The 288358-nt window shown below is 43.7% G+C and overlaps 1 protein-coding gene across 2 annotated transcripts; it reads left to right on the forward strand.

The window, feature by feature from the left end:
* Positions 1-270: 270 nt before the first annotated feature.
* Positions 271-122903, forward strand: FOXO3 (forkhead box O3; the record flags this gene model as incomplete). 2 transcript variants are annotated; one of them, XM_080700384.1, is made up of 2 exons in its annotated part: positions 271-897; positions 108821-110221. In XM_080700384.1, 2 exons carry the CDS (start codon positions 280-282, stop codon positions 110219-110221), a joined length of 2019 nt encoding a protein of 672 aa, XP_080556510.1. The 2 variants fall into 2 exon arrangements, with proteins under 2 accessions (XP_080556510.1, XP_080556511.1); XM_080700385.1 differs by lacking the exon at positions 108821-110221 and adding an exon at positions 122817-122903 and having other exon boundaries at positions 280-897.
* Between the last annotated feature and the right edge of the window lie 165455 nt (positions 122904-288358).

Consider the following 288358-nt stretch of genomic DNA (forward strand, 5'->3'; position numbering starts at 1 on the left):
CGTCTGCGGCGCCAGGTTCGCAGGACGCACGTCCCCATCCCGGGTCCGCCCGCTCCGGGAGGCGGGCGCGGCGGGGCGGCCAGTGCGCGCCGGGGACCTCGCCCCGTGGCCGGGTAACCAACTCTCCCTCTCTCCTGTCGCGGTTCCCAGGCGGCGGCAGCAGCGGCGCCCGAGCGCGAGCCTTCGCGGCGCCCCGACCCTCCCCCGCCGCACCCCGCCCGGGCCGAGGGCGCAGCGCAGAGCCCGAGCCGCCGGCTGGAGGGCGGGCGGGCGGCGAAGATGGCAGAGCCGCCGGCCTCTCCGGCCCCGCTGTCCCCGCTGGAAGTGGAGCTGGACCCGGAGTTCGAGCCCCAGAGCCGACCGCGCTCCTGTACGTGGCCCCTGCAGAGGCCGGAGCTCCAGGCCAGCCCGGCCAAGCCCTCGGGGGAGACAGCCGCCGACTCCATGATCCCCGAGGAGGAGGACGACGACGACGACGAGGACGGCAGCGGCCGGGCCAGCTCGGCCATGGTGATCGGCGGCGGCGGGAGCGGCTCGCTGGGCGCCGGGCTGCTCCTCGAGGACTCGGCCCGGCTGCTGGCCGCCGCAGGACAGGACCTGGGGTCCGGGCCGGCTCCCGCGGCGGGCGCGCTGAGCGGGGGCACGCAGACGCCGCTGCAGCTCCAGCAGCCACTGCCGCCGCCGCAGCCGGGGGCGGCCGGGGGCTCCGGGCAGCCGAGGAAATGCTCCTCGCGGCGGAACGCCTGGGGGAACCTGTCCTACGCCGACTTGATCACCCGCGCCATCGAGAGCTCCCCGGACAAACGGCTCACTCTGTCCCAGATCTACGAGTGGATGGTGCGCTGTGTGCCCTATTTCAAGGATAAGGGCGACAGCAACAGCTCTGCGGGCTGGAAGGTGCGTACCAACCCGGGCTGGCGGCTGGACTCCTCCGGCCTCCTGCGCAGCGCGGGATCCTTTGGATCCATCGGACCGAGAACTCCTGTGGGCTCCTGAGGGGGTTGGCAGGGAAGCCGCCACTGTGAAGCTTTGTGTGTGTGGGGGTGGGAGGTTTACTTTGACCCCTGGAGCCAGGGAACCTGGGAATGGCCTCAGAGGGGGGAAGGAAGCTCCCTGGAAAGCCCAGGGCTTGATCTGGTGAGGAGGTGGGTGGCTGGAGACACTGAGGGGGGAAAGAAGAATGGACAGAGTGCTTTGGTTGCATTACCCGGATGGTAGCGAGGAGGTAGGTCGCTGCCAACTTTGGAATAGAGTTCGCCATAGTGGGGTGTGCCAGGGTACTGTGGGTGGAGCGAAGGGGTGTATGTAGGGTACTTGGGATTCTGCCAGGAGAAGGGGTTGGATATATGTTTCCATATATCCGTCCGGTCACGTGACCTTGGTGCTCCCTGAACCAGAATCCTTGAGTCCAAGTTTGGGGTTTGTTGGGTGTTAACTTCCACAGGCACATCGATCCCATTAGGAAAAGCAAAGATTTCAAACCTTGAACAGCCCCTTTCCCTGCCCGTGCCAGACACCTTTGCTCCTCTGAGAGGTTGCTCCAGTAAGCTTGCCCAGGGGTGGCTTCTGAAATATCTGGGGGCCTGGAACAGGCCAGCCTTGCTACGCGAATGTGGGCTGGGTGCACCTGCTGCTCCGGATGAGGCCTGGGCTCTGGTGTTTTTTGAGGTGTGTGTCAGGTGCGGGTGATTGGGGCCTGCGCTTCACTATGTGGTTGAGAGGGAGATTGGATGTCAGGGCTGGGCCGTAATGGCTTCTACCTAAAAATGAACCTGAAGAGAGATTCTCTACTGTTCCTTTTCAGCCTCTTGGGGCACCGGACGCATGGTGGGGAGAGAGGTGTGGAAAGGCCTATGATGTAATGACTTCCTGCAGTTGGGCATCTGAAGACATTAACTCCTCTATTCCTGCTGGGTTGCTGATGTGCAGCGCAGCACTCATCCTGGGCACTTTCCTGGCCCATTACCTAAGATACCAATGTGTCAGAACTAGGCAGGAGAGTCCTGCGAGGCTGGAAAATATGAATCGCTTACCTGTCTTTTCTATTTGCATTGTTTTTTTTTTTTTCTTTTTAAATGAAAGAAGTAGTTGCTTTCTTGCTCCATCTTTCCTTGCCCTTTGGGAGCCCTGTGTCTTCCTGGGTTCCCGTCTTCCTCAGTGTATACAATGATAGTTTAATCTTACTGGAGAAGTGAATTGAGGCTCTGGAGAGTCTGTGTATGAAAAGGCTGAAGAATTTTAAGCAGGGAATATTTTAACTTGCTTTTAGGAAAACCTTGCAAACAAAGCGTTTTTTCTTTTTTTTTTTAATGAGTACTCTTGGAGAGGCCTTGTTTAGATACTTTGAAAGCAAAGTGGGCTTTGATGTTATTCCACGAATCTGTCTCATTTTCCTATGAGACAAATGCTGACATTATGAATCTTATAGTTGATCTAATTTTGTTGCTTTACAAAGGAATGCCAGTTGTGTGTGATCTAAGAGCTGTTTACAGAAAAGATGAAGGTCCTGTTTAAGTATTGCTAATGTGATAGTTTTTAATCCTGGGTTTTCAAGTGGATGTTAAGGGTTAATTGCAGTGTTGTGTGTCAAAAGGGTTAATTAAATAGACTCTGAGAAGATAAATTTGGGGGTTTGGAATATTTTCCAAATTTCTCACACTTGAAATTAAGTCCTACATGTTTGGATTTGGTGCAGAGCATCTATTAGTTAAAACTTAACCTAACTTTTGACTTAAAAAGTTAACATAGGTTTTCCATTTTTCTTGTTTTAAGATTACAAAAGTAATATAATTCTTTAGCATTTCTTGCTATTGGGTTTATAGTTACAGATAAGATTAATAAATTTGATATTTTGGGAAGATTTGTGTGAGAAAGTGGGAAACTAAAAGTAGCCATGACTTAAGTTTAGGCAATATTTTAATATATAGTTTTCAGAATTTGTAATAGAGATATTGGGCCTAGTCATAAGAGATTTTATGTCATAGCCATTTTTTGCCTTATTTTTTCCATGTTATCTCATTTCTAGTAAAACCCTATAAAATATTGTAAATTGAAATTCTCAAGGCTTAATATATCTAATGCAAGGTATATACCTTATGATCATTTCTTATTTTAAAATGTTTTTATCAGTTTTATTTCAGAGTATCACATGGCAACTAATTCTTAAAGACAGAAGGGATATAATTTAGTTCTAGTTTTTGTAAGATGACCTTCATCAAAAGATGCAGCCATGCAGGAACTTCCAAATCTTTGATGATGGAGAAGGCCCTTTGAAATTGGGGCTGGTTTCATATTCTGATTATGACTAATAGCCAGGCTTTTTAATGCTTGTGGTTTAGTGGGGGTGGAATAAGAGGGAAAAGGGAGAGGTCAGGAACTAACCGTGACCCATTTCCATGCGTCCAAGTTTTGGAGTTGATTCCTATCATGATTAGTCATTTGGGAAGCACACATGTTCATTTAAACCACATTGCTTTCATTCTGAGTTATGTGTTACAACTTTTAATTTCTAAAAATGTCTAGAATTCAGGTTAACCTCTCCTAGTCATGTGTGCATACAGGACACATATGCAGGGTCTAGGCCCTACTTTTTTTGTGGCTTTTTGGGTCATTGCATTAAGAGATCTTATAACCAGAATTATCACCCTACAATCACAGAATGGAAAAACTGAAAAAGAGGACATGGAGATTGGAGTTTAGACCAATGGTTCTCAGCCTTGGTTGAATCACCTGGGAGCTTGAAAAAGAATAATACCCAGAGAATCTGGTTTTGTTTGGTTTGGCATTGGTGGTTTATTGTTGTTATTTTCTGTTTCATTTTGTTGATTATAAAGTTTCCCACGTGATCCTGATGTTTAGCCTCAATGAAGTTGGCTGATGTAGTTCAGCCCTCTTTGTTATAGAACTTGATTCTTAAAGAAGTTTATGACTTTTCTGAGATCACACAGCTAACTAACACAGAAGCAATTAGTAGCCGCAGTTCTAGAGGTCTTTGTTCTTTATTACAGTTTTCTTTAAATTGACCTTTTATTTTATTTTTTTGGTGATTCTGGGGATGGAACCCAGTGGCACTCTACTTCTGAGCTGTACCCCCAGCCCTATTTTTTATTCTTTATTTTGAAACAGGGTCTCACTAAGTAGGTGAGGCTGGCTGTGAACCTGCCGTCTTTCCTGTCTCAGCCTCCCAAGTACTAGGATTACAAGTGTGCACCACTGTGCCCAGATTGACCTTTTTTTTTTTAATATTTTTTTTATTGGTGCACTGTAGTCATACATCTTAATGGGGCACAAGATGGTAGAGGCATACATACACTCATCACTCATTTTGCCCTTCAATAATGGGTTGTCTTAAGTGGAGGTTGCTTTCCTGAAGGGTATGGTTGCCTCTCAGTCAGAAAGCACCTTGCCTATTATTTTAGAGTTGGAAGGACAGGAACATGTTGATGTAGACCAAGGAGCCCTATGTGTCACATTTGTGTATCTGCATAGTGCCTCAGAATAGGTGCTGAGGAACTGTGAAGTGATAAAAGTGGCAAGAGAGATAGCATTTTAACAAAAAGAGGAAGCCCTGGGTCAACTTACATTTGTCAGATGTGAACTGTGCCTGGGAGAAGGATGATGGTTATCTCACTGGTCCTCATACCTCAGGCATTAAAGTAGAAATGAATAATCAGATGTGGTTATGAGGGGAAAAGGTTACATTTCCTTTAATTCACATTAAGTTGACTTGCAGTACACCCAGAATTGAACTAGTGAGTTCTTAGTTCTCTTGTCTTGAGGAGACTTTTAAGGACTCTAGGATTTACCAGGAAGGCCTATTTATCCCTTACTCCCCTGTCCATTCCTGTACACTTGTATCTCCTATGGGTTGGGGGAGAATAATATTGGGTACCCATGAGTTTCTGTGGGATACAGTGTGAAGACCTGCTGCTGCGGCTGCTGCTGCTCCTGCAGCAGAAGCGAGTTCTTTAAGAATCTGAGCCTTCTTTCGTGTAAGGATACGTACTCATGGCTTCTTGCCAAAGTAAAAAGATGAGGGCTGACCTGCCAAATAATCCTTATTTATGTCTTTACTGTTCTTTATCTTTAGATTAATGTACCCAGTTCTTTTCAACATACTGTATTAAGAAAATTTATTTTAACTGAAGCTTAGCTTTGGAATTTATTTTTAAATTTCAAAATAACAAAGCTATAATTTTGTGCTGGCTCATAATTTTGACCTCTGTCACCTTTAGAGTCAGGGCCACCAGAGGGCCAGTAATGGTGGTGTGTGAGGAATCTGTCTTCTGCTTGGCTCTTGTTGCCAAAGTGCTGTTTTGTAATTTCCTTGGCAGTCCTGTCTTCGTCAGTGATTCTCAACTCATATACTTCCTCTTTCTGCAGCAGCAGCACACTAGGGGACTGCTTTTCCTCTTTTTCAAAGCTGTGTCATTGACCTCTGAAGTGAAGAAATTGGCCCTTTTAAACTTTGATCTGTGAGCCCGTGTAGCAGAGAGACTCTTTAAAAAAGAAGCTAAGTGTGTGTTTTCATTTGTTTATCTCCTTCTTAGAAAATGAAATGAAACTATAGCAGACTTATTTTTAGGAGATTTTAGGAGGGTTCTATTTTAAGAAAATGACACCATAGAAGAACATCTTGTAGTTAAAACTTTTTAGTACTCTGCTTATGATTCTGCCTTAAAACCTACCAGATTTTTTTATTAGGAAAATTAATGCAGAGCTTGTCCCACTAAGAAGTCATTTTGTTGGGCTGGAACAAAATTGTAGCAGACACCATCCATCCAAAGCTCTTAATGACATTGTGTGGAGCAGAGAATGTGGAAGCCTGTATATCCTGGCAAATACCCTTACCCACTGCCAGTACCCAATTCCAGATTTCAAGGGCTGGAGAGAAAATAGAATTTATTTTGTTTTCTTACTCACTCGTCTCCTTTTCTTGCATCACACATTGAGAGGGTTCTGAGGAGCTACCTTAATTTTTCTTTTCTCGTGTGTGGTGCTAGGGATTGAACACAGTGGCATTCTTCCTCCAAGCTAACCCCAGCCCTATTTTGTTTATTTTGAAGCAGAGTCTCACTAAGTTGTGGAGGCTGGCTGAGAACCTGCGATCCTCCTGTCTCAGCTTCCCAAGTACTGGGATTACAAATGTGTGCTACCACACCTGTCTGCCACCTTACCTTTGAAGCGCTGCTGTAGAAGGAGCTGGGAGCATGCCTATAAAGGTGGATTAGAGCCAGGTGTGGTGGTGCACGTTTGTGATCCCCGAGCTTGGGAGGCGGAGACAGGAGGAAGTCAAGTGCTGGCTTAAGAGACCCTGTTTCCAAATAAAAAATAATATAAAATAGGTCTGGGAGTGTAGCCCGGAGGTAGAAGGGTATTCTCCAGGAACCCCAGTACCACCACCAAAAAAAAAAAAAGGTGGATTAGTACCAGTGGATGCTACTGCTGGTGGATAGTAGGTGAACAAAAGATGGCAAAGAGAAAAACCCTTTTACCCATTTGCATCTCATCCTGTTTTATTCATTCAGCTAATATTTATCAAGACATACTGTGCGCAGGGGCGTTCTGCCAGGAATACTGTAGTAGCACAAGGCAGATAAGGCTCCAGTGCACAGGAGTTTGCATTCTAGTGGGGAGAGACGGACGGTCAGATGCAGGGCTCTGCTTTGGGAACTTGTCATTACTGACCATTCGCTTTGCCTTTTCACATCTATACTTCTTTTTTTGTTTGTTTGTTTGTTTTGGTGGTACTAGGGGTGGAACCCAGAGGCTTTCTACCTCCGGGCTATACTCCCAGACCTATTTTATATTTTATTTGGAAACAGGGTCTCACTAAGTAGCCGAGGCTGGCTTCGAACCTGTGTGATCCTCCTGTCTCAGCCTCCCAAGCACAGGGATTACAAGCGTGCGCCACCACACCCGGCTTCACATCTATACTTCTGATTTCCTCAGTTCCTCGAGGAAATTACTGGCAAATGGCAAAGTTGGTTTGGGACATAGAGCTGGCCTTTAAAAGTTTTCTACCCGTTTGAGCTTGGTGTGGCAATGCAAGGCCACTGTAACATGGATCTTATGGTTTGGGTCTGTTTGGGAGAGGTTTGGGTTTTCCTAGGTCGCCCTGGATTAAACTACCCCTCTGGCCCTGGACTGATGTGGAATCCCCAATTCTGTGTTCTGGGGCCCAATACAGAACTGGTGTCTCTATGGAATGGATATGAAACTTTGTTACAGCTGACTCATCTGCATTGCTTGTTGCCTAAAATGCAGAACTGAGAGGTCTTACAAGATCCTCAGCCTGCTTCACTTTACAGGCAAGGCCACAGGTCAGGAGCTTTCCGGTGACTGGCTCAGGCTCTCACAGCTAGCAGGGTCGAGTCAAGAGTATGTCCTCATGAGCCCAGAGCACCACTGCTCTGTAGCATCTGCTGCTGTGGTGGCTTCACGGCTGTTTGAGGCAGTGCTGTTGCCTCTTTCTGCAAGCTCTTCCTTCATTTGTTCTCTGCTCCTCCTCTCCTCCGTTAGGCCGATGCTCACTGGACTGGCTGCATTTCTCGTGCATTCTCCATCAGTTTCACTCAGTTCATCTTGCTGAAAGAGCCTTGTTTTTCAGCCTACCATACCTGTCCATGACTCCTGTCTCTTTCTTCTGTCACTTTTCCTGGTGTATATATTCTCAAGTACAGGCTGAGTGCCTTGTCTGCCAGGCAAGTGAGTGTTTCCGACACTTGGTGCTTGCTTTTTGGGTTGTTAGGTCCTCAGCCCATGAGGGTGGCTTGTTCTGGGACTCCAACCCTGAGAAGGGGAGGCTGTGACTCAGGAGTGAGCCTGTGCCAGTATGACGTTTTTTCGATGCTTGGAGTTCTGATAGCATTAGAAGCCTTAGATCTCCATGTGTTGTTGCTGTGATGTGGAGTGAATGTGAAATGATGACCACATTCATGGGGCTTCTTGTGTCTGTTTCCTAGTGTAGAATTCTCTGAAAACTTACCAAGTACCACCATTCCTTTGCCCATGGAGGGAATGGAGGGAAACCTGAATTGAGGATAATCTTATTAGGAGAAAGATGAAATCAAACTTACCTTTTGTGTATATGCCCCGTTTGATGCAAAACTCAGCATGCATTGTCTGGAAAGTCACTGTGGAATAACCAGCCTAGAGTTTAACCACCTTCTTCCCAGAGGAGCAGAGCTGTTGGTAAAGCTAAGTTGTTCATAATGTCCTGTATTTGGGGGCATAAGTCCCAGATGTATTTTAAGTTTTGTATCCAAGGAAGGAACAGGAGATAGCAAAGGGGCCTTTGTGCTGAACAGTCTCAAGGCTGCTCTTCAGCCTTTCTGCATAGGTGGTTAGGCTGGTGATTATGAGAGAAAGCCCCAGCTCTGATTGCATCGCTGCCCAGACAGTCTCAGTATCTTTAACCATTTTATGTGCAACCAAACCACTTTCGTTTCCAAGTATTGCAATTTCCCAAGTAGGAAAAAAGAACCAGAATAGCAGGCATCTGTAGAGGAATGGGATGTATCACTCTTTCCTGGTAAAACCCAAAAGTAGATTGGAGTATGTTTCAAACTAGGCTTTTCTAGAGTGCATGTGTTCTACTTTAAAATAGTCTGTTTTTTGATATTTTGTTTCTCTTTATTGCCTCCATTACTATCATGGGATAACATTGCATGGTGAAAACTAACTTCTCTAATGGGCTGTCATCTTACTAGCAGTTCTTTCTCCTGGGCTGGTGCCTATGGTGAAGAAGCCAGGTTATTTCTGGGGTTCGTCATTCCTAGATGTCCTAGTCCTGCAGGGGAGAAGTGAGCACAGAGCCAGGAAGGCAGGTGGCACTTTTGTAGGGGCCGAGGCAGAGGCAGGAAGTGACTTCTTCCTCAAAATGTGTAAGCTTCCCTCTGGTGTGCACCTCTAATAAACGCAACAGGGATGTGTTTGGCAGTTTCCAGTATATGTTTTAGGATTTCTCATTTCTTTGAAGACCTTTATGTATAAGTGTGTAGGGAGAGACTCCACATTATATTTCTCCTTGTATTTTAGATGTCTAGTGAAAATAAAAATTTAGCTCCTGAAGCCATGGAGATTTTATTTTAAACTCAGAGCCAGCAGAGGGAGTACACAAGTCTTTAAGCTGATCTCAAATATTTTTTTCTCCATAAAACCGAAATAATACCTTGATCTAAAAAAAAAAAAAGGCTCTTATATATAATACTTTCATGTAGGCAAATTGTCACCATTAGAGAAGGATAATTTGGGGTAGGGATGGAGATTAAAACTTAGGGTAACTGTTTTAGAGGAAACCTTGGTTTTCTAAAACTCGTGGTCCACTTCCCATCCCCAAATAGCTAAGTGAGAATGCTTTTAAGTGCAGGTGTTCTCCCTTGACTTTCATCTTTTTGTTAATCTATTCCTGATAACTTATGTAAATGTTCATCTGTATCTAATACAAAACTTTTACAGAATATGCTGAGTGTTTGGGTCAGTGGAATATCCTTTTGTTTTAGCAATGTTTTGACTGAGATTTTTTAATACTTTTCAAAGCTTCATAGTTTTTGAAAGCATAAAAGGCAAAATTTACATTATTTCTAATCCCGACTTTAGTACTCATGCATCTTCCAGACACTAATTTTGAACTTTTCGATAATTCTGTGTTGCTATAATTTATCATCTCTTTCCACTTTGCCCCTTGTTTTGGTGGTGGTAGTTTATGTTGATTTGGCAGTTGTAGTGGGTTGAATCATGTCCACCTACAACCTCAGAATGTCACCTTATTTCAAAATAAGGTCATTCTAGAAGTACTTAGTAAGATAGGTTCTATTGAATAAAGATGGGACCTAAGTCTAATGACCATTTGAAGATGAAGCAGAGCTGGGAGTGATGCAGTTACGGGCCAGGGAACACGAGGAATTGTGGAGCCACCAGGAAGAGCCTCTCCTGGAGCCTGCGGAGGCAGCAGCGTACTGCCAGCACCTCGATTCCTCCAGCTTCCAGAACTGTGAGATTGAGTTTTGATGTTTTAAGCCTTTAAGTTTGTGGCAGTTTGTTAGAGGCAATCCTAGGAAATTAACTTTGAGGCCTAGGAATAGAGGAAAAGGACTGTAGGGTTGAAGATAAGAAAATAATAAAAAGGCCTTATTCGTATTGGAACTGAAATCTCAGTAATCATGCATAGCTACTATCTGGTCATTTAATTTTCTTCTTTTTCCAACTCATTTCCCCTTGATTTCCCAATTAGAAGTACCACAGCTTGTCCCTGTCTCCCGTTTTGAATAAGGCGTGTCTTGCCCCAACCCCTTGGGTTTCTTTTTCTTGGCCTGTTTTGTGAAGCTGCTGGTGTGGCTGTGTATATCAAGTGTGCACTTGAGGTTTATACTAAGACTGTGAGGTTAGGCGGGGGGCTTTGGTTTAGAAGAGTCAGTCTTTGTGGGGAGAAAGGAGCCAAGGGTTCTTGGTACAAGAATATCACTGAAGAAGACTTCTCCTTTCCTTGCCTGTCAGCCAGACAAGACGAGCCATGTCTGATTCACTCCATTGATGGCAGTGGAGGGGCTGATCCAGAATCTCTCTGGTGTCCCCTGGACTAGTCCTGTGTTTGGATCAAGCCTTTTAAAGTCCTGCACACCTGAGGCTTCAGCCTCTCATATCCTCTCTGTTTACATTTATATCTAAACCCCTAGCTGTCCTGATGAAGTATAGGACATAGGCTGGTCCTCCTCGAAGTAGCAGCAGATATTTTCAAGGTACCCATTAGGAGGTCAGCTTGAAATGTTCAGGCATATTTAAAAGCAGAATTACATCTGTTTATCCTCATATTTCAAGATAGCATTTTGGAGGAGGAAAGCCAGGGTTATAGTGGAGACATAGTTTGGTTTTTGTAGTAAAATCAAGCATCTTACAGAAGACATTCTCAGGCCTAGTTGTTAATAGCTATAGCAGTATCAACAATAGTAGTAGTTGTTATTTTTTGAGGACTTGCTATGCACTAAATGCCCAGCTAGGTTTCTTATGTCTGTTGTTGATCCTACAAGCTAGGCATTTGAATGTAAACCCTAGGATAAGGAAATGATTTAAAGAGGTGGAAGCAGCTTGCTTGGGATTCAAACCCAGGTCTCTTAACTTTGGAGCTCTTGCCTTTTCTCTTCTGCTCTCCTGCCTCCTGGAGTATAGGTGGGGCTTTGGGTAGAGTGGGGTACAACAATAAAAAGTTTTAAAAGTTTCTACCATGTGCCACATTCTTTACATTTATTAACACTAATCCTCAAATTAATCCTGCAGAGTATGTCTTGAGCACTTATCTTCAGAGTTATGGCTGACTCGGGATAATTATGGCCCTTGTGTGTTGGTGGGGAAATGTAGGCAGGCCATGATTTAAGTTCCTTTCCTTGATGTTGGCCTGCGCTACAAACTTTTTATTTTTTAAAGATTTTTTGTAGTACAGGGATGGAACCCAGGGGTATTCTACTTCTGAGCTATACCCCCTGCCATATTTTTTATTCTTTATTTTGAAACAGGTTCTCACTGGGTTGCAAATGGCCTAAGTAGCTGAGGCTGTCTGCGAACTGCCATCCTGTCTCAGCCTCCCAAATGCTGGGATTACAAATGTGCGCCACCACGCCTGGCTTTGCACTATAAACTTTTAGAAACAAGGCAGTATTGGGCCTGTGGTGGGGAGGTAGGAGTGGCTTGAGAATTCTATCTGAAACCTGTTGGTTTGGGGATTCTCATTTCTGTTTGGTCACTGCCTTGATTCTTCCTGGGGGTCAGATACAGAGTGTACTATTTAGAAATAGAGTGATGCATGATGTGTAGAAAGCCTTTGGGTTGGACCTCTATATCAGAAATTTCTGCCGTGCGGCCGTAGGCCATCTGTGCTTCCACAAGTAGGTGGGTGGACACAGTATCACCAAAAAAAGTGAGTTTCAGGGCAAAACACATAAGTTTCTGGCAGAACTTTGGCTGCTGAATCACATCTCATAATTAAAGGTATTAAAATATTTTCAGTGGTGGTTGATTCTTTGCAGTGCAGTTATTAGAGGGTTTAAAGGCAGATTGCCAAGACTGAAACAGAAAATGTTGCATAATGCAAGTTGCTGGCCAGGTTAAAGTGTTTATCTCTACAGAAGAGCCTACTGCTTTTGTCTTCAAGGTAAAATATGTGTGAGTAGAACCAAAAATGGTGGTTTTAATTGACCACAGGAATGCATCAGCCATGTGCCCTACGATGCAGTGTGGCTCGCAGAATACTAATTATCCTATGTTAGTCTCTGTGTGTTGAAAAAAAATTCAGAACTCTCAGTTTCATGGTAAAAATAGGTGAGTAGTGTCTGGATTGTGTCCAGAGGAGAGACTGAAACCCCGTGATAAACGTGAGCAGGCAGGATGAGCCTGCCAGATAACTGAACATGGCCAGTGCACAGGGAGGGTGGTTTGCTGGGGGCAGTCATGATAGCAGATGGCAGCGCCCATGTGGCCTTTTCCAACAGGGTACAGCTCAGGGGGAACCTGACGTCTAAGGAGGGCATCAATTGAGCTTGTTAAAGGTCTCCTTGGAAACTGATACTACATTAAAAAGATCAAGTGGACAGTTAAGGCATTAATTCAGAGAATTCAAATCTCAAAACTGCTTCTTTCCTGAAGTATCCTAATAATTGATTGTGAAATGGTATTTCTTTTCTGAGTAATTGCCTTGGTTCTATATTTCATAGTAAGCTTGAGCTGAGTGATGTTTAAAGCCCCTAGTTTGCTCATGTTTTTGGGTTTTTTTTTGCTTAACATTTAAAAAATACAGTTTATTTTTTATTATTGCAGTGGTTTTATAAAGTAAAATATTTTTCCTAGACTTCTTAATTTGAGATTTTTCATGTTGGTTAAAAAAAAAAAAAAAGACTATTCTACCTACTTGAAAACTCATTGTCGCACACCTGTGATCCCAGGACTTGGGAGACAGAGATAGGAAGATTGCAGGTTCAAAGCCAGCCTTGGCAACTTAGTGAGATGTTCAGTAATTTAGACCCTTATTCAAAAAAAAAAAAATAGGGCTGGGGGTGTAGCTTGGAGGTAGAATGCCCCTAGTTTCTGTCCCTAGCACCACACAATAAAATAAAATTAATTGTTCCTGTAGATCTTCCACAGTTTTACCTTTTATATACCTGTTCTGGGGCTTTTGGCCAACATTAATTTCCAAATCAAGGACTTGTTATTTATTTTTACTTTTTTTTTTTGTTTTTGTGGTACTGGGGGTGGAACCAGTACTTAAGTAGCTGAGGCTGCCTTCAAACCTGCGCAGTCCTCCTGTCTCAGCCTTCCAAATGCTGGGATTATAAATGTGGGCCACTATGCCTGGTTTATTAATTTTACCTTTCATACTTTTGAATCTGAGTCAGAATTGGGTACTATTTTCTCTTCTTTTCTCTTCTCTCTCTCTCTCTCTTGTTTAGTGGACTATTTATTTGGTAGGATGAGAAGGGACACATCTCTGTTAGTTTTTCGGTACAGTCCCATTTAACATCATTAATTTGCAATATATAAATATATGTATTGTGCAAATAAATAGTGGCTATAGACTAATAACATTTTAAGTAAAAGTTGAAGCTCTGAGTTCAAGAAGCCTTCTAAATTTATTTTGAAGTATAATGATCAGTTTGATCAGGTGTGTCATTTATGTAACCCTGAGAAGCCAGCCTGGAATTGACTTATGACAGTGTCGTGGGCCTGGTTATTTTAAAGCAATCTTTTAGCTGACACTGGTGTGGGTGCTGGCTTCAGCACACTTGGGGCTCTTAAGCTCCTGACAGATAACTTCCTAGGTGAGCCAGTATACTGTTTCTTGAAATTAGTGCCCTAGATCAGGCCTTCTATCTCCAACTCTGTCCAATAAAGATAAGTTTACAGCCTCCTGTTTGAATAGGTGCATGTCCTCTGCTGAACTGAATTATCTAAATCAGTCCTAGTTAGTCTCTTCCCTTTCCAAGAAAGGTCCTTTTTTCAGACTGAAAGCCTAGGTGATTTTGTTTGTATTTTAGGCTTTATCACACTAAGCCAATGTCAGTTGCTAAGGTGAAATTTGGCACTTGACTGTAAACATCATTTAGTAGATGTTCTTGGCAGGAGGGGAGAGGTTTATTCTTATGGGCTCATAAAATCAGAAAATGTTTGAATTAACTTTCAGTCAGCTAGTACTGACTGAGATATGTGTTAAATTAGGAAGGGTATTTTGTGATGTTAGTAAAAACTATTGTGTCTTCTAAATTGGTTTTAAAATATTTACCAAGTGAATGTTTTTTCCAAAATTGTAGTTCTCATTTTTTAAGATGCAGTTTTATCCAAATCTAAGTTTTCTAACCAAATTTAAAAAATTGATAAATCTGTTTTAACTTTCATGCTGTGGAGTTATATCTAGAATGTTGTCTCGGGGCTCCCAGTGTTTCCCTCTTGATGTAAGCAGAGATAATTTTCACCTCCCATCTTTGCTGCCTGCCATGAGAGTTCTTGCTTTCCCATTGACCACCAATTCCTTGTTCTTTTAATTGGTTTGTATTAGGTTCACCATACTATCTTAAGTATGATCACTAAGGACACACACCCACCTATGTGTATATATATGTATTTTTTCAGAGTATTACCTCCTACATTTATGCTGGTCAAGAAGAGAAGAGAAGAGAAGGAAATTATCTTGGTTTTAAAGGGTTTTTTTTTTTTTTTTTTTGTCTTTTCTTTTTGAAACCGGGGATCAAACCCAGAGCACTACACCTGCAAAGCAGGCACTTTGCCACTGAGCTACATCCTGGTCCCAATATCTTGGTTTTATTGTTCGTCTCACATGACTTTATTACTTTGAGAACCCATTTGTCAGTGGAGTTACTGGGAGGATAATTTCAGCTACTTAGTGCTCTGAGAGTTACTTCTTTAATCTTTTCCCTCCCTTTTTAAAAAACACTTAAGTATTGCTGAGAAAGAAATTATATTGGCACATGATTTAAAAGTTGAACTTCTAGATGATTTGTGAAAAGTTAAATCTCTTAGCTTCCAGTTTCTAGTTTCTAACTCTTCTAAAACAAAATAAAAAACAGTACGCTTGTTATAAAAGGGTTTCCTTACATGTTCTTTGGACTCTTACCAAGTCTTGGCAATGAGGGCACTTCCTTGATCAGCTAACCTATTTCTGGCTTTTGAACCTGAGTTAGCGAGTGTTGGGTTGATGCTTAGCCTCAGTTTCACAGAACTGATTCCTGTTCTCTTCCCCATCTACCTGTCTCCTCTCTCTCCTCATTCTCCAACATCAGTGGTTTCAATCCTGTCTTCATTTTAGGATCTCTTGGAGAGCTTTAACTAGCAACAATGCTTAGGTCCCATCCTACAGCAATTATGTCAGAATCTAGGTGTGGGGCCCAGGCATCGATATTTTTTAAGCTTCCCCAGATAGTTATAATGTGTAGCCAGGTTGAGAAACATTGTTTTAGAGAAATTAGACTTTGGCTGTGGAAGTTATCAACTATTTTAGTATTGACTTTGGACCCATTTCAACCCTCTCCTCCATGGGAAGATTACAAGGTAGAGTTTGTTCCCTGAAAGCTCTGTATGAAAAAGAGTGCTGTTGAGCTAGATATAAGAATATACTTGGGTTTTAAGACAAGGGCATCATTTCTTAACAAACTATATTTAACTAGGATCTCCTCCTCTCCTTTCTTTTGTATAATTGCATGTGGTTTATTTAAAGGTTTCAACTCCCACTTGTTTTTCTAGTCTTCACTGGACCCATGTTAACGTATTTTGAAGTTTTCAGGAATTTATAAGAAGAGATGGTGCAGTTTCAAAATTGCATAAGATTTGGAAGCTGAGACACATACAGCCTGGTCTAATTATATCTGAGGGTTTCACTGTATTCTGATGCATTAAGCTGGTGGCTCTCAAAGTGTGGCCCCCATATTAGCAGCATTAGCGTTACATAGGGATATGTTGGGAATGCAGATTCTCAGTTCACCCCAGACATACTAACTCAGAAACTCTGAACCCAGATAACTGTGTTTAAACAGGCTTCCAGGCAATTCTCCTGCAAGCTAAGGTTTAGAACCATTCTACATTTGCTAAGTTTATGGGCTTCTTGTGACGGAAGAGGGTCAACAATCATAATTCTCATGTTTGTTTCAGAATCCTGAAAGAAAATGGGGGAAGGGGAAATGAGAGCATCTCTTGGCATACTCTATTGAAATGTAACAAAGCCTCAGGCCCTCGCGCACTCTAGACTTCCCATAGGTCCTTGTTTTCTTATAGCTTTCTTTACAAGGCAAGGGTACCAACCTCCTTCCAGGATGACAGTTATGCTAACAATGGATCTACTCAGGTATACAGAGAAAACAAATATTCATCCTACAATGTACATTGTATTCAAAAGGCTTGTGTTTAGATCGGATTCTGGTTGTTTGTGATCTCTCCCTCTTGTTTGTTTTTAGTCTTTTGGGAATCTTTCTAGTTCTGAGACCAGCATCCAACAGAGGAGTAGCTGCACTGACTCACCCCAAGACGGATGTGGGACCTGTGTGAGAGAGATAAGATTAAAATGTGCTGGGTGTAATCAGGGCGAGAGGGGCAGGGAGTGCAGGGGGAGTGATGCAGCTTTCTAGACAAGGCAGAGGCCAAGCGGTGGTGAGGAGGTGACATCCACCCTGCTTTAGGATCCTAAAAGGTATCCCTCCACCCCGTAGTGAAGTCGGGATAGATCCAGATGAGTCATTGCTGTTTGTCAGTATCATTGAATTCTGTAGTCCATTAAGCAGGGCTTTATGATCAGCCGTATCAGACAGAGCTGATGGCTTTAGGAATATAAATAGTGCAAAGAACAGTGGGTTGGCCAGGACTGGAAGTTCACTTCAAGACCTCTTAGCTGCTGCTTCAGAAAGTTATCTGAGATTCATAAGCACCCGCACATCTGACACATTAAAAAAGGGAGAACTTGCCAAGATGAGTTTGGATTGCAAAAATCTTCTGCTGTGATTAGCGTACCTTGTTTTCTGGGAAGCCGTGTCTGAGATAGTATGGCTTGAATGCTGAGCTTCTAAAGGTGACCATCTGTGCTTTTTTCTCAATGGAGTGCAAGAACAGGCTGGTCACCCAGTGACTACTGTGGTTATTCTTAGGGATGGGAATCTCCAAACTCCCTTTTTCTCTGGGTTGCAGCATATATAAGTGATATACCCAGGTGATTGATCTAAGTTGTCTATTGCAGATTAAGAAACACAGATGCTTTTACTCCAGCCTGCATCTAGACTTCCCTGTGGTCAGTATGTGTCTCTCTCCCTGTTCCCTGAGGATGTTCACATGGCCTGATGTTGTACCATCATTTGGTAAATTGCAACATCATGCTCCATAGTGAGCAGGTCATTCGGGTCCAGTTTCCATTCTTTTCTTTGGATCTGCTTCACACTATAAGACCCAAAATACTTAGCATGGTGGTTCAAGAGAGTGACCACAATGAATAGATGTTGAATGATGGGAGCAGCAGGAGGAGGAGGCCACCTTGCGGAGGACAGGTGATCACTTGATTGGCAAATGGGGGTCTAGGAGCACTGGAGATGGCCCATTAAAAATTGCTTGGCAGAAGCTGTAGTATTAATAGTTGTGTGATTGTGATGAAAGATTAGTTAGGGTCAGTGGCTGGGTTTAGGAGAGTTAAACCATTATGTAATTTCTTCAGAGAACATTATCAAACCACATATATGTACTCCTGGTCAAATGCTGTCACTAATGAGCACATTTTATAATTACAGTGCAAACAGAATTTGCTTTCAGTCTCAGACATAGAACCATTGAGACACTTTGGGAGAAAAGAAATCTATTGCTTTCTTTCTATACTGGAAGGAAAAAGAAGAAGCAGAGTTATTCTATGGTTCTGAAATAATAATAATAAAAAAAAATAGCCTGTGTTTTGGTAGTGCCTTCCAAGGATTTCAGAATTATGAATCATTTCTTCTTTGTCAAGGAGGGAAAGACATTTCTTTTCGTAAACTAAATCTCCCAAAGTCCTTGATGTTTGATAGGTGAAGGAATGAGAGGAAAGAACTAGGAAACTGCCTGTGCCATCTTTCCCCTGTTATCACCCTTTTGTGAAAAATGAGCTGCAGCGTACTGCCAAGACTTTGTTAAAAGAACTTGGTTGTCTGGTATTTCTCATCTGCATGGAAAATAAAAATTATCTTCATATTTTTGTAGATTAATGGTAGAGATAAAGCTTTCTCAGTATTTTAAAATCTAGGCTGCATACTCTCCAAGAAAAAGCCCTAAAAACAATGCAGGCTATTTTTGGGATATTAAATAGAGTTTCAATTATCACATAGGGACAAAATATTTTTTCCTGGACTCCTAACCCTCACAGGAAAAAGGGGAAATCAGCCCTCTTCTTTTTGTTGGACTGGCATAGGCCATTTATTTACTTGTCACTTTAGGCCAGTGTCTACCAGTCACTTTTTTTTTTTTTTATCTGTCACTTTTCGATTAATTATAGAGATCATCCTAAACTTCTTATTTTCCAGATGGGGGAATCAGGCCCAGTTGGGCTTGTGGGTAGACATAAAGGTGAAGATAAAGTGGTTGAACTTTTTAAAATAAAAATTTGTGTTCTTGTGCGGGTAAAATGGAGATGTTCTAAGAAATCTAAAAGAAAGTAAACGAGACTTTTTTTTTTAAAGATAATACATTTATCCTGCTTTCCTTAATTCCTCTCAGTTCAGTGTTTGTCATGGAAATGATTAGTGAGTCCTAGAGGATGTTGACAATGGGATCATTTCTTTTTTGAGACAATTTTAGGGAAGACTTTAAATATTTTACTTTCTCTTGCTTCATGTATACAGCTGTGCAGGAGGTAGGACAGTCAGTTCTGACCCACAAAAATAAATGTGATTGGCCAGTGTGCTCGCTCAGCCTACTGTGTGGACCAGGGGTAGGTGGGCTAACCAGTACTCCTGGCTGTCAGGGCCCAGAAGCCTTTCCCTAGAAGCACCACTCTATGTCCTCAAGATCCTTCTGTCCATCTTGCCTACATCCTGTTTCCTGAGGGGTTTTCCAGGGTAGAACTACTCTGAGAAGCAAATTAGTACTAAACTGATGATGAAAACCCTGGACTTGGGAACTGAATGCCTTGGATGGCATCTAATTTGCCCTTTTATTTACTTTATTTATTTATTTATTTTGGTGGTACTGGGGGTGGAACCCAGAGGCTTTCTACCTCCAGGGTATACTCCCATACCTATTTTTATATTTTATTTGGAAACAGAATCTCACTAAGTTGCTGAGAGCCTCACTAAGTAGCTGAGGCTGGCTTCAAACCTATGCGATCCTCCTGTTTCAGCCTCCCAAGCGCGGGGATTACAAGTGTGAGCCACCACGCCCGGCTGCCATTTTATTTTTTACATGAGGAAATTGAGGTTCAGAAGCTTACCTGAAAGCACACAGTGAGGCCTCTCTTGGTTGAGAACTGGCTTGGTGATTACTGCCACTTTTCCTGAGGAAGATCAGCTGTGTCATGAAGATATGTAACTTGCCTGCACCTGCCTGGACGTGTTCCTCACTTCAGACACCACTACATGATTCCCTGGTGAGGAAGTCACCGCACGCCACTGCAGTGTGGAGGCCTTCGTGGAAGTACCTGGGTACCCAAAGTGCTGCCTTTTACACCTCTAGATCTAGAAGAATGAGTGCCTGGTGGTAACCTTCTGATCCAGAGTGATGAGACCTGAGTTTTCTAAGTGGTTGTAACCTTCAGGATTGTAGTTTGGGAGAGATTATGCTGCATGTAATATTTCTAAGAATGAGTTCCTTTGTGTCAGATGAGAAGGCACAATTAGCTGGATCATGGCTTTAATTGGCAGTAGTTTACTGCAAAGGGCATTCGCAGTTCCACGAGTCTAAATGCTGAACAGCCCGCACATTAAATACTGCTGGGTAGACTCAGATATCTATTATTGGGAATTAGCCCTACTTCCCACCAATACAGTTTCCTGTAACTATTAAAAACCTAAGCTCTTCTCTAGGCATTGGAGAAATTTAGCAGCCTTAAGAATAAGGGATTTCTTTGGCTTTGGCCCTGATGTCAAAATTACCACTTCTAGTACCTTTTAATGTTTACCAGAAGATTTCAGTCTCAACATTGACTGAAAGACTTGTGGCAAATAAAATTTTTAATGTTATGGTAAATTTATCTATGAGTACTTTAAGGGTAAAACAAAAATACAGCATATTATCTGAACATAACTCCTGTGAAGAGATTTTGTTAGTCACACAGATGGTTAGATGTTCTAGTTCCTTAGCAGTGGATTGGTGGTTTCTGCAGCCTGAGCTAGCTTAAAGCCAGGGGAAAATATACATGTCCAGGGCTCACATGACTTGATCATTCGGGAGCAGGGTATGAGGATTTGCTGCATGGGCCATAGCCATGATTATTTCTCCATATGCTCTCATTTACCTAATGTGGTAATGCATAGAGTAAGATGGACAGAGAAGTAGGCATTGCCTTTTTTTTTTTTTTTTCTTTTAGAGATGGGGCCTTGGTGTCTAGGCTTGCCTTGAACCCCTGGGCTCAAGTGATCTTTTTTAGTCTCCCAAGTAGCTGGGACTTTAGGAACATGCCACCATGCCCATCTTAGAATTGCGTGCGAGAGGGGGGGGGGGAAGAAGGGAGGGAAGGGGAGGGGAGGGGAGGGGTCGATGAACCTAGGGCTTCACCCTTGCTAGGCAGGTGCTCTACCACTGAGCTATGCCTCTTAGCATTCTTTTTGACCATTCTCTAATACAGTGAATGATAGGGATATGTAAACAGGAGGGCCTAGTGTTTATTGGGTGGCTGCACTAATCCACCTTGTTTAGAAAGAAGGGGCGTCTTGCTGAGCTGTGCATCCTAGCATGTATCTTTGCCATTATTCATTATTTTTACATCTGATAATGTAATTTTTGACAACACAGTGTGTTGTTAGAGTTCATTTTCTTCTGTTGATAGAAGTACTACAATAAAGAACTCTTGTAGTCCTCAAGGAAAAGTGATACTGCACAGACCCTGCTTGATAGAGTGCAGGGTACAGGGAAGTGGGAGTTGTCCTTTCTTTCACTTTGGCTTTGCTCTTTGTTTGTGTAACCACGAAAGAATAGAGTCTGCTTTTTGTAAAGGAGATAACTTGGCTCATCACTAACACGCAGAGATTGGGTGAGTTAACGAGTGGAAGGTACATGATGATATATGGCACTTATGTAGTGTTTTGATGATTTCACCTACAATCTTGCCATCTGGAAACTTGCATTTACTAGGATGTGGAGCCAATTTTGGATGACACTGAGTCCAGTGTGTATTTAGAATGGTTTAAATTTTCATTTGGCAAGAACTGGGAGGTTTAGAATAATAGAATAATAATGATAGTTTTTTCAAAGAAGCCCTGAAGAGCCTCAGGAGCACTCTAATGGGAGGTAAAAGGCAGGAATCTTACTGTATTTCATAGGGAAGATAGTGTACCAAGTAGCCTGCATGGGGTCCTAACGCCCACTCCCCCTTTTTTGATACTGGGAATAGAACCCAGGGGCATTCTGCCTCTGAACTACACCCTGTTGAGGCTGGTTGTAAACCTGCGGTCCTCCTGACTTAGCCTCCCGAGTACTGGGATTACAAGCGTGCACCACCACACCTGGCTCCACCCTTTTTGAAGCGAGAAGTCAAATCCCTTATTTGTGGCTTCGGCTCTTGCTTTGTCACCAACCATCGTGCTCTCCAGAATCTTCAGTTCTGAAGAATTCTTGCCGTGTTATATTGTACCAGCTCCTGGAGAGCAAAGCTTTCCCACCTGGAGTTTAAATTCTGCTAAAGGTGTCCAAATCCAAGATTCAAAGATCTCAAGGTTGGTCAGGGCTCACAGGCTGTTTTGCCTGGGGACCTGCAACATAGTTTTGCATTTGGAGCCCAGCTGGTCCTGAGTCAGTGGCCCCTTCCCTCTCCATGGGGGCCCTCTACCACCCTCCTCAGCACTTCAGTGGAACGAGGCTGGCTTCTTTCCCCAAGTAGCTGGGAACCTCTGCAAGGTGTGCCCCATTCATCCTTCCAGTTCAGAGATGCCTTTTACCTCCCATTAGAGACTGTTCATGACACATCAGGAGTACCTATTATTATTGTTATTCTATTAGACAGTAGCCTCACAGGTTTTAGCTAAATGAAAATCTAAACCACTTTTAATGCACATTGGATTCAGTGTCATCCCAAGTCAGCTCTGTGTTTGGAGGCTTCCACACTGTGGTGAGGTGCGCTGGCCAGGCTTCTGTGCCCTTCACTCGACTGCTGCCCTTATGCCTCCTTCCAGGGTGTGTGGCACAGAGGTGAGGGGCAGGTGCCTGAGTTCTGCTTGCAGCCCACTCCCACCCAGCTTCCTCAGCAGGTTTCTTGAGGGCCTTCCTCTTGCTTCTGACACTGACAGATTTGCCATTCTATCGAAAAGCAAAGTCCCCTTCTCTTTAAAGATACTAATTTCGAGCTTAGGTTTTTTTTATGTTCCTCCTTGTACCACAGAGGCAACTTAGAAAAAAAAAATGCTGTACTAAGTGATGAAGCCTAAAACATAAAGGATTATCTAGTTTTGATAGGTGCTAGAAGTTGGGTCACAAGTCACGGCTGTTGCGTTTCATAGCAGCTGAAGCAAAAAGGGGACATAAGATTTGCTTCCAAATTGACAATTACTTTTAAATAATAGATCAGTTTTACAGAAACAGCATGGTTTTTCTTTTACTGAGAAACCTTTCTTCTTCGGACATGTTATAAGGAGACCATTGACTTAAAAGATCATATTCTTGTGTGAAATTTGGGTCTTCTAAGGTAATGAGCCGGTCTGAGCTTTCTTCCGTTAGTGATGTATTTATATATCTAGTCAGTTTAGTTGTGTGTGTGTGGCTCCTGACCCAGGGAGTGACTGGGTCTTACAGATGAAGTGGTATGGATCAGGTTCTTTGGGAAAGAACAGCCTATGGGAGGAAACCTTAGATAGGTGGGAAAACTGAGAAATCAGAAGAGGTGGGCAGAAGGCATAATAAATTGGTATAATAAACTCTCTATACCAAGAAGTAGTAGCAGGGACTCAGGAGGAGGAGATGGGGTTGAGGGGACCATTAGACAGCCTGGTATATATTGGAGCTCATTACCAGTGCATTCAGTGGGTATGAAAACAGACCCTGGTTCTGGAAAAGGGCAAGGTAGTCAGTGAAGAGATTGTCTTAATATTTATTGATATTTATTAATATTTGCCATCCTTATAATTAACCTGAAGGTAAGTGTTATTTCTTTTTAAATACTGAAGAAACTGAGGCCCAGAGCTGAGCCTGGGCTGTGATTGGTTCAGTAGGTATATTGTGGGGCCATTGACAAAGCTCACCCAGCTTAGTGGCAGGGTGAATACCCACCCATCTGTCCCCTTCACTTTCTGTTTTCCCCACTTATTCTAGAATAAATCTCTAGGTCACAGATAAGGGGTTCCTGAGATTGCTTCTCTCTGGGGCAGAATTGTTCCCAAACTATTCAAGGGAGTAAGGGGGTCCCATTCAGGATCATCAAGTATGGAGATTGGTGGGAGTGGGGTGTCCAACAGCCATCAGTAGCTTTGTGTGCCTATCGACATTGCATATATCACACACACTTTCTTATAAAAATGAGTGTATCTGTTGGTGGAAGTGCAAACTAGTTTAGCCACTATGGAGATCTGTGTGTAGATTCCTTAGAAAACTGGGAATGGATCCACCATATGATCCAGCTCTACCACTCTTGGGTATTTTTCCAAAGGGGTTGAAATCAGAGAACTACAGCAACATATGCATACCTATGTTCATAGCAGCACAATTCGTAATAGCCAAAATATGGAACCAACCCAGGTCTCCATCAACAGATGAATGGATTGCAAAATTATGGGAAATACACACAATGGAATTCTATTCAGCTATAAAGAAGAACAAAATCATGTCATTCACAAGAAGATGGAAAGTCCTGGAAAACATTATGTTAAGTGAGATCAGCCAAGCACAGAAAGAGAAGGGACATATCTTTCCTGTAATATGCTCAAACTAGGGAGCATTGGGGATACCAGAGGGACTCCAGATAATGGAAGGGAAATCTCAGCAAATTTTGAATGGAAGGATAGGAGAGAAAGAAGGCTGAACTTGATTAATGAGGGCCTACATCTGAATATGTGTAAAAGTTTGAATATAGCTTGGTCACCCTGGACACTCATTGTTGGGAGGGGGGAAGGGAAAACGGGGGTGGGGGGGGGAAGGGCACCAAGTACAGTTTAAATGTATACCATTTATTTTCAATAAAAAAAGATAAGAACAAGCGTATGTGTGTGAACACACATGCCCACACCCATGTGCACACACAGAGATTGCTTTTGAAGTGAGAGCCGAGGTTCAGTGTTGGCCTTGTTTCTTTCTCCCCTCTGTTTTAGACCAATCCGTGTTCCTGCAGACAGACAAGGCATTGTCTATAGTGCAGTGTTCTCCTCTACTTTTGCATCGTCATCAGAGGCCCTTGATGAAATGTTTAGTTTCTCTGTGAGGATACTCTGTACTTGGTAGACTTGCCTGATGGTACATTTGGCTCTGGAACCTACTCACCTGCGTTAAGTCAGTCATGGACACTTGTAAATATTTTTATAGGAGACTTAAGGATTCTTGCACTTAGAGACAACTCAGACCAGTATTTTGAAACTATTAACATTAACTGGTGAAGTATTAATATTAACACAGGAGAAGCCCTCTTTCAACCCCATAGCTTTTCCTCTGTAGAGATACCCTTCCTGATGACTGCTGTTTGTTATAAGGCAAAAGGGACAGGCCTCATAAATGTTAAGGTTTCTTCTAAAGATGAAGATAATACTTAAGCTACTTTGTGTGGGGGTGGGGTGGGGGAGGGTACTAGGATGGAACCCAGGAACATTCTACTTCTGAGCTACACCTCCTTTGTTCTTTTATTTGAAACAGGGTCTCACTAAATTGGTAGAAGGCCTCACTAAGTAGCTGAGGCTGGCCGTGAACCTGTGATACTCCTGTTTCAGCCTCCCAAGTATGGGGATTACAGGCATGCTCTACCACACCTGGCTTTTAAGCTACTTTTATAAGACTAAATACTCTAAATTCTATGACAGTTTGCTAACCAGTTGCATTGCTTATGACCTCATTTAAGAATGTGTTTTATTTTGTCATTTTTAAACTGACAAATTCAACAAAAAAGATATAGAGATCAGTAGTTAAATTATTTTGAACTGTTAAAATTCATTTTATATTTTTCTACACAGTTGGGCTTATTATTTTCACCAGTTTGCAATTTATTTGTATGGACTATTGACTGGATATAATAGGGTTTTTTCTTAAATATTAAGATTTACAAAGAAAAGATAAAAATGAGTTTGTTGTATTTTTCTTTAATGACCTGTTATGTTTTAAAATTTTTAATTAATGAGCGGTTTTACTCTTTAAGAAATCCAAGCCGGGCATGGTGGCACATGCTTGAAATCCCAGCATTCGGGAGGCTGAGACCGGAGGATCGTGGTTCACGGACAGCCTCAGCTACATAGTGAGGCCTCTGCAACTCAGTGAGACCCGGTTTCAAAATAAAGAATAAAAAATAGGGCAGGGGGTGTGGCTCGGAGGTTGAATGCCCCTGGGTTCCATCCCCAGACCCGCAAAAAAAAAAAAAAAAAAAAAAAAAAAAGAAATCCAGTTATAGTGAACTTTACCAGAATGCATTTGTTGTACTAAATGAGATATGTACGCATAGACAAAGACCCTTCTCCCTTCTTCTTGCTGCTCAGTTTGGCTTCTGTTTTATATTCCTCACTCTCCACCTATACCCCCCCAAAGGTGGAAACTTAAAATATCAAGATACACTGAGATTGTCTCTGGTGAGTCAAGCCACAGTGCCTACTGACTGGGAAGTTAGTAGGCTGAGCCTCTCCATACTTGTGCAGTAGTTCTAGTAGGCTGGAGAAACAGAGAATACAGCTTGTCTGGGCCTTGCCCTCACACTGGAAGCCTCAGCAGGATGCTAGAGCTTTAGTGATGCTTTCTGCTGTGCTGGGATTATTTTCTGCAACCAGGCAAAAAAAAAAAAAAAAAAAAAAAAAGAAAGAAAGAAAGAAAAAAAAGAAAAAAGGGAGGGGGGAGAAAGAGGAGAGAGGGAGAAAAGAACACAGGGTTTGTACCAGTGTGAACATGGAAAAGCTTGAAGGAACATTTGCAGTTTTTGATGGAAAAAGTAGCAACAGTATCTTGGTTGCTTAACATTTGTTAGGTAAACATAGTGTTGTAGGTTTTGCAGTAGAACATTTACAAATTGATGTTCCCACGGGTGTTTCCCAAGACAAAATGGCCAGATTGCCTTTGGTCTAATCTGGTAGGAGTTTGATCCAGATATATTTGGGGAGAGGAATGGAAGGCATTACAGGGTCTGGGTACTATTCCTGTGGCCTGTTCCACAAGTAGCTGTTTTCTATGATCCAGCTTTACTTAACTTTAGAAAATTATTGTTTTTGAAAATTAAAAGAAAAAAGCACACCGAGTGGTAGAGAGAAATATAGGTTTTAAACTGGCCTTTGTAATTTTTCCTGGTCACGGGCAGCCCACATTTTGGAACTCTATGACGTAAGCACCTTCTGCCTGGGTGCTGGGAGTTTTGTCTGGCCAGGCCTTGGCTGCCCGGGGCTACACAGATCCAAGCACAACCCGGATTCTTGTTTACTTCCTCTCCAAGTGCTAGGGACATTTCGTACTAAGAAGGACCCTGTACTTGCACAAACATTCCTGCCAACCGGCTCTCTCAACCCTCTAGTTCCTGACTGTCTTGGAAAGCGCCACATCCCTGAGGCAGTGTTTTGCTCTTAGAAGTGCAGGCATTATTATCCATCCATGCACCCTTTTCCAGGATTCCAGTGTAGACTTGCAGGCCCTGCCCTGGCAGCCCAACCTGGGAGAGGAACCTAGATTGAGCTCCATTAACTTTAAGAGCAGGAGGAGGAGTCAGGCAGGGGGTGCTGGCTGCTCAGTGAGAGTTCCTGTAACTAGTATCTGGAAAGCAGCGCTTTCTTGCCCTCCCTGTAAGACTTTTTTAAGAGGCTTTCAGACTACACTGTAGCCTTCTTTGGATTCCAAGACAGAGTTTTCTGAAGGCAAGTGTGTAAAAAACTACTTCATGCCAAATATTAGTCAAGCTAGAGAGTGATTCTTGGCAAGTTTATGAATAGACAAAACCAAAGCAAGTTGCCAGCAGGAACTGGTGCAAAAGCAGGTGGTGTCCTCCCCCCAAGGAGCATTTTCATTCTTATGCTATTAGCGTTAATAGATTTATTCTTAATCAAAAGATACCATGTTCTGTACATTGTCATAATAAAGCCTTAAACATTAGTATTCAGGTACATAGACGTAAAGTTAAATGTTAAGACTGGAACTTAGTAATGGGATTTAATTTTTTTGAGGGATAATACTCAAATATGAGGAAAGGAAAGGAGAAATGAGTAAACAAAAGAAAATACTTATTTAGAGATTATGAAGTTAGAATTTTGAACAGAGAATCAAGACTTATTTCTGTCAGAATTGTGGGTGCCCTGCTGGCAAATTCTGTTATGGCTTTAAAAAGGGCAACTTTTCTCTTCTTAGTATTGGAATTGTGGTTCATTTATGAGCCTCAGGTTATAGTTTTCAGACTGGAGGGAAACCAAGCTCATTCTAACCCAGCCTCCCCATTTAACAGAAGAAGTAACTGAGGCCCAGGACTTGGTGGACTTTAGAACATCAGGGTATTTTATGAAGCAGAATGGTCAAGAAAGACTCCTCATTCCTGGCCCTTTCTTTCAGAAAGTGTTGTAGTCTGCTGTTGTGATAGTATAAAGACCTGTTTGGAGCATGGTTGGGATGGGAGTGGAAGATTCCTTCTTATTGGGGTTATTAAATTGTCTCATGTCACCAGCTTAGTATAGCTGGGACTCACATTTAGCACCTCTGTTTTTATTTTTGTACCTTATATCAGGATAAGGGTGGTACATTTTCCATGGAAGGTAATCATGCCTATTAAAGACAGAGCCATCCTAAGTACCATGTGAGGCATATACTGTGTATATCTGTTCCCATGGAAATACTAGTAGTCTTCACAGTATGGCAATTGGGTTAAACAAAATTTGCATGGTTTATTTCTTTTCAAAGTAGGACTTTCCAGAGCAATCCTATCTCAAGGCAAATCATATATCCTTATGGTAGTAGGGCAATTTAGGAGTCAGCATGAAATCCCAAATTCTGAACAGTCAGGAAAAAGCAGAAGGATCAGAACCCAAATTAAACTGCAATCCTAAAGTTTACTTTTCGGGTCAGGCATTCAGGAAGCAGTACATGAAAATTTGCTTGGATACAGTTTCCTCATAGTTCTTCAGCAGCTTGAAATAACATCTTGAGTTGGCAGTAAACAAAAATCTCAGGTTATCATTTTTTCCCATCTAATTGAATAAGTTATTATATACGGAGGTGAAACAAAGCAAAACAGTGTGTTCCTGAAGTCCAGGTTTGGGATTTATACTTTATATAGAGTTACTTTTGGAGTCCAGTTATCTTGAAGGAAAGATATAATCCTTAGAGTTTTTACGTACATGTTTTAAAGCTAAGCACTATATTCTTTTGCTTTATTTATTGCTGAGTATTACTGGATACTATTCAGCAATAAGAAAGAACAAACCACTGATACATGACATGGGTGCATCTCAAAAACATGCTAAGAGAAGGCAGCCTGACATGGAAGAGGATGTACTATTTGATTCCATGTTTGTGGACCTCTAGAGAAGTCAAAACCAATCTATGGTGACAGAAAGCAGATCAGTGATTGTCAGGGACACTGCGGGTAGGAGGAGGTTGACTGCAAAAAAGGCACAGGGAACTTTTTTGGGGGGAAGTGAAAATATTTTATGTGCTTATTGTGGTAGCTACCCTGGTTGTATGCACACATTTTGGCCAAAGTTCATCTAACTGTATGCTTAAAATGGGTGCATTTTTTGGTTATGTAAATTATACCTCATGAAGTTGGCTTAAATAAACAAAGAAAGTTTAGAAATGGCTGTGGTTGGGATTTCTCCTTATAACTTAGGGAACAGATAGTGTATTTGGGCCAATACACGTAGTCAGATCAGCCTGCCCTTTGCATTCACAGTTTCTCAGTTACTTCTTTGTTAGCCATCTACTAGACTCTTCCTGTCTCTTCTGCCTTCCTCCTTGTGCCACGATTTGAGCAGTAAAAACTCCTCCCTTTCAGAAACATACAGACCTTGTTAGTAGCAAGCAGGAATGTGTGTTAAATCCAGTTCACATTTTTCTTTGAGTGGTGGCAGGGTCGCTAAACCCAGGTTTTCTGGGATGAGGAGCGGTGGGAGCTTGTGTGTTCGTCTTCCTTCGGTCATTGTGCTGGGGCTCTTTACACTAGTCTGAGGGACTGTGTGCATTCTATAAGAACGTTTTATGGATTTTGCTTCTGGTATCCCTCCACCACAGCTGGGGCCTCGGCTGCACATTTGTTGCGGTAAGAGTCTCTGAGAAGCCGTGTGTCAAGAGGGCACTGAGTACCCGTGCGGTGGTAATTGAGAGGGCAGAGGGCGGAGGGGAAGGAGGAGGGTGCTTCCTGCATACATTGCGCTCTAGTCTTTAATCTTAATCTCAGGACCATTAGAATTTAGAGAGGGTATTTTTCTAGTGTGTCCACAGAGAAATAGATGCATGCTTAGGAATGTATAATTTAGTGGGGCAATTTGAACATCTAGGTATTGGGAATGTTATTAAGTATTCATTTTAAAGTTCAAGTCTTCTGTGTCTAGTCAACATTAGCTTCTGAGAAAGAACTGGCTTGTTCTTAATGGATCATCTTAGCTGGATTTGGTACAAGTGCTTTTTCTTGGAAGGGAGGATTACACATTATAGTAACAAGATGTTCTTTTATTTTCCAGTTTATCAAAAGATGTTGATTGTGAAATAGGGTGTGCAGATATTTTAGATCTTACTGTTTTTTAAATAGATGAGCTTGAAAGAGCTAGAAGAGGTTGTGTCAGCAGATTAACTGGGCTAAAAGAAAATTAAGTAATTGACATGGAATAGAAAAATAATTTTTTCCCCTTTGCTGTGTAGTTCTTTTAGGGCATCTTTTAACTTGTGTTTGTGTTAACTTTGACTTTACTTAAAGCTCTTGAGGCAGTGAGGGGGAGATGGTAGAAAGCTCTATGTTGATAGGTTTTCCCCTCCTCCAAAATTGTTGAAAATTAGTTTTAAGTAGAGGGCAGCTTTAGATTCTTACTTTAAGTTAGATGTCTGTTTGCAAAAAGGTAAAAGTAGATGAAGTCTGAGAAACTTTAAAGAAGAAAAAAAGGAGAGTAGTCCTTGTTCTCTAACTCCTCTTAGGAGGATTGGAGAATATAAGAAGCACTTTCCTGCTTCAGAGAGTAATCCCAGCTTTCGGGAGGCTGAGACAGGAGGATCGAGGTTCATGGACAGCCTCAGCTACTTAGTGAGGCCCTTTGCAACTCAGTGAGACCCTGTTTTAAAATGAAGAGTAAAAAATAGGGCTGGGGTTGTAGGGGTGTAGCTTGGAGGTAGAATGCCCCTGGGTTCCATCCCCAGTACTGTTAAAAAATTAAAAAAAGAAAAGAAAAAAAGAAAGCTGTCAAGTTACCAGAGTGTCAGTTTCTCAGTAGGCTTAGGGTATGAAGTGGCATCCTGGACAGGACCACACCATCCTGGTTCCCTGGGGTTTCTGTAACATAAGAGGCAGGGCAGTCTTTTTTTTTCCCTCCCTCCCCAAAGGCCACCTCTCCCTCTTGGCCTTCACCTCCCTCCAGGGTTTTTGGTCTTAGGCTATATTTTGGTCTTAGGCTATATTGTTTCTGTTTCATTCCTTTCTAAACTCTAAAAACATAGGTATCACATCCAAGCCCTGCCTCTGGTGTTGGCCCTCCCTTGAGCCTATGGGTCTGATGTGTCTCAGCGGATTGACTGCGTCAGCGCAGGGCTGGGGCAGGACAGCCAGGTACTGGCATGCCTTCTTGTCCCCAGATTGGGCTTTGTTGATCCTGGCAGGGCCTCTGCTCTTTCCTAACAGCACTTCTATGCTGTGAGATAAGGATTGCTGCACCTGAGCAAAGTTTTATAGGACTATTCTCTTTCTATATATCTTTATAAAATCTTTTTAGGAGATGTGTTGGTGGACTATGTGTATCAGGAGAAATGTGTGATTTTGGTACAGACACTTGTTATCCAAGGTGTTTTCAAAACAGCACTAGCACGAACTGAGAGTTCAGTTTATCCTTCTGGTATTTTAATGTTGTACTCAATAAGAGAACCCCCCCCCCCAACTCCCCAGGCATAACTTCCATCCCTTCCATTCCCCTTCTGCCAAGCAGCGGGGGTTTGTAAACCCTTGTCAAGCCACAGGTCGGCGAGGTCAGAGCCTTCAGCTTAGTTCTGTTGAGTTCATGAGAGGTATGGGTTTTAAGGTAGTGATGTGGAATCCAAATTTAGTTTTCAGGAATACTGGGAGTATTTGTAAAGAAGGAGGGAGACTGAAAACATTTCATCATAACTGTCACCTCTCTAGTCTTCAACTTAAGCTGTATGTAAGTAATGATATAAAAAACTTTGGTGCTTATTAAATTTATTTCCCAAGCATAGTTATTGTTTTGTATGAAATACAACAGAATTTTTGTTTTCTTAAAAAAAAATCCAGCTAAAGCAGCTAGGTGCCAAGGATTCCTTTGCCCGTTAGTTGAGGTAATTTACATACATTTTTATAGTTTCTAATTTATTAGTTGAGGATTCCTTCTTTCAAGTGTTTCTGGGTGCGAGGCAATTTGTTATACAAACCCCAAAGATGAGTACTTATTCTAGACTCTAGGGAAAAAGGTCAGTGTACAAAGTCTGCTTTTTTTTTTTAAAGGCTGGAGACTGGACCCAGGACTGTTCTCCCGCTGAACAACACCCCAATTCTTTTTTATTTTTTTATTTTGAAACAGGGTCCTGCTAAGCTACTGAGTATCTTTGTAAGTTACTGAGGCTGGCTTCAAACCTGGGATCCTCTTGTCTTAGCCTCCCGAGTGCTGGGATCACAGGCTTGTGTCTCCACACCTGGCAGAATCTTGTCTTCTTATGCCTCCCATTCCTAGACTTTAGGATGAAACCTATTTTTCTGTTTTAAGGAATTGTCACCTGCAGGAGCTTTTGCATAGAACATGAAATCACAGCGACCTCTGTATTTGTTCAAAGGTGCGAGGGGTCTTGGTGGCTGCATGTCATGCTACTATTTTATCTTGTTAGTGACAGGTGTCGTCATTCTGCTGGGAGTTGAATTTGCATTGATGAGCCAAGTATAGGATGCTTTGGGATTCACTTAAGATAAACATTTTAATGACGGAAGTCCTGTGTTTTCACTCGGACTGACCAGACCTAGCTTCCCTCCTCCTGTCCTTTTTGTTTAAACCTTACCATCCCCTTATTTTTTTCTTCCTAAGATGCTTGCTTTCTTTTAAGAATGCCCCCAAATTTATAATCTTAGTAAATATACTGGCCATAAAGGTGAAGAGCTTTACTTTGTATATTTCTCCTCCCCTCCATTTTATTATCTCTTGGCATTAAAGTCACTTATAATATCATGTTTTGCCATTATTTGCCAGTGATGTTGAGGAATGATGGATCTCTTTGAGAAAACTGTACTGATTGTCTCTCAGGTGGTCACAGAGGACAGTTTAGGTTTGATGTGCATTTGATTTTAGGGGCAATAGACCCTGTAAGTCTCATCTGTGGACTTTTTCTTGGCTAGTACCCAAAAAATATGTTCAAAATAGAAGTAGGAATAGAGGGAAAAGGTCCAGATTACTTGAAAATTTAGTTGATAAATGAATAGTGCCTCAAATATGCTTTGTAAGTGAGGAAGGAAAATGCTTGTTTGCATAAGGAATAGGAGGGTTTAAGCCGGAAATGGAAATCGGAGATGGGGTGCTAAGAAAAGACATTTAGAGGAAAGAGGAACATATATGTGCACCTACCCATAGGCAAAATTATGTATGAGGAATTTGGGATATTTAGAATAGTATCCTAATTACATATTTTGTTTAAAGAGGGATCTGTGTTGAAGTAACTTTGGAAAATACTTTAGTGCCCTCTCATCGTTTACAAGTTTCAAAACGTGTGCCAGAGATTGAAGCCCTTGACCTGTTTTACATGATTTAACCCAACATATCCCAAGTAGTTTTAGGTTCAAGGGATGCTTTTTGGTGAAACATAGTTACCAGCAGAATATACTTTGGGAAATGAACTGCTTGCCTAAATAAACCAGAGTCCTTTCCAGCTTTTTTAGAGCCTGAAGTGCAGACAGTATTTTTTAACTTAAATAAGAGAAAATCCCAAAGGACTAGAGAGAAATCCAAAGGACTAGAGAGAAAGTTTCATTCTAGAGATGGCCAAGTAAGAGCATAAAGAGGCCTGGAGTCCATCTTCACTTGTCCCAAAGGGGAGGTACTAGTCTGTGAGTAGTGCCACTGGATTGTTTTAGAAACATGAACTTAGGGTTTGTGTAAATTCTTACCATGTCTAGAGGAAAAAGAGAGCCAGACCTGAAAGTATTCAGTTGAGCCATTAGAAACAATGTCAACTTCGTTATCTCCATTAAATTAAGAAGCACATCAGGCTGAGAATAGGTAATAAGCACAAAGAAATCACTGGTGATTCTGAACTTGGAAGGTACTTTTCTTTTCAGCTGTGAAGATTTTCATTTGAGAGGAATTGCTTTCTTATTAAAATGATTGTGCTGTTTTTAATTGTATCTTCATGTTATCTTGCAGTATTCATACCCATTCCAGATAATGACCATGTGAAATTATAGATTCTCTAGGCTAAATTTAAACTAGTGATACAAGGCAAAGGGGTACTTGGATTTTATTATGCCCTACGTCATCAGTAGTCTCCTGGGCCCAATATTCTCTTGGTTGGATATCCATGTTTTCCTATATTTCAAGATTGCATGTGTGAAGATTGTATGTGTGTAGGAGGAGGGTACTGGAGGGCTGAACCCAGAGATGGTCTACCTCTGAGATATACCGCCATCCCTTTTCATTTATTTATTTATTTTTTGGTGCTACTGGGGATTGAACCCAGGGACATTCTATCTCTGAGCTACATCCCCAGCCCAATTTTATTTAAAAAACTTTGGTTTTTTTGGTGGTACTGGGGTTCCTGGAAACCCTTCTACCTCCGGGCTATACTCCCAGACCTATTTTATATTTTTATTTGGGAACAGGGTCTCTTAAGCCAGCGAGGCTGGCTTTGAACCTATGCGATCCTCCTGTCTCCACCTCCCAAGCGCAGGGATTACAAGTGTGTGCCACCACATCCGACTCCAATTTTATTCTTTATTTTGAAAAGGTCTCGCTAGCCAGGTGTGGTGGCGCATGCTTGTAATCCCCGCGCTTGGGAGACTGAGACAGGAGGATCGCATGGGTTTGAAGCCAGACTCGGCTTACTTAGTGAGGCTTTCATCAACTTAGTGAGACCCTGTTTCCAAATAGAATATAAAAAAGGTCTGGGAGTATAGCCCAGAGGTAGAAAGCCTCTGGGTTCCACCCCTAGTACCACCAAAAAAAAAAAAAAAAAAAAAAAAAGAAGTCTCGCTAAGTTGCAGAGGGCTGGCCCTCTCATAAATTGCTGAGATTGTCTGCGAACCTGCAATCCTCCTGTCTCAGCCTCCCAAGTGTACTAGGATTATATGCATGTACCACCACATCTGCCTAAATTTTTTTTTTTTCAATACAGGGATGAAACCCAGGGACATTCTACCTCCGAGCTACACCCCCAGCCCTATTTTTTTAATTCTTTATTTTGAAACAGGGCCTCACTGAGTTGCAAAGGGCCTCACTAAGTAGCTGAGGCTGTCGGCGAACAACCATCCTCCTGTCTCAGCCTCCCGAATGCTGGGGTTACAAGCGTGCGCCACCACGCCCATCTTTTTTTTTTTTTTTTTTTTTTTTAAGCACAGGTATTCTGCAGCCTTTGGCAGTTTATTCTGTAGACCCATGTGTGGCTAAGTACAGCTGTGCATGTGAGTTAGACCAAGTGCTATTTCAGGAACAAACCTCATGTTTCCTCTAATTTTTAATAAGCACTTGGGTCTGCCTGACTCCTAACTTGTATCACAGAGTCCCTCACATGCCACCTCCTTGAGTACTAAAGAGGTACTAAAATTAGAATTCATGCTTTGGTCTTTTAAAATTAGTAATTCGTTTTCCTTTGCTGAAACTAAGAGAGGTTATTTCCTAAATAACCTCTCTTAAGCCCATAAAATCTAAGGTAGAATTTATGAACATTCACTAAAGCAAGCAAGAAGAAACTTACTAAAAATACGAAAATACAATTCCTTTCATAGAATTTGAGGTTTCTAGTACTTGGTGTGGGACTGTGTTTCCCTTTCTGGATCCAGTTCCTGCCAGTTCTCTGCCTCTCAGATCCTGTCTTCTTCCTGACCCTCCCCTCTTCCATCCATTGTCTCCAGTTTGGGCAGGGAAGAATCCCCTTGCTCCCCTAGGTCTTTTGCACTAGAGTCCTGTCAGTACTTCAGCCCCAGAGGAGGAATGGCTGGGCTGAATTCTGCTGATTTGTTGCTACCAGCTCTGCTGATATGGATGTTTGTAGGGTGGTGATGATGGGGGATTACCAAGCAGTTGCTGAGTGATAAAGAGGCAGCCACAAGCAGGACACACAGAAAAGAGCGGCTGGGACACACTCCCCCATTGCTCTCTAAGCCAGCTCTCTGTGCTGGGGCCTTCTGGAAAAGGGGGAAAATCTAGAGCTTTCTCTTGAACAAAGTTAAGGACAACACAAATCAGAAGCCTAAATCCAAAATGTTTGGGGGCTGTACCGACTTAGGATGGGGTGGGGAGGAAAGTTATACATTTATGGTGATTGACTTACTGGAAATTTATCATGGAAACAAAAATTTAGAGAAAGAACTCTGAATAAATTCTGGGAAGGCTCCCATTCATGGAATTAGTTCAACAGCAAATGGCTTCCAGGAATGCCCAACCAGATTTATATAGCAAGATGCAGATGGTTGATAATGTCTCTTGCTGGTCCTGCAGCCTAGGGCAGGGGCTCTCCCCCTCCACACACCCCCTTCCATCCCCTTCATGCACAGCTTCTCACATGATGGCCAGCAAGGAATATCTCTAATTCTTATCTGTGCATGTTCTTCTTCTTTCTCCTTTCTTTTTATATATAATTAATAAAGATATAAGCAGGATTCGTGAGAAGATGGGATGAGAGTTATTTGCTTATACTAAGTCATAGTAACTTAGTGAGAGAACACTTTTTTGTTATGCTTGAGACAGTGACTTGCTGAGTTGCTCAGGCTGGCTACTCTCAGACCCCTGCTTCATCCTCCCAAGTAGCAGGAATTACAGGCCTGCAACACCCTTGGCTTGAAGGCGCATTGTTTTTTATTCCCTTTCATCTTCCTTTTCCCTGTTATTATTCCAATTAATAAGTTAATAATCCTTCTGAATTGAAACAATTTGAGACAGTTCTTTAAAAACAATCTATTTTATTGAGATTTTCTTTAAGGTAGGCAATTTTGTCTGTTTACTAAGTAACATAGGCAGTTTTATTAAAAGAAAAAAAGTACCAGACATGGTGGTCCACACCTGTAATCCTAGTGCTTGGGTGGTTGAGACAGAAGTATCACATTTGCAGCCAGCCTCAGCAATTCAGCCAAGTCTCTGCAACTTAATGAGACTCGATTTCAAAATAAAAAATAAAATAGGGCTAAGAGTGTAACTCAGAGGTACAATGCCCCTGAGTTCAATCCCCAGTAAACACACACACACACACACACACACACACACACACACACACACACACACACACTCATATTCTCTCTCTCTCTCTCTCGCTATTTACTACCTTTGTTGCTTATTCTAGGGAACAAGAAGTACATTAACCTCTATACATCTGTGTGCTTTCAGCTATGTCTAGAATATTGTTTGTGTACACATATGACAGCTACAGTTTGTGGATTTATGTTTTGAATATCATTTCTTCCTGTTAGGATGGTGTTCCTTTTTTAGGAAGTTGCACAAGTAGTTTAAGATGACTGACTTTTCATAATGCTTCTCATAGTGACCTGTCGTCAGTTTGTGCTCTTGCAGTGCTGTCTTCCCAAGAAGATGCTTCTTGGGCGCTTCCTCCACAATCAGACACACCAAAGATTTCCTGGGATCAGGGTACCAACTTTTGACTTCAGTTCAATGGATCTAGTTCAGTCTTTCTCCTACCTTCCTTTTAAAAAGTCTTAGTCCATTAAAATTTAACCCATAAACTTAGAAATGCCACAGAATAAGTATCTGGGAAGCAAGCCCACTTCATACCCATCATATGTAGTAGTTTCTGATAAGACTCTCCTGTTTGAGATAAATTCCAGCCATTTCCTTCCATCCTATTTGAGTCTGGGTGTGGATGGCCTCATCTCAAGTTTCCTTCTACAATGTAGAATATAGTATTGAGTGGCTGATTTCTTTCAGACCCATCTAAATCTATGTCAGCCCTCTGAGCAAGATTGAGTTGCCTCCCAGCACCACTTGCTCCTAGATTTCTCTGCTTTTCAAGATTTCTGAGTGGTAATTACTTACTGTTAATGACCACTGACATAACCTAGATATGTTACTTGAGAGACTAGTTTCACAGGCAAATTGGTGTTCCATAGATACAAACCTTTAAAACTTTATTTCCTCTTCTTCAAGTATATGTACTCCTTGTAGAAAATGTAGAAACAGGGATTGCAAAGTGAAGAAAATTAAAATCACCTATAAATCTGCACTTAATTACTGTTAACATTGCTTTCTGTCTATTTCCTGGTTGTTTGATTGACTGTATTATACGTGTTTTTTATTATTGCTACATGTTAATTATACAGAATGGTGGGTTTCATTGTGGCATAATAGTGCACACATAAAAACATAATTTGATCAGTTTCATTCCCCAGTACCTCCCACACCCTCACCATGTGTGTGGTTTTAAAACCTGATTTTTTTACTTTGTGGTTGGATATCTTGGTTAATTTTCATAAAGGGAGGAATTATAGATACTTTTCTGTCATTAAATAATCATTGATGACTTTATTGATTGTAGTACTGGAGACTGAACCCAAGGATGTTCAACCTCTAAGATATACCCCAGAGCTTTTTTATTTTTATTTTTCACAGGGTCTCTCTACTGAACATTGGCCTTAAACTTGTGATCCTCCTGTGTTCTGCCTCCCAAGAGGGATTATGGGTATGTGTCACTACTATAAGCAGTGACTTTATTTATTTATTTTTTTATTAAATGTCTTTTTTTTGTGTGTGTGGTACTGAAGATGGAACCCAGGGGCATTCTACCTTCAAGCTACACCCCCAGCCCTATTTTTTTATTCTTTATTTTGAAACAGGGTCTCACTGAGTTGCAAAGGGCCCCACTAAGTAGCTGAGGCTGTCCTTGAACCGTGATCCTCTTGTCTCTACCTTCTGAATGCTGGAATTATAAGTGTGTGCCACCATGCCTGGCTCTACTAAATGTTTTATTTCCAGATAATTTAGATACACAGGCGAGTGCAAGAAAGAATACAGAGGAATCCCATGCGCCATTATCCAGTTTTCCCCATTGGTATTGTCTTACAAACTATAACATATACATCTAAGGTACTGACATCTTTGCATTCAAGATACAGAATATTTCTATCAGCACAAGGAATCCCCTGATGGTCTTTTATAGCCACACCCTCGTTTTCAAACATCTATATCCTGATTCCTACCAACCATTGATCTGTTCTCTGTTCTTACAATTTTTTCATTTTAAGAATGTTATGTAAGTGGCATGATACTACATACAACCTTCTAGGATTGTTTTTTCCCATTAAGCCAAATTCCCTGGACACATTTATCCCAGTTGTTATACATATCAGTAGTTTGTTCCTATATTTATTTGAAAAATGTTCCATTCCATGTACATACCACATTTTATTTATCCATTCATTAGTTGATAGGAATTTGGAGTCCTTTTCAGCTTTTAGCTGTCTTGAATAAAGCTGCTGTGGATATTAGTGCACAGGTTTTTGTGTCAACATAAGTTTTCATTTCTCTAGGATAAATGCCCACTGACTTAATTTTAATGATGGCATAATATTTGTGTGGCATTGTTTTTTATTTTATGAAATAAGTACTTCATTTACTTAAGCTGGTTGCTTCTAGATGAATTATGAAGGGTTTCCTTTCACCCTAGGTCTCCTGCTCATTATAAATATCACTGATGAAATTCTTATAAGTAAATCTGAATGCACATCTGCATTTATTTCTAGAATTGGGATTGATGGTTTAGAGTATTTCAAATTTTAAAACCTTTTCTTTCCTAACCTCTCATTTTTGTTTCCTGGAAACCTTTTAAACTCCTCCCAGAAGAGTATAAAAGTATTCATTTCTTCTATCTTGCCAACACAAAGCATTGTTACTTAAAACAATTTTTTTTTGAAAAAAATTTTTTTGTAAATTTCTATATACTTCTCTAACAGGATATACTTAAGAGTTTGACTAGTTCTGCTTGCCCTAAAAACACCTTTCAGAATAACAGATGCCACTAAAATTTTGTTTTTATCTGAAGTTTAGGACTATACTGAAGTACTTTTTAAAGTGTTGTTTAAACTACAATCCTTATTTTCTCTTCCTAAAATTTCCCTTGTTTTAAAGAATGCTCCCGGGCACTGTTCTATCAAAGTCAAATATCTGATTTAGATGTGAATAGAAAGGACTGTATGAAATTGCTCTTGTATGCCATCTCTTTTATGTTGATGGTGTCTCTTAATTGTACCTTGTATTCATCTAGAACTAGATAGAAGTATGCTGTCATGATGATACCATTTGGAGGGGGAAAAAATGTTCTCTAGAGTGGGTGTAACTGAGCAGTAGAGTCCATGCTTAGCATGCATAGGGCCCTGGGTTTAATCCCCAGCACAAGAAAAAAACCCATTCAAATGTGAACTACTTTTTGTGAAGGCTGATTAGTATATAATATAGGGGTGTGTGTGTGTGTGTGTGTGTGTGTGTGTGTGCGCGCGCGCATGTGCATGTCTTTGTGCTCATGCAATATAGGAGCATGTGAAGCTCTTAGAGCTGAGCATTAGGTTGTTGCTTAATGGAACGGCTACGAGAAGGCAGTGATGAGATGTACCCACCCCCTTACACTAAAGTGTTTTAGTGTTTCTATGACTAGGCAGTATCTTTGAAGGAATAAAATAGAGTTAATAATATAGTTACCCACACCTGGAAAATGTATTTGTGTTTTCAGAGGTAAATTAAATCTTTGGTTTGAAAAATTACTTTCTGGTGGAATATATAACAAATTAACATTCTGTCCAATGTAAGACTTGTCCTTTTTGTGTTTTGGGATCTGTAGGTGGTGGTGGTGGTGGTGGTATTGTTTCCTCCTCCTCCTCTTTTTCCTCCTCCTCCTCTTCTTCCTCATCTTCTTTCTCCTCTTCCTCCTCTTCCTCCTCCTCTTCCTCCTCCTCTTCCTCCTCCTCCTCCTCCTCTTCCTCTTCCTTCTATGGTACTTATGGTAAATCAGGAAAGTTTCAGTAAAAATTTCTTTTTGCTTTAGTGTTCTATTAGCAAGTTCTTTAGTAATCATCTAATGGATGATTTAAAGAAAGATTTGCTCACTAATGTTTTTGGTGCCAAAATCAGTGCCCTGTAATGAAGGAGACTAGCCAAACCTGGCATTGTAAAGCTTATAAGAAACTCTTACTCATTTAGCCGGCTACTTAAGTACTTTCTAACAGTTTGTATCTAAAGACTACATTAATGATTGTAATGAATTGTGCACATATAGCATCATTTATGAAAACTGTTCATTTTCTCAGGGATGACAAAGAAACCCTTTTATTTTCTTGTCATCTTTTCCAATTTATCGTGATTTTTACAGCATTATGAACTAAACATTTAAGTATCTAGATAGAACATTTGCACACATTTTGGCCTAGGAAAGAAAATGCAGTATTGAATATCAAGATGGTTCAGAGTTGGGTGTGGTGGCACACGCTTATAATCCCAGTGCTTGGGAGGCTGAGACAGGAGGATCATATAGGTTCAAAGCCAGCCTCAGCTACTTAGTGAGGCTCTCAGCAACTTAGTGAGACCCTGTTTCCAAATAAAGTATAAAATAGGTCTAGGAGTATAGCTTGCAGATAGAAAAGCCCCTGGGTACCCCCCCCCATAAAAGATGGTTCAGGTATATGTGTGTGTGTGTGTGTGTGTGTGTATATATATATACACACACACATACACACACACACATATATATACATATATACATATATATATATATATATATATATATATATATATATATATATACATACACATATATATCTCCTATTTGCCAGAGTCTGACTTCAAGTATAAAAAGGATGCAGGGAGAAAACTGCTAGCCAGGGAGAGAGGTAACCATTGTAGGAGTTTAGACCATTTTCTATGAGCCTGGCCTGCACAAGGCCTACCCAGACCGGGTATACCATCATTTCCTCAGGACAGCAGACAGGCCCTAGGGTCTGTCAGCTTTATTGAGGCTCAGAGTGTAGTTCAATTTTTTAAATTGAAGTTTTCTGCAGGGCACATTATAGACTTTTTAATTTAAAAAGATGTATTTTTGCAGTGATTACAAAACTACCTGTTGGTCCAGTAACTAAAATAATGTTTGACTAGTGACTTAAGCTACTGTGAAATAATGTGGCATTGAGGATGATCAAATGCACACATGCAGTGTTTGGCCCTTGGACTACTCTGACTAAATTGGTGATGTTTGTTTTTTATCTGAGTGGTTGTTAGGAGACTAATCTGCATCGTGCAGACTTAATTTATTGCAGAGGTCAGATGGGAGCAAGAAAAATCTTTACTTTAAACAATCAAGATTTATTACATAGACCTTTTATAAAAGATTTGATCTTATAAGTAACAAAGAGAAAATAGAAGAGGACAGTCTCAACTGTTCGTGTATTTCTTGGTGAATGAGGGGGATAGAATTCATGGGTTCCTCTGGCCTTTTTGGTGGCAGGTTAAGTCTTTGTACTTTTGGATGAGTTGTTTTGTGTTATTGGGGGTTTGGGTGACATTGAACAGTGATAAACTTTTGTTTGAAGTGCATGAGAATCTTAAAATGTAGAACATTTAAAGTTTATTAGAATGTGATTCAGTGGCCCACCATATCCATGTATTGAAAACGTACAGACTTTTCCCCTATCATTATTCCTTAAACCACACAGTAAAACTATTTACGTAGCATTTATACAGTATTGGACATTATAAGTAATCTAGAGACTATATCACATGAGGGTGCCTAGATTACATGTAAATAGTATTTTTTTGTTGTTGTTGTTATTGAGGATTGAACCCGGGGCATTCTATCTCTGAGTTTCACCCCCAACCCTATTTTGTTTTTATTTTGAAACAGTGTCTTGCTGGGTTGATAAGTCTCACTGTTTGCGGAGGCTGTCCTTGAACCTGGGATCCTCCTGTTTCAAGTATGGACTACCACACCTGGCAGATTTTATATAGGAGATTTGAGCATTTACAGAGTGGGTATCTGCTGAGGCACGAGGGTTCCTGGAAACACCCCCCACCCCACCCCTAGGCACTAACCTGTTTTTGAACAAGAAATAACCACAAATAGATAATTTTATTGTTCATTAATTTTGAACAACAAATAATAAATTTTATAGTTTCTGAGTCAGTCTGTACTAGAACTGAACCTCAGTAGTCTGGATAGATCCCTAGCCCTATTTTATTCTTTTTTTTGAAACAGGGTCTCACTGAGTTGCAGAAGGCCTCACTAAGTAGCTGAGGCTGGCCGTGAATCTGTGACCCTCCTGTCTCAGCCTCCCAAGTACTGGGATTACAAGCATGTGCCAACATACCCAGCTCAGCCTGCACATTTAAAAAATATTTTTTTATTGGTGCATTGTAGTTATACATCTTTATTTTATTAGTAGTAATATTATTTTTGGTACCAGGAATGGAACTCATGGGCATTGTACCTCCGAGCTACATCTCCAGTCCTACATTTTAGTCTTTTTTTTTTTTTTTAGTTTTTTTTTTTTTTTTTTTTTTTTTTTTTTTTTTTTTTTTTTGGTGGTACTGGGGTTCCTGGAAGCCCTTCTTCCTCCGGGCTACACTCCCAGACCTATTTTATATTTTTGAAACAGGGTCTCTTACGCCAGCACGGCTGGCTTCGAACCTGTGCGATCCTCCTGTCTCCGCCTCCCAAGCGCGGGGATTACAAGCATGCGCCACCACGCCCGGCGCTTTTTTTTTAGTTTTGAAACAGTCTCACAGAGTTGCGAAGGGCCTCGCTAAGTAGCTGAGGCTGTCTGTGAACCGTGATCCTCCGGTCTCAGCCTCCTGAATGCTGGGATTACAAGCGTGCACCACCACGCCATCTTAATGGAGTACAGGATGGTGGAGGCATATACATGTACACATCACCCAATTAGCCCTTACCCAATTTCTGCCCCATTCCCTCTCCCCTCCCAAGTCTGCACATTTAGATGAAGAAAACGGTTAGTTTGGGTGTGTTAGGCCCTTTTAAGTTTTTGAAGGTTGGCTTTATTGTTGTTTTATTTTTCTGCTTTTCTGTTTGTTTTATTTTCCCCCCACTCGCGTCTTTCAGCTCTAGTTCATTCCTATGGAGATACTCTCATGTGCCACATCTGAATGTCATTGGTGGATGTTGATTTTAAGCCTTCTTCCTCCATTTTATAACATGGCGAATGTGTGGGTTATAATGACCCAGTAAGAAGAGTGAAAATGATGTTTAAAGTCAAATGTTTCTGTCTGGCAGATTTTCCTTGTGCTGTCCCATGGCTTCTTGGCCACATTCTTCATTTGGGGGGATCCTTATGTTTACTACCAAGTTTTTGAGCACTCACAATGTGTAGACACTGTACTAGATCCTTACACATAGCATTTCCGATTCATACGTTAAAAGTTGCTCATTTCTGAGGTAAGGAAACATAGGCTTAGATGGATTAAAAGCTGCCCAAATTGACTCTTTAGTAAACAAAAGTAGGATGACAAGCCAGATAGTTTCATTTCAGAGATAGTTCAAGGATGATTGGAATTATCCTAGAGTTCATTTTTGTTTTGTTTTAGAGCAAGGAAACATAGAGATGTGTTCTGTTTTACTTGCTTGGATAAAGTGAAGGGCCAGGCCAAGGTGGCTGAACAGCCTGCCGGGGGTGGGCAGGAACTCCAGCATCAGGCAGATTAGCCTGTAGGACTGCAAAGTGGGAGAAAAGTAGGTTGAAGAGAGAAGTCACAAGATCAGTTACATTGTAAGATGTGGTGCTTTTAAATCATTCCAGAAACCAAGGTTGGGAGGGGTGGAGTTTTATCTTATGAGCATGTGATGCTTAGCAATTAGTTGCTTTGCAGATTGTCATTGGTAAACTGTTTTTGTGTTGCTCTCTTTTTTTTTTTAAATATAAGGATTGGGTTATGTAAGCATTACATGTAAATTAAGATAGTTTGTGCCACAGAGAAATTCTGGTGTGAAGCAGCACAATTATAAATTTAAAAGAGGTGGGCAGAGCGAGAAAAGTATCTTTGGTATATATCTGGTATAGAGGGTCCTGTTGCGGTATTGCAGGCTCAGAGTATCTTCTTTGGTTGTCAGTAAGGTTCTTGTTCATGACTAATTGCTGTTCCTGCCTCAAAATTCAGAAACTCTAGAGATGAGGAATTCTTTCTGAAACTAATTCCACAGTGCCTCACCCCTTTTGTTCACCACCACACACTGTACCCTGGCTCCTCTTCCCAAGGGCGTTCATTGGCAGGGCTGGCTGGGAGGGCAGTGTTTTCTGCATAGTAATCAGGCCTCAGTAATTATGATTCCTGCCCCTCACTCTAAACTCTCTGGGTGCTTGACATGCAGTGGCAATGCCACTCATAGAACAAAAATCAAAAGGAGAAAAGGAAAAGGTCTTGAATTTGATATGTCTGCATAGTTCTGCCATGCTGTGATTAAGGCTAGTCTAACAGGAAACCCCATTAAAAACTTTCTTCTTCTCAGGAAGCAGCTTTGTGAACAAGCAGGTTCTAAAAGTCAGGGATCCAACAAACTTTTTTTTTTTTTTTTATAGTTCTTTTACCAGCCTGTCCTACTTTTACCAGCGGCTTAAAAATCAGACTGCACATTTTCAATTGTTAAAACATATATTTTGATCACCTTTAGCACAGGTTAATTTACATGCCTATTTATTTATTTATTTATTTATTTATTTATTTATTTATTTATTTATTGTGGTACTGGGGTTCCTGGAAGCCCTTCTACCGCTGGGCTACACTCCCAGACCTATTTTACATTTTTTTAAAATTTGGAAACAGGGTCTTTTAAGCCAGTGAGGCTGGCTCCGAACCAGCGCGACCCTCCTGTCTTGGCCTCTCAAGCGCAGGGATTACAAGCGTGCGCCACCACGCCCAGCTACAAGCCTATTTTAAAAGCCTCATGGGAGCTGGCAATTTGACCACTGTTGTGTGTGATTTGATTTGTGTTGCCTGCTGTAATAGGTGAGAGTCCCAAAAAAGATAGCTTTACAGGAGTTGAAGTCAAAGTAGTTAAAGAAGAAAGTGGTGGTTCAGGTAGTAGGTGTCCATGTTGGTTCTTTTTTAAAAACTTCTTTATTATATTTTAAAAATGAAACCCTTGGGATAGTAGAATATTTAGGAACAAGGTCTTGTCATTAGTTCTATGACTCAGGGAATTTAGAATTCATACAATTTTAAAGTAGTAATTTTTATGTTTTGTATTTTATACCCCAAAAGGGTGCACTTAGGAAATGAAAGAATTTTATTCCATACTGAAAGACTATAGACTACTTTCTCCTCTCCCTTTTTCAGAAACTTGCTTTGCAGCTATTATAGATATTATATTTCCTGATCATAGAAAGGTTACATGTCTTAAAAATGGGATTATAAAATGTGTTTCTATCCCTGTTTGCCTCCCTCTCTCTATTCAGATACTCAGATGATTGCAGATAGATTTTGCTCAGTCTCTAAAATCCAAGGGAGTCCCTGTATCCCAGTTTTTCTGTCATCTGATACACAGCAGGATATAAACATACCCTTCATTTAGGGGCCCACGGATTAAATATAGAATGCTTTAACTCAAATGCTAAAGAAAGGGATTTATCCATTCACTCAATACATGTTTACTGATGCTTACGATGTACCCAGCACTGTCCCAGTCACGGGAACTCCATCAGTGCACAGAAAACAATCTGGCACCCCATCCTGCCTAGAGGTCACATCCTAAGGGAGCTGACCTTCATCATTACCTGAGCATGGCAGTGGCATTTGGAGAGGTAATGGCAGGTCTAGCTTCAGTCCTTTCTTATTTGCTGCTGTTTTTCAAGGACCTTGGGATCTCTGAATGCCAGTGTGGAAAGATGTGTTGAAGAGTCCTACTCCCTTATTTTAATCATCAGGAGTGATTAGACTCTCATGCACATTCCCAGTTGGCCTTAAGATCACTTCAAGTTTCTCTCTATTTCAAATGCAACAACATGTAGGTGTCTTTTTCTACTCAGAGTCATTTTTAGAATACTTGGGTGGAGTGAGCTCTCTCATTCAGCCCCTTAGAAAATTGATGCTTGGATAAATTAAGTGACATGCCCACTTAGTTTAAAGATGACTAAGAACTGAGCTACATCTTAGACCTGTTTTCTGATCTTATAAGTAGTTCTGCCAAAGAGGCTAATATCTAACTGGGAATTATCTTTTTGTCCCCAACGTTCAAATGAAACATGGATAGATTATAGTCATAATCCAAACAAAGTAGATGTATACTCAAAGGGGGAAAACCAAAACAAACAAAAAATCCTTTTCTGATGCTACTGCAATTTCTCTATGAAAACAAAATCCAGCAGCACAAATATCCTGCTACTCAACTCTATGGTTTCTGAACAGAGTGTACTATTTAGGATCGCTTTTAGCTGTCTTTGGGCTTATTTAATAACCACTCTAGCATGTTTATATGTGGAAAACATTTTAAAGGTTCTTCTTTTGGCCTTGGTTCTTTCATAGGGCTTAGCATTTCTAATAGTAAACTCTTCGAAAAGTTTGAAGAGAAATAGGATATTTTGAGAGAGAGAGGAGGAGGAGGAAGAGAAGGGAAGCTTAATTTTTTGTTTTTCTGTATTCCTATCCCACCCTGAGTTTAAAAACTGGTCTTGAATTTCATTGGACAGATTTGTTTTGACCTTAGGGTAGTTGTTTGAGTCATTAGTGGGCCAGAATGTAGAACTCGCTTCCTTTTTTTAATGTTGAGGTAGCTGGGATGCCTCACTAGCTGCAAAGATTTGCTAGCTGGACCTCAGGCTATTAAGAATAGCTTTGGTTGGTTTTGTCTTAATCCAGATGGACAGTTACTAGAGGACGTGATGCAAAAGAGGTTGTTAGAGATTAGTTCTTAAATGTCTTTAAGATTGGCCTATTGTATTCACATTCTGTAGAGCTATGGTTTATAACTGATAAGCTGAGTAAATGGATTATCTCTAAGCCTTACTATTTTTACCTTACCCCCAAATGAGTGGTGAGTCGTCACGTCACTTCCCAGAGGTTTTGTTTGGGTCAGTGTCTGGAGACTAGACAGATCTCAGGAGCTGTTCCTGGGATAAGGCACAGGGTGTAGGAGTCGTTGAGGTGAATACTGTGGTAGTGTTCCATTCATGGAGAGGCACCATGCTGTTATCCACTTGGTGCTGAGGGGTCTGGGTTCTAGTTCAGATTTTGCCACCTCATAGGTGAGTCACCTTGGGCCAAGTTGTAAAACTCTGGTCTTTGCTGTATGCATATATGTCCCTATCACTCTGAACTACATTATGATGTGAGACTCCAGGGCACTGGTAAGAGTATAATAAAAAAGAAAAACAAAAACTAAGAACAAACAGGTGGTATTGTTATGAAATGGGGAGGTGCAGAGCCTGATAGGCAGTGATATGTTTCTCACTGCATCGCTCAGCTATGCTATGGGTCACCTTCAGTGTAAGGCATTTGTGTTTCTGGTTTCAGCCATCCAAGCGATCCTTACTGTGATGTTCTTATCTGTATGCTCTTTCAGGTCACACCCTGTTAGCGGGATTTACCATTTCAGGTCCTTCAGTTGTAGCTTAGGACTTAACACTTGTATGACTATGCTGCTGACATGACTAGAGGACTCTACTGACCATATAGCAGGGCTCCTTCTTGCCTAGGCTCTAGTCCTTTTATTTAATTTTTCTTCTTTTTTTTTTCTAGTCCTTTTATTAAATTCTGAAAATATGCACGTTGGATTTAAAAATATAGATAAGCCAGGCAGTGGCACATGCCTATAATCCCAGTACTGGGGAGGCTGAGATGAAAGGATCACAGGTATGAGGCCAGTATCAAGTAACTTGGTGAGACTTTATTCAGAAAAAGAAATACACATTTTTGAAATAGAAAGGACAGGGAAAATGTGTCCTAATCCCTTTGACTTTATGTAAGTTCCTTGCAGGTGTGTTCATCTGCACATGTATTATTGACTTGGATGCAGTAAGAGATTTTCTGGTTTTTGTGTGCACCCCCCATATATGGCTATTTTAAGTTATTCCTTTAATAGGCCAATTTGTAATTTAACTGTATTCCAATTGGAGAGCCCTTGTGTTTTTTAACATTCTTTAAATATTATAGTTTTTAGCCAGGTGTGGTGGCGCATGCATGTAATCCCAGCATTCGGGAGGCTGAGACCGGAGGATCACAGTTCACAGCCAGCCTCAGTTACTTAAGCAAGGCCCCTCACAGCTCAGTGAGACCCTGCTTTAAAAAAAAAAAAAAAGACTAAAAAATAGGTCTGGGAGTGTAACTTGGAGGTATAATGCCCCTGGGTTCCATCGCCAGTACTGCAAAAAAAATTTTTTTTAATTTAAATTAAAAAATATATATATAGTTTTTATTTTGCTATTTTTTAAGTTTAGAAGAACAGATTTATTTTTTTAACAGTCTCAGATTTAGTCCATGTGAGAGCAGGGACTGCAGATGTCAGGGTATGATCGCAGGAAGTAGAGAAAAGCAAGCACACCGGGCTGTGCCCTCACATCCTGGAGGCTGGAAGCAAGAGCGAGCCTGGAGGGGAGAGGGACCACAACCTCCAGCCACACCCTAGTGGCCTACTGAGTACCACCCAGGTAAATTCATTACAGTGGATTTGCCCACTTCTGGAATTACCACCCTTGTGACTCCATTTTATCAACTCCAAACATTAATAAATGAACATTTTAAGGGATGTTTTATATCTAACTATAACACTCAGATAAGAAAATTGTCCAAATGGATGTGAGATTTGAATCAAACTTTTTTGACTCTAAGATACTTTCTATTCTAGTGAATCTTAAAGATAAGCACTATTGAGTTTATTTTTTCTTTAAAAATAATATTTAAAGATATTTTATGTATAGGGTTTAATGTTATATATTGTAAATACAGAATGTGAAACCATAACTGGCAAACTAAAATATATTGGAGCTATATTGTCTTCTGGCAGCTCCCAGAATATATCTGAATCTGATGATAGTACTAAACTTTGGCCATTTCTGCTTACTGTCAGTTCATCCAGGGCAGCACTGTGCCAAAGCTTCCTGATGGGTTCCCTGAGACGTTCTCTGAGAAGCTCCATAAACGGAGGCTTTTTCTGCTCAATCCTTTCCTCCCCTTCTTCCATAGGTATCAGATAGTATCATGCACTAACCATTTTTCTTACCTACTATTGTTTTCTCTCCCTTTCATCTTTTATATATACAATGAATCTGCTATACCTCAAACTCCATCTTAGTGTCTGCTTCCTGGACATATTCAGGTGCTTTCAAAATATCATGGTGTAGATCCTGGTACCTAAACTACTATGGCTATGACTTCCTGCAACCTGGAACAGTATCATGTAAAGTTGTGTTTATTATTTTATGCCATGTTAGCACAGACAGCTTTCCAAGTCTTTATAGCGCATAATTCTGAAATCAGGTTGATAAAAGCTTTAAAATCTTTATTAAATCTCTCCAATATATTTTACTAAATTTAAATAAAAGGAGTGAATCTAAGCGTCCTGTAAGCGGCTCAGGTTCTAACTGTGGATTCCTCTGTGGTAAGTGAAAGTAAACTGGCTACAGGGAAATTTACTCCGCAAGAAACTCAATAGAATCAGAAGTGTTCTTAAGTACAAATGAAAGTCATGAGACTGACCCTCCCAGCCTAATGGGCTGAGCCTCTTCACCTTTGTGCTGAGTCTAAGAGGAATAGAGAACGTCGTGTGTGTGTGTGTGTGTGTGTGTGTGTGTGTGTGTGTGTGTGTGTGTGTTTAAAAGAGCACATTCACATCCTGTGGCCTTTGTAAGTACATATAAATGGGTGAAATCTGAAGCATGTAAGTACAGTTTAAAATAATGCGGATGCCTCACATTTCCCCCCTAGCACTTACTCTTTCTGTTCCTCTTCCTCCCCCACCCCCATCTTATGACCCAGAGAAGATGAAAGACTTTTTCCTCAAATGCTGCTTTTGAGGCATTTGGATAATTTTACAGTGGAAAAAAAATGACTTTCTCTCTTTTTATCCTCTCTGTATATAAACTAGGGTTGACTTATTCTCCAATCCGATTTATTGAGTTATTATTTGAAAACAAAATTTACTAATTTAAGTATAAAATTTGAGTTTTGGTGAATGTATACAGTTGTATAACCAAGATTGTAATCATTACATAAAATATGTCAGACAGGATTGGGGAGAGAGCTCAGCGGTAGACTGCTTGCCTAGTGTGCATGAGGGCCCTGGGTTAAATCTCTGGCATCAAAAAGAAAGAAGGGAAGGAGAAAAGGAAAGAAGGGAAGGCATTCCTGCCCCGCATGGCCTCTTTCCTTTCAGTCCCTTTTCCCTGCTCCAGTCCGGACAACTACTGGGCTGCATTTTGCCCTTTCTAGAATTTCACACAAATGGATTTGTACTCTTAGGTGGCCATCTGTGGTAGCATCTTTCACTTAGCACGGTGCATTTGAGATTCGTCCGTGCCTTTTATCAGTGATTCATTCTTTTTAATGGCTAAAAATGCTATTCGTTGGCATTCCATTATGTAAATCTACCAAAGTAGCGTATCCATTCACCAGTAGATGGACTTTTGGGTTGTTTCTAGATTTTGACTGTTATGAATAAAGCCGCTTAGGAATATTCATGTTCAAGCCTTTTTGGAATATATTTGTTCCTTTCCTTGGGCCAAATAGCTAGGATTAGAATTGCTGGGTCATAGGCACAGTATATGTTTAACTTTATAAGAAACTCAAACTGTTTTCCCAAGGGGAGGTACCATATCACATTTCCACCAGCCATGTGTGACAATTCTAGTTTCTCCACATTGGTCAGTCTTTTAACTTTTATCCATTGCAGTGGTAGGTATCTCATGATAGTTTTAATTTGCATTTACTCACTGACTAATAATGTTAAGTATCTTTTCATGTGTTTATTTGTAAGTTTTAACATCTTTGGTATCTCAAAAATTTTTGCCTTTTTCTTAAAAAATAGGATTATTTGTTTATATTATTCAGTTACTAGTTTTTTAATATATTCTGAACACTTTCTTCCTTTGTATTAGAAGTAAGTTTTACATTTTTTTCCCCTGTCTGTGGGTCTCTTACTCATTTATCAGTGTTCCTTGAATAACAAATTGTAAATTTTTATCGAAATCCAGTAGTGCTTTTTCTGTTCTATTTATATTTTTGTCTAATCTGTGATGATAATGGTTCCTTTCTGTATATTTGCTAAAACTACATAGTTTAGTGCTTAAATCTAAGTCACTTATCCATTTGGAGCTAATTTTATTTTGTATAAGAGTCCAGATTCATTTATCCATTGAACTACTTTGGTATTTTCACATATATTTCTTTTTTTTTTTTTTTCAGAGTGATGGTTCTTTTTTTTTTTTTATTGGTGCACTGTATTCATACATCATAGTAGGATACATACTTTTGTAGACATACATGCACACTTTTCCCAGTCAGCCCCCACCCAATTCCCACCCCATTCTCTCCCTATCCCTCCCTCCCATGCTTGGCTTAGTAGTTGACATCTAGTATTATGGCAATTTATCAAAAATTAAAAATGATAATCTCACATAACAGTTTCATTTGTCTGATACCAAGCTTTTGATGACTTAAAGATAACATTTCAACATTTCTTTTTGCTTTCTTTCTTACCAGAGAATATTTTTTTCTATTTTTTAGGTGAAACTATCATATATTTATATATTTATTTTTCAGAAAAAAATCTATCCTAATATGGAATATGGACTCTAGGTACCCAAAACGATCTTGAAAAAGAACAAAGCTAGAAGATATATATTTTCTGATTTCAAACCATATAAAGCTACAATAATTGAAACAGTGTAGTACTATTCTAAAGGCAGATATATAAACCATGGAGTTAAATAAAAGCCTAGAGCTAAATTCTTCCCTATATTGTCAAGTTATTTTTGACAAGGTTTCCACGAACATTTGGTGGTAGAAATATTAATCTTTTAACTAAATATTGTTGAAACATAATAATTACATGGAAAAGAATAAAATTGGACCCTTACCTAATCCCATATACAAATATTAACTCAGAATAGATAATAGACTTAAATATAAATCTTAAGACTATAAACTTTTAGGAGAAAATCTGGGTCATTAAACCTCACAACATTGAAATTGGCAGTGATTTCTTGGTTATGATTTCAATGGCACAGGCAACAGAGGAGTATACAAACTCCCTAAAAAATAAAAAAAAATCTTGTATATCCAAAGACAATGTAAACAGAGTTAACAGTTACTAATAGAATGGGATAAAATATTTCCAAATGCTATATCTGAAGGTATATTAATATTCCAACTAGAAATCCTAGAAATTAACAACAATAAAGGCAAACAATACCCTTTAGAGATAGGTAAAAGACTAACATAAATAATGAATCTCCACAGATAACCAATCTTAGTTGTCTGTTGGATGGAAAATCTTGTTTCTCTAATTCTGGAGTGTGTTACCTATTTCTTCTTTGTAGTTAATCTCTTCGAGTATTTTCTCTAGTGCTGGTTTTGAAGACATAAATTCCTTCAGTTTCTGTTTGTCATGGAAGCTTCTTATTTCTCCATCTAATTTGATAGAAAGTTTTGCTGGGTAGGAAATTTTTGGCTGGAAGTTGTTTTCTTTCAGAGTTTGGAATATGTTACTCCAAGCCCTTCTGGCTCTCATGACTTGGTTTGGGAAGTGTGGAGTGATTCTAATTGCTTTGCCTCTGACTGTCACTTGGCCCTTTGCTTTTGTTGCCTTTAAGATTCTCTGCTTGGCTTCCACATTGGTCATTTTGACAATGATGTGGCGTGGGGATCCTCTTCTCCGATCCTGTCTAAAGGGAGTTCTATAAGTTTCCTGGACCTGTGTATCGACCTCTTGCTCTATGTCTGGAAAATTTTCTGCTATTACTTCCTTGAAGAGATTGTTGATCCCTTTGGTTTCACTTTCTTTTCCCTCCTCTATTCCAATTATTCTTAGGTTAGCTCTCTTAAAATGGGCCCATATTTCTTCAATATCAGATTCCTGCTGTCGGATATTTTTTTCTAGATTAGAAACTATGAGTTTATTTTTGGTTTGCTCATCTTCTAAGAGTGAGATTCTGTTCTCCATGTGTTCTGATTGGTTGTTTGTGCTTTGAATTGAGGCCTTTACTTCATTGATTGCATCCTTTATCTCTTTTTGGCTCTCTCTGAGTTCTTTTCGAAGCACCTCTATTATTTCTACAGTTATTTTCCTGATTTGATCTTCTAGAAATCTCTGATTTTCAGTTTTATCGGGTTCTGATGTTGTGGGGTTGTGGGCATTTATTGCTCCAGTATTATTCCTCTTTCCCATGATTTCGGATGTTTGTGCCTTCTCTGGGTTCTTCCCTTGGGTCACTATGACTTCACTTAACTTAAGGTGTTCTGGATTTCGAGTCAGTAGTATCTCAGACCCCACTACTCCTTTACTGGGTTTTATCATAGAGTCTCCGACCCAGAAAGTCGATAGAGGCTGCTTTAGACTGTGGGGGGTGCCAGGTTGGGCATTCTCCTATGGTGTGATATCTCTGCCACCGCCCCTCTCCCACTGGGTCAAGTCCCAGTGAGTACAGTACTGGGATTTCTCCTCTGTGGCCCGCAATTTGACTCACTGTTCTTGAGTACGCAGATGTAGCTGTACTGGCCTCGCTGAATTCGGTGCTGCTGCCGCTGGTGGCAATATGGCGCCGCTGCTACGCCCTCGGCTGTGGGGCTGGTGTTTTTCTTCTTGGTTTTGATTTCCACTCTGAATCCCTGCAGCGTGTGCTGAGCTCGGCCACTGGGAGCTTTAGATGCTCTCTGCGCGGAGAAATCCCGCCTGGCTGTTCCGCAGTGGCTCACCTCGGCTTGCTGTAGCCGTCCCGTGAATTTGCCAGTGCCGCCGGCAGTATGGCGCTGCTGCCGCGTCTGCCGCGTCCTCGGGCGTGAGGCCGGTTATCTCCTCTGTGGCTCTGTTCTCAGTCCACTTTCTCTCTGGAGCCTGGTGATTTTTTGTTTCACTGGTGATGGTGTTTTCTGGCTATGAAAGGCACTTATTTTGTGGTAATGGAGATTTGTTGTTAGCGGGGCTCTTAAGCCCCGCTTTTCTCGGTCGCCATCTTTCCGGAAGTCACATATTTCTTTATATTATTATTTTTTTAATTTTTATTTTTTTGGTGGTACTGGGGTTCTTGGAAACCCTTCTACCTCTGGGCTACACTCCCAGACCTATTTTTTATATGTTTTTATTTGGAAACAGGGTCTCTTAAACCAGCAAGGCTGGCTTTGAACCTGCACGATCCTCCTGTGTCTGCCTCCCAAGCCCGGGGATTATAAGCATGCGCCACCACGCCTGGCTATTTTTTATTTTTTTTTTTGCATGAAAAACATTGAACCCAGGAGTGTTCTACCTCTGAACTATACCCCATCCCTATTTGACTTTTTATTTTGAAATAGGGTCTTACTAAGTTTCTGAGGTAGAAAACTTGAACCTGGGATCCTCCTGTCTCAACCTCCCAAGTACTGGGATTTTAGGTATATGCTGTCATGCCCAGCTAGGATTTTTTTTTTACTTTGATATTCGTTTCTAAGTAATTTTATATTTTTCGTGTGTGTGTGTGTGTGTGTCTGTCATTTCTTTTTCTTCACTTACTTGACTGGGATACTCTAGTAAAGGTTGACTAGCAGAAGTAGGAGGAGAGAGCTTTGCTTGTTCTCAATAATAAGGGGGGAGCATTCGATTTTTTTATTACTACGTATGATGTTAGGTGTAAGTTTTCCATATATGCCCTTTTTCAAGTTTAGGAAATGTTTTGCTTCTGTGTGTCAAGTGTTTTTTGTTTTTTAATTGTGAATGGGTATTGAATTTTGTTAGATGCTTTCCTACTTTTGTTGAGATAATCATGTGACTTTTCTTCTTTACTCTTTTAATATGATGAAATATATTGATAGCTTTTGTTTTTTAATGTTAAACCAGCCTTCCCTTCTTGGGATAAAGCCCAGTTGGATGTGATGTGTTTTCTTTCTTCCTTTCCTTTTTTTTTTTTTTTTGCACGTGGTTAGTGTTAGGGATTGAACCCAGCAGGCTCTACCATTGAGTTCTGCCCTGCTCCTCGCCCCCTTTTTGAAACATAGTCTGAGTTGCTGAGGTTGGCCTTGAACCTGTGATTCTCCTATCTCAGCCTCCCAAGTACTGGGATTGCAGTTAAGTTACACCATACCTGACTATGTTGTACCATCTTTTTTATTGTTGTCAGATTCAAGTTGTTAAAAAGTTTTTGAGGATTTATATCTTTTGTTTGGTATCAGGGTGATGGTATATTCATAAAATGAGTTGGGAAGTAGTCCTTGTATTGTTTTTTGGTCAAATTGGTATTGCTTTTTTAAATGTTTGATAGAATTCAAAAATAGTGAAGCCATCAGAGCCTGGATTTTTTTTTTTTTTTTTTTGGGGGGGGCAGGTAGATACTGGGGATTGAACCCAGGGACATTTTCCCTCTGAGCTATACCCCCAACCCTGTTTAATCTTTATTTTGAAACAGGGTCTCAAGTTACCAGGCTGTCCTTGAACCTGAAATGCTCCTGTCTCAGCCTCCCAAGGACTGGGATTGCAGGCACATTCCACCTACCATGCCTGTTTGTAGAGTCTGGAATTTTCTTTGTAAGAATAACTTAACTACTAATTCAATATATTTAATAAATACAGTGCTTTTGGTTTATATGTTCTTTCTGGAGTGAATTTTGATAGTTTATGTCTTTCAAGGAATTTATGTCATCTAAATTGTCAATTTTATAAACATAAAGTTGTTTATATTATTTCCTTATCTTTTTTTTCCCATGGTACTGAAAATCAGACTAAGGGACATTCTACCTCCGAGCTATACATACCTCAGCACAATTTTTTTAATTTTTATTTAGAAATAGAGTCTTGCTAGGTTGATGAGAGTCTCACCACTTGCTGAGGCTAGAACCTGCAACCCTCCTGTCTCAGCCTCCCAAGTACTGGGATTACAGATGTAGGCCACCATGTCTGGCCTTCCCTGATTATTTTTTTTAGATGTCTGTTATCTATAGTGAATTTGTGATTTCATTTTCATTTATGTGGATTTTTTTATAATTTGCTTTAATTCCCTCTGCCATTATTCTGGCTAGTACCTTAAAATTTTATTGATCTTAGAATCTGTTTCAAAATAAAGAATTTAAAGAAAAAATAGAGTTGGGGGCATGTAGCTTGGAGATAGAATGTCCCTGGGTTCCACTCCCAGTTTCACAAAAAGTGAATTGTTTAATTTTCAGGCATTTGGAGGACTTTCTAGATATTTTTGTATTATAACAATTCTTTGTGGTTAGAGAACCTATTTTTGTGTTATTTCAGTATTTTAAAATTAATGGAGGCTCATTTTGTGGCCTAGAATATGGCCTGTCTTGTTGAATGTTGTGTCTACCTGAAAAGAATATATTTCCTGCTATTTTGGGTGATGTGTTCCATAAATGTCAATTATGTTAAGTTGGTCAAGTTTATTTTCTGACTACATGTTCTGGCAGTTATGGTGAGAGGAATGTTGAACTCTCCAGCTATAATTTAGACTTGTCTACCCCTCTTTGATTCTGTTGGTTCTATTATTTCACATATTTAAGAGTTTTAGTTTAGTTGACAAGAAATTATGTACTTCTTCGTGTTTTTTAGAACTATTATTGGGTAGATGAACATTTAGGTGGTTATATCCTCTTGATATGTCAACTCTTATTATGGAACATCCTTCTCATCCCTGGCAATGTCTTCATTAAAATCTGTGATAGTCCCCGCGCTTGGGAGGCTGAGACAGAGGGATCATATAGGTTTGAAGCCAGCCTCAGTTACTTAGTGAGACTCTGTTTCCAAATAAAATATAAAATAGGTCTGGGAGTATAGCCCGGAGGTAGAAAGCCTCTGGGTTCCACCTTCATTACCACCACAAACACACACACACACACACACACACACACACACACACACACACACACACAATCTGTGATAGTGTAGCTATAATTTTTATTTCCTTCCCTCCCTTCCTTCCTTCCTTCCTTCCTTCCTTCTTTCCTCCCCCCCTTCCTTCCTTCCTTCCTTCCTTCCTTCCTTCCTTCCTTCCTTTCGTAGTACTGGGGATGGAACCTTTCTACCTCAGGGCTACACTCCCAGACCTATTTTATATTTTATTTGGAAACAGGGTCTCTTAAGCCAGCAAGGCTGGCTTTGAACCTGCAGGATCCTCCTGTCTCTGGCTCCCAAGCGCAGGGTACAGGGATTACAAGCGTGCACCACCACGCCTGGTTGTGCCAATTTTCTTTTGTGTGGTCCAGGGTTTGTGTGGTCTTTTCCTCCTCCTTATACTTTAACTCATCTGTGTCTTTATATTTGAAGTAGATTCCATGCAGACAGCAAATAATTTAGTCTTTCTGTTTTTATTATTGTTGTTTAATGCAATCTGACAACCTCTGCCTTTTATTTAGATTTTTTTTGGGGTTTTGCTTTCAAAGATCATTTCATACAATGTAATTACAATATGTTTGTAGCCACCATGTTATATCTACTTGGTTTAAATCTACTATCTTGCTATTACTTTTCTCTTCATCCCATCTGTTCTTACTTCCACTTTTGGCTTGTTAGATGTACCTCTTTGTTATTTTGGTAGTGGTTGCTCTAGGGTGTATTCATGTTTAACTGATCATACGCAACCTTCAAATAATATACTACTTTATATAGAGTGTGAAATTTTTGAAACAATACATGGTAATTTATTACAACTGTATATATGTGTGTGTGTGTATGTATATATTTGCTTCAGTCATTGTCTGAAGAGATTAAAATTGAGAAAAATTAATTTACTTACCCATATATTGATAATTTCCAGCTCGCTCTTCCTAATTTAAAATCCATTATGTCCATGTGTATTGGGTACCAGAGATTGAACCCAGGAATGCTCTACCACTGAGCTATATACTCAGCCCTTTTAAACTTTTTTCTTATTTTTAACCTTGGAAGTACTATTGAGATTATTTTTATTTTTGGTATTGGGATTGAACAAATGGGTATTCTATCTCTGGTATAACCCTAGCCCTTTTTTATTTTTGTTTTGTGTTTTTGGTTCTAGAGATTGATCAAAGGGACATTTTACCTCTGAGACATAGCCCCAGCCTTTTTTTTTTCTTTTTAATTTTAATTTGAAAACTGACTCTTACTAGGTTGCTGAGTCTCACTACTACATTGCTGAGGCTGTCCTCAAATCTGTAGTCCTCCTGTCGTCTCAGCCTCCCAAGTACTGGGATTACAGGTATGTGCCACCACGCCTGGCTACCCTTAACCTTTTTATTTTTTTGTTTTGACACAGGATCTTGCTAAGTTGCCAAGACTGGCCTTGAACCAGCAATCCTCCTGGCTCAGCCTCCCAAATGCTAGGATTACAGGCATGTGCCACCATGTCCAGCTAAGATTTTCTCTTTTTAAAGAAGCTATACCATTATAGTAGTTTATTTAATGTACTTGTCTGTTAATCCCATAATCTCTTGTCATTGCCGGGTCTGTGTCTGATGTGTTTTTTTCTCTCTCCTCGTTATAGATATTTTCTAGGTCCTTTGCTTGCCTGGTGATTTTTGCTTTGATATTAGACATGACTCTTATATTGTTGAGTGCTAGATTTTGTTGGACTCCTTTTAAATAAGTGCTAGGCTTTCTTTTCGCATGTAGTTACGCTTCTTGGAATTGGTTGTATCATTTTGAAGCTCCTTTGTAAGCTTTGTCGTGGTAGGTTCAGAGCGGACTTTAGGGATGATTTAGCTCCAGTTCTAAAGCAGTATTCTTCTGAGGTCTTTACCTCTTGCCATGAGTACTTATAAATTATTTTTTTTCTGGTGAAACATTAACTATTCCTAGCCTTGGGTGACCTTCGGGACTTCTTAGGCCAGCTGCCTTTTCATGGCCGTACCGGCAACTTTAGGTAGCTTTCTCTCACACGTGCAGGTCAGCCTGACCCCGGGTCCTCTGTGCTGCGCCCTCTTCCCAAGTGTTCTGCTCGCCAGCTCTGGCCGTCGCGGCCTCCTTGAGTTGGTCTTCCCCATTACTGACCCCTGCTACTTCTATTCTGGAACACGATCCGGTCTTCAGCCTCCCTTCTCCGTGCTATGGCTTGGGAACTGTCTTCTCGTAGTAAATTCAGGCAAATAAAGGGCTTGTGTCATTCATTTCATTTTTCTTAGGAATTAGGTTCTGTGCTGCCTCTTGTCCAGTGTCTGAAAACAATTATTTCATGTTTTGTGGGTTTTCTAGTTGTTACTCTGTCACAGATGGAATCTATAACAAATGGAATGCCAATGCTATCATCTCTATAAATACACACTACACACACACACACACACACTATTATACATTGTATATAATTATATACTATATAATACAAACACAGACACTAATATTAGCTTCTTAAAGACCATGTTATAGGAAGAGGAAACCACAAGTCAGTATAACTGTGAGATCAAGGCAGAAGACATTCCGCCTGTATACCAGTCATGGTTATCTTTACTTTCTAACTCATAGCATTTGTGATTTAAAGAAAAAATACCCATATTTTCAATGCTGGTCATTGACTTATTACCCCTACCCCTTTTTTTTTGTCCTCCAGGTAATATTTACTAAATACCCACTGAGTGCTTTGGCACCCTGCTAGGCATTACTTCTCCTTTATCCTACCTCGTAACTTCCAATTGGAATATTACAAATAAATGAAATAAAAGTAGTTTCGCTATTCTGATTACAAGGTTGGATTTTTGGATTTATCTCCCAAACATTGACATTCAAAAACCCAGAGTGGAATATAGTATCTTCTCAGATTTAAAGTTGATCTCATTTCTTTACTGACCATTTGTTTGTGTTCAATAATAACAAAACTTTCATCGTCATATCTGTTTTTTTGTGTGTATGTGTGTGCGGGGGGGTACAGGGGATGTAACTCAGGTGCATTCTACCTCAAGCTATACCCCCAGCCTTAGTTTTTATTCTTTGTTTTGAAATAGGGTCTCACTGAGTTGCACAGGGGCTCACTAAGTAGGTAAAGCTGTCCACGAAGAGCGATCCTTCTGTCTCAGCCTCCCAAATGCTGGGATTACAAGCATGTGCTACCACATCCGGCATGTGTTTTATTAATTACTAAAAATAATGAATGTGCCAAATTATACTTGCCCCACTTTTATTTTATTATTATTATTATTTTATTTTTTATTTTTGCAGTGCTGGGGATGGAACTCAGGGGCATTTTACCTCCAAGCAAAACCTCCAGCCCTATTTTTTATTCTTTATTTTGAAACAGGGTCTCACTGAGTTGGAAAGGGCGTCACTAAGTAGCTGAGGCTGTCCTCGAACTGCGATCCTCCTGTTGCAGCCTTCCGAATGCTGGGATTACAAGTGAGCCACCACGCCCAGCTCTTGCCCCACTTTTAAAACTATTCTTCCTGTAGACTGTTGCAGTAGGAAGCTAATACCCCTGATCAAGAATAAAGACCAGACCTACTTAAGCATATGCTGTATTGCTGTATCTGAAATCATCAGGGTGTGATTAATGGTCTGTAGGAGTTTTAATTTGGCGTGTCTTACTCCTAAATCTCACTTAAGCTCGACTGTGAAGCCTGACAAATGGGTCTTCTGTGCATGACCAGCTAAGATGTGGCACCGCCTTCTAGAGTCTCATTTCCTAAACCTGCCTGGCATCCTTCTCGATTTGATTCACAGGGTAAGCCAGGCCCGCATGGAGTCAAAAGAAATCTCCACAGATCATTCTTTCTGCAGAATAGTTAAGTAGCATTCCTTGGTGGAGAGTATGGTTCATTCCCCAAACTAATTCTAACAAGTTAATAAGCCTGTTTATTGTATTTGGGAGTCAGAAGAACAGATCATGCCTATACTCAGGAGCTCACAAAGTATACAGCATCAATGACTCATTCTATCTTAGAGATCTAGGTACGGTTTCATGTTACCTTTTGTCCTTTTTTTTTCATATGTGAAACATTCTTCCTTAACATTTTAACAGTGTACTTTTTTGTTTTTTCTTTTCCTTAGATAGGAGGAAAAAAATTTCTTTAGTAGGAAAATATGTGTTGGTAAGTAGCATCATTTTATTCTATCTGGGATGCAGAAATTTCCCCAAAGAAATAGTTACTTACTCTTTGCAGATAAGTCCTCAGTACTTATTTCTCCCATAGTACTTCATAGGTGTTAGAGGCCGCAGACAGCAAATACATTTAGAATGTGGTGCTTTTCTGGTGGAGACGGTTCATTTGTGTCATGAAGCCATGCTTCTGAGGATGAGAACATCAAGTCATCATTTATCTTGGAAAGAACTAATAATTTGTTTGTAGTAGGAACAATTTATTTTTCTTTCTCTCAGTCAATAGCAGCTGTTGTTGGCAGCTTATTACTAAAAGATTTCAAGTTGTAGTTTTTAATCTGGGGTGGGAGTAGGGGAGAACAAAATTAACATGGTAAATGTTTTTACTTGACAAAAGTGTTATTTTATTCAAGGCCTGTACTGATGTCTTTATTTAACAGTGTTTTATTACTGACCTTTGGTACTCAGTGTCTAACCTCTCACCATCTCATAAATGTAGGCACTTCTTAGATGTTTGAATGGTACATCTATAAGTATTAAAATGTTGACTAAAATCATATCTTTATACCCTTACTTCCAAAGAGGATTTTGAGAATAACTAGTCTTTTAATTGTATAAGTTGGATAATTTTATTCAGATGAAGAATCTATGTTCTTATGAAATTGGAGTTTATGAAATAAGATCGGAAAAAAATAGAGTATATAATTGGGCACATCCTGTACTGCTTAGTGAATCACCAAACCAGTGTAATTGCCATGAAGCACTTCAGAAACTAGGCTCGGTGTCCTCGCTCTGCCCCAGAGCCTAGGAGTTGCCTGTGAGGAGCAGCAGTTCATCAGGGTGGTAGTCATCATGGGGACGCGAAGAGCCCTGTGCTCATGTGAGTGAGCCAGCTCCCTTGCTGCCTGCCTGCCCACTTGAGTCGCAAAGGCATCAATGCCATCAAGCCAAACCTGGGACTTCCTCAGTCATTGGTAAGGCCACTGCAAGAGGCAGAGTTCAAAATACAGTCGCAAGGCAGTGTCCAGAAGAAATAATTTATTGTGTGCATAGGCCAGGATGCTACTGCAGTGAATAGTTATCAGAATCAGTTTTTCATCCCCTTGGTCCATTTTTCTTCCGCCCAGTGTAAACCTGCTTTGGAAGGAGTAGACATAAACATTAGAATGACAAGGCCTGAAAAAGTAAAATCCAAATCTAGAACCATAGTAGGAGTTCACATGGTCCTGCCCTTGCAAAACATGGAAGTCTTTTTTAAGTGTTCTGAAAATGGAATGCAGGCGATAGGGTGGGAGGTATTTACCTAGGACGAGGGCGCCTAGCATTTACTACACTCTCAGAGGAGTGCCTGACTCCAAGAGATGATGCCGGGTTACTTGGAGAGGTGTGACGAGGCAGCTAAAGCTATAAGACATTCCAGAAAGGAAGATGCTCAACCCTGGAAGAGAGCATTGGCTGACTTTTGTTCATACCTGTCTGCAACACCCAGTCACCCCGGCCGCTCAGCTCACTCCCTAAGCCCTTTGTGTTGGAAGCATGTGTCCTTTCCTGCCAGCCCCAGCCTTGGGCTTTGCTTTGACCCCAGCTGTTCACCTCCTCACCACTTGGCCTTTTGCAATCACCTTGCAGCGTTGAGGTCCGAGAGTGCTTCACGGCTGGTTTTAGACAGGAGTTTGGAATTAAAGGAATCTGTTTTTGAATCCCAACTTCACCACTTATCAGCTGTGTGACCCTGAATGAGTCATTTAGTGTCTTTGAGCACGTTTGTTCTTTTAGTAGGAATGGGCTAGTACCACTCTCTGTATTAGAGGGTTGCTATATGGATTAAGAGAAAATAATGGCTATAAAGTACATGGCATAGAGCTTGACAAATTATAACCCTTTGATAAACTCTCTAGCTCCTACTTAGGTGGTGATAAAAATGTTGATGAATGCGCAATTAATCTTTTTCTCTACCCAACCTAATTGTCAGCAACTCTAGGGCAGAAATGTCTTAACCTTTGGTGTACTATTCACATATCCTACAATAATTGATGATTGCTTTTTTTTTTTTATTGTACTGGGGGTGAAACCCAGGGGCTTTCTATCTCCGGGCTATACTCCCAGACCTATTTTATATATTTTTTGGAAACAGGGTCTTGCTAAGTTGCTGAGAGCCTCATTAAGTAGCTGAGGCTGGCTTTGAACCTGTGTGATCCTCCTGTCTCAGCCTCCCAAGTGCTGGGATTACAAGCATGCGCCACCATGCCCGGCAATTATTGCTTTTTAAATGTGGTCCCAAGTCCCTATGATACCACCCACATAATTTTGTACGAACTCTCACAGGACATCTCGAGCTTTGCTCTAACCTCTAGTTTATCTCCATGGGGCACAGGGTGCTTTGTGAGGTGCTGCAGAGACCTTCCTCAGTGGCAGCACTGGAGTTTTCAACTTTATTTCATTGGTCGGGTCCAGCACCACCCTTTGGTTATGGATATTTGGTGCAGTTTGGTCTCTGAGGTTCTGTTAGCTTCTCCTTGTGTCAAGCCTATATAATCTTTGGATAGGATAGGCCTTGAATTCTGCTCTGCTTCCTCATAAAAAGAGGGAGTAATAGTCTCCAGTTGTAAGTGGGGGTCAGCTGTTTCCTCCTACAGCCATTGGATTCTCACCCCCACTCAGCCCTGCCCCCAAGGCGGAGCCTCTAGATTTAATCTTGTTCTTGTCAAGCAACATTCCTTTTCTCTCTAAGAATATGGGAGTTCACAAAGAGAATATGCAGAAGTGATATCATAAATCAGAGTAATTTCCCCTTAGGGCCAAATAAGAAGGAGTCCCTGCTCATTGGAGAATTAAGATTTGGTTGAATCCCCACCATCTCCACCATTTTTTTAAACATCTGTTCCCTTCCCCTCCTGATATTTCCCTGTCCTCTTTTTCCTCACCACCACATGGACACCAAGAAGTCCTTCTGTGGTTCTTGGAGGGAAGTCACAGGAGGAGCTAGACTCCCCCTTCCCTTTGTGGTGATAATCTTACAGATCCAGTTTCCAAGGACTCCAGGGGGATCTGGTGCACCTGGCTCCTTTACTCTGAGCAAGGGTGGCCCAGCAACAGCAGTAGGTGTGATTTAGTGACTCAGTTTGCATGATGTCTGTGAGAGCTGGGGCATCCTGTGTGCCCTGCCTCACATTCAGGCATAGTTTCAGAAACTCAGTTTTTCTTAAAGTGTGTGTAAGAGGGCCTGGGGCGGGGGAAGGGGGTTTTGGAAGGACACTCTTCCCAAGCCTGAGCTGCCGAGAAAGCTGCAGGAGGGTGAACTGCCAGGACAGCGGGGAGGGCACAGAAGGGCCTGCGCTGGGACAGGTCCTGGTGTGTCCACACCCTCTATGGCGGATAGTTCCCTTCCTCATCTTGGACCTGCCTGAGGTCTGCTGCATGTGCAGAGGCCTTAATCTGCTGGTGGCTTCCAGTACCTGGATTTGGGGCAGATTCTGGTAGAGTTCCCTGAGCTAGCTCTCAGAAAGTGGCAGGGCAAACATGGAGAGTCTTAGATGTCTCCAGCACCTCCTCTGGCAAGCTTACATGAGGCCTCTTTTCATGATCTGTGGATCACTGGTGAGTGTGAGGAGGAGGAGTGAGCAGAACACACCTGGGCAGGTAGGTCTTAGTGAACCCACCTGTACATGGAAATCTTTTCTTCTTAGTGTCTCACCTCCTTGGTCTGGGTGGAGAAGCTTGCTGCCTCCTGCTTCCTCCCCAAGCACAGGACCTACAGACTAGTTCAACCTTTGGGCCACTGAGGCTGGCTGTGAACCTGCAATCCTCCTGTCTCAGCCTCCCAAGTACTCAGATTACAGTCCTGTGCCACCATACTTGACTGGGTATTTCCTTTTTCATGTCCTTGCTGTGCACAAATCACACAGCCTCTTTCCAGGAAGGCTCTTGTCAAGCCTCTGACCTTTTTAGAAAACATAGTTGTAACAAGTTCTAATAAAGTATATGACAGTTTATATGTTTGTTTCATTAAAGAGTAAACAATCTCAGCTACTAAAATGAAAGGGGGGAAAACGAAATGCAAGTTTTGAACTATGGGAACCTGAACTGGACTTAAGAATCTCCTTGAAAGGAGCTAACTGTTCTCAATGTTTCTTCTTTATGAATAGTCAATATGAGATTTCCTCCTGGGGTCTAAAAAATATAAAGTCTTCAAGTTTTCATTGGTTCATTTGTTAACTGGGTTTAGAAGTGACTGAAAAAATTATTTTTCCCATGTAAGTAGGTAAAGTTATTGGACAAGTTGTAGTAATTGTTGCCACCAACATCTAGGAGGTATACATTTGTCTCTCTGTGTGTATATACACATATACATGCATATATACACAAAAATTTGTATGCATATACTTTACATGTGCAAACACAAACTGTGTAGGAACATTATAAAATAGTGTTGGAGCTTCTGGGACAAGGGGATTTCATTCTTTCTGTGAGTCTGTTTGATATTTTGGAAATGTTCTAAGAGAGAAATTATTTCACTTGCTTGGGGAGCAAGGTCCAAGTTTGTGTACACAGGTCAGATTGTACCCTGGGCTTTCCAAGGACATATCTTACGTCTGAGCCAAAGGCTTGGAAGCCTGTGGTTGGTGGAATTTAGAGTATATCTTGTTCTGATGAGACATTTCTTAAGGTAGACTAATGGGGTGTGTGTGTTATGTGTATTTCTTTTTTTACTCTCTTGGTTTACTTTAGAAAGATACTACTTTTTGGTACAAATCCAAGGAAGTCCAAATGAGGATTATATAATATTTCAAGATGCAAAGGGCAAATAATCAAGTTTATCAGGCTGGTAGTTTTCTTGACTAATAAATAATGTCAGGAACAGAACCATGGATCCAGGTGAGTACAATCTTTAGAAATAAGAAATTTGCTGGGCGTGGTGGCGCACGCTTGTAATCCCCGCACTTGGGAGGTGGAGAAAGGAGGATCGCACAGGTTTGAAGCCAGCTGCACTGGCTTAAGAGACCCTGTTTCCAAAAATTAAAAAGTATAAAATAGGTCTGGGAGTGTAGCCCGGAGGTAGAAGGACTTCCAGGAACCCCAGTACCACCAAAAAAAGAAAAAGAAAAAAGAAAAAAAAATTAAATAACCACTTCATCTTTGTAGGGAATGAGCAAAATTTAAAGAGTAAAAATTAGCATTTTTATTTTAAGGATGGTAAAAGTCTAGATAATGTATTTTACATATCTTAAGCTTTATGGCATTAAAAGAGGGTGCCCAGTAAATATGAGCACATCCTTAACTGAGTTGAAATGGATGCTGGTGCTTCATATATACATATAACACTTTTGCAATTGCTTGAAAGTTTTAAAACTCACACTAAAAAGGTTATGTATTGAATGCATGTCATGTGCATAGTATAAAACATTTTATTTACTATTTGTTATAATTTTAGCAGGAATATTGGTTAAACTAAGTATAATAAACTAGCATATAATTGCTATTATTTCATTTTAATTATTACTTTTGACTACTTAACATTTCCATGTTTTGCTTGTTCTACTATTTAACTTTAAAATAATGGTTGAAGTAATAATTTTTGTTAGGTCAATAGATAAGTGGTATATGGCTTTGTGTATAGTCACAGTAATTCACTCTGTAGGTTTGAAAACTAGTGCAAATTCTAGGCTGACACAGGACCACAATTACAAGTGCATTCATATATCCTGTATGAGTTATCTATTTTCACTGTATTGATTATTTTCACTATCCAGTAAAATTTTAACTTTTAAAAGATTAGATAAGTTAAAAAAAGACTTACTGATGAAAGGATTTCTCTAAAGTGGAAGACATTTTTGCTCTAGTAGCATTCTAAACTTTGCTGCCTGTGTTGGGGTTCTCTGCTGAAACCTCAGTTCCTGGTAAGATGGCTCTGGTGTCACGGAAGGATGCCGTGACTTGCGGTCAGGAGGCTAGGACCCAGCCCCAGCTGCTACCTGTCACTGTGAGCCAACACCTTGGAAGGGTTCATTTGCCGTATCCTTAAAACGAAGAGTATTACCTGGGTGGTCTGGAGGAGATTATGTAGGGCCAGTGCAGTTTCTGCCCTGCGTGCAGGTGCTCCGTTTGTTACTATTCCTTTACCTGCCTCTTGTCTCCTTGTGAGGAAGGCCAGAATGGTGTCCAAATTGAGCTGGTGTGTTACAGGGTCTTAGTTACCCGCTTTTCCTCCCAGCTTCTGTAAGTCAGCAGCTGATGGTGGCGGGGCTGGGGGGTTGAGGAGGAAGCTGTGTGAAGAGTTGAAGAGTAATCTGAGGCTTGGTAGTTGGAGCACCTGTCACATCTAGAGCCCATCGGGTTATGTCTAGCATATTTTAAACTGGCTAACATTTTAAGGTTTTGGCATTGAGAAGTAAGCCAAGTTAGTTACTTGAAAATGTCACTTAAGTGGAATCCTCTATGGAACAAGTTAGGTAGGGTGTACCAGTCTGGTATTTGGTTTAAATGCAACCAAGTACTAGACTCTTCGTGCTCAATGAATACCTGACTGTCTGCAGTATGATCTCAGAGGATCCTGTCTTTCTGTCTGAGGTGTCAGAACTTGGTGGTGTTGCCAGCCCAGATACCTGTGGTTCCTGTTCTCCTAGCAGGTGGCTCCTTCTTCCTGGAAAAAATATCTTTTACTACATTAAGGCAAGCCTCATTATTTGAATCCTTGTTCCTACGTTAATGACTTAAGCACACATACCATTGGCAAGTGGACAGGCAGATCATTGTGTGTGTGTGTGTGTGTGTGTGTGTGTGTGTGTGTGTGTGTGATGAAGAACAATTATATAACCAAAGAGAGAATGTAAAATCAGCCTTCATGTTACAGTGATACAAGGTACTTTGCCTTCTCAGATAATTTTTATTTTCAAGAATCTTTGATTTTATGGCTTTTAAAAAAAAAAGTCTGCCCATTTCTGCATGCATCAGTGAAATGTCCTGCAAAAATCATTTTTTAAAATCACGAATATAGAATTTTATGTTCTCCATCTGGCTATGATAGTATTTTGGTTAGGATTGTAGGCGATTTTTATATCTACTGTAAATTCTGATATATCTCACTGTTAACTAAATACTTAAAACGAGGGATATCTCAAAGTGTTCACAAGGAGATGGCATGTGAACTAAGCTTTGAGGATGAGCTGCAGGAAGGCAGGGACTGTGTGTCTCTAGATGGCCTTATATTTCCAGCCCCTAACAGAAAGCCTGGTGTATGGTGGGCATTCCAAAAATATTTGTCAAAAATGGCCGGGTGTGGTGGCACACATGTGTAATACCGGTACTTGGGAAGCTGAGACAGGAGGATTTCAGGTTAAAAGCCAGCCTCAGCAACTTAGGCTCTCAGCAACCTAGTGAGACCCTGTTTCCAAATAAAAAAATAAAATGGTACTGGGGGTGTAGCTTGTAAGCAGAGGCTACTGGGTTCTCTTCCCAGAATCAGTCAATCAATCAATCAATAATAAGCACTCACCAAAAACAAATGACTGAGCAGTAGAAACCCTAGGGAAGGGTATATGGTAGGAAGGGTATATAGTAGAACAGGCCTCCTAAAAGGTTGCCTAGCATCTAGGAGAGACACTGCCCAGCCAGGGGGTCCATTCCTTCTGCAGGGCAGGAGTGGTTGTAGTTGCCCACTTGCATGCTGATGTGCTGAGTGATGGTGGTTTCCAAGGCACTCCTGAGCCTGGGGATAGGCGTGCTTATAGCTGTTTGGGACACCAGGCAGGTGATGGAACAAATTGCTGTGAGTTCACTCTTGAGTGGTTTGGAAATGAGATGAAAAGAATCAGATCTTTCTGTTAAGACTGTTTTAGTCTGTACCAATCTGCCTTCACATCTCTCCAAAAGGACACACACAGCTGATCAGGATTCTCTTGTGGCTTCTCCTGTTGGAGGGGCTGGATGCCTGCACAGGGCAGTGGAACCATGAGGAAGAAGCTCCCAGCAATGGGTCCCCTTCATGCATGGCACCAGGCCCAGTTATTTACTGACAGCTGCCTGGCTGGTTCATGGTGCTAGTGACAAGAGAGTATGAAAAGTGGTACCTGTGCTCAAGAGCTTGCAGCCTCGTTGCAGGAATAACACCCCAACAGTGGCAAGATAAAACAAACACCAAGGCAGTAAATTTGTGGTGTAGCTTAGTGACCAAGAGCACAGATATGGGAGCCTGAACACCTGGGTCTACATCTTTAACACTCATTAGCTGTGTGACTGCGGCAAGTGGTTTAAAGATCTTTCCTTCAGTTTGTTCGTCTGTTAATAGTATCACCTGCCTCAGAGCTCTGGGGAGGATGAAATGAGTCAATCTGTATAATATAAAGTGCTTAGAACAGAGTTGGCACTCTGTGCTACATATAATGATTATTACTTAGGAAATAGAGTCCCTAAGCCTCCATTTCCTAGCCAGTATTGGGGATTGAACAGAGGGGTGTTCTACCTCTGAGATTCACCCCCAGCCATTTTTTTAAATGATGTTTTATTTTGAAACAGGGAGGGTCTTGCTAAGTTGCTGAGGCTGGTCTCCAACTGTGATCCTCCTGTCTTAGCCTCCCAAGGACTGGGATTATAGGTGTGTGCCATCATGCCCAGCTACCATTCCTTCTGTATAATATGAATTTCATAGGATTGTGAAGGTTTAGTGAAACAATGTCTGCAAAGCATTTAACAAAGAGCCTGGCAGTGGCCAGTTCCTTCATTATTAGTGGCTGCTAATTCTTATTATTTGATACTTGTCCTTTGGTGTATGTTTGTTTGGTTCTTCCGCCACAGAGGTATGAGGAATTATATTTTAGTCAACTATTTCTGCCTTTTGTTGCAGAATTCAATTTTCAAAACAAAATAGGCATTTGTTAACAGGTTGTTTCTGTGCCAAGAAAACTGACAAAATTACCTCCACAAACTTTCCTCCTCGAGAAGCCCTGTGTGAGCTTGTCTACGGCTGTGCAGATTCAAGTATTAACTGAGATAAAGCATGAGCTCAGTAGAAGCCTTCTTTCTAATGCTAACCCATTTAAAAGATCCTTTTCGCCCACACAGGAGACCTAGCAGGGACGGGACACTTTGGTGGTTATAAAAGGTGCATCTCTCAGTGGTGGGAGGGAAGAGGAAGAAAAACAAATGGTGTCTCTCCATTGAATTCTTTGGTGTGTTTCTTCTCCAAGTCCACCTGCTGCATCTAGGAGATGAGGTGGAGACAGGCAGGAAGAAGGCTCCCTCACAGTTCTGAGAAGGTCCGGTGGTATTGAAAGAGATTCAGCCCTCACCACAGCCAGTTATAATTAAGGAGAAGTAAACAGACCTTTGCCCAGTGATAGGATGAGCAGGACACCTCCTCTCTCTCTCATTGGTCCCTGGACCCTGACTGTAGTAGAAAAAAATGTGGGAAGGACCTTGAGTGCTGGTGATCTTCTCTCCTCTAGGGGGCTTTGAGGGCTTTGAACTTCTGGAGCTGAGATGAAGACCCAGAGGACACTTTTCACCTGAGGTCATATTGTGGTTAAAGAGTTTAGACCCAGCATGGTGGCACATACCTGTAATCCTAATACTTGGAAGGTTGAGACAGGAACATCTCAGGTTTGAAAACAGCTTCAGCAACCTAGTAAGACCCTGTTTCAAAACAAAAATAAGAATAGAGCTGGGGTGTAGCTCAGATGTTCAGTCCCCAGTAAAAAAAACAAACAAACAAAAAAAACTCTCTCTCTCTCTCTCTCTCTCTCTCTCTCTCTCTCTCTCTCTTTCTCTCTCTCTCTCTCTCTCTCTCTCTCTCTCTCTCTCTCTCCTTCAAGCATAAACCTGGCTTACAGAAGGCTTGAGCATTTTCTGTAACCTCTCTCTGCCCTATTTCTCAGAGAGTATAGTTGAAGTTGGGGCTTAAGTTGAAGTTACATGTCCTAGCAAAAAGTAGCATTGCATATCTGGTGCTGTTGGTGGTGGTGATCAGTAGCAGCGGTGGAGGGCTGATGGAGGGGGAGCATGCAGCACTCTCAAGGGCAAGGGGTGAAAGCTCTCTTTTGGGTTGTAAAGGACCTTCTCCCAGTCAGGGTCAGGAAGGCAGGAAATGAGGACTGTGTAACTTCCTGGCACCTTCTTCCTCTGCACCTCACAAGATCTGAGCCACAGGTCTGGTAGCTTGGGTTGTCAATATAGGAACAGGTTTCTCTGTTATTTTCTCCTTTGACCATCATCTCTAGCATGTGATATTTCATTGGAACTATGAAATCAAAAGATGATAATATTACAAGCAAATATTCTATCTTTTCAGAGGGATTAAGAGGAGGTAGAAGATTTAGTTAAGTAATATTTTGTTTCATACTAAAACCACTCTTTGGGTATTTTATAGCCTTTTTTAAAAATCATCCTTTTTTTCTGACAAAAGACATTAAATAAGTGGGCCCTGTACTTTTTATGTGGCTTTCTCAGTCTTTTTTATGAATAAAGTAGCACTTGTCTACTTTAAGCACTCTTGATAATAAACCAGTGAAAGATCTTTTTTAGCCATAAATTCCCCATGGCCTTGATAGTGAACCTATGATAAAAAGATCAGAAATACACAGACTGGGAAATTGATTCAGATATATTTACTTGGTTATATAAATACTGCACTTCCAGCCCTAAAAGGAATAAAGGCTCACCTAAACTTTGGAGGCCTCCTTATAACCACCTCCAGATCACCTGGAAGGTCTTAGATTTTTAAAAGTATGGTCAATTGGTTTATGTTTATTGTTTTAAACTTGAGTTGGTCTTGTCATAGAGAAGATTGTTTCTCCTGGTTTGGTCACAGATTGCAAGGGCTGCAGGGGAATGGACATCCAGGTGCAGCCTGGAGGGCAAGGAGGGTGCATAAAGAAAGTCTTGAGACAAATAAGAGTGGGGGCGTTTGCAGATCAGTAATGAGAACGGTATGAGAAGGAGGCAGGAGCGTTTCTGTTTCAGAGTCATCTCAAGGGTCTTGGTGTAATTGCTGTCCTTCCTGGCATGGGAACTATGCCAGAGGTCTGCTCAAAAGCAAGGGCCCTTTCAGGGTGGGCACTGCTGAAGGAATCACTGTTCATTGCTCATCTTGACAGTGTGTAAAATGCTTTTGTCTCATCATAAAAAAAAATATTTTGGTGGAGGTGATCAGAAAAGAAAGCTTGATTTTTATCCTTTATTGAATGAACTGGCTCTCAATGGAGTAATGTCTCATTTGTAGGTGATTTCCAGCAGCACGCCAGCCCTCCCTCCCTGAGCACTGGCCACGCTTGCGGAAGGGCTGACTTGGGCATGCCCCTATCCTCCCATCCTCTCTTTCCCCAAATCTCAGACTTGAGGATCTGTAAACAATTTGCCGATTTAAGCTACTTCGCTGATGAACTTGAGAATGTGGTCAGAGTTGTCTGAATGTATGTATGCATTTAGCTTATGTATGAGTATTTTAAAAATTATGCTTTGGTGCCTTCTTAATTTAGAAATTATAAAACATTCAAGCATATGCAAAACTATGGAGCATAAATTCAACCGTTATCGAGATTTCACCTCATTTGCTTAATCTGTCCGTCCTGTTTTTTGTTTTTTTGTTTTCCCTTTACCAAGGATTTTAAAGCAAGTTGTGGACCTCAGTTACTTTACCTCGCTGTACTTCATTATGTACCCTTGAAAAATGTGGGTATTTTCTTACCTAATCTCAGTGCTGTTATCACATCTAGATGTGGTTACCATATTTTGTTATTATCATCTAATGCCCAGATTATAATAGAAAAATCTCAATTATATAAAAAATGTTCTTTTATGGTTAATTTGTTAGGATTAGACAAGGGCCACACATGTCATACAGATGTTCCATCTCTTTTAATCAAGAACAGTCCTAACCACACAACCTTACCTCTTTTTTTCCATGCCATTGATTTATTGTAGAAACCAGGTTAGTTGTCCTGCAAAATGTTCCACATTCTGGACATATCTGTTTTCTTGTGGTATCATTATCATGTTCCTCTATCACCTGAGTTTCCTGAAACTGGAAATTAACTCTGGAGGCTTGATTCGATCCCTGTGATCTGGGTTGGGAGCGTTGTTTGTTTTCTATTGTATCACAATAGGGAAAGCCGCTGCCACTTAATTAAATGAAAATAAAAACGAATAGTGCGCTCTGAGTTTGGTGTAGACGTGGTGCTAGCTCCTGTGGGAACTACAAAAACTGCTTTAACTGCTTTTTGGAAGCAAACTATGACCAGCAGCCTGACAGAGAATCAGTAATGTAAAGTGGGGAACAGGGAGTCAAAAGTTAGCCAGGGACACGATACCTCCATAGCTAAAAGAGATTGTCCGGGAAGCCTTGGGAATTTTGGCACTCTGAAAAAGTTAATACAGAAACCTAATACTTGACCATGCAATAGCAACTGTGTTTCCTACAACTTCGTTTTATTCCATACAATTTTTTTGTGAGTAAACCATTGTAAGTTGCGTTTGAGGTACTGTGATGTGCTTGCAGATGCCTTGTTGTGCACCTGGTGCAAGATAAGAGATGCAGAAATCCCTGTAACTTACCATGTCTAGCCTGTGAGGTTCACAGTGGGAGAGACACAGCTGGCACCACGCTTGAACTGGTGATCCACCAGGGTCACCCAGCTGTGTTTCTCCAGGTCATCCTGCTGACCCATGTAAAGTTAGAAACTATACAGGCAGGGTAGAAACTCCAGCTTTCTAGTGGACACCTTCGTATTTTTTTTTCCTTGGGAAGGACTTTATGAAGAGGTTTATAATTTACCAAGAATGAAGCTGGAGCTTTAAAATGTTTTATGTGTACTTCATAAAGTGGATTTAAAAGCCCATGAAATAGTATGTTAATATACTGCATCCTTTTTATCCGTCTCTACCCAGTTGCCATCCCTTGTAAATTTCAGCTGGGGGATGGTCTTATCAGTTGAGGGTTTAAAAACCAGAAACTTAAGCAAAAGGGAAAATTCCTTCATATTTTAAAAATATAAATAGATCTCCAAGGAGTATCTTTTTCACTGTTGTATTTCAGCACTTAGTAGAGTACTAGGTATTCAGTGCTTTATAAATACTGATTGAATAAATAAAATGAGATGTTGGGGCAGTAGTCTTCTTGTTTGGAAATTGCAAGTAAACAAAATGATCGCAGTGAAATAGTCTTGGCCCTTTTTGGACAAGAAATTCTGACTCATGCATGAGAAAGAGAGAGGAGAGAGATGTGGGGTGGCATTGGCAAATAGAAAAGGATTTATCTTATCTGATGATTTAAAGAACGTAACACTTAAAATATGGACAGCCTGAAAAGCTGCTGAATAAAATTCTGAATTTTTTCTTAAAAGAAAAATGGAATTTTTCTTCTTTGAAAACCAATTTCTATTATAAATGACCAAAAATTTTAGGGGACCATGCTTTGATGCATTTACTGCCTGAAGGTCAAATACTTAGGTCATTATAATTCTGTCCCCTTTTGTGCTACCATACAATGTGTTCTTTGATATTCTCATGATGAAGGATGGTCACATGTTTTGGGGCATTAAAAAGCATGATCACTCTTCTGTTCCCTGTTTTAAGTGGTTGTTGAGGGGAGAAGCTAGATTTAATGAATGGGTTTTCATTAAGCCATAAATGTCTACACCTTTGTACTTTTTTTTTTTTTTTTTTTTTTTTTTTTTACTTACACAGAAGTCAATTTGGTTATGACCTCTTTTTAAAAAGTATTAATACATTGCAGTTATACGTCATAGTGAGGTTCATTATGATACAAGCATGCATGCACACAGTTCGGTATCTTCCCTCCACATCCTACCCCACTCCTCCTCCCACCTTATATTAGTGAGTTGTTAGCAGTATGGGCACATACCGCCATTGTATTCTTTGCACTGTTTTCTCCTTCAATCCTCCTGTTCCCCTCCTAATCTCCCCCTCCCCAGTTCTTTTCCATAGTCTACAGATCTCGACCCCCCCTCTGCATTTTTAAAAATCTTTTGTTTACTACCTATTTTCTCTCTAGCTTCCACAAATGGGAGATAGCATGTGACTCTTGACTTTCTGAGACTGGCTGATCACACTTAGCATAATATTTTCTAGTTTGATCCTTTTTCATGTGGATAATGTGATTTTGTTTTTTATGGCTGAGTAGAATTCCATTGTGTATGTATGATACATTTATCTGTTGACTAACACTTGGGTTGGTTCCAAATTTGGCTGTTGTGAATGGTGATGCTAGAAATATGAATATGTGTGTGTCATATAGTATTCTAGTATTCTAACTTTAATTATTTTGGAAATATACTGAGGAGTGGTAAAGCTGGGTCATATGGGGGTTCCATTCTTGTTTTTTTTGAGGAACCTTCAGGCTATCTCCATAGTGGTTATACTGATTTACAACTTTACCAGTGACTTCTTTTTGTGTGTAATACTAGAGATTGAACCCAGGGACATTCTACCTCCAAGCTACACTCCAAGCCCTATTAATTTTTTTATTTTTTATTCTTTATTTTGAAACAGGGTCTCACCAAGTTGTGGAGGGCCTCACTAAGTAGCTGAAGCTGGCCACAAACCTTTGCTCCTCCTGTCTCAGCCTCCCAAGTACTGGGATTTCAAGCCTGAGCCACCACTCCCAGCTCACCAGTGACCTCTTAACAGGAAAATTTGAATGTCATAGAATTGAGAACCAGCTGCCCAAAGTAGTCCGCAGGCAGCTTTCAGTCTAGCTTGAGTACTCAGATTTTTTTCACATATTTGCCAGCAGAACTTTGGTTGTCTCTAGACATCTAGCAAGTATATGGCAGCTTCGTATTCCACTGGAACAGGTCCTTTTACCAAGGACACTGTGTGTGGCTTGTTATATAGGCCTTGAGGCCAGTCCACCTCAGCTCTATACATAGTTTATTAGCTTTTGACCATGGAAAAGTATTTCATTCTCATGTGCCACAGTTTTCTCATTTGTGAAATATATTAATAGAACAATGTGAAGGCAAAAGAAAGCCTTGATAAACATTAGCAACTCTCTCACATGTTCACATACGCGGTTCAGGTATTAAGTATATGAAGGATTAGGGGAATGGTGGATAGGGTTTCTCTCTAGGTGACCAGAGGATGTTCTCTTGGGTGGTTCTAGAATTCAGAGACAAGACTGAGCTGGGTAAATGTAGTGGGCAATAGAGAGTTTGGGGATGACTTCCTTCCCACCCCAAAGCCACTAGAAAGGAGAAGTTCTGGCTCCAACTCCTGAGCTGACCCCAGCCGGCACTCTCTTTTGCCCTGCTGGATCCATCTGCTAATGATTTGTGCTATGATGCCTAGGGTGGTTGTAGTTGTGTCCTGGGACTAATTTATTTTTTTCTTTCTGGTTTGGCTTTTCTTTTAGAAAGCCAGCCAGCTCCAATAGAATTAGATCTTTAAACTTTTTTAAAAATTTATTTTTATTCTTTTGCAGGTCTGGAGATAGAACCCAGAGGCATTTGACCTCCGAGCTCCACCCCCTGCCCTAAGTTTTATTCTTTATTTTGAGACAGGGTCTCACTAAGTGACAGAGGGCCTCACTAAGTAGCTGAGGCTGTCCGCGAACCACGATCCTCCAGTCTCAGCCTTCCAAATGCTGGATTACAAGCGTGTGCCACTATGCCCTGCTCTAAACTTTTTTTTTTTTTTAATGTATAGGATTTGTTTCAGAGTGACTGGAGGGTCAGGAGGGGGATGAGGGGTTAAGGAATCAAAATAATAACCTATATGTAGTTATAAAGTTGACCATGAGGCTAGATGATGAGAACATTCTGCTTTTGCCTGTGGGAAAATTTGCATGAAAAAGGTTTTCTTAACAGCAAAAAACTAAGAGTTCCATAAAATACAGAGAATATGATACCATTTATATAAAATAAAATTTTATAAACAGTATATTTTATACTTATATATTTGTATGAATTAAAATTTTTACAGAAATCGTGAATATGAACTTGAGAGTGGTTGTGAGAAAGGTGGAAAAGAAATTGAATGAGCAGAGCATACATAGGGTATTTTACCTATATCTTCAAAAGTTTGTTTCTTTAAAAAATAATTGAAAGCCAGGCGTGGTGACATATGCTTATAATCCCAGCATTCAAGCATTTGGAAGACTGAGGCAGGTGGATTGCTGTTCGAGGACAGCCTCTGCTACTTAGTGACGCCCTTTGCAACTCAGTGAGACCTTGTTTCAAAATAAAGAATAAAAAATAGGTCTGAGGTAGAATGCCCCTGGATTCCATTTTATATATATATTATGTAATATATAATGGAAGGAGCTGGGCATTCTGGTACATGCTTATAATCTTGGCATTTGGGAGGCTGAGATGGGAGAATTGCAGTTTGCTGACAACAGCCATTTAGTGAGGCCCTTTGCAACTCCAGTGAGACCCTGCTCAGAGCTAGAATGTCCCTGGGTTCCATCCCCAGTACCCTCCCCCCAAAGTAGGAAATATGGTAGAATACTAAGACATGTTATTGTTAAAGTGGAGAAGTATTTGGTGTTTGCTATAGTCTATCTAATTTTTGTTTATTTAAAATATTATATCACAATAAGAGATGATGCTGGGATTCTGTAAGAATATTTCAGTTGCCCCATTTAGGGCAGCTGTACTTGTAGGCTACATTGAAATGAGGACCCTCCCACTCCAGCTAGCCACTGCTTCCTCCTGTAGACCTTGTGTCTCATGCCGTGGTTGTCCCCAGAGCAAGCAGGATGAGACATGAAGATGAGGGAGCACATAAGCAACCATTAAAATATGAGAGTGAGGGGTGGGTGACCTCAAGCATGATGTGTGGAAGCCCTGCAGCTGCTACCAATAAATAAACAAAAAAGGAACATTCTACAACCAAAACCTCTAGCACTTTGCTTTTGAAGGATCAAGTCTTTAGCTAAAAAAGATGATGTACCTTGAAGCACTGTTCATCATATTAAGACCTATCCATTACAAGTGAGTTAGCTAGAACATTCTTTATACTTATGTTCTGAATTCGGCATGGAATTTAGGGAAGGGAATGTAAGAATAAATGGAACTTGAAGTAGAAAGCCTTAATAATTCAGACTTTGAGAGTAAGTACCCAGCTGAGCAATGAATAGTAAAGGTCATTGAGCGATTTAGAAATATACTTAAGAGGGTGGAATTGCTTATAATGTAACATTAATTTGGGGGGAAAAGAGCAGCGTGCAGGATGTTTTCATTCAGATAAACAACTAGAGAAAATAAGTAGCAAATTCTAAGAAGGAGGTATCTAGAGGGTTGACTAAAAGATTTTTTTTTTCTGCTCCCTCACTCTTTTGTTATGTTACCTGATTTTTACAATATCTTTACTTTGGTAATCAAGGAAAAGGTAAAGACTGAAAACAAAAAAGTTTGATAGCGCCAGGCATGGTGGCGCAGTTTGTAATCCCTGCGCTTGGGAGGCTGAGACGGGGACTGCACAGGTTTGAAGCCAGCCTCAGCTACTGAGTGAGGCTCTCAGCAACTTAGTGAGACCCTGTTTCCAAATAAAATATAAAATAGTTCTGGGAGCCGGGCGTGGTGGCGCACGCTTGTAATCCCCGCGCTTGGGAGGCAGAGACAGGAGGATTGCACAGATTTGAAGCCAGCCTTGCTGGCTTAAGAGACCCTGTTTCCAAATAAAAAATATAAAATAGGTCTGGGAGTGTAGCCCAGAGGTAGAAGGGTTTCCAGGAACCCCAGTACCACCAAAAAAAAAAAAAAAAAAAAAAAAAAAAGGCCTGGGAGTATAGCCCAGGGGTTCCACCCCAGGTACCACCAAAAAAAAAAAAAAAAAAAAGTTTGATAGCTTTGATAGCTTTCACCCAATTCAAGGCTTGCAAATGATAAAAGATTTTGAAAAATTAGAATAATTTGTGTATGGAAATAAAGGAGACTATGATTTTTAACTCTTGGATTGTTTTAGATAATTGCTGGAAGAGTCACAGGTAGGATTGTCTGATCTGTGTCCAGCTGAATTCAGTTTATGGTTCTATAAAGTCCAATTAGTGGTTTCATAAAGCCACTTCTTCCCCAACTAATGCAGCATCAGTTTTTGTTATTGTTGCAGCTTGTTTGTTTCTGGTCTTTGCATACAGATTGAACTCATTTGCAAGAACCCAGAACAAAATGTGTATTTCGCATGATCTAACAGTACATCTGAGTTTCCTAGCTTAAGAATTTCTGTGTGCTTTACTTCTGAATCCAAATACTAAGTTAATATGGTGTTGATGTTCAAATTCTCTTTTTCCCACCTTTGGTAATCCATACAGAAATCTTTGCCATAGGAAGAATTTTATTTCACCCCAGATTTTGTTTAGTGTTCTTCTAAAGAGGATGACTTCATTTTTAGTTCATTCTTGGCAATTTTATTGTGTAAACAATATGTTCTTTACCCATGGCCATCTTGACCTTTTCAGACTTTAATGAAAATTAAACTGGCTGGAGGCAGAAAAGACAGGGAAGGAGCCAGGAGAATGGGAAGGACCAGGGAGACTGGTCCCAGAACTTACTTACACTGCTTGTTTTGAACACCGAAGTCACTACAGAAACTAGTGTTTACCCTCCTGGGCTCCTGAAAACTGTTTCTAGGTGGATGGGAAGGCAGTGATATTGCTGGGTTTGAAAACAAAATGAGCAGGACTCAGAGGTCAACAGCTACTGTCCTGTGTTCTTGTTCCTGGTCATGTAATAAGAGGACTGTTCCAACAGCAATCCAGTGGTTTCTTCTCCGTGCTCAACTTTCCTTCCTGACCAGACTGTGGGAGGGGAGAACAAAATCAGCAAGAGCAACTCAGTGTGTAATGCAGTTCTTTGCTCCTGTTTGGCCTACTGGTGCCACTAAATAGAAGTGGTGCCGTCCAGCACCGGCCTGCAGGCAGCTCGGGAGCGAAGACCTGACCTTGGTACAGAGTCCAGCAGTGTTTGCCCCTCAGATTGTCTCTAGGATAAACTAATTTCCAGGGTCCTCTCACGGATGAAAAGTGTGGCTTTCAAAGTACATCTTCTGGGATGTACCAGCCCCTGTAAGTAAATATTTTCACAAAATGGAAGGATTGATCCTGGGGTCATTGTTCCCCAGAGTACCAGTATGGTAATTAGCTTCCTATTACTGTGACAAATACCTGAGATAATCAATGTATGAAGAGAAAAGGTTTATTTTGGCTCACAGTCTTGGTGGTTTCCACCCATGGTTGGTTGGCCCATTGTTTGGGCCCGTGGAAAGGCCCCAACAAATCATGGTGGAGAGTACCCGGTGCAGCAGAGCAACTCACCTCATTGCTGGGAATGGAAAAAGAAGAAGGGGCTGGGGTCCCAATATCACCGCCACAGGCACGCCCCCAGTGACTGGGAGGCCTCCTACTGGTCCCACCACCTCCCTCTAGCGCCATAGACTACAACCAGTGGTCCATTGGGACCAAGGCTTTAGCACACAAGCTTTGGGGAGACATTCCAGTTTCAAACTGTAATAATCAGTAGAGTCTGTAGAATTGTTTTGCTCTATCTTGTATCTTCTGGGAAAGGTCTGCAGGTGCCTTGGACAGGACAACACCAGCTCCTTCCTGTACGCTCCAGTTCCCATCCCTTCTCATCTCAAGGTCTTCACTGCATTGTGTGGGCTCAGGAGCTACACACTCGAGTTTTCATCCACATGGTCTTTGGCAAGTTTCTGCAAGTTTCAGGTTTTTTCTTTCTTTCTTTTTTTTTTAAACTGTCAAATAGGGATAATATCACCAACATTGTTGTGAAAACTTAAAGAGATAACATATAATACATCTAAGATAATACATGTTAGTATGTGATAAGCACTTACTACGTGTTAGCCTTTTTTAAAATTATTACTGTTATTAGTGATGTCTTCCTGGCATCTCGTCTGGCTCCTGCCCCTAGCACTCCCCTGCGATTGTTCTTGTCAAGGTGACCAGTGATCACCTCTGGTTGTCAAGGCCGTGGACACTTTTGTCTTCTCTTTTTTCTAGACCTTTCAGTGATGACTGCTCTCTCATTGAAGCACTGTGATCTCGTGAGTGTGATCACCACCCTCCCCCTGTGTCCAAAGCTCCTGCACATGTTCTTTTGTCTGGTCCCCTCCCCTGCCTGACCACATGCTGCATGGCTCCGAGAACTCTGGCTTTCTCTTCTCCTATTTCTCTCTAGGTAAATATCCACCCCAGTGACTTTCATTACTTGGTTACCCACCCTCTAGGTCTTAGTCTTTCTTGACTTTCCAATCTGAATGGTAGGTCTACCTAATTCTTCTCATTCTTTTCTCTCATGTACTTTTGTTTTCTTCAGAGCACGTTTCACAGTTTGTAATTACATATGCATTTGTTAAAATTAATGTCTTTCCATTACCTCCCCTCTACCCCACTAAATTATGAAATCTGTGAATGAGACCAGGGTTCATGTTTTTTCATTTACTGGTATGTGTACACCTGGTGCAGGGAGGACCTCAGCAAAGACTTGTTTAAAGTTCTGAAGGTTTGTACGTCCCTCCAGTCTGCCTCTCCTGCTCCAGCCCGCAGTTCAGCTTAGGCCTGGTGACTGGAGCTGCACTTGCATTGTTATTTCTCCCACTGCTTGCCACCCCAGAGGGGTGTCCCCTACTCTAGAGGGGTGTGTGTGTGCATGCCTAAGTACTAAGGGTTGAGCCCAGGGGCATTCTACCTCCGAGCTATACCCCCCCCAGCCCTATTATGTATTATTTTTTATTTTTGAATAGGGCCTCACTAGGTTAATGAGAGCCTCACTACTTGTTGAGAATGTCCTTCAACCTATGGTCCTCCTGTCTCAGCCTCCCAAGTACTGCAATTATAGGCGTGTGCCACCATGCCCAGCCCCAGTGCGTGTCTTTTATAGAACTGTGCCATGAAATTATAGAATCATCAGCATTCAAGATCAGAAGACTAAAGTAAGTGCTGCCAGGTGTTAGTTCCAGGGAAGCAATGAGGAAGAAGCACCTGGATGCTTTCCTCAACTCCCAAAGCCAAAGGACATTTATGCCAAAGGAAAAATATTAATAAACTAAAGTCACATTCTAAAACAGTTTTTAGTCTATCAGACAGCAGACAGTTATTGTGATTTTTTAAAATTTTCCTTAGTGTGGGTATAATTTAATGAAAAATAGTGTCTGTGAGGTACTCAGCCCTATGCTGGGAATTTTATGGGCAACACCAAAGAAGTTGGTAAGCCTGGCTCCGAAGCCTTTCCTTTGAGCAGGGGTATTGAGCCACCGGGTCAGCCTGAGAGAGCCAAGACGGTACAGGTTTATTTATGAAGTGCCAGGAGTGGACTCGGTCACTTATCAGAAAAGAGTTAAAAGATGTTGAGAGGAATATTGTAATTCCTGAAATAACCTTTTTTCATCTCATATAGGCTTAGGAGAGTTATTGTGTAGTATTTGTTAGTAAAATGTATGTAGTATAAAATGTCATTCACTAAGTGACCTCCATTCCTCTTACTTAATTAACCATCTTTTCTTCTAGGCATGGCCCTGTCTTCACATTCAGTGAGTACAGCCCAAGTGCATGCCTAACTAATAATGTTTATGGCTATCCTTCCAACATGTCTTCCTTATGTATAGATCAGGCAGTATGCTTAAATATTTATAATGTCTTTTTTTTTTAAACTAGGACTATTTAGAAGCTGTTTTTAATATTCACCCTATAGACATGAAGAATTGAGACAGTCATATGGTGTTTTAATGTGGTGAAATTTTTATTCTTGTATAGCATTCATCATTCGAAATAATGAAATAGTTTTGTGACAGCTTTCTTATTTACTCGTTTCCTGAATTTTGAAAATTCATCTTAGGGAAGAATAAGTGACCACAAGTTGGTTCAGTGGGAGTTAGAATTTTTAAAAAATACTTACTGGATGCATAATGTCTAGATAAGAGACTGTTCATTTTCTTGTTTTTTGGGTTTTGATGCTCTGGGCTTGAATGGGGACTGCCTTTCTGTTTCTTTCACACTGCTTTAAAGTAAAAAAAGCAGAAATCTTTGTGCAAGTTATGGTGTGCCATATTGTAGATATTCTGGGCTTACTGGCTATTGATGTTATTTTATGATAGTTATGTGAGAATTCTTGCTAAAAACAATGGCTCAGATGTAATTCTTATGATTGGTAAAAATAGTAGAAATAGTTTTTCTTTTCTTATGTGGTATTAAGGATTGAAGCCAGGGGCATTCTACCTCTGAGCTACACTCCCAAGCCCTATTATATTTTTTATTTTGAAACAGGGTCTTCCCTGTTTTATATTTTTTTATTTTGCAGAGGGCCTTCCTAAGTTGCTGAGGCTGACTGCGAACCTGTGATCCTCCTATATCAGCCTCTAGAGTACCGGGATTAAATGCATGCACCGCCGTGCATGGTGAAATAGTCTTATGTAGACTACCATCTCTTTAGATCACAGTTTCTCCAGGGCATCTTTCCGATTATTCATTTTTATGTCTTGGATTGCAAAAAGTGCTTTTTCCCTTGAAATCTAGGTTGACCCAAACTAAGGAGTATTAAAAGTCTTATTGTAAATAGCCTCTTCACTTCCAAATGTACTGAGTCCCTTGCCTTAGTGGCTTCCACATCAGAACTTGTACAACTTTGGGGGCAGGAGGATTTCCACCTCCCCTGTCAGCCTGTAACATAGGAGGATGACAATGCTCGGCGCCTACACGCATTGGTTGAAAAGCACTCTTCAGTGTTGGTGATACGTTTGTTAAGGTAGGTGGGAGGTAGGCATATAAAGGCCTATCTTGCTAAGTGTTTCTATTGCATTATCTCAATGTGAACAGAAACCTCTAATTACCATTATAAACGTTGGACTTTTATAATTAACTAGTTTGGGGTTTTTTTTGGTGGTTCTGGGGATGGAACCCAGGGACATTCTACCTCAGAGCTACACCTCCAGCCTGATTTTTTTTTATTCTTTATTTTGAAACAGAGTCTCACTGAGCTGCAGAGGGCCTAAGTAGCAGAGGCTGTCTGCGAACCGCGATCCTCAGGTCTAAGCCTCCCAAATGCTGGGATTATGAGAGTGAGCCACCACACTCGGCATAACTAGTTTTTGTTTTGAATCTAATATATGCACCAAGTATACACACAGATACCACATGTAGAAAGATTAATCAATAAGATTAATTCCTAAAAATAAAGTTGCTAGCCCTGTCAGGTTTGCGTATGTGTCACAGAACAATCAAATTTAACAATGAATTATTCTCATATAGAAGATAGAGCACTGGGCATGGTGGCGCATGCCTGTAATCCCAGTACTTAGGAAAATGAGACGAGAAGATTGCAAGGAGCCTTAGCAATTTAGCAAGGCCCTCTGCAACTTAGAACCTGTTCCAAAATAAAAAAGTAAAATAGGGTTGGAGGTGCAATTTGGAGGCAGAATGCCCCTGGGTAGAATCCCCAGTTTATATCACACACACACACACACACACACACACACACACACACTCACTCACTCACTCACTCTCTGTGTGTCTGTCTGTCTGTCTAGAGCAGGGCGTGGTGTACCCACTTGTAGTCCCAGGTAGTCAGGAGGATCACTTGAGCCCAGGAGTTTAAAACCAGCCTGTGCAACACGGTGATACACCGTTTCCAGAATAAAAAACAAATAAATGAATAAAAAGATGTCTAGGGCTGATAGGGCCACTTATAAGAAGTAATGGAAGATTAATCTCCTGTTATATTCTGTTCCTCAGTGTGAGCACATGGCTTTCATCCTCCAGGTCCCTTTGTGGTCCAGGTATAGGTCAGAAGAAACTTGCCTCTGACCTGAATCATCTGCCTTTAAACAGTCTTCCTGAAAGTTGTAGGGAGCCCTTCCACTTTGAGAACTCAGTTTCATGGCACATCCAAACCCAAGAAAAGATAGGGGATAAATCCTTTTTTTCCCCTCCTGGGCCAAGCTAAAAATTCTGTTAGTAGAGAAGAAATGGAGAATGGAATGGTCTGTTACACTAAGACAAAAGTTACATACAGTTTTTTTTTTTAATTTTTTGGTGGAACTGGGGTTCCTGGAAGCCCTTCTACCTCCGGGATACACTCCCAGACCTATTTTTTACATTTTTATTTGGAAACAGGGTCTCCTAAGCCAGCGCGCGTGGCTGGCTTTGAACCTGCGTGATCCTCCTGTCTCTGCCTCCCAAGCGCGGGGATTACAAGTGTGCGCCACCACGCCCGGCTTACATACATTTTTAATACTGGTAGATACTGATAAACAGTCCTCCAAAAAATTTATACACACTTAATATTTTTACTAATGAATCCAAATACTCATTTTCTCAACTATCAAAAATTATTCTCAGCCGGGCATGGTGGTGCACGCTTGTAATCCCAGCATTCGGGAGGCAGAGACCAGAGGATCACGGTTTGTGGACAGCCTCAGCTACTTAGCAGGGCCCTTCACAACTCAGCGAGACCCTGTTTCAAAAAATATAAAGACTAAAAAATAGGACCAGGGGTGTAGCTCAGAGGTAAAATGCCCCTGGGTTCCATCCCTGGTACCAAAAAATATTATTCTTAGTCTTAATTAAAATCTTCTCTAATATTGTATTTGAATTGTATAGTCCACTTAAAGTATGAAGATGACTTTTTTTTGGGGGGTGGTACTGGGGATAGAACCCAGGGGCTTTTTCTACCTCTGGGGTATACTCTCAGACCTAATTTTTTACTTTATTTGGAAACAGGGTCTCACTAAGTTGCTGAGAGCCTCACTAAGTAGCTGAGGCTGGCTTTGAACCTGTGCAATCCTCCTGTCTCAGCCTCCCAAGCGCTGGGATTACAAGCATGCACCACCACGCCCAGCTTCAAAATGACTTCTAATAGAACTAATAATGTTCACATTTTGCACTTGCAAATGCTTCAGAAGGTTAAGACAAACAACTGAGTTTATTTAAATCAGATACTTTATCATTTGGACTTTTAGTATGAAAGATGGGTTTCCTTGAAGATGGAGAACCTGGGAATTAAGAATCTCTCCCCTTTAGGTGCTGGCTTTCCTGCACGTTGTTGCAGATGCTAAGGACTTGGCATGGTTTAGTTCAAAGGAGAAAGTAAGGAAGGAATCAATTTACTCTTTCTAGAAAATGTACTGAGAGGAGAGTCTTCCATGTGCCAGGCATCTTCAGGATAAAAGGGAGAGAAGGAGATGTGGTTCTTTTCTTTCTTTCTTCCTTTCTCTCTCTCTCTCTCTCTCTCTCTCTCTCTCTCTCTCTCTCTCTCTCTCTCTTTCTTTCTTTTGTTCTTTCTTTCTTTCTTTGTATGAAACCCAGGGGCATTTGACCTCCGAGCTACACTCCCTGCCCTATTTTTTATTCTTTATTTTGAAACAGGGTTTCACTGAGTTGCAAAGGGCCTCACTAAGTAGCTGAGGCCGTCTGCAAACTGTGATCCTCCAGTGTCAGCCTCCCAAATGCTGGGATTACAAGGGTGCGCCGCCACACCCAGCTTCTACTTTCATTCTTGTTATTGTTTAATTCTTTCCAGTTTCCTTACTGAATGATCTTGTATGTGACTTTTTTATATAATACGCACTTTGTTCCTGCAGGAATCATGACTAAATGTAGTAAAACTTAAAGCTGTCAAGTGGAGGACAGAAAAGACACAGAACCTTTATCTTATACCTTATTCTTATATTTTTAGACATCATAGCATTAAGCTACTTGCTAGAGTAACAATATCTCTCTGTATTTATTTACTAGAATAAGATTTCTTTGTAGCTTAAATTGATATTTTTAAAATAACAGCTTTTGCCAAATTCTTTTGGCAGCTACCCTAGACTGAAAGCTCTAAAAATTGATTACTTGCAAATTGTTGCTAGTAATTCCTTATTTCCTGCCACCTGAGCCAGGCTAGGGTTCCATGTACAGTTTTTGTCTGAAGTGCCGAGGTACCCATGCTGGTGATCTGCTACTGAAGTTGGGTGATCTGCTACTGAAGTTGACCCCAATTTCCTCCAGCATGTCTGCATTCTTTTTCATGCATGCCCACAGATAGCATCACAGCAAATTAATTTTCTGATTGATGTAAGGACTAACCAAAGAAAGCTTGTTGTGTTTGGTGGCCAAAATACCACACAGCATGAACAGAGTGGAGCTGCTGGCCCATTTTATAGCATTCTAATTGATAATTATTTCTCAAAGAGCACATTACTTGGCCATGTGGCAACAATCCAGCGTCATTCCAGAGGCACTGGATGTGTAGATGCATGTGAACGCCATAGTAAATATATTCCTCCTTTTGCCAAAATAGAAGTAGGTATCCAAGAAAGGGGAAGGAAAAAGAAAATACCGATTTCCTCTGTACCAGAACGTGTCTGGCTTACATCACTAGTTAAGATGTGACGCATGAACTCATGTAAGATTTTTTTTTTTTTTACTTTATCGTAAAGGCTCCTGGTTCATAGTAAGCAAGGAAATTAATTTTTTGAAACTTGGAGAAAATATCTACATGTGTGCTGCATGTGTTTGCTCTCAGTTCACAGGACCTGCCTTGTCCATGTTCCTTTTTATAGGTTTAAAGCTGCTAAATACTATCAGAAGAATGTAGAAAATTTATGTGGGAAAGCTAACATAGAAAGAGGCTATGTCTCCACATACAAGACACATCACAGGAACAAAATCACTGTAGACAGGGTGAAGACCTGAAAGCATTTCCATTGGGATCAAATCAAAGGCAGCCCATATATAGTCAAGGAACTAAGGAGAATTTCTTTCCTTCTGAGAATGGCCCAGAGCACCATAAGAAAGATTTGGAACCTACAGAAACTTAATAAATTTTATGTGAGGATTTACTTGAGATGGGGCATCTCAGTGGCCAAGGAGCTGGGAAGGGGTGGGCATAGGTCTGCTCTTGTATCTGGTAGAAGAGAAAGGTTCTGAGAAGAATACACCCTGATGCTCACTCAGCTCTATTCTTCACCAGCAAACCATAACATTGAGCAACACCCAAAAAGGAAGGTGACTGATGGAGCCAAATTGCAGCAAAGTGACTGTACCTGAGGATCCTCTCTCTGTCCCCTTAAGGCTTTATAGACCTTAGGTTTCCTCATCACAGCCAAGTCAGAACATCCAGAGTGCCGGAGCCGTGTGTGTCTGCCCCTTGTGCTTGTGGCCCTTTTCTTTATTAAAAAGATAGAAATACAGAAGATAGTTACAGCCCCATGCCTAATGGCATGGGGCGGGGGGGTTTGAGTGAATGCCCCACCAAAGATACAACACATGGACCAGACCTTTTATACCCATGACCTCCATCTTGTTTATGTAATTCTGACGTAGTAAACGTCCCTGTACTCCCTGTACGGTACCTTCCCTTTCCCCGCCTAGGTGTCTCTTTTCAGGAAGGTCATGGTCGAAGGTCAACCCCCCTCCTCCCATCCTAGCGAGATGAAAATGAGGTAGTCCTAGTTCCCTCTCCTGTGGACTTGCTAATTACCTTTAGGTTAATTTACATTTGTTAATTTACATTAGGTTAATTTACATTGGTTAATTTACAACTCTTTGCCTGCTTTTTTTTGGCAGAAAGCAAGTCCTTTCACCAATTTTTGAAATATAATAATCAGAGCTTTCTCAGTCTTCCTAGGCCATTCCCAGTACTGGTACATTCCCCTCTCTGTCTAGTAACTTCCTGACACCTGTCAGGCCAAAGGTAAATACAGAAAACACATTTTGACTTTACAATTCTTATTAACAGTTAACATGAGCTCAATTTCCATTACTTCTCTCCTATTATCATTACATACATGTACCCATAGCAAAGGAATAAGGATGATGCCTCATCGAGCTGAACAGGAGTGACGTAAGGGGGCCCCGGCTTAGGGTACAGGTGTAATTGGCATGAGGGGATCCGTGTTGTGTGCCTCTATGACCATCCAGAGGGCTTCGATAGGTGTCTGTCAGGTTCTGTCTGTAACACCATCTGATGTCTTAAAGCTTCTAGCCTACGAGAAGACACTCACAATACAGGTTAACCATGAAAAGCTAAACACAGCTCGTAAATGAGAAGTTAAAACCTGTTTTGCTGAATTAAGCTGAAACACACAAAGGTGGTATGTATTTAGTTTATTTTGCACCATGTGAATCCAGAAATTAGTACCGTGGAGACCTGAAATAGGCTGATTTTAGAGGATTTCTTATATATCATTAGGGTACTGTTTTTGAAGTTTAATACACCTGTCAATGCCAGTATCAAATAGAGTTGCTTGAGGCTGAATAATAGAAAAATTGGTCTTAAAAGGCTTTGACTGATCCATTAAATTTTAAAATCTTGACTGTTGAGCTATATGAGAAAATACTATTTTTGAATGTTTCACCCATATTACCAGTCCTATGGGAGATCTATGATTTGCCCAGCACTGTAATAGTAAGGAATTTTCTGTTCCACTGTGTCATTGATGTAGCTAGAGGCTGTAAGATAGCATCCTTTAGCAATTGAACACATAACAATTGGAAAAAGACCAAAAATGAACTGCCTCATTGTTTAATTAATCCAGAAAAATGAGTAAAATTAAGAAAAGGGAAAAGACACAAATTTGAGTGCCTGTATAATCCTGGAACTTAATGGTCTTAGCAATGTTGAAGACAAACTTAACCACATAATTTAGAAACTATGGGCCAAACATAAGTTTAAATAAAATGGCTTACAGAGGTCTAAATAGAGGTAGACTTACTAGAAACCTACTTCCTTTTAATAATCCATCTTCATCATATATGCAAACAGACGTACCACAAACACTTTACAATTTGCTTTAACCCTGATTCTTTTTTATCCTGATCCTTTCTTTCCCATTTGGGACAATCTTAGGATAAAACTTAAAACAAACAAACATTCCACTAACGCTTTACAACTTACTTTAACTGTCTGATTTTTCTATCCTGGTCTTTTCTTTCCCATTTGGGACAATCTTAGGATAAACCTTACAGTATGCTTTCTTAATCTCACAAAATTTCCTTTTGTTACAAAAAAAAAAAAAACACTTTATACCGGCACACGCCTTATATCTGTCTATTGTTGTTACATACAAGCTAAACCAAAAAAAAAAAAAAAATACCATTTCATAATGTTGTTCATATACCAGCAATTTAAAAACCCATTTAAAAGACTTAAGTGTTACTTTAAACCTTATGAAGTTAAGAGCATTCTAAAGCATTGCATTTTCCTAACTTAATTGAACTATAGATCACATGAAAAATTAAGACATTAGATAAATAACACTAGCACCTTAAAACTTTAATTTTGCAAGAGGAATAAAATTAAAAACAATGCATATCATTTTTGATCACACACCTTAAAAACTGTATTATAAATTACCACAGAAAGCCAGGACATCAGATAAACATCACTAGTGTCTAAAACATTAATTTTGTCAAAGGAAAAAGAACTTTAAAAGCAATGTATATTGTATTTAATCACATTTCAGAGGTCTACTTGCACAGCTTTTTAGGAGTTTACATTTTAGCTAAGACTGGTTGAAATTAAAACTTTGAGCAATAACTTTAGTGCAGCCAGCAAAAAGAAAAAAAGTTGGTTTTCTTAGAGGAGCTGAAATCTTTAGTTTAACTGAGAATGGGAGAATTGGAGGTCATCCTGGAAGTCACAGGCTGAGTATTGGGTAAAAAAAATAGTTTGGGGGCTGGTCTGATCTGCCCCCCCCCCCCCCCCCCCCCCCCCCCGCACCCTGGCTAAGCTTTTGGACCTAAGGGCAACGCCTTAGATCTGGCCTTCGAGATTTCACTGTGATCGCTTAAGGCTCTTTAGTCTTAACTCAGGTGGTGGTTGTTGGGAGGAACCACTGGGAACCTAGGTCTGGGGACCCCAGTTCCCTCTGGAACTGGGGGCGCTCAGCCATTTAATGGTCCCCCTTACCCTGTGAACCGGGCCTCAAAAGGCCCTTTTAGGCCTCCTGGTTGAGGGCATTTACTCCAGAGATGCCCCGGCTCTCCACCCCTAAAACAGACAAGCCTAGGCTTTTGTGCTCAGCCAGAATTCTTCCATGGCTTTTGCCCACCTGTTTTTCCCTTTTCAAGTCCCTGTTAAACCAAATTGGCAGCCTGCAGTAGTTTTTGTCTGAGGATGGCCTCCCCTTCTACCAGGTTAAAAAAAATTAACTAAGAATGCCAGCATGTATTGTTTGACTTAGTAATATATCCTTATACTCAGCCCTTAAAAGAAAACTGTGTATGGACAGATCGTATGGACAGATCAAACTCTAAACTCTCCTCTCCAGGTGGTATAAGGAGGCCCGTAGGCAGAACCAATTGGAGGCTAATCTGGCCGCACTAAGACCCTGTGGATCCCAGGCTGCTGAAGCTGTACCTGGGACAGTTGGTCTGGCTTTCTTAGCTGCCTAGAGTTCTCAAACATGCTTGGCTAATTGCCTCTGGATGCTGGGAGTTCAAAGCCGCTGGGGCACTCAAACTGCCAGGGTTTATGGACCAACAGGGTGTGCATGGCCATGGTTGGTAATAGCCACGCTTCCTAGGTGCTGTGCTAGAAGCAAGCTGGCTTATCTCCTTAGAACCTGTTTCCCATTGCCCGGGGGGGTGGGGGGGACTCACTGCTCTTTAGAAATGAGTGCTGGCTGGCGTCTTCTTTTGGGGAGTTTTCTGAAGGTGGACTATGGGCATTTCTTTTTAGATTTAACTTTGTATAGGGCTTTTAAAAGAGTATCCCATCTTCCATGTGGGCAGAATGGACAGGCACTCATTGGGCCTATCAAGCCTACGCTATTTAAAGGGTTTACTTCCTGGAGGGGATTCGACCGCGGGCTAGTTCCTTGGCTGGGGGGTCCCCATGAACCAGAATTGCTTCCCAGATGCTGGAAGATCAACGGTCATTCTGGGGGAACTCCTTATCGCTCCAGGAAGGTACATACCTTTTGGGGTGCAGTGGTACCAGGACACCAGAGAGATGCCCTGGAATTCACTTTCAGAGATGCAGTGCTGCAAAGGCTGCTCTGTAGTTGTTTTAAAGCTCAACAGTTCTACAGCTGGAGCTAAAGCTGCTGCTGCCCACCGACCCACTGGCCAAAAAGTCCCGTGAAAATTACTGAGCCACGTGCCCCACGTTGCCCCAAAATGTTGGGCACCAAAAACGTTACAGTCTTAAGAATATGTTATGGTTTGGGGAAAACTGTCCCCGAGGACCCCTGTTAGGGTTCCAGACACAATTTCCCTCAAAACAAAAAAACACAAAAACAGAAAAAAGTGGGTTCTTGTCCTGCACTAAGGATAAATACACATTAGCTCGGACTCTTGCTGAAGATTTAAAGAAGTTTATTAAAAATATGGAAATACAGAAGATAGTTACAGCCTCATGGGGGGAGGGTTCGAGTGCATGCCCCATCCGGCCCTTTTCTTATGAATCCCGTTGTCTTGATTCCTTTCCCTTATGAAGGGGTAAAGAAAAAGTTGGCTATAAAAGTATCTCTCAGTTTCATCTTTTACAGTTAAGGACATGTGAGTAGTCTGTAAGCTGAAGGGATGGACTATTCAAGAACTGCAGAAGTCTGAGATTTGACCCTACAGCCACAGGAGTCTGGGGCAGAAGCACAGGGACTCTTCATTCCCTTGTGAGCAGCAGCATATTTTGCATCAGTTCTCTCCTTGACCCCAAGTTCAATGGGAGTAACACGGGCCCAGGTCCTGCCTGCCCATGTAGCAAGCTGTCCTCAACCCTGAGTTTAGGGATCCTGAGGTTTTGTGATGGGCAGTAAGCTTGTCTGCACTTTGCTCTGGAAGGATCACTTAATCTTTCAAGGCTATTTACTATGGAAATGCAGATATCCTTGAAAGATAGTCCAGAACAAAGGGTCACTGTCCTTTGCCTGCAAAGCATATAGAAGAACAAGAGACCCAGGGAAGTTGTCTTCTGCCTTGGGTTTGTTACTCTTAAAAGAAACCAATACCCCTACCGCCTTTTCTAACCACCAATTGGGACTCAGCTTTCTTTCTCATTTGGGAAGACTGCTGAGGTTGTAGCTATTTGAAAGAACCTGATGGACTTGTTTCTGGAGAAATAGCTAATAAGATAGGGTAATACTGTCTCACTTCAGAGAGTTGGAAGTGTGTTACTTGAAGATACTTTTGAACCTTGAAAATAGCTCAACAACATCTGTTTCTATGTATTTGTCCTCCCTTGTCTTGATGTGAAGGGATTAATTTCAGCTCTCGCTCCCCCTGTACATGCAAAGATTCATTAAGCCTTAGGGAAAAACCAAGTACTTAGTCATGCTAGGAGCCCAGCACTTTTTAAAATTTTATTAACACATGAACAACCTAAGGGGAAAGAGTTAGGAACTTCAGGAGGCCCAGAAAATAGGCTCCGGGAATTCTGGAGAGGATCTAAGGGCTAAACTTGCCAATTCAGACTCTCAAAGTTGCAGTTATGCAGCCAGAAGTTCTGCATTCTCAGGAGCAGCCTTAGCACGGCTGATGGTCTGCGCATGGGGCCCGGGAGCCCTGGCGCACTGCGGTTGAGGAGTGGGCCTTCCTCCAGCCCTCCTCATCCTATGACCTCTTCTTAGACCTTTCTGTCTCCTCCAGCCAAAAAACAGGGTCTGAAAGAACTGTCCCCTGGATTCCTTTAGCCTTTGAAGCTCTCAGTTACAGGCGTCTTTCATTTTTATGACTATGTATTTAGCTTTTATAGTTACTTTTGTGACTGTCCTTACCAGTTAATATTATTCCTCCTGCCCTTTGGGTATTGATAGCACACTGCTGATGCTGATGCTTCCAGTTTGCTAAATACTTTCGAGCTTGCTTGGGAGTGAGGTAGGAAAGCTGGTCTGTCCCACGTGTGCTCTGTTTGCTTCATTCTCGGTATTCACATCACCCTCATAGTAACCTGCACTTTTGAAAACATCCTAGCTTTTATGTTAAAATGTATAGGTATTTGAGTTGCTCAGTGGAGTTTTTTCAGAAAAAAATGGAATGAGTACCTGACTCTTTAGTCAGTGGAATGTCTTTTTCTTATTTGATCATTTTATATGGGCCTTCAAGCTGTCTGGTGCTCATTTGTGTGTGTAATTGGCACCCAGGAGTGTCCTGGAATAAGTGGTTGATCCACTTCAGCCTTTAGCAATATCATTATATTGGTCATCAGCCACTTTTGCATCCTGTGGTTTTGAACAAGAAAAAAAATCCTGTAAAACCAGTACGGTGAAGCCTGCACATGCAGATGAGGCTGCAGCGTAGAGAAGGCAGTTCCTCAGGAGGCTCTACGTTAGCTGGGTTTCTGCAGGGTGTGGAGGAGGTGGAGGGTACTGTTGGCCTGAGTCATTTTGCAGAATTGACTGTGTTGTACACTTCATTCCCATAAAGTCCACAGGTCATTTTGTTTGTAGTAGCCAAAGAGAGAGATTCGGGTATGTGGCATTTACTTACTTTGTCAGCTTCTTTCACCAGTAACACCTCGATTGATGGTGACTATTAGGGTAATTAACACTGACACTTGGAAGACAGCTTGTTTCCAGATGCAAGCACACTCGCCTGTTGTGGAAATGCTAGCCCCAACTTACTCTTTCCTTAGCTCGGAAAGGTGTCTCCACCCCTCGCAGTCTTTCCAGGGTGTGGGCCTGTGCTGTGTGTAGCTGTTTGTGCCCACACGTTGGCGTATATTTCAAAGTTACCCAAAAGAAACTGGCTGCTCTTGAAATAACAAGGCAAAAAAGAATGGTGGTTCTGAACCATAACATCTGAAGAGCTGGAAACAGTTGTGTTTGTATGTGTGGCGCTAAAGCCAGAAAATTTCATGCGAAGGGAGAGATTGTAAACCAAGAACAGAAAAGCAGTTTTCCTAGATTTCAGATGTCAGATTCTCAGGCTGTCTAACTCACCCACGCAGCACCTCCACAGCCATCCCTCTAATGTGCTCACATTGTCAGTGATTTCTGTTGCTGCAGGTCTTGATGCCAGAAGACAAATAGGAAAATAGCATGCATATGCTGCAACCCAAAGCAGTTTTCTCCCAGAGTTTTTGGTTGAGGTTAAACAGAAGATTCCCTATCATGCTGTCAGTTGGCAGGCAAAAAGACATCATATTTTAAGATTCACATAGTTTTAAAGCAAGCTAATCTCCTCTGGCTCAATAATAGACTAATTACATGTTTTAAATAGTATAGAGTGGAGTCCCTGTTTCAGATTAAGCCTTGTAATAGCAAGGTCCGGGGCACTAGCAGACGTTTGCTGATGTCTCCACTCGAGGATCCCTAGCATGGTGCCATCTCTTCGAGGCTGCCAGGGGCACCCAGATAGCACTGCCTTGACTCAGTCAGGAGCTGATTCTCCCTGAGCAACAGATTTGTCACCCAGGAATACTTAACAGTTTATGGCTGTAATCATGTTTGGTTGCTGCCTAAAATCACTAATCCCAGTACAGGCTAAGACGTGCCAGTAGTGCCCCTTTTGAAAAATGTCAAGAAAAAAAAGTATGTCTAAAAACATAGCTTTGGCAGGTGGGCAGATCTGTTTCCCATAAAGTTTGCTTCAGAGCGCATTGTTTGCTCACCTTTTCACTCCCTTTCATACTCCTAAGGAAACACGGGCAGAGTGTTTAATTTGGTCACAGAGATTCAGAAGTCTTTGGAGAGTGATGTTTCTTGGTCACCTGTTAGTGCTACCTCCCTACTCCGCCAGTTTGGTGGCTTCAGAGGGAAACACCGAGCGTTACAGTGAGAGCCTCAGGTTTTATTTCTAGCAGCAGCACCTACGGGACACATTGCTTCACCTCTCTGCACCTCCATCTCCTCCTACTAAGCTTGTGGTGAAAATCAAATAGATGAGATTTGCCAGGCGCAGAGCATGGTCCTGGTAGGCACCCAATACATTTAACTTCCTTCAGATTTCAGGTGAAATAGACTCTGTTGGACTTCCTTTATCTACGTGTTTGCTGGGAGGAGACGTATGTGTTGGGTGTGTTATTTGGGGTTTTGAGTGTGCCTCTGAGGACAGGGAACCAAGCTCATTACCAAGTAATGAAGGCCCCATGGCATCCTAGGTCAGGCAAGGAGTCAGCTTTTCATCCTGAGTGGATCTCCAACACCTTCTGCCACAGTCTTGCTCCATTGAGTAGTCTACACACTATCATGTTACTCTTCTAACGATCTCTTATAGAGAACCATAAACCTACATGTAAGAATATGTTACTCGTGGGTTGTATGAGTGTATAGTACTGAGGATTGAATCCAGGGCATGCAGCCACTGAATATACCCCCCAACCTTTTTTATTCTCACTAAGAGATGAAATCTCATTAAGTTCCTGAGACTGGCCTCAAACTTTTGACCTTCCATTCTCATCCTCCTACATACTCGGACAACAGGCATGAGCCACCACACTTGGCTATGTATCATTTTGTTTTAACACTACTAGACTTGTCAGTGTGAAAGTAACCTAAATGCTACTTCAGACTTAATAATAAAGCTTACTTCCGCCCTCATTCATGTTTTATCACATCTCATTTAAAGTACAATTCAGGTCTATTTGGTGGCTCATTCCTTTTTCCACTAATTTATTGATTAATGTGTTTTTAAAATATACAGTATATATCAGGTGGTTTCCACTTACAAGGTGCTAAAATTATATAAGACATGATATCTGGTTTAAAGAGCTCAATTTGCCCGGGCGTGGTGGCGCACATTGTAAGCCCTGCGCTTGGGAGGCTGAGACAGGAGGATCGCACAGGTTCGAAGCCAGCCTCAGCTACTTAGTGAGGCTCTCAGCAACTTAGACCCTGTTTCCAAATAAAATACAAAATAGGTCTGGGAGTATAGCCCAGAGGTAGAAAGCCTCTGCATTCCACCCCCAGTACCACACACACACAAAAAAAGAGCTCATTTGTGTTTGAAGAGACAGACTTCTGTCCCTCAAGTTATAAAACAAGGCAGATGGATGGATGGATGGACGGACGGACGGACGGACGGACGGATGAATAGTAGGTATTATTTGTACTCCCTGCACTTTATTCCTTCAATTGATGTAGTAATCTAAACACTGGAACCATTGCTGTGTTCCTTGGTGGTATTGCATGCATGCGTGTGTGTGTGTGTGTGCGCGCGCGCGCGCGCACACAGTAAATTTTACAAAATATTGGGGGATAGAGTTACAGACAGATGCGTGCACATAGTTCTTGGTGCCTTCCCCACCACTTCACTCCTTTTCCCTCCCCATGAATGAATGCCTTTAATATTTGAATAGGTCGTTTTGTATACATTAATAGCATTATTTCTCTACTACATTTTTTATGACTTCATCTCCCATCCCTGATCCCCCTCAGTCACTCCCCTGGAGTGTCTGCATGGAGGTTTCTTAGAAGACTGGGAATGGAACTACCATGACCCAGTGAGAGTGCTCCTGGGCACCTTCCCAGTGGGTGGTATTACTGGTAGACCTCAAGGCCAGGAAATAAAGTTTGTCTAGGTGCTATTGCTACTTACTACCTGATTGAATTCAGGTGTGGCTGTGCAGCTTTTTGGTCCTTATTTCCTTTTGCTGTAAAGTAAGGACTACTATTTACAGCACCAAAGGGTTCCATCACCTTTCCATCTTCCCCAATACCACTGTTTTTTTTTGTTTGTTTGTTCGTTTGTTAGTTTGTTTTGTTTTCTTTGTGGTGGTACTAGGAATTGAACCCAGGGGCATTCTACTTCTGAGCTACACCCCCAGCGTTTTGTTGTTCTTGTTTTTTTTTTTTTTTTTTTTTTTTTTTTCCATTTTTGACCCAGAGTCTCCCTAAATTACCACATTCTGGCCAGGAATCTGTGATCCTCCAATCTCAGCCTCCCAAGTACTGGATTATAGGCATGTGTCACCACACCCAATCCCCACATCATGTTTTACTGAGCATCCTACCCTGGTTGCTTGTTTAATGTCATGAAAGTACTTCTGAACTCTCTGCTGTATCTCTGAATTTTGGTTGTGTATTTCCATGCCTGTTTATTCTGTTTCCACACACAGTAAGTTTCAAACCAGAAAAAAAGTACTGCTTTATTTTGTAAATCTAAATGAAGATGAGGTTAATAAAACTATATCTGTTCTACTTTGCAGAGTCAGTTTTAAGAGTGTTCTCTAGCAGGGCGTGGTGGCCCACTCTTGTAATCCCCGCACTTGGGAGGCTGAGACAGGAGGATCGCACAGGTTCGAAGCCAGCCTCAGCTACTTAGTGAGGCTCTCAGCCACTTAGACCCTGTTTCCAAAACTATATATATAAAATAGGTCTGGGACCTTTCTTTTTGCTCTGTTGTTTGTATGCGTGCTGTGAGACGCCAGTGACATGGCAGCGAGTCGGCAGACTCTTCATGATCCTCTCTGGAGTTGGGGAATGGTTGGCGGAAGGGGCTGTAGTTGATTGCTTTCCATGTTAGCCAGGCTGTCTTTGAGATGTTCTTTTAGACAGCCTTATGTTGTGGGCCCCTTTGCCTGCCGTACACCAAAGATTTAAGATGCACTAGGAAAATGTTTATCGGGTTTCTGTCAACTGACTCCTAGATCTGTGACTGTGGTTAAGTAGTTGGTGCTATAATGGAAGCAGACCTGGTAGCCATGCAGTGGGGCCTGTATTTGCTTTATGGTTGGTAGTATGGATGTGTTTTAAGCTTGCAAGTCTTTGGGACTGCTGGATGGGGTGGTGGTGAGACGGCGTTGATGGGAGTCTACTCCTGAAGACCTTCAGTGTGGAGCTGGACCTCCCAGTTTCCTTTGTGACCAGTTCAAATGGCATACTACCCAGCAGCCGTGGCCACTGAATTTTTACAATCTGAAGATTTGGGAAACAGTGGAATATATATCAGTCTGAAAAAGTTTCATTACAGTAGCTTTTATGTATGCATATGTATATTTATTCTTAGGAGAAAAATCAAATAGTTGTACAGGTATTCTTATTAGGAATACTTTGAGCTTAACCAATTGCCAAATATCCTTGTCCCTTTTGTCATAATTTTTTTGGAATATATATTTGCTTTTGATTTTTAGAATCTCTCTTTCTGAGCCAGGCATAGTGGCATAGTGGTGCACGCCTGTAATCCCAGTACTTGGGAGGCTGGGACAGGAGGATCTCAGGTTCGCTTTTGCAGCCAGCCTCAGCAACTTGGCGAGACCCAGTTTCCAAATAAACAATAAAATAGAGCTGGGGGTGTAGCTCATGCAGAATGCCTCTGAGTTCAATCCCCAGCACCAAAAAAAAAAAAAAAAGTCTTACTCTAGCCATCATTTGTAGAAAGTCATTGTCATTGTTAGGATTTTGAATGACCTTTAAATTTAGCTATACTAGAATACACAGAATATTAAAGGAACATTTTACTAGTAAAAAAAAAAAATAGGTCTGGGAGTATAGCCCTGAGGTAGAAAGCCTCTGGGTTCCATCCCCAGTACCACCAAAAAAAAAAAAAAAAAGTATTCTATAATCCCTTGGCTTTTAACCCTTTGAGGTATTGATTTTATATGGCTAGCTGCTCATGATCTTAAAGGGAATTTCAGAAGCATGTGTTTGCTGAGCCCCTCATGGGATGGGGAAACGGATTGAGTAACATCACGGGAGAAGCATGGCAAAGAACAGCGCTGGCTAAAGGCAGCCACTTTGTGCCTTTAGCCAATGACTCTGTGCTCGTTGTTGCTGTGCCCTGAGTCTCTGTGCAGAAGGCTGTGGAGTGAGGAGAGGCGAGGGGAGGGGAGAGCACGACTGGGAGTGGGTGTGGGCAGAGGTTGCAAGGCTGCCAGGGTTCTGTGTGTGCCGGAAGTGCAGGTTTGGCTGTAAGGAATGGAATGTTCCCTCTTGCCCTCCAAGAGCAGAAACAGCTGTGGAAGAGCTTGAGAAGATTTTCTAAGTGAAAAAAAATTTTTTTTAAATACTATGAAAATAAAACCCACACTGGAAAACCCCAAAAGTATGCCATATTTCCATACTATTTAGGAAAACTTGCTTCCCAATTAGGATTTCTTTTTAGTTAGGGGCAGGATAAATTGTCTGCCCAGCTATTTCTTTCCCAGGAAAGGCTAGGATTGTCTGGATAGAAAATGGATTCATTATTCTGATCACCAGATGCCTATTATTTTATTTCTCCTAATGAAGGACCAGAACCTGTCACTTGCTTACTGCATGAAAACTTAAGACAAATGTTAGTTTCCAAAGAAGATCTCTGTGGGTAGAGAATTATTGTCAGCAAATTTAACGGGAAGTCTTGTTTCTAGCTGGAAATTTAATCCTTCAGCCAAGTTCCCAACAGTATTTCTTTTAAAACAACATCTTTAAAGAAAAAAGTCCCTTTATGGCTTAAGGTTCTAATAGTTTTAGACAAGAGTGAGTAAAGCTAGACTGAACTTGCCTTTACACATCAGAGTTGATTGTGCAATCCTTTTTTTTTTTTAATTGGTGCTTGGGATTGAACCCAGGGGCATTCTACCTCTGAGCTACACCCCAGCCCTTAAAAAAAATTTTTTTTTAATTTTTATTTTGAAACAGGGGTCTCACTAAGTTGCAGAGCTAGGCCTAGAACTTGTGGTCCTCCTGTCTCAGCTTCCTGAGTACTGGGATTATAGGTATGTACCACACCCAGCTCAGTCTTTCTTAATAAAGGCTTCTTTACATTTACTTCTCAATCCAAAGGCTTTTTTTTTTTTTGCCATTATGGGTGGTATTATGTATGAAATAATAACTCTTAGATCCCAGTCTGCTTTATGCTTACATACTTTCTTTATTTACTTGTAAACAACATGCTAACCCAAAGTAACTAAAACTCTTAGAAGAGGGTTGGCAGCTAAAAACAATACATTAGAAAAATTACGGGATCCATTGCTGTCCCAAGTTAAGGGTGCTTAACTTGTATCAGTCCTAGTTTTGTTAAGTCCACAGGCCCGCTTCTGTCCTGTGGAGAAGGCTGGTGGAGAAGCCTCACAGGGCAGGAAAGGACAGTGTCTACCAGGCAGTGGAAGGAAGGTCTAGGCTCCTTCCCTAGACCGGATCATTTTTTAAGAAAAAGCAGATCTGGCCCTCAGTTATCGGAAACAGTTGTTTTCACTCTCCACCTTACTTTGCACATACAATCAGCCTTAATCTCTGTTTGCCCTTATCTTCTAAATGGCAAAAACTCGGGCTTACACTTAGCAAAATGTTAGGGGAAAATTCCAGTGGTTCTTGGCCTAATTTGGGGAGCTTTAAAAAAAACGTGCCTCTACCACAGCAGTTGGAATGGAAGCTCTGGGAGTAGGGTGTGTGTTTAAAGTCTCCCCCTATGATTCTAATGGGCAGCAAAAGCAAACTACTGCTAAGGGGGTGGGGGGCTTGTCCAGAGAACCGCCTTTGCCTTCCCAAGACCTGTTGCCATAAACCAAAGGCACCTGCTGGGCCTCCTCCCAAAGCTGTTTGCATTGCTCTGCCGTGGCACACGGAGACCCCTGGTTTCTGCTGGGCTCTTCAGGAAATCATCATCTGTGCTGTAACAGGTGTATATATTAGCAGGACTGAAGCAACCTCATTCTGAATTGCCAGTGCCCACAAGTCAAGCAGTGAGACAGAGCTACTTGAAATGCCAGCCCTGTACACAAGATAGATGAGCCCTGCAGTCAGTCCTTTCCCCGAAACCCCTTGTCAGGACCAGGCGACACCTGCAGTTGCCTGGTGGGAAGTGGTGAGCCTGACTCCAGACTTGACAACCATAACTCATTTTGTTGCTCTCCAGACAGCCCAGAAAAAGGAAAAAGAAAGAGGGAGAGGATTGTTTTTTTGGGGGAAAAAAAAAGAAGAAGGAGGAGCTTTAAGAGTTAAATTACACAACTCCCTTTTTTATTTTTAAAGTAAGTAGATTTCTTGTTGCTGTTGCTGAGAAAGATAAATTGATACCACATGTTGCCTCCAGACAAAACCCTCTCTGTGTTCCAGGGGAAGCACATGCAGCTGGTGTCTGGGTTAGTGGACAGTCTCCACAAGGTAAACACGGCTTGGAAGCGGCCCGAAGAGGACAGAGGGTAGCAACAGTTAAGAGATTCCCAGTTATTCCCAACTGGCACAGCACCTTTGAAGTACTTTAAAAGTTTGCAGTTCTTTCTTGGAAGTAGCCGCCCCCTCTCACCTTTTGGCTTAAAGCACATGATGCTCCGAAAAAAGTTAACACCTGGTGTCACTGCTTCTGTGTGTGAGATCTGTTGGTTTTTGAGAGTTTCTTTGTGCTTGGCACTCTGCTGAGTAGCAACATGCAGAGCTCACTTAGTCTTCCCAAAGGTCCTAGCGATGGATGGAGAGCCTTTTAATCCTCATGTTTCCAAAGGGACAAGTGCCAGGCCAGGGTTCCAACACAGACATGACTGATAGCAAAGCCCAGCGTCTTTCTTTGTCGTCATCCTTCCCTCCTCCACTGGCCACCTTAAGACTGCGCGATGAATCATCTGCTTTGCAAATTCTTGGTGGAATGATAACTCTTTCATTTCAGGCAGCTTCTCTTTGACACCTAATTTAATGTTTGGGGTCCAACTGTTTTCCTAACCAGTTGGATATATGTGGGGAACATGGGCACCTTACCATCAACAGTAAATGTATCTTGCAATTAAAAAAAGAACTGGGTTCATCATAGCAAGAAAAATAATTACTAGATTCTGACCAGTGCAGCCACATTTATGCTATTCTCAGAGGTAGGTCAGGTAAAGGAATCTCTAGGCAGTGGCTCACACAATGAACGTAGTCAGCAGGACTGTGAAATGTGAACTCCATCATGCTGCCTCCTCCCGCACGGGCTACACATGTCTCCTTGAAGAGTTATGCCACTAATTGCAGCTGCAATCATAGGACATGGGTTTGCCAGTTCTATTATTAATTAACCTAATGGGTTTCTGCCCCATTGCAGGGCTGCTTCAGCATAAATCACTTTGTACAAGATTGACATAAAAATGAGATGGGGAGTATTCTTATCCCTGCTCTCTCTTCAGACACATTGTGATAGAACTGATGTAAAGGTTCTATAAATCCTTGGGTCCAAGCTGGCAGAAAAAAAAAAAAAAACCCTGGTGTATTTGGCCATGATGTTAAAGTTTCTTCCTAGAGATGTTTGCTTTCTTGTAATTCATCAGAATCGTGCTGTTGAAGCAGTGGATTTGAATAACTGGAGGGAGCCCCATGGTTTGTGTTGGGATAGCTTCCTGGCTCTGTTAGAAAGTAGATGTGATGACAGTGTCCTGAGCCCCGGTAGTAGGAATCCCTGTCAGTAATATGTAACTCATCACCTCAGCTTTAAGGAAAGCACATCTCCAGTTCTTTGGCAAATTAACAGTGGCCTGCCTCGTATGGTATTTCACAGTGTGTATTCAGATAGGAATTTTAAAAATCACTCTAGTCCTATCAAACCATTCCCCCATCACTTTCTACTCCCAATCTCCAAACTGGTGGAAAATCTTAGAAATCTAGACTAGGAGGATGGTATATGAATTAGTGGAAAACCACAGAGTATTTTTAGTGCTAGTTTTCTTGGGATGAGGTGCAGAAGGGACCATTTTAAATCTTACAGAAATAATCTCACCACTAATTTTTGTTATCAGAGATGATGTGGAGAAGCATTGCAGTGCTGATGTTTTACCTGGAATTTATTCATTTACCTTTTTGGTGTCACCAAAACTTAAGTTGAGAAGTCAGTAATTAGAATCCTGACTTTGAGGAAAGCAGTGCCATGCTGCCACGGAGTCTGACCTTGTCAGGGTGTGGGGCATTCAAACCAGAAATGAACAGCCAGATTTATTGGCCTTTGTGAAAACCCCACTTTCAGGTTGTGGATTTTATGGAAGGCTGGCCGGCCAGTGTGAATAGAAGGCTGCTGTGATAGGGGACTGAGTGTGGTGGTGGCCCAGTTTTTGTTTATGTTGGTTTAGTAATATAACTGGAAAAACGTGTCTGAGTGTTCTGTAGATAATACGCCTCAGGGAATGTATTCTGCCCCTTAATAAACCTCTAAAGTGTGAGAGTCAAGCAAAGATTGGACATGAAGTGAATTAATAAGCTGGGCTTTGTTTTGGAAACTGAGGGTAGATGGATCTGTTTGTGTGGTGGTCGCTGTCCCCTGCTGAAAAGGATGCTATGAGGACTGCCTTCCTTAAGAAAGGGGAGCCTGTGCTACGTGGTGAGCTCACACTTTCAGATTTGCTCTTCTAAATGACACTTTCTTTAAAAAAGAAAAAAACAACTTGAAGACATTTTGGGGAGAAGGCACCAAATTATTACCCCAACTTCTTCATAAATCGTAATACAATAATGTTACATGCTTGTAACCATCTTCTTTCTTAAATGTTAGTTTCTTTCATTTTATTTATTTGTTTGTTTGTTTGTTTGTTTGTTTTTACACTGTACTGGGAATTGAAGCCAGAGGCATTCTACCTCTGAACTACACCCTCAGCTCTATTTTTCATTCTTCATTTTAAAACAGGGTCTCACTAAGTTGCTGAGGGCCTCACTAAGTAGCTGGGGCTGGTTGAGAACCTGAGATCCTCTTGTCTCAGCTTCCCAAGTACTAGAATTACAAGCATACATCTCCACGCCCAGCTTCAGTGTTTCTCTTGAACTATTAGTACAAATAGACAAATGGTGATTCTAAATAATTTGGTGGTGGACCTATGAAGGGCTGTAGAAAAAGCGCTGGATTAGAATTGGGAAACCTGTTTCCGTTTTGGTTTGTTAAGCATTAGCTGTTATTTAGTGTATGTTAGCCTGAGCCTTCATATGTAAATTAAAGCACTGATATACTAACTTTGCAAATTTATTATTTAGGGACAATGACTATAAACACTAGAGCTCTCTAACTGATCACACTTTAATCTGGCAGCCCCTCACTTCTTCACCCTGGCTGGGTGGGCAATCATCATGGTTCTTTCCTGCCCTGTCACTCTGTGGTTCTGGCCCTCAGTGTGGTTGTTCCAACCCCTTTACCACATGTTCTTACAGAAGCTTAATATCTGCCTCCAAATTTAACCAGTTGTAGCTTGTCATTGCATAAAATTATATGTTGTTGAGATTTAGAGTTATAGTAATAGATGGATGTCAGTAATTGTATGGGGATTTTGGAGTTTTATAAAATGTTTTATTCTTTTTCTCAGTAGTTTTAGAATTGGTGAAACTAAAATACATTTTGAAAATATTGTTGCCTAAATGGTGCTCTTTGGGGGGGGGTACTGGGGATTGAGCCAAGGGGCCATTCTGCCTCTGAGCTAGAGCCTCAGCCTTATTTTATTTTTTAGTTTGAAACAGTCTTGCTAATAAGTTGCTGAGGCTGGCCTTGAACCTTAGAAACTCCTTTCTCAGCCTCCCATGTACTGGTATTACAGGCATACACCACCATGACCGGCTGCCTACATACTTTTTAAAGAGGATAGGTGGCTACTTAAGATTGTTCATTCTTGTCAGTTCTAGGTATTGGTGTGAACTCCTTCCAGAATCTAGAGCAAAGGAGGCTGGCCAGGTGGTAGTAATTACTGAGTCCACATTCTTCAACACCCAGTCTCAGACTTCCCTATTTTCTCACCCAGAAGCCCGTGCTTATGTTTTCATTTACTCCATTGAGTCGTCTGAGCCTCAGTAGTGGAACCACCTTGCGCTGACCTGCTTTCTGAACCTTGCAGAGTGCGTGTCAAGAGCATGCTTCATGTCTGTGTTGTAGAGAGTGTTTCACTTTTTAAAGAAAAGTAATTTCTGAACCATTAGTAGAGATACCATTATTCTTTTTAAAAACCGTGAGAGTGCAAGGGAAGCAAGAGACACAGTCTCCTGGGCAACGTTTGTTTCCTCAGATACTCAGCAAGCTGCCTGTTTTCCTCTCTGAAGTGCATCTTGACGGCTGTTGTAGAAATGCCGACTACGGCCTGCGATTGCTAATGTTCATTGCCCAGCCTAACGGCAGCCCCTTCTTGCATGAGAACACACATAGGAAACACCGAGTATTTTGGGTTGTTTACTTATGGTAAAATCCTCCTGACTTTCTGTATTTTAACAACATTCTGGTAGAACACATGTATTTGTATCTTCTACATAAATAAGGTTGATGATTGCCAATTTTTAAAAAATGGTAACTTTGGGATTGTTCATATTTATTATACAACATCAGGCTCCATCTTTTGTCTTTGTACAAATGAAAACTCGTTGGTCAGCAGGGTGCTATTCCAGATTTAGAGAATACCATCAACTCCTTTTTTACGGCACACGAGGCATCTTAAAGATTAGAATGAGCCGGCCCCGGGCCGTGAGTTCTTTCTACCATGGACTCCACACTGCACAAGAGTAGCCAGAACACCCCCACTTCAGAGTGTGACTGGCTTCTCAAGTGTACTATCATTTAACTTCTTTATGTCATCCCTCACAGGGAGGGCGGCTAGATATTATTATGGCCACAATGAAGAGAGCGGCCTGCAGCTGTAGTAGACAGCGTAGATGGTTTATTCAGGATCACATGTTTGGTCAGTGGCAGAGATAGGACTGAATCTGGACCATCCCTGTCAACTGGGTGTATCCACTAAGCCAGGAGGAAGGTTGATGTAAGGGTGTCTACAGTCATTAAGGTTTTGAGAGTATATGCCACACTTTTTAAAAACAGACCATTTATTTTAGAATAGTTTTAAATCTACAGAAAAGTTACAAAAAGACTACAGAATTCCCATATATCCAACATCAAATTTCCCCTATTGCTAACATCTTACAGTACAGTATTTGTGTCACAACTGATGAAACGGTATTATATGAGCTAAAGTCCTAGGTTATTCACTTTCCCTCATTTTTCCTAGGAGCCTTTTTCTGTTCCAGGATCTCATCTAGGATACCATATTGCATTTATCTGTCCTCTCTCCTTGGTTTTTTCTTGGATGTAATAGTTTAAAAGAGTGCTAAATAAGCATTTTGTCAGCCAAGCATGGTGGTGCATTGGGAGGCTGAGAAAGGAGGATCGTAATTCGTGGACAGCCTCAGCTACTTAGTGAGGCTTTCCGCAGCTCAGTGAGACCCTGTATCAAAATAAAGAAAAAATAGGGCTGGGGGTATATCTCGGAGGTAGACTTCCCCTGGGTTTCATCTCCAATACTACAAAAAATAAATAGGCATTTTGTAAATTCCCCTTTATTGAGAATTGTCTCATGTTTTTCTCATGAATAGATTGGGGTGATGTATTTTTGAAGGAAAACCACAAAAGAAGTTGCCAATTTACTACATACTATCAAGGGTACATCCTGCCAGCATGCTTGTCACTGTTGCTGCTGACCTTGGTCACCTACCTGGCTGAGCTAGTGTATGTCAGGTGTCTCCACTGGGCGATGAACTCTTCTCCCCCCTTTTATACTGTACTCTTTGAAAGGAAGCTATTATGCTCGGCACACTGCATCGAGACCAGAGTATGTATATAAATTATTTGAATTCTTACAGGGAGATTTGCCTAAATCTTTTATCAACCCAGAAAATCCTGCTCTACCATTCTTATGTCTGCCAGATGTCATATAATAAAGTATGAAATTGTAGCAGTATGGAGTCATAGGAAGGACAGGTAACAGTTCATACTATTTCTGCATTACAGAAGTGGTTAAGGAAAGGTAGATATTGCCTCTGTGCTAGTGGAGGAGGGGGGGACCATAAGAGAATAAAATAGCCATCCATGTGATTAATTACCCTTAAAGAGCCAGGGAAGTTTGTTGCAAAGTGCAGGGGAAGGAGTAGTGTGGTGATAAATTATAAGTGTGAACTGTAATAAGAGAAAATATAATTGCAGAAAGGGCAATAAAACTTAGGAATTCGGGGAAACAACATTGTTGACCTTATACATTCCTTGTATCTCTTAGATACAAAACCATCTCCCCACCTCCTGGATCTGACAGCTTCCATTTAACATACTGTTATTTTATTCCCAGTCAAGGAAGGAGGGTCATGCAGATGTTCGTCTTCTTTATTTTATTTTTTTCCTTGAAATTAAGGAGGCTTTAAAAAACAAGGAGTCTGCTTAACTACTTCTTTTTCCCATTCAGTTTGGACCATTCCAGCTCATATTCTATGCCTTTCCCCTCTCTCTCTCTGCAGAACTCCATCCGGCACAACCTGTCACTGCACAGTCGATTCATGCGTGTCCAGAACGAGGGGACCGGCAAGAGCTCTTGGTGGATCATCAACCCCGACGGGGGAAAGAGTGGGAAGGCGCCCCGGCGGCGGGCTGTCTCCATGGACAACAGCAACAAGTACACCAAGAGCCGTGGCCGTGCAGCCAAGAAGAAGGCAGCCCTGCAGACTGCCCCAGAGTCTGCAGATGACAGTCCTTCCCAGCTCTCCAAGTGGCCTGGAAGCCCCACCTCACGCAGCAGTGATGAGCTGGATGCATGGACAGACTTCCGCTCACGCACCAATTCCAATGCCAGCACAGTCAGCGGGCGCCTGTCACCCATCCTGGCAAGCACAGAATTGGATGACGTCCAGGATGATGACGCGCCGCTTTCCCCCATGCTCTACAGCAGCTCAGCCAGCCTGTCACCCTCTGTGAACAAGCCGTGCACCGTGGAGCTGCCACGGCTGACTGACATGGCAGGCACCATGAATCTGAACGATGGGCTGACTGACAACCTCATGGACGACCTGCTGGATAACATCACACTCCCGGCGTCCCAGCCGTCGCCCACTGGGGGGCTCATGCAGCGGAGCTCTAGCTTCCCCTACACCTCCAAGGGCTCTGGCCTGGGCTCCCCGACCAGCTCCTTTAACAGCACAGTGTTCGGACCCTCATCTCTGAACTCCCTGCGCCAGTCTCCCATGCAGACCATCCAAGAAAACAAGCCAGCCACCTTTTCTTCCATGTCACACTATGGCAACCAGACACTCCAAGACCTGCTCACTTCAGACTCGCTCAGCCACAGCGACGTCATGATGACCCAGTCGGACCCCTTGATGTCTCAGGCCAGCACTGCAGTGTCTGCCCAGAACTCCCGCCGCAACGTGATGCTTCGCAATGACCCGATGATGTCCTTCGCCGCCCAGCCTAACCAGGGGAGTCTGGTCAACCAGAACTTGCTCCACCACCAGCACCAAACCCAGGGCGCTCTCGGTGGCAGCCGTGCCTTGTCGAATTCTGTCAGCAACATGGGCTTGAGTGACTCCAGCAGCCTTGGGTCAGCCAAACACCAGCAGCAGTCTCCTGTCAGCCAGTCTATGCAAACCCTCTCGGACTCTCTCTCAGGCTCCTCCTTGTACTCAACTAGCGCAAACCTTCCCGTCATGGGCCATGAGAAGTTCCCCAGTGACTTGGACCTGGACATGTTCAATGGGAGCTTGGAATGTGACATGGAGTCCATTATCCGTAGTGAACTCATGGATGCTGATGGGTTGGATTTTAACTTTGATTCCCTCATCTCCACACAGAATGTTGTTGGTTTGAACGTAGGGAACTTCACTGGTGCTAAGCAGGCCTCATCTCAGAGCTGGGTGCCAGGCTGAAGGATCACTGAGGAAAGGGGAAGTGGGCAAAGCAGGTCAGTGCCCATGCCACGACGTAGCAGTAACAAGGTGGGGTGATGGGGGAGCCTGTCTTCTGTTTCCTTTAAGCTTAACATGGAGAGCCGTGGAACTGTGGTACACAGCACTATGGTTCCCAGCCAGTTCATCTCAAGGTTTTGCCTGCATACCAGATAAGACTGTATCAGGGGCCCTCTCCACGGTTTTCTGAAAGCTCAGGAATTTTACCACCAGTAAAAAGAACACACACATTCAGAGGTCTTACTCTTCTTTGTATCCTGGCGTCCTCTCTGAACTATGACAGAGCTTGCCCTACTTGATAGATGGATGGATGGATAGATAAAAATATAAGGAAAGTGGCAACGGGGAAGCTTAGGACATAGTTCAAGGTGAAAGACCCTCGCCAAAGGACTTTCTTAGAAGGACTTAGGTCCAACATTGCCTTTGTCAATCTTTGATGTTATGGTTTCTCCCCCCCCCCCAGTAAACTAATAATTTTCAGTGACTGTAATTTAACTGTAGAAGATGTATTTCTGGACCCTTTCTTATATGCTGGTATTTCCACCAGAAGCAAGACCAACTAGATGATTCTTCACCATAGTACTAGGAATCTTTATTAGCACAGGATCTAAGCGTTGTTTTTTTTTTTAAAGCAAAAGAATTGAGTTAAATACAAGTTTCAAGTTTCTCTCTGAGAGAGTGCTTACTCATGTACTTTTTCTTCTTCACAATCTGTGAATGATGTCAGACAGAGTGACGTGGGTTGCGAATAGTGACAATTCTTAAATGGTGACATTTTCATGCTGTTTCAACCAGGAAGATCAGGCAGTATGATGTGATGAGAATGGCATTTGATGAAAAATGGAGTGGAGAGTTCATTCCTACTTTCACAGTTTTCTGGCTCTATCATGGCCATGACACGTAGCCTCAGAGCCTCAGTTTCCCATTCTATAAAATGAAGCCACTGGCCCCTCTTATTTCACAGGATTATTACAAGAGTCAAATGCATAAGAGTATATGAGAGCACTTTGTAGCTAGGTGATGGCGCATGCCTGTAATTCCAGGACTTGGGAGACTGAGACAGGAGGATCGTAGGTTTGAGGACAGACTCAGCAAGTAGTGACTCTCAGCAACTTAACGAGACCCTATTTGAAAATAAAAATAAAATAGGACTGGGGGTGTAAATCGGAGGTGGAATGCCCCTGGGTTCAATCTCTGGTACCCAAAGAAAAAAGTACTTTGTAAAACTCAGTGGGTTGAAATACGTACAGTGAGATTAAGTAAACACATGGAGGGCAGATGAGCAAGCAGACAGTCCAGGGGTCACAAAGCTGGACCTAGAATCCTTATTTCTTAAATGACCTGAACTATAGTAGTTCTTCCTAATTTTCTCTAGGTGCTTTGGACTGAACCAGAGTAGCAGATAATAAAGAGACTTGCCCTGGAGCTCTTTTCCTTGAGAAGTAAGGGGAAGACTGGGGGCTTCTGCTCTGGGTTTGTACCCCAGACACTCCTGTGTTGAAGGGCTCTTCTCCATGCTTCAGAGCACGCGCGTGCGCACTCTCTCCCTCGTTCTCTCTTAATCTCAGCAAGCTGCTTATCCCCTTCTTTAAAAGATGTGAAAGAGAAAAGGAATTCAAAGCCATAAAACCCGGGCTTGTTTAACCCTCCACTATGGTGAAGGAATTACAAGAGTCTCCTATGGTGAGCTCACTGAAGCCCCTGGTTGCTGCAGAAAGGGGAATGTCAAGAGTGTTGTGAGGCTAACACGTCTCAGCGCTCCCAGGCGTGAGCAGGCCTCTAATGGAACACAGACATCTGTTCTCACATTCAATAGCCCTTGAGCTGGTAAAAGGGCTGTAATGGAAGCTAAAGAGGGTGACAATACTTCCATGCCAGCCAGTTCAGCACCATACCAGAACTTAGGCCGGGGGAGGTTTGACTTGAGAAATTGAGATATTTGGCTTTGGGAAGAATAAAGGGTTTGTCTTTAAGAATGTGATCATTGGCTTCTAAAGACACAAGAAAGTTTTGATACGGCAGTAGTCGTGAAGGGGCTACTTCTTGGTACACTGGAAAGAATGAATTCAGAAGAAAAATACCATTGATTTTTATCTGAATAGCCGACCTTTCTTGTATTTGTGTAATTATAAAAGCTTGTTCAAAAATCTTTTAAGAGAGATTTAAATGCTTAGGTTTTTGAAATTGATGAACTATGATTTTCATAATAATACACTCCTTTGGGAATAAATGGTTTATTATCATGCCCTGAGGGAAGTGAGGATCATTTAGTCACCTTTTCCCCAGATCATTTGAAGAGAGGTTGATTTGAGAAGATATTTCTTCAGTTAAAAGTGAAAAATTACCAAGTTTTCCAGAAATATAACTGCTTTGGTATGTCCACAGGGCAACCAAAGAAACATCCTACAGACAAGCACGGGCTGTGAGGGAGTGTGGCTTCTGGGTATAGGCTGCCATTTTGCCTCAGAATAAATTGCTTTTCTGGACAGCTAAGGCACTAAGGACCTGAAGATTTTTTTTTTGTTTTTCTTTTAAGCTTCACTTGTGACAACCACTTGTGGAAGACTCTCTTAAATTCAGAAAGCAGGCTTGAGGGCAGAATCTCAGACCCTAATCTCCCAAGAGCTACTCCACAATAACTTTTTTGGTTTGCCTCCCGAAACACCTCTCCAGTATTTCTCTAGACTGCTGGCTATCAAAAGGTCTGTCATGTGGCCCTGAAATAACTTCACTTTCTGGAGAACTAGAGTGAGATGCTTCTCTGGGAGGCTGGGAGTTTCACACATGAATATCATTCATTTTAGACCATGTGTCAAATCTTTGACTTATAGGCGATAGCCATGCATTTTATGAGTGGTAGCCCCTGGGGTGTGCAGGGCACTGGCTTCCCTTAGCTGTTGGTTGGCTTGGTGCACACGTGCGCGTGCGCACACACACACACACACACACACACACACACACACGTGTGCATGGGTGGTGTGAGCAGGCAGGTGGCTGCGTGCCTGAGTTTCTGGTTAGCCCTTTTGAATTTGACAGTGTCTCCTCAAAGAGGGAAGCACCTTCCACCTCACCCTGCTTTTAGGCATATTAAAAAATGCCCGGATTCAGAAGTTCTTATATTCATCGTCATCTTCTGGCCTTTGGGGCCCTATTAGAGAAGAGCTCAAAATTTAGTTAACTAGTTTATGATAAGGATTAGAAAATATCTATCAGCAGCCCCGATGAAGAAAGACGGAACAGTTCTCTTCTTGTTCCTGCCATGCGCACATCACTGATAAATCTCTTAGAATATTTGGTTTCTCATTTGTCAGAAGAGGGCAGACTCAGGGTTTCAAAGGTATAGAGAATATGTCATTTTAAATGTGTATGTAACATTTTGTGAAATGGCCCTAGTGCAGCTCTATGTGATGGTAGGAACTATAAAGAAAATAGTGACCTATGAGTCTGGAAGCCATGTGGAATTTACATAGGCTACTTCCAAAAAGGGATAAATCCATGATGCCTGTTTTATTTTTTAAATGTTGTGATTCTGTCAAGTGTTTAAAATTTATGTTGGGGAATTAGGACTAATTCTAACCAAATACAGGTGACATTGGCTATCTGTGTCATGTTTTTTCTTCATGTGGATATTTCTGTTTTTAGGGAATGTAACATGGCAATATGTATCTGTTATGTACTGGGTGGAGAATGTACCCTGTTACTTACACTGTGGCTGTAATCTTTAGTTATAGTATGCTGGCCTGAAGAATTATGCATCTGCAGGGATCTTTATTCTTTTTAAAAAGATTGAAGCCTAAGCTGGGTGTGGGGGCTCACTTTTGTAATCCCAGCATTTGGAAGGCTGTGACAGGAGGATTGTGGCTTGCGGACAGCCTCAGCTACTACTTAGGCCCTTTGCAACACAGTGAGACCCTGTTTCAAGATAAAAAATAAAACTAGGGCTGGGGGTATAGCTCTGAGGTAGAATGCCCTGGGTTCCATACCCCCCACCAAAAAAAAGACTGAAGCCTGATCTGTCATTTCTGCAGAAAATGACTGAATCTTTTTAGTTTTAATGACAGTAAAGGAAAATTGATACAGCCACGAAAAATGATTTTTTTTTTTACAGAGGCCTGTATACTGTCTATATATATTGTTTTGTCCTGAAAAGCAGTGCTATCCAGCACTAAGACTGTTCTATTCTTCCTGGGCTTTTTGGTCTTCTAACACACCTGTGCTCATCTCTGGCAAGCCTGGTAAGCATGGGCACAGAGCCTGAATGGCTCCCACTTCAAGTGTGCTTATAAATGGCTATTGGGGAGGTCTCCTTGGCTATAGAGCTTGTGTGGGACAAAAATAAATGGGGTCAAATCACCAGAATTATTACTTGTGATTCTTGTGAGCTTTAAGCTCCCGTACTTCTTTTTAGAGTGTTTACAATGCTCAACAGTCAACACTTGTAAATAACACTTTCTGTCAGAAGTGGAGTCCTCTTTGGGGGCCACCTGTGGGTCACAGGCTTGCCTTTCTGTGTAGATATGGGGGAGCAAGGCTGGTCGGGAGCCATTTCTGTGTCTGGCTGAAGAGATTGCCTGCAGAGGTCTTCCTCAGCCTTGGGCAGGGAGGACACCTGCGTGGCTGCTTTCTGGTCCCTGATTTGGAGACGCCTGTGGGGTTTTACTCCCAAGAGAAAGATTTTCCACCTTGTGAGAGGCATCACCCACATCACTGTGGTTTTGATGAGTTCATTTGAGTTTAAAGCATTGCTTTGCCCCATACTCCAAATTGTCTTGAAATTTAGTTTCAGAAGCCAAAATGAATTAAAAATTTGATGTGGGACTTAGTGATATTTCAGGTACTTAGAGGTCCTAAGTTAGGGTCAGGTGTTTCTCAGAATGTTTTATAGAATACTTGTCCTGAAGTTATTCATGAGTATAATGTAGAAAATGGATCCCGTGGTCAGATAAGCACAGGAAATATGTCAAACAAGGAGAAATGGGGGGTGGGGGGGTATTTCCAGCAGGATTTCTTAAAGCCTTAAAAGTTACATTTTGAACCTTCTAGGGTAGGATATGTCATGAAGTGTTCTTAAATTTCTCAATTTGAATCAAACTTGTCTTCAAGAAACCATAGAACAGGTGTTCTAAGGAACCTGTCCCTTAAGAATCCTGTCCTAGAGTGTTGCTGAAAGAGGCCAGCAGCTCTCTTGAGAACTGTGGGTTGAGAACCCTTTCCTCCCAGTTCTTAGGGGTTTCTTCTTCTCCCTGGCCCTGCATCAAGCCACAGGAGTATATTCTCCCTGTGGCTGAGCTAGCTACTTGGTGATGTGGTAGTGGAAATGCTGAAGAAAAGCCTGAATTCACTAAGTGAAACTTGAGTACCTGGTGGGCACAGGGACAGAGGCGAATCAAATAGCATCTCCCCTGTTCAAGGGAGGCATGGCTTACACAAGCATTTATCTGAGACTGAAAGACTGACTCACATGTGAGGTTCGGAGCAAAGACTCCAAGCTTCCATGCCCAAGTGTCTTGGCCAGCCCTGCTTTAAAGGGCCCTATTCCATCATCACATGGGATTTTCCCCATGTCTTTGGTGCATAAAAATGCAGACTCTATTACCACAGGGGCTCTGTACAAATAGGCCAGAGTTCACGCTGAACCCAGACCCTGGATTCTATTGAAAGCCCGCAGGACCCCTGCTGTAATTTACACTGGTTTGACAAGCCCACTCATCACCGTTGGATGAGAGCCAGCTGCCCACTTCACGCTGTCCCTGGGGTCAGCTCCAAGGGTATCTGTGGGTCTGAAAATCCTCCCCTGCGGCCTCCTCAGAATGGGGTGAGGTCCTGTGGTGTGGCAGAGGACCTGTGGGACAGGAAGGGAAAGCTCCCCTTTGTGGCTGTGTCATGAGTCAGGCACTCGCTCTGAGTGTTTGCTTATCTAGAAAGCGAGGTTAAAATTTAACCTTCCTGTGCCAGGCTGGCTCTTAGAAGAACTGCCTCTGATAGGGTCTGTTGTCTTTTGGCACCTTTTACAAAGTTATTTAATGTTTCTGATTTTTAAAGTTCTCAAAACGAATCCAGAATATAGGAAACCACAAACTAGTCTTATACTAGAGGTACAAATGACTGCTGCCCTCAGCTAGAATCCCATATCTTCTCGTTAAACAGGTAGTGTGTGCCTTTTGGGTGGCACCTTTGATTTCTGGAAGTTATGTTCCCTAGGATTCCTAAGAATTTGGGATTATTCATTTGAAAGGGCTGGTGCTTTACACTTTCAAAGATAACTTCTGCCACAGATGGAAAGATAAGGCTATATGAGGTCCCCAAATATCCATTAGCACCTTTAAAGGATTGCCTGAGCAGCCCGGCTGTCTGGCCTCAGCTCTCCCTAGGGGGCCTGTTGGTATCCCCAGAGGCTAGCTGCAAGCCCTTGAAGAAACTCCACCTGCCTCTTCTGGCTCTCCTCCTGCCAGGCCCTCTCAGGCCACTCAGAAATGGAGAGCTGCTCCCAGACCTCTAGGGCTTTCTTGGGAGAAAATAAAGAATAAAAAATAGGGCAAGGGATGTAGCTCGGAGGTCAAATGCCTCTGGGTTCCATCCCCAGACCCGAAAAAAAAAAAAAAAAAAAAAAAGTAGCTAAGAGAATGTAATCTTAAATTATGTACTAGAATGTGTAGTTTGAAAAATCTTAATCTTCAGAAAATAAATCTCAACAACTTTGCTGTTTATAGTAAGTCAGCAACCTGTCATATTTCTTTTTCTTTTTTTCCTTTGGTAGTACTAGGGATTAAATCCAGGGTGCTTCGCCACTGAGCACTAGCCCTCTTTTTATTATTATTATTTTTTTGAGACCCTGTCTCACTAAGTTCTCCAGGCTAACCTCACACTTGTGATCCTCCTGGCTCAGCCTCCCAAGTACTGAGGTTACAGGTGGACTACACCTGTCACATATCTGCTGTGTCCTTCTCCAGGGGTACAGGAAGAACATAGGCTAACACAATCCCTGCCTCAGTGTACAAAGGCCACTCCTGTGAAACCTATGTCAGCCATCATAGTTCCTAGACTTTAAGGAACAGAAAAACCAGTGCCTCTCTGCTTAGCTGTCTGTCTCTCAGCTATGAAAGGCTAGGATGGTCCCTTCCCACCTCATTTCCCTCTTTGTCTATCAGCACAACACAAAGATATCTGGAAGGGCCATCCATGCCAGGTCTGGGCATCGAAGTGTCCCAGAGGCTTTTGAGGGGCCTGCAAGAGCCCAGGCATTCCTGGTAGGGGACACATACAGCACTCGCACAAAGTCAAGCTACGCTTCTGCCCAGGCTAAGCTGATTGTGTTTTTTAAGTAGTGTGGGTAGTCCAGTACTTTCCTTTATCATCCTGTCACCTTTACCATTAAAAGCTGCACCTTCTAAGCTTTCATATAATATTCTCACCCTCTCCATAAGTGTTCACTTGTCCATTAGAAAGTACCAGGGACCCGGTTTCCTCGAAAATTTCCTTTTGGGAGGCTTCTCAACTGAATATAGCCTAGCCCCCAGCTTGGCGGAAACTCACTCCCTGTTCACTTGTCTTCGTAATCCATTCAGTGCCCCAGATGGCAAGTTGACGGCGTCACCAAAATGGATTTTTACAGAGCTACACATCTTAAGTCCCCCTCCCTGGCAGGCATAGAAGCTGCCTCCACGTGGCCCGCAGGGAAGGCCGAGGGTTGGACCTTCGTGGGCTGGCCCCAGTTGTTGCCGACCACCAGGATACTTTCACAAACATCTCAACCTCTCCATCACCTCTTCCAACCTAGAAGATGATGAAAAATGACCAAGCCAGAGTGGTTAGCATGTTTCCCCAGCTGCACAATGTTTTACCTGTGGAGAAAAACTCCAGTTGGTCTTTAAAAATTAGATGTGTCTGGGTGTGGTGATGCATGCCTGTAATCCCAGTACTTGGGAGGCTGAGACAGAGGATCGCAGGTTCTAGGACACCCTCAGCAACTTAGCAAGACCCTATTTCAAGACCAAAAAAAAAAAAAGGGGCTGGGGTTGTAACTCAGAGGTAGAATGCCCCTGGGTTCAATCCCCAGTACTACACACACATGTACACGCACACACAACACACCACACCCCCTCAAAAAAAATTAGATGTAGTTGCCTAACCTGAGACCCACCAAAATATTGTTTAGGGGATGATACTAACTCTAAAGGCCTTGGTTGATGCTGGCAAATGACTGTGGCCCGTGACAGGTTCAGGTTGGTGTCCCTTCAGTTCTTATAAGATTAAAGCAGGAGGCCAGGCATGGTGGCACACGCTTGTAATCCCCGTGCTTGGGAGGTGGAGACAGGAGGATCGTGCAGGTTCGAAGCTAGCCTCGCTGGCTTGAGACCCTGTTTCCAAATAAAAATATATAAAATAGGTCTGCAAATAAAAAAATATAAAATAGGTCTCAGACTGTAGCCCAGACGTAGAAGGGTTCCATCCCCAGTACCACCAAAAAAAAAAAAAAAAGAAGAAAGCAGAGAAGGGGGCAGGCAGGCAGGCATTCTTTGGTCTGTACTGGGGTGAAGACGTTAACAGCTCTGAAACCCCCGCCCTTTCTGAACTCCACACAGGCTTTCCGGTCAGATCACGGGATCCATTCCTTTTCTTATCCGAGTCTTCCATATTTAGTCCTCAAGCTGCCCTGGGGGTTGCAGGTTTGGCTTAAATTATTAAGTCGCTTTATAAGAGGGAAGAGTATGTTGTCACACTTTTGTTTTTCAGGAACACTTTCCTCCAAACCTCTCTCAAAAGGTTGATAACCTTCATGGATTTGATGACGTGAGGGTTCCATCCTGCAGTCTCGTTTTTCTTCCATATTATATTTGGTATTGGGGTCTTTATTCCTTCTCTGTTAAGACCAAACCCGTACTGACAAAGGCATGCTTCTCACCGTGGAATTAAGCTGTGAGAAGACAGCAGTGAGGACAGGTCTTCTCCATCTCCCGATTAAAGCTGATTGGGGTTGTTATGCTCGCTGTAGCTTTTGGAGGCGTTCCCCTTTCTTAGAACATCATGTGACTTTGTGATAATTAAGTAGAAGCTTGCCTTCCCTACAGATGCCAGGATTACAGAGGGACTGGCTCTCACCAGAGACCAGATGACAGCATCCACAGATATTTTTAGAATGGGCCTCCTCATTTATTTGGTCTCCCCATTTCATTTTCCTTGCATCAACGGCCCAATTTCATAGTTGGCTTGGTGGAGAGGGAGGAAGAGTAAAGAGGACATCGTCTCCCTCTTAATGAAGGTCACTGGTGAGACAGGGCGGCATTTTTATACTTACTGCTAATTGGTATATTGCCTAGTAACAGCAAAGTAACAGCTGTAGTTCCATCAGCTTTCTGTTTCTTTTTCCTTCCAAAAGTTTTGCTTAATTTGATATGTTATTAAACTAGAAGGGCATCAACACACACATCACCTCCCAGTGAGCCAAAGGGTGGTACTTCAATCTGTGCAAGAGTGATGTGAAGCCAGGCGTGGTGGTGCACTCCTGTAATCCCAGTACTTGGGAGGCCGAGGCAGGAGAATCACAGGTTCAAGGACAGCCTCCACAAGTAGTGATACTCTCATCAGCCTAGCAAAATACTGTTTCTAAATAAGAAAATAAAATAGGTCTGGAGGTATATCTCAGAGGTAGAATGCCCCTGGGTTCACTCTCTAGTGCGACACACACACACACACACACACACACACACACACACGAGTGATCTCAGCATCCTTCAAACCCAAAAACGCTCAGGCCCCTGCTGAGAGCCGTTGAGTTCCCAGCTGCGTCGCCAGTTAACTCACTTTTCCTCACTGACCATGCTTCTCTACTCTTGGTCCTTGACTCATAAATAGACAGCGAGCTATAGAGGAGCTGCTAAAAGGCTAAGGCAGAGGAACTGCTGCTTTTGGGGTGTTGATTTTTATTACCTGGGTCTTTACCATAAATGGGGATCCAGGTTTTCCTCTTAGAAGGATGATCTTTTTTCTGCTCAGGTTTTATCTGGTTCCCTTTTGTTCTCACCATATTTTGTAGTCTGTTTTCTTTCCATCACAGAGAAAAACTAGTGGCCTTTCAGATGCATGGAGGGAGAGTTCCTGTGTTGAATGTATTCTCTGTAGGAGCCGCCTCCATCTATTCCTTGTAGGCATGAGGCTGCTTCATGCATGGGCCTCCCTGGGAGAGCATTGTCAGACCTTGGAGGAAGGTCCAGGACCTAGTGTCACAGAAGGCTCCAGCCTGGTCTTCAGAAAGGGGAAGGAGCTACAATTAGTGCACCTGCTTTTAATGATGTTGATCTCAGAAGATTCTGGGCCTTTTGATAAGGGAATGGTGTGTGGCCTGGGGATCATTGTTGGTGTTGCTTTGGATGGTCCCAGGGGGCCTCCTGTCTCTGGTTTCAGGGCTGTAGCTTGTCCTGCCTGGAAGGCTGCCTCATCAGGGGGCCTAAGCCTCCTCCCCCCTCGGGGCTGGCCCAGCCCCAGCAGCAAAGCAAGAGCATGCTCTGCATCTGTACTTGGGGAGTGAAGTGTCACCTCCCCATTGTACACTAGTTTCCGCCAGAATAATTAACACCAGAGGGATCCAGGGAGGGGGTCTGGATTAGGTAATACCTTGCCAGTTTTCCCTTGGCACTTAACAGAAAGTCAGGCTCGGGACTTGGGGACCTTAGTTCCCTGATGACTGCTTGCATAGTGATGTTAGATTTTGATCTAAGTGTTACTGTGAAGGAAAAAACAAAACCCCTTCAAGAGACTCTACCTGGGAGCCCCTGTCTGATCATGCCTCTGGGGCCCAGGTAGAGTACTTAGAATAGCACCAGCTCTCAGCAACCCACATACCTCGCAGATACTGAGGGCTGGGATTTACAGTGGCTTTTTCTTCCTCTGAAATTAGCAAGTCATTGTTTTATGGTCTGAGATAATATTGTGTAGTCACTTTGCAAAGCAAAGAATGCTTCCCACAAAACCTTCAGCCAGGAAAACAAAGTACTAGGGGTCAGTGGAAAGAAAGGGGCTGCTTTTCCTGCTTGACCATCTCTGCTTTCAGTAAAACAACCTAGCTCCTCCTCTTTGGAGCGATAGCAAAGTTGGGAATGACCATAGGTATGTAACGTTCTGAATACAAAGTCTTGTACTCTTTGCAAATGTCAGTAGTGAAAGGTAAGATGGCCTGCAAAGACAGAGTGACAGAGGAGACTCTGTGTGTGTGTGTGTGTGTGTGTGTGTGTGTGTGTGTGTGTGTGTGTGTGTGTGTGTGTGTTACTGGTATATTTTTTTCATTACTTAGTCACATGATCTGGTGAGATCTTGGGTTTTTGGAGCCTCAAGACCTCTTTTCTACCCACATCTTGGCCTACACCTATAGCCATTGTCTTTACCTGCATGATAGCTGCCATATCTGCAAACAGAAGATCTCATGCCTTGAGCCCTGTCGCATCAGTTTTATTAGCTGCATCTGAGCATACTATTTTTGTTAATCCTCTTAACACTTCTGGGCTCCGTGGTCACATGAAGTATGATAGGACTCGTCTAAATTCAGATGCTCAGGGGAAACCTCTACTGTGCTTTTCCACTGAAGGCTTTTGGAGTTATAATGATGTTGTTGGTTGTTAAGAGGAGGCTTTGTGGGGAATGTTTGGCTCTGTGTATTGTATAATTTTTTTTCTCTGCAGATTTTTAATATAAAAGTCAAATTCCAGCCAGGCATGGCGGCACACACCTATAATCCTAGTACTTGTGAGGCTGAAACAAGAGGATCATAAGTTTGAGGTCAGCCTCAACAATTTAGCAAGGCCTTCAGCAATGTAATGAGACCTGTTTCAAAAAAATAAAAAATAAAAGGGCTGGGGGTGCAGCTCAGAGGTAGAACACTCCTGGTTTCAATCCCCAGTACCCCTCCCCCCTGCACATACACCCCTATGATAGCCCACTCAGAGATGACTTGTTCCTTTTATGATGGTGAAGTCAAGATTACTTATGCCCTGCAGTGAAGACCTGCTAAGCCTTTGTAGGAAGTGGACAGGTCAGCCCTGCTGGTATTGGGGTACCCCACTGGCTGGTATTGGGGTGCTGATGGAAAGGGTGTCCAGGAAGTTCAGTCAGTCCACCTGGCCAGTGGAAGAAAACCAGAGAAACATAGCTGGTCTGTTTTTGGTGACCAACTTGCCCCGCTTTAGCATGAAAGTCCCATGTCCCAGGTAAACCAAAGTTCAGACGTCTAGAACCAATCTCATTTGCCCCTACTAACTTGGTGGGGCTAAAGTACCCTTGATATTCTTTGTTAATTTGTTAACTTCCCAAAATGAATGATCCCATTTCCTTTGGACTTTTCAACTTTAGAAGACTTTATAATAAGGACAAAATGAGAAATAAGGTAAGTAATTTTCTTGCTCTGTTCTCAGATTGTCAGACCTTCGAAGTGCTGTAGCAAAGCTGCTTACTGTGTGTGCCCTGGCTTCCGTGATGGAGAGGGGGAGGCCGGAGAAGCTGCCCTGAGGTGCACATTGTGACTGTTTGAAGCCCCGGTGACCTCTGGCTTTCTTTTCTCCTTTTTCAGACCCTCAAACTGACACAAGACCTACCGAGAAAACCCTTTGCCAAATCTGCTCTCAGCAAGTGGACAGTGATACCGTTTACAGCTTAACACCTTTGTGAATCTCGCGCCATTTTCCTAACCCAGCAGAGACTGTTAATGGCCCCTTACCCTGGGTGAAGCACTTACCCTTGGAACTGAGCTCTATGAAAGTATGCAAAATCTTCCTCGTGTGGGGTGGCGAGCCACCTGCCAGCACAGGACAGCACCGTCAGCACCGCCCACTCTCCTTCAGAGCACACCTGGAGCCCCCGTTGGCAATTCTGTGGTGTTTTAATATCGGGATGGTTTATGGGACGTTTTAAGTGTTGTTTCTGCTTTTGTTTTCTTTTGGCCTTCTGAGTTATTCACACACATTCACTTGCAGTATTTTTCTGTTAGAATGTTAACCTTCCTTCCCCTGGCAAATTTTAAAACAGAAGGAAAATGTCGTACCAGTTACCATTCTGGCTTTGGGCATCACAAGCTTTTGAGCCCATGGAACTCCATAAACTAACACATTACATAAACTGGAGGGGGATTTTCTTTCTTCTTTTGTTTGATAGAAAACTATCCTTTTCTAAAAACTGAACAATGGCACAATTGTTTGCTGTGCGCGCCCGCCCGTCCAGGACTGAACCACACATAGGCAGATTGAGTGGAGCGCGGCGTCCGGCCCAGTATTTTTCCAGTTCTGAGTCAGGGTGGTCTTGGGCGAGCCCCCCAGCTCCCGCTCTGCAGCCAGCAGGCCAGCGGGGCCTGTGGTCTTGGCTAATGCAGTGGACAGTGTTGTTCTGCTGGCTAACTGCTAGCATCTTTTCAAGAAAGAAATCAGCTCAGCTGTCCACTCATTGCCAAATGCCACTAAAGGATTTGGTTTTAAGGAGAAAAGGAAAAAAAAAAAAAGTGTCCTGTTTTGCTTTGCAGAAGAAAGGAACTTACAGGTGAGCATTAAGCTTACAGCGAGAAATGTGTGAAAAGGACAAACCAAGTCAATGCTAAGGCAGGTCTAACTTCACTGTTTTTGAAATTCGCATCTTTATTTTCAGCCTTGCTGTGTATAATCTGATCTTCTAGAAGTGTATGAGTGAATGGCAATAGCATACAAACTGATTTTCTTATATAAGCTTAGGTTTTAATTGTACAAGTAACACAATGGAAATACAAGATAGGACAGTTTTAAGTTTTAACTTTTTTTTGTTTTGTTTTTACTTTCCTGCTTCTAAAGGTTTCATTTTATTTTGTTTTCAAAAAGTTATGGTGCTGTATAGGTGCTTTCTGTTTAACCTGAGAAAGTGTGATTATATTTGTTACCCCCTTTGGTAGAATAGTTGGGAACACCTTTGGTACATATGAAACTGGTGTAGCAATGCTCTGATTAGCACAGCATATACATACTTCTCCAAAGTGATATATGAAGACTCTTTCTTTGCATAAAAAGTATTAGGCATATAAATGTAATAAATATATTTTATCATGTACAGTACAAAAATGGAACCTTGTGCATGGGCGTTAGGAATCCAGGCTAGTGTTTCAGCACAGACTTCCCTGCTTGATTTCCCGCTGATGCTTGCGCTGTGGCAGTGAGCACCAATACAGACGTGCCACCCGACCCCCGCACCCACCACCAGCCATCGGGGCCCCTCACGCACCCTGCGTCCAGCGCATGGGGGGATTGGTGGCGAGCACAGCTCCCAGCATAAGGAGAGTTCCATTTGGTATTGTCACACGTCTCCTCCCTCGCTCGGATGGTCGCTCATGTTTGAGCTATGGCCCTTTTGATTTCACTCTGCCTTTGACTGAATCTGTAAATTGTCGTGCAATTGTGGTTACAGTAGACCTGTAGCATAATGCCTTTTCTGAACTGCTACATGTTTATAATCTTCATTTTAAAAGTATGTATAATTTTTAAAAATATGTATTCTGTTCACGTGGTCTGCTTGTCAGTGAGCAGGACTTGCTTACTGTATTCCTTTATAATAATGCTAGCTACTACCTTGATCCTTTAGCAGTCTGCTCTATGCAAGAACTGTCCAATATCAGCAAAAAGGGGTTGCCTTTCTGGCTGTTTGGGTGGGGATGCCAGGGCAGCCAGCGGGGAGGGAGATGGGGAAGGGGAGAGAGAATCCCACGTGCTTCCATCATGAGAGCCCCCAGCATTTCTCTCCTGCGTTCAAAGAAACAAACCTAACTCCCAACATGGTGACTTGCCTATGCAGTTTTATAGGCTTTTGAAGCCGCTTGGGAGCAAGAAAGGCAGCCCTCTACTGTGTTCCAGCTTTAAAATGTTGAATTCCATTAGGACATGTGGCATGTTGTCTATTCTCTTCTTTTCCAATGTTTTTTGGATTTCAGGCACCGTGTCTTACAAAATGTCCTAGAATCAGAATATAATTGAAAACAGCTGAGGGAGGAACAGAGGGACAGAAGACAGGGCAACCACAAAACAGATCAGGAAAATGGAATGGGAAATGCTTGTCTTCTTTTTAAAATAAAATCAGACAGTATCTATACATCAAGTGTGTGGAGACCTGAGACCAGGGCCAGTCAAGTGCAGCCTTAAGCACCACAAGACCTACCAGACCCAGAGAAGAGGGTCAGGCAAGAATGGAATGGTGGGCTGGTCCAGGATCCCTGCACCTCACCCTCAGCTGCTCCCAACAGAGGCCAGGCCTCCTTTGCCTAGCAGGCTCTACGGTCACACGGGGCAGAGGCATGGCTTGAGTGCTCTGTCCTTTTATCAGAACCCTGCTCTCACTCTTGGTCACCACATTGCGTCTTGAGTGTCTTGTGCCCCTCACAGTAAATGTTCTGCTCTAAGGCACCTCAGCAGATTACAGCCTTGCCAGCCCAGAGTGGGCAGCTGTGACGTTTGAGTTCTGGTTAAGAACCGTGCGGCCACCCTCAGCCTCTCAGTACGCTGCTGCGGGGAGCTGCCTGCCCTGTGCTGGGAAGTTAGAAAGCAGCGTACCTAATGTTGACACGCACTCTGGGGCTCTGTGCTTCTCCTGGGGCTCCAGAAGCTGATACCTGTACCAAAGCTAGAAAAGAGCTTTATCACAAGCCTTCATTGTCCCAGCGAGGGGACTCATCGCTGGGTTCAGCACACCCCATTAACTGTGAACACATCTGAGGTTTGTCTCCTTTGTTGAATCCTCTGCAACATAATGAACGCTGAAATTTTTTTCAAAAAATATTTTCAGAAGTCTGTCTCTCCGATGGGAGGACCACATGCACATGTGTACCACAAGGTGGACTTTGTTTTTGGTGTGGATTTTTAGCCTTGTGTGTATTGCTTCCCCACCTGACAACAGGACATCATTGCTCACTACTCAGAACAGGGATGCCCCGTCTCAGGGTGACTTCAGGTGGCTTCCAAACTTGTACACAGTTCAAGGATCATAGGGACAGACTTTGCCTCTACCTAATGAACTCCATCCACTTAAAGAAAAAGGGATGTCTGATTCTCTTGGAAAAGTCCATCAAGAGAAAGCAGTAAAAAAGCAAGTCCTGCGACCCACGTGCTGATGCCAAGCGCTGAGGAGGGGAAAGAAAAATGTTGCCCTTTGTGTCTAAAAAAACCCTGACAGCTCTGAATTCCAATTTTTTCCTTTTCTTGCTGTATTTGGGAACATACGATTAAATATAATTTTTTATTAGGAAAAGTGAATTTTTTGTAGATATGCAATCACTGGTAAAGAGGTACGAAAAAGCCATCCCCTCCTGGAGCCATGGAAGCAGGTGCAGGGGAGAGTGAAGTTCTGGAGATACGTGTCAGTCTCAAGAACACAGATGCCCGAGTAACTGAAATGAGCACGTGATCTTTGATCTGATTCTTAAGTGGGTAACTTTTTACATAGATGGAAAGAATAGAATATTTTCCTCTTGTTTAGCTTTATTCTTTATTTTTCTTTGATGAGTGAGTGGTTGCGAGGCCTCTGCCACACTCCAGAAATACGTGTGCGGCTGCTTTTTTTTTTTTTAACTGTGTGTCTGGTCACTTATTTCTCTAAAGTTATCTCATTGCCTGGCAATCAGTCTTCTCTTGTATACTTGTCCTAGCACATTATGTATGTGGGAAATGTAAACAGATGTGAAGGAGGACCAGAAAAATTTGTGACTATTAAAAATGTATTGTGCATTTTGGCTTCACATGTTTAACTTTTTTTTTTTTAAGAAAAAAGTTGCATGAATGGAAAAAAAATCTGTATACAGTATCTGTAAAACTGTCTTATCTGTTTGGATTTCTTGCTCATACCCTATACAACTAGAATTAAATATGGTGCATGGCCATATTCAAACACCTACGAATCAAGTAGTTCATCCTTTGGTTTGAAGCACCTCATCCTTTCTTCCCAAGCGAGCACTATCACATTGCATTCTTACTGAGGAGTTCGTCTAACCATACATTGCCATGAATTAACTCTGCCGCCTCTCTTCTCAAGGATCAAAACCAGTTTGATTTGGGAATCTTCCCCTTTCCAAATGAAATGGAGATGCAGTACTTTCCTTGGTGTTTGTAGATATTGCCTTGTGTATTCCATTTAAAACTGTAATCTAGTTTGTAAAAGAGATGGTGACGCATGTAAATAAAGCATCGATGACACTCTGTCTTACTCCCCGACCTCTTTTTACCCGCCCCTCCTTCAGCCCTAGGAATCCCACAGCTCAGTTTATCCCCAGGCCTTCCTATAAGCTTACTCACAGCCTGACAAGGCACAGTGCTGACACTCCATCATGTGATCTTAAGTGAACCTAGAGGACTCTTTCTCTGGCCCACTTCTGACCTCCGCAGATGACCGGACAACTTAATAAAAACTGACTTACAGAGTTGTTCACATTGGCCAGTGGCCGCTCTTGGTGTGCTGAGTCACATGGCTCCAGCGGAGCTTTTAAGTGGGAAGGCAGGATTTGGCCTCTGCCTTTGTCCAAGTGCTACAGACTTTAATCTGCCAGAGGTCTGACCCTAATAAGCTGCTCCTCAGGTGAGTCCAGCAAGTGACCGTCGGTCATCAATAGGGCCCTGTGCACACTGAAGCAGCCACAGAGCTGCAGGCTTCTGGTGGCAACAGCATAACTATTTCTTCTGTGTGCAATATTAGGGCCTCCTTGGTTAGGTCAGGAGGAACTCCACCCTAGTTGTAAAACTATTCTTAGCGAGCTGGATTGTGTTTCTCGCTTTAATAGACACAGTATAAAAACTACTGAGCTTATAGTAACCCCCCAGGATTCAGCTTAAATATCCCAAGCAGTTAAAAGATCTAGAGGGGAGAAAGATGTTTAAGTCGGCCCCTTGGGGTGAGTCCTGTATGGCAGAGAGTCATGCTTTCAAATTTTCCTTACCATTTTTCTAGTTAATGTGAAGGTGTAACATCCCATCCTTTTTTTTTTTTTTTTTTTTTTTTTTTTTAGGCACTGGGGATGGAACCCAGGGGCATTCTACTTCTGGCTACAACCCCAGCCCTATTTTTTCTTTTTATTCTTTATTTTGGTTTTTTGTTTGTTTGTTTGTTTGTTTGTTTGTTGTGGGTATGGGGATGGAATCCAGGGGCATTCAACCTCCGAGCTACACCCCCTGCCCTATGTTTTATTCTTTATTTTGAAACCAGGTCTCACTGAGTTGCAGAGGGCCTCACTAAGTAGCTGAGGCTGTCCGGGAACCATGATCCTCCGGTCTCAGCCTCCCAAATGCTGGGATTACAAGCGTGCGCCACCACGCCCGGCTTTTTATTTTTTATTTTGAAACAGAGTCTCACTGAGTTGCAGAGGACCTCACTAAGTAGCTGCGGCTGTCCTCAAACCATGAGCCTCCCAAATGTTGGGATTACAAGCATGCGCCACCACGCCCAGCTTAACATCCCCATCTTTTGAGACCAGCACCAACTGGGAAAGTGTATTTCACTCTCAAGAATGAGTCATATTCTTTCTCTTAAAAGAGTAAAGATGAGAATCGGTTGTCAGTTGTCAGAGATTTTTAAGAGGATTCTTCAAGGCCTGGTAAAAATGCAACCAAAAACGAATTAAAACTAATTTAATGAGCATCAATCATTAAGTCACTCTCGAGTATGGCTGTGGCCAGACCCTGTGGTGGCACCAACAGAACCGTGACCTGGACCCTCCTTGCGTGACATGCTCTAGATATAACCCACCTGCTCTGCCTTGAGGAACAAACAGCTGAATTCTATTGTCTGTTCCTGCTTCAAAATTTCTGTTTAAAAGCAGAAAATTTGGACCAATTTATAGAACATTTTTGGAGTCTGATTTTGCAAATATTCAGAGAGTGAGGGCAAAGCCCCAGCCAGCAAAGGCTGCTTTGCCATGTCTCAGGCAAGTCACCTCGGCGTGGGGCCGTAGGTGAAGGAGGTGGGATTCTTAGTCACCAGACACCTGCGCGCGCACACAGCCACTCCCCTGGGGCATGAAAAAGAAGATGGCTCAGGGTTGGCAGGGAGCAGTCTTTGGCGTCCTAGGTGCTTTTCAGCTCAGTTCGGTGCTGGGGATGTGCAGGGGAGTGTATTTGAAGTGGGAGAATGAGAGAGACACACTCAGAAGAGGAACCCATTTCCACTGGAGAGAGCAGTAGTACTGGCTCAAAGGGTGCATACCCTGGAGCTGGGAGAATAAGAATCCTTTCCCCTGGATTTTCCTTATTCAAATGTTAAAGGAGGCAGACTATCACCAATTCTTAAGATCTGAAAGAAAGCGTGTCTGTGTGTGTGTGTGTGTGTGTGTGTGTGCGTGTGTGCGCATGTGTGCGCGCGCGCTTCTGCCTAGTGTCTGTCTGTCACATGGAAATGGCCCACTGTTAATTTCTGCCATCCTTCTCTTGGTATAAACACAACAAGCATCCCACTTCCCCTTGTGAAGAGAAGCTCGGCATCCTTGGTTGGCACAGGACCGCCTCTCTGAGCCGACATTCACTCATGCACAGCACCGCCCATGCACCACACACTGCTTTTCCTGACGAGATGAGCTAGGACCCCTCTGGCACACGGCTTGAGTAAATGAATCCCATGCGCGCTAAGGGTAGAACTCAGGGATGGAGAACTCGAGCCGGCAGCAGCGGAAGTTAACTTTTGAGCCGAAAGGCAGACGTGGGTCAGGCTTCCTAGCCGAAGCGATGAACCTCAGTGTCAAAGGCGAGAGACCATGTTTGGGCTTAAAGAGATCCAAGAAGACAGGTGAGATTCAGGCAAGAAAATGAGGCTGCCAGAAAGTCCAGATCAAGGAGCTTAGTCTTCTTGACAGGTGTAGGAACCCAGCATGGCAGTGACCTAGAGTTAGCCTTTGAAAGGAAGGACCCTGGGTGCATTGTGAGAGGTGCAAGGAGGGTGGCAAGGAATCAAGAAGCCATGGTAATTCAAGCACTGTTTTTACAACATAGAGCACACCCACAGATGATATCTGCGCAACCCACCAGAAAGGTGGGGAAGGCTGCGCCAGGTCCTGGGTGACTGACTCCAGCCTCTCACGGCCACAGTCATCCTATATAGACAGCCTGGAAGACTAAGTGGCCAGCAGCTTGACCCCTGTGACTTTCTATCCAGGGTGAGAAGCTGCGATCTAGAAGTCTCGAGGAACCTGGTAACGGGTAAGTCTGGGGGAGGACGGCCAAGGAGTTTGGCTTCAACTCTACCTTGTGTACCATTTTAGCTTGTCAAAGTGGGAGTGTGTTCCTTATATAAAGATAGATAGAGCTCCAGAAGAGTAGGTGGACTGGCTTTGACTCCTCTTCAAGACTGGAGGAAATAGGGTAGGAAACGGAGATTGAGGAGTAGAACTGGAGATGATAAGATGACTGCATTGTAAAAGGAATCTGACTAGGAAAGAATATCGTTGCAAATTTGCATCTTCATAACTGAGTTCCCTTAAAGTCTTCCTATTAACCTGAATATCACGCCAGGCGTGGTGGCGCACGCTTGTAATCCCTGCGCTTGGGAGGCAGAGACAGGAGGATTGTGCAGGTTCGAAGCCAGCCTCGCTGGCTTAAGAGATCCTGTTTCCAAATAAAAAAAAGTATAAAATAGGTCTGGGAGTGTAGCCTGGAGGTAGAAGGGTTTCCAGGAATCCTAGTACCACCAAAAAAAAAAAAATCCTGAATATCATAGTATAGAAAGTACCTAAAGAGAACAAAAATGTATTCGCATCCATTAAAATAATTATGAAAACTATTCGTATACATAGAAAATGCTCATATCAGATGCACACTTAGAAGTGTAATTTACCTACTGTTCATATATATTACCTTATATAATACCTCAAATATTGATATAGGAAAAATAAAATACAGAATGCAAGTAGTATGTATCATTGTGAAACCATGGCTGGAGAGAAGCACTAAAAGGCAAAAAAAAAAATAGAAATAATTCAGCCAGTGCAGTGACACACACCTGTAATTCCAGTGCTTGAGAAATTGAGACTGGAGGATCACAGATTTAAGGCTAGCCTCAGCAACTTAGCAAGCAAGACCTTGTTTCACAATAAAAAGTAAAATAGGGCTAGAGGTCTAGCTCAGAGGTAGAGTGCCCCTGAGGTCAATCCCTGGTCTTACACACACACACACACACACACACACACACACACACACAATTATTGTGTCCTGGGCATTACGGCCTGTCCACAGAACGTGGGCCCTTGCTGTCCCCACCAAAGTCGGGCATCTGAGCCACCTGCCATTGCTCCAGCTGGCAGGAGCAGGGACCAGGAGGGAGGGGCTCTTCCTCCACCAGGGCGCACAGTGGGCAACTCCTGCAAGTAGGAAGGGGGAGCTCACAGGCCCCCAAAGACAAATTGTACTAGGACTATTCGGTTATGGAATTTTGGGTGAAAATTATCTTCATTTTGTTGCACTTTATCTTTAATATTTTAAGAGATAAATCCTTAACATGATTTAAAAGCCAGAAAGCTTTTAAAAGATACAAGCAGGGGACGTTTTCCTCTTACCCTTGAAACCTATCTTCCTAGTTTCTTCCAAAGTTTCTTGTGTGTGTTTTCATAAGCCTTTATGTGCCTTCAAATAATAAAAACACAGATTCTTACTTTCCCACTTTTATTATATAAAAAGCACATTGTACAAACTACTGGTCATCTTGCTTTGTGAGTATGTCCTCACACATGGAGGAAAGCGTGCATAGAAAGCAGCCTGTCCTTTCCATAGTTACGTAAAGTTCCATAGTATTAATGCACCATCACTGACATATTGATAGATACTGGACATTGGATTGTTTCCAAGAATTTGTTGCTTTTAGCAACACTGCCACAAATAACCTTATTCATATATTATTTCATATGTGTGCAAGAATCTTTGTAGGATTCATGCCCAAATATGGAATTGCTAGGTCAAAAGTTACATACATTTGTAATTTTGACAGACGTTTACCAAATCACCTTCTAATATACCAGTTCACACCAACAGCCACAATGTATGAGAATTCCTATTTTCTCACAGCCTTAATTTTTTTTTTTTTCTGGTACTGGAGTTTGAACTCAGGGGCATTCTACCTCCGAGCTACACCCCCAGCCCTATTTTAAATTCTTTATTTTGAAACAGAGTCTCACTAAGTTGCAGAGGGTTTCACTAAGTAGCTGAGGCTGACCGAGAACCTGCAATCTTCCTGTCTCTGCCTCCCAAGTACTAGGATTACAAGCGTGCACCACCACGCCCAGCTAACATTTTTAATATTCTAATAATTGCAGATCTGCATTTCCTTTCCTCCAAATGTCTTTAAGTCCATGCCTAAGGTAAGTCAAGGGCTTGGGCCAGGAGGTGAGGACGAGGGGTGGAGGCTGGGGGGAGGCTCAGGAGACGGAGCCAAGCTGAACTGGTGACTGCCAGGGAGAGGCAGCCGCTCTGCACTCTCAGGTGATTTCCCCTGAACCTGTCCATCCAGTCTGGCCACATGCTCCTCCCCTCACGCCACCAGCTCAGACCGCCCAGCCGCCCTGCCTCCGCCCTGCCTCCGGTCAGCAGCCTGACCTCGCAGCTGGGCTCCCTCTCCTCCCAGAATTCCAGAAGAGAGCTGTCACCTCAAAGGAAACAAGTCTGGTCTCTCTGGCCCCAAACCATACACCCAGACCTATTCATAGTGAGATTGCGCAACCCCTTGGAGGACAGCCCGGCTGGGCATGGCAGAGCATCGGTCCTCCTAGGCTGGGCCCAGGCAAGCCTGCAGCTCTCAGAGCAGGGCCATCCCCAAGGCTCCAGGGCTTCTGGGGTCCCCCTGGCTCCTCCTCGTGGGCACACTTGTTACTCTGAAGAAGCTCTAACAGCCTCCCACCACCCAGCTGTGCAGGTTGGCACCATGGGGACAGGGCGCTATGTTCCTGCACACGGAGTCCAGGAGGCAGACACCGGCAGCAGAGGAAGCTGGTCAGGAATAAGGCCCTCAGGTGTCTCTGGGGAGCCAGTGTCAGGGGAGGGAGGGAGCCTAAGCCTTGGAATGAGAGGCCTCCTTGGGAACCCTGCTGGCCACCAGCCCAGGGATGGCAGTGGAGTGGAACCAAGGCTGCCTGTCTTGCTGTGTTGGGCAGAGGGCGTGAACGCATGCCCAGAAGCCTCTTACACACTTCAAGCAAGTTCAGAGCAAACTTTTCACAAAGATGCCCATCAACGTGGGCACATCCGGTTGACCCACACTCCACAGGTGTTTGGTTTTTTATCATAGTAAAACATATAACAGAATTGATCCAACACTAATGAACCCATCAGTGTAATTAAACTGTATAGTAATCAAAAATGAAAAGTAACCAGCTTGTGAGGTCGCTCTGTGCTGTACCACAGGGTCATAGTCATGACCTTGAAGACTCAAATGTCCTGGAAAGAGCTGGTCAGAAGAATTGCTCCTGTTCCTGCCTCTGCCACCCAGAGCTGTGTCTGCATGAGGCCTTCCCATCTCTCCGGGTGTCACTCCCCATCTGCAAACTCCATTTCCTGAACATCCCGTCCTCATTAGGTGCTCACGCTGCCCCCAGAAATGGAGCACATACTTCACAAACCCCCAGAGACCCTGTTTTGAGTGGGGAAGCTGTGGGTGCCAATACATTGGTTCTCCAGAAGGGAGACTGAGGTCGAATCTCACTTGGACTCCAAGGTTTACTCTTCCCAAAGGAGAGCCTGCCCTTCTGGCCCGGTCTCCAAAGACACACACTTAAGATAGAGGGACCCTGGGGAGAGAGCTGGGGTAGAGGGTGCATTAAGGGAGGGAAAATGAGAGTGGGGAAAGGCTGGGAACGTGCAAAGGGGACTTGAAGATAAGGCTGGGCGTCAGGAGAACAGGCACGGCCATGGGAGCGGGGAGAGCAGCTTGTTCTGTGGTTCCATTCAGAGGACGTGCACAGGTGCCGGCCCTATAACTAAGGTGGCTGCTGTTACACAGCGTCCCTCCAGTTTTTGTCCCAAAGAAGTGAAAAGATGCAGAAATCTGTTGTGGTCCAGCTGAAACGTCTGTCTGATGTACACAGGAGGCCAGGGTGATTTGTTGCTAATCTGAAGTGGCAGGGAGTAGTGGTGGTGGTGGTGTGTATGTGTGTGCATGCATATTAGAGAGAGAGAGAGAGGAGAGAGAGAGAGAGAGAGAGAGAGAGAGAGAGAGAGAGAGAGAGAGAGAGAGAGAGAAGTTGTTGATTCCAGGAGGGGCCAGATGGATGAACCCCTTCCTGCCCAGGGCACTAGTGCAGCCCGCTGGTGTTTGGGGAAGAGTGTAATTAAACAGGACCTCCCAGGGTGGTTTGAGCTTTAATTGCGGTGCTTGTGCCTCCCTGAGTGTAAGGGTCCAGGCCTCCTCCCTGCAGGCCTGGCTATGCCCAGAGCTGGCTCCACCTCCACAGGAGTGAAAACAACTTCCCTGGGCCACGTGGCCACCACACTGGCCTGACTTAGTACAATTAGGTTCTTCTGTATAGAAGCCACTTGTTAACCATAGAACTCAGAGTAAATGGAGTTGAATAAGGGCGAGCTTTTTGTGTAGTAAGTGCACTGTGAGAAAACAATGCTTTGTGAGAACATCTGGCCTGTGCCTTGCAGGCCTGCTGCTACATTGAAAAACTTCAGAGTTAGACCCAGTTGTGGGGCTTTAACTTCTCCAAACTCAGGGGTCCCTGGCTGCTTCATGGAGGATAACAGTAAGACCTCCTTTGAGGATTCTTTTGAGGTTTAGAGTTGATTACATGCAAACCATCTATGTACTGATTCACCCTGTAAATATTTATTGAGGGCCTACTGTGTGCTAGCACTGTGTTAGAGTTACTGATCAGAGCCAAAGCTTTAGAAAAAGAAAAGGCAATAGATATGTAGCTGGCTTGGCCAGTGTAACCATAAGTAAATTATTTAACCCCCAAATTTATCTATAAAATAGAAATAATAATAATGATGCCACTGTGCTGTATTATTGTAAGGACTGAATGAGATGATGCATGGACAGCACTTACAGCCTGGCACATAGTCAGCACTTGATAAACTTAGTTATATTTATTAATATAGTGCAGTTGCTTCATCAATCACATCCTAAATCTTGTCACTAGGATTCTAAAATGTAATCGCTGTACCCTGCTCGATGATAAGAGAAAACAAACTTTGCCATGTGTGGTTTCTGGATCATGTGTATCAGGAAGGCATGAGGTTGAGGGAGCAGGCTAAAATTTCAGATATCTCGGCCTCATTCCAGAAGTACTACACCAGAATCTGCAGGATCCCCAAATTCCAGGGTTGGAAACATTTCTCCCATAATTCTAAAGTACACTAAGGTTTGGATATCTCTGTGGGTCGAGGGTAAAAATGCTCACCCACTGAGGAATATTCTCTGAGTAGGCAGGGTAACAACCTCCCAAAGACCATGTCCTGATTCCTAGAACCTGTGAGTATGTTAGCTGTATGGTAAAGGAGAGTTAAGAACTAATCAACATGCTGGGCATGGTGGCGCATGCTTGTAATCCCAGCATTTGGGAGTCGGAGAACAGAGGATCGCAGTTCGAGAAGCCCTTCACAACTCAGTGAAACCGTGTTTAAAAAATAAAAAAAGACTAGCGCTGGGCGTGGTGACGCACGCTTGTAATCCCTGCGCTTGGGAGGTGGAGACAGGAGGATCGCGCAGGTTCGAAGCCAGCCGTGCTGGCTTAAGAGACCCTGTTTCCAAATAAAGAAGTATAAAAATAGGTCAGGGAGTGTGACCTGGAGGTAGAAGGGCTTCCAGGAACCCCAGTACCACCAAAAAATAAAAAAATTAAAAAGTTAAAAATACTAAAACATAGTCCTGAGGACATAGCTCAGAGGTAGAATTCCCCTGGGTTCCATCTCCAGTACAGAAAAAAAAAAAAAAAAAACCAAAAAAAACAACCTAATCAACAGAGTTTTATTAAAAATAGTATTACCTGGCTGGATGACACATGCCTATAATTCCAATACTTGAGAGGCTAAAACAGAAGGATCACGAGGCCAGCCTTGGCAACTTTGCAAGCCCCTATCTTCAAAGGAGAAATAATAATATAATAATATATATACACATTTTAAAATTGTCTTAATACATTATTATATTTATTTTTAAAACCTGTAGAGTTATCTGGTCTCAATCCCCATTAACACACAATAATAATAGTAAAAATAAATAATAAGATTGCCTGGGTGGGCCCAGTGGCATCCCAGGGAGTCCTTATTTTTTTCTGGGGGTGGGAGTAAGTAGTAGAGATGGAACCCAGGTCTACAGCCCCAGTCCTTTTTATTTTTTATGTTGAAACAGGTCTGGCTAAATTGCTGAGGCTGGCTGCAAACATGCGACCCTCCTGTGCCCGCCTCCTAGGTACTGGGATTACAGATGTGCACCAGCACACCTGGCTGCAAAGATTCTTAAATGGGGTAGAGGGAGGTGGAAGACCAGATCCAGAAGCAGAGGCATGACAGTGTGAGAAAGATTAGACCCACCACTGCCGGCTCTAAGGCTGGAGGAAGGGCACCAGAGGAAGGCAGGAGAGAGCCTGAGCGCCCTGGGACAGCAGGGAAGTGCCTCTCACCCAGAGCCTGGAAGGAAGCCGCCCTGCCAACAACTCGACTTCAGCCCACTGCGCCCCGTTCTGGACGTCTGGCCTGGAGACTCAGAGGACCACACACGTGTGTGGGTTTAAGCCACTGAGCGTGTTGCTCCACCACGGGCAGCTGTAGGAAGTGAGCTCGTCCTCTTACAGCAGGCCTGGATTCATGTCACCCTCTTGGAAGAGCCAACAAAGTCCAGACCTGGGCTTGAATGCAGGGCGGCGGCTGCACGTCCTGGCAGATTTGCAGACCTTTCTCCGCCGCCTGTCCCTGTTCCTTTACCCTCTCCTGCTCACACAGCTGTTGGATGAGACTCTTGTGCAGTAGGGGGCACCTGGATGCCCAAAGGGTCGCCATCATGTTCCTCACCCCAAAGAGCCTGGAGCACCTGAAAATGACCCAAATGACCTTCCAAAACCCCGAGGAAAGGGAAAGGACTGCGCCAGGAGCCTCCTGACCGGAGCAGGGACACACAAGGCAGCTCTCACACACATGTGGCACGTATGTGCGATCACACAGGCTCTGGATCCAGCTTCTTTCACTCAGCATAAAGCATCTGAGACTCCTTCAGTAAACCTGGCCTCCCCAAATCATAAAATGACAGGATTTTATAGATCACCTTGCAGCCTGTTGCTCAAGACTGAAGTGAAAGGCTCTTGGAACATTGGGACCCCAAACTCTTTCTCTGAAAGGAGCTGGTGAAGCCTCCCCGTCTGAGTTTGCCATGTTCTCGCCGGGTGTGAATGAGTGTCGTCATTCCTCACGGCCCTCCACAGTTTACAGCTGATCTGGGTGGTCTGTTAACAAGCCCAAGCAGGAAGAGAGGCATGTATTTTTACACACACCATCTTGATGATAAGGTGACTGAAGATCAAGGACACTGATATTTGTCCAAAGTCAACCAGTCCCTTTCAGCTGAGAAGAAACCCTGATTCTTCCCATTCTCAAACCAGAGTTTTCTGGGGTTTTTTTTTTTTTTTTCAGTACTGGGGATGGGACCCAGGGGCATTCTACTTCTGAGCTACACCCCCAGCCCTATTTTTTATTCTTTATTTTGAAACAGGGGCTCACTGCGTTGCATAGGGCCTCACTAAGTAGCTGAGGCAGTCCGCGAACTGCGATCCTCCTGTCTCAGCCTCTCGAATGCTGGGATTGCAAGTGTGCGCCACCACACCTGGCTCTGGTTGGCACTTCTCAGAAAAATGTTTCCCCCTAAGTATTTGACAGGGTGGGCAGAAAGAGAACCGAGCTGTGTTGGAGTCGGCCGCAGGGCCTCTGTTTTCTCATTTACAAGATGGGTGAAACTTCCCTGTCTCCCAGTGCTGTTGTGAAGCTGAGAGGTGACGGGGAGATAATAATGCAAGTGGGTAAAGCATGGGAGACACTCCACAAATCAGAGCAGCAATTATTATAAATTTGGTTTATTAGAGAAGCCGTAGGACGTGCACACCATTAACCATGTGGTGGGCAGTCTCCACCTCTTGGCGCTGCACAGGAGTTCTGCGGCCCAGTATTTTTCTGGCAGTGGTGGGGGAAAGTAAGGGGTTAACCAGGAGGCCTGGGAGCTGGCACAGCTGGGGCTGGTTAGCTCCCCAGGAGGGCTGGCCTCACAGCTGTGAGGAGGGCGCTGCGGCCCAGGGTGTCTCCCTCGGAGGAAACTTGGGCTGCGCACTTTCTTTTTCTTCTTTCTGAACTCGGTTTTGCACCCCAGAGGGCCGGTCTTTGTGTGTGAATCTGGTTTCTGAGCCTGGCGCTGGTGGTTCTCGCTGTCATGGCTCGCTGCTTCTTGTGGGGCCACTTGTGTTGCTATTGATGTTGAGCCAAGGTGGTTAGGAGACAGGATTTTCCAAATGGGAACCCTGTGGTTTGGCCACACTGCGCTGTGTCTCCGCAGGCCCAGTTGGGGCTGGGACAGTTACCCGCAGGGTGGGGTGTGAGGGGAAAGTGCTTCCCCTGAGGCGCCTGACCTCCCCACTCTCTGCATCATGATCAAGGCCCCAGTGTGGCCTATCTTCTGCCCTCAGACTCTGCTGAGAGAAAGGGGCTGTGTTAGGACCAACTGGGCCTGCGGTGGCTCCTGGAGCAGAGAAGCAGGGGACCAGGTGCCCGAGGCTCTGGAGAGTGACAGGTGTCCTCTGCTGGTCTCTGTCTTCCACAGAGCCCAGGTGGGACAGAAGAGAGAGAAGGGGAAGTCGGACGTGGTGGCACATACCCATACCAGAGAGGCTGAGACAGGATGACCACAGGTTCACGGCCAGCCCCAGCTACTTAGCAAGACACTATTTCAAAATACAAAATAAAAGGGGCTGGAGGTATAGTAGAATGTCCCTGTGTTCAATACCCAGTACCAAAAAAGAAAAGAGAGAGAGAGAGAGAGAGAGAGAGAGAGAGAGAGAGAGAGCGCTCTCCACCAGGAAGAGGCCCGGGACACCCCAGCCCCTCCTTGAGGCTTCCTTGACTGCCAGGCAGCCGTAGGTGCCCTCTGCCCACCCCTCTGCAGCACCAGGCCCCCGGTGCTGTACTACCCGTGTGGTTGGCTGGGCCGCGCTGCACCTGCTGCAGGCGGTGGTGGAAGGCTCTCAGGACACACTGACGTGGTGATTGACTGAATGGATCTGAAGAAGAGGGAAGCCTGCAGGTGTCTCTGAGAATGAGCGAGAGACTCTCCAGGTCGGGGACCTGCCCTTCGGCCATCTTGCCACTGTGGGCAGGCTCTCACAAAACAGTTGCGGCAAGAGCCCTCACACCTGTCCCCTGATCTCCCCCGTCCTTTTCATTCCAACTACTCCCAGGTGCATGAGTCCTGGTGCACTCAGGAGCATGTATCATTTGTCTTTGCAGCCACCATGGATGCCAGGGACCTCTGCCGGCCTGCTGTCTGCTCTGGGCAGACTCCTGCGGGCACAGACAGGCCAGGAAGCTTGCTCATGGTCCCTTAGTTTGTTTTCTACTGCAGCCTCACGCTGTCCCCTTTGACGTTGCAGGTAAGAGCACTCATGGCAATACAGAGCAATTTTCGCTTTTTCCCCCCTTTGGTACAGGGGACTGAACACAGGCATTTTACTACCAAGCTACACCCCTGACCTTTTTTATGATTTTGTTTTGAAACAGAGTCGTGCTGCATTGCTGAGAGTCCAGCTAAGTTGCTGAGACTGGTCTCAAACCTGTGATCCTCCGATCTTAGACTCCCCAAAGCCAAAACATTTCAGCCAGGTGCCTGGAGGGGCCCCGTGTAGTGGAGGAGGTGGTGGTCCCATGGTCCCGTGAGAGTCTGGATGGCCGTGATGCTGCATTGTGAGCAGAGCTGAGGCCGGGGTGCTGAGGGGCTTCCTGCATCCCATCGCCACTCACATACCTCCCTCTCCTCTCGGCTTCATATGTGGGTCCCTCTCCGCAGGCTGACGTCTCTTCTTCCGGGCAGAGAGCGGTGAAGATTCTCAGGAGCTGGTCCAGCACCTGACTGAGCTGCTGAGGCATCAAGTCGACTCCTGGACGCTCTCATTTCCAGGTATCCATTCGCTGACGTTTTCCCTACTGTGGCTCAACTGTGTGCAAACTGTGGTGTGCACTGACTGTCTTCCAGAGGCTCATCTCAGCTCTGGCCAGAACTTAGCATTCATAGCCACATGGGGCCCCGGAAATACATCAGGGGGACCCAGGACTCTTAGATGTCAGTTCACTTCAGAGTCGGGGGCGAGGACCCCAAGTAAGGACAGAGGGGCTGGGACGTGTCCCCTCCTTGCCTCCCGACCCTCTCACTTGCTTCCCCAGCTCCTTGGCCTCTGGATGCAGCTGCCTGGTAAATCCTGCCCTCTCCTCCCCGTGGAGCAGACACAGGAGACCAGTGTCCTCCCCGAGGCTGGGGAGAGGGATCCTGGACCTTTGCTATTTTCAGAGCTTCAAAGTGAAGCCCATGATTTGTTTTCTCAGCACTAAATTAGACCCCAGCGCCTCACAGGGAGTCCTCCTTCCCACCCAGGAGGGACGGCCCGACCAGTGGGGCTGGAAGCTGACGCCATGTTCCAGGCCGCAGGGCCAAGGCCTGGAGTATTCTTACATATGGGAGGCTGTGGAGAATGGAGCTGCTTGGCCCAGGGCCAGCTAGACTAAGTCAGTTGGGAGAGGGAGGGAGCAGAAAAACCGTTATATCATCCTGGCTTCTTTGAACTGCATCATAAATCTGCTAGACAGGAAATGAGGGGTTAGGAGGGAACAGGGAAGGAGGCCAGAGTGGGCTGGGGTACCAGCACCCTCGGTTCCCCTGAGGCTCTGCCCTGAGGTGGGGGGGGCTTCACATGGGCGGAGGAGGGGCAGGTGAGGGGTGCAGGTGTGGGCTGTAGATGCTCAACGCTGCCTGCCTAGGTGGTGTTGGGTGTGGGCTGACTATACGTGCCTGTGGGTGATTTCCGGGCTGGCCTCAGGCTTTCCACCTAAAACCACAGTAATAGATACAGCTTTGGGGGTTGCAAAGAACTTTAGAGACCATTTAATGAGGGTTTTAAGGACAACTGAAGGAAGTAAATTACCCAAAGCCACACAGCTAATGGGAATCGGAAGTGGAGGCAGGATCTTTGACTCTAAGATGGCCTTCTCCTGGACGTCCTCTTCTTGCTGTTTCTTGGCTTTCATGGGGACACAAGCCTTTCCTTCTAGAGTAAAGGTAAGGAAGGTATAAAAGGCAAACACTCTTGGTAAAATGACAATTAATTCAATTAACATTAAGAGCTAAATAATTGATTTTTGTGACTTTCCTGCGTAGAGACTTGGATGAGCAGGAGGTCTTTGTGCTCCGTGGAGGATCACTTCTGACCACGCACGAAGAGGAATCTACTTCATAATCAGCCTGAGCTGCCCACCCCAGTGCTTCTGAAAGGGGAGGAGGGGGAAGCTCTGAGTCCTTAAAACAGAACCCGCTCCCTCCCGAGTACGAAAGCAGAACCCCTAGCTAATGACCTCCCATAGTCATACATTTTGCAACATGCCTACAAAAAGTTTTAGATACCAGCCTTGGGAACACCTTTGCTGATGGATTGAGTTTATACCCACTCAAGTGTCCAGGAAACCAAGGAGCCTCTCAGGTTTCCCTCCCATAACACTCCAGAGGATGTTACTCAGATGCTGGAACCGACACTTGAGAACCATGTATGACCTTCCTACACACCACAGGACCCTGAATTAAGTTAACTAATAGCTGTAGCCTACATTTATGCTTGCTTTCATTTTTGGCCAAACACTTCACTGGCATTATCTCATGTTCTCTTGGTAACTATTATCACCATCCCCGTTTCACAATAAAGACACTGAGGCTAAGAAAGCTTAAATGATTTGTCCAAGGTCACCCAGGTGTCAGGGCCAAGATTTTAGTCAAGTCAAACCTATTCAAGAGCCTCTGCTTTGACCGCCCCATACTGCTACTAGGAGTCGGAAGAAAAATTCTTTGGTGTACAGCTAGTGTGGAAATAGCCTAGAAGTTGAATAGAATTTTGCCCAGTAGCAAGAATGAAGTAACACTGTTTAGCCGGGCGTGGTGGCGCACGCTTGTAATCCCAACATTTGGGAGGCTGAGACTGGAGGATCACGGTTCCCGGACAGCCTCAGCTACTTAGTGAGGCCCTCTGCAACTCAGTGAGACCCGGTTTCAAAATAAAGAATAAAAAATAGGGCAGGGGGTGTAGCTCAGAGGTTGAATGACCCTGGGTTCCAATCTCAGACCTGCAAAAAAAAAAAAAAAAAAAGTACACACTGTTTATGATGGAGACTTGAGGAGCCCATAGCATGAGAATGTCAGGCCCGACAGAGTGCCTGAGAGCTGAAGTTGGAGTTGCCATGTTCTATGTTCCAAATCTCCCCTTCACTTCTCTCTGGCAGGGTCATGGGTCATCAATACCATGTCAGCTTCACACATTTTCGTCTCATTTCTGTCACTCAACTTATTTCTATGGCCCCAGGCTGGAATTATTTAATTTCTATTAAAAATCAAAGTTGATTCCTGATACCCAAGGGCAGCAGGCACAGGTGCCTGATTGTTCCCTTTTCTCCTTTTCCTGTTAATCCTCGCATGACTCCTTCTCTCTACTGATTTAGTATTTTGCCACCTCTGCTAGGAAGCACACACGGGAAGGAAAGATTGCTGATTCTTAGTCTGTTGTCAAATAATTTATGCTAGTGGTTCCCATTGGGAAAAGACTAGTGGAGGATTATTTTAGTGGAGGGTTAATTGAGGCTTTTTTTTTTTTTTGAGGTTACCTTTTTGCTTCTGTTATTGAATTACATGTCATCTTTCACTCATGATCCATTCTTGGTCAAATTCTATAACTGATATTATGGATACCCAGACTCATTGTATCCTATTATGTGAATTAACACATATAAAGTATAAGGACATTGCTTGACCCATGGTAAGCACTCAATAGTTATTAGTTTAATATAAGATATTGCTTGAAAAAATACTACCCAGAACATCAGTTATTTTTGTTATTCTTATTTTTTTATGATAGCAGCTGGGACTGAATTTTAAAGCAAAAGTTACTGAAGATCAAGAACTAAAAATTTACCAGGCATGGTGGCGCATGTTTGTAATCCCAGCATTTGGGAGGCTGAGACAGGAGGATTGTGGTTCGAGGACAGCCTCAGCTACTTAGCGAGGCCCTTTGCAACTCAGTGAGACCCTGCTTCAAAATAAAGAATAAAATATAGGGCTTGGAGCTGGACGTGGTGGTGCATGCTTGTAATCCTAATGCTTGGAAGGCTGAGACAGGAGGATTGTGCAGGTTCAAAGCCAGCCTCAGCTAATTAGTGAGGCTCTCAGCAACTTAGCAAGACCCTGTTTCCAAATAAAATACAAAATAGGTTTGGGAGTATAGCCCGGAGGTAGAAGGTCCCTGGGTTCCATCCCCAGTACCACAAAAAAAATAAAGAAAGAAAGAAATAGGGAGCTGGGGATATAGCTTGGAGGTAGAATGCTCCTGGGTTCAATCCCCAGTCACACACACACACGCACACACACACACACACACATAAATAAATAAATAAACTAAAAATTTAAAATAGAACAGAACCAGTTAACTCCTTAGAGTCCATTCATGATGGACTAACTTGAATCAGACCAATCTTTCTTATAAGAACAACTATAAAATCTTGATTTTAAAAGGTGAGAAATATTTGTTTGAAAGTACCAGACAGCCATTAAGACAGAGTTTAAGTCTAAAGAAAAGGAAAATACAGAGGCGAGCAGTTTGACAACCTCAGCTATTTTTCTCACAGGGCATTTGCCAATTCCAGAGCTACAAAATGATGTTTCAGTCAACAAAAGCTTGTATATATGATGATGGCCACTTACAATTATAATGAAACTAAAAAATTCCTATCACTTAGTATTTTTATACATCTCTTCTATGTTTAAATGTGCTTAGATGCATAAACTCTAAACAATTGTAGCTGCCTAAATAGTATTTAGTATAGTACAATGTTGAATAGGACCAAAAGGCTATACCATGTAGCCTAGATGTGTAGTAGGGCACATGCCATCTGGGTTTGTGTAAGTACACCCCTATGATGCTCATACAAATGAAATCACCTAAAGATCAATTTCTCAAAGTATCCCCATCATTAAGTGGCACATGCCTGTATCTTTGAATTATAACATTTTTTCCTCTTGGTTTTCAATCATTTGGTTCTATCTTCTTGTATACCTGGTAATTTTTTTTAAAGTAACAGCTATTTTAAGAACCAATGAAAATCTAGAACTGAAATTTAGAATTCAGTAAAGGGGGTTAAAAGTAGATTAGAGACAACTGGAGAGAAGACTGGTGAACTTAAATATAAATCAGAAGGAAATATTCTGACTTTGTTATATTTATAGCAAGAAAAAAGTTTGAGAAATACAGAAAAAGCCTAAGTTATATACATGAGATACAGTGTAAACATTTGTGTAGAGTCTTAACAGGGAAGGAAAGAATTTTATAGAAATAATAATAATGTTATAGAAATAATGTTATAAATAATACTTAAAGAGAAAATTGTTAAGGATTTAAAATCTGACAGAAGACATAAAGCCACAGATTGAAGAAGTGCTATAAACTCCAAGTAGGTAAATACAAAGAAAATCATTATGAGGTGCATCATAATAAAACAACTAAAAAACAAAGAAAAATTCTGAAAGTAGCTGGTATGAAACAAAGCAAAACAAAAAGACAGTACATGCAGATGCATAATAGAAACAGAAACAATAAGAGCCAAAAAACAACAAAATGGCATTTTTAAAAGGCAGAAAGAGCTGGGCGTGGTGGCACACGCTTGTAATCCCTGCGCTTGGGAGGCGGAGACAGGAGGATCGACCCTGTTTCCAAATAAAATATAAAATAGGTCTGGGAGTGTAGCCCAGAGGTAGAAGGGTTTCCAGGAACCTCAGTACCACCAAAAAAAAAAAAAAAAGAGCAAAAAGACAGAAAGAACCAGGAGCTAGATGATGTCTATAATCTCAGTATCTGGGAGGCAGAGTCAGGAGGATCACAGGTTTGAGGCCAGCCTTAGCAAATTAGCAATATTGCTTCAAAATAAAATAGAGCTGGGGTCTAGCTTGAAGGTAGAGTGCCCCAGGTTCAATCTCCAGTGGAAAAAGAAAGGAAAGAAAAGGAAAGGAAGAAACCATAAATATAAAATCTATACTCATAGAAAATATCATTTAAAAATAAAAATGAAATAGACTTTTTTTTTTTTTGGTGGTACTGGGGTTCCTGGAAGCCCTTCTACCTCCAGGCTACACTCCCAGACCTATTTTTACATTTTTATTTGGAAACAGGGTCTCCTAAGCCAGCGCGTGTGGCTGGCTTCGAACCTGCGTGATCCTCCTGTCTCTGCCTCCCAAGCGCGGGGATTACAAGCGTGCGCCACCACGCCCGGCGAAATAGACTTTTTCAATCAGACAAAAATTGAGATAATCCATAACTAGCTGAGAGACACTAAAGAACAAACTGAACAGGGTTTTCAGGTGAAAGCAAGGGTGAAGAGCATTGTAAATGGCAAACATACCGTTTCCAAATAAAAAATAAAATAGGACTGGGAATGTAGTTCAGAGGTAGAATGGCCCTGGGTTCAAGCTCCAGCACTAAACACACACACACACACACACACACACACACACACACACACACACACACGGGAAAATATACATCAATATTGACTGTATAAACTGGGGGTGGTAGCGCACACTTATAATCCCAGTACTTCAGAGGCTGAGACAGGAGGATCATGGTTCACAGACAGTCTCAGCTAGTTAGTGAGGCCCTCTGCAACTCAGTGAGACCCTGTTTCAAAAATAAAAAATAGGGCTGGGGGTATAGCTCAGAGATAGAATGCCCCTGGGTTACATCCCCAATACCACACACATACAGAAATGACGGCGTAGAATAGTATCTTAAAAGAGCTAATATATGTGTAGAATTAAAATATACAATATACAAAAAATGGAGAAAAAGGAATTGAAGTGTCCCAATGTCCTTGATGTTGTCCAGGAATTGAAAAAAAAAAGTACTACTTTATAAGTCAAAGATGCATGTTATAATCTTTAAGTCTAGGAGCATATATTTAATTCTACAAAAGGAAAAGTCTTGTGCCCCTATTAGAAGATAGTCTTGATTTGTATGCCTCTCTTTGAGAAATCCCTTCAAAAGCCTACCTTTCAATCAAATTTAAAAAGATTTTCACCAGAATTAATTTACACTCTTCCTTATCCCATGATACAAGATTAAAATAATAAATAGTTTAAGGTTTGGGTATCTCTATGGATACAGGTCTATAATCACCTATGAACAAGCAGCTCAAGGCGTGGCTCACGCTCACAGGGGCCTTCCCTGAGGACAGCCCTGTGCGCCATGCTGGGTGGACTTTGGGTCTGACTCAGTGTAGCCATTAAGAGTCAGAGGTCAGTGAATATAGCCTGACTCAGAAGCTCAGGCTTGTCTGCGACAAGGCATTGTCCTACATAGGACGAAGGCTCTGAGCATCCAAGCGTTGGCCTCTCTGTTATTAAATTATTAATATTGTTAAGGACCCCATATGCTTGCACATACAAGCAGTCGTGGTCATAAAACTTTGCATGATTTTGGAGCTGATGACCTGGCTGACCCTGGCCTTCCTTCTAAGTTAGCTCCTAACTAGTGGGAGATGCTGAGCATGGAACATGCCACTCCATTCTCAGCCTCATCCATGGATATAAAGTTCACCCCCGCAGGATTTTGGGTATTGAATCAGAAGTGGTATAAAATGCCTTGGTCAGGTGTGATGCACTGTTCAAATGTGAGGTGATGTTAGTTTTATCCCCAAAGGAAAAAAAAAAAAGAAAACAGTATTCTGGGTAGCATAGTTTATTGTTAGAAAGATTTATCTAGTAGAGTAAGGTGTCCCATCATAGAAGATTTTTCACCAAAAGAAGTTTAGGAATCTCTGAATATCTTGTTGTCTTTGGAGTGTTCCAGCACTCAACAGCTTTTTTTTTTTTCTCCTCTCCAGAAGCAAAACACTCATCCACCTTTGAAAGGCCCTGAGAAGTCCTGCAATGAACAAAGATCAGTTTAGGTGTGTTTCCAACTAGGTTGTCCAATGAAGCCTCTGTGTGATGCCCACCCCCATCCCTATGTACAGACTTCATGATTCCCCTCTGTGGCCTCATCCAGACCCAGGACCTCAATAACCCTCATGCACCCATGATTCTAGAGCTGATATTTCCAGCCCAGACTCTCCCCTGAGTTTCCAGCCTATTCACTCAGTTGTTTCTACTTGGGTGTCTCAGAACAACCCAAACTCGGTCCTTTTTAGGATTCCCTAACATAATAGATGGCCCCAGAACCCATTAATTCCATGAGTCCCAAACCTTGGTCCCTTTTTACCCCCATCCCTCACAGCCCCACATTCAGTCTATTAATTTACAGCTAAATTTATGTCCTAAATATGCCTCAAACTATCCTATTCTCTCCAGTCCCACTGCTCCATCCTGGTTGAGGCCACCATAAGCTCTCACCGGGACCATTGCAAGAGATTGCTAACTAGTCTCCCTGCTTGCTCTCTCGCCCCCTCTGGCTATCGCCTATGAGGAGCAGGATAAGTTTTCAGAGGCCAAGTCTAATTCCTGCCTTTACTTAGAATTATATCTTCTTGGTCTTAATGTTTTTTTTTTTTGGCCCCAGTCACCAGGCCTTTTCTATTTCTTCAGATATCTCTACCACAGGACCTTAGCTTATGCCAGTGCCTCTAAGGTTTTCACCCCACCCCAGTCCACCCCCTTTGCCTAATTAGCTTTTGATAATCCTTTAGACCCCCAACACAAACACTGCTTTCTCAGGGAAGCTGGTTCCCACTTAGGACCCTAGAACAGCCCCCTTCACAGGCTTCTCCTTCACGCTTCTTCTTAATTTAAAATTACTAACTTGCTTTGTATTATGTAAATTAATATCTTCCCGCTACCAGATGGTAATTCGCTCTTTGAGGATAGGACCTTTCCTATTTTACTCAATATTACTGATTAGAAAGTGCCACAAATATTGTTTGCTGTAAGAAAAAAAAAAGTTTCTTCTTCTACTTTCAGAAAACAACAATTCAACTGTTGAATTCTTTCTTTTTTAATTTTTGTGATGTTGAGGATCAAACCCAGGACCTCACACATACTTACTCTACCACTAAACATCTTTCCAGACCCAAGTCAACCTCCTCTTATCTCTCCAAAGATTAAACATGTAAAAAGCTTCTCCAAAGAGCCTCTTTCCACTTGTTCTGTCTCCAAACCCATGTTTCACCTGCAGGGTCTGCTCGCTACCTACCCTAGGGGTCCTGTGCTTGTAGTTCCAATGTGTGTGGCCTGCTGGGCCGTGTGGTGCGTGATCCAGAGCGATGCTGCTGTGACTGTCTTTTATCAAAAAGGTTCACTGTTCCTGTCTGACTTGAGTCTCTGACCCAGGACAGTTTTGGGGGCTAATTTGTACCACTATTCTAGGCCCCATTGTGCTGCTGAAATTCCACTTCCCTGCATGTACACAGAAACACACAGACACAGAAACACACAGAAGCCTTTGCCTGGTCCTTGGGGGAAATGGGGTTGCTGTGGTTGGCTTGCTTGCTGCTGCGGTTGGCCTGCTTCCCACGTGGGGCCCAGCCCTCCCAACTGCAGACCTGCGCACGGCTGCTCTATCTGCCCAGGAAGGCCACCTAGCCACGCCACCTCCTTCCCCCGGCGTAACTCCTACTTATCTTTCAAGCCTGAACTTCCTCACCTTGAAGAGATCTTGCCCCCTATTCCCTCTCATGGCGCTCTGGCCTTTCCTTCAGAGCATCAGAATCTGCGCTGCTTCCATATTTATGTATACATTTATTTGTCTACTGTATGCCGACTGTGCTGGAAACCCCCCGAGGGCAGGCTGGGCGTCTGTCCCTCACCAGCCCCGTTTGCTCGTCACGCCAGCCCACAGAACAGGTGTTCCGGGACGTGGACTAAACAGAAGAGTGAACCAGCTGAGGAATACGGCCGCTCTCAAAACAGCTCGGGACCTTTGGACATTTGCCCATCCTGAAAACAAGCCCAAGCCCAAGCAAAGCATAAGGAAGTGTAATCTGAAGAAATAATTTGTGCCTTGAACTTGTCAGTGTCAATTCTCTATTTTTATTTGTTTTTTCGCCTCTTGAGTTCCTGGTGACCTCACTGGCTCCTAATCTCCTGGGATATGTACTTCCTTCTGTCCTGTAGTCGTGAGCTGCCTGGGGGCTGGCGTGGCTGGGCGTTAGAGTCCCCAGGTGGCTTCTCTCCTGCCTGAGGGAACGTTCTGGAGGACAGGATGTCCTCCCTCCTCCCTGGCACCGCCCCGGCTCTCACCCACGCCGCGTGCACACACCCGTCCTGTTGGAACAGACTGCTGTTCTCTTCTGGGTCCATTTTATTGACCCAAATTCATTCTTACTGGAAGCAAAGCAACTCTGAAACCATATTTATAGTAAAGCTCATGGCAGAAAATGTCTGTGCCCATCCATCCTTCCCAATCCTTCTTACCACCTTATGTATCCCAGGTTTTGGCATGCTTTCCCTTCTGAAGCCATCATTGTGACTCTTTCTTGGCAGATGGCCCTTGGACAGAGAGCCCGGGGCCTGACTTACACCCCGGAGTTTCTCTGCTGCCCGGTCAGACTGTGGCCACCCTCTGTAAACACTGGCCTGAGGCCCTTCCCTGCCCGGCCCTGCCTCCTTCTCTCACTAGCTTATCACACCACACCCACACATCTTTACCCAGGGACCTGTCTTAGGGGAACCTGGGCTAAGACAGTATCAAGAGTGGGTAGGAAGCTGGGCGCGGTGGCGCACGCTTGTAATCTCAGTACTTAGGAAGCTGAGATAGGAAGATCACAAGTTTACCACCAGCCTCAGAAAGTAGCCTAGTGAGACCCTACTCTCCCCCACCAAAAAAAAAGTGTGTTAGAGCTCAGGGCAGTGGCACATGCCTGCAATCCCAGTACTTGGGAGGCTGAGACAGGAGGATTGCAGGTTTGAAGCCAGTTTCAGCAACCTAGCACGACCCTGTTTTAAAATTAAATTGAATGGACTGAGAGTATAGCTCAGTGGTAAAGCATCCTTCACACACACACACACACACACACACACACACACACACACACACACACACTTGGAAGCAAAGCACACTGTAGCCAGGGACAAATAAAATAAGCACAGAGGGATCTATGAGTCCAGAGGGTCCAGGATGGAACACGGACCGTTCACTCACCTCTCACGTCCTGGGTCCCTCCTTCCTACCTGGTGTCTCCTCCATGAGTTTTAGAGAATGACGTAAGAGGAGGGCTGAGTCGGGCGTGGTGGCACACGCCTGTTATCACAGTACTTGGAAAGCTGAGACAGGAGAATTACAGGTTTGAGGCCAGCCTCAGCAACTTATCGAGACCTTCAGTAACTTAGCAAGACCCTATTTTAAGATAAAAATTAAAAAGTGCTGGGAGTGTAGCTCAGAGGCAGAATGCCCCTGGGTTCAATCCCCAGTACTACCCAAACGGGGTGGGGGTGGGGGAGAAGAGGCTTTGAGAAGTCTGAGCCCTTGGTCATCATGGCTGTGGGTGCTCGCATGGCCTGACCGCAGTTAACAGCAGGCAGGGAAGTGACCTAGCAATGCCTCCTCCGACCTGACCCCATTGCAGCAGGGCCAGAGCCGCTCCTGCTGCTTGGGGTCAACTATCTCTGTCCGTGCGGGAAGACCATCTGTGCCTAATGGTCTACAGTGTGAGGACCCCTAAAGGACCACCTGGCTGCCATACATGTAGGTCCAGTGGGACTCGGTGCCCCTTGTAGAAGTGCCTTGCTTCTGGGAATTAGGATGTTCAGACCTATAGAACCTGCAGTCGTGCCAAGGAGAAGCACGGCTTCCCCCAAGTAGGTCACTGGGGACGGCGGGGAGCAGGTGCTCCTGATGTCACCACCCGCCCCACAGGCCTCCCGCCTCCTGCCCTCCCTCCTCTGGCGGGGACAGTGCAGGTGTGTCCACTCGGGGTCCCTTGCAGGATCCTCCAGAGCTGCCTAGGTGAGCCTCTGCTAAGATGTCACTTGGCTGTCCTCTTGGCTCTGTCTCCCCTAGTCCTTTACTGGTATCTGAAAACACCATCTTAGTCAGTTGTTTACACTAATGTCTGGTTTGGGGAACGGCCTTTCAGATAGAACTGAAAGCCCTGGCGAGTGGACTGGACGAGGCTCTCCAGATCTGAACCTATGACCTGGGTCGAGGGCATAAGGAGCTGTTTCCACAGCCCGCGGGTGGGCCTCGGCGTTATCACGGGACTGACAGGGTAAATACTTTTTTTTTTTTTTGGTGGTACTGGGGTTCCTGGAAGCCCTTCTCCCTCTGGGCTACACTCCCAGACCTATTTTATAATTTTGAAACAGGGTCTCTTACACCAGCACGGCTGGCTTAGAACCTGCGCGATCCTCCTGTCTCCGCCTCCCAAGCGCGGGGATTACAAGCGTGCGCCACCACGCCCGGCACAGGGTCAATACTTTAAACTGAAGAGTGTGGACACAATCCTCTCATAGAGTGCTCATGGCACCTTCATTTAAATGTAGTGAATTTCAAAATTGATAAGGCTATTTACACACAATATATCATATGATAAGAAAATACAACACCACTGCATATAACAATAGCTAACACCTGCCTGTGTTCCTCTGACTGGGCACAGTACTAAGGACTCTACTCAGTTCTCTTCTTTCATCCTTGAACCACCCAGGGCGGATGTTACAAACATTAGTTATTAGCCAGGCTTTATAGACGAGAAGACTATGGGATGGAACGCGATTCACCTGCATGAGCTGCAGAGCAAGGAATGAATCCTGCCCGTGCCCTCAGCTGCCCTCCAGCAGGGGCACAGGCTCCATCTCCTCCCAGCTGGGAAAGAGGGACCCTGTAGCAGGCATGGCATTTACCATCCTGATTTTTAAGCCTCCCAAACAAAGCCCATGATTTATCTGAGTTGACCAGAGTCCAGAAGTGACTTTGGATCAATGCAGGAATCCCATTACAGAAATTCCAATACAGGAATCTGGCTGATATTAATATTAGCCATTAGACATTTCTCATGGTTTCATTGGGCATTTTCAGGAGGAAATCTTGGCTTTGCTTGGTTGTGGGGCTCAGGTGAGCAGCAGAGAAGGGCGGTGCAACAGTGTCAACAGCTCCCCCGTCCATGTGGATGTTCCAAACCCTCTTCTTGAGGCTGGAGTCGCTGTTAAAACACGACTTGAGCCGGGCGTGGTGGCGCACGCTTGTAATTCCCGTGCATGGGAGGTTGAGACAGGAGGATCACACAGATTCAAAGCCAGCCTCAGCTACTTAGTGAGGCTCTCCCCGACTCAGCGAGACCCTGTTTCCAAATAAAGTATAAAATAGGTCTGGGAGTGTAGCTCAGAGGTAGAAAAGCCCCTGGGTTCCACCTCCAGTACTACCAATAAATAAATAAATAAATAAATAAACAAACAAACAAACAAACAAACAAACCTTGAGCTAGGGCTAATTTGCTCAAGGAGGTGATTCAGTTTTGGCTCCTGAGAAGTGGTTTGTCAGGAATCTCTTGAATGCTGAGTGGACTTGAATTGGCTGGGCGATCTGTGAGTTCACAGTCCCACTTAACACGGTCTACTCTCAGACAAGAAGCTATTTGGAATTAGGGTCTTTGTTACTGAAAGCGCTTGAGGATGGGGGCTGTGTTTTGTTCACTGTGGAGCTTGGACCTGCCACTTAGTAGGATTTCTGTAAATATTAGTTCAATTAATAAGTGTATCAACCGTTGACTAAGGAGAGTCAGCAGCGTTAGCCATTAGGAGTCCAGACCCTGGAACCACAAGTCTGGGTTCCAGTCCCAGGCAGCGGTGCGACCATGGGCAGGTGACATCACCTCTCAGTGGCGCGGTCCCCCCCTCTTCTCAGTGGGTATAACATTCAGGTGCCTTCCTTAAGATCGATGGGATGAGCAGAAAAGTCAGTGTGTGTTGAGCACTGGAGTGGTGTGGGCACACTGTTCCTGGCTGTGACGTCAGAGTGTGGCGCGGGGCCGGCCGCTGTGCCTTTCCTTCTCATCCCACACCGGAGGAAGCAGGTTTCGTTGTGTCTGTGTTACTTGGAACCCCTCCTCTCCTCTCCTCACTCGGGTGTCCTCGTGGCCAGAGCTGCTGTTGGCAAACTGTGAGATCTCACTGTTTGCCCAAAAAAGTCCTGAGATCTTTAAAAATATCCCTTGTGGGGAGTAAGAAAAGATGCACTCTGTTTTTCCTTCCCTGAAGCTAAACTGACAATTTATCACTACCTGCCAAAACTTCCCTCGAAGGCATAACCTCTCAAACTTTGAAAACTCTCTCCCTGTCCACCCAGTGGGAATGACAAAATCCGGAGTCATTCTCAAGCGAGAATAGTGACAGGGATGGGGTGGCGGCTGGAAGCCAGATGTGCAGTGCTGTCGCGGGAAGGGAGGGAGGGAGGGAGAGCTGGGGCTCTCGTGGAGAAGAGTCCACAAGCCGCCATGCGTCAGCCAACAGCCTCCAACCCGGTACCACTGTGGATCACTTCAGCCCACGGGGACTTCTTTCCGTCGCGTAGAAACCTACTCCATTCTTCATTCAAAAGTACTTACCGAGCACTTCCTACGAGCCACATCCTGGGGAGGCAGAGGGGACCACAACAAAGCCTCTGCACACCTGGAGCTCACGTTTTGCCACCATTAACGTCTACTGGGCACCCACTGAGAGTGCCGCTTGTCCCGGAAGGGGTTTGCCGAGTGTAGAAACATTCCTCAGGGTTCCCTAAGGCTAAGCTGTACCGTGCCTCTATATTTTCAGCACGACAGTGAGGACTACTTTGCTTCTTTGGCTGTGTCGAGTGCGCAGTCTGTGAGCCTCAATCCCGGCATTTGCCAGAGTTGCTGAGGGCCGGTCGATCTGCGCAGGACTCTATGTTCAAGAGTTAAGGCTCCATACCTCATGGCCACAGGGATCATCGCTACCAAGAAAACAGAAAATAATAGTTGGCAAGCATGTGCAAAATTTGAACTCTCGGGTGCCCTGGGAGGATTGTAAATGCTGTGATTGCTCTGAAAGACAATAGGGAAGTTCCTCATTAGAAATAAAGATGAATTAAAGAGCCAGGCATGGTGGCACACACTTGTAATTCCAACATTTGGGAGGCTGAGACAGGAGGATCACGGTTCACAGCCAGCCTCAGCTACTTTGTGAGGCCCTTTGAAACTCAGTGAGACTCTGTTTCAGAAAAAAAGAACAAAAACTAGGGCTGGGGGTATAGCTAAGAGGTAGAATGTCCCTGGGTTCTATCCCTAGTACCTCCAAAAATGAATTAAATATAATAAATTAATATAAATAATAAATAATAAATATAAATTAAATGTAAATTAAAATATGGCCTAGCAATCTCATTTTGGGGATATATATTCAAAACAATTGAAAACAAGTCTCTAAGAGATATTTGCACATTCATGTTCATAATAGCATTGTTCAAAATATCCAAGAGGGAAAAGCAACCCAAATGGCCATGGATACATAAATGGATAAACAAATTGGGTTATCTACCTGCAATGGAATATTATTTAGCCCTAAAAAAGGAGGCGCAAAGCCAGATGTGGTGGTACATGCTTGTAATCCCAGTATTTGGGAGGCTGAGACAGGAGGATCGCAGCTTTGCAGCCAGCCTCAGTTACTGAGTGAGGCCCTCTACAACTTAGTGAGACCCTGTTTCAAAATAAAGAATAAAATATAGGGCTGGGGGTGTAGCTCAGAAGTAGAATGTCCCTGGGTTCTATCCCCAGCACTGCAAAAACAAAAAAAGAAGGTACATTATGTTACATGCTGAAACGGGGGTTTCTTGAGAGGAAACCCGGCGTTTCCTCGAGATGGAAACGGAGTTCCCTAAGAAGAAACTCGACATTTCCTTACCGAATTCTTGTCTATGGTGAGCGAAGAAACACCCGCAGACCTCAGGAAGGGGAGTAAAAGGTTTATTGGAAGCAGCAGGGAATGGGGGGAGGGTGGCTGAACACCCCAAAGGGGCTGGAACTCGGGGTCCAGCAGCTGCCTTCAGGACAATACTTGAGAGTAGCCCAAGCCGAACTGCCTTCAGGTGCAGGCTGCTTTCTTCCAGAGTCCACGCGATCTGCCAGGAAAGAATAGAGAAAAGTGGCCGAACACCCCATAGGGGCGGTTGGAACTCCGGGTGCCTTCAGGGTCACTACCCGAGTGTCGCCCAAGCCAAGTGCCCATCAGTTGCAAACTACTTTCTCCCAGAGTCCACGCGATCTGCCAGAAAAGAGGTGCAGGTCACCCCTAGGGGCCTGGCCAGCCATGATGTCCAGCAGAGGCCTTCAGGTCACTACTCGAGAGTTGCCCGAGCCACGTGCCCTCAGATGCACTCTGCCTTCTCTCAGGGCCAACACGACCTGCGAGAGAGAGAACAACTCCCCCAAAGGGGAGGAGGTCTCGAGAGGGAAAGCCCCAATTGCTGATCACCAAGGGTCATTGTCCACCGCTTGCAAGTCCGTTTTTGGTTAGGGTGACTTTGGGAATTCTGGGAAGCAGCTCTCAGGATTTGCATAGGGTATTTGCAAGTCCTTTGAAGGGTCTCATCGTCTTTCATTCAGTAGGAGTGTCCACTTGCTCTGTGCTGGCTCCTGGGTTTGTTGATTAGTAAACAGATGGCTTTTGTGAAGCTCTGACCTTTTTATCTCCGAGCCTTTGGAATTTCAGGTATTTGTTGCCCCTCAGGAATGAACGCAGGAAATTAACTTTTTTCTACCGAGGCCTTTTCCCTATCTGCCTATTTCCTTTCTATCTCCTCAATGCTACAACATGGATGAACCAGGTGGACATTATGCCAAGTGAACTAAGCCAGTCTCCAAATACAAATATTGCATAATTTCATTTATATGAAATACCTAAAATAGTCAAGTTTGTAGAAATAGACAGTACAATGGTGTTCACCAGGGACTGAGGGGTGGGTGTGGAATAGGAAGTTGTTTAATGGGTATGAAGTTTCAGTTTTACAAGATGCAAAGTTCTGGAGATGGAATACACAGAAATGTGACTGAACTTAACACTACTGAACTGGACACATAGAAATGGTGGAGATGGTAAATTTTATGTTACATATTTTTATCACACACAAAAAAATAGCATTAAGGTTCAGTGGCCAAGGACTGTGGCTGCAGTTTGGACCCACGAGGATCTGGAGGCGTGTCTGTGTACACGCATGCCCGTGAGGGAGGGACTCGGGTCAGGAGAGACTGTCCTGCTTCCACCCTCCAGAGCACCTGGGAGCCCCGATGAACCTGGTCGCTAGAGAATCTAGGGTTCGAATAGCTTGGCTGAGCCCCCAGAGGAAGCGAATTGGGGCCCAGCGTCTGGTGGCTGTCTCTAAGTCTCCATCTTTCTATCACAAGAGACGAAATGGGATGCAGAGGAGAGCGAGCTTCCAAAAGTTCAAATTCCATCTCATGTAGCCGGGTGACCTCGGGCCAGGTGCCTGGTTGCTCATTTGTGAAGCAGGGTCAGGACCACGGTGAGGACTGAGTGCCCCACGGAGGCCCTTAGCATTTTGCCCAACATCTATGTGAGTGTTTAGAAAGTTCAGGGAATCTTCTTGATGGGGCCGAGGTTTATATCTGGAGAAAATCATGTTGCATTGAAAGACCTGGGCACTTGGGTGACAATGTACTTGTTGAAAATGTGGCCACTTTTGGCCCGGAGAGGCTGGTGACCCGAGCTGACCTTCCTCCGGTCACAGGGCAGACTGGTGGAGGGTCAGCAGGATGGAGGGTGGCCCGGCCTCCCTAGCCACGCCTCCCCTTGGTATACTGTATTTGTCTTCTCTGCACACCCACGTCCGTCCGGTGGGAGGTGACGAGCCACTCATGCAGGAAGCTGCAGGTGCCTCTGGCCGGGGCCTCAGGCCACAGGCCATCGCTGGGGCCCAGCGTGTCCCAGCCGGGCTCCCTCTCCTCTGAAGAATCATCCAGACCAGCTCCTGCGGGCGTGCTTGAAAACCAGTTCTTCTGGCTATTAACCCTGCCGGTCCTGCACAGTCACACCCAGGTGGAGCTCATTAGGATGGATGGCCATCAAGACCAGGATTTGGTGCCAGCCTCCCCTGCAGGTCACCTAGGGGTCGGGGCCTTGGCCGGCCGCCCAGGCTCAGAGTCCACAGCTCACCGGGTCCCCACCTGCTCAGGCTGCTCCAGGAGCATGCCCCTGGGCCTCGGGGAACTTGGGAATCCTGCATGGTGGCTGCCGTAGTCATGACACCTAAAGATGAAGGATTGGGGGAAGGACCCTGTGTGGCGCGCAGACTCTGTGGTTGCTGGGCCCTCTACACTCTCTCTCCTCATAACCATTCTAGGAGGTGGGTTCAATTATTATTCCCATTTCATAGAGGAGGAAATTGAAGCTCAGAAGTGTTAAGGTGCTTGTGTAGGCCTTCTTTTTTTCTTCTCCTCTTCCTCCTCCTCCTTTTCCACTTTCTCTTCGTTCTCCTTCTTCTCATACTAGGGATTAGACCCAGGGGCATTTGAATTGCACTCCCCCAGTCCTTTTCATTTTTTTTGAAACAGAGTCTTGCTGAATTGCTGAGACTCCCAAGTACTGGGATTACAGCTGTGTGCCACAACACCCAGCCTAGGTCCCCTACCCTTGAGTGATGGAGCTGGTATTTATTTATTATTTATTTATTTATTTATTTATTTTTATTTATTTATTTATTTATTTATTTATTTTTATTTATTTTTGCAGCACTGGGGATGGAACCCAGGAGCATTCTACTTCAGAGCTATACCCCCACCCCTTTTTTATTCTTTATTTTATTTTATTTTATTTTTTTGTGGTACTAGGGGTGGAACCCAGGGGCTTTCTATCTCCAGGCTATACTCCCAGACCTATTTTATATTTTATTTGGAAACAGGGTCTCACTAAGTTGCGGACAGCCTCACTTAGTAGCTGAGGCTGGCTTTGAACCTGTGTGATCCTCCTGTCTCAGCCTACCAAGCGCGGGGATTACAAACGTGTGCCACCACACCCAGCTTATTTATTTATTTTTTGCGGTACTGGATAGAACCCAGGGGCATTCTACCTCTGAGCTACGCCCCCAGCCCTATTTTTTATTCTTTATATATATTTTTTGAAACAGGGTTTCACTAAGTTGTGGAGGGCCTCACTAAGTAGCTGAGGCTGTCCGTGAACTGCAATCCTCCAGTCTCAGCTTCCTGAATGCTGGATTACAAGTGTGCGCCACCACACCCGGTGTTGAAGCTGATATTTAAACCTAGGTCTGTCAGACTCCAAATCTGCTCATGGCTGCTTCTCCTTTTTGCCTCACATTAAGGACGAGATGGCTGACTTCAGCTGGTGTGTGTTGCGCCACCTTTCAAGCTCATAGGTAACTGTCAGCGTGAGGTAATGGGAGCATGTACTACTGATGAGAAACAGTCAAAACCTTAAAATAGCTGGGCGTGGTGGCGCACGCTTGTAATCCCCATACTTGGGAGGCTGAGACAGGAGGATTGCACAGGTTCGAAGCCAGCCTCAGCTACTTAGTGAGGCTCTCAGCAAGTTATGAGACCCTGTTTCCCAATAAAGTATAAAGTAGGTCTGGGAGCATAGCCCAGAGGTTCCGCCCCCAGTACCACCAAAAATAAAAAAAAAACAACCTTAAAATAGTCAACACCTTAAGGCGGTCCACCTAACAGGACATGTCGCTCTTTTTCTCAGAAACCTCCTGCCACTTCTCTACTTACCAGATCAAGTTCAAATTCTTCAGAGTACAAAACAAAACACTAAAGAGAATAAGACAAAATGCCAGGTCTGGCTTCTCTTTTCTCTTTTAAGAATGCTCTTCAGCCAGGCGTTGGTGGCACACGCTTGTAATCCCCGCACTTGGGAGGCGGAGACAGGAGGATTAAAGCCACCTGTGCTGGCTTAAGAGACCCTGTTTCCAAATAAAAATATAAAATAGGTCTGGGAGTGTAGCCCGGAGGTAGAAGGGCTTCCAGGAACCCCAGTACCCCCCCCACCCACACACAAAAATCAAAAGAAGAATGCTCTTCATTTTGAAGAGGGAAAATAGTCCTACCGAGTCCAGGGCTGGAGAGGAGATGCCCAAGAGCACCACAGCCAGGAGCCCGAGCTCCAGGGCAGATCACTCAGCGGCTGTCGTTCACAAACTCTAGCAAACGTGAGGTGTCCCTAAGCACGGAGTGGGCAGAAGTCCCAGCTTTCGAGAGGGAAAACACTTTGGATCTTGCAGGCTGCAAACCTGCAAATGTGCAGGGAAGGTCCGCAACGAGCAGGCTGTGCCCTTAAAAGAGGAGCCGGCTCGCTGCGGACAAGTCGTGCCGGTCTCCCCTCCCTCCTCTTCTGGTGGAGTTGAAGGGCTGGTTGGCCAGGAGACATGGATGATGTGCTACATCTGGATTTCAGCTAGACGTGAGATAGTGTCTTGTAGTCAAGATAGTCTCTGGTGACTTGCTTGTAGACAAGATTGGAAAAGTGTGAGCGAGAAGTGCTTTTTGGGAGAGCTCATAACCAGCTGAATGCGTAAACCTGAGGACCGCTGATGGATGCCACTCAGAGGGAGTCTCTCGTGGTGGGCAGCAAGGCTCCGCCTGCGCCCTGTTGTCTCGGCCATCTTGATCAAGAGCTGGAAGGGTGATGCAGCATTGGGAGGGATAATTAACAGTTTGGGCACCGTAAGTAGGATCCAGACATGCTGAAACAATGGGCGGGGTCTCACAGGATGGAGTTCAAGGGCTTTCACGTGGTCCCAGGTATTTTTCCTACAGCTCGCCCACTGGGTTCCTATCTGCTCTTTAAGCTTCAGCTCCGCAGCCCCACCTGGGCGGAGCCACTGGCAAAGCCACCAGACACTCTCTCCTCTGTTCTCCCTGGTGGCACCGGAGCACATTTTGTTAAAAAGTGACCAGTTCCCCTCCTTCCCAAAGCGCGTGTCAATCACTGTCTGCGGAAGGGGTCTCACTACCCAGACCCTTTGTTGTGCTTGTCCAAGAATGATGGGCAGGATCAATTTCCTAATTCTGCTCATGACAGGGCAGATCAGACAACTCGCATGCGGTTTCAGTCCTGAGGCTCCGACTTCAAAAGAGATGATGATGAGGGCAGAGTGATCCAGCCGAGGGGCAGGCCGGGAGGGACGCAGGGCTGTCTTCAGACACTTGGCAGAATGTCTCCTCACCCTCGAGGGGCCGGGACTTCTTCAGGTACAGGCGGAGGCCCTGACAGGCACCCACACGGGTGTGACTTCCCCGGGCTAGGAGGCTGCAGGGGTGGTAATGGCTGGACTCGCTGAGCCAAGGCAGTAGCAGTGGAGTGGCCCCGCGGCAAGTTGCTAACCCTCCTCACCTGTTTCCTTATCTGTGCGATGGAGATAAAAAATATTACTGCCTTATAGGAAGACTAAGTGTGACTGCAGTAAATGTGTTTAGAACCAAGTCTGCTGTACTCAGTAAATGTGAGCCAGGGGTGGTGGTGCACGCTTGTAATCCCGGTACTTGGGAGGCTGAGACAGGAGGATCGCAGGTTCGCGCCCAGCCTCAGCTACTTAGGCCCTCTGCAATTTAGTGAGACCCTGTTTCAAAATATAGAATAAAAAATAGGGCTGAGGGGTATAGTTCAGAGGTAAAATGCCCCTGGGTTCAATCCCCAGTATCACACACACACACACACACACACACACACACACACACACACAGGCCCAGGGTAAGTGGGGGTGTGGTGTGGTGGCATGCATTTGTAATCCAGTATTTGGGAGACTGAGACAGGCGTGAGACAGGAGGATCACAGGTTCAAGGACAGCCTCAGCAAAGCCAGAGGTGAACCAACTTGGCGATATTCTGTTTTAAAACAAAAATTTAAAAAGGGCTGGAGATGTAGCTCAGAGGTAGAACACCCTTGGGTTCAATCCCCAGTCCCACCACCAAAAACAAAAAACCAAACCAAACAAAAACCAGGCACATGTTGTCCCAGAGCCCAAAAGGGTTCAGATCAGAGGCGCAGGCACCAGGCGAATAGCCCCTGCGCCCACTCCTGGGGGTCACATTCCTCACACCCTCCTGGCTGAGACACCTGTTTGTCTGGGGTTTCTCTTCTTCCTTCTTTGCCTGAGCCACATCCTCTTCAACCCAACCTCTGCTTCAAAAAACAAACAAACAAACAAACAAACAACACACACACATGCATACCTACATATGCATACCTACACATGCATATGCACATGATCTACTTTCAATTAAGAAATAGTTGTATATATTTGTGTATATTTATGTGATGTTTTGATATATATGCACATTCATAGAAAAATTAACATACGCTTTACCTGACCAGTTTGTCATTTGTGTTTGTTTGGTGGAGAACATTTAAAGTCTATTTTTATCCAGGTATGGTGTAATCCCAGTGCTTGGGAGACTGACACAGTAGGATCGCAGGTCTGAAGCTAACCTCAGCAATTCAGCGAGGCCTCAGTGAGACCCTGTTTCAAAATAAAAAAATAAAATAAAAGACTGGGGTTGTAGTTCAAGCGTTGAATGCCCCTGGGTTCAATAATCAGTAACACAAATAAATAAATAATAAAAATATACAAACTATTTTTCAGCAGTCTTTAAATACACAATGTCTTATGACACCTCTGCTTTTCAAAGACTCAGCCCACTCAGGCCCAGGTCTCCCCTTTGACGTTTGTGGGTGGAAGCAGGAGTACACACGGCAGCCCTCAATGTGTGAAAGTTACAAACCAAGTGAATAATTGGTAAATACGTTCTAGACTCATAACTCCGCGATCACACTGTCACGATCACCCAGAAGGCAGGTTCAGTTCGAGCACTGGGGCTCCTTGACATCTTGTGCAGAAATGCCAGAGTGTGGGGGAGCTGGCCCGGCTCCAGCCCGGGTGTGCGGGTACACCCCAGACTCCTTTCCCAGTGAGAGGCTTCACAGGCAGGCATGGGGATGTCCAGCCTTTGCCGCATGTAAGCTGCGTACACAGCCACACTGCCAAGCAAATGGTCACCCCTTGGCCTTTAAAGGTGGGGTCCTCTCAGTGCAGGCCTGAAGGCGGTACCCTTTCTTACAAGGACATTCCCTCATTCCAGCTGTGACCCAGCCTCCTGCCCCACAGGAAGTCTCAGAGTGGGGGCCACTTGGGAAGAGAGTGGCAGAATTTTTACCCCAGACTCAGTTTACAGAGAGACACTGAATGGTGGCATTGAAGGCAGGCCATGGTGGCACAGGCCTGTAATCCCAGGACTTGAGAAGCTGAGACAGGAAGATCTTAGAAAGATCTGCCAGCCTCAGCAACTTTGTGAGAGGCCAGCATTTTAGTGAAACCTTGTTTCAAAATAAAATAGGGCTGGGGTAGAGCTTGGAGGTAGAAAATGCCTTGGTTTAATTTCTAGTACAAAATAATAATAATAATGATGATGATGATGATGATGACGATGATGATGATGAAGAGCACAAGAGAGTGAGAGAGAGAGGGGCAGAGCCTGGGTGTGCGAGGGAGCAGTAGGAAACATGGTATTTCTTTCCCTCCTTGTCCACCTTGGTGCCATCTCTGGAAGCAGCTGTATTTCCCTCGCAGCTCTGGGTCCCCTCTAGCTGCCATTTACTCCTAGAGGCCTTGGTGCCTGGCCGTGGCGAGCCCACATCCCCACTCTATCCATCCATCCCCAGGTGGTGCTGGTGTCCTGATACTGCTGATCTCCAGGCTGCCTTGCCGTCCTCTGGTTGACTTCCTAACCTTTTTTTTTTTTTTTTTAAACTACCTGAGTAATCAGTTCCCTGTATTCAATTCCTCCTGTCTTATAGCCTAAATTTCATAAATCATCCGTTTTAGTAGTTAGATCCAAATCAATGCAAATTATTACAGTCATTTATATAGAGGAAACTGGGTTTCAGAGAAACTAAATGATTTTCTAGCTTACCAGCTAACAGGGACAGAACAAACAGGGAATGGACCTGAGTATGCTTCACTTCTTAGGCTATTTTCTGACTATTGTCTTACTGCCTTCTGGAAACACATCTTGGTCAACCGTCTCGGGAAACATTTGAGGCACCGTGAGGGTGGATGGGGCGAGGGCGGCTCCTGGCTTCCTCAAATCACTCCAGCAGTCACCTCCTCGTTGCTAGGGAGCCCTGAATAAATATAATTCTTTAGACTCTCATTTTAAATACTTTCAGAAAATCTGAATAGAAAGAAATCTCATTGAGTCCACATTGACTGTCACTCAGACGGCTGGAAATAGATTTAAATTGTTAGGCTTAATGGAAAGCTGGGTGAGACACTATGATTTTTTCGAGAAACAAGAAGCCAGGCTGAAAGGGAACGCTTGCTACAATTAGACAATATTAAGATTTAATCCAGTTAATACCAGTGCAAACAACTTTTCTCTCCCCACCCCCGATTTTTCTTCCCCTTTTACTTCTTGTTTAAAATCTTATACCAGAGGCTCTTAGCAAATGCTGTTTTATTCTAAGCTAGATTCAAGTGATTTCATCCCAAGGCAAAAATGCAGCCTTTTCCTTATGCTGGGGAGGGGGTGTCGAGAGGGTAGAGCAAGCGAGGGGAAAAAGGAAGGAAATTAGGTTCATAGTATAATTTTCTTCAATTTAAAGAGCTTGTACATTTAATGTTTCTTAAAAATCACCTGAAAATCTGTCTCAACATAGTTGGACTAGAGTCTAGACTCCAGTATAAGATGTGATCTGATTTATCATTAGATTACTAATGGATAATTGAAGGTGATAACAGAGTGGTCATTTGACTCTCCAAACAAATCTGGGAACTGCTGCCCTCAAAAGCATACCACCATGCCCAGCGATGGGAGCCGCGGGCTCTCCAGAAAGGGGCCACACTGGAGTGTGCATATGGTGGCCCTCGGCTTCCCAGACCTGCCCAAGCCCACTCTTCTGGCCCTCCATATTTGAGACTGTGCACCAGGCCTTGTGCACCAGTCTTTGTTTTGGCTCAGGGATCGTGGCTGTTCCAGGGAGGAGGAACCTGCTGGAGTCAGAATGAGCCCCACAAGTTGGCAGGCATTGTGGGCTAGGCTGAGGCAGCGTCATTCCACTCAGATGCTGGTCAGGGTCTTCTTTCTCTTCATCCCTCCTTGAATTAACCCAAAGGGCAGCTGTTTTAGTTAGCCTTTCCATTGCTATGACAAAAACAAACAAAACACTTGACAAAAACAACTTAGAGGAGGAAATTATTTGGGCTCACAGGTTCAGAGGTTCAGTCCATAGTCTGCTGGCTCCAAGGCAGAAACCACACCAGCAGCACATGGTGGAAGAGGTTGCTGCTCTCCTATCACGGCGAGGGGAGAGAGAGACAGAGACAGAGACAGAGAGAGAAGTGGCCAGGTACAGATAGAGTCCTCATAGCCATGCCTTCCAGTGCCCCACATCCTGACTGGGGAAATGCTTTCAACACATGGGCTTTGGAGGACATTCTAGACCCAAACCAGAAGAGCAGCCAAGACCTGGGTGACTTTCAAAGCCCCTCAGCCTCACCTTGAGTGTTGGGTGGGGGGGAGGGGGGTGAGCAGCAGCTCCAGGGCTCTGTAGGAGACCTGAGCCTTTGTCCTGCAGCTGCGTCCTCACAGCTCACCCCGGGACCTCACTTCCTCTCTCCCTCCCTTCCTTCATCACCTATGCTCTGCTGGAGGAGGACGCTCTTGTCAAGGGAGCATGACTCAGATCACTACCTGTGGGCTTTGACAACAACAAAAACAATTCTCAGGGACTCAATAGTGGGTGGCATTGAAGCTCCCACCCCAAACCCCATCTCATTAAGTGTGGCCATAGTGTTCAATATTTGCATTATGGCCAGGGAGGGGTTAATAGGATTCAAATTCATCCTGTAGGTGAGTGTCTTTTATCAATTCTAATAAGTCGGCAGTATTGGCAGGTTGCAGGCCAGTTTTTCAGAACAGCCGATATTTAATAGACTCCCTCAGATGATTAAGTGAAATGATTTCTTGGAGCCATCCCAGAGAGAGCTCTTAAAGTTGTCTCAGCTAATTATCTAAAGACTAAAGGGGAGAATCATAATGCCACTTGCAAGTTTAAATCTGGTTTCTGCCAACATCAGTGATTCTTAATGTAGCCCAGAAAGTCCGTGGTCAGCTCACAAAGGGACAGTGAGTGCTTTTAGGTTTTGTATAAAGTTTTGTGCATTTGTATCAGTTTTCACGACGTTCCTAAGCGAATCTATGACTCGATAGAAGATGAAGCTATTGGCTTGGATTTTTGGTGTCATTTATTTTACTGGTCTATTTCTAGTTTGGTCAATTTTGTTTTCATTTTTGCTTTTATACCTTGCCATCAAACTGTTTTTGCAGCTAAGAAAGAGAGGCCATCATTTGGGAAGATAACACCTCGCTGCGCCCCCCCCCCCCAGCCCTGCCCAGTGTTAACACAGTCCATTCTAAGCCTGGAAATAGTGTGGGAAGGTCCAGTGACTTCAAAATAAAGGCAAACCGAGTTCTCTCCTCCTCTTGCAAAGTACATTTAAAGCCAGATTTCCAAATGTCTGAGGCAGTATCTGTTTCATGTCTCACTAAGATTACAAAATTACACTTTAGCTTCCTCCCATGAGGTCTTTCCCTCTCCACACCCCACCAATTACCTGCCAATTAGCACAACCAGTAACCACCTTATGAATGACTTTTAATTTTGAATGTCAGGTTAACATTTTTCCCTCCTCCTCCACCCGATTTCCTGAGTCTTCAAGGCTTGAGTTTTCCCACTCCCCTGTCACCCAGCTGAAGACAGGGAGGGATTGGGTAGTAGAGAATAGTCACGTGAACATCTGAAGCAGGACAGCTGCCCACTTCCTTCCTAAATGGACTAGTCAGATGCAAGCAGTCAGGTCAACAGGGCTGAGTAAAAACCCTTACAAATCTGCAAGCTGTCATGTCAGAATTGCAGTTCTGAGAGACATTTCACTCCTGAAAAGATCTCCAGAAAACAAAGCCCTTTTGTTCAGCAGCTCAAGATTCTTTAACACCTACACACTCTTTCCTTCTTCCCTCTGAGCCCCACCTGTGAGGTAGTGAGGCGGGGCGAGCCTGGGCACCTGCACCTGGAGGAACGCACACCTGCCATCTGCGTCTCTGTCGATTTCTGTCCCAGTGATGGCTCGCCTCACATGGATGGGGCAACTAGGGTGGGCTTCATTCTTCTACAAGCTGTGTGACCCTGGACAAGCCTCCTCTTTTTTCCTCTATCTGTGTCAAATGGAGATAATGATGCCTAAGTTATAGGGATGTTGAAATGACCGATTTAGCTGAAATACATTTAGATGAATGTTCTATGTTGAGTTTCTTCCTCATCTGTGAATGGAGTAATATCTAACAGTGTCATGATCCTACTTTTTAACAGCAGGGTAGTGGCTGGGCTACTTGGAAGGCTGTGAGGAGTGAATGTGCCTTAATTCTTCTAAAAATGTCTGATTTGGAGATTAAAGCTTCTAAAATATGATGTTGGTGAAGCTTAAGTAAGAACTATCTGAGCCTTTCCTAAAGCTTGTCCTTTTGAAATCATAGAATTTTAGTGAATTGTGAGAGTTCTGAAATCAAGTACATTTGGGGAACACACATACACACACACACACACACACACACACACACACACTAATGAGATTTGCATTGCACTTTAGTATCATAATGCTCTGTGACTTTAAAATAGTGTTTAACTATATTAACCAGGTGTCGGCACATTTATTTGACCTTGGAACCCTTTTATATGTATCGCACTATTAATACGCTTTGAGATATGCTAACCTCCTCTACTACCCGTGTGGGATGGATATTCCAAGGATTAGATGACCCAGTTGCTGTGAGTTTTAAAGACAGGTTTAAAACTGAAATGGGAATATCAAATAAGGGTATTCTGTGATTATTTATTTAGTCATCATGATTTTTTTTTACTATCACGAATTCTTTTGGACTTCCGGGAAGATGGCGACCGAGAAAAGCGGGGCTTAAGAGCCCCGCTAACAACCAATCTCCATTACCACAAAATCAACGCCTTTCATAGCCAGAAAACACCATCACCAGAGAAACAAAAAAATCACCAGGCTCCAGAGAGAAAGCGGACTGAGAACAGAGCTCAGAGCCACAGAGGAGATACACCGGCCTCACGCCCGAGACCGCGGCAGCAGTGCCATACTGCAGGCGACAGCGGCAAATTCACTGGACGTCTACAGCAAGCCGAGGTGAGCCGCTGCAGAACAGCCAGGTGGGATTTCTCGCCACAGGTAAAATCTAAAGCTCCCAGTGGCTGAGCTCAGCACACACTGCAGGGATTCAGAGTGGAAATCAAAACCAAGAAGAAATATGCCAGCCTCACGGCCGAGGGCGTAGCAGCGGCGCCATATTGCCACCGGCGGCAGCAGCAGAGAATTCACCGAATCCAGTACAGCTACATCTGCGTACTCAAGAACAGTGAGTCAAATTGCGGGCCACAGAGGAGAAATCCCAGTACTGTACTCCCTGGGACTTGACCCAGTGGGGGAGGGGCGGTGGCAGAGATATCACACCATAGGAGAACGTGCAACCTGGCACCCCCCACAGTTTAAAGCAGCCTCTATCGACTCTCTGGGTCGGAGACTCTGTGATACAACCCAGTAAAGGAGTAGTGGGGTCTGAGATACTACTGACTCGAGATCCAGAACACCTTAAGTGAAGTCATAGTGACCCAAGGGAAGAACCCAGAGAAGGCACAAATTTCCGAAATCATGGGAAAGAGGAATAATACTGGAGCAATGAATGCCCACACCCCACAACATCAGAACCTGATAAAACAGAAATTCAGAGATTTCTAGATGATCAAATCAGGAAAATAACTGTAGAAATAATAGAGGTGCTTCGAAAAGAACTCAGAGAGAGCCAAAAAGAGATAAAGGATGCAATTAATGAAGTAAAGGCCTCAATTCAAAGCACAAACAACCGATTAGAACACATGGAGAACAGAATCTCGCTCTTAGAAGATGATCATTCCAAAAATGAACGCATAGTTTCTAATCTAGAAAAAAATATCTGACAGCAGGAATCTGACATTGAAGAAATATGGGCCCATTTTAAGAGAGCTAACCTAAGAATAATTGGAATAGAGGAGGGAAAAGAAAGTGAAACCAAAGGGATCAACAATCTCTTCAAGGAAGTAATAGCAGAAAATTTTCCAAACATAGAGCAAGATGTTGATACACAGGTCCAGGAAACTTATAGAACTCCCTTTAGACAGGATCGGAGAAGAGGATCCCCACGCCACATCATTGTCAAAATGACCAATGTGGAAGCCAAGCAGAGAATCTTAAAGGCAACAAAAACAAAGGGCCAAGTGACATTCAGAGGCAAACCAATTAGAATCACTCCAGACTTCCCAAACCAAGTCATGAGAGCCAGAAGGGCTTGGAGTAACATATTCCAAACTCTGAAAGAAAACAACTTCCAGCCAAAAATTTCCTACCCAGCAAAACTTTCTATCAAATTAGATGGAGAAATAAGAAGCTTCCATGACAAACAGAAACTGAAGGAATTTATGTCTTCAAAACCAGCACTAGAGAAAATACTCAAAGAGATTAACTACAAAGAAGAAATAGGTAACACACACCAGAACCAGAGAAACAAGAGTTTCCATCCAACAGTCAACTAAGATTGGTTATCTGTGGAGATTCATTACTTATGTTAGTCTTTTACCTAACTCTAAATGGTACTGTTTGCCTTTATTGTTGTTAATTTTTAGGATTTCTAGTTGGAATATTAATATACCTTCAGATATAGCATTTGGAAATATTTTATCCCATTCTATTAGTAACTGTTAACTCTGTTTACATTGTCTTTGGATATACAAGATTTTTTTTTTATTTTTTAGGGAGTTTGTATACTCTTCTGTTGCCTGTGCCAATGAAATCATATCCAAGAAATCACTGCCAATTTCAATGTTGTGAGGTTTTATGACCCAGATTTTCTCCTAAAAGTTTATAGTCTTAAGATTTATATTTAGGTCTTTTATCTATTTTGAGTTAATATTTGTATATGGGATTAGGTAAAGGTCCAATTTTATTCTTTTCCATGTAATTATTATGTTTCAACAATATTTAGTTAAAAGATTATTATTTCCACCACCAAATGTTCGTGGAAACCTTGTCAAAAATACCTTGACAATATAGGGAAGAATTTAGCTCTAGGCTTTTATTTAACTCCAATGGTTTATATATCTGCCTTTAGAATAGTACTACACTGTTTCAATTATTGTAGCTTTATATGGTTTGAAATCAGAAAATATATATCTTCTAGCTTTGTTCTTTTTCAAGATCGTTTTGGGTATCTAGAGTCCATATTCCATATTAGGATAGATTTTTTTTTCTGAAAAATAAATATATAAATATATGATAGTTTCACCTAAAAAAATAGAAAAAAATATTCTCTGGTAAGAAAGAAAGTAAAAAGAAATATTAAAATGTTATCTTTAACTCATCAAAAGCTTGGTATCAGACAAATGAAACTGTTATGTGAGATTATCATTTTTAATTTTGGATAAATTGCTATAATACTAGATGTCAACCACTAAGCCAAGCTTGGGAGGGAGGGATGGGGAGAGAATGGGGTGGGGATCGGGTGGGGGCTGACTGGGCGATGTGTGCATGTATGTCTACAAAAGTTTGTATCCCACTATGATGTATGAATACAGTGTACCAATAAAAAAAATTTTTATATAAAAAATGAATTCTTTTTTAGCCTACGGTTGAATAGTTCATACATTCATGGAATTCTTGAAAAGGAGAGTTCTGTATATTCTGAATTTGGACATACTATGATATGAGCATTTTGTTTAGCAAAAGAGAAAATAAAAAGAGTCATTTTGTATGTGTGTGGCTTTTTACCTGGTATTCAGGATCATCAAGACACACTGAAAAGAAGTAGGGAATATCCATATATTCATGTATTTTTCACCATGCTCGGCTGCAGGTGGATCAGGATGTTTGTCTTTTTTACTAAAGTTGTACATATCACTCTATCTTTATCCTCAAGGACCAATACTTCCAGACTGTCACATCCAGCAGCAGATGCAGTATCTGTTGCTTGTAAGTAGTTGGCGTTGTATATGTACTTCTAAATCCAACACTCACCACAGCCTTTTAAGTCAGGCATTTCCTCCATCCTACAGATGAGAAGACAGATGCTCAAGGTCATGAACTCCTTTATGGAAAGATACGAGCTGGGACGCAAAAGCCAGGTCTCCTGACTGCAAACTGTGTGTTCTTTCTAATCCTTCTAGCACCTTCACTCCTCTGCTCCCCGAATGCCTGGGGCTTTCCATGGTGGTAGGATCTCATAATACACAGCTTCTCTTACTCTTTAAAATTACACTTGTCTTAGTAAAGAAATGAAAAGAAACAAAATCATATGTGATTATTTCAATCAGTGCAGAAAAAGTACCTGGCAAAATTCAGCACTCATTCATGATAAAAGCTCCCAGTAAATGGAAACATTCTCAAATAAAGGAGATTAAAAAAAACAACAACAAACCAACAGCAGACACCATACTTAAAGAGTGAAGGCTTTCTCTCTAAAACTGGGAACAAAGCAAGGATGCTGGCCTTCACTTCTGTTCAACCCTGCCCTGGAGGCCCTAGCCATTAATATCAGACAAGAAAAATATACAGAAGGTACAAATGACCAAGGGGAAACAAGTAAAAGTGTTTCTGTTTGAAGACATTATGATTGTTTATGTCTTATAATGTATATACAATGTCTTATATTATATATATGTATATATATGTATATATAATTTCAGCCTGGGGATGTAGCTCAGTGGTAGAGCGCTTACCTAGCATGCATAAGGACCTGGATTTGATTCTTAGCACCAAAAAACCAAACCAAACCTAAACAAAACAAAACAAAAAAATCCTCAAAGAATCTACAAAGCAATAAAAATTTAGAAAATTTAGTAATATTGCAGGATACAAGGCCATTATTTTAAAATTAATTGTATTATGTAAATTATTATGGAAAATAATTGGATAATAAAATTAAAAAGTAATTCCATTTGTTATAGCACCCAAAGCCATAAAACAGCTAGAAATAAATCTAGTAAGAGATTTCCAAAGCTTCTACACTGAAAACTTTAAATCATTGCCAAGAGAAATTAAAGAAGACATAATAAAATGGAAAGCTATACTGTGTTCATGGGTTGAAAGGCTCAATATTGTTAAAATGACAGTTTTCCCCAAAATGATCTATCGATTCAACATATTCTCATTCCAAATCCTAACAACATCTTTTGTAAAAATTGAAGAAACAATTCTAAAATGTATATAACAATACAAAGGACATGGGATTAAAAAAGCCAACTTTGAAAAGAATAACATTGGTCAACTTTCCCCACCTGATTTCAAGACGTTTGTTATAAAGCTACAGTATTCATGACAGTTTAAGTATTGGCAAAGAGACTGATGTGTAAATCAATGGAACAAAATGGAGAGCCTGGAGTTATATCCACACATACCTTAATAGGAGCTTGTTTATAAAAGTGCCAAAGCCATTCAGTGAGATAAAAAAAGCTAGATACTCCCGATAAGTGTACAATATGACTCCATTTGTATAAAGTTTTTTAAAAAGCACATTAATCTGTAGTAATAAAACGTAAATAAACATTTACCCAAGGGTGGGGTGTACTACAGGAGAGGTTATATGGGCACACAGGAAAGCTTTGGGGATTTTGGAAATGCTCAGTATCTTAATTGTGGTGATAATGAGCATAAACATTTGCTAAAACTCATCAAATATACATTGTTAAGTTTTGCAGTTTATTAAATGTCATATCTTAATAATGTTGAAATAAGTTAGAGCCGGGTGTGGTGGCGCACGCTTGTGATCCCAGCATTTGGGAGGCTGAGACCAGAGGATCGCGGTTTGCAGACAGCCCCAGCTGCTTAGTGAGGCCCTTTGCATGTCGGTGAGACCCGCTTTCAAAATAAAGAATAAAAAATAGGGCAGGTGGTGTAGCTCAGCCCTGGGTTCCATTCCCCAGACCCACAAGAAAAAAAGAAAGAAAGAAAGAAAGAAAGAAAGAAAGAAAGAAAGAAAGAAAGAAAGAAAGAAAGAAAGAAAAGTTAGACCTATCCTGGGTCCCTTTGTTTTGAGGCCCCTGGTTTCTGAAGGGTCAAATCCCAAGAAATCAAGTGAGGGGAAGATTTTAGAGCAGAGGAGGATGGCCCAGTAGGACCCTGGAAGGGGCGACAGGCACAGCCGAGTTTCCTCTTCATAGCGCTGTTGGACTTTAGCGGGCATCTGGTCCGCTCTCATGGTACCTGGAAAGCTAGACTTGGAGGTGGCCTAGACCAGCGGGCTGATGGAGGTGTGGATGGGCAATGCCAGGAGGTCGAGCGGCCCAGGGGATTGAGTGAAGGGCCTGTGCCACGCAGCGGATGCTGTCAGCAGCAGCCACCCACACCCTGGCCCACTTCCACCTGGCATTTTCATCAGACTTAGAAGAAAAAGTGAATTACATGCCAATTAAATACACATTCAGCAAATTTGAGTTGAGTCCTTCAGTGTGACAGATGCTGTTTAGGCCACACAAGGGATAGCTCATGAGAGAAGAGGACTGGGCTACCTGGAACCTAAACAATAAAGCAAGGCCCCAGGATTCATGATGTAGCCAGCCATATCTCATTCATGATGTTGACTGAACAGGGAGAGCTTGGCATAGAGACTGAGTGCGGGGTTCTGGGAGGAGCCTGGAGAAAATGTGTAGTGGAGGGCATAGACAGGGAGCCCAGAGCCCTAGATGCATCTTGTTGTTATGGTTTAAATGTTGTAGTCTCAGCTGGGCGTGGTGGCACATGCTTGTAATCCCCGTGCTTGGGAGGCTGAGACAGGAGGATGGCACAGGTTCGAAGCCAGCCTCAGCTACTTAGTGAGGCTCTCAGCAACTCAGTGAGACCCTGTTTCCAAATAAAATATAAAATAGGTCTGGGAGTATAGCCCGGAGGTAGAAAGCCTCTGGGTTCCACCCCCAGTACCACCAAAAAAAAAAAAAAAAAGTAAATGTTGTAGTCTCCGATGCAATTGATATTGAGACTTAATCCCCTTCAAAATGCCGGTGTTGCCAATGTGGTAAGAGGTAGGGCTTTTAAGAGGTGATTAGAAGTCAGGCTGGTGGTACATGCCTGAGTCCCAGTACTTGGGAGGCTGAGATAGGAGGATCGTAGGTACAAAACCAGCCTCGGCAATTTAGCGAAATCCCATTTTAAAATAAATAAAATAGAGGTAGAGGGCCCCTGGGTTCAATCTTCAGTACCAAAGAATAAAAGGGGAGGGGGTGATTAGACTGGGCACGATAGTGCACACCTGTAATTCCAGTTCTTGGGAGGTTGAGACAGGAGGATCGCAAGTTTGAGGCCAGTCTCAGCAACTTAGCAAATAAATAAATAAATAAGTAAGTAAGTAAGTAAGTAAGTAAGTAAGTAAGTAAAACTGGGGAGTATAGGTCAGAGGTAGAATGTCCCTAGGTTCATTCCCCAGTACCACAAAAAGGAGGAGGAGAAGAAGATTAGGGCATGTGGACCCCTCCCTCACGCAAGGGATGAAGGTCCTTTTTCAGCTGACCTGCCCTTCTGCCACGTGAGGACATATTGGCTCTCCCTTTAGAGGATGCAGCCCTCTGATACCAACTGCCGGCTCCCTGATCTTGGACTCCAGCCTCCAGGACTGTGAGAAATTCATCCCTGCCCTTTTTTAAGTACCTGGCATTCTGTTGTAGCAGCACAAACGGAAGAGGACACCAGTGTTGGGAGGCTGGGGCTTTCCTCTGGGAGAAGGGCAGCGGTGCAGGACTTAGAGCTGGACAACAAGACAGATTTGTGGTTATACAAGATCACTCAAGAACTGGGGAGGACCGTGGAGGCAGAGGAGGCTGCAGACCAGGAGAGAGAGGCCAGGGCCTGAGCTGGGCAGGGTGTGGCAAACGTGCTCCTCAACCCGGAGGGTGGAGGCAGCAGCCGTCTGTCTGACCTCTGGTCCCCCAGCCCCACCCCTCCGACTCCTGCTATTCTTGTCCCAGCGTGTCTGGGCTCATTTCTGAGTGTCCCCCATAAAGCATGTAGATACTGGTGTTAACACACCTAGCTACAAATCGTGGCCCCTTTTCTTCTTAGCTATTGAGCAAGTGACTAAACTTTCTTGTTTTGTTTTTTGGTGGTACTGGGGTTCCTGGAAGCCCTTCTACATCCAGGCTACACTCCAAGACCTATTTTATATTTTTATTTGGAAACATAATCTCTTAAGCCAGTGTGGCTGGCTTCGAACCTGTGCGATCCTCCTGTCTCCGCCTCCCAAGCCCGGGGATTACAAGCGTGCGCCACCACGCCCGGCGCAAGTGACTAAACTTTCTTAGCTTCAATTTCTCATCTATACAATGGGGAAAAAGCCTCTCAGTAGGACTACGATGACACTGACATAGAATATATATGTAAAGTGCTCAGTAAACATTAGGCCATTCTTCAGCCTTTACCCCAATGAATCAAAATTGGTTTTTGGCCCTCAACTTCTGGGGCACAGAGACAGTGACAATAAAGTTAGGAAATGTCGCAAATGTTAAAAAGCTAACAGCCTTTGGGGCCTGGATGCCTCTAGGTGACGCAGGGGCCACTGCAGTCACGCTGTGCCCGGAGCTTCAGGGTGTTGTGTGTGCTCCTTACTCTTCCGTCAGATGCAACCTCCTCCGGCAGAGGAGGGCTCCCACAGAAGAAAGGGTCCCCAAGGGTGTCACGGACAACACGGCTCTCTGACAGCAAGTGCCGTATTGAAGAGATTTTCCGCTTACCCTGAAAATTCTGGGAAACCGAAGGCTGCTTTCCTCGCAATTTAGTGGTGTGGCACTGAGCTGGCATGGCCCTCACGTCAAGCCTATCACCAAGTAGGAGATCCTGACGCCTGCCGGCTCGTTCCTCGCCTCCTCAGTTGGGTCACTCCTTTAATTCACGTCGCGTCATTTCCTAAACGCCTCAGAGAATAGCCTCTTCTAGAAACAGGATCATAATGGAACCGCCTTTGTCTAATGACACCGTCCCAGGGCAGTCTGTGGGAGCAGCAGGTAGCACAGGGGACTCTTCCTGTCCACACTGAATGCAGCTGCACCGGGAGCTTTCCCAAGTCCCGAGGAGCCCCCCAAACACGCCTCTGACGGACCTCCAAGGGAGCCTGCTCAGCCACACTGGCTTCAATCTGGCCCAGTTAGCCTCGCAGGGGGCTGACTCCGCCCTTGGCTCCGGGTTGCCAGCTCCTGCTGGCTCCAGGTATGGTGGTGGGCAGGTAACCACAGAAACTACCTCGTGTACTGAAGGCAAAAGTGTTAGCCTTGTCCTCCCAGCACGAGAGGATGAATTTCCCTGCTAAGGCGTGCTGATTCAAAGGGCACATTTCAATCCACAAATCATCACGAAAGCCAGATAAAGTGGAACGAAGCGCACACCAGCTTAGACTCCAAGTGAGGTTGTTAGGTAGGTTTCTGCCTTCTATCTTCTGACCATGTGGAATGCACATTATCCCCAGGCCCCTGTGATTGTAGAAATGAATAAAGTCCTTTTTTTTTTTTTTTTAAGTACTGGGGGTTGAACCCAGGGACATTCTCCTCTGAGCTATACCCTCAGCCCTTTTTTAAATTTTGAAACAGGGTTTCGCTAAATTGTTGAGGCTGGCCTCAAACCTGTGATACTCCTGTCTCAGCCTCCCAAGTACTGGGATTACAGGCATGCATCGCTGTGCCTGGGTATTTATTCTTTCTGTATGAAGTTGCCCTGCCCAAGTGGGGTGCCAAGAGCCTGCTGTCTGCTTTTGCACTCTGCTTCCTCTTGTGGTGTCCGCTCACCAGCATCCGTGCTCTTCTCTGCTCCTGCTGGATCTGTGGTTTGTGACTGAGGCCTGTGGTGCACAACTAAGTAATAGGAAACAGACGTAGAATGCCCCGGGGCAGGACCTGGAGTGGGGAAGTCTACTCACCAGGCCATGAGAAACCAACCCTGATTCCAAATCCTGCGCCCCAGAACCCTGGGGTCTGCGGTGGGTTATGGGGTGGGGAGAGAAGCTGAGCAAATTATCATCCCTCTTTCTGATCAATTAGGGACCTCCACTTTAATAGATTTTTAACTTTTAAAGTTTCATATTCATACAGAAAAGTGCAGTGACCCGAAAGGCACAGGCCAGTGGGTTTTACAAACTGAACACAGCTATGTAACCAGTCCAGGTCCAGAAACAGAACCCTCCCACCCACCTTGGGACCTGCCAGCTCCCCTTCAACGCTGCCCAGGAACAGGGCTGCTCTCCTAACTTCTTTTTGTACTAGGGATTGAATTTAGGAGCATTCTAACTATGAGCTGCACCCCAGCCTCTCCCCTTTTATTGTTTTATTTTATTTTATTTTATTTTATTGGTGGTACTGGGGATGGAACCCAGGGGCATTCTGTCTCCGAGCTACACCCTCAGCCCTATTTTTTATTCTTTATTTGGAAACAGGGTCTCACTGAGTTGCAAAGGGCCTCACTAAGAAGTAGCTGAGGCTGTCCGTGAACTGCGATCCTCCAGTCTCAGCCTCCCAAATGTTGGGATTACTAGTGTGCGCCACCACGCCTGGCAATTTTTGTTTTGAAACAGGGCTTTTTTAAGTTCCTGAGATTCTTGCTACTTGCTGAGGCTGTCCTTGAATCTGTGATCCTCCTGTTTCAGCCTTCCAAGTACTGGGATTATTGGTGTGCCCCTCCATGCCCAGCTTTTCCTGACATTAACAGCACCTCATTGATATATTCTATATCCACTGGGGCCCCACAGAGATTATTTTAAATCTTTAAAAAAAATTATAGATTCACAAGAAGTTGCAAAGAGAATACAAACAAGAATGTGAAGCCGGGCATGGTGGCGCACGCTTGTAATCCCAGCATTCAGGAGGCTGAGACTGGAGGATCGTGGTTCGCAGACAGCCTCAGCTACTTAGTGAGGCCGTCTGCAACTCAGTGAGACCCGATTTCAAAATAAAGAATAAAAAATAGTGCAGGGGCTGTAGCTCAGAGGTCGAATGCCCCTGGGTTCCATCCCCAGACCCACAAAAAAAAAAAAAAAAAAAAAGAATGTGAGATTGTATATCCTTTTTCAATGCCAAATTTCCAAAATCAGTGCCACAGTAGAAAATGGATGGGTTTTAGAGTCATGAGATTGAGCCCAGGCTGTATCTCTCACCAGGCTGTGGTCCTGTGTGAGTCCCCGACCACCCTGAGCTGCAGGTGAGGCTAATACTGTGTTCCTACTGTTGGTTGGATTCAACTTACAGTCAAGAGACTGTGTGCCTTTCTGTGTCAGCTGCAGCCCCTGCAGAGGTAAGTGGAGGAATGGGGGTGTTAGGAGTAGGAGTCCTTGGTCAGTGCCTTTCCCATTCATGGCTTCCATCCAGCCAAACACCATGGAGACTCAGTTCTGCCATCATGACTCTCCTCCCACGCTGGCAGCAGCATCTCCCTCCAGCTGTTTGGGCAGGTGGGGTATGGAGGCGTGCAGCCTGGTGGGAGGGCCGACCAAGCAGGCCTAGGGCCTGTGTGTCCTTCCCAGACTGCCCAGGTCAGGCTTGCCCAGCCCTCCACCTGTGGGCTGGCCATTGGGAAATCAGCTCTGCTCTTGGGCCACCTGGAAAGGCCGCCGCACCCCCTCCTCATTCTGAGGGAAGGGTGTGGCCTTCCACTCATCAAAGGAGAATTCCCACTGTGGACAGTAACAAAAGGCAGCCCTCAAGGAGTGTCCTTACTAAATCCAAAGGAATCCGGCCTCCTGTCATTAGTGGGAGGGGATGTGATGGCCACTTTGGGCCAGCAGGCCCTGAGTCATCAGGGAAGAAAGCCAAGTCAGTGCCCTCTCCTGAGGCCTTAACCTAGGCAGACAGGTGCCTGGAGCCACCTGAGAGATAAAATCTGGACAGGCCAGATCCACCAGTGTTAACAATGGCTGGGGGTGGGGGGGAGGCTCCTTTTTCTCTGCCCACCAAAGGCTACAGTTCCGGCCACACCTTCAGGCCCCAGAAGGGCGTCCAGCTGCCTTTGAAGTGTCTCCACCCCCTCCAGGCCCGAGGTCTACACTGTGGAACCCACCTTGGGCCAAATCTGTCTTCTAGAGTCTGTGATCCCCCGAAAATGGCGCTTCCCACCCGGGCCAGGCTATCCTCCTGTTTGCACAGAGGAAGGCTCCCTCTGTCCTCTGCAGGAGTGTGTCTCCATGCGGGCGGGGATCTGGCCCAGGTGCCTCCTCCCTCTGATTTCCAGGTCCCAGCACTTCCCTTAGGCCCACCCTCAGGGGGCTGCCTGCCAGCCACAGAGGAAGGACCTGTTCCTCTGGTTGACTGCAATCTTTCAGGAATCAAACTGGGGCACACATCAGGGCTACCTCTGGGCACCACAGTAGGACTTAGCCTGTACCTTGAGGCAGCCATGTGATGCTGGGACTTCTACCTCCCTTTCTCCCTTGATGGGGTTTTATTGTTTTTATTTTTATTTTTTTAAATATGTATTGTGTGGTGTCCTGCGAATTGAACCTAGGAGTGTTTATCAGTGAGCTACACCCCAGCCCTCTTTATTTGTTTTTTATTTTTAGACAAGGTCTCTCAAGTTGTCCAGGCTGACCTCAAACCTGCAATCCTGGAGTCTCAGCCTCCAAAGTACTGTGATTATAGGTGTGTACCACCATGGATGGCTACATTTTTAATTTTCTAAATCCTTTATTGGTACATGATAATTACATGCAATAGTGAGATTCATAGAGATACAGTCACATCTGCGCTGCCTTGGTGGTTCTTCTCAGGGTGGCAAATTGAAGCCTAAGTCCAGGAAGCTCTGGGTGAAGATTCAAGGAAGTGGACGGAGATAGTAGGAATAAGCGTAAGAGGTAGGGAGAGGCGGTGAGTCCTGGGTGGGAGTGTCACATGGGCTGGACGCCCGGCTGCTGCTCCTACTCACTTCGTGAACACCCATCTGAGCGTGCCTTGCCTGACACACTTTGTACACGTTGTGCCATACGTCCTCCTAAGGAGGCCATCACCCCACCTTTGGAGTGTCCTTTTAGTAGCCAGCTTCAGGCCTCATAGCTGGTAAATGCAGAGCTGATACAGGAACCCACATGCTCGTGGCTCTAGGCTCCTTTCCTCTCTTTCTCTTCTGGTCTCTGTACCCCATGCAGACACTTTTAAGCTTCCCAAGTTTCTATTCTGAAAGGTTTTATTCTTGTCTGACTGCTCTGCCTGTTGAAAACTGACTGACACCTGTTAAAGCTCCAAGTGTTGCCCACCTGGGGACCTTCGGCTCGACCGGGAGCCTGGGTGCCGGGCGTTGCCATGTATGTGAGCGGTAGATCTGAAGTGGCGACTCTGCGCTGCTCTCACTCATTATCTCAGCTTATTTTTTTTAAGGGTTTTTGTTTTTTGGTTTTTTTTTTTTTTTTTTTTTTTTTGTCTTTTTGGAACCAGGATCCAACCCAGAGTGCCACACCTGCTGCAAAGCAGGCGGTTTGCCACTGAGCTACATCCCAGCCGGCCCTGGTTCATTATCTCATTGTTTTATAGCAGTGCTTTGCAAACTCTAATGTGCAGTAGTGAGGAGGTAGAAGAGAAGTAGGCAGGTAGGGAAGAGGCCTAGAAAAGCTTAATTTCTTGAGGGGCAATGAATACTAATTAACTTCCAAGGCTCCTAAAAAGAGCCCAGCTCTTCCAAGGTTCAGAGATAAGAATGATCAAAGCTTCACAAAACCATCTGATTACTGATCAACAAACCCAAGAGACATCCCTGGAGCAAGTCTGACACTTCTACTGAAAGAAGGAGACCCCTCAAGGACATGCAAATACCCTATGCAAATACCCTATGCAAATTTTAAGAACTGCCTCCCAGACTCCAAGTAACAGAGGACATACAGAGATATATAAACCCCTAGACCAGTCACCAGGGTGGTTACCCACTCTGGGAGAGCTTCTCTCTCTCTCTCTCTCTCTCTCTCTCTCTCTCTCTCTCTCTCTCTCTCTCTCTCTCTCATCGTGTTGGCTTTAAGAGAAGGTGGGGGTGCAATTGAAGGCACTTGGCCTGTGCTACACTCAGGTAGTGACCTGACCTGAAGGCCTCTGCTGGACATCAAGGCCAACCAGGGCTCCTAGGGGTGACCTGCACTTCTTGTCTGGCAGATCTCGTGGATTTTGGGAGAAAGCAGCTTGCAACTGAAGGCATTTGGCTTGAGGTACCTCAAGTATTGTCCTGAAGGCAGCTGCTGGACTTCAGAGTTCTGACAGCCCTTAGGGGTGTTCTGTCACTTTCCTCATTCCCTGCTGCTTCCAATAAACCTTTTGCTCCCCTTCCTGCTGTCTGCGGGTGTCATTCTTCGCTCACCGCAGACAAGAATTCGGTAAGGAAACGCAGAGTTTCTTCTCAAGAAACCCTGTTTCATCTTAAGGAAACACAGTGTTTGTACTAGTATTGGGAATGGCCTAGGAAGATTTGAGAAAGCTCTGATTATTAATATATTTCAAAAATAATTGTGTCAAAATGGCGGCAGGCCTGGGTAAAGACTTGATTTCTGCCTAAAAGCAGGCAGCTAGTCCAATGTAAATTAAGCTAGCTAAAAGTAATTAACAAGTCAATAGAGGAAAGCTAGGGCTTCCTCTTTCTAAAGACAGATCTACATGATAATCTAGGGAGGATGGAGCAGGGGGTTGACCTTTCCTTCAAGAAAGGAGACACCTTGCCACACCTTGCTGGGGGAGGTACCTTACAGGATAAGGGGAGGTACCTTACAGGGGTGTTCACTACATCAGAATTATGTAAACAAGATGGAGGTCATGGGTATAAAAAGTCCGGTCCACGTGCTTGGGGGTGGTGAATTGGCCTGGACCACCCTCTCCCCCCAATGCCATTTTGGCATGGGACTGTAACTATTTTCTGTATTTCTATCTTTTTAATAAACTTCTTTAAATCTTCAGCAACTGTCCAAGCTATATATATTTATCCTTAGCTCAGGACAAGAACCTGCGTTTTTTTCTGTTTTTGGTCATTTGGGGTTTTGTTGTGATTTGAGGGAAAGTGTGTCCAGGACCCTAACAGGGATCCCTGGGAATAGTTTCCCCACAACTAGACTCTCCAAATCCGTAACAGTGTTTCTTCTTAAGAAACCCCTTTTCAGTAGAGTCATGTGTGGTGGGGGTGTTGGTAAAATACAGAGGGCTGGGCCTCACCCAGAGGTTCTGATTCTGTATGTTTGGGGTGGGGCTTGAGAATTTTGCACTTTAAACGAATTCCAGGAGATATGGGTGATAGTGGCTGGGGAAGCACACTTGGAGGACCACAGCATGGTAGCCACCCTGTGGGATTGGAAGGGCCATCACTATTGCGTTCATGCTTTTGATGAAGAGTTTGATGTGCAGGGACATTGGGTGATGTGATTGAGTAATAGAGTTAACACAAGCCTCAGATATAGGTCTGTGCAGTTACTGAGATTTCTGTAATCATCAAAAGCAGTTATATGGGCTTCCTCTGGGTCACTGGGTGACCACTAAGATCTGGGCACTCTCGTAGGTCTCCAGGGCCCGCAGCTATGTGAGGGCTTCACCTGTGAGGTGGGAGCTCTGGACCTCCCAGAGCACATGGCAAGAAGTGGGCCAGACTCAGAAGCTGACATGCAAAATGTTCACACAGTCCCAGAGAAACCCCTGCTCTTGGCTTCTATGCAACAGCTGGCACCAAGAACTGGCAGGCAGGACTTGGAACCTCAAGTAGAAAAGGCAGAAGTCACAGATGCCCACCGCTGGAGCTAGCTTTCCAGGACTGCTTGTGAGTGAACTTTGCTGAAGTATGAATCTGACAGTCCTGAGGTGGCAAAAAAGCCCTGAAGCTACTGAGGAGATAGAAAGGAAATAGGCAGATAGGGAAGAGGCCTGGTAGAAAAAAACTTAATTTCCTGAGGGGTGAGGGGCCAAGGTTCAGAGATAAGAAGGACCAAACTTCACAAAACCATCTGGTTACTAATCAACAAACCCAGGAGACATCACTGGAGCGAGTCTGACACTTTACTGAAAGGAGACTCTTCAAAGGACATGCAAATTCTGAGAACTGCTTCCCAGAATTCCCAGAATCCCAAACTCACCACAACCAACAGAGGACATGCAGACATCGGCAAAACCCCTAGCGCAGCCACCAAATGGGGTTTTCCCTCTTGGGGACCCCTTCCCCTTTGGGGAGCTTTTCTCTCTCACAGGTTACGTTAGCTTTGAGAGAAGGCAGAGTGCAATTGAGGGCATGTGGCTCGGGCTACACTCGGGTAGTGACCTGAAGGCCTCTGCTGGACATCAAGGCCGACCAGGGCCCCTAGGGGTGACCTGCACCTCTTTTCTGGCAGATCGCATGGACTCTGTGAGAAAGCAGCTTGCAACTGAAGGCATTTGGCTTGGGATACCCTCAAGTATTATCCTGAAGGCAGCTGTTGGATCCCAGAGTTCCGACAGCCCCTTTGGGGTGTTCGGCCACTTTTCCCTATTCCCTGCTGCTTCCAATAAACCATTTACTCCCCTTCTTGTGGTCTGCGGGTGTCATTCTTCACTCACCGTAGACAAGAACCTGGTAAGGAAACGCCGAGTTTCTTCTCAAGAAACTCCGTTTTATCTTTGATGAAACACTGGGGTTTCTTTTCAAGAAACCCCCCATTTCACTATTAGTGGCTCCACTTCACCCAGGTGCACAGGCAGCCTCTGCTGAAGCCAGGGTGCAAATGGAAGTGGACCTGTGGTAAGTGGGCCTTGGAGTCCAGGGCTGGCAAAATTGTTTCACCCTAAGAATCATAGGCTTAAGGAGTTCGTATTAAATTTCATATGTGATGTTTAGTTTGGACATATTAGTTACCATCCACTGGCCTCAGACCTAAGATCCTTTTGTGTCAGCCTCCCAGGTACCAAGATTACAGATGTGTGCCATTGTACCCACCCTGGAAGGGGGCTTCTTGAGGCCAGACTTTATCCTCGGTCCGAGACCCTTTTTTGCCCACAGAGGTCAGTAAATGTCAGCATGGCCTTAGGGCCCTGAGGCTCCCGCGACACTGACCCAGTGTGAGCGCCTGTGGGTTCCCGTGAAGCTCTCTGCATCTGAAGGTCTCTTTGAATACTTCCTTCTGTTTTCTCTCTTCATCTCCTTTGCTTACCTGACTGGTGTGAGAAAAGAATCTCCTGGAAATGTCAGTCCGATGGAACTCTAACGTGAACGCTGCATTGGAGACTCCCTTCCCCCTGGTGGGGAGGAGGAAAGGTGGTTCCTAAATGGGTGAGAAGGACTGATGCTCAGTTCTAGGGGGAAGGGAACCCCCTCCTAGGAATCCACTCGGGGGGCAGAGGAGGAAGAAGGACCAGAGGCTTTCCAGAAGGGAAAACGCAGTTCTCATGCAGAGCCTGTGGTTCCTGAACAGGGCTGACTTAGGAACCTGGCTGAAAGGCTTCCCATGAGTGCTATCCCCTTTGCCACAAAAAGCCATCCTTTGGGAATGTCATTCTTGTCATTCCCCGTGTATATGGACAATCAACAGCCATGTCTCCTTGGGAGATCTTTTGTATAATTAAATGTAGTGGCCTGGCAGCCCCCAAAAGAGAAGGAATAGCTCTGGCTGTAAAATGGCTTTTCCCTAACCCTGAGTGACAGCATGCTGTTGCTAGGTGCCCACTTTTCCGCCTTTCAAATATAAAGTGACTAATGGGATATACTTCATAACATGTTTGCAAGTATGTAGTTATTCTTATACTTTGATGCCCTTTAAAATATTATTATCTGCCAACACTTGGACTATATGCTGGTATGCAAATGAGACATAAGAAAGGAAGAAGGGAGAGGTTCCATGTTCTTAAAAAGTCATATTTATAAGGTTAACGAGATTCATATATATTACATCAGGGGGCTGGGGGTAGAATGCAAGACTTTAGAAATGAAATATTTGGCAACAATGAAGATCCTCTGGTGTTTTTCCCTGCACGAGATCCAAACTTTTCATCTATACTAAGGCTCAATTAGATGAAGAAGAAAACTTCTGATGAAACCAAAACACTTAGACTCCAACTTCAGGAATAAGGCCAACAACGCTCTGAGTTGAATGTTTGTGATTGGCAGTGCCAAGAACTGGAGCAAGGTTTTAAAGACATTTGACTTCACATTTAAAAAGTCAAGTTAATAAGTTATCTGTTGAAGATAGGAAAGTGGACATTTGAAGAATAAAAGAAAAATAACAGAAAAATTCAATCTAATAAAAGAAAAATCTCCAAAAAGGGGGGGAAACCATTTTACACACGCACGCACGCACGCACACACATGCACGCACACACACACACACACACACACACACACACATCCAATCATCATAGAAAGATGAACTAACTAGTGTATGAAAAAGAACAAAAAGAAATTCTGAATCCAGCCTGGTCAAATATTGGGAGTTGATCTGGCAAATATTGTAATCATAGGGCACCTGGTCAAATATTGGGAGTTGATCTGGCAAATATTGTAATCATAGGGCACCATTTTTCTCTTAGAGCATGTGTCTATTTATTATTTAAATAGAAGCATAATTAAGTTTAGACTTCCTAAAGAATCAGATACCATCAAAACGCACTCAACATTAAAACAATTCTGATGATTAAGTTATCAGAACGACTCCAAGGCACTTTAGGATCTTGTAGCACTGGGGACCATTATTACAAACACAAAATTACACCTTTGTGCTGAATAACTGAGTTCCACCAGCTGATAGGATGTTGGAGTCTTCAGAATTAGATGTTCTTGAAAAGTTTCAAGTAACTAGCAATTGGTGGTTCCTCCTGGCACACCAAGCCATGTCCGTTTTGTGCCCCGTGGGGTGCTCGTGGCATGGTCCCAGGCATAGGACAAATGTTTGCTGAACAATATGAGTGAGAGAATGAATGAATTTCCATGTAATTTGATTGTCATCGTGGCCACCTGTCCAGGGCCCCTGACCCACCCTACTTATGATGAGAGTCCAGATGATGAGTCCCTTGGCTGTGGGCAGGGGAAAGGATCAACTCTGGAGTCGAGGCTGGGAAGCCATGAGTGAATAGACCCGGGAAGGTGGAGCTCAGCTCCTCCCAGGCGTGCTGCTGGTTGATCACTGACCATCTTCTTATCATAACTTTGGAGTGTTACCTTCCTTGGGCCCAATAAGAAACAACTTCCGGGGGAAGGTAGCAAAGTGTACAAGTGTGACATCACCCTGAGTTTGGTACAAGGATAAGGACATCTCTGCCTGGGCTTCTCAGGACATTCCCTGAAAGTAAGTTTGAGAACATGAAAGAAGTGTGGACTCACCACCACCACCACACACACAGCCCTGTGCGAGAAGAATGAGAGTTCCTGTGTTAACCATTCTCCCTAGACGAGCACAGGACTGGCTTTCATGTGAAGACATCAGTGATATCAACTGGCGAGAAGATCCCTTTGAATTCTGCTGTTCGAGTACAGGGCTCGTGGGGGCTCCATGGAACTGTCTCCATTTTTTTTATTTTTTATTTTTGGTAACCTGATTGCATTGTCCTGGAACAGACAATGATCACTTTTCTGTTTCTTCTCCTAGGACAGGAGTTTTATCTATTCACAATCCTATCTTAAGTGCTGGTCACTGAATAGACCCTCCATTAAATTCTGGCTAAGTGAATGAGCTTGATCTGCTCTGATGGGTCTCCCTGTGGCAGGTGGAGCTAGGTACCTGTTGTAGTTGGGATGCTAGATGTCTCCCAAAGGCAGGGTCCCCAGAGTGGCAATATTGGGAGGTGGTGGGGCCTTTGGAAGGTAGGTCCCAGTAAGAGGCCTTAGGTAATTAGAGCTTTGTCCTTGAAGGACTGTGGGACCCAGTCTCTTCATCTTTCTTCTCTGCATCTGAGACTTTTGCTCCGTGCTGTCATCAGTCATGCCCATCAGTGGTCCAAAGCAATGGGCCTGTTAGATATAGGCTTGAACTGAAACTTAGATTAGAACTTCCAAAATAAACCTGTTTTTCTTTACAAGTTTATTGTGTCAGGCATTTTGTGATAACAATGGAAATCTGATTAACAGAGTACCAGATCCATTTGCCAGAAGGAGTACCTGAGGCACAGAGAGGTGGTCATCTATCTAGTCAGGGAGGCTAGCACAGGTGGACAGACCTTGAAAAATAGGTAAAAAGTCAAACATCGCAGTTGATACAAGCCAAAACCTAATTGCCTGGAGGCCAGGTCATCTTTGCAGAGCCCAGACAGTTGTAACACCAACCACTTCAGATTCCCAGCATTTTTCAGGCTACTAAAGAATTTCATTGCCATCAACTTGCTTTTTCTTCATAGAAACCCAGAGAAAGACACAGGAGACACTGCTGTCAACATCTTACAGGTACAGAGAGGTTAAACAATATGCCTGAGGATGCACAGCTATTTATTTTTTATTTTTCTTTCAGTACTAGGGATTGAATCCGGGGTATTCTACCTCTGAGATACACTCACAACCCTGCTTTTTATTTTGAAAGAAGGTCTCACTAAGTTGCAGAGGCTCTCACTAAGTAGCTGAGGCTGGCCATGAACCTGCGATCCTCTTGTAGCTTCTCAAGTACTGGGACGATAACAAGTGTGCACCACCATGCCTGGCTGATGCACAGCTCTTAAGAAGGAAAGTATGATGACTTCAGGCCATGAGATCCCAAATCTGTGACCTTCTACCAAACCCAGTCACTCCTAACCAACCAAGAGCACATGATGGATCTTTGGGATCCAGGTAGATGCTCCTTTGAGCTATGAATTGGTGTTGGGACTTCTGGGCATCTTTCAGAGGTTTCTTCCCTGATGTCCCATGTGGCTTCACCCTGGTTGGAGGAAGGCTTGATTCTCAGGAGGTGTGATGGCACAGTCCCTCCTCCTGGGTCCCCAGCTGAATCCAAGGAGCCTGCAGAGCCCAGTGCCATGTTGGGAGTCCACAGCTTGTGCCGTGCCAGGGCAAGACAGACTGCCTGATACAAAAGTGGCTCTGGGGTGGAGATACCTGCCATCTGGGAGAAGTCATTGTGCCAGCATTGTCATTTGTCACTACAAAATGTCAGGCAAGAAGTAAAACCGACAGCCTTCTCCCCTTGGTGTCTCGAATTTACAGGCTTTGGTTTCTGCCAATGACACCCAGTGAATTGCATTCTCTTTGGAGGAGCTTCTCAGGATAAAGATAAGAGAGCTCCCAAGATCTGGCATATTCTGGGGTCTAATTGACAAAGTTGGGGCCAGAAGATGGAATGGCTTTCGAGGTTTTGTTCAGATTTGTTGAAAAAGATGCCAAAAGATGTCTTTTCATGTTCGGCTGGCTTCATCTTTCAATGTCAAAGCCAGCTCGATGCTGAAGGTAGCAAATGGAGTTCTGTGCTATCCTGCCCAGTTAATTTTTACAAGGAAATTCAGAAGGAGGGGCTAAAAAGAAGAGTTTTTTTGTTTTTTAATAACAAAGCATATTTAGGCAGACTAAATTTGAAAAAATAAACACATAAATATAAGCTCAAAGACTTTGATTTTACCAAAACTCATTTTAAAAGCAAGGAGAGACATGAAAGGCAAAAATTCTACTCAAACTCAAATAGTTTCCAAGGAAAATTCCTGTAGCCTTGAAGAATAATAAAGGCTCGTGGATATATTTGGAATTTCTGAATGGTGGAACTGTTTCCCCAGAGCGTTTTTAAATCCCAAGTGAAAAATGAGAACAAGGCCTAAATTGTTTGGTGAAGAGTAAAGAACCCTTTGGTTTAAGAAAAAGAGAGGGAAACTATAAGAGTCAAAAATGCTGTCAGAGGCTGGAGTTTTACATGAACTACGAACAATGGTAGCTTTTGCTGAAAGACTTTGCATTCCACGCCATCTGCAAAGAATGTATATTATAATCATCTTTATTGTTATGCTCAAGTCCATTTCATGCTATCTTGAATCTGCTGAATTTCTCTTTTGCTTTTTAGCACAAAGTGCTTGGGCCTGGGGCTCTGCTAGGTGGGGCCTGCCAGGCACGCAGGGCCAACCAAGTCCCTTCTCCTGCCAGGCCATCTGCGCTGACAGTCGCCAGAACCACCCCAAACACACAGTTGAGATAGGGCCACATTGTAGGAGATCCGAACCATGCTAAAGACGCGGGGTTGATTCCGGATGGGAGGTGGGGGGGTCTTTGGGAGCAAAGATATAATGAAAATTTCAGGGAACCCCTATGCCTCTGAAACTGCCCTCATTTCTGTGATCATGCATGCTTGGTGGGGGTGAACAGGAGGAAATATCCACAGCTCTCTCTAGGTTCTCAGGAGCCACACAGTTTCAAGTTCTAAGGGACAGGCTGGGGAAGATGCTCCTGATCACCCTCCTCCCTAACCACCCATCTGTGTCCCAGACACAGGGACCAAAAGACGCCAGGAAAGTTCCCTCCCCTGACTAAGGTCAGCCATGAAAACAGAGACCTGGGGGTTTCCAGAGGCCCGGCCCCTCTGGCTCCCTTGAGACTTGCTGGACTTACTAGGTTTCCAGATTACCCAGGGGTGTTTATTTATACCACATTTTAATATGGAATGAAGGGAGGATTGCCGGATAACTTCTGCAACATGGTTCAGATTTTGAACTTTTCCCCTTTGGCAACGTCATTGTTTAACACAGAGCAGCAAACTCTCCCAGTGATTTCCGGGTCCTCTGGCGACTCTAGACTCGCATCACCATCTCCTCTTCCTCTCCTCTCAGCAGCAATCATGGCACTGGTTGGGCCCCTCCAATATTCCTTTTCTTTCTTTTTTTTTTTTGGGGGGGGGGCTGTACTGGGGATTGAACCCAGTGACATTCTACTTCCAAGCTACTCCCTCAGCCATTTTTTAAGTTTTTAATTTTGAAACAAGTTCTTGCTAAGCTGCTGAGGCTGGCCTTGAACCTAGGATCCTTCTGTCTCAGCATCCCAAGTACTAGAATTATAGGTGCGTACCACCACGCCTTCCAATATTTTACTTAGTGGAGTAAATGTGGTCTCTTCTTCCCTCCAGCCCCTCCTGCTTCTCCTATGGCTACAAACCTTGCCCCAGGCCCGGTGTTCTACAGACACATAGTAGCCACCTGTACAGTAGCTACCTGAACACAGCCTGGCTCCACCTCAGATTCAGGCCAGCCATTTACTACAGTCACAAACCATCCTTGCCGACAGCATAGTTTGCTAATGAAAATCCCTTCTCTTCCAGAGCTGAGGGTTGCTATCATCCCGGGGCTGTGGGAAATGGGAAGGCGGTGCCACAGGATCTGAGTGAGACAAAGGGACAGTTGTTGGATCTCATTCGAAGCCCCTTGGAAGACTGCAGATTACAGGGGCCTCACCAAAGCCTGGCTTCTGGTCTGGCTGGGCTGATTCCAAAAGTATGGAGGGTGGATACCTGCAACATGCTCAGAAATGAGTGTTTCTTGGACATAAAGCCTGAGAGCTTAACTAATAAGCATCTACCACTGTTTGCCCAACACTGGACTTGGAGACTCAATAGTGTGTGTGTGTGTGTGTGTGTGTGTGTGTGTGTGTGTGTGTGTACCTCACTGCAGCCACTGGGTGTCCTTTCCACTGGAACCACAATAGATCCTGTCCTCTCCCTCCCATGACCATAAGACTTGGTGAGCTAAGGTGCCCAGCACTGAGCAGCAACACACACACACACACACACACACACACACACACACACACACACAAATGTGGTCTCACAACCACAGCATAACTCTGTACCAAAGACAATTTGCTCATTCAAGTGTTTGTTGAACTCTGATTTTGTGCTAGCCCTTGAGCCCTGAAGAGGGACTTGGATAAAGGAAGTCTGGCCCCTGTATTCCAGAAGGCTATATAATCATGGTGGACATGAATTAACAGTTAGATAATAGACTCTAAGACCTAAATAAAGAAGAAAGTAAACAAATGAACAGCCATAGAATGGGTCTGGCCAAGCTATGCTTTGGTTGGCAGGGCAAAACTGCTCACACTACCTGGGACTGCGGACAAACACTTACTCTGCTTAATCCCTTCCCTTCTGGCGAAGCCAAAGGACAGGGAGAACTGGCATTCTAGCCCCGAGCAGAAGCACAATGTACCTGGACAGGAGCCCTTTCCTCTCTCACATCCCATCTCTGGGGCTCTGGCAACCAATACTGGCACCCCGTGGTTTTGCTCAGAAACACGGAAAGGTCAGGCCTCCAGGGCCCTGGGGACAGGTATACCGGGAAGAATAAAATAGGAGGTTGATTTGAAAATTCAGGTTTCAGAAATTGCCCTAAGTTAAACACATAAATACACCCTAACTATTCACCCATCCATCTCTCCATCCATATATTGCTATTTCCATTTTGTCTTTAGAAGTAAAATAAAGAAAACAGAGGGCCAGCATATTCATGGGATGGGTGGATGGAAGGCCATGGTGGGAAGAGTCCTGTTTTAATACAAACTTGTCAACCCACTCTCTTTCTCCTCACACCCTCCCTCAGAGCATGTCTCACCTTTGCTCTTAAAAAATCTGAGTTCCATGAGGACGTAAACCAAACTGCACTGCACATGAAGGGCCCATCTAATTGGAGTTTTGAGGAAGTACAGTCAGTCCTACCCTCCTAGCCCTGACTCCACTCCCCCACCCAACCTGTTCTAATTTTAGAGCAAAGAACAGAGAACTTGACACAGGATATGTTTCCATTTGCCATGAAAGGCCTGTTTCTCCACAAATGACTGGAGGGCAGGCTTGGAAAACAGGTTCACGGACCAGACGTGAGATGGCATGGCAGTCCTCTGGAAACGGCCCTCACCTCACCAGAGCAGGAAGTGTGAAACTGACGGTGTTCTGGCTTTTTTCAGGCAAGATGATTTCACTTTAAGAGTGTCAATTCATAAAGTAGCCCCACTAATTTTCCAAGGAAAATAAGCATACTTGTTTTTCTTAGAATAGATGGGCTCTGGTGGCACACGCTTGTAATCCCAGTACATGGGAGGCTGAGACAGGAATATTGCAGGTTCAAGACCAGCTTCAGCAACCTAATGAGACCCTGTTTTCAAATAATAATAATAATAATAATAATAGTAATTAATAATAATAATAATAAATGGCTGAGGTGTAGCTCAGAGGTAGAATGTCCTTGAGTTCAATCCCCAGTACTATAAAAATATTTGGGTCATGAAAATAATTTATCCTGAATTTCCTTAAAGGACTTAATTAGGCAAAGTGCCTTATGAAGGAATATTAGAATGGTGGAATGATAAAAAATGCAAGTTTAGTTGGAATGTAAACTTTTTATGGCTTAGAAATTAGACATTAGTTTAGCTCCTATAAAACTCACAAATTAAAACACACACACACACACACACACACACACACACACACACACACACTTCTTCCAGTTTTGGAAGGGAATCCTTCAACAGGTTATAGTTTACTCTGTAGATGTAGGTTCATAGATTTAGTTTTGTGTATCAGAGATTAAACTCAGGGGCATTCTAACTCTGACACACTCACCCCAGCCCTATCTTCTAATTTTTATTTTGAAGCAGGGTTACACTAGGTTGATAAGAGTCACACTACTTGTTGAGGCTGTCTCTGAACCTGCACTCCTCCTTCTCAACTTCCCAAATACTGGGATGATAGGCGTGTGCCACCTCTATGCCCCACTAGGAGATATTTTTAAAGGATCAAAGTCTTTAGTTGTGAAGCTCACACTTTTATGTCTACAAGGAGATCCTCTTCCCAAAGTGTAGGTTAGCTCTTTTTATTGCTATATATAATCAAATTATCAATATTTCAGGCAGATGTTGTGGCAATTTAGTGAGATGCTATTTAAAAGATAAAATAGAACTGTGGGTGTAACTCAGAGGTAAAATGCTACTGAGTTTAATTCTTAGTACTACAAATAAAAATTTATCAATATTTCCTTTTAATCATTATTGCATAAGAAAATCCAGAAAACATTTTTTAGTGTAGTTTTAAAAAACATCACACATGCCGGGCATGGTGAAGCACACTTGTAATCCCAGTACTTGAGAGGCTGAGACAGGAGGATGTCAGGTTCTTGGCCAGCCTCAACTGCTTAGTGAGGCCCTCCACAACTTAGTGACACCCCATTTTAAAAGAAAGAATTAAAAATAGGGCTGGAGATGTAGCTTGGAGGGTTCAATCCCCAGTACTGCAAAAATATATTTAAAAAATAATAATCACATAAATTTAAAAAAATAATAATCACACAGGACCCCCACCTTGGGTCTCCCTGTGACCTCCGGCTCACCTTTCCAGCTACTCTACCAACAATCCTCCGTGTGGACTCCAGGCATCTGGCCTGCTTTTCTTTTCATTCTGATGTTGCTATATGCGACAGAGAGCATTTTCTTTCTTTATGACAACTCCTGGGCAAGGCACAGTTTCTTGAGCTCCTCCCGCCTACCTCAGTCCTCAAAACAAATAAATAAACAATCACTTCCCCCTTTAATTGAAGGACTTACTGGCAGTCCCTGGTGGAAACCACGGGCAGTAAAAGTATGAGGAAACTGGAAAAGTTCAAGGTCAGTACCCAAGCTCTCCAGATATGCCCCTTGCTTCCTCCTTCCTAAGTGACCTCAAGTAACTTCCTTTGGCTGGTGTTGGGTGCTGGGCACACCTCTTAAAATGAGTCCGTGTACAATCTGACCTGGGTCTGTGCTGGAAGAAACAATCTAGAATTCTCAGCTACTATTCAAGGTAGACCCCCCGCGGACCCCCCCTACCCCCCCGCCATGCCTACAGCCCACTCAGATCTGCACCCCCTGAGCCTGAAGGCTGCCCCATCTTTATCACGTTGCTACCAGCAACCACCAGCAGCTCCTCAGGAGATAGACTTCAGTGTCTGGGGTGTGTCTGACCCGTCTTACCCTGTCACTGAAACTGGTACTCTGAGACATACTTGTCAGCCAGTTACAAAGGCTGTGTTCACCTTTCAGCAAAGCTTGGCTTTTTTGTCTCTTCTTGTCTTGGGAAGAGTCATCTTGATGGGATAGAAGAACTAAAAGAAATATGTATAAAGGAGACATAAAGGAGGAATAAAGAAAAAGTAACTGTATTGTGGAAGCCTGTGCTAAACTTTCCCCATGCTGGTCACCACCCCAAGCCAGGCCTGTCAGCTCAGATTTCTAGGGAATTTGCAAATCTTTACTTGTGTGTGTGTGTGTGTGTGTGTGTGTGTGTGTGTGTGTGTGTGTTACTAGGGATTGGACCCAGGGGCACTCTACCTCCCACCTACACCCCCAGCCCTTTTAAATTTTTTGTTTTGAAACAGGGTCTTGATAAGTTGATGAGGTTTCACTAAGTTGCAGAGGCTGGCCTCGAACCTGAGATCCTCCTGCCTCAGCTCCCAAGGTGTGATCCATGGTCCCTGTCCACTCACTGTATTCATACCTCAAAGAAGTAGACATTGATAGGCAACAGAGGCCACGCAAAAAGACCTGGAAAGGTGGCCTAGACTCTATACTGAAAATATACTCATTGTAAAATACTTTGAGAACTACTGTTCCTTGAAAATAAGTTCACCTTGAAATAGTTATATATTCCTCCTAGGAGTAATTAAGTAGGAGAAATATCTGTTGATCAGACAACAGGGCCCCACAAAAGATGTAGGAAGATGTCTGGACCACCAAAACAGAAAAGCCATCCACCTAGGAGAATTTTCCTAGGAGAATAGCCATCTCACCTGTGTATAGTTTAAGCAAAAGGAATTCTTACTGTTTAGACAATGAAGTTTCCACCAGAATCCAGGAGATGACCAAAGCACCCTAGTCTTGTAACTACCAGGACTGATGTCATCCCCACCTACCTTCCCAGGCCCACCCTCCCCAGGTACTCCTTAAAAGAAGATTGGGAACCCCCAAGGTGTCTCCCACTTAGAGATGACCCACATTCTCTCTTGAATAAGTAGGTTTTTTTTTTTTTTTGGTGGTACTGGGTTTCCTGAAAACCCTTCAACCTCTGGGCTACACTCCCAGACCCATTTTTTTGGAAACAGGGTCTCTTAAACCAGCACGGCTGGCTTCGAACCTGCGTGATCCTCCTGTCTCCGCCTCCCAAGCGCAGGGATTACAAGCGTGCGCCACCACGCCTGGCTGAATGTGTGGTCCTTGCTCTCCTAAATATCCTCTATGCCTCTGGTTGATGGAATTCTTTTCCACCACATAAGCCAAGAAGCCCCTTCCTTCCCCACTGGTCCTGGGTTGGGCGCCCATCTCCTCCCCACTGGATCCTCTGCATTTTCATGACAATCCAACAGATAGGCATTTGGCCTGCTTGCCCCAATTGTCCGCTTTGTGTGTCAGATTTTTAGCAAATCTTATTGGTTTACCCAGTTAATGCATACTAAGGAGTCAGAGGCTAACTACTTACTTAAGAGAAATTTGAGCCAGTTGGCCTAAACAGGAAAGAGCAAGATCACCCTTTGCAGATGGAACAGTACTCAGGTTACTAGAAAAGGGGGTGCCACTTCCTGCATTCCTCCTCAGAAGCCCGGGGACTCGGGGTCAGGGTCCTTACTATGTGATGTGGGTAAGACACAACCTAGGTGGCGGTCTCCAGTTTCTGTCCCCGACTGCAGCCCATCTGTGGGGCACCTGCAAGAAGTCAAAGCAGAGTGTGCACACCCAGTTTATGTTCATGTCGGCAGATAGCTGGGCTGCAGAGACTTGGAGAGACTTGCTGAGTGGCATCCCAGACTCGGTCTGGTTAGAATGAACGTGCTTTGATGAGACCCACATGGTTGTACCTTCTTGATCTAAGTCATCTAAATGCACTGAAGAGAGGCTGCTGGGGAAGGGGGAGCCTGTCCATGGTGCACATGGAAGGGCCTGTGTCCAGACGCACACAGGCACATGGTCTTCAAAGGAAACAGAGAGAGCCTTTCTTTCCCAATCCTGAACTTCCCCGGTTGCCACAAAGTCACAGATTTGATACACTACAGAGTCCTTTAGGGGAAGTCACAATTTAAGAAGAGAGTAATAGATTAAGTGATACGAATCATGGGGTAAGTTTCTCTATCTGTCTCTGGAGTCTGAGCCCAAGGGCGTGGCTGACTTATCAAGCATCTGTCCTGTGACAATGACTCAGTTTCGCTGGGTTGATACTTTGTGACATTCAGCACTGCCTTGGAGATACATTACCTGCTGTAGTTTGAATATAAAACGTTCCTCAAAAGCCCATGTGTTCAGGGCTTGGTCCCCAGGGTGGCACTCTTGGAAGGTGGGAAAACCTTTAGGAGGTGGGGCCTACTGCAAGGTCCTTAGGTCATTGGGGGTGTGCTCTTAAAGGGGATAATGGGACCCAGCACCTTCCCTGTTCTCCCCAGCCATGACCTGCTGCCTCATCACAGGCCCAAAACAATGGGGCCAACTGATCCTGCACTGGGACCTCCAAAACTGTGAGCCCAAATAAACCTTTTCTCTGTATAAGTTGACTATCTCAGATATCTGTTATAGTGATGCAGAGCAGACTAACACGGTACCAGATTGCCAGCTATGAACCAAACTCTACCTTGCTTATATCACACATTGACTGGAATGAAGATAAAAGTCTTCTCTAGTCATGTAAATCTACACACAAAATTAAGGTATGCTTTTCATTTAAAGTATCCCTCAGCCGGGCGTGGTGGCGCACGCTTGTAATCCCAGCATTCGGGAGGCTGAGACCTGGAGGATCGCGGTTCGCGGACAGCCTCAGCTATTTAGTGAGGCCCTCTGCAACTCAGTGAGACCCGGTTTCAAAATAAAGAATAAAAAATAGGGCAGGGGCTATAGCTCGGAGGTCGAATACCACTGGGTTCCATCCCCAGACCCGTAAAAACAAATAAATAAATAATCCCTCAGTTTTGAAGATAGTTCAGATTTCCAAATACCAATAATCTCTTGACTACGCCATACTGATTAAATACAAATTCTAGGCTTCCAAACACATTTCATGATCTCAAAAAAATAAGCTGTTTGGAATGCTTTTGCATTGCTGATACATATCTACCTATTTGAATAGTTAAAACCATTTAACCATTTACCATTAAAAATGTCACCCGGGGGAATGTAGCTCAGTGGTAGAGCACTCGTCTCGCATGTGCAAGGCCTTGGTTTTAATCCACTGCACTAAAAAACCAACCAAACAAAAAAATGTCATGAAGCAACATGCAGAAACGTGCATTTCTGATGGAACAGTTTACAAGTGAAAAAGAAATTAAACACCAGTCTCTGGAAATAAAGCCAGGTTCTAACCTCTGTGGATCCTACATATTCCTGAAGTTAACATATCTCCCTTTAACTCATTCTTAACTTCCCTTCAAAACATTTTCCCTTACATTCAATATGTCCTAAGGCCTAGGTTCCTGATTTCTAGAGAGAAAGGTCCTTCTAGGTTCACTGCCATTTGCCAAGGCGGTATGATTGACATATCCTATGACTAACAGAGGGCCCAGCCTTTCCTGTTCTGGATCATTAGACCCGCCTCCACCCTTGCTCTGGTTTTCTGCAATGATTCACTCCACTTTTCCTCACAGTCCCCCTCCACCCCTCCGGCAAGCCATCTTTCAGAATTACCGTTTTGATGGATAAAAATAGATGGAAAAAGTGAATTTCTCTACTAAGAGGAGAGCCTTCTGAGCGTATCCATAACAGGAAAACCTCAGCCTTTAATTCTGAGCCCTCTGGGGGCCTTGGAATCATTCCAGTGGCTAGTCCCTTTTATCCTCTGCCATCTCGCCCTCCATTTCCAAGCACTGTGACCCCTGATTAGCATCTTCCATCTTCTCTGATGATGGGGTGAGTTCTCTGGCTCTTTGCTCTCTGTGCATCTTTGCATAGGAGAGAACAAATGGGGAAAAGAAAGAATTTCTTGAATAAGAATTTCGTTTAGTAATTCCTGAGTCTACCACTAACTCTCCACGGGGCATGAAGAAGGTCATGGTCCAGTGTCTCTGGTTTCATTTCCTTGTCTTTCATGGGAGAGGTGGGGCAGAAACCCTCCATGACCCCACCCAGGTCTAGCAAGGCAGAGTCTATCTTCCCCGGGGAGCCCTGGAATGTGACCTCCGTGGTCTGACCCCTGGCGGCGTTGGGTGTTGGGGACCCAGTGGCTGCGGCTCCCTGGGAGCGGGGTGGGAGGGGTGGTGAGAGCAAAGAGCAGGACAGAAGCTGGCGGGCAGCAGGCTCGAGCTTTGAGGAAGGACAGATAACCAGCAAGAGGGACACCTGCTTGGCACTTCACAGTTTAGAAAGGCTCCCACTTGAGCCTGGTGTCTACACACATGCAATCCCTGTGCTTGGGAGGCTGAGACAGGAGGATCACAGGTTTTCGGCCAGCCTCAGCACCTTGTGAGGCCCTCTGCAACTTAGTGAGACCTTGTTTCAAAATAACGAATAAAGTAAGGCTGGAGGTTGTAGCTCAGAGATAGAATGCCCCTCCTGGGTTCAATCCTCTGTAGAAGAAAGAAAGAAAGAAAGAAAGAAAGAAAGAAAGAAAGAAAGAAAGAAAGAAAGAAAGAAAGAAAGAAAGAAAGAAAGAAAGAAAGAAAGAAAGAGAGGAGGGAGGGAGGGAGGGAGGAAGGAAGGGAGGGAGGAAGGAAGGAAGGAAAAGGGAGGGAGGAAGGAAGAAAGGCTCTCATTACATGATCTTATTTAAAAAGAGGCAGCTCTAGCCAGGCGTGGTGGTGCACGTTTGTAATCCCCGCGCTTGGGAGGCTGAGACAGGAGGATCGCGCAGGTTCGAAGCCAGCCTCAGCTACTTAGTGAGGCTCTTAGCACTTAGTGAGACCCTGTTTCCAAATAAAGTATAAAACAGGTCTGGGAGTATGGCACGGAGGTAGAAAGCCTCTGGGTTCCACCTCAGTACCACCAAAAAAATATATATAAAATAAAAAAAAGGAGGCAGCTCTGAGCACAGAGCCCATTTTATAGACAGTGACGCTGAGTGAGCCATCTAAAGTCACGTGTGACTAGGGTGACCTCGAGCTGGCCTTCCTCTGGGTCACAGAGTCCCTCCCTGAGCACTGGCTGTAAACTCCTGACGGTGGCCAGCCTAGGGAACAGAGATGCAACTAAGATCCATGACCCTTCACCCTATCACACCACCTTAAAGGCCACAGTGCCTTGTGGGAATATTTCCCTCTTTCTTTCTTTTTTTCTTTCTTTCTTTTTTTTTTTTGTAGTACTGGGGATTGAACCCAGGGGCATTCTACCTCTGAGCTATACCCTCAGTCCTATTTTTTATTCTTTGTTTTTGTTTGTTTGTTTTGTTTTTGTGGGTCTGGGGATCGAACCCAGGGGCATTCGACCTGCGAGCTACGCTCCCTGCCCTATTGTTTTTTTCCTTTATTTGGAAACAGGGTCTCACTAAGTTGCTGAGAGCCTCACTAAGTAGCTGGGGCTGGCTTCGAACCTGGGTGATCCTCCTGTCTCACCTCCCAAGCGCTGGGATTACAAACATGTGCTACCATGCCCGGCTTCTTATTTTTTATTTGGAAACAGGGTCTCACTAAGTTGCAGAAGGCCTAACTAAGCAGCTGAGGCTGGCCGCAAACTTGTGCTCCTCCTGTCTCAGCCTCCCAAGTACTGGGATTACAAGCGTTCACCAGCATCCCTGGCTCCTATTTTGTTTTTTTATTTTGAAATAAGGTCTCACTAAATTGCAGAGGGCCCCACTAAGTAGCTGAGGCTGACTGCAAACTTGCCTTGTGAACTTGTGATCTTCCTGTCTCAGCCTACCAAGTACTGAAATTACAAGTGTGCCCCGCTCCCCACCCCATTTCTTAATACCTTTTTCCTTTACTGTCTTCTATGTTCTTTTTTTTTTAATTTATCAAAGCTTTTCATCACATTCTTACAACTCCATTTTGATGGAGAATGGGTCAGTATTGGGAAATGACTTTGGAATTAATTTCAAAATGTATTGAAAAATAGCTTTGGTATTAATTTCAAATGTAAAAAAGTAGTCAGAGCCTGAGTGCTGTGCAGGCACTCAGGCAGGGAGGGGAAGCAATTGTTACAATGCAAAGTTCAGTACACAAAAGAGTTGTAGGCCAGGGCCTTCATATTTTAAAGACAAGTTTACATAATAAATAGCTTCTAGTAGATAGGCTAAAACTCCCCAAGAACAAGGGAGGATGGGACAGGCCTTCCTCAAAGAAGGCAGATACTATGGTGACCTGTGACTTTGTTAACCAAGCAACACACCTTGGTTGTAACAAAGGCTTGGGCTTGCACTGGAGACAAGGACAGGCCCACACCTGCATTAGGTCAGGAGCAAAGGGAAAGACTAAACAGAATGGGAGATAGTGAATCCTCATAACCATAGCAAAAGGTTTGTACGGAGATAATGGGCAGGTCAACACCTAGTCAGGTCAGGAAGATTATTGGTTAGGCAAGATGGAAGATAATGAATCTTTATAAAAACTGTTCTATATCCAAAAACCTTTGTGTCTTATTTTTAAGGCACCCCACTACGTCATTCCTCTCTGATGTAGTGCTTTAATATTAAGTTCTGTCTCTTCTTTCTACCTTTGTAATAATAAAAATTGCTTAAGCTTACAGCAGAATAGTTCTGGCTATTTTTTCTAAATTAGCTAAGAACAAGAACCCGCAGCTCCATCTCACACTATTACACATTTCACCTTTGAAAGACAAGTCAGAGTACTTGGGAGCTGGAGAAGGGAGGCACCCCACAAGTAGGATTTGCCTTCTCCCTTTCTTGGGATACCAATCTGGCATATTTTTACTTATTTCTTTGTTTGGTTTTTGTGTATGGTACTGGAGATTGAACCCAGGGGCATCCTACCTCCAAGCTCCACCCCCAGACCTATTTTTTATTCTTTATTTTGAAATAGGGTCTCACTAAATTGCAAAGGGCCTCACTAAGTAGTTGAGGCTGGCTCAGCTGAGGCTGGCTCACAAGTACCAGGATTACAAGTGTGCACCACCACACCCTGCTGGCATTTGTATTTATTAGGACGCTCGACATAGAGCAGCATTTCTTAAATCTACAAAGTATGGCCGTATGTCTAAAGCAACAGCAATTCCTCAAAACCTTTAGTATTGATTTAACTTATTTTCATTTTTAGTTTCATTTAGTTTGGACTAAAAAATTAAATAGGGCTGATGGTGTAGCTCAGAGTTAGGATGTCCCTGGCTTCAATCTCCAGTACCATAAAAGAAAAAAGGGAGAGAGAGAGAGAGAGAGAGAGAGAGAGAGAGAGAGAGAGAGAGAGAGAGGAGAGAGGAGAGAGGAGAGAGGAGAGAGGAGAGAGGAGAGAGGAGAGAGGAGAGAGGAGAGAGGAGAGAGGAGAGAGGAGAGAGGAGAGAGGAGAGAGGAGAGAGGAGAGAGGAGAGAGGAGAGAGGAGAGAGGAGAGAGGAGAGAGGAGAGAGGAGAGAGGAGAGAGGAAGGAAGGGAGGAACGAAGTCTCTTCTAGCACCTCTGGAATACACAGTGCCCCAGAAGTCAGATGCTCTTTCTGTCAGAGCTACTCGAAGCCAGCAGAGACTCACATGTAGTCAAGTTAACCTCTTGCCTTCAAGTTTTGGCTTATGTTGGTTAAGTAAAAAATGGAATGGGGTGGGGATTCACACATATGGGGAAAGTCAGGGCTGGGGGTGAGAAGTAGACTTTCCTGCTCTCTTGGGGTGGGGAAGAAAGAGAGAAATAGAGGAACCAAAAATGGTCTCTATGAGAAATCAATGGTAGTAATGATTTCTCTATAGTGCAATGTAATTAAAGCCAGTGAACATGGTAAAAATGATGCTTTGTGGTATGTAATGAATAAAATGATTTTAAATGCCCCAAAACATGAGTTGTGCTTTTTATTCATACTAGGGATTGAACCCAGGGGCATTCTACCTCTGAGCTACATCCCCAGCACCCCTCATTTTTTTTTTTTTTTGGTTGTACTGGGGTTCTTGGAAGCCCTTCTACCTCTGGGCTACACTCCTAGACCTATTTTTACATTTTCATTTTGGAAACAGGGTCTCCAAAGCCAGCGCGCGTGGCTGGCTTCGAACCTGCGCGATCCTCCTGTCTCCTCCTCCCAAGTGCGGGGATTACAAGCGTGCGCCACCATGCCCGGCATCCCCAGCCCTTTTTAATTTTTATTTTTAAACAGAGTCTCACTAAGTTGCTGAGGATGGTCTCAAACCTGTGATCCTTCTATCTCAGTCTCCCAAATACTGAGATTATAGGTATGTGCCACTGTGCTTGGCATGGATCGTGCATTTTAAACGGATTAATTGTGTGGCATCTAAATTTATATATCAATAAAGCTGTTAAAAATTGCATCCATAGCCGGGCGTGGTGGCGCACACTTGTAATCCCCGTGCTTGGGAGGTGGAGACAGGAGGATCGTGCAGGTTCGAAGCCAGCCTCGCTGGCTTAAGAGACCCTGTTTCCAAATAAAAATATAAAATAGGTCTGGGAGTGTAGCCCAGAGAAGGGTTTCCAGGAACCCCAGTACCACCAAAAAAAAAAAAAGGATCCATAAACATGTATGTGTGTGTGTGTGTGTGTGTGTGTGTGTGTGTGTGTGTGTTATACACACATGCTGGCAGGAGAGTTCCAGTTTTCTAATTAACCTGCTTTGGGTAGAATGGTCAGTGAGGACTAGGCAGGGTGGGAGGAGAAGTGTTACCTGTCTGCCCATCATCACAAATGCCCAGGAGAAAGAAGCAAAGTATGATAAACAAACACTAAAATAATGACATAACATTACAGACTTATATTTCTATACTTGGCAGCCTCTCCGGCACCAAGCCCAGTCCTTGTTCCACTTGTTTACAAAAGTCAGGCTCATTGATACAGATGATCAAGCAAAGCTCTCACCTCTAGAAACAAAAGACCATGCTGAGGCCGGCAGCACACTCTTGGGCTCACCTTGGCATCAGAGGCCCTTTTCCTAAGAGCACTCATGCAAGGTCAAGAGGGTGTGGTGTGGGGAGCTCTTGGGTCTGGGTCCATGACCTGTTCTTCTGCCTGGAGACCAGGAGCGGTCAAGGCCTGCGCTTCTTTGGCCATAAAATGCAGATGATGAAACCTCTCCTGCCCTCTCCCTAGAGTGGCATGAGTTGCAAAATCCAAACAAGATGACATAGAAGGTGATCAGAATCATGGCCTCAGTGGGAGCTCTTCTGCATGCACATAACAAGTGAGCAGAAAGAAGAGCCTTGAGCTGGAGGAGACTAGGACACCTCTCAGAAACCAAGGCAGGACACGAGCCGGGGTCCAGAGGGGATCTGGAGAGCTGTGACCACGGCCGCGCACTCCACGTGGCTCCTCTCTGCGAATCCATTTGCTCCTCCCTCTCCCCTCTCTCACCCCCTCACCCACCGGTGCCACTGGACTCAGTTGTTCTGCCTTGCAAGGCCCAGCACGACTGTCCCTGGTCCCTGTGATCACATACCCACGGCGGTTTAAGCCACAGGCACGCATGCTTTTTTTTTTTTTTTTTTTTTTTTTAGTACTGGATATTGAACCCAGAGGCATTCCACCTCCAAACCAAACCCCCAGACATTTTTACCTTTTATTTTGAAAGATAGTCTTGCTAAGTTGCTGAGGCTAACCCGGAACTTGGGATCTTCCTGTCTCAGCCTCCCAAGTACTGGAATTACAGGTGTGCACCACCACACCAGGCTGAGCCCAGACTTTCATGTTGGGTCCTCAGTCAGTAGGTCCAGGCCAGGCTGGGTGTGCACTCCTAGTCCAGTGAGTCATGGAGAATTAAACTCTACCATCCCTTGTCCAGCCCTGTGGGCATGAACTGGGCTAGCAGGAGATGCACTTTTCATAGCCAAGGCAGAGTCCGGTAGTATGATCATACTAGTTAATGGAGCAGGGTGTGGTGGTGCATGCCTATAATCCCTGTACTTGGGAGGCTGAGACAGGAGGATTGCAAGTTTGAGGCAAACCTTAGCAATTTAGCAAAACCTTCAACAACAAAGTGTGAATCTGTTTCAAAATAAAAAATTAAAAGGGATGGGGGTGTAGCTTGGGAGTAGAATGTGTTCCCCCCCCAAACAAAAACAAAAACAAAAATAATAGAACAAAACAAAAAATCCAACAGTCAGTGGGAAATGAAGGTTGGGTTCTGAGGGCCCTCTCCTCCTGCCCCCAGCTGGCAGTCTTCTTGAGTTCTCTCAGGTGGGATCTGGGCAGGGTGGCTACACAAAGAGGGCAGAGGTGGAGCTGGGGGCCCGAAGACCACCTCGCAGCCCCACTGAAATGGGGGGCAGGCTGTGTTGCTTCTGCTGGGGCCATGCCGCATTCCTGAAAACCAGTCTCAGAAGCCTGGTTCAAGTCGCTCAAACAAGAAGGCCATGATTTCCTCTGTCCTTCCTGTCCAGAGAGCCTTTCCACCATTGCCAGCTCTCAGCCCAGAGCCAGCACGGAGGCCAGCACTGATCTCCCGTGAAAGGACCACTCGGGGCATGCAGGCTGCTGAGCTGAGCGAGGCTGCGGGTCTGCCTTGTCTCCTCATTTCCAGTGGCCTGCACTTGCCCAGCCCCTTGCGGTTTTCGAGGCTGTGAGAAAATGAGCAGGTGTTAGGAGCCACTCTGTCCCTTTAAGTCAACCTCATCCTACAGAGAGGCTCCAGCTCCCTCTGCAGCGGCAGCTCCTCCCAGTCGGAGCTCCGGGCAGGCTCCCCGAGAGCTGAGAGCTATGCTGGCCAGATTGGGGTAATGGGGGCCGAGCCAGGCCTGCTCATGTCTTTCCTGGGAGCAAGCTGCTTTTCCAGCAGATGTACAAATGATCGGCTGCCTCGGATGGACCGCAGGGCAAAGCAACATCTCTGCCAGCACAGGGAAAAGCAAAAAGACACCCTCCTCTGTCCTCCCGCTGGGTTCTGCACCTTCTGTTGAGCGCAGCACCTGCTGCTGAGCACGGGTGGACCAGGGATGTACCCGGGACCAGGGGACCTGCTCCCTGCCCTACAGAAGATGCTGGTGACAGGAGGGATACTTTGGCACAAGAGTTCACGCCTGGAACTTACCTGGGCAAGTGGATAGCTTATCCCTGCAGGATTTAACCCTTATAGACTAACCCTTAAGAAGGCACAAAATGGAGCAAGTATGTGGCTACACTCACAGCTGGTTATTCACTCGTTATAACTAACATCATTCTTAGCAGTTTCTGTGGTGTGTGTGTGTGTGTGTGTGTGTGTGTGTGTGTGTGTGCACGCGCGCGTGCTGGGGACTGAATCCAATACTGTTCTACCTCTATAATCCCAGCCCTTTTGTTTCTTGTTTTGAAACAGGGTCTCACTCAGTTACAGAGGATCTTGCTGAGTTGCTGAGGCTGGCCTGGAGCCTGCGATCCTCCGGTCTTGGCCTCCCAGGCACAGGAATTACAGGTGTGGCCCACCACATCCGGCTCTGTGTGTCAGCTCATTTAATCCTCACAAGGTTTCCAGATAAATCCTTTTATCTGGAAACAGATAAAAGTTTCCTTTTACAGCCGAGAACACAGAGGCATGGGCTGATTAAATGAAGTGCAAATTCATACGGCAAATAAATGTCGGAGTCGGGATTTGAACCCAGAAAGTCACTACACACACTTCCTCCCCCGCAGCTTTTCATCGTGTTAAAGAGACGCTCCACTCAATACAGGATGGAATCAGTCTTTGCCTTCTGTGCCTGTGAAAATTTGCATGACTAAAAGATACCATTAGGGGCAAGAAGTGTTTTAAAATCCAACCATTGGAAAAGCCAGGTCCAGGGACTACAATGTGGGCTTCCCTGAAGCTCAGCCGTCTGTTGGCAATGCTGCCCACGTCCCAGGAGGGCACTGCTTGCTGTTCTAGCTGCCATGAGCTTAGAGGGCCGCGCAGGGGGAGGAGGGGTCATCATTTAAGCAATGTGATCTGATGGGGGGTGCTGAAAATGAACAAAGGTGTGAATTATTCCACAGCTGCTCACCCTGGCATTTATTGTGACTTTAAAATCTGTGAACATATGGTGCCGGCTGGAAGCACGAAATAGCAGTTGGAAACATGTAGACTTAAGGAAAAAAAACCAGCCACACTAACACTCCCCCCTTGGCCTCTGCAGAATGCGGCTGTCCTGCTGGGGCTCCAGACCCAAAGGAAGTTCAGGACAAAATGTCCCCTTTCCTTTAGTCTGCCCCGCTCCCTCACATTGGTGCAAGAGTTTTCCTTCTTGTAACAGAAGTGAAATTTTCGGTTCCAAGTTCTGAACTTTTTAAGCTGTGCCCTTCTGCAGTTTTCGTTGGATCTTGTTAACCTTCAGTACTTTGTTTCACATGGCTAGCGGAGACGCTGGGGTGACACTTTGGGATCTGAGATGATCTTTGGGAATTCAGGCAGGAGGAGCTTCTCTGCGGTGGAGGAGACCTCCTGGGCGGTCAGGCGGCGCCCCCTGCATCACCCAGCAAACCCCCGCATCTTCTCCCTTTTTTCTAGAATCTTCGGGATCATTCCGATGACGATGGCCACAGGTGAGATGAGTCTGATGATTCTGAAAAGATTTTCCTGTTTCCTGAATCCTCTCCTTTGCCACCCAGGCTGGCCTGGGAACTCGGGGTGCCTGGAAAGAAGCTAACTTCACCCCTCAGCATGAGGGAGAACTCCAGGCAGGAGCCCCAGCTTTGTCCTTAAAACTGCTTGCGGCTAGAAGCAAAATGAAAAGAATAAATGTTCTTCACAGTCTCCCTCAGACGTAAAACCAAGCAGGTCACACTAGGCAGCTCTGGTACGACCCAGCACAGCTCTCAGACACCGAAGCAGTGATAAAAACAAAAAGGATATATTGATTAATTGCTTGGTCGGCTTCTGTCATCATGCTTATGCTAGGAAGTGCATGGCTCCCACTATCCCTCCCTCCCAACATTAGGGGACTGAACGCATAAAAGAGCCTGTTTGTTCAGTGTTTGGGGCTCGACCCGAAGCTTTGCTTTTTGAGCCTTCAGTAGTGAATAAAGTAACCTGCTTTTCTACCTACAGCCACTGCCTCTTGACTCTGGGGACCTGGTTTTCCTGCAACAGTCTGGAGGTCAGTTTCATGGATAAATATAACTTCCCTCAGATGCCTGTTTTAACATCGCAGCTGTCCCAGAAGGACCGGTTCAGGTAGAAACTTCTTGTCTAAACTCATGTTTCTAGAAAGCTCCATGCAGAGAGTGCTACTTTCCTGTCTGGTATCTACCCACATCTTCTTTCATAGTAACAGGGCCCTGTGTTATTCTAGTTAGAATGCATTCAGTGAAGACTGTTTCCCGGCCTCTCTTGCTAAAGATGAGAGTGGAAGTCATTGGCTGGGATCCTAGGAAAGCCTTGTTTGCTATTTTTTCCTTCTTGCTTTCTATTGTGTGTGATGTGGATGTGATGGCTGGAGCTACAACAAATATACTGAGGCTATGAAGAAGAAAACTAAAAGAAGCACAAAGACTCAGCCCCAATTCTCTTGCACCATGAAATCAATGCCAGTAATTACCCATGTCTACATTGAGATGACAAAGATAAGCCTTTGGGTATTGTAGTTAGCTCTCAGCCACTAGCTCCTCAAAGCAATTTAAAACTGGTATACTGCATTAGAGAAGGTGGTTGGGTGATCACTCAAAGGTCTTAGTAACAGAAAGCCAAGCTCTCAAATTCTCATTCATTCTCTCTCTCTCTCTCTCTCTCTCTCTCTCTCTCATGATTAAGCTCAGGTGCATTCCATCTCTGAGATACACCCCAGCCCTATTTTTTATTCTTTATTTTGAAACAGGGTCTCAATAATTTGCAGGGGGCCTCACTAAGTAACTGAGGCTGGCTGTGGAACTGCGATCCTCCTGTCTTAGCCTCCCAAGTATTTAGATTAAATAAAAAGGCAACCCGGGCCTTATGTGTTTATTTATTTATTTACTTACTTAAATTATTTTGTGTGTACTGGGGGGTTGAACCCAGTGGCATTTTACTTCTGAGCTACACTCCTAGACCTATTTTATCTTTTATTTTGAGACAGGGTCTCACTAAGTTACTGAGAGTTTCACTAAGTTGTTGAGGTTGACCTTCAACCTGTGAGCCTCCTGTCTCAGTCTCCCAAGTACTGCGATTACAGGCATGCACCGCCATACCTATCTTTCAGAAATTTTCTTTGCCAATAGACTGATAGACCCTCAAGCTAGTCTTCTTTGAGTTAAGCAGGATCCTTTTTGGTGTTTCCAAATTTAACTTCTCCAGTGAAAGTGGGACAGGAGAGCGACCAGTCCCTGGTAGCAGTTTGGGAAGGCAGTCATTCTTCCCCCTTCCTGAGTGTGGCCATTTGCAGAAATATACTGATGTGGTACCTGTGGCGCCTGCCAAAGTTCTCCAACATCTGGCAGCCAAGCTACAACCTGCTTTTTTAAGCACAAGTAAAAACCAAGCACTCGAATGTCCCAGTTCAGCCTCCTAAACATAGTGCAGGGCTCGTGTACCTTAGCCCACAGCTGCCAGCAATTCCAAGCTCTCGGCTGTACAGACATTCCAGCCTGTGCATTGTCTCTGCCCCCAAGTGTGGTGACATCACCCTGCAGGGATTGTTTCAGAGGAGCCACTGTGGGATCTCACCAAGATGAAGTGTCCAGAAAGTTTCTTTGAGTTTGGTAGGCTCTTCACAAGAGGCCACTTTAAAGAACCTGTTCCTCTTTGTTGCTAGGCACGCATCTCAAGCAGTTAGCTTTTGGGGTGATTTTGTTTGTTTTTGCAGTGCTGGGGATGGAAATGAGGACTTTGTATCTGCTAGACAAACAGTCTGCAACTGAGCTACACCCTAGCCCTCAGGAAGCCTTGGAGCTGGTGGCCCATAGCAATCCTCCTCCTCCTCCTCCTCCTCCTCCTCCTCCTCCTCCTCCTCCTCCTCCTCCTCCTTCTTGTATTGGGAATTGGGAATTAAGCCCAATAGCATTCTACCTCTGACATATACCCCAGCCCCCTTTATTTATTTTTTAGTTTTAGCACCGAGGATTGAATCCAGGGACTCTATCTCTGAGCTTCATCCCCAGCCTTTTGTTTTTTATTTTGAAACAAGGTCTTGCTAATTTGCTGAGGGCCTCTCTAAGTTGCTGAGTCTTGTCTCCAACCTGAGATTCCCTTCTCTTAGCCTCCCAAATACTAAGTTTACAGGCATGTGCCAACATGCTCAGGCTCCTTTGTAGTTAATTTATTTATGTAGTGGTTACTGAGGATTTAGCCTAAGTATTCTGCCTTTGAGATATACTCTCAGCACTGCTTTTATTTATTTATTTATTTTAAACAGGGTCTCCCTAAGTTTGGAGGGCCACAAACCTGTGATCCTCCTGTCTTGGCCTTCCAAGTACTAGCATTACGAGGGTGTGCCACCGCGCTGGGCTTAGCTTTCTTCTCTTCTTCTTCTTCTTCTTCTTCTTCTTCTTCTTCTTCTTCTTCTTCTTCTTCTTCTTCTTCTTCTCCTCCTCCTCCTCCTCCTCCTCCTCCTCCTCCTCCTCCTCCTCCTCCTCCTCCTCTTCCTTCTCTTCTTCCTCCTTCTTCTCCTCCTCCTCTTCTTCTTCTTCTTTTTTTTTGTGGGTCTGGGGATGAAACCCAGGGACATTTGACCTCCGAACTACACCCCCTGCCCTAAATTTTATTCTTTATTTTGAAACCGGGTCTCACTAAGTTGCAGAGGGCCTCACTAAGTAGCTGAGGCTGTCTGCAAACTGTGATCCTCCGGTATCAGCCTCCTGAAGGCTGGGATAACAAGCGTGCGCCACCATGCCTGGCTACTTCTTCTTTTTTGAAACAGGTTCTTGCTAAATTTCTGAGGTTGATCTTGATATTCCTTGTGATAGTCTTGTCTTGACCTCTTAAGTACTGGTATTACGGGTACCCAACACTGCACCTGGTGCAATTTCTTTATTTTATTTATGTATGTGTGTGTGTGTGTGTGTGTGTGTGTGTGTGTGTGTGTGTTACTGGGGATAGAACCCAGGGTTTTCTACCTTTAGGCTTTACTCCCAGACCTTTTTGTGTGTGTGTGGTACTGGGGTTCCTGGAAGCCCTTCTCCGGGCTACACTCCCAGACCTATTTTATATTTTTATTTGGAAACAAGGTCTCCTAAGCCAGTGCGCGCGGCTGGCTTCGAACCTGCGCGATCCTCCTGTCTCTGCCTCCCAAGCGCGGGGATTACAAGCGTGCGCCACCACGCCCGGCACTAGCTAAGTTTTAATGGAAAGATAGGAGAGGAGAAAGGCCGATCTTGACTAATGAGGGTCTACACCTGAACATGTGTAAAATTATGAATAAGACATGGTTAACCTGGACAACCATTGGTGGTGGGGGGGAGAGAAAACGAGGGTGGGAGGGAGAGGGCACCAAATATAGTGTAAATGTATACTACTTATGTTCAATAAAAAATTGTTAAAAAATATATATATAACCCTACCCATTTATAGCCTATACAAAATCATTATTTATGTAATGTACATAAATTGTCAATTATGTCAATCTCACATTGAATTGACCACAGGAGTAAATAAAATTCCTTAGAATAAAGTATTTTCTCTAAAAAAAAATAATAAAAATAAAAATAAAAATAGAGGTCACTTGGATCTGGAAATCTGCTGAGAGATTAGGTGAGGCAGTGGCAATTTATAGTGCTTCCTGGACACTCAGCTGAAGAAACCCGCTGGCCCCTTACTGTGGAGCAGGCCCCAGTTCCAGGTCTGCCACACAATAGGCTTCAGGCCTGACCTCGCTGGCTCCAGACCCGGCCTCACCACGCAGCAGGCTCTGGGTCCACCTAGTGCAATTTCTAATTTGACACAATAAACTGAAGTCTGTAGCAATCTGGACACCTGTCTTCGGTCAAGTCACTAGCTTTTTTTTTTTTTTTTTTTTTTTTTAGTCCTTTGAGTTTCAAACCTAGACCAATATGTTTGCTCCAGTAATTGATTAAAGTTAATTCTTCTGTGGCATTTGCTATATGCAGATGCTATTTTTTGCACAAAAATTGAATTTATTGAAATATATCTTCAAAATATAGTTCTCCATAAGTGCATTTCATTGCTTCTCATTTTTTCTGTCCTTTTGCCTCCTAATGAGCACATTTTAAAAATATTTTATTGGTTCATTATAATTACAGCTCAAAGTGATATTCAAAGTAGTACAAATGTGCATGCAAGCAGATCTTGGTGTATGTCCCTCCATGTTCCTCTCCGTACATGTTAGTGAGATTGGTAGTGATACCTTAGAATATGGATGTATCATTATTTGAAGTGTTCAGTTCTTTTTTTTTTTTCTGATTTCAAACCTTATAAAGCTACAATAGTCAAAAGAGTGGAGTATTGCTATAAAGGCAGATATATAAACCAGTGGAGTAAAACCAAAAGCCTAGGAATAAATTCTTCCATATATGGTCAAGTTATTTTTGACAAGGTTTCCAAAAACACTGGGTGAAGGAAATAATAATCTTTTCACTAAATATTGTTGAAAAATAATAATTACATGAAAAAGAGTAAAATTGGACCCTAACCTAACACCATATACAAATATTAACTCAAAATAGATAAAAGACCTAAATGTAAATCTTAAGACTATAAACTTTTAGAAGAAAACCCGGGTTATAAAGCTTCACAACATTGAAATTGGCAGGGATTTCTTGGATATGATTCCAAAGGCACAGGCAACAAAAGAATAAACAAACAAACTTCATAAAAAATAAAAAATATTGTACATCCAAAGACACTGTAAACAGAATGAAAAGTTACTGATAGAATGGGATAAAATATTTCCAAATGCTATATCTGAAGGAATATTAATATTCCAAATAGAAATCCTAAAAATTAGCAACAATAAAAGCAAACAATACAATTTAGATATAGGTAAAAGACTAAAATAGAAAATTAATCTCTAAAGATTTTATATGACCAATAAACACATGAATATCACTTATAATTATCATAATATAACCATTAAGCAAATACAAATAAAAACTATAGTGAAATACTATTTCACATTTGTTAGGATGGCTGCTTAATATGAATTACCTTGCTCCAGCCCTTTACCTTGAGTTTGTTACTCTCTTTACTTGTAAATTGTGTTTCTTGTAAGCAGCATATGGATGGATTCTAGTTTTTAATCCATTTGCCACTTTATGTCTTTTTATAGGGGAATTGAGGTCATTTACATTTTTTTTTTTTTTTTTTTTGGTGATACTGGGGTTCCTGGAAGCCCTTCTACCTCTGGGCTATAATCCCAGACCTATTTTTACGTTTTTATTTGGAAACAGGGTCTCCTAAACCAGCATGCGCAACTGGCTTCTAACCTGCGCGATCCTCCTGTCTCTGCCTCCCAAGCGCGGGGATTACTAGTGTGTACCACCACGCCTGGCGAGGCCATTTACATTCAGTGTGATTATTGAGAGATAACTTTTAATTCCTAAGATGTTAAGATTTTATTTATGTTTGAAATACTGTTTATTCTTCTTTGCTTGGTTATCTGCTAGATGGAAAATCTTATTTCTCTGGTTCTGGTGTGTATTACCTATTTCTTCTTTGTAGTTAATCTCTATGAGTATTTTCTCTACCGCTGGTTTTTAAGACATAAATTCCTTCAGTTTCTGTTTGTCATGAAAGCTTCTTATTTCCCCATTTAATTTGATAGATAGTTTTGCTGGGTAGGAAATTTTTGGCTGGAAGTTGTTGTCTTTCAGAGTTTGGATTATGTTACTCCAAGCCCTTCTGGCTCTCATGACTTGGTTTGGAAAGTCTGGAGTAATTCTAATTGGTTTGCCTCTGACTGTCACTTGGCCTTTTATTTTTGTTGCCTTTAAGATTCTCTCCTTGGCTTCTATATTGGTCATTTTGACAATTATGTAGCATGGGGAACCTTTTCTCTGATCCTGTCTAAAGGGAGTTCTATCTATAAGTTTCCTGGACCTGTGTATCAACCTCTTGCTCTATGTTTGGAAAATTTTCTGCTATTACTTCTTTGAAGAGATTATTGATCCCTTTGGTTTTACCTTCTTTTCCCTCTTCTATTTCAATTATTCTTAGATTAGCTCTCTTAAAATGGGCCCATATTTCTTCAGTGTCAAATTCCTGCCATCAAACTGTTTTTTCTATGTTATAAATTATGCGTTTGTTTTTGGAATGATTATCTTCTAGGAGCAAGATTCTATTCTCCATGTGGTCTAATTGATTGTTTGTAGTTTGAATTGATGCCTTACTTCAATGATTGCATCCTTTATTTTACACCCTCTCTAAATTCTTTTCAAAGGTCCTGTATTATTTCTACAGTTATATTCCTGATTGGATCTTCTGGAGATCTCTGAATTTCTTTGTTATCAGATTCTGATATTTTGGGGTTATGGGAGTTCATTGCTTTATTGTTGTTCCTCTTTCCCATGATTTCAGAAATTTGTGCCTTCTCTGGGTTCTTCCCTGGGTCACCACGACTTCACTTAGGGTGAAGTGTCTGGATCTCGTGTTTGTGGTAATCCCATCTGCCACCACTCCTTTACTGGGTTGTATCACAAAGTCTCAGACCCAGGGAGTTAATCAAGGTTGCATGAGACCATGAGGGGTCGAGCTGGGCATTTTCCCACAGGGAGCTGTGACCAGGGTGTGGTATCTTTGCCACCACTACTTCACTGGGTTGGACTGCAAAATCTCAGACCCAGGGATATTATCAAAGCTGCGCAAATCCCTGGAGGTGCAGTGTTGGGATTTCTCCTTTAGGGGCCGCAATTTCACTTATGGTTATTGTGTATGCTGATCTGGAGCTGTCACGGGCATGGTGAGCTCATCACTTTGGCTGGCAATATGGCGCCACTGTCATGCCCTCAGCTGTGAGGCTGGCGTATTTCTTTTCTGGTTTTGAGCTCCATTCTGAGTCCCTGGAAGGTGTGATGAGCTTGGCCACTGGGAGTTTTAGGCGTTCTTTGCACTGAAAGAACTGCTGAATTACACCTGAACGATTTGCAGCTCCTCACTTCAGCTCCTTGTTTACTTTTTCTCTCTGGAGCCTGGTGCTGTGAAGCAAGATGGCGCCAGCATGGCTCCGCCGCCGTGATGCGGGCTGGTTTCTTTTCTGGTCTCTAGTTGTTCTTCTAGACTTCTTTTTCTCTGCCGCTTGTGTTTACATCTCTGTTGATAGTGTTTTCTGGCTATGAAAAGCGCTGATTTTGTGACAATAGAGATCGAGTGTTAGCAGGACTTGTAAACGCTGCTTTTCTTGGTCGTCATCTTCCCGGAAGTCTGCAGATGCTATGTTAAAGCATTATTTAATCTTTTCCCATTTCCTGCATGAAGAAAACAAAGCACAGAGAGATCAAGTAACTTACTCAAGATGGCAGAGAGTAAGTGGCAGATTGGGAGATGAGCCTGGGCACTTCGGTCCTGCTCTTGATCACCACACTTCACTGATATACTAATGCTCTTCCATTGAATATTCCCTTCAGGTGCAGATGAGAGATCTCTAATAAATAACTTGATCAGACAAATTCTGGCTTAATATCTTACCTGTGGATGAGCACTTCAAAATATGATAGCAACAAGTGTTTAATGCAAAACCAAACAAGTACATTCTATGATCAAGTCAATTTGCAATGTTACATTAAACCAAGTTAAGTGGATGTTTCACTGCATAACTCTAAAGCCTTTAATATGTTGATAGACATTGTGAATTCTCTAAGATAGTTAGAAAACATTACCAATCATATTGGACCATAGAATTCTCTTTCCTTTTTTTAGGGTAAAAAGGATTGAACTCAGGAGCATTCTATCTCCAAACTACATCCCCAGCACCCTCCTTTTTTTGTTTTGAAACAGGTCCTCACTAAATTGCTGAGAATTTTGCTATGTTGCTGAGGTTGACCTTAAACCTGCGATCCTCCTGTTTCAGCCTCTGAAGTACAGGTGTGCATCACCATGCCCTACTTCCTTTGTTTACTTATTTATTTATTCATTTATTTAAGAATGCATTCATCCGGGCATGGTGGCGCACACTTGTAATCCCAGAACACGGGAGGCTGAGACCGGAGGATCACGGTTCGCATACAGCCTCAGCTATTTAGTGAGGTCCTCTGCAACTCAGTGAGACCTGGTTTCAAAATAGAGAATAAAAAAAAAAATAGGGCAGGGGGTGTAGCTCAGAGGTCAAATGCCCCTGGGTTCCATCCCCAAACCCGCACAAAAAAAAAAAAAAATGCATTTGGAAACCGGTGTCGTGGCACAAACTCATAATCTCAGTACTTAAGAGGCTGAGACAGGAGGATCACAGGTTTGCAGCCAGCCTCAGCTACTTAGTGAGGCCTTTTGCAAATTAGTAAGACCTTGTTTCAAAGTAAAGAATAAAAAATAAGGTTAGGGGTGTAGCTTGTAGGTAGAATGCCCCTGTGTTCCATTCCTAGCACTCACACACACACACACACACACACACACACACACACAGAATGCATTCAGATTTATTATTCACCACATGGAGCACTTTTTGATAAAGTGATGTCGTCATCCATACAACCTCTGGAAAACTCAGTTGGGCGGAAAAGTAAAAATGTATCTCATTAGAGGCCTGGGCATGGTGGTGCACACTTGTAATCCCAGGGCTTGGGAGGCTGAGACAGGAGGATCACACAGGTTCGAAGCCAGCCTCAGCTACTTAGTGAGGCTCTCAGCAACTTAGTGAGACCTTGTTACCAAATAAAGTATAAAATATGTCTGGGAGTATAACCTGGAGGTAGAAAAGCCCCTGGGTTCCACCCCCAGTACCAACACCAGAAAAATAAATAAAAAAGTGTATCTCATTAGCCAGCATAGTGGTGTATACTTGTAACCTCAGCATTCTGGAGGCTGAGACAGGATGATCACGTTTTGCAGCCACCCTCAGCTGCTTAGTGAGGCCCTTTGCAACTCAGTGAGACTGTTTTAAAAATTAAGAATAAAAATAGGGCTGGGGGTGTAGCTCAGAGGTAGAATGCCCCTGGGTTCCATCCCCATTACTGCAAAAAAAAAAAAAAAAAAAGTATCTCATTATTAAGGAAGTGGTTTTGACCTCAAGGATGCCCTAAAATGGGCTTTAGGACCTCCATGGCTCCCTGAACCACTCTTTGAGAACTGCTGTCCTACAAAATACTATTTTAAAATAAGACTAGGCCGGGCGTGGTGGTGCACGCTTGTAATCCCCACGCTTGGGAGGCAGAGACAGGAGGATCACGCTGGTTTGGAGCCAGCCTCACTGGCTTAGGAGACCCTGTTTCCAAATAAAAATATAAAATAGGTCTGGGAATGTAGCCTGGATGTAGAAGGGCTTCCAGGTACCCCAGTACCACCAAAATAAATAAATAAATAAATAAATAAATAAGACTTACTTTAAAATCTTACTTTAAAAAGTAAGATGATATTTATTAATCTTACTTTAAAAAGTAAGATTAATAAATATCATCTTACTTTTTGTCTGGGACAAGGAGGGCCGCAAATAAAAGAACATAGAAGTGTTTTCAGATTCAGTCCCCGATTCTATGTGTTCCTCCCCCCTCCCCCGTTCTTCTCTTTCATCCTTTCCTATCACTTAAAAATCCCTTTTTATTCCATAAAGGATTTAAAATGGGTTATTTTTTCATTAAGTCTACATTCTTGTTGACAGGAACATATTTAAGTTTAAGTAAAAGTTGTTATTTTGGAAGGACTCCTGATCTCTCACCTCTCACCTAAAAATCCCCCCCCTAGCTGGCTGGTAGGGAGGTCAACCTAAAACGTCTGCCATTCACATTTAGTCTATATTTCTAAGGCCGTCTTTCTAGAAAGAGGCTTGAGTCAAGATACCCTTTCAACCTGGGACCAGGTGTGAACACCTTTGCTCCCACCTCAGCGTGTGAATGAGCCCCTTTGGCCAGGGCACCCACCTAAAAAGGGAATCCTGTGGGACAGAGACTTAGGGCAGGGAAGAACTGCAGGACCCTAGAAAGTGAGTCCACTCTCTCCTTTATGCCTGTCCAAAATCCATTTTATTTATAATGTTGCTTAGGCCCTGCCCTTGATCCAAGGTTCTCCTGTGTTTACTATAGGCTGGGGAGGGGGTGAAAGCAGGGAAGGGAGGGTCTTTCAGGTCAAGGTGAATGCAGCATCCCCAGTACTGAACGTGAATTTAATAACACAGCCAGTGAGAAAAATAAAATCTACTCCAGGCTGGTGGTCCAGGACGCTGGTCAGCAGCAGGCCACGTTTTCACAGCAGGTAGAGGATACAAGGATGTTCCAGTTAACACAATCTAGGTCACAGATTGGAGGAGACATGAGGGTCCTCTCTCCCCTGAAGTGCAATGACCGCCATCCTTTGTCTTTTCTATTCTCTTGTATCTGGGAACTGAGGTCATGAAAGTCAAGTGATGCTAACACTGAATCATCCAACTCTCTTTTTTTGGTACTGGGGATTGAATCCAGGAACTTTCTACTTCTGAGCTATATGCCCAACCCTTGTTGTTTTTTTAAATTTTGTAACAGGGTCTTTAGGTTGCTAGGGTGAGGGAGTCTTGCTAAGTTGCTCAGGCTGGCCTTGAACCTGTGATCTTTTGTCTCAGCCTCCCAAGCCCTGGGGTCACAAGTGTGCACCACCACATCTGACACTTCAGCTTGCCTTTGGTGTGCAGCACATGCTGGGTTTTGCTCTCATTGATTGCACAGTGAGTATACTTGTTTTTTCGTTTGTTTTTGTTTGTTTGTTTATTGTTATGGCAGTGGGGATTGAACCCAGGGGCATTCTATCTCCAAGCTACAACCCCAGTCATATTTTATTTTTATTTTTATTTATTTTTATTTTTTGGTGGTACTGAGGATGGAACCCGGGGACCTTCTACCTCTGGGCTATACTCCCAGACCTATTTTATATATTTTTTTATTTGGAAACAGGGTTTCTTAAGCCAGTGAGGCTAGCTTTAAACCTGCACGATCCTTCTGTCTCTACCTCCCAAGTGTGGGGATTAAAAAAGGGTCTCACTAGGTTAATGAGAGTATCACTATATGCTGAGGCTATCCTCGAACCTGAGATCCTCCTGTCTCAGCCTCCCAAGTACTGGGATTCCAGGCACGCATCACCACATCCGATTGAGCCTAGTTGTTTGCCCAGAATGATCCTGCAAGGTTGAAGTACCCCTTGTCAAGGCTAACCCATGCACATCAGTGTTTTCCAAACAGCAAAATATATCTACTAGGGACTTTACACATGCATTAGTAATACATCCTAATTTTAGAAAATAAAAAAATGGAAAAGTCACTTGTAACCGTATGCCCAGAGATAAGGTCCAGAGGCACAAACACCCTGCTGGCCACTGCTTTCGTATTAGCAGCTACAAGGAACTCCGTGTAGTCCGAGCATTGACCACCAGCCGCAGGTGGTGCTTGGCAGCCATGACTTACTTTGGGGAAGGGCCAGTTTTGTGTTTAGATACTTGGGCCTGGAGGGGAAGCAGAGAGGAGAATGTGGAGCCTGCCTGGCCGTCTTTCAGCCTCGGGGATGAGTCTGACCTGGCAGAATTTGGTGTGGCCTCCTCAGAGTAAGGACTTGGGGCACTGCAGTCCTGATAAGTAAAAAAGATGTCTTCTCTTGGCACACCCTGTCATGGAGAGGGATCCTAGGAAGGGATTTGATAGGAGGCGCTGCCCTCTCGTCCAGTTGTCTACCATGACACCATTTTTTCTTTGGTCACAGGGGATCAAACCCAGGAGGTCCTACCTCTGACCTATACCCCAGCCCTATTTTAATTTTTATTTTGAAACAGGTTCTCACTAAGTTTCTGAGGCTAGCCTGAAACCTGCGATTCTCCTGTCTCAGTCTCCCAAATACTGGAATTACAGGTGGGTGCCACCATGCCCCGCTCACCATGAATACTTTCAACGACCCCTCCAGCGCTCACCATTGACGTTGCTTTGCTATTTCTTTTAGATTTCCTCATTCTCTGCCTATATTTAGTCTGTTCAGCATTCAGACACGCACAGTAGTTAAATATGAACTTGAAAACGTCATAAGCCAGCAGCCTACTATTCCATTTAAAACGTGTGGGGAAGTGTAACCCGTGCCTGCTCGCTCGCTCAGATGAATCACCCAGGTTCTCAGCACCTCGCCATCTCGGAATTCTCCAGATTGCACAGGGAAAGCAGCTGGGCAAGGCTGGGCTCTTCCGAAGCAGAGGCTGGCCAGCTCCAGGATGTGCCTCTCCTCCAGCTCTGCCTGTTTATTCTGTGATTAGCACTAGGAGGACACTCATGGGGGATATTTTTGCTCGGGGGCCCAGCATTTATTTTTCAAAACTTCTCCTTCTCAGAGCACCAGGTTCCATCAGAGGATTTCAAAACAATACCACTCAGTGCTCTTTCCAACTACACTCCTGACAATGATCTTGGTGATTTTATTATCCGCAAGCAAGGTCCTTCCAGCACTCAGGCTCCCGGCTCTCCCACTTGTTCTCTGCACCTTACCAGTGTCTTGGCGCTCACACCCATGGAATGCCCTTGACCTTGGTATTACTAACAACTGTGCTCTCTTCACCATCTCCAGCTCAAATGCCCTACTTACTCTCTTTCACCAATTTTTTCTTTCCGACTTAATCTTTTATCACCAGTGATTTATTTGGTGTGTGTGGGGGGGGGGGATTGAACCTAGAGACATTTTTTTACCTCTGAGCTATACCCCCGGTCTTTTTTTTTTTTTTTAATTTTGAGACAGGGCCTTGCTAAAGTTACCAAGGCTGGCCTTGAACCTGTGATCCTCCTGTCTCAGCCTCCCAAGCACTGGGATTACAGGCGTGTGCTGCCACACCCAGCTTCCAGTGACTTTCCTGGGACCCACAATGGATCGATCCTATCACCACCGTTCCTCAGCACAGCTGCAGGCCCTCCCCACCCTCCGAGCCCTCTTAGGTGCTGTGATCAGGTCTCTCCATATTGCATGGTTCCACCCATCAGTGCACAACCAACTCCCTTGGGCCCCTCTCTCCCTTCACTGTACCTGTCGGCAAAACTACACTCCTGGCTGGATCCTGCTCTGCCCCCTACCCCACATCTGTGCCTGCCCCCTAGGCACAGCTGCGGGTCCTTCAGTTCAACCTCACCACCTGCAGGTGGGTCGGGGCTTATTCACCTCTTCTGTGTTTTCTTCTGACCTCCCGTAGTCTGCCGCTCTCCAAAACAGTGATTTTACATTTTCAGCCCCTTTGGCAAACCCTCAACACCTTCTCCCCTGTCCTTGCTCTTGGATGGTGACCTTGTTTTCTAACTTGCTGGGATAACAGAACAGTGAGCTGACACGTTCTTAGTGTCTCTACCTCCCTCTGTGTCCACCTGCTCTGCCTTCCAGCCCAAGGCCAGGGACGAGTGTTCCAAGTACCGATCAGCACACTCAAAGTGTGGGCCTGCGCCCCGAACATCTTTGTCTTTGCTTTTCTTTTTCGGTACTGGGGAGTGAACTTGAGGACATTCTACCTCTAAGCTATGCCCCCAGCCCTATTTGATTTTTTGTTTTGAGGCAGGGTCTCTTTTTTTTTTTTTCTTTTTGATACTGGGGATGGAACCCAGAGGCTTTCTACCGCCGGGCTATACTCCCAGACCTATTTTTATATTTTATTTGGAAACAGGGTCTCACTAAGTTGCTGAGAGCCTCACTAAGTAACCGAGGCTGGCTTTGAACCTGCGCGATCCTCTTGTCTCAGCCTCCCAAGTGGGGTCTCTTTAAGTTGCTGAGGCTGTCTGCAAACCTGCGCTCCCAAGTACTTTTCTGATTCCCAGTTACTGGGATTGCAGGCCCAGGGAGATCTAAATGTAAATTCTCCAGCTCATTCCAGACCTACTGAGTCAGAGTCCCTGGGTGGGCCAGGGAACCTGCTTTAACCGTCTCTCCAAGGTGTTCTTAGGCCCCGAGAGTTTGAGAAGCACCGAGCTAAAGACCTTTGCTGTCCTCTGTCTGTGCCTCTTCCCGTGTCCCCCTCTCTACTCTCAACAAACAAGCTGAAAACCAGACAAAATCCTTCCTCCACCCCACGCCCCACAGTAGCTGCCACCCCATTTCTCTACTCTCCTTTTCTCTTGAACCCCCTTCCATCAGTCGTCAGCTTCCATCCTTCCCCAGAAGTGCTCTTTTCAAGGTCACAAACCATTTCTTCTTCCTGGCACACAGCTAAATGACATTTCCCACTGACTGCATGGACATGAGGCAGCGTGGCTAGTTCTTGCCACAGGCAGGTGGGTCTCGGGGCTGGAGCGCTGGGCCAAGGGTGATTCTGCGGGCCCGTCCCTTCCCTTCCCAGGTGGCCGGAGGCCACACACTGAGGATGGAAAGAGGCTGGTACCCAGTCACCCCACAAAAGACCATCAACCAAATACCCCAGACTCCAACATGAGTGTGAAATAAGCTGTTTATTGTGTTAATTTATTGATCTGAGAATTTTTTTAGAGAAGTAAGCTTGCCCTAAAAAATTTACCAGTGACCTCCAAATTTCTAAATCCAATAGTCAATTCTCAGTTATGTTTTACATGTGACTTACTAGCATCATTTGGCAAAGTTGATCAATGGTTCTTTCAGATTTTTTTCTTCCTGCATATATTCTGCTAGATCTTTTTAAAAACATCTTGAAAATTCTTTTAATGAGTTCTTTTACGGCTTGAGGGAATACAAATTGAACCCAAGGGTGTTTTTCCTCTGAGCTACAACCTCAGCCCCTTTTAATTTTTTTTTTAGAAAGTAATATTTATTATAAAGGGTGTTTTTTGTAGTACTATGGATGGAACCCAGGGGCTTTCTATCTCCAGGCTACACTCTCAGACCAATTTTTAAAATATATTTTATTTGGAAACAGGGTCTCACTAAGTTGCTGAGAGCCTCACTAAGTAGCTGAGGCTGGCTTCGAGCCTGTGTGATCCTCCTGTCTCAGCCTCCCAAGTATTGGGATTACAAGTGTGCGCCACCACTCCCAGCTTAAAAAAACATTCTTTTTTAAACAGTTTCTTGCTAAGTCGCTAAGGCGGACCTCAAACCTCCTATCTCAGCCTCCCAAATACTGAGATTGCAGATTGTATCAGAGACTGTGCCCAGGATTTAAAAATTCTTTAACTAAAATAAAATGAAATAAAATTCTTTTTTGTGTGTGTTACTGGGGGTGGAGCCAAGGGCTTTTCTACCTCTGGGCTATACTCCCAGACCTATTTTATAGTTTATTTGGAAACAGGGTCTCACTAAGTTGCTGGGAGCCTCACTAAGTAGCTGAGGCTGGCTTTGAACCTGCGCGATCCTCCTGTCTCCGCCTCCTAAACGCAGGGATTACAAGTGCGTGCCACCATGCCCGGCAAAACAAAATTCTCGAACTCACTTTAACATCCTCTGCTAATTCTCCTGTGTGTGAGATTGCCCAGGCTCAGTCCCTGGGTCTCTTCTTGATTGGTAGTCACTCCTCTGTTACTATCTATCTCATTCTTGACTTTAAACAATCTTTTCCACAATGAGGGTTTTCGAGCTAATCTCTCCTGCCTGGCCCTAAGACTCGCTTATCCCTCTGTCTAGGAGACACCTCCACGTGGAGTCTAATAGACACCGCAAATTTAGCGTGTTCAAAACCATACGCTTGAGATCTTTAAACCAGCTTCCCCCATATACTTTCTCTTCTCAGTAAGTTTAACCACTTCCAGTTTTAGGCCCGAATTAGTTTTCTCCATCTCTCATTCCCCACATCTCACTATCAAGTCCATGGGTACTTCCTTTTTTTGAGGGGGGTATTGCAGATACAATCCATGGGTATTCTAAGCCACTCCCCGAGCCCTCTTTTTAAAGTTTTTATTTTTAAATAGGATCTTTCTACATTATTGAAGCTGGCCTTGAATGTGCAGTCAATCTGTCTCAGCCTTTCAGGTACTGGGATTACAGGTGTGCATCTGCACCAGGTAGGTCATACCTTAAAAAATATCCAGATACAGCCAGACATAGTGGCACATGCCTATGATCTTTCTTGGGAGGCTGAGACAGGAGGATCACAGGTTCAAAAACAGCCTGAACAACCTAGTGGGGCTGTTTCAAAATAAAAAATAAAAGGGCTAGGAGTATAGCTTAAAAGTAGAATGCCAGCCGGGCGTTGTGGCTCACGCTTGTAATCCCTGCGCTTGGGAGGCGGAGACAGGAGGATCGCGCTGGTTCGAAGCCAGCCTCGCTGGCTTAAGAGACTCTGTTTCCACATAAAAATGTTAAAAAATAGGTCTGGGAGTGTAGCCCGTGGGAGTGTATCCCGGAGGTAGAAGGGCTTCCAGGAACCCCAGTACCACCAAAAAAAAAAAAAAAGTAGAATGCCGCTGGGTTCTATCTTTAGTAACACACACACACACACACACACACACACACACACAATCTTCATCTCCTCCTTACACTGCCACTATCGTGTTCCCAGCCCCCACCATCCCTTGCTCAGCTTGCAGCACTCTCCTCTTGTGCATCCACAACCCCATGCTTTCCTGCCTCAGTCTTTTCTCAGTAGAACAGCCAGGGTAATCTTCAGACTCACTGTCAAATTACCCTGCCCCCAGTATTCTGCCAGATCACTCAGAACTAGAACCAAAGTCCTTTAGGGCCTGGCTCAATCAGGCTCCCCTTATATGTCCAACTTCATCTCTCCCCACTGTCTCCTGGCCTCAATCCATGCCCATCACACTACCCGCTTTGTTGTTGGAGGCATGCTCTGTTCTGGAATACACCTGCCCAGATAGTCATCGCTCCCTCCCTCCCTTCCTTCAGCTCTCTGGTCAGCTTCACCATAACAGTGTAGCCTCCCCTGGTACAAACTCTGCCCCCTCCACCTACCCTTCCTGTGCCTCTCAGCATTTATCACTACCTAGACGTTTGTTTATTTTATGTTTACCTCTACCAGAATGGCAGGGACTTTGTCTGATTTATTCTGTGTCCTCAGAACACAGACAGTGTTAGGTTACACAGTAGGTGCTCAGTGAACATTTTTAGAATGAATGAAAAAATGAACAGCTAAACAGGCCAGCTGCAGCCTCACTGGCCCAGGGGAGGAGGCCAGTTTTACCAGTTGATGGCACAACTTGTATGTATGTGTGCTTGATTTCTGGTGAATCTAAGTCCTTTTTTTTTTTTTTTTTTTTTTTTACTACCCAAATGAATTTCATCTCAAGGGTCTTGTCTTCAAAGCCTGTGTGTAGCCTACTTTGGACCATCCTGGGTGCCTTGTCCACTTTCTCAAGAGCTGCCCTTGCCACATGGTTGAGACTTCCTAAACAAAACCCCTAAAGCTCAAGAAATAAAATTGAGAATCAATAAAGGGGATGCCATCAAACTTAAAGAGCTTCCATGCAATGAAGGACACAGAGTCTAGAGAGAGGGAGAGCATACAGACTGGGAGGATATCTTTGCCAGCTACTCATCTGGAAGAGGATTAATATCTAGAATATATAAGAACTCAAAAACTTAATGCCAAATTAAAAAAAAACAGGCTATTGAAATGAATAAACAATTCTCAAAAAGAAATACAAATAGCCACAAAATATATGAAAAAAATGCTCAACATTATTATCAATCAGGGAAATGTAAATCAAAACTACCCTGAGATTTCACCTAACTCCAATTAGAATGTCAACCATCAAAAACACAAAAATATGAAATGCTGGTTGCTGGTGGGGATGTGGGGGAATAGGAACTTTTGCAAACTGTTGGTGGGATTCTTAATTAATCAACTACTATGGAGATCAGTATGGGGGACCCTCAAAAGACAGGGAATAGAACCACCATAGGACCCAGTCATACCATTCCTTGGTATCTTCCCAAAAGAATTGAAATTAGAATGCTATAGTGGTACATGCATATTATGTTTATAGCAGCTCAGTTTACAATAACCAAATTATGAAATCAACCTAGGTGTCCATCAACAGATGAATAATGAAAATGTGGTATGTATATACAATGGAATTTTATTCAGCCATAAAGAAGAACAAATTATGTCATTTGCCACAAAATGGATGGAACCGGAGAATGTTACGCTAATGAGATCAGCCAGTCTCAGAAAGTCAAGGGTCATGTCATTTCTCTCATACATGGAAGCTAGAATAAAATAGAAAGCAAGAGGTACTTCAGTGGAATGAGGAGAGAAACCAGTAGAATAGTCAAAGGGGAGTTGGGGAGTAGAAAAATGAGGATTGAGGAAGTGAACAGTTCAAATAAGGTTACCTTCATACAAGGTTTCACTACCAATCTCACTAAGCTGTGTGGGGAAGGAGAAACACGGGGCAGGTATATGGAGGCAAATATACAAGCACTGTGTACATGTATGTTTGTATCACTTCAAATCTCACTAGGATGTATAATCGCATTGCACCAATAAAACATACATATGCACGTTAAAAAAGAGTTGCTCTTGCTGGCACTTAGCACACATTCTTGTTCTGGTGGTCCCAGTGCTCCACGTTCTGCCTCAGTCAGGGCTGATCCCCTACCTGCTCAGGTCTCACCGGAGTCTAAAAGGCAGCACCAGGTTCTGCTTCTGCAAGTGCAGAAGAGAAGCCCTGCAGCCTTTGGTGAGGAGCAAGGGGCTTGGAGCCCGCTTCCCAGGATCCTTCAGGAGGGAAGAGCCCAGCAGGTGCTGCTTCCCAGAGCGGAGCTCCCTCTCTCTGGGAAAGGTTGTTAGGAGCAGAGAACACACAGGCTTGGCGGATGAAAAGCTTGTTTATTCCTAGCACACTGGACACTTTGTTCAGGAATCGTTCATCCATTTGAAAATATTGCCCTTGTAATGGTGCCAAGGTCGTTGGCTGGTGGGGTTATCAGCAGCGTGTGTGCCAGCTCTGACGAGGGCATTTTAATAGGTGTATCGCTTCCCTGCCAGAGTGACTAAGGGACATGGAACATTTCATTGGCATCCACTGTTCCCTTTGCGTGTATTCGTATAATATTCCGGTTTTTGTTGTTTTTGGAACTTTAAGAGAAAAAGAGAAAGAAGTGAATAAATAGCTTAAGATACAATCAGCCGCTTTAGAAAGGAGTTTGCAGTGGTACTGACGCACTTTGCAGGTCTCTAGCCCCACTCGATACTGACAGAACACCTACCTTTGCAAAGCACTGGCTGGCCTTCAAACACATGCACATTCGTTCTTTCCTTTGATGCTCAAATCTACCTCATAGGTGGGCGTGGCTCTTCTTTTAGGTGAGGAAATCTGAGGCTCAGGGATATTAAATGGCTGGTGTCCATCAAGATCAAGGAATTTTAAAAAATGGAACAAGCATTAGGTCCCAAGTCTCTTAATGCCTAGGTCTGATCCTATCCTCCTTCTCATCCTGGTAAGCTTGAAACGGACTTCTTCAGAAAGTAAAAACAACTTTCTCACACTGACAATTAAATCTCCACATTATTTATTTATTTATTTATTTATTTATTTATTTATTGTGGTACTGAGGATAGAACCCAGGGGCTTCTCTACCTCCAGGCTATACTCCCAGACCTATTTTATATTTTATTTGGAAACAAGGTCTCACTAAGTAGCTGAGGCTGGCTTCGAACCTGTGTGATCCTCCTGTCTCAGCCTCTCAAGCACAGGGATTACAAGCGCACGCCACCACGCCCGGCCCTCCACATTATTTTAACTGCTGAACTTTTTCTGCATTACTTCATACTGAGAGTAAAGGCCGAAGCCCCCTCCCCTGCACACATCAAGGATGCTGAGACTGACAGGCGGTGTGGTTGTCTAAATTTGCATGTGTATATTTCCTGCCTTTTGTCCACTTGGCTGTTTCCTCTCTTACAAAAGTTATCTGTTCCAGGCATGGTGGCGCACGCTTTTAATCCCTGCACTTGGGAGGCGGAGACAGGAGGATCGCACAGGTTCGAAGCCAGCCATGCTGGCTTAAGAGACCCTGTTTCCAAATAAAAAGTATAAAATAGGTCTGGGAGTGTAGCCCGGAGATAGAAGGATTTCCAGGAACCCCAATACCACCACCAAAAAAAAAAAAAAGCCATCTGTGCCCTTGAGTCTCCAAAGATGGAGACTTTGAAACAAGACAGTTTCCTCTAGCGTCCTTTAAAGCCAGCTTTGAATAAAACTTTACTGTCAGTTTGACTCCATGTGTTTAGAGCAAATGCCATTAGGTGGGGCCTGGCTTCTTGCCCCCTGGGTGACAGTTGCACCAGGTCACAAGCTGGGCAGGTGGGGGTGGAACGCAGAGGGGAAGGACCTAGCCAGGTGTGGTCAGAGACTCTAGCCATGGATGTGCATGAAGAGCAACTCTCCTAGATGTAGCCCTCCCGATCGACCATCACAAGGTCACCTTGAACGCGTGTTGAAGGCCCCCTGCCTAGTGGACAGTGGTAGTCCACTCAGGTGTGGTGGGGCCCGGGGCAGGCACACATTCCTGAGCAGCCCCACAGCACTCTGGGGGACTCTCCACCCCGGGCTTCAGGAGGCCAGGGTTCTAGTCCAGCTCCATAGCATACAGGTCCACTGTAGGACCCTGAACAAACAAGGTCTACCATCTGCAGGGCACGTTTGGTCACCCTTGGGATACAGCCAAGTTTGATTGCAATGTACGGAAGCAAGCTGATCAAGTTTGTGAAGGCCACCAAGTACAGCTAGTAACGACAATGACAGGTGAGGTTTCCAGAAGATTTCAGATGTTCCCACTAAGTGTACTTGGATTTGAGCAATAACCGTCCCAAGCATGGTGGTGCATGGCCGCAATCCCAGTACCTGCAAGGCTGAGACAGGAGGATTGCAGGTTTGAAGCCAGCAGCTTAATGAGCCCCTCAGACTCTGTTTCTTTTTTCTCTTCTTTCTTTCTTTCTTTCTTTCTTTCTTTCTTTCTTTCTTTCTTTCTTTCTTTCTTTTTTGCGTGTCTGGGGATGGAACCCAGGAGCATTTGATCTCCGAGCTACACCCCCTGCCCTATTTTTTTATTCTTTATTTTGAAACCGGGTCTCACTGAGTTGCAGAGGGCCTCACTAAGTAGCTGAGGCTGTCCGCGAACTGCGATCCTCCAAGTCTCAGCCTCCCGAATGCTGGGATTACAAGCGTGCGCCACCACGCCCGGCGACCCTGTTTTAAAATAAAAAATAAAATAGGGCTGGGGGCATAGCCCAGAGGTGGAAGGCCCCTGGATTCCATCCCCAGTACCACCCAAAACCAAACAAACCATAACTGCACCAGCAGCAACATTTATTCTTGACCCCTGTCTTTCTTACTCATAAGAAGGATTTGGGAAAACTAAATATGCATGTTTCAACTGGAGAAGATTTAGGGGTTCTAACTGCTAGGAGACTCCGTATGACTGGGAGTGGACAAAGAAGTTAGCACAACCCTGTGCTCTCACGAGGGATATGGAGGACCTAGAATGGGCCTGCCTTAGGCTTGCAGGTGCAGCCAGACTCACACTGGGCTCCGTGAGGATGCTCTCAGTGAGCTCCATGACTGGAGCCAGGGCAAGTGGCTAGGAAAGCAGTGTCTATGCCAGCAGTTATGTGGCCTGCAAAGAAGACGTCTCCGTGGGCTGCTATGATGGTGTTTCCACAGAACTGAATGGCTGGGCGGATGAGGAAGTGTATGAGTTGCGGGCCAGCTGCAGGACCAGTGAATGGAAAGTTTACAGGGTGTAGCTGGAACACTGGGACCGGGACGCTGTGCGGGTGGAGGACTCCTTCTCACCAGGTGTGCTGGGCAGCCGGCCTGCTGGCTGGGCCTGCTGGCTCAGGGGTCCTGTGCCCGGGGGCCTGGAGCCAAGGGTGTCTCTGACCGACACCTGCTGTCTAGGAGGTGGGAGAACAGGCGAGTCTGTTCTAAGTAAAGCAAGTGAGCTGGGAGATTTGTGAGCTTCAATTTATTTGGCATTCCCTTCCTCCTTTTGTTTGAAGGGAACTGAAGAATTAAGGAATGAGTTTTCTTTTTCTTTCTAGAGATTTCTTGGTTACTTTATAGATAAACTGAACTAATCTGGGAAAAAAGAAAATTATTATTATTATTATTATTATTATTATTAATCAACCATTATATGATTGTGGTACTGGGAGTTGAACCTATATGTGTTCTACCTCCGAGCTACACCTCCAGCCCTTTGGATTTTCCATTTTGAAATAGAATCTCACGCAATTGCTTAGGGTCTTGCTAAATTCCTAAAGCTAGCCTCAAACCTGATCTCCTGTCTCAGCTTCCCAAGTACTGGGATTACAGCCACACATCACAGCACCTGGATGGAGTTTATCTTTTAAACAGAGCTGTTTAGGTGCCTGAGTAATGATCTCTGTGTGAGAAACTCTGAGCTAAGTGCTGCTCACCCCAGGCTGAGAACACTGCAGAGAGGAGGCCCAGAGTTTAAGGGGCCAAACCCGATTGACGGAGGTGCTTCCTGAGGGCACACTGGCGTTTGGGGAGGAGGAGATCTGTGGTCCACACACCCATGCTGCTGTTCCTCATTGCCTCACTGGTGTCAGCCAGACTCCGTCCCAAGCCAGCGCTCCGCCAGCTCCAAGGATCGCTACTGCCCTTGCGGAGCCATGATTGCATCGCATGGCCCTGTCCCTCTCTGGTCCACTAGGTGTTCAGTCCAGGCAGAAGCCGTCCACACGCGGGGCTGGAACCATTGGAGGTTGTTCCTAGGAACTCGGCTGGAGTTAGGCCTTGCAGCCAGGTGGCCAGTACTGGCGAGCTGGGTGAGAGGTGGGTCAGTATTGAAGTTGCCATTTTCAGAGACATACTTTCAACCACACGATAACCTTCTGCTCAATTCCAGGAGCGAGGAGGGAGCCTGATGTAAGCATGTGTGCCTGGCACCTCCTTTCTCCCTTGGTAACTGTGATTTCTCTAGGATGCGATTGCTATAAAAGCCTGCCAGGGTGTTCCCCAAACTCATGATGCTTGGCATCCAGAGCAGATAGGGGCTGGGCGTGGTGGCACACCCTTGTAATCCCCGCGCTTGGGAGGCGGGGACAGGAGGATCGTGCAGGTTCGAAGCCAGCCTCACTGGCTTAAGAGACCCTGTTTAAAAAAAAAAAAAAAAAAAAATATATATATATATATATATATATAGTAGGTCTGGGAGTGTAGCCCAGAAGTAGAAGGGTTTCCAGAAACCCCAGTACCACCAAAAAAAAAAAAAAGCATATGGGGGTTTTTTAAATCAAAGTAACTGCTGTAGCCATAGCCATAGCCATGTATGCTGGCACATGCCTGTAATTCCAGCCACTTTGGAGGCTGGGGCAGGTAGATCCCAAATTTGAGGTCAGCCTGGGCAACTTAGCAAGACCCTGTCTCAAAATTAAAAAAAAAAAAAGGTAAAAAGGGTGAACAATATTGTTATGTCATTTAGTGGTAGAGTTCTTGCCTAGCATGCACAAGGGGCTGGATTCAATCTCCAATAAAGGGTGGGAGGAGAAAAATATATAGGAAAAAGTAACTGCTATGAACAGGGACTTCACTCTTGGAACAGGAAGTGTCTGTTTTGTGATCCTTTAAGAAAAGAGATCTGGGTTGTGTTAGGGATGAATCCCACAGGGCTTCCAGGGGCTTCTTTTGAGATCCTTAAGATGATGAGTATCTGTTTAAAAGCTGTAAGTTAAAAGGTCTAACACTTTATTCTTGTTGCTACTGACTGCCTGTGCCCCCCAAATTGCCATGCTGAAATCCTAACTTCGACGTGATAGCATTAGCACGAGGGACTTCTGGGCGGTGATTAGGTCACAGGGGTGAAACCCTCTTGAACAGTATTAGAAGCCTTAAAATAGAGACCCAGAGAGTTCTCTTGTCCCCTTTGCCATGTGAGGACACAGTAAGAACAGGGCCCTTCACCCACAAACCAGGAAGCCGACCCTCATTAGACACTGAACCTGGTGGTGCCTGGATCTTGAACAAAGGGAGGTAAGTGTTTGTTCTTTAAGCCACCCACTCTGGTATTCTCTCATGGTCGCCTGAATAAGACACTTATTATTATTATATATTATTATCACTTAATAATAAAAGATGCTTATTATATATTGTCACATAATATATATTATCACATTATATACGAACAAGACACTTATTATTCCTAAAACTCATTCTGAAATTAAAGGTCTTTCATAATTTTTAAGAATACACTATATTGCCGGGTGTGGTGGCCAACACTTGTAATCCTGGTGCTTGGGAGGCGGAGACAGGAGGATCGTGCAGGTTCGAAGCCAGCTGCGCTGGCTTAAGAGACTCTTTTTCCAAATAAAATATAAAAATTAGGTCTGGGAGTGTAGCCCGGAGGTAGAAGGGTTCCATCCCCAGGACCACCAAAAAAAAAAAAAAAAAAAAGAATACACTATATCAACAAGGAATTACATTATTACATTTAGCCATAAATTATAGAGATCAGGGAAAGTGGGGGCATAAATAAATCAAGGTTAATTTTTTTATGTAAAATAGTCTTGAAAATGGGCATTCAGGCCTTCACAATACTGTGAAGGGCCCAGGTTCCTTCCATTACTTTTGTCTTAGCTTGTGGTTTCCATTCTCACACTGCCTCGTGGTCCTCAGATGGCTGCTGGAACACTAGCCATCAAGTCCACATCAAAAATGAAAAGAAGGGCCAAGAGCAAAATGTGCATATTTGTTAGTGATTCCCCCCCCCTTATTTTGCAATATTGGGGATAGAACCCAGGGGCATTCTACCTCCGAGCTATGCCATATATATATATATATATATTTTTTTTTTGGTGGTACTGGGGTTTCCTGGAAACCCTTCTACCTCCAGACTACACTTCCAGACCTATGTATGTATGTATATATATATATATATATATATATATATATACACACACACACACACACACACACACACACACATATAATTTATTTATTTATTTATTTATTTGGAAACAGGGTCTCTTAAGCCAGCAAGGCTGGCTTCAAACCTGCGCAATCCTCCTGTCTCCACCTCCCAAGCACGGAGATTACAAGCGTGCGTCACCACGCCCGGCTGCCCCAGCCTATTTTTAATTCTTTATTTTGAAACAGGGTCTCACTGAGTTGCAAAGGGCCCCACTAAGTAGCTGAGGCTGTCTGTGAACCATGATCCTCCTGTCTCCGCCTCCCAACTACTGGGATTGGGAGTGCGCCACCACGCCCAGCAGCGAGTCCTCCCCATTTAAGGAGCTTTCCCAGGAGTCCCACCCCACAGCTTCTGCTGATCTTAGTGGCCAGATTAGCTCCGTGGTCATCTGGCAAGAGAGGCTGGACTATGCCAACAGCGAGCAGGATTCGTTGCTGCCCCACACAAACTTGGAGTCCACTACTAAGAAAGAAGAGAGGGAGTGGCTAGCTGTATGTGCTATATGTGAAAGGATGGTTTCTGTTGGAAACATTCTATCGGCTTAACATTTTGTAGTCAGTGCCTATTAGAATTTCATATCAGCTTTTCATCAAAAAACCACAGCACATTGTAAAAGTCTCTGCTAGGGTTTCCAAAGCTGACCTATGATCACATCAAACTCAACTACACATGGAATCTTAATCATCCCACCAAAGCCATCTCTTCCTAATATGTGATGCCTTTGTACCTAAAGCCACATTTTATTCATTTTTAAAAAATCCTCAATCATCTTTACCAAGTCACTTTTCATCTGCCTTCTACCCAGGACATTTCTTAAATCTATCTTTTCCTTTTTTTCCTCAACTATTAATTCACATAAAGAGCCACTAAGTAAAGCACCACACTAGGCTCTGCACGTATCGAGGGTATTTGTTCTTACTGCTTCAATCCCGACTCATGTGCCCGTGCCAGGGGCCCCAGATGGTTCTCCTGACTCTGTTTCCATACCTGCCCCTCCTTCTTGTCCATACAACCTTTGCTTAAACACTGTCTTCTGTATTCTGCTGGGTGCAGTGGCACACACCTGTAATCCCAATATTTGGGAGGCTGAGATAGGAGGATCACAGGTTTGAGGCCACCCCTCAGCAAGACCCTGTTTCAAAATAAAAATAAAATAGGGCTAGGAGTGTAACTCAGAGGTAGAATATCATCTCTGGATTCAACCTCTAGTACAAAAAAGAAAGAAAAAGAAGTCTGAATCCAGACTCAGCTACTGAGTGAGGCTCTCAGCAACTTAGGGAGACCCTGTTTCCAAATAAAATATAAAATAGGTCTGGGAGTGTAGCCCAAAGGAAGAAGGCCCCTGTGTTTCATCTCCAGTAGCACACACACACAAAAAGAAAAAGAAAAAAAGAAAGCCGGGCGTGGTGGTGCATGCTTGTAATCCCCGCGCTTGGGAGGCTGAGACAGGAGGATCGCACGGATTCGAAGCCAGCCTCAGCTACTTAGTGAGGCTCTCAGCCACTTAGTGAGACCCTGTTCCCAAATAGAATATACAAAAAAGGTCTGGGAGTATAGCCCGGAGGTAGAAAGCCTCTGTGTTCCACCCCCAGTACCACCAAAAAAAAAATAAAAAAAAAATAAAAAAGAAAGAAAGAGAGAGAGAGAAAGGAAGGAAGGAAGGCAGGCAGACACTGTCTTTCTTCTTTCTGCAAGGTGCAATTGAACCCTGTGCTTTCCAGCAGCCTCTGCAGCCTGTACCCACTGTGACTGTGTCGTCTTAGCATCTAGCTCTGTGGGAGAAGAGTGGACTCTAGAAAGATCTCCACGCAGTCACTTCCTGCCACTGTGACCTCAGACAAAATCTCTGGCTCCCAGTGGCCTGTGGACAGTGGTCGTGGGGAATCAGAGTTTGGCAGAAGGAGGAACAGTAAGAAAATCATAAAGCGCCTCCTGTCTTAAGACCTTTAGAATGTCCTTGGAGTCTCTGATCAACTCAGAGCGGCTTCCACGGCTCTTGAGAGGATTAGGCAGGAGGACTTCAGGGAAACCTTGTGCTTTTGTCCCCCAGGGTGGAAACCTTGTCAAGTGGAATACACAAACAACACTTGGGGTGGAATGAGAGCTTTCCTACGGTCTGTCTAGGGCCTATAATACAATTCACAGCTTTTTAGAGCTCTATCAAACACTTTCAAGATATTTCACTTAACCTTCACAATCATTGAAATGCTTAAAAAAAACCTACGTTTTAAGGTTTCTCTAGCAGAAGCATCACCATCAACCTCAACAGCCATTCAAAAAGATGTAGACTCCAGACCTGTCATCTTCTTTCTCGCTATTATAGAACCTTTTGGAGCACATTGGCTAGGAAAAGGTAAAGTAGCCCTATTAGCTCCATTTGCAGCTGTGGAATTGCAACTTGGAGTGGTGCGGGATTCTTCCAGATCCACAGCCGTCAGTGGCAGCGTTAGGAAGCTAAGCACAATCTTCCCGCTGGTGTCCTGTAGAGGACACCTTGACAGCAAAGGAAACAGTGCCGATGAGGCCATAAAACCCATGTCAGCTGCTGCCCGGCCCCCAACGCTGGCCGCGTGACATCTGGGGACTGGGAGGAAGAGTGCGTGTGGCTAGGGGCATGCTGGGATTGGGAGAGCTGTGTCCTGGAGAGGGTACAGCACGTGGCAGTGGAAGGGAGTGGGGTCACAGTCCGAGGAGTAGGATCACAGAGGACCAGCGGCCATGGTCTCTTTCAAGCACCTTCAGGTCCTGGGCATTTTCACACTGGATTTGGCTGGGGAAGGTTTTTTTTTTTGTTGTTGTTTTTGTTTTTTTGTGGTACTAGGGGTGGAACCCAGCGGCTTTCTACCTCCGGGCTATACTCCCAGAACTATTTTATATTTTATTTGGAAACAGGATCTCACTAAGTTGCTGAGAGCTTCACTCTGTAGCTGAGGCTGGCTTCGAACCTGTGCGATCCTCCTGTCTCAACCTCCCAAGCACGGGGATTACAAGCGTGCGCCACCACGCCCGGCTGGGGAAGGGTTTTGATTGTCAAACATCCATTTACTGGTAACTACACCCAACTTCATGCTTGGGAATTAACTCTAGCCCCATTCTTACTCCATGGATTTTCAGAGGAGCCGAATCTTCCCCTGGCCCAGGAGTCAGAAACTGACCTGGGTCTCAGCTAATCAATCCATCAAATTCACCTGGGCGAAGTGGCTTGGGAACGGGTCGAGAGGCACGCTCAGAGCCCAAAGGATTTCACCAGGTGTTCCAGAACAAACATGGCCGTTTTCTGCAGGGCGTCAGGAGGGTGTCACTGTGGAGGTCGCTGCTGTCATCGTACAGTCAGGAGCCAGTTAGAAAACGGCTTCAAGAAACAGGAGGCTGAGCAGAGATGGAGAAAGTCGAATCCTGATGAGCTTCATTTGGAATCTCGAGCACGTTCAGCCATATGACTCAATCGTTTCTTATCATTTGTTTAAACTGACTGGGGTCATGTCTTTTCCCAACTGCAGACAAATGGATACTGTTTCATAAAGTTAAGATTCCAACTTTATATAAACGGTCTGCAGAGTTAAAGCTGGTCACATAGATGTATTATTGTGGAATTTCTTTTCTTACATAGAATTATGTTACAGAAGGTACAAAGGGCTTTTGCTTTTTACTACAACGGAGAAGCTGGTATCTCCTTCTTAAGAACAACCATAACAGCTGTATTTTAAAGCACAGCTGTTTGACAGTCTGGAGAAATGTCAATGCAACCAGGATCAGAGAGATGGGGATCACTGAGAGAATGAAACACAATTCCAATCGAAAGCACAGCTTTTTGTGGAAAGTGACAAGCTAATTTTAAAATTTATATGGAAAGGAAAACGTCCAGAAATAGCTAAGACTATATTGAAGAAGAGAAAACATTTCCTGAGCACTACCTCAAAGAAAGACTTACAATGGTATTGCCTCAAGTATAGACCAATAGACCAAAATAGAGAATCCAGACACAGAAATACAAGCACTGGTTTCCAACACAGGTGCCACTGCGAAGTGATGAGGAAAAGACATGTTTTTCAATAGCTACGATGTGCTGGGTGAGGTGGATATACATTAGAGAAAAAAAAAAAACAACAAACTTCGACCCCTACCTCACACTACACACAAAAATCAATTTAAAGTAGAGTATAGATATAAATGTGAACGATAAACAATAAAGCTTCTAAAAGAGAGCATTAAAGAATATCTCCATGGGCATGATCATTTCTTAAATAGGCCAGAAAACGCATTAATTATCTTAGAGGAAAAATTGTGAAAAATATTGTAAATTTCTGATCAAAAAAACACTGAAAAATCAGCTATTAGCTGAAATGGGCTTTGTTGAAAATAAAGTGTTTTAATTATTATAAGAAATCACCAAATAAATATAAATATAAGCAACAGAGCAAGAGAAGACATTGCTGTTTATATTTGCCAATGGACTTATATCTAGACTATATAAAGATTTCCCAGCTAGGCATGATGGTGCACTCCTGTAATCCCAATACCTGGGAGGCTGAGACAAGAGGATCTCAGGTTTGAGGCCAGTCTCAGCAACTTAGTGAGTCCCCTTAGTAACTTAGTGAGTCTCAAAATAAAAAATAAAATAAGGCTGGGGTTATAGCTCAGAGATAGACAAACCCTGGATTGAGTGTCCAGGACCAAAAATAAATAAGTAAAATAAAATAAATAGAAAGTAAAATAGGTCTGGAAATTTAACTCAGAGGTAGAATGCCCCTGAGTTCAATCTCTAGCACTAGCACACACACACACACACACACACACACACACACACACAATCCCATAGGTCCCTCCATTAAGAAGACTGCAGTCAGCTCATTTTTAGAAAGGGGCCAAGGCAGGAGTGGAGGCCCATCGAGTAGAGCACTTGCTGTGGAACCCTGAGCTGCCGTGTAAGACGTCTGAGACTACCCAGCTTGAAGAAAGTCCCAGCCACACTGAGGGCCCAGGTGTAGGTTTTCTTGCTCAGAGGACCAATCAAAATCCCAGCAACGGGCTGGTGGTGTAGCTTGGTAGTATTTAGTATTGCTCTTGCCCTGCACAAGGTCCTGGGTTTGATCCCCAGCACCACAAAGCAAACAAACAAAATAACAACAATGAAAACACCCATCCAACAGTTGCTACCAACTATCAGAGGCCTGAGCAAGAACGCTCCCAGGTGACCCCGTCCCACTGCTGAGCTGCCCCCGACTGCCCGCCGTCTCTACAACTTCCCAATGAGACTACAGATACTATGAACCAGGACACGCTGTGCCCACAGAGCCTTTGCCAAGCCCCCCGCAGGATCTAGGAATGTAAAAAAATGTTATTGTTGTTGTTGTTGTTGTTGGAAATTAAACCCAGAGGCATTTTACCTCTGAGCTACACCCACAACCACTTTTTTTTTTTTTTTTTTGGTGGTACTGGGAGTGGAACCCAGAGGCTTTCTACCTCTAGGCTATACTCCCAGACCTATTTTCTATTTTATTTGGAAACAGGGTCTCACTAAGTTGCTGAGAGCCTCACTCAGTAGCTGAGGCTGGCTGCGAACCTGTGCAATCCTCCTGTCCCAGCCTCCCAAGCGCAGGAATTACAAACGTGCACCACCATGCCCGACCACAGCCTTTTTATATTTTATTTTGAAACTGGGTCTCAGTAAGTTGCTAAGGCTGTCCTCAAACCTTAGATCTTGTCTCAGCAGAGGGCAGAGAGAAAACACACACCAGGAGTTGGGTTGGAAGTGGCCAATATTAAGTCTTGGGTAAAATAAAACACTCAAGCCAGATCCCAAAGTCAAAAGCCCATGGGCTGTACATAAGACACGCTTGTAAAAGAATGTGTCTTTGAAAGCTCAAAAGTAAAAGGATTGACAAATTTATAAAACACAAAGGCAAATAAAACAACAGAAAAAAAAGAATTGGCGTCCTGAAAATCAAACAAGGTTTAATTTAGGGCAAGAAGCATTAAGTAAGACAAAGTGAAACAGGGTTTCTTGAGAAGAAATACGGCGTTTCCTTATTGTATTTTTGTCTGCAGTGAGCAAAGAATGACACCCACAGATGGCAGGAAGGGAGTAAAAGGTTTATTGGAAGCAGCAGGGAATAGGGAAAAGTGGCCAAATACCCCTAAGGGCTGTCAGGGCTCTGATGCCCAGCAGCTGCCTTCAGGACAATACTTGAGGGTAGCCCAAGCCAAATGCCTTCAGTTGCAAGCTGCTTTCTCCCAGAGTCCACACAATCAGCCAGAAAAGAAGTGCAGGTCACCCCTAGGGGCCCTGGTCGGCCTTGATGTCCAGTGGAGGCCTTCAGGTCAGGTCACTACCCGAGTGTAGCCTGGGCCAAGTGCCTTCAATTGTACCCCACCTTCTCTCAAAGCTAACGCGACCTGGAGAGAGAGAGAGAGAGAGAGAGAGAGAGAGAGAGAGAGAGAGAGAGAGAGAGAAGAGGGAGAGAGAGAAAGAAAAGTTCCCCAACGGGGAGGGGTTCCCAGAGTGGGTAACCGTCCTGGTGACTGGTCTAGGGGTTTATATATTTCTGCATGTCTTCTGTTGGTTGGAGTCTGGAAGGCAGTTCTTAAAATTTGCATAGGGTATTTGCATGTCCTTTGAGGGTCTCCTTTCAGTAGGGGTGTCAGACTTGCTCCAGTGATGTCTCCTGGGTTTGTTGATTAGTAAACAGATGGTTTTGTGAGGCTTTGGTCATTCTTATCTCTGAACCTTGGAAGAGCTGGTCTTTTTTAGGAGCCTTGGAAGTTATTTAGTATTCGTTGCCCCTCAGGAAATTAAGTTTTTCTACCGAGGCCTCTTCTCTACCTGCCTACTTCCTTTCTACCTTCTCAAAAGCATGATATTTAATAGTGATAAAAGTGTAAATTTCAAATCCAGGCGTGGTGGCGCACGCTTGTAATCCCAGCATTTGGGAGACTGAGACCGGAGGATCCTGGTTCGAGGACAGCCTCAGCCATTTAGTGGAGTCCTTTGCAACTCAGTGAGATCCTGTTTCAAAAATAAAAACACTAGCCGGGTGTGGTGGCATATGCTTGTAATCCCCGTGCTTGGGAGGCTGAGACAGGAGGATCGCACAGGTTCGAAGCCAGCCTCAGCTACTGAGTGAGGCTCTCAGCAATTTAGTGAGACCCTGTTTCCAAATAAAATACAGCTGGGAGTATAGCCCGGAGGTAGAAAGCCCCCGGGTTCCACCCCAGTACCACACAAAAACAAAAACAAAAAAAAATAAAGAATAAAAAAAAATAATTCAGGGGATGTACCTCAGAGGTCAAATGCCTCTGGGTTCCATCCCCAGAACACCCCCCCCCCCAAAAAAAAGAAGACTAAAAAAATCGGGCTGGGAGTGTAGCTTGGAGGTAGAATACCTCTGGGCTCCATCCCCGGTACCACAAAAAGAAAAAAAAAGTGTAAACTTCAGCCAGGAATGGTTGTGCATGCTTATAGTACTTGGGAGGCTGAGACAAGAGGATCACAGGTTCAAAGCCACCCTCTGCTCTTAGCAACCTAGTAAGATCTTGTTTCCAAATAAGAAATAAAGTTGGGCTGGGGGTGGAGCTTGAAGGTAGAATACCTCTGGGATCAATCCCTATTATAAAAAAAAAAGTGTGAACTATAATGTAGATCTAACAGTCATAAATAAAATTGAAATTAGTTATTGTGGGCATGGTGGCACACATCTGTAACCCCAGTACTTAGGAAGCTGAAACAGAAGAATTATAGGTTTGAAGCCAGTCTCAGCAACTGAGCAAGACCTTTAGCAACTTAATAAGACCCTATTACAAAAATTTAAATAAAGGGCTGAGGTGTAACTTGGAGGTAGAAGGACTTTGGTTCAATTCTCAGTATAAAGAAGAAAAGAAAAAAAAAGAAGGAAAAGGAGAAAGAAGAGGAAAGAAAAAAAGGAAAAGAAATGAAATGGACTCATAAATAGTTGCTTCACTTAACTATGACTCAATTGATTTCCTAGGAAAGATAAATTCCCAAAATTTGTCAGAAATATAAGGAGAATCTAAACAGACCAACAAATATGTTGAATTTAAAAAATGTTATTAATGAGTTAATTTCCAAATAGTAATAGGCCCATATAATTCTTTAGGCAAATTCTATGAAACTTTAAAGACACTGATTATTTCAATGTTAAACTATTTCAGAACAAAGGAAAAATAAATGTGCAAACTGTTCTTAAAAAGTTAGAAGCTGGACATGGTGGCGTACACTTGTAATCCCAACATTTGGGGGACTGAGACAGAAGGATTGCGGTTTGCGAACAGCCTCAGTTACTTAGTGAGGCCCTTTGCAAATCAGTGAGACCTTGTTTCAAAATAAAAAATAAAAAATAGGGCTGGGGGTGTAGATCAGAGGTAGAATGCTCCTGGGTTTCATTTCCAGTACCACACACACAAAAAAAATTAGTATAACACTAATATTAAAACCCAACAAAAATGGCAACACTGAATAAAATTATAGCCCAATCTTACTTATGAGTATGCAAAAGATCTAGAAAAATAAGTCTCATTAAAGTCAGAAAACAAAAGTATGTAGTATTATGGTTATTACTCAGTAATGTGTTAGAAATACACATTAATTATGTTGACTAAACATAATTAAATGGGAGGAAAAATTACAGGATAAAAACTCTTGAAAGCAGGAGGTAGAATTATCATTTTTTTGGAGATGGTATTGTCTACCTTAAAAAGGCCAAGAGAATCAAACAAAATACTTTGTTTTGTGGCACTGGGGATTGAACCCAGGGGCATTCTACCTCTGAGCTACACCTCCAGCCCTATTTTATTTTCATTTGGAAACACGGTTTTACTAGGTTGATGAGAGTCTCACTACTTGCAGAGACTATCCTCGAACCTGCAATCCTCCTGTATCAGCCTTCCATGTCCTGAGATTCCTGACATGCGCCACTATACCCAGCACTTTATAAGTTATTTTGGTGTAAGACTGACTAGTTGTGAACCAAATTCCTCTTCCTGTCCTCATGGACACATGGTTGGGCAACATGTCCCCGCTTCCCCTGTAGTAAGGAGCGGCCACAGGCCTCGGTTCTGGCCAGCACTGGTTATGAGGAGAATCATGGGATCTTTACATCTTTTCATTCTCTGTCATCTCAGTTCACAAGAGAGAAAACTCAGGACCCAGAACCATGCCCTGCAATGGAAAGAAATGTGAGCCACAAATGGGAGAGATGCATATAACTGTACCTTTTTTAGAAATCATAATAAAAAAGTAAAAAGAAATGTGAAATTCATTGTAATGATACATTTTTATCTAGCCTAACATATCTAAAACATTACCATTTCAATGAGTGAGCGGTATACAATGTATTAATGAAATATTTTCACCTTCTTTCCTTCATGCTGCATACGTCTTCAAAGGCTGGTGTGTGTTGTGGTGTGTACTCTGGTGTGTACTCTGGTGTGCACTTACAGTGCATCTCATTTTGGCCTGGCCACGTCCCCGGCACTCGGGAGCCACCGGGGCCACCCTACCGGGCGGCACAGCTCTAGAGGACATCAAGACAAACAGTTTGGAGATCTGAACAGCCACAGAAGACTGCACAACTGGGGACCGCTGATTGTACTTCACAGGCATAAGAAGAAAACATGGGAGTCCTTGAGCCCAAATCCCTGGGAGGGTGAGACAAGAGGATCAGAGGTTTAAGACCAGATGCTGCAACTTAGAGAGAATTCTGCCTCTTAGAATTTAGAGGTAGAATGTCTCTTGGTTAAGTCTCCAGTATGAAGGAAGGAAGGAAGGAAGGAAGGAAGGAAGGAAGGAAGGAAGGAAGGAAGGAAGGAAGGAAGGAAGGAAAAAACTGTAAAGAATTAAAATTTAGTATGTTAAGAAAGAAGAAGAAAGGGAGAAAAGGAAGAAGGAAGGGAGCCGAAACAACACATAGTTTTCTTTCAATGTTAAAAAATAAGTTTCAGGCCTTTTAAAGAATTATTTAAAAAATAAACTCAGAGTGAAGAAGGCCTTTTTAAAGTATGACTCAGAATGTAGAAAAAGAATAACAAATTCAACTAGTTTTGCAATTAAAATAACTTCTTCCTGGAAAAACAATAAAACACCATAAACAAAGTAAAACAAGTCACATTCTAACTGGGAAAAATCTAGCACGTCCATATCTCACCAAAGTGTAACTTTTCCAGAAACATAGATATCTCTTACCAATACATTTTTGAAAAGCAAGGAAACCTGATAGAACACAGGATGTGAACGGAGAGTTCACAGAAAAAGAAAAGGGTTCTTAAAAGTATGAAAAGATGTTGACTTCCCTTATGAGAGAAACGCAAAACTCTATGCTTCACCTATCAGACTGGCAGAGATGATGGGTTAGCCGGTAGCATGTCCTGTTGGCAGGGTGTGAAGTTGGCCACTGGAGTATAAATTGCTCCGATCTCTGATCTCCGTGGAGAGCAACTCGGCAGTAAAAATTAGCATATCATCACCCGTTGGTCCAGTAAGTCCACTGCACGCAATTTATCCCACAGGTATACTTCTACATAACGAAATGGCAGTCAGTGCACACGAGTACAATCGGCACAGCAAAAGAGCAGAGATGCCAAACTGTGGAAACAGTGAAACGAAAATGGAGTCCTGTGAGCCATAAGAAGAACGAGGCACCATATACAAGGTCATGGCTGGTATTCCACACCGTTCCTCTGCCATGAAGGCGACACGGGAGCGTGGACAGAGGGAGAAGAGAACGCCGACTGACTTGGGAGAGAGACTGAAGATGTAGTGGGTAATCAGGTACTGGGGAAACGGGAGAGAGCACATTTCCTCTTAAACACATCCTCTTTTAACATCTGCACTGTTTGAATTTCATCCAGTGTGTATGTATTGCCCATTCAAAATGGTGAACATGTATTTTATTATTTTTTGGTGGTACTAGGAGTGGAACCAAGGGCAAGTCCTTGTCTAAAAATGTTTTTATTTTACCTGAATTCTTAAATGATTATTTAATTGGGTGTAGAATTCTAGTCAGTTGTTTAAACATATTTTATGATTACATCCTGGCTTTAATTTTTGCTTCTGAGATGTAAACGCTCAGTCTTTGTGTGTGTGTGTGTGTGTGTGTGGTACCCAGGGGCTTTCTCCCTCCGGGCTATACTCCCAGACCTATTTTATATTTTATTTGGAAACAGGGTCTCAATAAATTGCTGAGAACCTCACTAAGTAGCTGAGGTTATGCTTCTTCAATCTGAGCATTTGTGTTTCAATTATGGAATATTCTTAGCTGTCAACTTTTTATTATTATTATTATTATTTTTGGGGGTGGTACTGAGGATGGAACCCTTCTACCTCCGGGCTACACTCCCAGACCTATTTTATATTTGGAAACAGGGTCTCTTAAAGCAAGACTGGCTTTTTTTTTTTTTTTTTTTTTTTTTTTTTTGTAGTACTGGGGTTCCTGGAAGCCCTTCTACCTCCGGGCTACACTCCCAGACCTATTTTTTTATTATTATTTTTGGAAACAGGGTCTCTTAAGCCAGCGCAGCTGTCTTCGAACCTGCAAAATCCTCCTGTCTCTGCCTCCCAAGTGCGGGATTACAAGCGTGCGCCACCACGCCTTTTTTTTTTTTTTTTTTTTTGGTGGTGGTACTGGGGTTCCTGGAAGCCCTTCTACCTCCGGGCTACACTCCCAGACCCCCTTTTTTATATATATTTTTATTTGGAAACAGGGTCTCTTAAGCCAGCGTGGCTGGCTTCGAACCTGCGGGATCCTCCTGTCTCCGCCTCCCAAACGCAGGGATTACAAGCCTGCACCACCACGCCCGGCCACCATGCCTTTTTAAATATTGCATTTTTTTCTGCTGGGCATGGTGGCGCAGGCTTGTAATCTACGAGCTTGGGAGGCAGAGACAGGATCGCGCTGGTTCGGAGCCAGCCTCGCTGGTTTAAGAGACCCTGTTTCCAAATTTAAAAAAAAAAAAAAAAGGTCTGGGGGTGTATCCCGGAGATAAAAGGGCTTCCAGGAACCCCAGTGCCGCCAATAAAAAATAAAAATAAATAAATAAATATTGCATTTTTCTAGTTTCCCTTTTTAGAAAATCTATAGATATTGTGCTTTCTCATTTTATTATCTCACTATCTTTATTTTTTATCATAAAAAACCTTACCCTGAAATGTATTTTGAAAAAAATTCCAGTTCTATATTATAGCCCTTTTCATGATTTTATATTTCAATACAAAGTAAGGGAGTTAATTCTCCTCTAAATGGATATTAAATCTTTTGTGTGTGTGTGGTACTGGGGGTGGAACCCAGGATCTTTCTACCTCCTGGCTACACTCCCAGACCTATTTTATACTTTATCTGGAAACAGGGTCTCACTAAGTTGCTGAGAGCCTCACTAAGTAGCTGAGGCTGGTTTCGAACCTGTGCAATCCTCTTGTCTCAGCCTCCCAAGTGCGGGGATTACAAGCATGCATTACCACACCCAACGTTGAACATACACTTTAAATTCTCAGAGCAAGCTGGTTGTGATGGCACATGCCTGTCATCCTGTTACTTGAGAGGCTGAAACAGGAGGATCACAGGTTTGAGGCCAGTCTCAGCAACTTAGCAACACCTTCAACAACTTAACAAGACCCTGTTTCAAAATAAAAAATAAGATAGGTCTGGGGCGTATCTTGGAGGTATAACGCCCCTCGGGTTCATCTTTCAACACCAAAAAAAAAAAAAAGAGCAAATATTATTCTCTTCTGTTAATTTTAATCTCTGGAAAGCAAAGTTCAAGATGAAGAAGTGAATTTGTGGAAAGAGGAAAGTGAGGAAGAAATAGAGGCGGGAGGGAGAGCCTGGGCTGTGATGCCGGCTGGTCTGACCTCTGAGAAGAGAGAGGAGGAAGGAGCAGAGGAAGTTTGGAGAAGGCCTATGGGAGTCCCTGAGCCAAGTCACCAGTCCCACCTCCCACGACTGGGTGTGTTTTAGTTTTCTTGCACTTGGTTGTTGGCTAGAGCAGCCCCTGGGAAAGTGCATCCTCAGAACTGATCCTGGAGAGTGTGTGTGTGTGTGTGTGTGAGAGAGAGAGAGAGAGAGAGAGAGAGAGAGAGAGAGAGAGAGAGAGAGAGAGAGAAAGAAGAAGAAGAAGAAGGAGGAGGAGGAGGAGGAGGAGGAGGAGGAGGAGGAGGAGGAGGAGAAGGAGAAGGAGAAGAAGAGAGGAGAGGAGGGATCTGTGTTCTGCCTGCAGTTCAATTCACGACTGCCTCCCCTTCAAAATCTGTTCTGACCACCCCTTCACCAAAGTCTGTAAATAGTGCTCTTAAGTGATGGTTTACCTGACTTTGTAGTTATCGTGACTTGGACTTTTCTGGTTTTAAAAACTGGCCTCATTCATTCATTCAACCAACCAGCATTTTTTAAGCATCCCATGTGACGCACTGACACAAAAGTGAATAAAATTACCGGCCCACGGTCTCCTGAGCAGGCAGACACAAATCAAGATCCCAGACAGCATATTAGTCCAAACTCTACTAATGCTCTAGAGAAAAAGCAGAGAGTGTCATGATTTGTCTAGCGGCAGTCCGAAAGGCTGGGGAAGGGCCTTCCAAAAGAAGTGAAATACGAGCAATAAAGGTTCATTGAGAGAAGAGCCTGAGAAACAAAACTGAAGTCACCTGTAATCTGGGACTGGGGGAAAACTTCACGCAGCGATTTTCTTTGCCTGTTTATTTTAAATGCAATTGTCTAACGTAGCACTGCCCAATAGAGAGAGAACGTGAGCCATATGTGTAATTTAAGCTTCTCAGGCTCTTGAGGCATTTTACAGAACTATCCTCAGAAGTGCCGTAGTTACGCGTCTTGCCAGCAGTCCTGGAAGTCTATGTCTCGCTGTGACTTTGGCAGTGGTGACTAATGTAATTTCCTCCAAATTTGATGATTTGATTTGTCAAAGTTGGAATTTCCTTATTTTCACAAACAAGGCTTTGAATTCTAGGGAGGCTGAATGTTCTTTGTCCCTCTCTTCACGGCAAATGCATTCCTAGTTTTACTTCACTAATTTTCGTCTCTCAGAAGTGAATAAATGGCGCCTCTTACGTTGAATGGGGTAGGATTAGGCCTGATGCTTGTGTTTATTTGTCCCAATGAACACAGTTTGACTTCCAATGCCAGCAACAATCCTTGAGCCTTACTGGCTGGAAGCCATAGGGCAGGTATAGGAGGGAGCTCACTGGGACTTGGGGAATCATCTCAGGAAGCTCAGAGGAAACCGGGGGTGTAGCTCAGCAGCAGAGCACGCGCTAGCATGTGAGCTTGTGCAAGGCCCTGGGTTCTATCCTCAGGACCCCCAGCCCCAGTGAAAAGGCTCTGGAGAAGAGAGGCAAGCACATAGCAGCTGAACTGTGCATGCCAGGAGCCCGCGAAGAGCACAGGGTAGGAGGCGCACCTGGGGCAGAGCGGGGTGCAAACCATGGGGGTGTGGAAATACACCTGGCCTGGTGCAGTGGTGCCCACCTGTAACCCCAGAACTAAGCATAAGACAGGAGGATTGCAGGTTCATGGCCAGCCCATGGTAACTTAGCAAAATCCTGTTTCAAAATGAAAACATAAAATGAATTAGGGCTGGGGTGTAGCTCAGAGGTAGAACATCCTTGGGTTCGATCCCCAGTATCACAAACCACAAAACAAAATACACACACACACACACACACACACACACACACACACACACAGAGTTCTCTAAGAACGCAGATGAATCGAATGGGCACCTGATTAGAGATGAAACAGGAAGGTCTTCTGGGTTCATGTTCTGACAGAATTTAAATATCCCACTAAAGCTTTGTTTTATACATGGTGTATATTGGGGGACACGCCAAGCTATATTCTTTTTGTTTTTTATTTTGAAACAAAGTCTCACTACGTTGCTGAGGTTCCTGCTAAGTTACTGCCTCTGGTCTCAAACCTGCAATCCTCCTATCTCAGCCTCCCAAGTACTGGGATCTCATACATGAGCCACCCTGCCCAGCTCTGGTGGTGCATTTAAGCACATTTAAGCTCTTCTTCTTCTTCTTCTTCTTCTTCTTCTTCTTCTTCTTCTTCTTCTTCTTCTTCCTCCTCCTCCTCCTCCTCCTCCTCCTCCTCCTCCTCCTCCTCCTCCTCCTCCTTCTTCTTCTTCTTCTTCTTCTTCTTCTTCTTCTTCTTCTCAGTACTAAGGATTGAACCCAGAGGCATTCTACCTCCTAGCTACATTCCAGCCCTACTTTTTATTCTTTATTTGGAAACAGGGTATCAATAAGGCATGGACCTGAGATCCTTCCTCTGTCTCAGTCTCCCTACGCAGTTCTTTTTACAACAAGAGAAAATAAAAGAAAACCTGAATTCACAGAGGGTTCCTAGGGAAAGGGTGTGAGGAGAAGGAAGGCGGCTCCCAGGCTTTCTCCAATCCTTCCTCGTATTTACACACACCCAAGATCAGGGAAATTGTATCTGACAAGGCCTAGTTCAGATTGAGGAAAGTGAGCTGAAATCCTAGACTTTTTTCTTAACAACCTTCTCACCCACAGCAGCTTTGCCATTCTGGTTTCAAGTGTTGGTTCCCTTTGACATTAATTAACATGGCTGCTGAGTCAAGGAACCTTCTCATCTCATAAATGACTGGATCTCTCCACCTCAGAAATAGCTAGGGCTGGCTGGGCGTGGGCATGCCTGAAATCCCAGTACTTGAGAGGCTGAGACAGTGAATCTCGGGTTCACAGCCAGCCTCTACAACGTAGTGAGGCCCTTGGCAACTTAGTGAGACCCATTTCCAAATTAAAAAAAAAAAAAATGGAGTAGGACTGGGGATGCAGATCAGAGGTAGAATGTCCCTGGATTCGCTCTCCAGAACCAAAAAAAAAAAAAGGCAAAGACCTGAAGGTGGCCCCAGCAATCCTGTAAGTGAGTGTCTGGGAGCGGTGCTCCTGGATAGCTGGCCCACCTCACAGGCTTTTGGCCAGTGTTTGGATGAGATGTGAGCATATTCTATTTGTCAATTCAAGTGGAGTCCGCAAAATCCAGCCCAGCACTGAGTTCAACCGTTTTTGTTGGGGCGGTTTTTACAAATGCCAATGAGCCAGTCCATTTGATGTCCTAGACAAGCACAATCCTCAGGCATTTTGACACTTGCTAATGATTTAATCTCTTTGGCTCCATAAACAGTGAAGGCCAGACTTGTAATGCTGGCAGAGGACAAACCCATTGGGCAGGTTCACTCCAAAGGGCCTGGGGCTGGGTTAGTGTCCCACCTGCCTCCCCACCCGGAGTGCTTGAGTAAGTGAGGAGGTGGTACCCTTTCCTCCATCTCTTACTTTTCCCTTGACCCCCCCCCCCCATACACATACTGAAATTCTGTACAGTGGAGAGACTAGAGGGACAAGAAGATTCCTCATTTTTTCTCTCTCTCTCTCTCTGTATCCCGGCCTATGTCTCTTCTCTGTCTTGTTGAATGGGCTCTGTAAGGGGCTGGTGAGGAATGGGTCCCATTTAGGGAGATAGCCCGGTGACACTCGACTGCTGAAGCGCTTTCCTGCCAGTCACAGGGCAGTTCTGCAAGAGGGGTTCCTCAGAACGCAACCGTGCTCCAGGAAGGGCGGCTCTCCCCGGGTCCCCGGCTTCAGCTGGTGCCAGGTGAAGTTTCTTTTGCCATCTGCTTTCTACTCTTTCTGTATAAGGAAGGGGAGTTTGAGGAGGAGAGAATATTAAATACTAGGCAATCCAAGGACAAGAGCCAAAGAAATAGGCTTCCCAGCCGGCCCCAGTGAGGTGCGTGATCCAGGAACGGTGAAAAGAGACTGCCACCTATGGACCAGGTCCCAGGGAAGCCTGCAGTTGGGGTTCATTTCCACACACAAACAGCTATTTCCACCTAGAAAGAGTTTTCCTGGGACAGTTAGTCACTGCTCCCCCAGCCTGCAAGATGAAAGCATTCTTAACTCTTTCATAACAAATGAGCATTTTCCTGATGTAAAAAATGATTTTCCAGCTGGGCGTGGTGGCGCACGCTTGTAATCCCTGCGTTTGCGTTTGGGAGGCGGGAACAGGAGGATCGTGCAGATTCGAAGCCAGCCACACTGGCTTAAGACACCCTGTTTCCAAATAAAAATATATAAAAAATAGGTCTGGGAGTGTAGCCCGGAGGTAGAAGGGCTTCCAGGAACCCCAGTACCACCAAAAAAAAAAAAAAAAAAAAAGATTTTCCCCCACAAGCACACCATCTTGTGAACTGTAGACAAAGAAAATAGTAACAGACAACTCTGCGCCCACCATCAAGATGAAACAGATGTTCACATCATTTGGATTTGAGGTGCCGTGCAAGACCCTGCTCCCACACAACACCTAAGATTTGATGACTGCTCAATAAAAACAGAGACAAACACCATCCTGCTGTGCCATCCCAGTAGAAACACAATAGGAGAAGTAGTGACGGGAAAATATCAAACCCTTTGCGGTGGATTCCTACAGGGGGATTGGAAATGAGAGGAGAACCAGGCACTGAGGGGGAAATGCAATGATGGACAATAAAAGACGGGGCAGCAGGCGTGTTACTGCAATGAGATAAGAACTGCGAAGTGTCATTAAGTTAATTCTTCTCCCAACATGAAAGAGAGCACTCACAGAATTTGAGCTTTGGGGGTCCAGGGCTACCGTGTCCTAGCAACTCCAGTGGTGTCATGTAGTTGTCCTCTGATATTTGAGATTGATGTGTTCATGGGTAGCAAATTCTATTATTCCCATCATCGTCCATTATACAATCAGACCCGCCTTGCAATATCTACACAATATTGGATTTTGAGTGATTAAGCAGCCCCCGTGCCTATTGCAGAGAAGGGACTGAAGCAGGTATCTGTGTGTGTTTCTTGGTATATACAAGTTTGTGCAACGTGTGTATATGTGTTTGTGCAAATACGTGTGGATGTGGAAGTGTGTATCATGTGTATGTTGAATGGAAGAGCTTAGGAAAAATTATGGTTCTAGCCCTCCACAAAGGGGCTGGCTAGGCCCTCAGGCCAGCGTTGCAGTGGAAAGTTAGAGCTGCCCAGGGCGCAGCATCTCCAAACAGACTCAAGCACAGGCCCAGGCACTGATCAGAGAGACAGAGCTGGGCTGCAGAGCCTTCTCCAGAAGTCAACAGGTAGTGCCAAGCCTATACTTTGAGTGAGTGTCAAAGGAAACATGGGAATGAATCCATGAGGAGAACGGAGGGAGTTTTCCAGTGCAGGCCAGGCCGGGTGTAGGAGACAGGAGCTGGCCAGAGCCACCGGTGAGGGTTCTTAGGCGTTCCCCAGAGAAGGGGAACTAGCGACGGATACCAGAACCCACCGGAAGTCATTTGGGGTTCTTTACACCACGCCCACAAATAGTGCTCCGTTCTCATTAGTGGTTCAGGTGTTCTCAAGAAAATCATCTAATTTTTAGGAAGCTCAAGGCTCCTCTAGATGTGGCAGTAATGGATTGAGAAGGCCTTCTCTCTCTCCGTTCTAGGTGTGAATCATAACCGGGAAGGTTTTGGTGTCTTTACTGTATTGGTAAATCCTGTGTACTATTGTTTCATGTGTTTAAATTTTATGTAATTTACACCACACATAAATATTTATTTTGCATCATGTTAGCCTATCATTAAATGTTCTAGGTTTCTCCCTGAAAGTGGTGCAGATCTGGTTCACTCATTTTCTCTTCTTTTCTTTCTTTCTTTCTTTCTTTCTTTCTTTCTTTCTTTCTTTCTTTCTTTCTTTTTGTGTGTGGTACTGGTGATGGAACCCAGGGGCATTCTACCTCCAAGCAACATACCCCCAGCCTATTTTTTTCATTCTTTTTGAAACAGGCTCTCACTGAGTTGCAAAGGGCCTCACTAAGCAGTAGCAGACGTTGTCCTCGAACCACAATCCTCCCGTCTCAGCCTCCCAAATGCTGGGATTACAAGCGTGCGCCACCACACTCGGCTGGCTCACTCATTTTGATGTCTGCAGTGTTGAACTACAGGAGTGACCCACATTGCATTCACCCATTTTACTCCTCAGCTCATGCATATACATTCTTTGGTTCAGAGCTCCTTGGGCCCGTGTGCCTCCTGGAGACCTCTAGACACCTGGGGGTGCGGTCACCCTGTGCTAACTTTCCAGCTCGTCCTCTCCCATTGTTCTGTCATCTTATACCCCACAAAAAGCAGAAGAACGTTTTCTTTCTCCATTCTCACCAACTCTTGATAGTTTCATAGGTTTGTTTTTTCTTCAAATTTTCACTTAAGTAGGCAGGAAATATCATGTATGCTTTGATTTGCATCTCTGTGACTATTAATGAAGTCCACACATTTCCATACGTTAATGGGCCATTAAATACCCCCTTGTGCTAATTGCTCGTGTGTGTCCTTTGCCTTCTTTGTGTTTGATTTGTTTCTCTTTCTTGCTTATTTGTACAAACTTATTGTATATTTCAGACTCCTTGGTTGGAAATGTGGGATACAGTTTTTTTTTTCTCAAAACCTATGTTTGCCTTTTTGTTTTCAGTGTTTTATTTTTGTCATTAAGAAAATTTTCTAAATTATGTTGTTCAGTTTATTACTTTTCCATGATGGGTTTTGCTTTTGTCTTGTTTAAGAAATCTGCCCCTTTTTGAAGGGCATAGGAACATTTTCCTATAGTTCTTTCTAAATGTTTACAGCATTCCCTTAACACATCTGAAACTTATTTTTTGTGTTCATGCAATGAGTGGCATATGAATCTAATTTTCCCTTTAAAAACATTATTAGCCCAAAGCCCCGGTGCCATGTGTTGAAGACCCATCCTTTCTCCTGTGATTCATGTTACCCTGGCATATTCCAAGTTCCTTTTTCTGTGCGTTTCTAAGTTTTTCAGAAAATCTGTCCCACTGATCTACTTATTCAGATGCTGATATTAGAATATTTTAATTACTGTAATTTTGCCATAAATCTTAGGGCGATTTACTTTTCTTTGTACTGTTTCAAAATTGTTTTGGCTACTCTTGTCTTGTTCTTCTCAATGGATGTTTTGATCAGATTTGCTTAGCAAGGTCAGTAAAAAAAATCCCCAGAGATTTTGAGAATTTTGATATAGAATTTATTAAACTTATAAACTTAAGAAAATTGGTGCCGTTCCACTATTTTCTCCCTCTACATGAACAGGGTATGTCTCTCCATTAATGCCAGATTTATTTTTAAGGTTTCAGTAAAGTTTTAGAGCTTTCATCGTAAAAGTTTTTCACATCTTTTGTTATGTTTATTTCTAGGTACCTGTGTTAGGTTTGCATCCCTATGACCAGAATATCTGTCAAGAACAACATGCAGGAGGAAAAGTTCATTTCGGGTCATAGTGTCAGAGCTGCGGTCTATGATCTGTCCACTCCAGGGCTCTAAGGAGGAGGAGCATCATGGCGGAAGGGTGTGGAGGAGGAAACCTACTCAGCTCATGGCAGCTGAGTAGGGGCAGGAAGGAAGGAGCCAGGGCCCCACAGCCCTGCCACCAATGACCATCCTCCAGGCAGGCCCCACCTGCCTGCAGTTTTCACCACTTCCCAGTAGTCCAGTTTAAGTTATTAATCCATCAAGTGGATTAATGCCCTGATGAGGTCAGCGCCCTTGTGACCCAATCTTTTCACCTCTGAGTACTGCCTTGCCTTGCACATGGATGACTTTGGGGGAATATTCCAGATCCAAACCACAACTGTACCTTATGGTTTGTTTTTCTTTTAAATCATGTAAATTACATATATATTTTTATTTATTTATTTATTTATTTATTTATTGTGGTACTGGGTGTAGAACCCCAGGGCTTTCTACCTCCAGGCTATACTCTCAGACCTATTTTATATTTTACTTGGAAACAGGGTCTCACTAAGTTGCTGAGAGCCTCACTAAGTAGCTGAAGCTGGCTTTGAACTTGTGGGATCCTCCTGTCTCAGCCTCCCAAGTGCGGGGATTATAAGCATGTGCTAATATATATATATATATATATATATATATATATATATATATATATATATACATACATACATACATATACATATATATATACATATACATATATATATGACATATATTTTTATTTCATTCCCACTCTCGAATGATAGTTTAACTGTTATAGGATTCCAAGTTAACAGCTACTTTCCTTCAACATTCTGAGTATTATTTCTTTTAGGGGACTGAAAATTGAAGGAAAATTTTTTAAACTGAAAAAGGTCATCAGCCAAGCAAACGTTATTCTTAATGGTGAAATGCCAAATCAAGCTGGGCACGGTGGCTCATGCCTTAATCCCAGTACTTTAGAGGCTGAGACAGGAGAATCACAGGTTGGAGACCAGACTCAGAAATGTTGTGAGACTCTCAGAAATGTACTGGAATCCTGCTTCAAAACAAAAATAAAAAATAAAAAGGGCTAGAGGTGTAACTGGGAGGTAGAATGCCCCTGAGTTCAATCCCTAGTGCCACTAAATAAAGAAATAAAATCAGGAACAAGACAAGGAAATATATTCAGTGCAATTTTATCTTATTTCCTAGGATCAAACAAAAAAATGCAATGTTTAGAAACAACATATAAGACCCAGGCATGATGGTGCACGCTTGTAATCCCTGCGCTTGGGAGGCTGAGACAGGAGGATGGCTCAGGTTCGCAGCCAGCCTCAGCTACTTAGTGAAGCTCTCAGCAACTTAGTGAGACCCTGTTTCCAAATAAACTATAAAATAGAGCTGGGAGTATAGCCTGGAGGTAGAAAGCCTCTGGGTTCCACCCCAAGTACCACACAAAAAATAAATAAATAAATAAAAATAAAAACAACATATAGTTGGATTTATTTAAATTAAATCAGACTTTTAATTGACTTAAACCTAAGTCTCAGCCTTTAGTTCATTTACACTTTCTTGATTCCATACTGTGACAGATTTATTTTTTAATCTTATTTTGTGCTTTCTGTTCATTATGTTTTTCTTTTTTTTCCTGCCTTCTATGCAATGGATCGATGTTCCTCATATGATTGTACTTCTATTTTTTATACTTGCTTTTACATTTAACAAGCACACTGTCCAATAATCTTGCAGGTTAATCAATACCCCTTGCTTTCCTTTCAAACAAAATAAGGACCTTGGGATATTTTTATCAGTAATCATTCTTCTTTTCTTTTCACATATCATTGTTTCTAATATTTTAGTTCCACTCCTAATAACCTCTATTTGTGTTTCTGTGGCTGTTTCATTTGATCAATGCTTATTTAGATTTGTCTATATATTTATCAACATTTTTATTTTCCATTGCTTTTTTTAAGACATCTTCACTGAGTTACAATTCACACATTTCAATGTACAAGTCAATGGTTTTTAAGATATCCACAGAATTGTGCCACCATAAATATAATCAACTTTAGTACATTTTTATGAGGCCCCCCAAAAGAACCTTAACTTACAAGCAGCAATTCTCTATTTTTCCCAGCCCCAGGAAACCACGAATTTGTTTTCAGGCTCCATAGATTTACCTAATGTAGGTATTCAGATAAATTAAATCATATTTTATATGGTCTTTTGTGAATGGCTTCTTTCATCTAGCATAATGTTTTCAAAGTTTATCCACGTTGAAGCAATGTGCCAATACTTCAATCCTTTCATAGCTTAATAATATTTCATTGTATGGATATACCACCTTTTATTTATTCATTCATTAGCTGGTGGTCATTTTGGTTGTTTCCACTTTATGGGTACTATGAATAATACTTCCATGAACATTCATTTGGCTATTTTTATATGAAAATATATATATATATTTTCCCTTTGGGGTATATATTCCTAGGAGTGGAATTACTAGGTCAGATGGTTACCTCTCAATTTAGACCTTTGAAGAAAAGCTGGATTGTTATTGAAAGACGCTGTAGCATTTTATAGTCCCACTGGCTAAGTGCGAGTGTTCTAGTTTCTTTATGCTCATGCCAGCAACACAAGGCTTCTTTGATTCTAAGTGTATGTGAAGTGGTGTCTCCTTGTGGTTTGGTTTCTATTTCCCTATTGACTACAGATATAGGGCATCTTCTCACATGCCTATTGGCCATTTTTGTTGGGGATTCAGATACTTTGCCCATTTTTATATTGGTGTGTGTGTATGTGTTACTGGGAACCGAACCTAGGCACATTCTACCTCTGGGCTGTACTCCCACCCCTATTTATTTATTTATTTTTGAAACAGGGTCTCATTAAATTATTGAGGGCCTCATTAAGTTGCTGAGGTGGCTGTGAACCTACTGTACCTCTGTCTCAGGCTCCCAAGTACTGGGATTATAGGCTTGCGCCATCATGCCAGGCAGTTTGTCTATTCTTAAGGCAGGACCACACTATCTTCGTTATTGTAACTTTTTAATAAATTTTGAAATACAGAAGTATGAGTCTTCCAACTTAGTTCTTTTTTCCTTCCTTTCTTTCTTTATTATTTTTCTGGCAATTCTGCATCGCTTGCATTTATATTTTAATTTTAGTCAGCTGGGATTTTGACAAGGATTGAATCTAGATGACGGTGGGAATATTGCCATTTAACAATATCAAGTCTTTCAACCCACAAACACAGGATATTGTTCCATTTATTTAGACGTTCTTTCATTTCTTTCAACAATGTCTTGTGGCTTTCAGAGTACAAGTTTTTAAGTTCTATTTGTTTGGGGGTGGTTCTGGGCATTAAACCTAGAGGATATCACCTGCCAGGCAAGTACTCTACCACTGAGGTAAAGACCTTTGAAGAAAAGCTGGATTGCTATTGAAAGACGCTGTAGTACTTTATAGTCCCACTGGCTAGGTGCGAGAGTGTTCTAGTTTCTTTATGCTCATGCCGGCAACACAAGGCTTCTTTGATTCTAAGAGTATGTGAAGTGGTGTCTCCTTGTGTTTTGGTTTCTATTTCCAGACCTCCTTAAATTTTATTTTGAGACGGGGTCTTGCTAAGTTGCCCAGATTGGCCTCAAATTTGTAATCTTCCTGCCTCAGCCTCCCAAGTAGGTAAAATTAGAGACGTGAGCCACCACACCTAGCCAAGTTTTGTACATCTTTTGTAAGTCATTTATAGGAAGTTTTTCTTTATTCTAGTGATAATGTTGTAATTGTTTCCTTAATTTAATCTTCATCTCATTCATAGTTATTGACTACTATCTCTTAGGTTCGTTTTTCTACTCCCTTAAGTAGTTCTTTCAAAAAAATCTGTGAAAGGAAAATTCTTTTAGTCCTTCTCTGAAAACATTTTTATTTTATCTGAATTCTTAAATGATTATTTAATTGGGTATAGAATTCTAGTCAGTTTTTTTTGTTTTTGTTTTGTTTTGTTTTGTTTTTTTGGTGGTACTGGGGTTCCTGGAAGCCCTTCTACCTCCGGGCTACACTCCCAGACCTATTTTTACATTTTCATTTTTGGAAACAGGGTCTCCTAAGCCAGCGCGCACGGCTGGCTTCGAACCTGCGCGATCCTCCTGTCTCTGCCTCCCAAGCGCGGGGATTACAAGCGTGCGCCACCACGCCCGGCTCTAGTCAGTTTTTTAAACCTATTTTATGATTACATCCTGGCTTTGATTTTTGCTTCTGAGATGTAAATTCTCAGTCTAACTGTTGTTCTTTTGAAGTACAATATGCTTTTTTCCCCCTGATTGTTTAAAGTTGTTCTAAGGTTTATTTTTTAGATTCTACAGTTTCACTGTATCTAAGCGAAGCTTTATTTTTATTATTTAATGTTTGTTATGCTTCTTCAATCTGAGCATTTGTGTTTCAATTCTAGAATATTCTTAGCTGTCAACTTTTTAAATATTATATTCTTTCTAGTTTCCCTTTCTAGAACACCTGTAGATATTGTGCTTTCTCATTTTATTGTCTCACTATTTTTATTTTTATCATAGAAAATCTTACCCTGAAATGTATTTTGAAAAATTTTCCAGTTCTATATTATAGTCCTTTTAACGATTTTATATTTCAATACAAATTAAGGGAGTTAATTCTCCTTCAAATGGATATTAAATCTCTGTGTGTGTGTGGTACTGGGTGTGGAACCCAGGGCCTTTTTTTTACCTCCGGGCTACACTCCCATACTTACTTTATATTTTATTTGGAAACAGGGTCTCACTAAGTTGCTGAGAGCCTCACTAAGTAGCTGAGGCTGGCTTGGAACCCGTGCAATCCTCCTATCTCAGCCTCCCAAGCACGGGGATTACAAGCATGCGCCACCACGCCCGGCTGGATATTATATCTTAAAAGGAGGACTGAAATTTCATCTGGGGGGGGGATTTTTTTTCCTTAAAAAAGATACTATACCTACCTCAATCATACCTTTAAAAAATAGAGAAAAGTCCTAAGGCAAATATGATATTTTAATACCAATATTTGTTAAATGGTTGGGCTTACACTTAGGGAATGTTTCTGAAAATGGTGGTGGGAAGAGACCATGTCTCATGATTGCAACTTACCAGTCCATGTGATGAAGAAGCGTTGATAGGATGTCCTTAAGTGTCTTGGGCAACAGCGGGTGCTTCCTGCAGGATAGACATGATTTCTTGTATCAGAATCCTAATCCACACTGGTGCCACCACGTGGGCATTCTCATTTAGTATTTGAGATCCTCCCTCTAGTCCTGTCCCATCATAACCCTTTGGCTGTGCTTGACCTCCCTAGAATACACAAATTCATAATTAACTAGGTATGCCAAAATTGTTGCTTGCGAAAATCCCAATGATGTCTCACATGCTTTTCTCCTGTAGCAGGTCCCCTTGGAGAGACCCAAATAAAACATTCTGGGGCCCTTCCTTGTGGCAGAGGGTGGAATTCAAAGTCTATCTGGAAGGCTGACCATGTGGCAAGGACCTCTAGGACTCTTAAAAGATAAATGCTTAGAAAATTGATTAGATCAAATGGAACCGCTATAAACACACATTCCCTGTAATTTTTCAAACGAATATATTTAACTCTGTCTGGCAGCATCCTTGAAATTGAATTCACATTAGACAGATGAGCCCATTGGAAGAACACAGCGCGCTGGCGCAGGCATTGCTCTGTCCGTGCTGACAGCAGTCTGTCTCCAAAAGGTGAGGCTCCTTCCTGCCGGGCCAGCGTGGCAAATACCATATACCGCCCGCACTGCTCTCGGTAAACGCAGGACAGAAAATGGGATTTTCTTGTAAGCACATTTTTGTGGCTAACGTCTTTGTACATTCAGGTCTTTTCCTTTAAGGTCCATCTTGATTGTGTAGCCACCAGAATGTAGACTAAATCCCATCTTTACTAAACAACATCCTTTACCCTCGTCTCTGAGATGCAATAGCGCACATGCCGTCATCAACTAGAACAAAGAGAATGTTTGCGTCATGGGCAGGATGGCGACTCCACAGATATTAGTAATCAGACCACTTGCCGGGCATGGGATACACATCTGTAATCCCAGTACTTGGGAGGCTAAGACAAGAGGATCACATGTATCATATAGTATCTCTGTGCCTCATAGTATGCTAAACACACACCTATATTAACATGTGCCTATATGTATTTTTATAAGTTAAATTTTGTCTTTACAATGGCTTTGTGAAGGAGATGCTGCTGCTAGTCACACTTTCTAAATGAGAAACACAAGGAGTCGAGTGTCTTGCTTCTGGTTACACAGCTAGGCATGGGGAATTGGATCCTACCTGTGTAAGTTGGCACCCACAGGAAAGTGCCCCTACCTTCACCACAAGGGCTGCCTCTCAGTGCTCAGAGAGTGTGGAAGCCATGCTTCTAACCACCAGTCAAATATATATAACTCCTCTACATATATTGTTCAAATGGCTAAAATTCAGAAAATTTAGTTCTACTTTTCATTTAAATTCAATACACATAACTCTACTGGCATGTAGGCAATGGTTGTGCCCATTTGTCCTTCCTTCCCTTCTTTTTCTGTCTTCAAATGTGCTAAATGCTTTGAGGATAAAAGGAGGAAGAGGAGAAGGAGGAGAATACTACTACTACTACTACTACTAATAATAATAATAATAATAAGAAGAAGAAGAAGAAGAAGAAGAAGAATGAGTGTGTTAGTCAGCTTTCTGTTACTATAACAAAATGCCTGAGATAACCAACTTATAAAGTGATGAGGTTTATCTGGGCTCACAGTATTGGAAATTTCAATCCATAATTGACTGGCACCATTGTTTTGGGCCTGTGTTGAAACAGCCCATTATGGTGAGGAGCACACAGTGGTACAAGCAGCCACTCACTTCCTGACTAAAAGCCAAAGAGAGGGTTGAAGAGTATGGGGCCCCAAATCCTCTTTGAGAGCACACCTCTCATAATCTACTAGGACTCACCTCCTAAAGGTTCCACTGCTTCACGATAGTGCCATTCCAGGGACCAAGACTTCACCCATAGGTCTTTGCAAGACATTCAAGATCCAAGCCAATAAGGAGAAGGTTCTCGTTGTTTGGGAAGCTCGCACTTTAGGTTGAGAAACAGACTTCATAAATGTGAGACAGCCAAAATCAAAACACAACAAAAATGTAGACAACTAGACAATGACAGTGTTTGGTCACAAGCTGATCACTTAGGTATCTCAGGCTGAGCCAGCCTTGTTGTTGTGGTGGTGGTGGTGGTACTGAGGATTGGAATTATTAAGTCAAGTAGTATGTAGAATTTTAAAACTAAAATTATTTAAATATACAGAAAGAATTAAAAATAACATGACTGATGCTATAATGTCTCAGGGACATTCTGCCTCTGAGTTACATCCCCAAGTTCTCGGTAAGTTGCCAAGGCTGGCCTCGAACCTGTGATTTTCTCCTCAGCCTCTCAAATACTAGGATTCCAGGTGTGCACCATCCCTGGCTGGGCGGGGCCATCTTAGTACCACCAGCCTCCTCCTTACAGGAACGGCTCTTAGCCGCTGCTCTTTTTTGGTAGAGTTGATTCACCATGTCCCTGCTCTGTGGCCTCGACAGCCGACTGCCTCGACTCTGCCACAGCCTGCCTTGCTTTGCTGCTCGAGGCCTTTTTGTTGTTGTTTGGGTATAGAAAATTGAACCCAGGGTAAATAAACTTTTTTTAAACGCTTTTTTATAGTTTTTTTTTTTTTTTTTTTTTTTTTTTTTTTTTTTACAGATCTTCCTTAATTTCTGTAGGTCTCACTAAATTGCTGAGGCTGGCCTTGAAACTGTGATACTCCTGTCTGAGCCTCCCAAATACTAAGATTACGGGCATGTGCCACCATACCCAGCTTACCTTCCTCTCTTAATACGACAGTGTAGAGATGGTTCCATATCTGTCCCATTGGCACTGCTTTATTTGTTATGGGCAGTGTCTGGATATAAATATGTTATATCCCCTGTATGGATATAGCATAATATTCTTACCAGCTCTTTTATTTTTGTTTTGTTTTTTATTTTTTTGTGGTACTGAGGGTGGAACCCAGGGCTTTTCTACCTCCGGGAGGTCTTCTGCCTCCGGGCTACACTCCGGACCTATTTTATACTTTATTTGGAAATACGGTGTCACTAAGTTGCTGAGAGCCTCACTCAGTAGCTGAGGCTGGCTTCGAACCTGTGTGATCCTCCTGTCTCAGCCTCCCAAGCGCGGGGATTACAAGCGTGCGCCACCACGCCCAGCTCCTTACCAGCTCTTTTAAAGGAACTTTAAATATAAAAGTATATACAATATGATTTTATTGGTGCATTGCAGTCACGCATCATAATGAGAGGAGCATACACGCACACAGCACTTGGTGAGCTTCACCCCCCACCCACCTCACTCCTTCCCACCTTCCTCTTTTAAATTTTGAAGTTGCCTGCAACCTTTTGTTATTACAAGCAATGTTTATACATACGCTTTTCTAGAGAATCTATTCCTATAAATGGAATTAATGGGTCAAGTGCTATGTAGACTTTTAAACCTGAAATTATTTAAGTATACAGAAAGCATTAAAAACAAAGTGACTGAAGCTGTAATATAGCCAGCATGATTACATCTCAGCAAAGAAAAATCACATTTCATCTCATTAGCACTGAAGCATAGTGTCACTAACTCATGAGCAGCTGAATGAAGGGGTGAGGCGACTGCTTTGCTATAAGATTTTTTTGCTTGCATTTTATTTGTTGCAGGGATTGTACCTTCCATCTAGTGTTCGCAGCTGTGCCTTTCCCAACCCAGCACTGTGTGTCCCTGAATGGGATTCTCCAGTGCTCTTGACTTTCGTGGATAAGTGTGCTCAGGCCTCGTCTGCCCAGGCTCTGGGGTCTGGAGAAGGCCTGAATTTGCTACAAGTTGACCGCTTGGACCAGGCGGAATCTACCCCTAGCATCCAGTCACACGAGTAGACGACTTCACAGGGATTCGTTTTATTCCTTATAAAATGGAATGCACATGAGCTTTCAATTTCTTCCTATCGTTTACATTGATTTTGACTTAATTTCTTTGTGAAGGCATACATATACATATAATTTCCATTGAAATTTCTCTCATTCTTTCTTCAAGGATCTCAATGTGGCTTTTAAAAAAAAACTGGTAGTTGAACCCAGAGGTACTCTACCTCCAAGCTACACCCCCAGTCCTTTTTTTTTTTTTTAAACAAGGTCTTGCTAAATTGCTGAGACTAGCTCCAAACCTGCGATCCTCCTGTCCCAGACTCCCACCTACTGGGATTACAGGTGTGTGCCGCCCCTGCGTCAGTGCGGGTTTTCTGAATTGGAAGTCAGGGGTTCTTTCCTCTGTGCCCCTCTCCAGCTCCCAGTGTGCACTTCCTTTGCAAGTTGCATATACGGTTAAAGGTTTCTCTGTTTTCCTTTGAACCACGATTGCAGTATTTAACACAGCCTTGTAACTTGTAGCCTATTATTTATGTTGATGGCTCTGTGGTGCTTTTAAATTTACTTCGTTAAAATTCTAGAATGACGAGTCCAGCTGGTTACATTAGTCCCGCTCCAACTTTTCCTCAATCACTTTTCTCTTAGAGCCTTTTTTTTTTTCCTTTGCAAGAATCTTAGCAAAGACACCGATATCTTAGCAGGCAGCTTAACTCATAATTCATTACTTCAAAAAATGTCAAAATAATTAGAAGTGTTCGTTGCTGAGCACAACGGAATCCAACTCAGCTTTATATTTACGCCATGTCTCGCTGCCCCAAGGATAGAGTTAACTTATCCTTCACGTGAAAAGGGAATGGCTGCCATTTCCAGAAATTTTCTATCCATCTTTTATCACCACACAGTTCGATCGCATATTCTTGCTGTTGAATAGAAGGGATTGAAGGACACGCAGTATCTCTTCCCTGTATGCCCAGGATGAAGTAAGATTATCATGACACAATTTATTACCCAGGCATGCACATGGCCAGATGTCTGGATCATCTGCGCTTTCCTGTCCCTTGGTGACAGAGACCGCCCCCGGACTCCAGCAACAACAGCTCAGTTCTGGACGCCACTGGCCCCAAAATCCCATCCTCTGCCTTGCAGTAGGTAGAGGCAGCCAAGAGCTGGCTAGTCAGGTGGTTTGTATCCAGAAGAACATGGCCCAGTTAGTTATTTAAATCCAACCAGGATGATGTCAGCAAGCGAGGCTGAACGGGTTAGGAGCAAAGCAAAAGGAAGGGAGAGATCTTGTCAGGCTGCATTATTTACGGTGAGCTGGGCTGAGGCTCAGCAAAGACTTACACGTCCCCACCTGTGCAAGGAGCCAGACTCCTGCAGCTCCTGCTGCCCCCACCCAGACCTTCAGAAAGCAGGGGCGACCTCAGGAAAGCTTGTGATGCTCAATTATACTGGGGGAGGAGAAGATTTAATTTAACAAAATTTATTTTTGTGGCATTGGAGACTGAACCCAGAGGGACTCTATCTCTGAGCTGTACCCCCAGCCCTATTTTATTTCTTATTTTGAAACTATTCAGGTCTTGCTAAATTGCTAAGGATCTCACTAAGCTGCAGAGACTAGCCTCATACCTGCAATTCTACTGTATGTATATGTGTGTGTGTATATGCATATATCGACATATGTGTATGTATGTATATGGGTATGTATATGTGTGTGTGTAAACATATATATGTTTTTTGTTTTTTACTGGCATGGCTCTGTGCTTAGATAAATATATACAAACCTACTCTGGTTTGTAAGTTCCTCGGGTATCACAGGAAAGCTGGGTTATCCCAAGCATTGATAAGAAAATTGTGTTTGGTCCCTCCTCGGGAAGTCTGTGGTCTCAGTCACCCGAGTGACACTTTGCAGAAGCGTTCTGGGCTTAGAGGCCATTGCACAGCACGAGCAAATGTTCCAGCTCAGGAAATGATGCTGGAGACACTCGAAAAATGCAAGATGGGCTTGACACAGCGCTGGCACGGGCTCTGCGACAGGAAGCCGCGTGGCGGGTGTGATAACGGTCTGGCCAGGCCCAGAGCTGCTTTCACACCCCGGCCTGGGTCCCCGCAGCAGGAGTGGGCTCCGTGCACTGAGGTGACAGCCTTGTCTCACTGCAGGGAGAGGGAGGAAATCTGGCTGTGCTATTGGGGGGGCAGGGAGGGGACAGGCCAGGAAGACGGAGGGGAGGCCCCAAGTGGGCCTGACAGGATTCCTGTACACACACGGCACTTGGAAAAACGGCCCAACTCACTTGGATTGAGCCCCGCTCACCCCGACTCTTGCTAAACCCCTCCTGTGCACAGAGCTGGCTTTGGGACAAGAGAGGCTACGGCCTCAATGTCCTTAGTGTCTCAGTATGAGTTCGAGGAAGAGGACAATGCTGATTACAGTTAATGACAGGGTAAGTTAATAAAGTCAAGATGCCTGTTCCTGGGCAAATCCGCCCCAGTGCGATGGAACCCGCAGCCGATCTGCTTAGGAGGGTGGCTTTTCTTCCAGATGGCCGTGCCTTTGGGGGCAGGGAAAGGCTTTCCTTCAAAGTGTCATGCTTCCTGGTTGTGATACAGATTAGAAACCCCTTTTGATTTGCCACTCTTTAAAAATAATGTAAACATTCCAAGCACACAAAAAGGCGCTTTTCAACCCTGAGAGTATTCACGTGTTGGAGTGCATATGGCAAGACCCTCTCCAAATAATTAGAAGTGCTCCTGGCACAGTGGCATTATTCCAGGCTCCAGCCCCAGCACCGATCCAGCAGCTCTGTTCTTGGAGATTAACTACCATCCATTCAGTAACTTTTGCCAGAGAGAGGAGAAGGGAAATTCAATATGGACTGAGAGCAACTATTATACATGGTTGGTGTTTCTTCTGCTATAATCTTCCTTTAAGTAGTGAGAAGGTGGAGATTTATACCTACTTGCCATTTTGTTTGCTCAATGTTGCTATTGTTTCTGTTCTTGTCTGGAGCCTAGGAAAGTAGAACTATTCAAAGACTCCTACTGCCAAACAATTCTGTATGGATTTTAAAGGGGTCACCAGATTTCAATGATGCAAAAGGACCGATGCAGGCAACGAAGTGACAGAAAGAGCTCAGGGACAACTCCTCCATACTGCAAAAGCCAACAGACAGGAGGATCCTGTCTCTGCAGGGAGCACTCCCAGATACAGGAAAAGTCAAAACCTTTAGCTACAGCGCCGGGCGTGGTGGCGCACGCTTGTAATCCCAGCACTTGGGAGGCGGAGACAGGAGGACTGTGCAGGTTCGAAGCCAGCCTCCACTGGCTTAAGAGACTCTGTTTCCAAATAAAAATGTAAAAAATAGGTGTCTGGGAGTGTAGCCCAGAGATAGAAAGGCTTCCAAGAACCCCACAACCACCAAAACAAAACAAAACAAAAACCCTTTAGCTACAGATGGATATGATTCCTGCTTCCAAGCGCTCAGCATCTCCTGAAGGAAACAGAGGTGCGCACAAGTCCCTCGAAGGCAAGGCACAGGCATGGCTGCTGTGAAGCATGAACCCTGTGAATGCTGAGGAAGAGTGGTTCATTCCAGGGCGAGGCCTCCAGGTGGGACCTTGAGGACACAGGCGCTCAACAGGCAGAACGGGGAACGTTCTATTTGCATCTCTGTTGCTGCCAGTCCAGATCAGCCCAAGTCTCTGTGAGAACACCCAACATAGGTTGCATGCAAGTTGCACGCAAAAGCAGGTGACCCAGCGGTGGGTGGAGGAGGACTCCTGATAGGGTTAAACTGTATATTATACATCGTGGTTATGCTTTTAAGCTTTGAGGACGAGGTTAAAATCCCAGCTCACTACTTTCAATGGATCGTGTTATTGTTGAAAAATATTTACTGCCCTTCCCTGGGGGAAGGTTACTCTTTCCTGTTCATTAATACCAGTTTGGTCACATGGCCTGCTTGGGCTAATGAAAGGATAGTAAAAGTGATATATGTCCCTTCAAAGTCAATGCTTCAAGAGCCATGGTCGGCTTCTCCCATGTTCTCATTTCTCTGTTTTATGATGATCAGCGAGGTCTGAGATACAGGGTGCTCCTTCGGCTTCAGCCTGGGACCTGGAACAGTGACAACTGGGAGCGGAGCCAGAGCTGACTCCGTGCTCATTGGCATGAGCAAGCACGGAGCCTTTGTGACTGTCAGCCACCAAGATTTCCAAGATGCTTGTTATCATAGCAAGACTCAGCTTAAGCTGACTGATAGGCAGCTTCGGACCTGCGAGATCTGATTTGACAGCATTAAACCTCAGTTTCCTTGCCTATAAGATGGGATAATAATAGTATTTACCTCAGAAGATCATTGTGAGGTAAAAGCAAGTTCATTTCAAAGCACACAGCATAAAGGTGGAGCCCATACTAAGAACTTAGGAGGTGTTATCTGTCTTTACATATGCATGAAAAACTGTCTAAAGAAACACAAACCTATTAACAGCAGTTCTCTCTTGAATGTGAGATTACAGCTGTCTTTCATTCTCCATTTCTTTTTTTATAAATTGGTTTCTCAGTGTTTGTTTTTTAGATTGAGTATCTTTTTTTCATTAGTGCATTGGATGTATTACTTATTTCCTTAATCAAGTTGTGTATAAGTTGCATATACCGCTTTAATAAGTATAAAAAGTAGGTATTTCCATTTTAGTTAAAAAAACAAAACAATAGCACCCTGTACATTGACCTGCCACGTGAACGTGGCACCAAAAGTGGTTCCTTGAAAGAAGGGGCTGTGCGCTCCCCAGGCTGCTCCCACCACCGGCTGCGCCTGGGTGGCTAGCACAGATACTCCAGCCTCTTACACGAAAGGGATTCATCATGGCTTCTGGTCAGATGACTGGTGAATGGTAGGAAATGACCTAGTATTCTAAGATGAGGAAAAAAATTGCTACATGAGGTATAAACTCACATTCCTTAATTGGTCAACTAGAAATATGAATTTGGAGATCAGAAATATAGATGTGGGTAGCGGGACATGGTGGTGCAAGCTTGTAATCCCAGCATTGGGGAGGCTGAAACGATAGGATCACAGGTTCATGGCCAGCCTCAGCAATTTGTGAGGCCCCCTGGAACTTAGTGAGACCTTGTTTCAAAATAAAGAATAAAAAATAGGGCTGGGGGTGTAGCTCAGAGGTAGAATGCCCTTGGGTTCAATCACCAGTACTCATACATATATATATATGATAGATAGATGATAGATGGATAGATAGATGATAGATAGATAGATAGATAGATGATAGATAGATAGATAGATGATAGATAGATAGATGTGGGGCTCATTCAAATAGAGGTGATGGGTCAAGCTGTAGGTATGGAATGGGAACATCAGCTCTCTTAGTTCCTACCAAGTTGGTCCTCAAGACCAAGATCAAGTTTGTTTGTCTGTGCTGGGTATCGGACCCAGGGACATTCTACCTTCGAGCTACACCCCCAGCCCTATTTTCTTTTATGAAATAGGGTCTCATGAAGTTCCATAGGACCTCACAAATTGCTGAGGCTGGCCACAGCCTGTGATCCTCCTGTCTCAGGCTCCCAAATACTGGGATTATAAGCATGTGCCACCATGCCTAGATAAGTTAATTTTTTTTTTCAGTACTGGAGGTTGAACCCAGGGACATTCTTCCTCTGAGCTATACCTGCAACCCTATTTTTTATTATTTGTTTTGAAATAGGATCTCACTAAGTTGCAGAGTGTCTCACTAAGTAGCTGGGACTGGCCACAAAACTGTGATCCTCCTGTCTGCGCCCCAAGTACTGGGGTGACAAGTATGAGCCACCATGCCTGCTAGTTAGTCTTTTTTTTAAAAAAAAATATTTATTTTGCATATATACACATATATATTTTAAATTTGGCACTAGGAATTGAGCCCAGATGCATTCTTCCTCCAAGGTATACCCTCAGCCCTTTTTATTTTTATTTTGAAACAGGGTCTCACTAAATTGCTGAGGCTGGCCTTGCACCTGCAGTTCTCCTGTCTCAGCCCCTTAAGTCTGGGACTACAGGCATGTACCACCACGTTGGCTTATTCATGCTACAATTTTTACTGAACGACTACTATGTGCCAGGCTAATAGTAGAGAATTATAAAAACATACTCTTAGGCAGTTTATGGTTTATGATGATAGGCAGACAATAACCAATAACTTAACAAGTAAAACACTGAGTAGACACTGTAGTGATAAAGGGAAAGATGAAACTTGGAAGAGGAAGAGGCGATACTGGGTGGGAATGCTGCAATTTTCAACAGGGTATGTCGAACTGGCCTTGCTGACGATGAAAGTTGAGCATAAGACCTTAAGAAGATGCAGGATATCTGTGTGTGCCAGGAGAATGGTCCAGAAAGGACCCAGGTCTTGAGGGAGGAACAGGCCTGTGAGGAAAAATGAGGAGGCCGGTGTGACTGGAGCAGAGTGGGCGAGGGGGGTCAGTGGTAGAAGAGTTCAGAGCAGAAATGAGGGGCGGTGGTGGGAGGCGGTGCACAGATCACCACGGCCTCACCATCAGGCTACTGGGGGAACTTTGAATTTTATTCTAAGCAGTATGGATGGCAAGCGCCTGGAGTCTTATTGGAGGAGTGACATCATCTGACTGATGTTTTAAACTGACAGGTCCGGTGACTCTGTTGGGAATAGACTAAGGGCCAGGGTCGGCACTGGAAGACCAGCAAGGAAGTTAGCACAGTAATAGGCGAAGGGCGGCCTGGGCTGGTGTGGTGGCAGTGGAGGCGAGGAGAGGTTGGAGCCTGATTTACTTTACAAGGTCAAAACCAACATAGTCTGATGTGTTGCAGCACACGAGATCAAGAGAGGAACCGAGAATAATTCCATGGCTTTTGGCTTTAGCAACTGGGAGAATGGAGTTGCTGAGAAGGGAAGACTTCAAGAGGAGCAGGGCTGGGGGAGCCAGGAGTTCAGGTTAGACACAGCGGCACTGAGCTGCCCTGGGATGTGAGTGCAGATGTTCAGTAGGTGGTTGGAAACGAGAGCCTGCGGGGAGTGGTCCAGGATCCACATGTAACACTGAGATTCTCTGCACAAAGGTAGCACTTAAGTTGTGAGAAAAAACAGAATCACCTAGGGAGGACATATAGGGAGAAAAGGAGCCCAGAAACTGAGCCCCGGAGGCCCCCCAACATTTAGAACAAGGGAGAAAAAGAGCAACCAGCACTGGAACATGAGCCAGTGGTCAGCGAGGGAGGAGATGCAGCCATAAGGAGTGTCCAACAATAAGTTTAGAAAGTGTTCCAAGGAGGAGTCACTGCGGGTCAAGGGTCAAGTGCGATGGGGACTGAGAAGTGTCCTCGGATCCAGCCAGGCGGAGGACATTGGCGACCTGACCGGAGCAGAGGAATGGGTGAAGAAGCCTGATCGACCAGGTTGCAGAAGAAAATTCCAAGAAAGGGATCCAAGACCGTGAGCCTCAACAACTCTTTGGAAGAATTTTGCTGCAAAGAACAGGAAAACAAAGTGAGAGAGAGACGTGAGCCCAAGAAAGTTTTTTCTTCTTTTTAAAAGGTAGAATAAATTTCCGTGGCCTATATACTAGTGAAAAGAGCTGATTAGAGAAGGACAAATGGATGGTGAGACATCAAGGAGAAATAAAGAGACTTGGTGCTGTAGACCTGGGTAGGTGGAAGGAAATAGGATCTATTGCACAAATCAGGAGAGTGGCCTGAAGGGAGATCTCAGCTCTTAGCTCAGAGAAACAGAAAGGGAGGCAGGGCACCTGGACGTGGGTGCGGGGTTGGCAGATGCAGCAGTGGGAGCCTGTAGGTGGTAAGGCTATCTTTCCTCTATTGATTGCTTCTTTTTTCTCTGGAAATTCGAAAGCGAGATAATCAGATGAAAGCTGGGCTAAAGGAAGTGATATTGGAGATCTGAGAAGGTCATGTGAACTAGTGGCCCACAAGAGGGAGAGGGCGATGGTTGGGAAGTTCCAGGTCAGCCACAAGGGACCCCTGAGTTCAGAGGCCACAAATCCTAGTGCACTCTGCCTAACAGGGTTGCACATCACTCTCCACTGTGGACATAGCACGGGCTCTGTGGATCTACACAACTCAGGAGCTGAAGAGATAACATGAAAGGGAGAAAACAGGTCCAGAGAAGATGTGGATAGGCTAGGCATTGGAGAGGAACTGAGAAAGGAAGGAAAGAGAAATTGTGAATGATGTGCTGTGTCACAAAACCACCACTTAAAGCAGCACACATTTCCTACCTCGCAGTCTGTGGGTCAGAGAACTGGGTGTGGCTCTGTGGCGCTGTAAGGCCAGAAATCCACCATGATGCAGTCAGGTTCTGGCAGTGTCTGGGGGGACATCACAAAACAGAAGCTCTTTCCATGGAGCCCCCCGGGAGGCCTCAAGGCCTCCTTCCTACCTCCAAGGGCTTCCGTGGGCTCTCATCAGCCCCTCCTTCGTATGACACCTTCCTCTGCTGCACCCACCACCCTCATGCTCTGCTTCAGCCACGAAGCGTCAGGCCCTCTGGTGTTCAGCCCCTTCCCAGGCGCAGCTTAAAGTGAGCTGCCAACCCACCCAGCACCCTGACCTCCAGCTCACAACCGTTCAAAGAGATTAAAATGCTGAAACAAGCTGGGAGTGGTGGCGCACCCTTGTAATCCCTGGGCTTGGGAGGCTGAGACAGGAGGATCGCACAGGTTCAAAGCCAGCCTCAGCTACTTAGTGAGGCTCTCAGCAACTTAGTGAGACCCTGTTTCCAAATAAAATATAAAAAAAGGTCTGGGAGTATAGCCCAGAGGTAGAAAGCCTCTGGGTTCCACCCCCAGTGCCACAAAAATAAATAAATAAATAAATAAATAAATAAATAAATAAAATGCTGAAATAGAAGATACTGTGACTCATTAGGTAGGAAATTTGATTCTCAAGCTGGGTACAGTGGCACAGGCCTATAATCCCAGTACTGGGGAGGCTGATACTGGAGAATCACCGGTTCCAGGCCAACACATGGTAACTTGGCGAGACCTTATTTCAAAATAAAAAATCAAAAGGGCTGGGGTTGTAGCTAGTAATAGATTGCTCCTGAATTCAAACCACAGTACCAAAAAAAAAAAGAAAGAAAGAAAGAAAGAAAGAAAAGGAAAGAAGGAAAGAAAGAAAGAAAAGAAAAAGAAAAAAAGAAAAAAAAAAGAAATTTGGCTTTCAGTTTATAAGTATTAGCTTGTCTTCATTGACCATACAACTTGGGTCTTATTATTGCCCCATTGAACAGGGTTAGACTTACAAAAGAGAAGCATCCAGTGGCCTTCAGGGTCATCCTGTCCAGCACCTTCCTTTGAGCGAGAATGGTACTTAAAATAATAATCCTGTGTGGGAAGATTTCAGAGGAGGACATGAGCCCATGGCTGCTCCAACTTTGATGAGTGAGACATATTTTATTTAAAGCTTACCATCAATGTAAATGTTTCTTGCTTCAGAAAATTCTTAGAGAAAGGGTCATTATTCCCCACATGAGCCGAGCTCTGCCGTGTTTCATTCATCTTGGTAACTGAGCACCGGCCCGGTGTGTGCCCACAATACTTGTTCCTTAAGCATTTACTGAACTGAAGTGAGCAGATCTAATGGCGAGACATTAGCAAATGTGAGTCATCCCGAATGATGTCAGGAAAGCAAAAATTACAAGAAATCAGGTGCATCTAATGAGACCAAATATTAACATTTGGAGACTGGCTTTTATGTGGATTTCTCTACAGTCTTTCTATATGAGACATTGCTTTTTTGAAATATAGGACCAGGAGCTATTTTTAAGGGAAAACTTTGGGAAGAAACATCCCCAATGCAGCAAATATAGAGAAGAAAACAGCAATTATCCATATTCCCTCCATGTAGAATTCAGCTCTATTAACATCTTGGCATTTGCTTCCAGCCTTTTTTATTCAGTATTCTGTTTCTAAAGCCTACAATAGTACAATTATGTGCTGAAAAACGACGCGTGTCAGCACATGTGTGTACATGTGCACGCTCTGGGAGGTCACACATAGCTACTCACACATTTGTGATTTACTGTTTGCCCTTCACCAGACTTTCTATGTTGGCAGGTGCTACATTACAAACTGTTATGTAATAATGGAACAATAAGGCCGTAATTTTACCTGTCATTGTACAGTTGCACTACTCAAAGAATACAGGTGTTTTTTTTGTTTTGGTTTTTTTCTTTTTTTTTTTTTTTTGGTGGTACTGGGGTTCCTAGAAGCCCTTCTATCTCCGGGCTACACTCCCAGACCTATTTTAACATTTTTATATGGAAACAGGGTCTCCTAAGCCAGCGCACGCGGCTGGCTTTGAACCTGCGCAATCCTCCTGTCTCTGATTCCCAAGCGCGGGGATTACAAGCGTGCGCCACCATGCCCAGCTAGAATACAGGTTTTAAAACATAACAACTGTAAGTAATGTATAGACGCAGTGAAAAAAAAAAAATTCTCCCATGACCCTCTGGCCTTCAGTCTCTCAGTTTTTCTCTCCAGAGACAACCAGCATTGCTAGCTCCCGTAAATGTTTCCAGAAATACGATTTGCATATACAAACACATATTTCCTATTTTCCTACACAGATGGTACCATATGATGTGTCCTCTTTTATCCTTAAGCCTAGGGCTGTAGAAATTTGGGAAGGCCTTGGAATGTGCGGTGAGCGCTGGGCCTTTCTTTTTCACCGAGGTCCCAGACAACGAGTTCAGGGTGGTCAGGCAGTGTCTGACTGAACAGGTCCTTTCGAATCACAGATCCACCTGTCTCTCCTGGACAGTTAGTTCTTTCTCTCTCTGGTTGAACTTACTTGTTTAAAAATTCATGAAGTAAGCCAGGTGTGGTGGTGGCACACCACACCTGTAATCCCAGTACTTGGGAGGCTAAAACAGGATTACAGATTCGAGGCCAGCCTCAGCAACGTAGTGAAACCCTGTTTCCAAATAAAAAATTAAGTGGGCTGGGGTTGTAGTTTAGCGGTACAATGCCCCTGGGTTCAGTTCTCAGCAACACACACACACACACACACACACACACACACACACACAAATTTTTTTTCCAAAATAAAATAGGGCTAGGGTTATAGCACAGAAGTAAGAAGCCTCTAGGTTCAATCCCAAGTACCACAAAAAATAAAAAATAAAAATAAAACCTGTAAGCTAACTCTTGATATTTTTTTTCAGTAGCTAAAGCAAAATCCTGCAGAACACAACAAAACCAAACAGAGGGAAATTTGGGTCTCAGCTTAAAATACAGCTGGGCAAGCCCACACTTAGTTGCTGGAATAACAACCAGCTGGGAGGGCTAAATTTAGCCTGGAGCCTTAAATATGGTCCATTCTGATGGCCGCAACCTCCAGGCAGAGAACGCTGCTGCAGCTCCCAACTTGGTAGAAAGAACAACAATGTTCGCTAAACCGCTGAGTTTGCAAAAACAACCCAGTCAGTCTGATGTGATTGAATAGGCTGTAAAGGGTTTGATTTACAGTGGATCAATAGGCAGACATTATGATTTGTTGTCGCGGGAACGCAGGATGGAGGGACTAAAGATGTTGCCAAATGGCAGAAAAGGTTAAATAAAATCACAATGTTGATTTTTTTCTTTTTCTTTCTTTCTTTTTTTAGGATGAAATAAACTGGAAGTGGGTTCCATCCCAAAGGAAAATAAAAAGTGGGCAGAATTGGTCTCCTATACATAGTCAGTCCCCTGGGAGAGCTCTGTTCAGGAGCTACTGCCTCCAGGGGAGAATTGCAAGGACGGGGAGCCCTATCCCGCATGGGCTCAAGTCGTGTGTGTGTGTGTGTGTGTGTGTGTGTGTGTGTGTGTGTGTGTACTGAAGATCAAACCCAAGAGCATTCTATATCTGAGCTACACCCCCAGTTCTTTTTATTTTTCATTTTGAAGCAGGGTCTTGCTAGGCCGCTGAGACTGGCCTCACAAGTACCAGGGTTCTAGGAGTTCGCCACCATGCCCAGCTTGGGTCCCAGGCTTGATAGGATGATTTGGCCAGACTCCATCTCCTGGTTTAAGGAATGTTGGACTGGATGAGCTCTGAGCCCCCACTGTAGATCTGCATTTCTTGGGATTCTGTGTCTCCTGCGCATGTCCCCCCAACCCCAACCTCAGGACAACTCCAGAGGGTGGTGGTAGGAACCAGAGCTCACAGTGCCCCCTCCCACATTTCCTCAGGGCCAGAAGCATGGGGTGCCTTGTTTTCTATTTTTGGTACTAGGAATTGAACCCAAGAGCATTCTACCCCAGAGCTATACCACTCCCCCACTCTGCCTTTTTATTTTATTTTATTTTTTTATTTTTTGTGTGTATGTTACAGGGATTTGAGCCTCAGGGCATTCTACCTCCAAGCTACACCCCCAGCCCTATTTTATTTTTGTTTTCAACATGGTCTCTCTCGGCTGATGAGAGTCTCACTACTTGCTGAGGCTGGCCTTGAACCTGTAATCCTCCTGTCTCAGCCTCCCAAGTATTGGGATTACAGGCCTGTGCCACTATACCTGGCTGGGATGAGATGTTTTAAAATACCTTTTCCTTTCTACCTTAATTTTCTTTATGTGAAAGTTCATCTTTGAATACTCAACACATACCGCTCTTAATATGTTAAACAGGAGCTAATTTTTTAGGTTCTCTCCTTCCTTCCTTTCTTTCTCTTTCTTTCTTCTATGGCCTGATTTCCAAACCTGTTGTTTTGCTTTAAATCTTATTTTGGATACCAGAAGCTGGATGTTAAGGTTTTTTTCTTTCTGATAAGCCTTAATCCCCTACTCCAGTCAGAGTAAGAAGAAGGTTTTTATTTTTATGGTGGAAAAAAGAACTGTAAAACACATTAATAATTTTCCAAATATTATCATCCATTACCGGGCGTGGTGGCATACCCTTATAATCCCAGTACCTGGGAGGCTGAGACAGGAGAATCCGGGTTCACAGCCAGCCTCAGCTACTTAGTGAGGCCCTCTGAAACTTAGTGAGACCCTGTTTCAAAATAAAGAATAAAAATAGGGCTGGGGGTGTAGCTCAGAGTTAGAATGCCCCTGGGTTCAATCCCTGGTGCTGCAAAAAAAAAAAAAATATTATCCTACATTATTTTTTTATGTGCTTATTGAATCAATGTTGAAAGCATGTTACCTGGGGTGGAGATGGAGGGTCAAAACTTTAATAAATTGGTCTCAGACACTGGAGCCATAAGGGATGTGGAACAGGTCCATGTGACAAAGGGCGATTCCAGGTTTTAGAAGTGCTTAGGAGAGAGTGTGGGTGTAGTAGCTGATAAGACATTTCGGTTTACCTGTAAAGGTTCCAAAGCTTGTGAAGACTTTACCACAGGCTGTAACTCTACCACATGGGGGTTTGAGTAGAGCACTCACTAATTCGTCAATTAATGTCTCCTAAGGCAATACTTTTAAGCCCAAATCACCCAGAGGCCCTGAGGAAACACAGACTCCTGGGCCTTGCCCCCAGGTTCTAAATACTAGGTCTAGATTAGGACCTGAGAATCAGCATTTGTGACAAACTTCCAGGTAACGATGATGGAGGTGGCTCCTGTCACACCATTTTAATAGCATCAGCTTAAAAAAAAAAAGTAGAATGGAGACTAAGTCTACAAATGACCACTGGAGTTAGTGGGGAGCTGTGTTAAGACCCCATTCTGACCACCCAGGACTTTCCTCTGCTTCACTCACACTGGGAAGGGGACTACGGCAGTGCCTTGGTTTGGGACGGGAGTGTCCGCCAAAGGCCCAGGTGTTGAAGGCTTGGTCTCCAGCAGCTGTGCCGGTGAGAGGTGGCAGAACCTCTGTGAGGCAGGGCCTGAGGGAGGAAGTTGGGTCACTGGGTGTGCGTTTGAGGGAGTTATTAGAACCCTGGCCCCTCCTCTTCCTTCTTTTTATGTTGCTACCTGGCTGCCATGAGATGAACAGGCCTCCTCCACAGATCTCCTCCCCTATCTACTCCACCATGACAGGCCTAAAGTAACAGGGCCAAGTTCTGAAGCCATGGGCCAAAAAACCCTTTCTTCCTTTAAGTTAATTATCTCCAGTGTTTTGTCATAGCAATGGAAAGCTGACTAACACAGAAAGAGTCAAGGAGATGGTTCTGGTGCCTCCAGAAGAGGGAGAAGAATCCCTGAGCCAGCGGCTTTGAGTGAAGCTCCAGTTAGAAGAATTTTCTCCTCACAAAGCCGTTTCCATCCGATGTGCACTCAGACGAATCTAGAGCAGGCCAGGGGGCTTCTTCATCTTGACCACTCTCCAATGAACTAAGGGACCCTTGCAGAAATACTAGACCAAAGCCCACACTTTAGAAGGTTTCTGCCTGTGACCCAGCCACCTGGGGGATGAGATGTCTCACAGGCCTGACTTTAACCCCAGCTTTGGGCATGGCTCCAAGAGAGGGCCTTACCTGCTGCCCATGGAGGAGGAAAATGGGCTTCTCACAGAGACAGATACAGTGATAGTAGAAAAAGAAAGAAAAGAAGAAAGAAGGAAAGAAAGAGGAAAGAAAAGGAGGAAGGAAGGAAATAAAGGGAAGTGACATGTCCTTTTCCAGCAAAGGAGAGGGCTGTGGGATTGCTCCCTAGTTCTCATCTTGGACTGGAGATTAGCTCAGTGGTACAGCATTTGCCTAGGATGTGCAAGACCTTGAGTTACATCCCTTAAAAATAAAAAGTTCTCATCTTCATTTTAACCCTGTGCCTGTGCAGTCTACAGCACTTGGGTGCACCCCAGTTTTGCTTTTTCTACTTAATAAACATAAACATGTTGCAATGGTTGAAATACCACTTTCTGGTTTGGCCAGTGAGTCATTTTAAAGATAGCATTTTTTTCTTTTTCTTTTCCTTTTTCTTTTTCTCTTTCTTTCTTTCTTTCTTTCTTTCTTTCTTTCTTTCTTTTTTTTTTTTTGTGGGTTTGGGGATGGAACCCAGGGGCATTCGACCTCTGAGCTATACCCCCTGCCCTATTTATTTTTTATTTTGAAACAGGGTCTCACTAAGTTGTGGAGGACTTCATAAGTAGCCGAGGCTGGCTGCCAACTGTGATCTCAGGTCTCAGCCTCCCAAATGCTGGGATCACAAGCTTGCGCCACCACCCCCAGCAAGATAGCAAATTTTAAGTTACTTCAATTAACAAATCTCCTGAAGATGAAGTGGGTTTGTACAGTGATTGGTCAGCATTAACATAAAGGGGTGGCCTCATGTCTGGGCTCAGAGGTAGTTTGCAGAGACATGGCTAAATGCTCCAAGAACATCAGAATCCTCAGTAAATACAGGACCAGTTACAGTGCCCCTCTTATGAAAATAGTGAAGAAAACTGAAATCAGCCAGCAGCCAAGTTACCCTTGCTCCTCCTGCGCTGTGCCAAAATAAAGAAAGGAGCCGGTGAGGGGGACTGGCCCCGTGGCTCGGACCTCAAAGCAGCTGGTGGAGCCTGGACCTTCAGGAGCCAGGTGAAGTCGACTTTAGAGACAGACCGCAAGAACACGAAAGAAACACTTGAAACACTGCTGGGCTATAATAACTGGGCTGATTTATATGAAAAAAAAAAAAAAAAAAAAACAACCAGGAGTGGTATCCTGTGGCCGGCATTGTCGTCCTTGAGTCCAAATGCCCCAGGGGACAGCTTGTTCTGTCTGGGACTCACTGAAACGGAACAGGGCCACGCCTTGCTCATGACCCTTCTAGGCCCCTCCTCTACGGCAAACTCTCCAGGCCTCCTCCTGATTGCCCACTCCCAGCTTATTCCCCCTGTGTTCAGCCCCGGTACCACTGACTAACTAACTAACTAATTAACTAACTTAATAAATAAATAAATAAGTAAATAAATAAATACAAAGGGCTGGAGATAATATTCTTTGAGGGCTCAATTATACTCATGGGTTCAATTCCCATTACCACCAAATAAATAAATAAAATAATTCTGTTAGCAGAAGTATTACTCTAGAGGAAAGCCGCAGCAGGCATTTGGGAAACATAAAATTCAGTATCAGAAATATAATTAAAGGAAAAAGACTTGCCCTTTTTTGTGGTATTGGGAGTGAAACCCAGGGGCTTTCTACCTCTGGGCTATACTCCCAGACCTATTTTATATTTTATTTGGAAACAGGGTCTCACTAAGTTGCCGAGAGCCTCACTGAGTAGCTGAGGCTGGCTTCGAACCTGTAAGATCCTCCTGTCTCAGCCTCCCAAGCGTGGGGATTACAAGCCTGTGCCACCACGCCCAGCTAAGACTTGCCTTTAAAATAAGAATTAAAAAGAGAATTAGAAACATATTATTTCCTTAACTTTAGTCACTGGACAAGTCAAGGAAACAATTTGATTTAAGGGCTATTTCTGACAAGGAATTTGGTAGTGTCAGAAAAGCTACAAGTCATAGGGAAATTTCAGTAAAACAGAAGGACACTCATTGTGTAATGATGCTATTAAAATGTCAGCACCCTTCTTGAAGGTGGACCCGGGCAGTCTAAATGAAGGCAAGGAGGTTAAAATGTCATGCTGTGAAGCTAAGGGGAACTGCCCTCCCCGACTATTTGACTTCTGGTTACTTCTCTTTAGGGTTCAAGTTATGTGTCTCGTAGAATCAAGACAGGGCCGTGATGGCTTGAGAACAGACTACTTCGCTCTCCTGTGCAGTACTGTAAGATGGCAGTCACACTGTTTCATTCATTCAACTTCTTAAAAAAAAAAACCCCACAGTTTTATAGTTTTGTCATAAGTCACTCCTCAACTCTAATTCAGGACTGTAAGATAACTAAATAATATTAAATAAAAATGTCTTTCACTGTCAGATTAAACACGCCACCCTCAAGCTGCAAAGCCTTTGGTGGCTCCCCCTGCCTGCAAAATTGAGAATAAATGCCTTTCTTTAAAACTCAGGGATCTCTGTGCCACAAACCTCTGGCCTTCTGGTCTTTCTCTGTTCTCCGTGGGAAATGACAACCTTCCCAATTCCTTCTTCTGAGAAGCCTGTGGCGGTCTTGGCAGCCAAACTAGACCATCTCCTCTTCTGCTTCCACAAGTGCCTGTCTATCTTCATGCCATCCCTCCCATCTTGAAACACTTGCATTTACTGGTTTTTCTGTTTATCTCCCCACATGCACCAACTTTCAACCCCCAGTGTAGGCTGTTGAACAGCCAGAACTGGGTTGACCTATCTGTACAATCCCCAGAGTGCTGAGAACACCACCTTTGACCTGGTTAACACTTAATAAATGTGTCTTGATTGATGCTGGGTCACAAAAAGTTATTTTTGTAAAAATATTGTTAAGAAATGTGCATCCAAACCATTCATGGAAGTTGTACATTTCATCATGCCCTCGGGAATAGCAACTCCACAGCCAACCAGGTAGGCCTACTGCCTAATCACTTTGCAGGACCAAACTTTCATTATCTTGGCGAAGCAAAGTACAGAGCTCTGTCATTTTGACTCACTTTCTTTCATTTTAATTTTCAAGAAGTTAGAAGCCAGTTGACATAATTAAATCAAAATCAAAAAGGTTAGCAGAGCTGGGCATGGTGGTGCACGCCTGTAACCCCAGTACTAAGGGAGCTGAGACAGGAGGATCACAGTTTCAGGGCCAGCGTAGTGAGAGTCTCAGCAACTTAAAAGGGCTGGGGCTATAGGTTGGATGCAGAATGCTCCTGGGTTCAATCCTCAGTTAAAAAAAAAAACACAAAAACTCATGGCATTCTCTCTAACTCGCTTGACAAATGATACCAAACAGCTCAGTTCCTCTCGCCAAAAAAAGATGTGTACTTCCATATGCAGACTATTAAAAGACAATCTAAGCAAAACTTATTTATTCCCCCATCACCTTATTCCCCAAAAGATTTGAGTTGGCTTTATACAAATGCACACCCTATATCAAACTATAAACAGAGGGAGAGATAAGGAAAAGGAAAAATAAGAGTGCACTAGCTAGATAAAGACAATAAAGTTAGTATGCAGAGACATAGGCCAGAAACTCGTAAACCTTTAAGTTGGGCTCTGATGTTCCAGCAAGGGGAACACAATTGGCTACTAATTTTGTACCAGAGGCTGCACCCATGTCTCAGCAGCTCCCTCTGTGGAGGGTCCGTCTGGAGCCCTCAGTTACGCTGCCGTGGCCCAGCCCTCTCTAAGTACAATGCCCGTTCTTTTCCCAAGTCACCCCAACAAGCCTGGCTTTGTTAGAGGATCAGAAGGAGAAGAACCATTCTCCATGGCAGCATCACGTGCAAGCTCTTTAGCAGTGGCCATGACAGTGGGAGCTGCCACCACCAAGACCCTAAAAAGTCCCAGGTGGCCCACAGTCCTAACACCTTCTTCACAATGGACACCTTTCTTCTCTGCCCTACACAAACCATAATATTCTATTTCCCCCAGAGTCCTTTGCCAAATGCCCCTGGCTCCACAGTGGCCCACCCGTCCCTGAAGACAGCACTGCTCTCTCAGTTGGCTGCTGAAGGAGAGCCAGGCAGGCAGAATCATTACTCAGTGACGTGCATGACTGATGTATGAGCCTCCTAGGAATAGGCTCTATTTTTTAAGAGTGGCTTTGTAACCCACTTAAAACTCTAATTAACTGGCTAGAGGATTGATTGATTAATAGGTGAAACGTGTGCAGAAGAGACTTTTAAAACTATGGCCCCGTCTCTGTCTCTGGAATGCCTTTAGTGACCACTTTGCCATCCACGAAAGGCAAAAGATTTAGCAACTTGGCCTCTAACTTCTGAACATGGACAACCATTGTCCTTGTGGTGTGGGAAAAACGTCAGAGTCACTTAGACTAGTTACCTCTCAGAGCCTCCATCTCAGTTTACAGAGGGGAATCACTGGGCTTTGGATGTGTAAGTAACTGGCGTCGGGAGATGCTTTCTCCTCCTTTTCTGTCCTTTGCCTTCCTTTGCCACCCCTTGTCAAGTGTGATGTCTTGTTCCATGCTTGGAATTATATTGGGCTGGGTGTGGTGGCGCACACTTGTAATTCCCCCGCTTGGGAGGCTGAGACAGGAGGATCGCGCAGGTTCGAAGCCAGCCTCAGCTACTTAGTGAGGCTCTTGGCAACTTAGTGAGACCCTGTTTCCAAATCAAATATAGAATAGGTCTGGGAGTATAGCTCGGAGGTAGAAAGCCTCTGGGTTCCACCCCAGTACCACCAAAAAAAAAAAAAAAAAAAAAAAAAAAAGAAAGAAAAGATATTATATTGGTAAACTTTACTTCTACAATTTTTTTTTGCACTACTGAGGCCTTGTGCATGCCAGACAAGCACTCTTCCACTTCATCCCCAGCCCTTCAAATATGTTTTATAAAGCTGGGTGTGGTGGCGCGTGCTTGTAATCCCAGTACTTGGGAGACTAAGACAGGAGAATTGGAGGTTGGTGGCCAGCCTCAGCTACTTGGTGAGGCCCTCTGCAACTTAGTGACCCTGTTTCAAAAGAAAAAGAATAAAAAATAGGGTTCAGCTTGGAGATAGAATACCCCTGAGTTCAATCCCTAGTACTGCAAAAAAAAAGTGTGAGTGTGAGTGTGAGTGTGTGTGTGTGTGATGCCCCATTCTCTTGTCTTCCCTTCTGTAACTTCGATTACACATATGGTAGGCCACTTTACATTATTCCACAAGTTTTGAGGACTCTATAGAAATGAGTATTACACAGCCTTGAAAAATAACCAAACGCTGAAGAAAAAAACTAGACAAGAATCTAACTTGGCAAGATGTGATGGTTTGCAAAACTTTTTGCTTTAACTAATATCCTAATTTGGGTATAGTTTAGGAACAGTAGAAATCCCCAGCCTTACTGGGTTAAGGAGTCAGATGGTGGAGTTTGGGGGTGGGGGGACTTAGCAAGGGAAGGAGAATCAGAGGTGGCAAATAGCAAATCCATAAATAAAATAAAGTTTTTATCAGCTGGTCATTAGATGACATATGTGTGAAGAGATCCCATGGCCCTGCTTAAAAAAAAAAAACAGCTAGAAACTGAAATTTAGGGTGTTTTTTTTAACAGCTTGAATTTCATGGACTGTCTACCACAGGGAAAATAAAGTTTGAAGTTAGATATGTTAACTATCTGCTTTAAAAAAAATCACTTTTCATATGTAATAGAATCCAGAGCCCCACAATGAATCATTTGCAATGTTCAGTATTTGATGAAAATATCACTAAATATGAAATAGAAAATTGTAACCTATGCATAAGAAGAGAACATTAGCTAATTTCATTGCTGAGAAGACTTCAGTGTTGCAGTAGCAGCCAAGGACTTTAGAGCAGACACTCTAAGTATGTTCAAGTACTGAAAGAAAAATATATACAAAAAATGAGAAGATGAGAAATCTTAGCAGAGAAGTAAACTATAAAAACAAAACAAGCAGCCGGGCGTGGTGGCGCACGCTTGTAATCCCCGCGCTCGGGAGGCTGAGACAGAAGGATCACGCAGGTTCGAAGCCAGCCTCAGCTACTTAGTGAGGCTCTCGGCAACTTAGTGAGAACCTGTTCCCAAATAAAATATAAAATAGGTCTGGGAGCATAGCCTGGAGGTAGAAAGCCTCTAGGTTCCACTCCCAGTACCACCAAAAAATAAAAATTAAAAATTAAAAAAAAACAAGTTAAAATTCTTAAATATGAAAGTCTAACAACCTGAATACTAAATTCATTTAATGAGCTGGGTGTGGTGGCACACACCTGTGGTCCCAACACTTGAGAGGCTAAGAGAGGAAGATGGCAGGTTTGAGGCCGGTACACAGTAACTTAGTGAGACCCTGTTTCAAAATAAAAAGGGATGGAGTGGAACTCAGAAGTAGTGCACCCTTGAGTTCAATCCCAGTAACACACACACACACACACACACACACACACACACACACACACACAACTAAAGATAGATAGAAATCCAATCTGAACAAAGAGAAAACATTAAATAAAACATAAACAGAGTCCCAAAAACTTGTGGGAGAACATCAAGTGGTCTACCATACATGACAGTAGGAAAAGCAAGAGAATGGAGCATAAAACATATTTAAAGGGCTGGGGATGCAGCTCAGTAGAAGAGTGCTTGCCTGGAATGCCCTAGTACTGCAAAAACATAAAAAATAAAAAGTAAATAAAAGAAGCAATATCACTCCATAGAATCAGGAGGCTGACAAACAAGTGTAATAAATACATAGAAAAATCACACCTACACATGTTAGGGTTTGTATCTGCAATGTGCCTCCAAATCTCATGTGTCAAAATCTTGGTCTGCAGTGTAGTGGTGTTCAGAGTAGAGACTTGGGGAGGAGATTGGATCATGAGGGCTCTGGCCTCATGAATGGATTAATTCATTTATGGATTCATAACTTAATGGGCTACTGGAGGGTTGTGGAGTCTTTAGAAGATGGGTCTGAGTTAGTGGGTCACTGGGTCAACATGTTCTGAAGGGTTTGTTCTTCTCTCTCTCTCTCTCTCTCTCTCTCTCTCTCTCTCTCTCTCTCTCTCTCTCTCTCTGTCCCTTTCTCGTCTCCAAGCCTCGACTATATATTCTTGCAATGGAATACTACTCAGTGACACTAAGAGCTATTCAACAGAATGGATGAGCCTCACTGATATTCTAAGAGAAGGCAGATTCCAGCATCCACTCATTGTTCCATTTATGTGAGGTCATAGAACAATCAAAAATAATACAATTTGAACAAATGAAAACAATGGCTGCCTTTAAAAAGAGGATGAGTAGGAAGAAACATGATGGAACTTTCTGGGGAATGGAAATGTCCTATACTGTGAAAACATGTGGGGTAAGGGGAGAACTCATTGTCAAAACTGTACAGTCAAGACTCATGCATCATCTTTTTTTTTTTTTTTTTGCGGTACTGGGAATAAAACCCAAAGGCATTCTACCTCCAAGCTACACCTTGAGTCCTATTTTTTAGTCTTTTTATGTTTGAAACATGGTCTCACTGAGTCAGGAAGGGCCTCACTAAGTAGCTGACTGTCCGCGAACCACTATCCTTGGGTCTCTACCTCCCAAATGCTGGGATTACAAGTGTGCGCCACCACGCCTGGCAAGACTCATGTATCTTAGTGGACAGAAATTTTACCTGCATGAAATAACATTAAATATAATATGGTGTGTGTGTGTTTGTGTACGTGTATAAATATGATAAATTGAGAATGGCAGAATGTTGACAGTTGTTGGAGCTGGGATTTGGGTGCATGGGGGGTTATTACAATGCTTTTCACTTTTTATGCACTGGGAATTTTTCATAGTAAAAGTTTTAAAATATAATGGTTAACACAAAATTCCTTTGACTACCACAAGGCTCACTGAACATTATTTAATATTTTTATTTAAATTAGTATAAACCGGGCGTAGTGGCGCATGCTTGTAATCCCCGTGCTTGGGAGGCTGAGACAGGAAGATCGTGCAGGTTCGAAGCCAGCCTCAGCTGGCTTAAGAGACTCTGTCTCCAAATAAAATATAAAATAGGTCTGGGAGTGTAGCCCAGAGGTAGAGGGCCCCTGGGTTCCATACCCAGTACCACCACCAAAAAAAATTAGTATAATATTATTTTTTGGAGGTTAAAATGAGAAAATAAGTGACCTGAATGATGAATCTGTTTCTCTTTATAATGCACTCTCAGTATTTAGCTTCATTACTAACATTTCTTCAGAAAAAAAGCTAAAGAATTTTAATTTTATTGAAAATTCACAATTTTTTTTTTTGGTGGTACTGGGGTTCCTGGAAGCCCTTCTACCTCCGGGCTACACTCCCAGACCTATTTTGATATTTTTGAAACAAGGTCTCTTACACCAGCGAGGCTGGCTTCGCTGCGCGATCCTCCTATCTCCGCCTCCCAAGCGCGGGGATTACAAGTGTGCGCCACCACGCCCGGCAAAAAATTCACAGATTTTACATAAAAAAAGTATATATTTGGTAAATCCCAAACATCAAACCACTTAATTTAACATATTTCACTGACCTGTAAACTCAGGAATGAATACAACGCCCTAGTGTGGTGGTGCACGTCTATAATCCCAGTATTTGAGAGGCCGAGACAGGAAGATCGTAGGTTGGAGGGCAGCCTTAGTAAGTAGTGAGACTCCTTAGTGAGACTTTGTTTTAAAAATAAAAATCAATTAGCGCTAAGGGTGTAGCTTGGAGGTAGAATGTCCCTCCGTTCAATCACTAGCATGAAGCAGAAGAAGAAGAAGAAGCAGAAGAAGAAGGAGGAAGAAAAGGAGGAGGAGGAGGAGGAGGAGGAGGAGGAGGAGGAGTTGTTTATTTTATGTGTATTCTACTACAAATTTTTTAAATTATGTAAGTCATTCGGGCATGTTTATAATCTTAGTACTTGGGACGCTGAAATAGGAGGATCCCAGGTTCAAGGCCAGCCTCAGCTACTTAGTGAGGCCCTCAGCAACTTAATGAGAACCTGTTTCAAAATAAAGAATAAAAATAGGACCAGAAGTATAGCTTGGAGGTAGAATGGTCCTGGGTTCAATCCCCAGTACTGAAAAAAAGAAAAATTATGTAAGGATGAAATCACTTTTTCTTCCACAGCCTCAATATTTATTTTTCTTTCTCTTGAATGTCTCATGTACTCATTATTATGGTTCCTGGGAATAAAATACTTTGAAAATAATATTTCAAATAATTGTTCTCAAGTTTCCAATAAGGAATAATCTGGGGTACCAATATTTTGTAAAATTTATGAATGTTTCATAAACAGTTCATCTTTTCATTTCTTGGTGAGTTTTGTTTAACTGGAGCAGCTTGCTTTGTATCAGCCTTTTTCTTTCATAATTTAAACACCCCAATTCCAATGGGAGGAGGGGGCTAGTATGAAGAAATAGAGTTCACAAACAAAGAACATTTCAGCATAAGCTCACTAGAGCAATATTTAGAGAAAAAGGTGGAATTGTAAAACTGAATGTTCATAATAGGTTTTCTTCATGTGTGTAAGCTTCTACACTGGATGGTCTCTGGCTGGGCTACTGGAAAAGGTTTTGAAATCTCAGTCCCCAAAACATAGTGGTTTTTGAAATATCAAATATCCCTCCAGGGCAGCTTTGGGTAACCAGGCAACTGCACATCTTGGCTATCTATGCCAGATACTAAGGCACAGTGGGATGTTCCAGAACGAATAGATACCCACCACTTCCTCCTCCTCCTCCTCCTCCTCCTCCTCCTCCTCCTCCTCCTCCTCCTTCCTTCTTTGTCTTCTCCTTCTTCTTCTCCATCTCCTTCTCCTTTTTCTTCTTCTTCAGCAGAGGATACTAGGAGTTGAATTCAGGGACTCATGTGTGCTAAGCATGCCCTCTACTACTGACCTACCCCTCCAGCCCCCATCACTATTTTCTATCCTTGAGTCACTCAGTTGGAGATATAAAGTTTTGAAACACAGGCTACTCCAGCATAACAGGAAGTATCGGCCAGGATCTTCCAGGAGAACCTCCAGGAGCCCCTTGAGCTTTCTCACTGATAGGGCAGGTCCTTGCCAACTACTGAATACAACGACGGAGGAAAGGGAATCGCTCAAATGGAAACAGAGTGCCATCGCAGAGGGAGAGTGGATGCTGGGCCCACTGCTGTTAGGGTATGGATCCCCAAAGCGCATATGTGAGGCAATCAGCAATGTCCAGAGGTGGCGTGATGGGTCACCAGTGCTCTGGCCTCATCAGTGGTTTCATCCATTTGACAGATTCATGACTTGAATGGACTTCTGGGAGGTGGTGACAAGGATAGGCAGGTGTGGCATGGCTGGAGGAGTCAGGTCACTGGAGGTGTGGCCTTGGGGACTACATCTTCCCAGCCCCTTCCTGCCTCTCTCTCTCCCCCAAGCAGTTCTCCTCTGCCACACCCTCCTGCTGTGAAACTCCCCTGGCCTCATACCCAGAGCCATGAAGTTTGCCCACCCTGGACTGAGACCTCTGAAACTTCCTCTAAGTTGTTCTTGTCAGAGATTCTAGTTACAGAAATGAAAAGCTGACCATCACAGCTTCTGAAACGGAAAACTGTTCAGAAAAGACTTTCTGAGCATGGCCACATTTTATCTCCATTTTATTTTCATTGATGAGGAATAGGGGTCTTCAGGCTCAAGGAGATAGCCATGCCCATATTCCTGTCTCTCCTAGACCCAGAGTGAATAGATCAGAATGCCTTGAGCTGCAAATAACAGGAAAACCTCAACTCAATTTGCTCAATGTAGGAATGTATTATTTCATGTAAGAAGTGAGGCTGAGATAGGATGGACACAGGTTGGTTGATTCAGCAGCCCAAAAATGCTGTTAAGGATCAAAATTCATTCCATTTTTTTTACTCTATATAGTACTGGGGGTTGAGCCCAGTGACACTCTACCTCTGAGCTACACCCCAAGCCTTATTATTTATTTATTTATTTATTTATTTATTTATTTTGGTTTTGTTTTTGAAACAAGTTCTTGCTAGGCTGTTGAGAGTCTCACTAAGTTACTGAGGCTGGTCTGGAACTGTGATCCTCCTGTTTCCATCCCCAGTACTGGGTAATTCCATATTTATTTATTTATTTATTTATTTATTTTAGTTTTTTATTGGTGCATTGTATTTATACATCATAATGGGGTAAAAAATTTGTGTAGACATAAATGCACACATCATCCAGCCAGCCCCCACCAAGTCCCCTCCCCATTCCCTCCCCATCACTCACTCTCATGCTTGGCTTAGTGGTTGACTACGATATGAATAAGTACCTCATGTGCTTTAAAGAGTTTCCTTTTTACCCCCTCCCATCCCCACAGTTAGGCTGCCTTATTTGCTCCTCTATAGGATCTCCTTTTTAACCTGTAATGCTTGGCCATTTTAAGTGTGCCAGTCACTAGATGGCTGCTCCAGATCCAGGCTTCAAAAAACTACATACCACCATCCTGAGACAGAACAAAGGACTCGTTGTGTCTTTATGCCTCTTGTTAAAAACCAAGAAACGTCTCCGGGAAATCCCTCAGTGACGCGTCTTTGTGACTCACTGGTCACATGCCTATTTTGTGACTTACCATCAAGGCAAAGGGAGTTTCCACAATTGGCTTCATCAGGATCACTAGGAATGGGGCCAGCCCTCCCTAAAGCTCATGGCCACAAATAGTAAACTGGAGAACCAGACGGAGTTAGATGAAGCTTTGTTAGTAAATGGTAGACATTTGTCACATTTGTGGCTTCTCAATTTGAGGAATTTTCACATTATGAGCCTTGCCTATCAAAGACAGACACAGAATTCAGGTTCTTAGTTGGCAGGTCTGTTAACTAGCCTCCACCAACCTGCGTAAAACTTGAATTCAGCGAGGAATTAGGCACCAGGCAGAACCTTCTTTTGGTGATGGTGAAGGAGAATGAGGTCTCATGGTAACATCCTATGCATAACATCTTTGTTGTATGCAGCAATGGATATATGTCTCCACTGGCGCCAGTTAGGTATTTTTCTGGGTGATTTGGCTGTCAAGCCATCTTTTCCAGCCTTCCAGGGGTTTCTAGGCTCCTTATGCCCCTGAATAAATCCCCTTCAGGCTTAAACTGGCTTAAGCTGGTTATGTTGTTCATTACCAGAAATTCTGTAAGGAAGAATTGAAGAATGATAGTCAGGTAGGCAAAACTGGGCCTGCCACTATAGAGGATCAATAGCTACCTGACAGGCAAAACACCAGGGGGTCATGTTCTGTGTGGTGCGTCCCCAGGAGCCACTTACAGAGGACATATTAGAAAAGCTTCCCCAGAAGTTGTTCCTGCTGTCACAGTCATAGGTTGAATTCCTCAGGCTACTCATGGGTGCTATCCCATCACCCCTGGGCAGGTGTAATGCTCTGTGGAAGAAATTACAGATCAGTCTAGCCAAGTCAGGCCTCAATCTAAAAGTGTTAAAAGTAAGATGCTTATGTATGCCTGACTTTGTATCCTCTCATGTGTAACTAAAAGAGAACGCATCTTCCCGGCAATTTATTTAACAATTTTGTTAAACAAAAACCATTGTGGAGCCAGCCTGATGGCTCATGCTTGTAATCCCAGCATTCAGAAGGCTGAGACAGGAGTATCTGGGATCGTGGCCAGCCTCAGCTACTTAGGCCCTTTGCAACTCAGTGAGACCCTATTTCAAAATAAAGAATAAAAAATAGGGCTGGGGGGTGTAGCTCAGAGGTAGAATGCCCCTGGGTTCTATCCTCAGTACTGCAAATATAAATTGTGGTTATAGTAATGGTACTTTATTTATTTATTTATTTATTATTTATTTATTTGGTACTGAGAAACAAACCCAGAGGCATTCTACCTCTGAGCTACATTCCCAGCCCTATTTTTTACTTTTATTTTGAAACAAGTCTTACTGGGTTGATAAGATTCTCACTATTTTTTTCTGCTGAGGCTGTCCTCACACCTGTGATCCTTCTATCTCAGCCTTCCAAGTACTGGGAATATAAGGGTGCTCCACCACACCAGGCATCATTAATGGTAATTTAAATAACAGAAGGTAAAACTACACTTAAAAGTTTTCTCCTCCTCCCCTGTCTTAACACAACTACTTGTGCCCTTTTTTGGCACTGGCAATTGAACCCAGGGGCACTCTACCACTGAGCTACACCTCTCAGTCCTTTTTATTCTGAGACAGGGTCTTGCAAGGTTGCCTAGGCTGGCCTCAAACCTGCCATCCTCCTGCCTAAGCTTGCAAGCACTTGGGTTACAGGCAGGGCTCTCTTGTGCCTCTTACCTTTGTAGTATTTGCCTATCTCAATGCCTCTACTTGCTGTTACATTCGTGAAGCGGGTGCAATATATTTTGCCTACTATCACCCTCACTAGATATTTAGAAGACTC

This window comes from Muscardinus avellanarius, assembly GCF_963383645.1.
Source record: "Muscardinus avellanarius genome assembly, chromosome: 8".
Lineage (NCBI taxonomy): Eukaryota > Metazoa > Chordata > Mammalia > Rodentia > Gliridae > Muscardinus > Muscardinus avellanarius.